General features: G+C 41.1%; 2 protein-coding genes and 1 long non-coding RNA gene across 11 annotated transcripts; 2 read left to right on the top strand and 1 right to left on the bottom strand.

The window, feature by feature from the left end:
• The first annotated feature begins 51636 nt into the window (after window positions 1–51636).
• Window positions 51637–200940, top strand: GARNL3 (GTPase activating Rap/RanGAP domain like 3). The gene is made up of 28 exons (XM_003407721.4): window positions 51637–51814; window positions 90036–90110; window positions 105443–105542; window positions 107330–107448; window positions 113960–114024; window positions 116549–116612; window positions 120751–120777; window positions 125051–125126; window positions 127628–127726; window positions 129897–130000; window positions 142703–142811; window positions 144655–144700; window positions 145493–145599; window positions 148986–149101; window positions 151614–151718; window positions 152759–152833; window positions 155789–155900; window positions 160413–160511; window positions 160884–161000; window positions 161749–161921; window positions 163579–163737; window positions 171446–171512; window positions 190930–191037; window positions 192861–192979; window positions 195266–195404; window positions 196165–196380; window positions 197420–197546; window positions 199380–200940. The coding sequence occupies exons 1-28, from the start codon at window positions 51671–51673 to the stop codon at window positions 199552–199554; spliced, it is 3042 nt and encodes a 1013-aa protein (XP_003407769.2). The 5' UTR covers window positions 51637–51670; the 3' UTR covers window positions 199555–200940.
• On the bottom strand, window positions 168613–202758 carry LOC135232436 (uncharacterized). Of its 7 annotated transcripts, none has more exons than XR_010323015.1 (4): window positions 202259–202758; window positions 192854–193318; window positions 174883–175054; window positions 168613–174367 (listed from the first exon to the last, which is right to left on the bottom strand). It is a non-coding gene; the product is annotated as an uncharacterized LOC135232436 (long non-coding RNA). The 7 variants fall into 7 exon arrangements; XR_010323014.1 differs by lacking the exon at window positions 174883–175054 and having other exon boundaries at window positions 168625–169189; window positions 173780–174367; XR_010323012.1 differs by lacking the exon at window positions 174883–175054.
• A 337-nt stretch (window positions 202759–203095) lies between these two features.
• SLC2A8 (solute carrier family 2 member 8) lies at window positions 203096–212485 on the top strand. Of its 3 annotated transcripts, XM_003407720.4 has the most exons (10): window positions 203097–203226; window positions 203322–203484; window positions 203705–203911; window positions 205739–205838; window positions 207350–207549; window positions 208401–208544; window positions 208690–208798; window positions 209688–209861; window positions 210284–210429; window positions 211893–212485. In XM_003407720.4, exons 1-10 carry the CDS (start codon window positions 203171–203173, stop codon window positions 212028–212030), a joined length of 1437 nt encoding a protein of 478 aa, XP_003407768.2. In that variant the 5' UTR covers window positions 203097–203170; the 3' UTR covers window positions 212031–212485. The 3 variants fall into 3 exon arrangements, with proteins under 3 accessions (XP_010585920.2, XP_003407768.2, XP_064147477.1); XM_010587618.3 differs by lacking the exon at window positions 210284–210429 and having other exon boundaries at window positions 203096–203226; XM_064291407.1 differs by lacking the exons at window positions 203097–203226; window positions 203322–203484; window positions 203705–203911 and adding an exon at window positions 204876–204979.
• The last annotated feature ends 1903 nt before the right edge of the window (window positions 212486–214388 follow it).

The following is a 214388-nucleotide window of genomic DNA, read 5'->3' as shown; positions in this document are numbered from 1 at the left end:
TGACACACCATTCATGGTTCTGCTTTCATAGCCACTTGCAATACTAATGCCTGTGGTTCTGATTCCAGATGAAAAGTGGTGGGTTAGATTGCAGGGTGGAGTCTCAGTGGTTAAATGGTTCTTATTTCAGGCTACCCAGCTGTAATTACCATTGAACAGTTCTTCATCCACAAGCAGGACTGACATTTAACTAGTAATGCATCAGCATCTTTTCTCATTGGCTAGTATCTCTGCCTTAACCAGTTGTTAAAAATTTTAAAGAAATATTATCAAAGGCTATGAGTGACAAGCAAAAGGGAATTATTTGTTGATGCAAATGCAAAATGCTGGGGTAGACCAGGCTTTCAGAGAGAGCAGATCCAGGTGCTCAAATAGTCTCATCAGTAGTCTTTCTCCATCATCTGAGTTGGCTTTATTCTCAAAGTCTTTCCTAATGGAGACAAAGTTAACCAATCCAGGCTTACATTCTACCAGTGTACACCACCAGCAGAAAGGTAGTGTTGTTTCTCAGTAATCCCAGCACATGTCCCAGGGTTGACATTCATTGGATCTGTTGGGTTCAATGCTCATCCCTGAACCAGTCATTTTGGCCAGAAGGGACTGGGCCTGGGTCGTGTGCCCAATCCAGAACTGAGGGGTTGGATTAATTCCATCCATAGGGACCTTCCCAAAGAAAATCACAGTGCTATTACCAGAAGAAGAGCTCTGGGTCGTGCCAATGGTTAATGTGCTTAACTGCTAACTGAAAGGTTGGAGTTCTTGTCTACCCAGAAGCACCTTGGATGAAAGGCCTGGCAATCTACTTCTGAAAAATCAGCCATTAAAAACCCTATGGAATTAGATAGGAAACTTAGGGGGCAGTGAGTTTATGCTAATGGGGGAGGAACAATTTGAAAGAAGAAGAGTGAGAATGGTGGAACAACTTGAAGATGTAATTAGTATTACTGAGTTATACATGTAGGAATTGTTGAATTGGTGTATGTTCTGCTGTGTGTATTCTCAACAACAAAAAATTAAAAACCCTGTGGAGCACCGTTTCTACTCTGACACACATGGGGTCGCCATGAGTCAGAATCTCCTCCCCAGCAGCTGTTGGTTGGGTTGGATTACCAGAAGAAGGGGAGTGGATACTGGGTCAGCAAAAATATATATATATACCACTACATCTGGGAAGCTTTTTCAAAATACGGATGCCCAGACATCACCCCAAGTCACAGAATTGGAGTTTTGATATTTTTTAGTTCCGGTTGTAAAATACTACCTTAGTTAAGTGATTAAATTATGGTTACTATGTTTAGCCACAGTGGGTACAGAGCCCCGCCATAGACAGAAGATTTGAAATTACAAATGGAAAATATATTTTCTACTTTCCCAAATATTGCTTCCTACATGACGGCTTCCTTATTAGTAATGCATTGCACCCACACCTTGTGAGAACAAATTTGATGCCAAGACAAATGTTTTGTTCTTCAATACATATTGCTTTCCAGGCCAAGATAAGTTCAGAAAAGAGTAATTATCCATTATCCATTGGGTTGCTTTCTTCTCCCTTACGTTTCTCCTGACCGTTAGGTTTTTTTTTTGTTTTTGCCTAGGAGACTTTTTTTCTGGGTAGTTTTATATGCCAGTATTTTAATGTGAGCTGTTTTCAGATTCCTCATTCCTCTATATTATGTCATTATTCTTTTTGTTTATGCCAGGCCCTTAAGTATTTAATCACAAATAAATCTGCTGCTGTCAGTTTTCTTCTGGAAAAACAGCAGTCTTCTTGGGAAAGACTATTAAAAGCTGTGTTGTATTAGGCTGACATAATGGGCTTTTAGGGCCAACAGAGGCAAATTAATTTTCATATTATGTCTGTTCTCCTAAGAGAAGAAAAAAAACAGCTTTTATTATTCACTAAGATTTTAAGTTAATGCGAACCAGCTTCCTTTCTTGGAGGAAGATAATAGTCAAATTAGTTTTGCTTTAGAAGGTTAATATGAGAAATTGTGTTTGGTTGTCTGGTTTCCAGAGTTGAGGGTCTGAAGAGAGATAAAGTCTGACAAACAATGCTATAGGAAAATTATGAGATTTGGCCTATACAGTGAGACTCACTGCTGCTTTTCCTGGGGAAAAATCCTTCTAAAGTAGCATGCATGAGTGGGAAAACATAAATGACACATCTGATTATCTCTAGAGCTAGGACCTTAGAGGACAGTAAGCAATTATAAATTAGCAATGAGGTGTGGCTGCCCAAGGAGATGTATGTAGAAGGGTGTTCACTGCAGGGTTATTTGCAAAATTAAAAAGAAACATCCACCAGGAGTGCTATCAGTACTCTATTCTTTATCTGTTAGAAAGGGTGATATGGATCTATGTTTCTGACTTGAAAAGATATGTATAAATATCTGTGACAAAGGTGTGTGTGTGTATAAAATGTGGGGGAAAATTGGCTTTTTCTGGTATTAGCAAGTATATAAAGCCACATATATCATTTTAAATTTTCTAGTAGCCATATTTTAAAGAGTAAAAAGAAACTGGTAGAATTAATTTTAATAATTTGTTTTGTTTAACCCAATAAAAACCCATTGCCGTTGAGTCAATTCTGACTCAGAGCAACCCTGTGGGAAGAATAGAACTGCTACACACTGTTTCCAAGGCTGTATATCCTTATGGAAGCAGACTGCCACATTTTTCTGTCATGGAGCGGCTGGTGGTTTTGAACTGCCAACCTTTTGGTTAGTAGCCAAGTGTTTAACCACTGCGCCACCAGGGTTCCTTATTTAACTCAGTATGTCCAAGATTGTATCATGTCAACATGTAATCAATATAACAAATTATTGAGATAGTTTAAATTTTTTATACTGTTTTAAAAAATTTGGTGTGTATTTTACGTTTGTAAGCCAAAAAAGCAAACCCGTTGTTGTTGAGCCAGCTCCGACTCATAGCGACCCAATAGGGCAGAGAAGAACTGCCCGACAGGGCTTCCAAAGCACATGGGTTGGAACTGCCGACTTTCCAGTTAGCTGCCAACTGTTTAACCACTGCACCACCAGGGTGCTTAGCGGGGGGGAAAAGTGCCTTTCTCTGGTATTTGTGAGTACATATGTAATTTTTTTTTAATTTTTATTTTGTTGTATTTAACAGTTTCTACATGTACAATTCAGTGACATTGATTACATTCTTTTAGTTGTATAACCATTCTTACCTCCTTTTTAGAGTCGTTCCTCCCCAATTAACACTCACTTCTCCCTAAGGTTCCTATCTAATCTTTCCAGTTGCTGTTGTCAATTTGAGATAGTTCTTAAAAGAGCATAATGATCAAGGCAGATACTTCTTACTAGATAAGCCAAACTATTGTTTGGTTTTAAGAAGACTTCAGGGGATATTTTTGGTTTAAGGGTTAAAGATTATCATAGAACAATAGTTTCAAGGGGTTCATCCAGTCTCCATGGCTCCAGAGTCTGAAGTCCATGAGAATTTGAAGTTCTGTTCTACATTTTCCCCCTTTTGATCAGTATTCTTCTATACACAAGTAATTTTAAATTTTCCAGTAGACATATTTAGAAAAGTAAAAAGAAAGGTGAAATTAATTTTAATAAGTTATTTAACCCAATATATCCAAAATATTATCATTTCAACATATAATCAATATAAAAACTTATTGAGATAGTTTAAATTTTTTTGTACTGTCTTTAGAAATCTGGTGTGTATCTTACAGTTATAGTACATCTCAGTTCAAACTAGCCACATTTTAAATACTCAGTAGCGAGATGTGCTTGGGGCTACCTTATCAGACAGTGTAGCTATGGACCTTCGGATAGGAAATCTTTGCAACAATACGTCAAGGTTTTTTTGTTTTGTTTTTAATGTGACTATGAATCACAGTGAAGTAGGGAAGGATGAAAAATTTGTGGGGGGGAAAAAGGGATATCAAGAGACATTAGGAAAAGGGAAACAATAAATAAACTTTATCAACCAGGAAGTGTGACTATGATTTGGTGGACTTTGGTTAACTGTTCATGTAAATCCCAAGTAAAATTTAGATTTTGAGACTTAAATGTAAAATCATGGTGTCATAGATACATGATGTCATTTAAATGCCTTTTGTTTTGGGGAAACAAGATTAGTATAAATAAACAGTTTTTTAAAATGCAGAAAGAGGGAGTGATTTTCTGTGCCAAATGCTGCTGCTGCTAGGTCTAGCAAAGTAAGCAGTTGAGAGTTGACCACTGGCTTTGGCATCATGTAGGTCATTGGTGGCCTTTGATACCTTTTAGCTATTTCTTTGGAATAGTGGGAATGGAAGTCTGACTGGACCAGCTTCAGAAGATAATGAAAGGGAAGGGGTTGGGAACAAGGAATATAGTAAACTCTTTGCAAGGATATGATTTAAATTGGGGGACGTGGGGGCAGGGGTTGTTTTTATTTTTTTAAAGGTATTTGTATCTGATGGGAATAATTCTGTAAAGAGAAAAGACTTCAGTACCCAGAGGCCTGGGGGCATGTTTTACTTGGAGAAGAGAAAATATACAGAAAATGCACATTTTAGAGGATGTCTTACGAGAAGGGAATTAGGCCCATTCTGTGTATGGCCCTGGGCTGAACCTCCCATCACAGTGGGTATGGGGTATGAGAAAACAGATTGAACTCAATCCATGCAAGTACGTTCCAGCAGTCAGTGCTGCCCCAGGCTGGGGTGGCTTACTTTAGGATGCAGTAAAATTTTTATTCCTAGAGGTGTTGAAGCATCTATAGGTTAGACTAGTATTTCTAAAGTATTTTGTGTTTTTAGCACACTTTTGGGTATAATCATTTTTGATGCACACTTGAAAATACTCAAAACTATGTTAAACAGTTCAGTAATAATGATAGCACAATCATTTCTTCAGTATCACAGTGACCTTAGAAACATCCACAGTTTGTATGCTGTCCTTTTGGCTACCCTTAAGCACCCCTTTGCTGTTTGCATAGAAATGTTCAGTGCTTTGAGCAAGCTCTCTTTTATACTCCAAAGACAAAATTCCTATGTATTTCAGTAAAAACACACAATCTCTTTTCTTTGCCTACTGGAGTTTATACTCTTGCTCCTATCAGAAGAAAGTTGTGCCCTACTCTACACTCTGCACAGAGTCACATAGAGATCAAAATCCGATCTAACAGACATCACTAAAAAAGGCTTATCAGTCAGTCATCTGATTAGCAGACAACAGAATCCACTCTACCTAGTATAAGCAGAGAGGGATTTAATATTGATACAGGAAACTAAGTGCTTACAAAATTGTTGGAAGGGCTAGAGAGCAGACTCAAATCTGAGTGCCCAGGAACACCTCCTAGCCCCCATAGCCATTCTGCTCTGGGGTGAAAAAGAAAGCTGCCGCTTCCGTAACAAGAAGCTGGTAAACCAAGAAGCAAGAAACTGCTGCCACCTTAGCTAACTAGAGAACCACATTACCAACTCTGCATTGAACGCCAAACGTGCCACTGCTGCTTCAGAAAGCTGTAGAATAAGGAAGCTGCTGACTCCAGAACCACAGCACCTCTGTCATGATGTGCAAAAGCGAAATGATTCCCTGTATCCCCTCACCCTGCCGGTCCCGATTCCAAACCAGAGTCTCTGTCATGGATTGAATGATGTCTCCCCAAAAACGTGTGTATCAACTTGGTTAGGCCATGATTCCCAGTAGTCTGTGGTGGTCCTGCATTTTGTGATTGTAATTTTATGTTAGAGAGGATTAGGGTGGGATTGTAATACCCTTACTAAGTCACTTCCCTGATCCAGTGTAAAGGGAGTTACCCTGGGGTATGGCCTGTACCACCTTTTATCTCTCAAGAGATACAAGGTAAGAGAAGTAAGCAGAGAGTTGGGGACCTCATACCACCAAGAAATCAGCACCAGGAGCAGAGCACGTCCTTTGGACTTGAGTTTCCTGTGCTGAGATGCTCCCAAACCAAAGGAAGATAGATGACAAGGACCTTCCTCCAGGGCTGAAAGAGAAAGCCTTCCTCTGGAGCTGACACCCTGAATTTGGACTTCTAGCCACTAGACTGTAAGAAAATTAATTTCTCTTTGTTAAAGCCATTCACTTTTGGTATTTCTGTTATAGTAGTACTAGATGACTAAGACCATCTCTCATGGGCACACCTGACTTGTGGAATCTAAATCATGTTCAGAACTCTTACTGCAAAGGAGTTTAGGGAATTATGTTTTTGCTTCCCAACCTTAGCCCACTAAAAGCTGGTTGAACCGGATATCAAGCAGGTATGCCACAAACGGTATCTTTCTTCAGTCACACAAAAGAAACCCAAACCTGTTGCCGTCGAGTCGGTTCTGACTCAGAGTAGAACTGCCCCATAAGGTTTCCAAGGAAAAGCTGGTGGATTAGAACTGCTGACCTTTTGGCTAGCAGCTCAGCTCTTAACCACTGTGCCACCAGAGCTGCTCTTCAAATCATAGCACAAGTAAATTAGACACATTGACTGAAAGTTGAAGGCACACTGGTGAAAGGTTCCCTGTACACTGGTGTGCTGCTGCATACTTGGCACTCCAGTCTTGGGAGACACCTTACTGGGTGAGGAGGTAAAATTGGGAAATCAAACACCTCGTAGGTGCTTGAAATGGACTTTCTAACCATAAGTGTCAGTCATTCCACAGTTTTAGCACAGATGAAAGTTAGGACATAAATACCTCTTTTATGTTTTCTGACTAGAGAGAAAATGTCTCTAGAAGCGCTGTCAACCATTAAGTTTTTTTTCTAGCATCAGTTCCACGTATCAAGCCAGGACTGATGTTTTGTAAATGGGTTGTCTTCACTCCCACACACTCGTCGCAGTCAATACAATGCAGCTGCCTATTAGAGACTGGTAAAGAAACAGGTCTCATCAATGTGGCTGAAGCCAGCAGTGACCTCATTCACAAAAGGCAAAAACAACCTGAAATGTTTTCCCTAGTCCTAATGAATATGTTTCTGAAGTTCATGGCATTCACATATTTACGTATCTATCCATTCAACAAATATTTATTGAGCACCTTTACAGGCTAGGAATTTTTCCTAGATTCATACTTCGTACATTCCAGGTTTCGATTATTAATGGATGTTTGCAGCTATTTCTTCTCATTTTGAGTCATGCCACATCAGCAAATGAAGGTCCCGAAAGCTTTACTCCATCCACATCATTAAGGTCGACTCTACTTTGAGGAGGCAGCTCTTTCCCAGTCATCTTTTGAGTGCCTTCCAACCTGGGGGGCTTATCTTCCAGCACTGTATCAGACAATGTTCCGCTGCTATTCATAAGGTTTTCACTGGCTAATGCTTTTCAGAAGTAGACTGCCGGGTCCTTCTTCCTAGTCTGTCTTAGTCTGGAAGTTCAGCTGAAACCTGTCCTCCATGGGTGACCCTCAGGTATCTGAATACCTGTGGCATAGCTTCCAGCATCACAGCAACACACAAGCCCCCACAGTACGACAAACTGACAGACACGAAGTATGAATCTAGGAAAATTGGAAATCGTGAAAAATGAAATGGAGTGCATAAACATCGATATCCTAGGCATTGGTGAGCTGAAATGCACTGGCATTGGCCATTTTGAATCGGACAATCACATAGCCTACTATGCTAGGAATGACAACTCAAAGAGGAATGGTGTTGCATTCATGGTCAAAAAGGACGTTTCAAGATCTATCCTGAAGTACAATGCTGTCAGTGATAGGATAATATCCATATGCCTACAAGGAAGACCAGTTAATATGACTATTATTCAAATTTAGGCACCAACCACTAGAGCCAAAGATGAAGAAACAGAAGATTTTTATCAGCTGCTACAGTCTGAAATTGATCGAACATACAATCAAGATGCATTGATAATTACTGGTGATTGGAATGTGAAAGTTGGAAACAAAGAAGAAGGATCAGTAGTTGGAAAATATGGCCTTGGGGATAGAAACAATGCCGGAGACCGAATGATAGAATTTTGCAAGACCGATGACTTCTTCATTGCAAATACCTTCTTTCACCAACATAAACTGCGACTATACACATGGACCTCACCAGATGGAACACACAGAAATCAAATTGACTACATCTGTGGAAAGAGATGATGGAAAAGCTCAATATCATCAGTCAGAAGAAGGCCAGGGGCCGACTGTGGAACAGACCATCAATTGCTCATATGCAAGTTCAAGCTGAAACTGAAGAAAATCAGAGCAAGTCCACGAGAGCCAAAATATGACCTTGAGTATATCCCGCTTAAATTTAGAGACCATCTCAAGAATAGATTTGATGCACTGAACACTAGTGACCAAAGACCAGATGAGTTGTGGAATGACATCAAGGACATCATCCATGAAGAAAGCAAGAGGCCACTGAAAAGACAGGAAAGAAAGAAAAGGCCAAGATGGATGTCAGAGGAGACTCTGAAACTTGCTCTTGAGCGTCGAGCAGCTAAAGCAAAAGGAAGAACTGATGAAGTATAAAAGAATTGAACAGAAGATTTCAAAAGGCCTTTAGAGAAGACAAAGCAAAGTATTATAATGATATGTGCAAAGAGCTGGAGACAGAAAACCAAAAGGGAAGAACACGCTCGGCGTTTCTCAAGCTGAAAGAACTGAAGAAAAAATTCAAGCCTCAAGTTGCAATAGTGAAGGACTCCATGGGGAGAATATTAAACAACACAGGAAGCATCAAAAGAAGATGGAAGGAATGCACAGAGTCATTATGCCAAAAAGAATTAGTTCATATTCAAACATTTCAAGAGGTGGCATATGATTAGGAACCGATGGTACTGAAGGAAGACGTCCAAGCTGCTCTGAAGGCATTGGCGAAAAACAAGGCTCCAGGAATTGATGGACTATCAATTGAGATGTTTCAACAAACAGATGCAGCACTGGAGGTGCTCACTTGTCTAGGCCAAAAAATATGGAAGACAGCTTCTTGGCCAGCTGACGGGAAGAGATCCATATTTATGCCTATTCCCAAGAAAGGTGATCCAACTGAATGTGGAAATTATAGAACAATATCGTTAATATCACACGCAAGCAAAATTTTGCTGAAGATCACCCAAAAACAGCTGCAGCACTGTATATCGACAGGAAACTGCCAGAAATTCAGGCTGGTTTCAGAAGAGGACGTGGAACCAGGGATACCATTGCTTATGTCAGATGAATCCTGGCTGAAAGCAGAGAATACCAGAAGGATGGTTACCTGTGTTTTATTGACTATGCAAAGGCATTTGACTGTGTGGATCATAACAAACTACGGATAACACTGCGAAGAATAGGAATTCTAGAACACTTAATTGTGCTCATGAGGAACCTTTACATAGATCAAGAGGCAGTTGTTCAGACAGAACAAGGGAATACTGATTGGTTTAAAGTCAGGAAAGGTGTGCGTCAGTGTTGTATTCTTTCACCATACCTATTTAATCTGTATGCTGAACAAATAATCCGAGAAGCTGGACTATATGAAGAACAGGGCATCAGGATTGGAGGAAGACTTATTAACAACCTGTGTTATGCAGATGACACAACCTTGTTTGCTGAAAGTGAAGAGGACTTGAAGCACTTACTAATGAAGATCAAAGACCACAGCCTTCAGTATGGATTACACCTCAACATAAAAGAAAAATCCTCACAACTGGACCAATGAGCAACATCATGATAAACGGAGAAAAGATTGAAGTTGTCAAGGATTTCATTTTACTTGGATCTACAATCAACAGCCATGGAAGCAGCAGTCAAGAAATCAAAAGACGCATTGCATTGGGCAAATCTGCTGCAAAGGACCTCTTCAAAGTGTTGCAGAGCAGAGATGTCACCCTGAAGACTAAGGTGCACCTGATCCAAGCCATGGTAGTTTCAATCACATCATATGCATGTGAAAGCTGGACACTGAATAAGGAAGACCAAAGAATTGTGGTGTTGGCGAAGAATGTTGAATATACCATGGACTGCCAAAAGAACGAACAAATCTATCTTGGAGGAAGTGCGGCCAGAATGCTCCTTAGAGGCAAGGATGGCGAGACTGCATGTTACATACTTTGGACATGTTGTCAGGAGGGATGAGTCCCTGGAGAAGGACATCATGCTTGGCAGAGTACAGGGTCAGCGGAAAAGAGGAAGACCCTCAACGAGGTGGATTGATACAGTGGCTGCAACAATGAGCTCAAGCATAACAATGATTGTAAGGATGGCGCAGGACCGGGCAGTGTTTCGTTCTGTTGTGCATAGGGTCGCTATGAGTCGGAACTGACTCGACAGCAATGAGTTTATGAGACAGTCTAGGTATTGGGGATACAACTGTGAACGAGACCAATGATGAGGTTCCTGCACTGGTGAAGCTAATATGCAAGTGGAGGGAGATAGAAGATATAGCAATAAACAGATGCATACCTAGGATGATTTCAGATTGCAGTGAGTGGTATGGAGAAAATAAGAGGGTTGGAGGGTAGAGAGTAATTGTGCATGTGGGAGGGGGCATCTTAGATGCTGGGACAGAGGGAATTATCTTGTGTCCACTTCTGATTCGCCCATAGACACCTGCTGCTCCGCTTGTCTTCCCACTGCCCCCAGCTCTGCGGGGACCACTGCTCACTTAGCTACTGAGCCAGTTCGCACCTCAAAGTCTGGCCTCTATTTGGAGACAGGCAAGAATGATGATTTGGGCTCAGTTTAAGGTTGTTTTCAGCAAACAGGGTGAGGAATATACAAGATCAAGAATGCAAGTGAGTGGGTATGGCTCGCTGATGCTTCTCATATTCCCTGTGGAATTATGGCTGAAGTTCAGTGATCAATGGAGCCTTTACCAGGGGAGGTATCTGCCAGGGTGAAGGAGCCAGAACTGAGACCTTGCTGCCTTCTATACCACGTTGCTGCATTCAGGGGTCTACCTACTAACATTTGAGACAGCTTTGGTTGTGCCCTGTTATGTTTTTCCATGGTTTGCCTTTACTGAGTCATTGGGCCTCAACAGGCTTGGCTGTGGTTAGCACAGATGCTAGTCCTGCCCTGGAGTTCTAGACAAGTTTTTCTCAGTAGACTGCAATTGCCTCCTCACAGTCTTCAGCAGAGGGCCAACAGTGAGGCAGGCCACCTTTCTCTTTACCCCCATCCCTTTATACCCAAAATATTAACAATCAAGGCATCCTGAGGGATTGGGAGTCACATCATTAGAGGAGAAAATTGTAAACTGTATGTTTCTGAGAGCTCTCTTAAGTCTAATAAAAAACCACACATGCAAAGATACCCCACACAGGAGGTTTGCCCGTGGACGTCCTCATTTTCTCTTCAGGTCCACTCCCCTCCAAGAAAGCAACTCTATACTGTCAGTCAGTCTTATTTCTTATCCACATTCTGGGGTTTTTATCCTACAACCTTGTGAGTTGTGTTTTATTTGATTTGTGTTTTGAGAGTCCACATTCTGTCATTTTTCTTAAGATAACGAAGCCATTGTCTAATATTTTTTGTCTAATCCCTCTTAAAAATCTTCTGATCATTAACTCTTCATCTGTCTTTTGCATACTGCTTTTCATAGGTCCTGTGCTAGTTTATTCCTTGCTCTTCCTGTTGTTAATTTCTACTTTGATGGCATTGTGATCGGAGAGGATACTGTGTATTATCTAAGTGTTTTGGATTTTGTTGAGGGTTGCCTTGTGGCCTAAGATGTGGTCCATTCTGGAGAACATTCCATGTGCGTTGGAAAAGAATGTGTACTTTGCAGCTGTTGGGTGGACTCTTCTGTATATGTCTGTGAGGTCAAGTTGGCCGATTGTGGCCTTTAGATCTTCTGTATCTTTGCTGAGTTTCTTTCTAGATGTCCTGTCCTTTACCGAGAGTGGTGTGTTGAACTCTCCTACAATTGTGAAACTGTCGGTTTCTCTTTTTCAGTGCTGTTAGAGTTTGTTTTATGTATGTTTGAGCCCTGTCACTGGATGCGTCTTCATGACGGATTGTCCCTTTAATCTTTATGTAATGCCCTTCTTTGTCTTTTATGGTGGATTTTATTTTAAAGTCCATTTTATCTGAGATTAGTATTGCCACTCTTGCTGTTTTTCGGTAGCTGTTTGATGTATTTTTTCCATCCTTTGATTTTTAATAAATTTACGTCTTTGTTTCTACAGTGTATCTCTTGTAGACAGCGTATTGATGGATCCTGTTTTTTAATTCATTCTGTCACTCACTGTATCTTTACGGGTGCATTTAAGCCATTTACATTCAGTGTAATTATTGATAGGTGTGAGTTTATTGTTGTCATTTTGTAGTGCTTTTTTTTTTTTTTTTTTTGTGGTGCTGATGTTTTCTTTGTTCCTCTTACTCCCCTTTGCTGAATTCCTTTTGTTTGTGGATTTTTTTCATTTCTTTTGTTTTTGTAAATTTTGTGTTTACTTAGACTTTGTTTTTCTTCTTTATTTTGATTAGTAGATTTCTTAACTTTCTTTGTGGTTACCTTGAAATTTACCCTTGCCTTCCTAAGTTTGAACCAGTCTTTTATTACTTTTGATATCACCTTCCCTTCCTCTCCATGGGAAAGTTTTATACCTACACCGTTTATTCCCTCTTTTATTGTTCTGACATTGTTGTCATTTACAGATTAACCTCTTTGGTTCCCTGTTGTAGACCTTTTAGTTTTGATTAATCCTTGAGAGTTCACTGCCTAGGATGGTATCTGGCTGATGCAGTCTTGCATTCTGGATTCAGACTGTCATCTGATGTTGTTTGTTCTCTAACTGAAGGACTCCCTTTAATAATTCTTGTAAGTTTAGTTTGGTTTTTACATATTCCCTTAATTTCTATTTATCTGGAAATGTCCTAATTTTACCATCATATTTGCTGGCAGTTTTGCAGGATATATTATTCTTAGTTGGCAGTTTTTTTTCTTTCAAGGTTTTGTATATGTTATCCGATTGCCATCTTGCCTGCTTGGTTTCTGCCAAGTAATCAGAGCTTAATCTTGTTTCCCCTCTGTGTGTGACATTTTGTTTTTCTCGAGCTGCTCTCAGGATTCTCTGATTCGTTTTAGCTAGTGTGATGATAATATGCCTTGGTGATTTTGTTTTGGGGTCTATCCTATATGGGTTTCATTGAGCTTCTTGGATGGTCAACTTTTCATGTTTCATGATATTAGGAAAGTTTTCTGCCAGCAGTTCTTCAGTATTCCTTTCTGTATTGTCCATTTTTTCCTCCTGTTCTAGAACTCTAATCACTTGCATATTTTTGCATTTGATTGTATCCTACGTCATTCTCAGGGTTTCTCCATTTTTCTTCATTCTTTTCTCTGATTTTCCACAAAGTGGTATCCAAGTTATTTGTCTTCAGTTTCACTAATCCTGTCTTCCAGTGTTTCAAACCTGCTCTTCAAGCCTTCTGACACTGTCCCTATCTGAAATCTTGTTATCTTTTTGATTCTAATTGCTGTTTTTGTTTGATTTCTAGTTGTGAATTTATTTTGACATTTCGTTCCTGTATTCTTGAATTCTTCCATTGTTTTGTCTGTCTTTTCCATGCTTTTATCTATTTTTTCCTCATTTTTGTCTGCTTTTTCCTTCAATGCTTAAATAGTTGGAATATTAGAGATTTGAATTCCCTATCGGGTAGTTCCAGTGCCTTTTCTTCTACTGGAAGGTGATCTGGTGTTTTATTTTGGTTGCCTACTAGAACCGTCCGGTCCTATTTTTTTAATACGTTTTGATATTTTCTACTTTTTTTTTTTTTCAGGATATTCAGTAGTTATTTTCTTTGTTTATTGATTGTAGATTTATTTGTTTCATCCTGTTTTTTTTGTTTTGCTTAGTTATCCAACCTTTCTTATTAGAAAGCTGGGGCAGTAGAAGAAAAGAAAAAGAAGCAGCTTCTACCTCAGTCTTGCGCATGCTTCCGGATCTCATCCCTCCAAATGTGGCACTGTCAGACCTTTCAGAACATTTTCCTCGCATACATAAAATATGTGGCATCTCCTCATTCTTTTTTGGTTTATCTGCATTTTACTGTGTACAGCAGATCTTCAGAGTTGCGCCATGAAGTCTGGCCGTTCTCTTGTTTTAGTAAGTTTTCCTTTATATATTGGGCTGTATTTCAATGAGTACTAAGGAGGGCAGTTGTGCAAATGGACACTTAGATTCTGTCATCTCTCCAGGTAGTTCTTTAACTGCTTAATATTTTACATAATGAGAAAATGAAGATAAAATATGTCAAAAGATTAAGAGGAACATCAGGTTTTTTAATTAGAAAATTAAGACTAGAAAAGATAAAATAAATGAGTAAAAGGATTAAAATTAACAATGATGAGACAAAATCTGGATGGTTAGGAAATGAAGTTAAAGAATTAGATGAAAGTATAAAAAAGAACCCAGAAACTCTAATGGTAAAGTTATGACAAAGTAAGTGTGCCCTTTTATGGTAAAAATAAAATTAAATGATGGAAAAGGTTTAAAAGAACTTTTTAAACAAAATCTTAAAGATTAAAGGGCTAGAAAATTATATGTTAAGACAAATAATCTAAGTATTAAAAGATTAAAATAAACTGAAAGAACACAAAGTATGGGGTTGTCTTATTCTGTAATATCCCATTTTAATGATGTGCCTAGTTTTACTGACATAGAAAGATGTGGTTCAGGTAGAAAAGCAAGTCTTGAAACATTGTACGTAGTATATGTACATATGTCACATAAAGGTTCACAGATACATAGAGAAAGGAGTGGTAGGAAACTATCAGACTGTTTTAAACTAGAGGAGGAAAGGGAGTGGAGGTAGGAATGTTATGGACGTTGGCACTCTCTGCTTAGATCCCTTGGGGCCTCTTTTACTATTTCCGTACTCTCCTCCCTGTCCCTCTTTAGGTATGGATGGTAGTGCTTTTGCCTTCACCATCCACACCTGCAACTCCTCTTAGGAGACTGCCCTGGCATCACTGGAGCTGCTTTGCCCACATGTGCAGAGTCTGAAGCACCTGGGAGTTTATACCTCCCCTACCCCATGGCTCTCAGCAAAGGGCTGAGGGCCACAGGAGTGTGAAAGCCCAGCTCCTTAGCTTAGGTGGGGACAACTCCTAGGCATCCCAGGCAGCACTGCTCAAAATATAAAGTGAGCCACATGTGTAATTTTACATTTCCTAGTAGCTACATTAAAATTAATTTTAAGACTATATTTTATTATCATTCGTTATATAATTGGTATAAAATTATTAATGAGATGTTTTACATTATTTTTTAGAATTTTTATTGTGGTAAAATACATATAAAACTTGCCACTTTAACCATTTTTAAGTGTACGCTTCAGTGGCATTAATTCACATTGTTGTGCAACTGTCACCGTTATCTATTTCCAAAATTTTTTCGTCACCCCAAACAGAAAATCTGTATTCATTAAGCAATAGCTCCCCATTCCTCCTTCTCCCCAGCCCCTGGTTACCTGTAATCTACTTTCTGCCTCTGTGAATTTGCCTGTCCTAGACCAGGGCTCATTCTAGATCTGGTTCATTGCAGTTCAAACCCCTGCTGAGAATTTACATTTCCACCCCAGATATACTGAATCAGAATCTATATTTTAACAAAGATATCTGTTAAAATTCTCAGCAGGGGTTCAAACCAGAGTGAACCAGTTTGAAGCCATATTCCAGATATTTCATGTAAGTGGAGTTATGTAATATTTGTTCTTTGGTTCTGGCCTGTTTCACTTAGCATAATGGTTTTCAGGTTCATCCATGTCTTGCATGTATCAGAACTTCATTTCTCTTTATGGCTGCATAATAATCCATTGTATGGCTATACCACATTTTGTTTATCCATATGTTGATGAACACTTGGGCTGTTTCCACCTTTTGACTATTGTGAATAATGCTGCTATATACTCTTTTTTTTTGTACCAAGTCTTTATGTGTATTTTATACTTACACATCTCATTACCCACATTTCAATTAATCGTATTAATCAGTAGTCACATGTGGCTACCAAGTTGGATAGCACAGCTTCAATCAGGCTGAAGCTGTCCCTTCAAGGCACTTTGCCTGAAAATAAAGCCTTACTTGGCCTCTTCCACTTCCTTATCAGTTTCCTTTGGGAATATTTGCTTAATAAACCTTTTGCATACAAGGGTTTTTTAACTAAAAAAAAAAAAATTAAAAAAATCAGAGGGCTTCAAAATAAATAAGAGGAAAATATATATCTCATCTAGAAGACTTGTTATTATTTATTTGTTCATTGCTAAGGCAGCCATAAACTCTAGTGACAATGGATTTTAGAAGACTTGGGCTTACTTTGAGTAAAGAACGGTTGATGGCATACCAGAACCTTGGCTTCTTGCCATTAGCTGTATGTGGAAGTCTTGAGGCATATGTGAAAGTCTTGCAGCCAAGATAAGTGGCCTAAAGACAGCCTAGGTTAAGATTATCTAGAAGTCTAGGTCAGGTATGCAGCATGTGTCTTCTCAGGCCCAGGGAAGGCCATGGGGGTGGGAGGGATCTGAGTCAGCAGTTATAAAGAAGGAATACCAGGAGAACCTGGCAAGAGAGAAAATTCAAAGGGGGCAGGTGGGACGTTGGGAGGTCAGGTGGTTCTTGAATCTTTCCTGTGCTAGGTATAGACCATTGCAGTAACTTTTTTTTTAAAAAATGCCTGCAGCCTTGGGCCTGATTAGTGCTACTGTAGCAGCTTGGGAAAGGGCGGTATCTGTCTGGCTCCCATAAATCCAGGTTGTGGGGAGTCAGTCACTACTAAGCATACAATCCTTGGCAGAACGGCAGTTCCTGTGCAGACTTCTCTTCTCTTTGATAATACTGCCCTGAACTACTAGGCCTTTTGTCTTGTCACAGTCTTTATTAAGAAGACATTACAGAATCCTTTTTGACTAAAACATTACCTAAAATTGCTTTTATTTTTATTTTTCATTCCCAAGTAATTGGATTTTTTTTGCTTATTTGTCTGTCACTTCAGATCCAAAAAAAAAAACCTAACCCAGCGCCGTCGAGTTGATTCCGACTCATAGCAACCCTATAGGACAGAGTAGAACTGCCTCATAGAGTTTCCAAGGAGTGCCTGGTGGATTCAAACTGCTGACCATTTGGTTAGCAGCCATAGCACTTAACCACTATGCCACCAGGGTTTCCAGATAAAGGTTAGTAAAAACACTGCCAATTGGCTCAGAAAGTAATTCTAGCCAGGAGGAGCAGGGATGCCTGAATTGCCCTAATACAGCAGCCTGTGCATTCCAGAGCTACCTTTTCCACCTTCTTCATTGCGGCATCAGAGAAAGGCGCAGGCACATTTCAGGAATTCATTTCTCAATTTATTCCCATGAGCAATTCATTTATTAATTCATCAAGAATTTATTGCTTACATACTGTATGCCATTACTCTTGAAATATGGGCTTTGGGCCTATTTATCTACAGTGTTGTTGTCAATATAGGCCCTTTTATGGCTTTTCTTGGATATTTTAATTAAAAATGAGGAGATAAATCAAGCACTCTTAGACTGCCACAGTGATGGCCATGAGGTCCCACCACTAGTTATTCTCCAAAAGCATTTTACACATAAATTCTCTTTACCAAAATAATGTTGCCTTTTTTCTAAATGAGTTTGCAGTTGTTAAAATGCTCACTGGCCCTCCTTTTCCCTTTAGACCCCACTGACTTGACAGTGTGGATGATTTAACTCATTGCTGAGGTGCGTGACAGGACTGGGACTAGTCCAGAGGCACGATGCCTTCGTTATACGTAGTTTGCACAGGCATCGCTTTGTGCAGGATGATCATGATACAGTCTTGGTAGGGCACCTGGGTCTTGGGAGTGCTTGGCTTCACCCTCCTCCTGACTTGTAATAATGGGGCTGGCCTCTGGGTAGGAGTGCCAGAATAGGCCTGCTGTGCTCTGTTTCTCAGTGCCTTTCCCAACCCCCTCTGCTTCAGTACAGCACTTCAGCCTCCAGGCCCACTGATGGATCCGCTGACGAAAGGGTCCTGTGGGAGTCAGATGGCACAAACCCTTCTATGGAAAGCAAAGTCATCTCTCTCCTTTGGCATCCAGCCCCTTCAGACATGGCCAACAAAAGACCCTGAACTAGAGTCCCAGGTCAACCTGTAAGTAAGTAAAAGAAGCATCATCTCAGTTTGGGCTTATGCTCACTATAAATTAAAACCCCTTAATGCTCAAGAGGAAAAAACTCTTTACCTTTTGGGGGAGAGTGAGGAGGGAGAAGAGAGTGGATGTTTGGTTGGGAAATTGCATTTCTTTTCTTAAGGATGTCTTATCCATGTATTTATTTGTTTACCAATATTTGTTGAGCACCTACTCTAGCCAGGCCTGATAAGCAAACTAGATCCAGTCCCTGTGCTCAGGGGGCTCACACTCATGGGCATATAAACATAAATCAAATAATCATACAAATATATACTAACAAACTGTGATAAGTGCTATGAAATGTGTTGCCTTGATTCAATAAAAATTTACAGAATGCCTTTTATATGCCAGCAGCATAGGAGATATATGAGAATAAGACATTTTCTTTACCTTTGAGTATTAAATAGTATTTGGAAGGAAAAACAAGATAATTTCACTATAATAGAGAAGAAATTATAATAATAACTAATATATCAGTAGACTAAGTCCCATATGGTATTAACCCATATGGTGTCTTCCCGTTTACTCCTGAATCCCCAGAGCTTTGTTAGGGCATACAATATTTGTTGGGTGAATAAGTAAATGAATGAAGAAACTATTACAAGAGAGGAGTGCTTTTTAGCTCTCCGGTGGAATCAGAGGCAACTAGGTGCAGTAATATAATTGACTTAAAAATAAATGAGATGCCTCATCAATTCAATGCAACAAATATTTATTGATGCCGACTGTACCCAGTGCTTTTCTGAGCCTAATTCTTAACTAGGGACATGGATCAGAATCACCTATGAACTTAAAAAACAAATTACATATGAGGCCCACTCCCAGAGATTCGGATTCTGAAGAGGGCTCTTCAGAACTCATAGCCAATCCGTGGAGACAGACAATAACAAAATAACTACAATGCACTAGAAAAGAAGCATGCATAGAGTGCTATACATACTTACACAATTGCCATAGAGTTGATTCTGACTCATGGCGACCCCTTGTGTCTCAGAGTTGAATTGTGCTCCATAGGTTTTCAATGGCTGATTTTTCAGAAGTAGACTGCCAGGTCTTTCTTGCAAAGCACTTCTGGGTGGACTCAAACCTCCAACCATTCGGTTAGCAGTCAAGTGCATTTACTATTTGTGCCACTCAGGGCTGCCGTAAAGTGCTATGGGAGTAAGTAATCTGCTGGGGACTGGAAAGACAAGAGTTGAGCTCAGCCTCTTTGGATGAACATTAGTTAGGCAGGAAAGGGGAAGAAGGCCATCTTCAACAGAGGAAACTACAGAACAAAGGCTTGAATCCGTGAAGGCGTGCTCCATCAATTTTGATAGACAGCAAACTATCAAACCTGGACTGCCCATGCGAGTCACCAGGGGAACTTTAAAAATGTGTAGAATCCTGCATCATCCCTCCAGAATTCCGAGGTCTAGGGTGAGACCAAACACCAGTATTCCCCCCCGCCCCGAAAATTTCTACATGTATAATTCAGTGACAGTGATTACATTCTTCAAGTTGTGTAGTCATTCTCGCTATCCTTTTCCAAAGAATTCTACCGCCATTAATATAAACTCAGTGCCCCCTAAGCACCAGTATTTTGAAAGAGCTTTCCAGGTGATTCCCAAGCACAGCAAACATTGAGAAATAGCACTTTAAAATTTTTAACCACACATAATTAAATAAACACAAAATAATCATGAAGGGTCTTGTATGACTAGCTAAGGGGTCTGAACTTATGGTTCACATAAAAAAACAAACAAGCCCATTGCTGCCCAGTAGATTCCGACTCATAGTGACCCTATCCGAGCCCTGGTGGTGCAGCAGTTAGGTGTTTGGCTGCTAAGTAAAAGGTCACCAGCTGGAATCTACCCGTTGCTCCTTGGAAACCCTATGGGGCATTTCTGCTCTGTCCTGTAGGGTCTCTATGAGTAGGAATGACTCGACAGCAACTGAGTTTTTTTCTAGTTCACATAGTTTACATAATTCATGATTGCTAGTTCTGTAATGCATTTCTTAAGGGAAATTAGGGAATGCCTGGAGTCATGGTCGACTTTCAGAACTACTATCATAGAAACCCTGGTGGTGTAGTGGTTAAAAGCTTCAGCTGCTAACCAAAAGGTCAGCAGTTTGAATGCACCAGGCACTCACTGGAAACTCGATGAGGCAGTTCTTCTTTGTCCTGTAGGGTCGCTATGAGTTGGAACCAACTCAACGGCAACGGGATCATACCTTCCATAAATTGCCTCATAGGTGAGCATTAGAATTGAAAGTCTGCTGAATTATCTGAGCGAAATTCTCCTGTTTCTTGGAGGCCACTGGTAAACTAGGTCTCGGGTAGCCCCAGTGTGCTGCAGAGGGAGGTGAGGGACCCAGGGCTTCATCTACCAAAAATGGGTTGGAGGGGGAGAGAATGTCCAGCTTTCCTTCCTTCATTACTCAGTAGAAGAGGGAATTTTGTGTCTAGACCACGGAATGGAGAAGCTTTAGGTTGGGGGCTTGGAGGTAACCCAAGGGCCTTCAGTTCTGGAGCTCAGGGCTGGGGAGATAATCATCATCGTGGACCTGGCTGGCTGCTGTCTTTTCCAAACTACAAACCCCACACAGTGGATCGCACGGATGACACACCAGAGGGGTGGGCAGGACTGCTGGAGAGCCTATGAAACAGCGAAAGCAGTCCGAATTGGTGCTTTCTGGGCCCTATTGGTGAATCCGGTTAGGGGTGGGGCTGAGCCCTGGTGATTGGTGGCGGTAAAGGCTGGTGGAGTTGCAGGGAGAGTGAGATGCAAAGGGGTAGCGGCGGGTGGGCGGGGGTACCAGGATGCCAGCTGCCCTTGGGTAGTACCGAGCTGGGTGAGCACCGCTGCTTTTATAAAGTAGCTGAGTGACCGACTCCTGAATTTCATGTCCCCACTAGTCTCGCCCCGCGGTACCTGGGAATGGGTGGGGTGGGCCAACGGCTGGACCCCAGATTTCCAGGGCCTGACTGGAAACCAGAGTTTACCAGGAGCCAGATGTTGGGAAAAGGGCCAGAAAGATATGTCTTTAAAGAACTGCTGTCGTTTTGTAGGCTACTCATTCATTCACTAATTCATTCAACAAATACTGATTTTCTACATACCAGGCATTTGCCCAAACACCTTGAATGTATCATCTCATTTAGTCTTCACAAGAAACCTGTAAGGTAGTTACTGTTATCTCCATTTTACAGATATGAAAGCTGAGGCCCAAAAAGGTTAAGAGACTTACCCAGGGCACACAGCTTGTGACAGAACAGGGATGTGAACCTAGGTCTGTCTAGCACTACAGCCTATCTCTTATGCTCAATGCATTGAACTGTGCGGTTAAGAAAAAAAGTGTTCATGGGATGTCAGTGTCCATAGGGTGTCTTGGTACTGTCAAGTGAAAGATATTACAGTACAGGATCAGTATCAGGCACCAATGAAGCTGACCAAGCACAAGGCTTACTGTCTGCTAGGGACCATGGTAATATAAAGACCTACTCCCAGCCAGAAAAGGTTCCTGGTGTCTATTAAACAATTCACTGAGAATCTGTATGCCATGCTGGGCCTTGTGCTAGACACTGAGAACACAAAGAAAGCATCTTCTTCTGGATTAAGTATGGAATTATTAAAGTGTTACCTAAGGGTAGTCCAGTAAGAGGATGGGAACTTTACCAGGCAGAGGTGGGGGAAGGCCTTCCCAGACCCAGGGAGCCATGTGTGCAAAGGCCAGCAGCATTAAAGGAACAGCAATTGTCTGGTTTGGCTGGTGCCACTTGGAGAGTGGTAGGCATGAGGCTGGGAAGGTAGACAGAAAGCAAGCCATTAAGGAGTGGGAGGGCTTAACTAAGAAGTTAAGAAGTTTGGCCTTTACTCTCTAGGCTGGGGCGTAGTATGATCAGATTTGCATACTGGAAAGATACCTGGTGTCGGTGGGCAGCTAGATTGCAGTAGGATGAGGCTGGTGTCAGGGAGACCTATTTATTAGAGTGGTCAGGTAGGTGATAGTGAGCATTGTGATGAGTGGCAGGAGTGATGGGATTGATTTGAGAAATATTTAACAGGAAGACTAGAGTAGACCTGGTAAATGTATGAGTGGTGGGGTGAGGAAGTGAGTCTCAGAATTTTGGCATGTACAGGCTGAGTGGTTGGCCTTGCCATTAATAAGAGGGCCCTGGGATAAGACAGCATAAAATCCAAGGCAGAATAAGTCAAATATCATTAGATACATGCTATCAGGACTTAAGAGGGGTACAGTTATATCTCTGGGGCAGAGGGTTCTTAGGAAAGTTTTCTTGGAGAGGTGATATGAAATGAACCTTGAAAGAGGAGCATACCTTCCTTCCTTCTTTTCTTGTTCTTGGGTAGATTTTAATAGGCAGAGATGAGAGAGGTGGGTATTCCAGTTGTCAGGCTCAGCATTGGCAAAGGCACAAAGCAGGAATAACTTTGTAGCATGTTTGAGGAATAACATACATCCTGTTTGTCTCTTGTATGATAAAGCGGTAGGAAGTCTAGAAAGTGGTAGAAAGTCATATTGGGGGACATAATGTAAAAAATGTTGTACTTTGTCCTTAGCCTTTGAATGGTCTTTGAGACAGGCAAGTGCTGGTTTGAGCTCTGCTTTAGAAAGGTTAATTTGATAGCTGTGTACAGTGAAGAGGCCAGAAGACCAGTTAAGAGATGAACTAGAGAGGGGCTTGTTGGTTGTAGGGATAGCAACTCAAATCAAATCAGCTTAGACCAAAAAGGAGGATTTCTACTTGCATGTAACCAAACTACAGAAAGGGGCAGAGCTGGCTTCAGGGATGCCTGGGTCCAGGGACTTGAATTATGTCAAGTCAGTTGGTTTTTCTCTTATTCCTCCCACCTTCTGTCTCTCAGTGTGTTGGCCTCCTTGTCTTCTGCTATACACAGACTTTCAGCATGCAGCAGGCAGTGTGGGGTATATTCTTACAGTTTTTCTTGACAGGAAACATCTTCTCCATTAGTTAGAAGAACCCTGGGGCAGGACTCTAGTTGTCTGCTCTGGGTCACATGTCCATTTCTGGTTCAGTGCGGACAGTGTCTGTTACCAGGGGAAGAGAGGATAGTTCTTGCTTGCCTTGGTGAGCAGAGTGATCAAGGGGGTAGAAAACAGGATGCAAAGGGGTTATGGAAGCCAGTGGAAAAGTTTAAAGAAGGAGGGGAGCAATCTGTGCCTGACCACAAAAATAACTTAGGAATCTTTTTTGAAATATGGATCACGGACCCTATTTAATTAGAAATCCCTGGTGGTGGGTCCCAGGAACCTGGCTTAAGGTGTTGGATGCAACAGAAAGTTTGAAGGTCAAAACTAAAAGCTGACGATTGAATTTGATGACTAGGAAACCCTACCTTTGAGTAAGCAATTTCAGTTGGGAAGCAAGGACAGACAGCAGATTGCAAGACTGCCTGATGTATTCCTCACTTCTCGTAATTTATAGCCTTGTTTCGGGGCTATTACTAACCTTAAATCAGGTAAATCTTTTCATAGAGGTATTTTAACTTAATACACTAGGGAAAAACAAAGGAAAACTATTAGGTTATTTAGGGCCCAAACCAAAAAAACCAAACTGACTGCTGTCAAGTTAATTCCGACTCATACTGACCCTATAGGACAGAGTAGAACTGCCCCATAAGGTTTGCAAGGCTATGAATCTTTACATAAGCAGGCTGCTACATCTTTCTGCCATGGAGGGGCAGGTGGGTTTGAACCACTGACCTTTCGGTTAGTAGCCGAGTGCTTTAACCACTGTACCATCTGGGCCCCTCATTTAGGGCCAGTCTCCCTTAAAAGAATGTCAGCCAGGAGGGGAGGGAAAAAAGTTTGAAAAGTTTTTAATCTCTTCAGTTGCCTGCTAATTCTTTTTAAATTTCAATCCTTCCTATGATTAATTACAATATACTGCAACAAAGCCATGGTATTTTCAGTTGGCGCATATGTATACAAAGGCTGAACAGTGAATAGGAAAGACTGAAGAATTGATGCCTTCGAATTATGGTGTTGGTGAAGAATATCGAATATACCATGGACTGCCAGAAGAACAAACAAATCTGTCTTGGAAGAAGGACAGCCGGAATGCTCCTTAGAAGCAAGGATGGCAAGACTTCGTTTCACGTACTTTGGACATGTTATCAGGAGGAATCAGTTCCTGAAAAAGAACATCATGCTTGGTAAAGTAGAAGGTCAGCGAAAGAGAGGAAGGCCCTCAACAAGATGGATTGACACGGTGGCTACAACAGTGGGTTCAAACAGCAACGGTCGGGAGGATGACTCAGGACTGGGCAGTCTTTCGTTCTATTTTACATAGCATCACTATGAGTCAGAGCTGACTTGAGGGCACCTAACAACAACAAAATGTTTTTTTTTTTTTAAGTCTATAATTCAAACTTAACTTCCTCTAGCTACTCTGATTAGCAATAATTTACTTTTTGGTACTTTGAGGAAAGTTGTCACGTTCCAGCCGTTCATGGAACTCTTTCAAAACAGTTTGTTGTCGAGGCATTATTGCAAATATTAGGCAATTTTTTATTTTAACATTTCTTTCTTAATAGTTACCAAAAGCCTTGAAAGACCTAGTTTTCGCCTCAGTGACGGACCATTTTATTTTAAATTACAGTGCAGGAAAATAAGCTTTTTGGCTTACTATTAGGAAAAAATCTATCCCTCTGCCCTCAGGTTTCCACAAAGAAACTTTTGCCCCTATCCTACAAAGGAAAGAGATTGGATGGATAATTTTTCCCTTTCTCCTTTTCCTCCCTCCCTTTTGGGATCTGGTTGCAGCAGAGCTGTTATCTCACCTGCTGTATCCATGTGGGAAAACACACCTGAGTCTTCTAGAAGCAGGTGTGGAGTCCCATCTGTCCCTGGCCCTCTTTTTGGAGCTTGACACTCATGAGTCAGCAATTCCCTTTGCCACCATCCAGGACAGTACCTGCTTCTCCACAAAGCAGACTCTCCCACAAGTGGGTTGTTCCAAAATTTATACTTGGTAGTAACCACGCTCCTCAGTGCAGCACTGTTAGTAAGGAAATTCATATTTTAATCGCCATTTGCCTGACTCCTGCCACTGATTCTCAACTGGTTCCAAACTCAGAGAAGAGAGTGGTTTCATTTATGATAAGCTCTCAAAGCTCTAACAATTGTGAGACAACAAGAATTTGTGAGATAGATCTGGGTTAGGAGATTGCTTTTTTTTTTTAATTCCCTTGCTCCTCTCTATGAGAGTACCCGGCATATAGAAAGTGCTCACTAAATATTTATTGGGTGTTTAAGTTAAGAGTAATAGAGCAGAGATGCCAGTTGGAAGGCTTCTGTGACAGTGACGGTCTGAGCTAAAGTAGAAAAAAAAAAATGGAAGGGAAAGGAGGGGCTAAGAACTAAAAGACATTGTGGATTCCTACAAATATTCTCATGTGTAAAATTACATACATAAAGTTACACATTCCACATTATTAGTAATACCAAAAGATTGAAAGCAGTTTAGGGGATTAGTTAAATAAAACAAGGTAAGTCCTGTGTAGCCATGAAAAAGACTACTTGGAAGCTTTTTTTTTTTTTTTGGTACTGGTTTGGAAAGATCACCAAGACATATTAAGTGAAAAAATAATAAAAACAAGGAGTAAAATTGTATATAAACCAAAAAAAAAAAAAAGAGAAAAACTCATTGCCATCAAGTCAATTCTGACTCATAGCGACCCTATAGGACAGAGTAGAACTGCCCCCACGGAGTTTCCAAGGAGCACCTGGTAGATTTGAACTGCTGACCTTTTGGTCAGCAGCCGTAGCACTTAACCACTACACCACCAGGGTTTCCAATAGTATGCTACAATTTGTGGAAAAAAGGGGACAAAGAGAATATGTGTTTCTTTTTCTTTGTAAATGCATATAGTGTCTCTAGGAGATACACAACAAATAATAAAATTCCCTATGTGCCAAAAGGTCAGCAGTTCAAATCCACCAGATGCTCCTTGGAAACCCTGTGGGGCAGTTCTGCCCTTTCCTATATGGTCGCTGTAAGTCGGAATCGACTTGACAGCATCAGGTTTGTTTTTTGGTTTTTTTTTTAATCGGCCCTAGAAGGTGCAAATAGTTTGTGCTTGTCTACTAACCTAAAGGTTGGTAGTTCAAATCTACCCAGCAACTCTATGGACGAAAGACCTGGCAGTCTGCTTCCGTAAATATTACTGCCAAGAAAACCCTATGGGGCACGGTACTACTCTGTAACATATGGGGTTTCCATGAGTCAGAATCAACTCAACGGCAACAGGTTTGGGTTTTTATTTGCAAAGGGTTGATGGGGAGAAGAAGTGGGAGGATGAGGGAAGGAGTGCGGTAGACTTTCCTTTGTGAACTTTGAGCCAAGTGAGCGTACTGTCTTCAAAAAATGAAATATAAATACACATAAACATAGAACTTTCAAAGCAACACTGTGAAGGGAGCAGTCACAGGGCTTGGTGACTGATTAGATGTTGGATGTTAGAGGAGGCATGGGGAAGATGACTGTGAATTTTGTAACTCGAGTGACTGGGAAAAGGATGGTGGTTCTGCTAACCTGGATGGAAGTGCAGAGGTGGGAGTGCGTTTGATCTGGGACATGTTATATATATTTATAAACATTTTGTTGTGCTTCAGGTGAAGGCTTACAGAGCCAATTATTTTCCATCCAAAAATTTATAAACAAACTGTTCCATGACATTGGTTGCAGTTGCTGCAACGTGTCAGCAATCTCCCCGTTACCATCCTGAGCTCCCCATTTCTTTTCATCAGTTTTCCTGCCCTTCCTTGCCTTCTCATCTTTGCTTTTGGACAAATGTTGCCCTTTTGGTTTCATGTAGATGATTGCTGTAAGGAGCATTTCACTTAAAGATGCTTTTGTTTATCTTATAGGCCTATTATTTGAGTGAAAGTTGATCTCTGGGCATGACTTCAGTTCCAAGTTAGAAGGGTGTCTAAGTGTCATAGTCTCAGGGGTTCCTCCAGTTTCTATCAGACCAGTAAGTCTGTTCTTTTTTATGAATGTGTTCTGTATTTTTTTGCCACTCTCACCGGGACCTTCTGTTGTGATCCTGGTCAGAATGGTCAGTAACGGTAGCCAGGTACTGCTAGTTCTTCTGGTCTCAGGCTAGGAGGAGGTCATGGTTCCTGTGGTCCATTAGTCCTCCGGACTAATTGCTTCCTTGAGTCTGATTTTCTTCACTCTCCTTTGCTGCAGACAGAGACCAGTAGTTGTATATTAGATGGCTGCTCACAAGCTTTTAAGACCCCAGATGCTGCTCACCAAAATACGATGCAGAGGGAGCGGGGGCCAAGAACAAGTTAGGTTTTTACTTATAAAAATAGGGGTAAATAATAAGGTAACCACAAAAAGGAATATCAATTCCATAACTCAAGAAAAACGTAACGACTCAACAAACATAAAGTTAAACATTATGAAAATGAGGATCTCACAATCTACTAAGAAAAACATCTCAGCACAAAAAAGTATGTGGAAAAATGAAAAGGCCAACAACACACATGAAAAGGCATCAAAATGACAGCACTAAAAACTTATTTATCTATAATTATGCTGAATGTAAATGGACTAAATGCACCAATAAAGAGACAGAGAGTCACAGACTGAATAAAGAAACACGATCCATCTATATGCTGCCTACAAGAGACACACCTTAGACTTAGAGACACAAACAAACTAAAACTCAAAGGATGGAAAAAAATATATCAAGCAAACAATAAGCAAAAAAGAAGAGGAGTAGCAATATTAATTTCTGACAAAATAGACTTTAGACTTAAATCCGCCACAAAGGATAAAGAAGGACACTATATAATGATAAAAGGGACAATTGATCAGGAAGATATAACCATATTAAATATTTACGCACCCAATGACAGGGCTGCAAGATACATAAATCAAATTTTAACAGAATTGAAAAGTGAGATAGACACCTCCACATTTATAGTAGGGGACTTCAACACACCACTTTCGGAGAAGGACAGGACATCCAGTAAGAAGCTCAATAGAGACACGGGAAGACCTACTTACAACAATCAACCAACTTGACCTCATTGACTTATACAGAACTCTCCACCCAACTGCTGCAAAATATACTTTTTTTTCTAGTGCACATGGAACATTCTCTAGAATAGACCACATATTAGGTCACAAAACAAATCTTGGTAGAATCCAAAACATCGAAATATTACAAAGCATCTTCTCAGACCACAAGGCAATGAAGCTAGAAATCAATAACAGAAAAACTAGGGAAAAGAAATCAAATACTTGGAAAATGAACAATACCCTCCTGAAAAAAGACTGGGTTATAGAAGACATCAAGGAGGGAATAAGGAAATTCTTAGAAAGCAACGAGAATGAAAATACTTCCTATCAAAACCTCTGGGACACAGCAAAAGCAGTGCTCAGAGGCCAATTTATATCGATAAATGCACAAATACAAAAAGAAGAAAGAGACAAAATCAGAGAACTGTCCCGACAACTTGAACAAATAGAAACTGAGCAACAAAAGAACCCATCAGGCACCAGAAGAAAACAAATAATAAAAATTAGAGCTGAACTAAATGAATTAGAGAACAGAAAAACAATTGAAAAAATTAACAAAGCCAAAAGCTGGTTCTTTGAAAAAATTAACAAAATTGATAAACCATTGGCTAGACTGACTAAAGAAAAACAGGAAAGGAAACAAATAACCCGAATAAGAAACGAGAAGGACCACATCACAACAGAGCCAAATGAAATTAAAAGAATCATTTCAGATTACTACGAAAAATTGTACTCTAACAAATTTGAAAACCTAGAAGAAATGGATAAATTCTTGGAAAAATACTACCTACCTAAACTAACACATTCAGAAGTAGAACAACTAAATAGACCCATACCAAAAAAAGAGATTGTAACGGTAATCAAAAAACTTCCAACAAAATAAAGTCCTGGCCCAGACGGCTTCACTGCAGAGTTCTACCAAACCTTCAGAGAAGACTTAACACCACTACTACTGAAGGTATTTGAAAGCATAGAAAAAGACGGAATACTACCCAACTCATTTTATGAAGCTACCATCTCCCTGATACCAAAACCAGGAAAAGACATTACAAAAAAAGAAAATTTTAGACCTATATCCCTCATGAACATAGATGCAAAAATCCTCAACAAAATTCTAGCCAATAGAATCCAACAACACATCAAAAAAATAATTCACCCTGATCAAGTGGGATTTATACCAGGTATGCAAGGCTGGTTTAATATCAGAAAAACCATTAATGTAATCCATCATATAAATAAAACAAAAGATAAAAACCACATGATCTTATCAATAGATGCAGAAAAGGCATTTGACAAAGTTCAACACCCATTTATGATAAAAACTCTTACCAAAATAGGAATTGAAGGAAAATTCCTCAACATAATAAAGGGCATCTATGCAAAGCCAACAGCCAATATCACTCTAAATGGAGAGAACCTGAAAGCATTTCCCTTGAGAACGGGAACCAGACAAGGATGCCCTTTATCACCGCTCTTATTCAACATCGTACTTGAAGTCCTAGGCAGGGCAATTAGGCTAGACAAAGAAATAAAGGGTATCCAGATTGGCAAGGAGGAAGTAAAGCTATCACTATTTGCAGATGACATGATCGTAAACATGGAAAACCCTAAGGAATCCTCCAGAAAACTACTGAAACTAATAGAAGAGTTTGGAAGAGTCTCAGGTTATAAAATAAACATACAAAAATCACTTGGATTCCTCTACATCAACAAAAAGAACACCGAAGAGGAAATAACCAAATCAATACCATTCACAGTAGCCCCCAAGAAGATAAAATACTTAGGAATAAATCTTACCAAGGATGTAAAAGACCTATACAAAGAAAACTATAAAGCTCTGCTACAAGAAATTCAAAAGGACATACTTAAGTGGAAAAACATACCCTGCTCATGGATAGGAAGACTTAACATAGTAAAAATGTCTATTCTACCAAAAGCCATCTATACATATAACACACTTCCAATCCAAATACCAATGTCATATTTTAAGGGGATAGAGAAACAAATCACCAATTTCATATGGAAGGGAAAGAACCCCCGGATAAGCAAAGCATTACTGAAAAAGAAGAAGAAAGTGGGAGGCCTCACTCTACCTGATTTCAGAACCTATTATACAGCTACAGTAGTCAAAACAGCCTGGTACTGGTACAACAACAGGCATATAGACCAATGGAACAGAATTGAGAACCCAGATATAAATCCATCCATGTATGAGCAGCTGATATTTGACAAAGGCCCAGTGTCAGTCAATTGGGGAAATGATAGTCTTTTTAACAAATGGTGCTGGCATAACTGGATATCCATTTGCAAAAGAATGAAACAGGACCCATACCTCACACCATGCACAAAAACTAACTCCAAGTGGATCAAAGACCTAAACATAAAGACTAAAACGATAAAGATCATGGAAGAAAAAATAGGATCAACCCTAGGAGCCCTAATACAGGGCATAAACAGAATACAAAACATTACCAAAAATGATGAAGAGAAACCAGATAACTGGGAGCTCGTAAAAATCAAACACCTATGCTCATCTAAAGACTTCACCAAAAGAGTAAAAAGACCACCTAGAGACTGGGAAAGAATATTCAGCTATGACATCTCAGACCAGCGCCTGATCTCTAAAATCTACATGATTCTGTCAAAACTCAACCACAAAAAGACAAGCAACCCAATCAAGAAGTGGGCAAAGGATATGAACACACATTTCACTAAAGAAGGCACTCAGGTAGCCAACAGATACGTGAGAAAATGCTCCCGATCATTAGCCATTAGAGAAATGCAAATTAAAACTACGATGAGATTCCATCTCACACCAACTAGACTGGCATTAATCCAAAAAACACAAAATAATAAATGTTGGAGAGGCTGCGGAGAGATTGGAACTCTCATACACTGCTGGTGGGATTGTAAAATGGTACAACCACTTTGGAAATCCATCTGGCGTTATCTTAAACAGTTAGAAATAGAACTACCATACAACCCAGAAATCCCACTCCTCGGAATATACCCTAGAGATACAAGAGCCTTCACACAAACACACATATGCACACCCATGTTTATTGCAGCTCTGTTTACAATAGCAAAAAGCTGGAAGCAACCAAGATGTCCGTCAACGGATGAATGGGTAAATAAATTGTGGTATATTCACACAATGGAATACTACGCATCGATAAAGAACAGTGACGAATCTCTGAAACATTTCATAACATGGAGGAATCTGGAAGACATTATGCTGAGCAAAATGAGTCAGAGGCAAAAGGACAAATATTGTATAAGACCACTACTATAAGATCTTGAGAAATAGAAAAAACGGAGAACACATACTTTTGTGGTTACAAAGGGGGGAGGGAGGGAGGGAGAGGGTTTTTTATTGATCAATCAGTAGATAAGAACGGCTTTGGGTGAAGGGAAAGACAACACACAATACAAGGAAGGTCAGCCTAATTGGACTGGACTAAAAGCAAAGAGGTTTCTGGGATAAAATGAAAGCTTCAAAGGTCAGCGGAGCAGGGGCTGGGGTCTGGGGAACATGGTTTGAGGAGACTTCTAAGTCAACGGGCAAAATAATTCTATTATGAAAACATTCTGCATCCCACTTTGAATTGTGGCGCCTGGGGTCCTAAATGCCAACAAGCGGCCATCTAAGATACATCAATTGGTCTCAACCCACCTGGAGCAAAGGCAAAGGAAGAACACCAAGGCCACACGACAACCAAGAACCCAAGAGACAGAAAGGGCCGCATGAACCAGAGACCTACATTATCCTGAGACCAGAAGAACTAGTTGGTGCCCAGCCACAATCGATGTCTGCCCTGCTAGGGAGCACAACAGACAACTCCTGAGGGAGCAGGAGGCCAATGGGATACAGACCCCAAATTCTCATAAAAAGACCATACCTAATGATATGAATGCGACCAGAGGAATCCCAGAGACAATGCTCCCCAGAACTTCTGATGGCACAGTACAGGAACCATCCCCAAAGACAACTCATCAGGCATGAAAAGGACTGGTCAGCGGCGGGGAGAGAGATGCTGATGAAGAGTGAGCCAATTAAATTAGGTGGACACTGGAGAGTGTGTTGGCTACTCTTGACTGGAGGGGGGATGGGAAGATAGAGAGAGAGGGAAGATGGCAAAATTGGCACGAAACGAGAGACTGAAAGGGCTGACTCAATAGGGGGAGAGCAAATGGGAGAAGGGAGTATGATGTATGTAAACCTACATGTGACAGACTGATCGGAATGGTAAATGTTCACTTGAAGCTTAATAAAAATTAATTAAAAAAAAAATAAGATGTAGAACATTGTCTTGTATGAACTGTGTTATGCCAATTGACCTAGATGTCCCCCCAGAGTTAACACATGTCTACTCTCTAGTTAGTGATTTTCCCTCTCTCCCTCTTCCATCCTTGAAAACCATGTTTCTTTCTGTATGTAAACCTTTTCTTGACTTTTTATAATAGTGGTCTCATACAATATTTGTCCTTTTGTGATTGACTTATTTCACTCAGCATGATGCCTTCCAGATTCATCCATGCTGTGAGATGTGTCATGAATTCATCATTATTCTTTTTTGCTGTATAGTATTCCATTGTGTGTGTGTACCACAGTTTCCATCCGTTGATGGGCATTAGGTTGTTTCCATCTTTTTGCTGTTCTGAATAATGCTGCAGTGAACGTGGGTGTGCATACGTCTATTCATGTTAAGGCTCTTATTTCTTTTGGGTATGTACGTAGGAGTGGGATTGCTAGGTCATATAGTATTTCTATTTCTAGCTTTTTAAGGAAGTACCATACCATTTTCCATAGTGGTTGTACCATTTTACGTTCCCACCAGCAGTGTATAAGAGTTCCAGTCTGCCCACAACCTCGCCAGCATTTGTTGTTTTCTGGTTTTGTGATCAGTGCCATTATTGCCAGGGTAAGATGGTATCTTGTTTTAGTTTTGATTTGCATCTCTCTAATGGCTAATGATCATGAGCATCTCTTCATGTGTTTGTTAGCCCCTGAATGTCTTCTTTGGTGAAGTGTCTGTTCATGTCCTTTGCCTATTTTTTAATTGGATCGTTTGTCTTTTTGTTGTTGAGGTGTTGAAGTTTTTATAAATTTTAGAGATTAGGCCCTTGTCAGGTCTGTCATAGCCAAAACTTTTACCCAGCCTGTAGGTTCTCTTTTTACTCTTTTGGTGAAGCCTTTTGATGAGCTAAGTGTTTAATATTTAGGAGATCCTAGTTATCTAGTTTATCTTCCTCTGTATATTTTTAGTTATGTTTGATATTCTGTTTATGCCATATATTAGATCCCCTAGTATTGTCCCTGGAAAGCCTGGTGGCATAGTAGTTAACTGCTATGGCTGCTAACCAAAAGGTCAGCAATTCAAATCCACCAGCTGCTCCTTGGAAACTCTATGGGGTTGCTATGAGTCAGAATTGACTGTCCTATAGGGTCGCTATGAGTCGAAATTGACTTGATGGCAACAGGTTTGGTTTGTGTGTGTGTGTGTTGTCCCTATTTTTCTTCCATGATGTGTATAATTTTAGGTTTTACATTTAGGTCTTCGATCCATTTTGAGTTAGTTTTTGTGTATGGTGTGAGGCATGGATCTTGTTTCATTTTTCTGCAAATAGATATCCAGTTTTGCCAGCACTATTTGTTAGAGACTTTCTCTTCCCCATTTAATGGACTTTGACCCTTTGTCGAAGATCAGCTGTCCATAAGTGGATGGATGACATGTTATGTTTTAGGGGCTGCTGGGGCATTCAGATGGAGTCTGAGTCTGTAGTTGAAAAGAAAGATCCAAGTGGAGATTTGGTTTGGGGAGTGTTAGCATAAAGACAATACGTGAAGGCACAGAAACAGTGAGGTCCCCAGGAAGGTAGGGAGCCTGAATTGAAGGGAGAGGAAGGAGGATCTTCACCATTAGAGGATGACATGGAGTTAAAAGATGCCGCTAATAAATAGCAGATACCTGAACAGAAACTGTTTGTGTTGCTGCTCTGTCTGACAGGGAGGAAAATGGTCTCTCTCTCTGCCAGATGTCCTGGCCCTTTTTGGGAAGAGAAGCTATGCATGCCCTGCACACTGTTGAGCTCCAACCAGAGCAAAGGGGCTGCTGCCATACAAGACCTGCAAAGTCCTGGAACTTGTGCTGAGCATCCCCTGGAGGAATGACTGCTAAAAGCAATATTTTTCCTCGTAGAGGTTATGCCATTACTGAGAATTGTATTCCTTTGACTATTCAAGTCTTCCAGCCTTTCACATTTTATATTCCTCAAGGGCCAGCAACCCATTTTTAGTGCTCATCTCATCTCGAGGTACAGTACGGAACTCCATAAGGACATGCTATAAATAGTGATTAGATAGCATCGCTCTTTCTAATTAGTGCTTGTAAGAGGCAAAATGAAATAATTTGGGTAGCCCTGCCTTAAATTTAACCTTAGCCAGCACTCATTTTTTTAAATTCCATTTTGGTGTTAGCAACAGGCTGGCTGTTTTCTTGTCATCTCCTATAGCAATAAATTTCATAGTTAAAATATTTTTGCCTCCTATATTTCCATAGATTTATTGTTTTGCTTTCTTTAAAGAATATCCCCCTTTTCTTCCTCACCCTCCTTTGCCCTTGGTTTCATAGTCTCATTTTCTCGGGAGACTATCTCAAAATCTGAGAAGCTTAGTGAAGTAAACATTTTAGAATATCTTTTAAAATATAGCATGACCTTTAAAACACAGAGTAAGCTGCCTTCTTCCACTCCTTGACCTGAATGTACCGGGAGGAAAACCGAACACAGATTAGAATGGAATGCTCTAAATTGGGTCCAAGGATTGTTTAAAAAGTAGCCGTGGGCCTTCCTCTCTCCTGGGCTACCTCAAGTCAAAATTCATTTCAGCTCCACAAGCCTTTATTTTTCATGTTTGAGACTAAGAATTTTTCACATATTGATACTGACTGTTCCTAAGGAGTTCCTGGGTGGGGCAAATGGTCGCAGTCTTGGCTATACCCAAAAGGTTGGAGGTTCGAGTCTACCCAGAGGTGCCTTGGAAGAATGGCCTGGTGATCCACTTTCAAAGGCCTGTTAATCAGCCATTGAAAACTCTATGGAACACCGTTCTGATACACATGAGGTTACCGTGAGTCAGAATTGACTCATCCACAGCTGGTTTGATTTTTGGTTTATGTTCCTAAAGTGAGGGTACAGCAAATTCTAGCTTGCTTTCTACAGAAGAACTTTTCTCCTGTGTGCTGTTGGTGCTCATGTACTTACTTGTCTTCCTAATGAGAGATGAGGAGCCTGTTTATTCGAATACTTGTTGTGTTCAAACCAGACACCATGCTGAGTGCTTCATATGCATTTTTTATTGAATCCTACAGCCCCATGAGCCAAGCACCATGATGATCAGGGGCAGATTATCCAATAAGCAAGATAAACATGGCGCTTGCCTTGCTTTCCGGGTTATCTGCAGTGGACAATATCACATTTTCCACCACATCAAAGACTCTGCTTCTAGGGGTGGCTGGCAGCTGTCTGTCTCCTAACCCCACAGCCCCTTCCAACAGAACCAAAGCCTTTTTTCAGATTTACAGTTCCAGACTGGAGCTGATGACCCATCTGGTGAACCCATGTGAAATTGTTCACTATAGATTAGTAAGGAAGCCCATGCTTACCTTGCTTAGTGGATAATCCACCCCTGTTATCAATATGTATTGAGTTAATTCATTAATTAATCAAGTTCCATTTTGAAGTTGTAAGAACTAAGACCCACCAAGGAGATATTTCTTGCCCAAGATTAGGCAGTGAGTTAGTGATGGTTAGACAGGGCTAAGTAAAATCTGGCAGCATTTATGCATATATGATTTCTGTTTTTTGATAGATATTAATTTATTTAAGATTAGGTTCAGAGTTCTATATTTTCTCTGTATAACTCTTTTTTAGATATTTTTTATTGAGTTATATGTGCAATAAAATCCATGGATCTTAAGTATACAGTTTGATGAATTTTGATAGTTGCAGCTGATTGGCTTTTTAATGTTATAGTGTCAATCAGTCCCACGTAACTCCATCACCTACTTATTGAAAGACACTAGTCCCTAGACATGGGAACCGTAAGCTTCATCATGAACTGATGGCTGGTGAGCAATGTCACAATTTGTTAGTGGTGATGACTCCCACAGCATTTTCTTTACTGGCATTGTATTAACCTCTGAAATGAGTTTTTCAAGATTAACCTGAGGCAACATTTACAGTATTTTTATGTCTGACTCAAAAACAAATTTCATGAATATGCTGCATAATGCAGCTCACTCTGAGCAGCAACTCTCAGTGGAACCGTGAGCACAGAGGTGTGTCTTTCCAGGACTGACTCTAACCTGAAAACTCGTTGCCATTAAAACTCGTTGCCATTAAAACTCGTTGCCATTGAGTCAATGCCAACTCTAGCAACCCTGTAACTCTAGAGAGAGTTAAAAACGGTCTGTGTGTTTGTGCTGCCCCTTCACTTGGCACCCACCCGGCATAGCTGACCTCACCTTCCCATGTTACTCCTGGCCCCCTTTCAAGAAGAAAAACTCAGGGGATATGATGGCTCCACTCATATGTTTGAAGGCGCCCCCCTGTAGAAGTGACCTTGTTTTACATGGCTCCAAAGGGCTGCCTAGCTTCCTTGCTTTCATTCATTCATCCATCATTCAATAAAAGCCTACCAAGAGCTAACCCTCTACCAGGCATCTTGTTAGGTGCTAAGGATACAGCATTGTGGGTGTATTCTAGTGAGGGAGACAGACATTACTCAAATACTGTCATTGTAATTCCTAGTCTGAGGGCTCAGGAAGAAGGAGTTTGGAGGTAGCATTCTTCCTAAGGCGAAAAGTCACTCAGCAAGTTCAAGTAAAAGAAAGGCAGTATGGCTGGAGTGTTGAGAGGTAGGGAGAGGGAGGCCAGACTAGACAGGTGGGCACAGATATGTGTAAGTCATGTAAGAACTGAAGAAAAAATGAAAGGGACCTAGATGCAGAACTAGCAGGTGGCAATTAAGGTGTGATGAATTTCAACTCAATATAGAAAAATACTGTTTAACAGGAAGAATGGAAGGCCTGGGGACATAGTGTGTTTCTTATCACAAATAGCATGTGAGAAGAGATTGGGTAACTATTTTTCAAGTATCTGGGAGAAGATACACAATCACAGACAATAGGTTGCACACCAGATGGCCTTTAAGTTCTCTTCTAACTCTAAAATCCTGTGATAAGGAGGCAGGAAGACTGACTAGACTAGTGTGGGAATCAGACAGTGAGGACCTGTGAGACTAAGGAACTAGGCTGGCTGATGGTCACTGGTGATATTTGGGGATTGATTATAGAGCTTGAAAGAGAGGAAGAAGTCAAAGGTGATTCCATAGCTTTGAGATTGTGAAGGTAATGAAGCACTGACAGAAATGAGAAAAGGAACCAAAGTCATTGGATGAATTTTGGTAAAACCACACTCAACTGCTAGTGCCTCTGGAAGAGTTAAGAAAGGTAAAAAATAACTGAGTGTAATTAATTAAGCCGAGAGATATAAAAGGAGCCCTGGTAGTGCAGTGGTGAAGCACTTGCTGTAGCAGCTCCAAAGGAGAAAGACCTGGCAATCTGCTAGATTATAGCCTAGAAAATCCTCTGGGCAGTTTTACCGTGTCACATGTGGTCCCTCTGAGTCAGAATTGACTTGATGGTTCCTAACAACAACAGAGATATAAATTTGGAATTTGTCAGTGTCCAGAAAAAAAAAACAAAAAAACCCATATTTAGATAAGGAGAAATTTTATTCAGAAAGGAAAGGGGAAAGGAAAAAGGACTATTGGAAAAGTGGTAGGGGTGAAGAGACTATTAAAATAGGGAGAGCACCGCAACTATATGATCTGTAAGCTTCTTAAGAATTAAGGGAAAAGCAGCTTTCTTTTCTAGAGTCTGAGAGTAAACAAAGCTAGAAAAAACCCAGGTGTGGGGAGGTGGGATGAGTAGATGACATCATCAAATTATAAATCAAAATGTTTTACATTGAGGTCAGCCTGTTTTCCTGGAGGAGCCCCTAAAAAGGGATAGTATGTTGGCTCAGGCTGAGAGTGGGCCAAAGTTCAGGGACTAGGAGAAAGGAGAGAAGCTTAACCAAAGTTTGTTAACAAGCACTTTGTTTCTGATTGATCAGTGAGGACAAGCAATTCAATTACTCGTTTATGGGGTGAGGAGCAGAAATTTGGAGGGTCTGTGTCTGGCCTTATCATCGGTAAACAAGGGAGTATCCGTGGGTCTTAGCTAAGTTTATTGTTGTAAAGTATATTATCTAAGAGGTTTATTTGCAGCAAGCTGTTTTCCTCAACAAAGTGGGTGCAGGGATTTCTTTAACCATTCCTGTTTTCTAGTATCACAGGTTTCAAGTAAAATTCAACGTTATCATCAGTAGTAATTGTTCTGTAAGTGCGGATAAATCCTTCCAAGGCCAGAGCCTTAGGACGCACTTAAAGTTTGGGAGCAAGAGGAGAGAGGAGAAGCCAAGTGAAGGAGAAGGAGATGAGGTGGTTCCCTGGGATTTTTGTAGAGGAATGACTTCCAGGGGGTAGCAAAAATGTCTGTTGGTGTTTCTCAGGCTAGCAGTAACAGAATCACCTATAGAGTTTATTTTGGTTAAAAATACGGGTGCTAAGATCCCACTCTTGAAGATTCTGATTGAGGAGGCCTGGGGTGGGAATTTAAACAAAAATGTATAAAGCAAACTTTAAAACTTATGGAGGGAACTTTAGTAGACTATCTTTGTGGCACCATGGTGATGAAAGATTAGGCCAGACAAAGACCATAATGGAAAAATACATGAAAATTTTTACATTTATGCCTCACAAAAGACATCAGGAACCAAATTAAAAAGAAAAACCACCATTTGGAAGAAGGCATCTATATTTTAACCAAAAAAAGGTTGGTATTTAGAATATATAAATGATTCTTACAAATCAATTAGAAAAAGACCAACAACTTACAAAAAGGGGGTGGACAAAAAATTTGGAATAGGCAAATCATAGAGAAGGTTGCCTAAATGGCCAATCAGCATATGGAAAGTGTTCAAGGTCTCAAGTTATCAGGGGAATGCAAATTACAATCAGACCTCAGTGAGACACCATTTCGTATCCTTCAGACTGGCTAAAGCTAACGTCTGACAACACCAAATGTTGGCTAGGATGTGGAGCATCCAGAACTCATACACTGAGGATGGGAGAGTACATTACTACACTCACTTTACAAAGCAAATTTGACAATATGCAGAAAGAACAAAGATGCACATGTCATGACCCAGCAGTTCCACTAATCTAGGGATATGATTGCGCTTGTGTACAAGAAGACATGTAAAAGGTTGTTCATTACAGCATTGTTTGCAATACCAAAAAGTTAGAAACAACCCAAGTGTCCAACAACAGACGAATGGAGGAATAGTGGGACACTGATAGAGCAGGATACTGTAGCAGTTCCAGTGAATGAATTAGAGCTACAGATATTCACATGTACAAGTTTCAAAAACAAATTGTTCAACCAAAAAAGCTAGTTACAGGAAGATATATACAGTATGATATCATTCGTGTAAAAATTTTTAACATGCTAAATAATACTATATAGTGTGTATGGATAAGTACATAGTACAAATAAAAAATACGGGCAGGATTAGAGAAATGCAGATCAAAACTACAATGAGATACTATCTCACTCCAACAAAGCTGGCATTAATACAAAACACACAAAATAATAAATGTTGGAGAGGCTGTGGAGAGATTGGAACACTTCTACACTGCTGGTGGGAATGTAAAATGGTACAACCACTTTGGAAATCGATCTGGCGCTTCCTTAAAAAGCTAGAAATAGAACTACCATACGATCCAGCAATCCCACTCCTTGGAATATATCCTAGAGAAATAAGACCCTTTACACGAAGAGATATATGCACACCCATGTTTACTGCAGCACTGTTTACAATAGCAAAAAGATGGAAGCAACCAAGGTGCCCATCAACAGATGAATGGATAAATCAATTATGGTATATTCACACAACGGAATACTACGCATTGATAAAGAGCAGTGAGGAATTTGTGAAACATTTCATAACACGGAGGAACCTGGAAGGCATTATGCTGACTGAAATTAGTCATTTGGAAAAGGACAAATATTGTATAAGACCACTATTATAAGAACTTGAGAAATAGTTTAAACTGAGAGGAAAACATTCTTTCGTGGTTACACGACGGGGGAGGGAGGGAGGGTGGGAGAGGGGCATTCACTAATTAGGTAATAGGTAAGAACTACTTTAGGTGAAGGGAAAGACAGCACACAATACAGGGGAGGTCAGCACAATTGGACTAAACCAAAAGCAAAGAAGCTTCCTGAATAAACTGAATGCTTCAAAGGCAAGCGTAGCAGGGGCAGGGGTCTGGGGACCATGGTTTGAGGGGACTTCTAAGTCAATTGGCATAATAAAATCTATCAAGAAAACATTCTGCATCCCACTTTGAAGAGTGGCATCTGGGGTCTTAAATGCTAGCAAGCAGCCATCTAAGATGCATCAATTGGTCTCAACTCACCTGGATCAAAGGAGAATGAAGAATACCAAGGACACAAGGCGATTACGAGCCCAAGAGACAGAAAGGGCCACATGAACCAGACACTACATCAGCCTGAGACCAGAAGAACTAGATGGTACCCGGCTATAACCGATGACTGCCCTGACAGGGAACACAACAGAGAACCCCTGAGGGAGCAGGAGAGTAGTGGGTTGCAGACCCCAAATTCTCTTAAGACCAGACTTAATGGCCTGACTGAGACTAGAGGGACCCCGGTGGTCATGGGCCCCAGACCTTCTGTTGGCCCAGGACAGGAACCATTCCTGAAGCCAACTCTTCAGACATGGATTGGACTGGACAATGTGTTGGAGAGGGATGTTGGTAAGGAATGAGCTTCTTGGATCAGGTGGACACTTGAGACTATGTTGGCATCTCCTGCCTGGAGGGGAGATGAGAGGGTAGAGGGGGTAAGAAGCTGGCAAAATGGACATGAAAGGAGAGAGTGGAGGGAGAGAGCGGGCTGTCTCATTAGGGGGAGAGTAATTGGGAGTGTGTAGCAAGGTATATATGGGTTTTTGTGTGAGAGACTGACTTGTTTGTAAACTTTCACTTAAAGCACAATAAAAATTATTTTTAAAAAATGTATATGGGCAGGAGGTATAAACCCAATTAGTTAGTGCTTATTTAATGCCTGGGGAGGGAGAGATGAAAATAGGATCAGGGTGAGGTATACAGGAATTTCAAGTGTATCTGTAATGCTTTCTTTCTTTAAATAATTTATTTTTGTTGTTGTTGTTAAAAATATACACAGCAGAACATATACCAACTCAACAATTTCTACATGTACAATTCAGTACAACTTCACTACATTCTTCAAGCTGTACAGCCATTCTCACCCTCCTTTTCCGAATTGTTCCTCTGCTGTTAACATAAACTCACTGCCCCCTCAGCTTCCTACCTAACCTTTCAAGTTGCTGTTGTCAGCTCGATCCCATAGAGATGGTTCTTTAAAAAAGCAAAATGATCAAGGCAGACACAGAATCTTTCTTAATCTTAGCTCAGATTATGTGATTCCTGCTCAGATGTTTGGTTGCTCCAAACTGCCTGCCAGATACTGGTATGAACTTGTCAGCTTGACATTAAGTTTGCAGCAGTCTTTGTATCCTCATCTCCTCTGGCTTATATGTGTCTTGAACTCTAGGCCAGGTGGCATTGCTTTCTTGCTTTACCACTTCTATTTGTTCTATTTGACCAGAAAGTTGCCCTTACTACAGCTTGCTAAACTCTTAAAATTTCTTTAAGATTTTTTTTTGATTTTTATTGTGCTTTAAGTGAAAGCTTACAAACCAAGTCAGTCTCTCATACAAAAACTTACATACACCTTGCTATATACTCCTAGCTGCTCTCCCTCTAATTAGACAGCACACTCCTTCCCTCCACTCTCTATTTTCGTGTCCATTCGGCTAGCTTCTGACCCCCTCTGCCCTCTCTTCTCCAAACGGGAGCTGCGCACATAATCTCATGTTTCTACTTGATCCAAGAAGCTCAGTCTTCACCAGTATCATTTTCTATCCCATAGTCCAGTCCAATCCCTGTCTGAAGAGTTGGCTTTGGGAATGGTTCCTGTCTTGGGCTAACAGGACATCTGGGGACGATGACCTCTGAGGTCTTTCTAGTCTCAGCCAGACCATTGAGTCTGGTCTTTTTACGAGAATTTGAGGTCTGCATCCCACTGTTCTCCTGCTCCCTCAAGCGTTGTGTTCCCTGTCAGGGCAGTCACCGGTTGTAGCCAGGCAGTGATCTCAGGCTGATGTAGTCTCTGGTTTATGTGGCCATTTCTGTCTCTTTGGCTCTTAATTACCTTGTGTCTTTGATGTTCTTCATTCTTCCTTGCTCCAAGTGGGTTGAGACCAATTGATGCATCTTAGATGTCTGCTTGCTAGCGTTTAACACCCCAAACTGTAGTGCTTTATTTCTTAAAAGAGAAAAACAATATCTGAAGCAAAAAGTTAAGGTTTATTGTTGGTACAGAAGTGTTCATTACATTGTTCTTTTTCTTAAATATTTCATAATAACACAAGTCAGGAAAAAAATCCAGGTGATTCTGATATGCAGCCAGGTTTGAGAACCAAAGAATCAGGCTTCTAAAATTTCCATGTGCATAGGAACCCCTTGAGAATCTTGTTAAAATGTCGATTCTGTTTCTTTAAGTCTGAGGTGGCCCAAGGACCACATTGAGTAACAAGAGTCAAGATGACCTAGGTGTACACTAGGATTCTATGCCTTTGGGTTATGGTGTTGGTGAAAAAATATTGAATATAGCATGGACTGCCAGAAGAACAAACAAATCTATCTTGGCAGAAGTACAGCCAGTATACTCCTTAGAAGCAAGGATGGCGAGACTTCACCTCACATACTTTGGACATGTTATCAGGAGGGACCAGTCCCTAGAGAAGGATATCATACTTGACCAAGTAGAGGGTCAGCAAAAAAGGGGAAGACCCTCAGCAAAATGGAATGACACAGTGACTGCAACAATGGGCTCAAACTTAGCAACGATTGTAAGGATGGCGCAAGATTGGGCCATGTTTCATTCTGTTGTACATAGGGTCACTGTAAGTTGGAACCGACTCAAGGACACCTAACTACAACAGCAAGGAACTATACAGAAGCGCCTACTCTGAATGGCATGCCTCCCTTCAGGGCCTGGGGGCAGTTGGGGGCAGATCTTGTGAATCTCAGTGGGGAGGTTGTGAGTATCTGGGAAGACAGACTTTGGAGGGATTTCTTCGAGAAGTAAAATCTGCAGGTGATCAGAAGAGGTGTGTAGCAGCATATGTTGTCTGCTGATTGTTTATTTTGTTTTTTTCTTTCCTTAATGTTGCTGTTTAATGCTTTGTGGTCATAAATGTTTAGACCCCCTGTGGAACAACGTTCGCAGACCAAATTATACTCTGTGCTGGAAAACCCTCAAGTCTGGATCTTACAGGAGAGTAGGAGCCAAAATCACTGAAGTGCTTGGGGAAGGGGAGTGTGGTAAGGGGAGTGTACAGATGTGTAGACATTGCACTTAGCAGGAATCATTTTTGCAGGCAGCGTTTCCCAAGTTTTTGAATGGTGGGCTTTGAGCTAAGAATAGTGTGACATATCTCCTAGGCTTCTCCTATAGGCATGCATACCCAAAGATTACATATGCTACTTGAGAAGGCAATGAAAAGAGGTTGTTTCACAGTTTATCACATTGCTATGTACAGGTATGCTTTGCTTGCACAATATTTATGTTCCTATGTAGTCCTGTAAAAAAAAAAAATTTTTTTTTTTTTTTTATGTAGTCCTGTGTACTTTCTGTTTTCTTTCCCACTGCACTGTAAACTATGACAGCAGGGACCATGTATCTCAGGTTTAGCACCTGGCATAGTACCTGGCACCTCGTATGTGCTCAGCAACTATTTATTGAATGGGTCAAAGAACCTCAACTCAGATACAATTTTTTTAATTAAACTTTTTATTTTGAGATAATGATAGATTCATATGCAGCTGCAAAAAATAGCACAAAGAGATTCCATGTACCTTTACCCAGTTTTCCCCAATGGTAACACCGTGCATAACTGTAGTCCTGTATCACAACAAGGAAATTGACATTGATATAGTCCATCCATCTTATTTAGACTTCCCTAGTTTTACATGTACTCATTTGTGTGTGTGTGTGTGTGTGTGTTTCGTTCTCTGCAGTTTTATCACATCTGTGTGTATATTTTGTTCTCTGCAATTTTACTACACCTGTAGGTTCGTTTAAGGAGCCTTGGTGGCACAGTGGTTAAAATGCCCAGCTGCTAACTGAAAGGTTGGCGGTTCAAACCCACCAGCTGCTCTGTGGAAGAAAGATGTGGCAGTCTGGTTCCATAAAGATTACAGCCTTAGAAACCCTATGGGGCAGTTCTGCTCTGTCCTGTGGGGTCTCTATGGGTCAGAATCAACTTTACAGCAACAGATTTGATTTTTTTGATTTGGTAGCTTCGTTTATCCACCACCATAGACAAGATGCAGAACAGTTCCATCACAACAAGATACTTTGTATTGCTTTTTTATAACTATGCTCACCTCCTTCCTACCTCTATAGTTTGGTCATCTCAAGAAGGTTATATAAATGGAATCATACAGGCTGTAACCTTTTGGGAATGACTTTTTTCCGATCAGCATAATTCCCTTGAGATTCATCCAAGTTGTTGCACAAATCAATAGTTTGTTCCTTAAATTGCTGAGTAGTATTCCATGGTACAGTTGTACCAGTTTGTTTAACCGTTCACCCTTTGAAGGCTATCTGGGTTGTTCCCAGCTTTGGACTAGTACAAATAAAGCTGCTGTGAACGTTTGTGTTCAGGTTTTGTGTGAACATATGTTTTCATTTCTCTAGGATAAACATCCATGAGTGCAATTGCTGAGTCATATGATAATTACATGTTTAGTTTTATAAGAAACTGCCGAACTGTATTCCAAAGAGGATGTACTATTTTACATTCACACCTGGAATGTAGGAGAGATCCAATTTCTCCGTATCCTCATCAGCATTCAGTATTATTGATATTTTTTATTTTAGAGATACAATTTTAAAAGCACTGGTAGAGACCATTGAAAGGATCCCTGCATTGAATTACTGGAAGGCTTCATCAGTAGTAGTGAACCAGATAAGTTCTGGGGACATATGTCTTCGTCAGAAACTTAGTGGAGACATAAATACTGTAGAAGAAATATATTCTAAAATGTTAGAGAAGAGAGGGTTAAAATAAGAAAAAAATGACTGAATAATGGTGAAAAATAACAGCAAATATAGTTGAAGGTGTATTTGAGAATATGTAATGTCAGAGGGAAGGGAGGGGAAAAGAGGGTAGGATTCTGGAGAGGCTTAGATCCCCCCGACTCCTTTTCCTTGACTCAAGCAAAATAAAGCTTGCTGGAGATAAAAAAAAAAAAAAGAGTAGGAACTTTACCTGCATTCAAGTAGTGCAAAGGAGAGCAGAGGTAATCATATATTCATGATTCATCTATTTAACAAATATTTATTGAGTAGCCTGCTATGATCCAGGCCCTCTGTAAGTCACACGGGGGCATGGTGGTGACCGAGATAGATAAGGCCCCTGACAAAATTACTGGCATTTATTTAGTGGCTGCTATGTGTCAGGTGTTGTGCTAAGCACCTTATGATCTCTTTTAATTCTCCTAGTAACCTGTGGAGATAGATATTATTTTAATTCCATTTTACAGATGAGGAAACAAGCTCAGAGAGGATAAGTAATGTGCCTGAGATCACAGAGCTAGAAGGTGATAGAGCAGAAATTCAAATCCAGGTCTGCCTGACCATTTTAAGGTTGGTGGATCTTGCTAAGGGATGGTAAACGTAAACTCCTGCTACAAGGAACACATCACACTGTTCTCCCAGTGACACAATAGGGGGATAGTGGGCTGCCTGGGAAATTGTGAGAATCAGGGGCTCTGGTTTCACTGACTTCAGTCCAGAAATCTTACCACCCCACTTCTTAATGTCTTAAATGCCTTCAAAAGAGAACAGAATTCTTCCATGTCATCATTAGACATAAAAGTTTCATTGTATAATTGCACCTCTGCTTTTCTGTATCACTTGACTCATCTTTGGAAGGGGAGGCAACTGGTCCTTATGGGTAATAAGCTATTCTAGTACTCGTTAGGAGGCCCTGGACTCGCTCCAAGCCTAAATCTGTAGTCTAGCACATATTTTAGCTTCTCTGTCCCTCAATAGGAGGATCTCTTCCATCTGTCTCTGCTTGGGAGGGTGGGGGGGCTGAGGTATTGTCCTGGAGCTCTTGACACTGAACTGTCTCATTGGCAGGCTTCTGAAAAACTGCCTTTTGCTTTTCACAGTTCTCTCTGCTTATCCAAGACGAGTCCCCGTTCTCTCTGTTGATTTTAATCCTTCTACCATGCTTTTTTACCATGGCTAGAGAGATGTGTGGGTGGCCGCATGGTAAGCCATAATTGAGGTCTAGGTTAGTGGGGTCTGGTCAGTAGTGAGGGTCACTTACTAATCTCTGGGGCAGTTGAGTAAGGACATCTATGACTGAGTTTGCCTTCCCCTTGGAGAGTACCTGATTCCCTTTTTTCCTTTATTTGTTTTCAATAACTCTTGATTGCTTGGAGGGAGTTGTCCTGCCTTTCAGGGAACTTTACTTATATAGCGGCAGTTTGTCTAGCCTTTGTATAGCGCTGGAAACCATTGTTCTCATCCCAGGCCATATTTAGAGATTTAACATGGAGGTCCTCAGCTCCCCTCATGCTTGCAAAGCGCATGATCCAGCATTCTTACACATAAATTTCCTAAAACAGAAGGGTTTATATTTAGAGCCTGGGCCACATTGCATGCGGGGAACTTGAAGCTTTCTGGTTCTTTTTTGGCACCTGCTACTTGTTCTAGTGGAATGCTCTAGCCAGTTTTCAAATGCCCCTTCCCCTGTCATGGCAGTAGTGGGTCCCAAGTATTTTCTAGGTTGCATTGCTAGGCCATTACTTTTAAGGAGGAGACATAGTGCTGAACCCTTAACCCTGCCCTAGCCCTGCTTGGCTTTAACCGGTTACCATCGAGTCGATTCTGACTCCTAGCAACCCTATGGGACAGAGTAGAACTGCCCCATAGGGTTTCCAAGGAGCAGCTAGTGGATTTGAACTGCTGGCCTTTTAGTTTAGCAGCCAAACGCTTAACCACTGCGCCACCAGGGCTCCTAGGTCTCCCTTTCACTGCAGAAACAAAAAGGCATTTTTACTTAATTACTTAAGACTCTTTTAAAACTTAGTAATTTATGTTGAACTCCACTTCCCAGTTTGTTAACAATCTGAGAGGAATTTGTATTAACAATAAGAGCAACAATAAATAATAGCTAACAATTATTGCATATTTATTGTGTAATGGACATCGTGTTTAGAAATTTATTCACTTTTTCTTGTTTATTCTTTATAACCCTGTGAGGTAGGTGATATGATCAACCACATTTTATAGCTGAGGGAACCAGTGCCTAGAGAGGTAGAGAACCTGTGTCTGAGACTGACCCACATGCTCTCAAGGACTACATCGCACCTCCTCCCATTCATAGAAGACTTGATCAAGGCGTTGGTTCTCCTTTTAAAAGTGCTACAGAGCAGCTAACAGGTTTCCCGGGGATTCCAAAGTCATCTGGAAGAGCAGTATTTTTCAAAGCATTTTCTGTGGGCCACCTGCGTTGGAATTCCCCCAGCTGCTTGTTAAAATGGCAGACATACTGAATCACAATCTCTGGGAATAGGGCCAGGGAATCTGCATTTTTAAAACGCTCTTCAAGGGATTCTGATGGATTCTAAAGTCTGAGAAACACTGCTATAGAGTATTTTCATTGGCATACTAATCATAGTTTATTGGTAGTCTTGAAACTAGCAATAGCGATTTGAGGGGATACTTAACAGAGATTGGCAAACTTTTCATTAGGGGCCAGATAGTAAATAGTTTGGGCTTTGCCTGCCATGAGGGTCTCTGTTACAACTACTTAACTCTGCTATTATATTGCAAAAGCAGCCATAAACAATCCATAACAATTGGACATTTCTGTATTCCAGCAGGAGCCCTGGTGGCGCAGTGGTTAAGACATTGGCTGTTACCCAAAAGGTCAGCAGTTTGAATCCACCAGTTGCTTCTTGGAAACCCTACAGGGCAATTCTACTGTGTCCTATAGGGCCGCTATGAGTCAGAATTGACTTGATGGCAACAGGTTTGGTTTTTTTGTTTTATGGACCTTTGTTCTCTGGACCCTCTCTATTCCCTTCTATCTTGGCTTGCTTGCCTGGGTATCCAGTTCTTGCCTGGATTAGTCTCTGCACTGTAAATAACAAAACCCTGCCAAGATCAGGCAATAGGAACCAGCATATGTCACCACTTTGATTCTTTCCAGACACTACCCCTAGAGCTACCGACTCAGAAGGCACATGGACCACCTTCCAAATTACTGCAGGTATAATATATTCATTTACCAAATATTTTGCTACTGCATAGCATAGGTCTCCATCTTTGCAGCCTCTGAAATCAGCTTCTGCACTGGCTGCTGCCTGCCTACCAAGCTGGTGCCACATATTTAGGTTGTTGCTATGGCAGCACCCCTCTTCAAGGTACTGACTTCTTTGTTAGTTCAGATAACACAGCTCCTTTAACAGGTAAACCTAAATTCTATGTGATCAGCACAACTAAATGTTTCTTTCTTACATCGTATTCTAATGCAGATGTTCTTAGTGATGTGACCTTCCACTTGGTTGTTCAGAGACCCAGGTTTTTTCTGTCTTGAAGCTCTGCCCTTCTGCAGGTTCTTATAATCCTCTCCATGCAGGTGGCTACAGGGAAGGAGAGCAAGTGCCTCACATAGGATGTGCTTAGAAGTGGTGCCTGTCACTTCTGCTTGTATTCTTTTGGCCAGAGTTCAGTCATGTGGCCACTCTTACTGCAAGAAGAGCTAGGAAATGTAGTCGAGCTGTGAGCACAGGAGGAAAAGAGAACAGGTTTTGGTGAGCACATAGCAGTCTCTGCCTCATGGGCCAAGACTGTGTGGATTGACAGTCTAAAGTCCAAGTGGTTCATCAGGGAAGACAGTGTGCCTTGCTGTTCACAGGGGTGCTACCATGCATTAGCTAGTAAGATTCAAAAGATCTGCAAATACCTTCATCAGTGCAACCAACATCTATTACATGTCTTCTCTGTGCCAGGCAGTGGGCAGACATTGGGGACCCAGAAGAAAACAAACTTCTCTTGGAGCACTTGGTGATCGCCTCCAATTACAACCCTTGTGCTGGGAGCTTAGGGGCCAGAGAGCCTGGGGAGGGAGGAAGGGAGTGGGGAGAGGATTTTTATGACTGGTTTGAGTGCCTCCTGCAACCTGAGAAATGTACCCTATATAGAATAGCCTGGCTTCCACCATTAGCAAGCACTCTGTCTGCAGTGTATTAGATGGAAATGTAATTAGACAGGGAAAAGGGCAACAGATAGCAGATATTCTCTTTATATCTCCCTTGGTTGTTTTCACAGGACATTGTCTTCCTTCAGTGAGACTTCTAAGGGAGGTGGCTGCTCCAGGAGTTCAGGTTGTCATCTTTTTTGTGTTTGTTTCTGGCTGTTAGCAGAGTTAGGGAGCTGCGGGAGGGTAGACAGCAAGATACACCTACTATATGGCACTGTGTCTTAGAACCCCCTCAGTGGTAGTGAGGGCAGCGAGGGAAGCCCAGAGCTCAGCATCCTTGCTCTTTTCTTATCATTGCCCATTCGTGTTAGGAGTTGCTTTTGCTGCTGTTTGACGATTGTGTAGTGGGCCCGACTAAAACTGAAGAGGTGGGTTGAGATCTGGGCAGACACAAGGGGGAAGGTGGTGCAGTGCATTCAGTCAGCAGCCATTGAGTATCTGTCCTGTCCCAGAAAAAAAACCCAGAGCTCTGTTCAAATGCATGGATGCTCCTCTCAGGGGAGTTTCCTGTCTCTCGGTAACTCAGGTTCACCAGGGAAGGATCATGAAACTGATACATAGAATGGCAATATTCTCCAGGAGGGTTTTCAAGGTGGGCTAAGAAAACAGGCAGAGGGGACATATTTAACACAAGCCAGAATAGACCACGAAGGGGAGTTTTTAAATCTCTTTCAGAGATTTTTTTGTAGACAACCATGTCACTAGAAGCAGGAAGGTAGCCTGGGTAGTATCTGGACACCCTTCCAAACTGCATTCATTGATTTTTGCACATTTTCAGCTAAGGGAGTGAGGACTACAAAAGGTTAAATTTCTCACATAAGATTAATTCAACCAACTCTGTGAAATGGTGGAAGCTGAATACCATTAGACTCTCTAATCTCATTTCTCTCATGCTGTCTTTCTTGGAGCCTATCAAACAGTGTCCTGGCACAGAGTCAGCTCTGTGGATGCTGGGCATCAGAGTCAGTCTCTTTCTGAATGTGCCGAGAGGGCTGTAATTTAGAAAATGTAGCTTACCTTTTAAGGAAGGATGAAAAGGTACTAAATGCACCTTTCTTTGCATGTTAGATCTCAAATATTTTGGATATAGTAAACATGTAATTTCTGTGTAAGTTTATTTCCTGTGTTTTATTAGAGTTATTTGCATGACTTATGTTAGAACAAAACTTATTAAAACTGTTCGTATTTGCGTATCTCTGGTGGTTTCATGAGAACTGTTTGGGGTCCTAAATATACTAACTATTCACTGTACCTTTTGATTGTGTAACTGTACATTCAAGATGTAAATGCAGTAACAATTGTGCCACTGTTTTAATTGCTCTTCAACAATGCATGTGATTTTTCTTAGCCTTTTTTTTGGGGGGCGGGGGGGGAAGGGGAAGTGGTGGGAAATATTAGCTGCTGCTATATAAAAAACTAAATATACTTGGAAGTTAGATTTTCAATTTTCTGTTAGTCCTGGTCTTTTTTCATATTGTCACATAAAAATCTTACATAAAAATGGGGGAGGTAGGGCCTACCAGGATTTAAAAATTTTTTTATTCTATTTAAAACATAGCATTAAATAGTAACATAGCATTAAATAGTGTTGGTTATTTTAACGTTGGATGTTTGGGACAAAGAGCCTCTTCTAAATGAAAGATAATTGCAAGATCTGGTTCAGCAGCTTTATCCCTTGCCTCAAGTTTACTGCAGGCTTTCTGTCCCCTTTGGTCATACAGAAATGAAATCATAAGCCACCAGTAGCCTTGGAAATTTCAATTGATTCCAAATGACTAAATATTTAATTTAATCATATAGTTCCAGGGATGACTCGGGCGTTTTTCTTTTTACTGAAGGCTCCATAAAAGCCAGACTCTGCAATGGCTGCTGAGGACTGTGTCTGTTGCAAGGAGGCTCCCCTGCAGTGAGGAGCTGGGGCACTGCAAGCCTGTTCCATAGCAGCCCTTTTTGCAAATGGTAGTCGGTTTTTGCAGAAGGTTTATGGTCAGATCGCTATGTATAATACTGATGAAGCATTTTTGTTCCAGCTCTGTCTCGGAAGACCTAGGCTGTAGACGTGGGGATTTCAGTAGGAAACATTATGGATCTGTGGAGCTGGTAAGTTTATACTGTCTGTTCAGTGGTAGTACATTGATTTAGATTTAGAGAGGATCACCAAACTCATTAGATTGTTTGTTGTATATTTACTGTTAGACCATGTGGGTACAGCATAAGGATTGGATTGGAATAAATGGCTATTAAAAGGCCAGCATAATTTGATCATCTTTATCTGTTTTTATTGTTACGTACTTTTAATCTGTGTCTTCCAGTTTGTTAAAAATACACTGAGGCTTGGTATTTTTCTTAGTTAATGGTGTATGTAATTAAAGAAAATAATTTATGAGTTAAGAAAAGTAGCATTTGGTTTTTACACGATATTATTCCTACAAGTTTATAAACCTGGTTTTCAAGGTTTGAATGTTATTGAAATACACATTCTGGTTTTCTGTGCCCTTTGCTTTCTGGGTGTGTGCTACGAGTTAGAATATTTATAAGATTTTTTTTCTTGTTGAAAAGTATATTGGTTGGATTAGATAAATAACTGTAACAGATAATAGATTTCTGGAAAGAAAATATCCATATTTTCCTTAATGAGAGGCACTGAGGTTTTGAGTTATGGTTTTTAACAATAGTATGTTTTCATTTTAAAAGAGGTATAATGAAGGCACATAATAGCCTCAGTTTTTTAAGAGACAGAATTGTGATTTTTTTCCAGTTGCATGGAAGTTTGAACAAATGTGCAGGAAAATATGCTGATAAAATTCTGTTGATTATTTTATACTATTGGCATTAAATACACTATTTTTATAATTTCACAAAAAATGAATGGCTTTCATCCATTTGTGTAGTACCCAATCATTCCCCATTAATATAAGCTACATTCTTGTGGGGCATAGGTAGTAAAAAAATTTATACCAGAGTTGTGTACCAATAGCATTCTACTTTAATTCGAGTATATATTACCTGACTGTGTAGCTGTCCTGGGGATGAGTATTCTTGAAAATATAAAATAAGTAAGATACGGTCCTTCTTGTAAGGAGCTTCCTGCCCTCCAGCTAGGCAGATAAGATATATAAAATATCTAAAGAATGAAGTTACTCACATAATAGACGTTGACTTAATCAATGCCTGTTACACGTCGGTCACTGGTGACACCAGGCTGACTCTGACCACCGCCTCTCCTGAAGGAGCACATGCATGACTAAAATTCAGAGTGGGAATTGGTGAGAGATAAACTGATGCACTGATAGAGCACAGAGAGGTTGAGAAGAGGGAGGGAGTAACCCAGTCTAGCCAGGGATGTCGAGAAGTGGCATGGAAGCCCTCTGGAGAGTTGCAGGATATGAGTTGGTGGTGATAAGGATAGACAGCAGATATGGGCGAAAAGCATGATTCTTGGCAGTGATGTATTCCGAGAGCAGTGAGGAAATGGTCCTGCCTAGCACAGAGTGTGAGGCAGTGGAGCTTAGTGGCCATGAAGCATTCAGGTTTTAGAATCAGAGAGATCTGTGTTCAGATACCAGCTCCTCCACTTATTAGCTCTGTGACCAGGTCAAGCTACTTAATTTCTCTGAAATTCAGTGGTGCTTAATTCAGCTTGTGCTCTGAAGTAATTCTCGTTTCATTTACTTAGTTGTATGACTTGGGCTTCTTTTGGCCTCAGTTTTCTCATCTATAAAATGGGGATATTAATCTACCTTAGAGTTGCTATGAGGATTAAATGAGATGATGCACATAAAGCACCTATGCACACTCCATGCTAACTAGCTGAAGTACTGAAGGTGAAATTCAGTAGCAAATGTGAAACCTTGACTGTTAGATGAGGGCTGAACTTGACTAATAAGTAATATGGAACTCTCGTAAACAGAGGTGATGAGAGTGGTGTTTGGGGGAGATGATGTATATATGAAAGATGGATTCTTGTGGAAATCACCAAATACCAAAATGGGAAGGAACTTGAGAGCAGTGGTTCTCAAAACTTGAGCAGGCATCAGAATCACCTGGAGAGCCTATTAAAACACGGATTGCTGGGCCCCACCACCAGAGTTTCTGATTCAGAAGGTCTGGGGTGGGGTTTCTGAATTCGCATTTCTAACAAGTTCCCAGGACCAAAATTGAAGAACCCCTGCCTTAGAGAATCCCACACTTGTCGTCAATTTTCCTCAGCCTGATGGGGCAGCTCCTTGACCCATTTGTTTGACTCAGTGAATTGTTCATTTCATTCAGTTGAGGAATGGAAATTCTTTAATCCATTTGTTCGAGTTTTTCCTCTGGAGCTATAATGCATCGTGTGCGTGTTTATGTGTATTTATAACTGATTTTTAAAAGATATTATAATAATGTTTTAATCTGATAAATTAAAAATATATTTCAGAATCCCTTGTATAGTTTCACCACCTTAATGCAGCAACTATTTTCATTCCCTTCTGATACCTTCCAATCTTTATAGCCTCAAACCTAATTTTTACATGGTTGTAATCTAATTATATATTTAATTTTGCATTCCTTTTTCATTTAACTATATTTTGTAAATATCTTCTTTCTATATAACCTTCAAAGTTACCATTTTAATGGCTTCATGGTGATAATCCATTATTTGTGTAACAGTTTTCCTTCTTTTGTAAAATTAGGTTGTTTCTGGTTTTCCCATATTGTAAATGCCATACGCACTGGTGGTTGGGCTGGTGAGAATACAAGATGGAGCAAAGCTCCATTTTTGATATCTAGAGGTCTTTTGAAATTCTAACTTCAGTATTTTAAGGGAAAAGACGTTCCTCTCACCTCTGAACAACAGATTATTAGTAAATTAAAAATATTTTTTATGTGTTCTGTGTTTGTGAGAAAGTAGGTTTAACTTTTCTTACACCTGGCTTGGCAAAAATTGTTGGGAACCCAATATATCTTGGACACAAACTTAGGAAAAGGATACCCCACATTCTATAAAACTGAAATTTTATCATAAAATCTCCTGACCTTGAACAAAGTAGGTATAGTAAATCCTTGAGAAGAACTAAGCTTGGCCATTCAAATGAGTAATAAGGGCAAATTTAGGGGCTTAGTTCTCTAGGTTTAAATTGGGTATTAATATGGTGAGGCATGAACACCCAGATCTCTACTTACTAATGGAAAAGCTTTTTAGCCCTCATTCAGTACATATTTACTGAAAGCATACCACATATCAGTAGGCGCTGGGCGGGGTGGGGCGGGGAAGGGAGGACAGGTTTTCTATTCTCCTGGAGCTATAATCTTGGAGACCCTGGTGGCGTAGTGAGTGGTTAAGTACGATGGCTGCTAACCAGAAGGTTGGCAGTTTGAATCCACCTGGTGCTCCCTGGAAACTCTATGGGGCAGTTCTACTCTGTCCTATAGGGTCGCTATGAGTCGGAATCGACTGGATGGCAGTAAGTTTGGTTTTGGTGGGAGCTATATTTTATAATCTAACTTTAGAAATCAACTGCCTCAGACTTTTAGTCCCCAGGCCACTTCTTAACTGGATCCCAGCTGTGTTCCTTGCCTTAATCAGGAATTGTTTGGTTGCAAGGAACAGCGATCCACTCAGTCCGGCTTGAGTATAGTTGCCTGAAAGGATATGGGTGAATGTCACAGAAATGAAGTGCAGGAAGCACAGCTGGCTCTCATGTGACCGGAAGTCATAAAGCAGCTATTTTCTCTCTAGTCCGTGATTTCTCATCCTGACTTTTCTCTGCATGTCTGTACCATTCTTCTCTCACAGACCAGTTTCCCTTGTTTCTACAGTTGTCCTTTTCCAGTCCATTCTCCCCAGCATCCAGAGTGATTTTAAAATGTTGACAACACAGTGTCTTTTCTAAAAACGTTTCAGCGGTTGCCCATTGTACAAGTCCAGACCCTTTTCCAAGCCCTACAAGAACCTGTGTAATTCCTGCTCTGCCTTCTTCCTCCACCCCCTCTCATGCCACTCACTTGCTGTGCTTTGGTTTCCAGGATACATTGAGGTCTTCCCTGTCCTAGGGCATTTGCACTTACTGTTTCCTCTCCCTGGAATGGGCTTACCCAGCACTTCTCGTGGCCAGTCTAAGTTTACATAGCATTTTCTCAGGTCTTCCCAGAACCATCCCATCTAAAGTCGACCCCTCCCCTTGTTATTCCCAACTCAGCATCCTATTATTTTCTTAATAGTACTTATCACAATATTTATTTTATTTGTTTATTTACTTACCACTCTTGCTTACTAGAGGTATTGTATTTCTAGACCCTGGCACAGGACCTGGCAAATACTAAGTTCTCATTAAATTTTTTTTTTTTAATTACTCAATCAATTTCCTCCCTCTGTCCTTCCCCAAGTCTCCAGATTTTATAGCTCTATTGCCCATCATAGTCTGTTTATTCTTGTATTTGAATTTCAAATTCCGAATAGAAAAAATACTATGGTTGCTTCCTCTTGGTCCAGGTATCTATTTCTGAATCAAATAATTGTGCTCAAGGTGGTGAGGTCATGTGGTATAAACATGGCTCCTTAGACTCATCCCCTCAGCAGGGTTTGTGGATAGGGAAGTTTCTCTGAAGAGGGCATAGACAAAAGTCAGTTTCAAAGAAGAACATGAGCTAGGCTGGAACCCAAAATGTGTCTATAGCATTCCCTCATAGAGGAGATGATTTAAAAGCATGTGGTGAAAAATTCTTTCTCTGTTGGTGGACTCTTACCACTGCCACTTTTTTTTTTAATACCATAAACAAGGATAAAGATTATAAGCTTAAAAATAGAGACCATGGCTGTTTAACACTGTATCTCCAAGCACAGAGCTTAGCATTAGTTACTTAATATATAATGATTAAATAATGAATGACCCAATTTGGTTGAAATTAGAGAGTAGCCTAACTCATCAAAAATAAAGGAACTAAATGGGCACACCAGCCCAGGGGTAAGGATGAGAAGGCAAGAGGGCCAGGAAAGCTGGTAACAGGGAGCCCAAGGTTGAGAAGGGGAAAGTGGTGACATGTCTGGGCTTGGCAACCAGTGTCACGAAACAGTATGTGTACTGTTTAATGAGAAACTAACCAACTGCGCTGCTTTGAATGTGTGTCACTCTCCATAGTTCTGCCAATAATCCAGTCTCATGCATCAGGCTGTTTAGGGACTCTCTACACCTCTTGCGAATCTTCTGTTCCAGGGCTTCGACCCACAGTTTTTCTCGTTCCGGTTTTCATTCCAGATCACCCAAATCATAAAAATAAACAGGAAAGGAAAAACAAGCCTTTTTGAGGAAAAACAACCATGTTTAGAGGGATCACTTAAACATAGTTAGGCTTATTAGCTTGCAGCGTGTTCTATTTAAAATGCGTACCATTTTCCTCTGATAAATTGAAAGTAAGGGTCTCTCCTAGCAGCAGTCTAAGCAAGGCACAGCTATGACACCATCAGCCATTCTTCATCACTTTATATCAAAAAGCGTCAAGAAAAGCAAAAGATTATTTGTAGTTTTATTGATCTTTTCTTGGCCTTTGACTCAGTGGATAGGAAACTGATGTGCTACAAATGATAAACAGTGTGGGCACGATGTAGACCTCTCTCGTGTCCCACCCCAGCTACTGATTCTCAGACAACCCCACATCTTGATACTTTTAGGGAAGTCGCCATCTGCATGTGATTTCAAGTCAGGATTATATATAGTAGTATTTTTTAGTATATTCTTCACTCGTTTTTAAACTTGCTTGTTAATTACTCAAACCTGCATTTGAATGAGCTGAATGTATGCTCCCCTACTTTATAGGAGAGAAATATATAAATGCTTCTTGTTATAAACTTGGGGTGGACTCAAAGGATATCTGGCTGTGCTATCTAATTTCTATCAAAAGAACACTTTATGATGAACTTGCTTGGCATCTGCAGATTTCAGCATTTGAGGTTTTGGTTTTTTGAGCAGCACTTGTGAAGTCTGATATGTCGTAATTTGTATTTTTGCTCAGGCACCAATTTGGATTGTGCCTGTGGGACTGTTGCGCAGAAAGATGACACTGGCTAATGAGTGATTTAGCTGCCTGTCCAGCATCCCAACCACAGTGCACTTTCGTTCTCTGTTCAGGGTTGAGTAGGCTTTTTGTTTTCGTAGGCATTTTATGGGAGAAATTGTACGCTATGTAGTATTACCAAATGGAGAGATTAGTGAAGGTACGAGCATACTTCCACGGGAACTTCAGAACATCAAACCTTCAGCATTCTAAAAGTAAAATCATAATTTTGGCAGATGTTTTCCAATATTTAACTGGCTTGTGTCTAAGTCTTATATAGCATATAGGTCAAGGCATAACATTTATCTTGATGTGTTCACCAACAGGCTGTCATGGTTTAAAACTGTGGGTTATTGGTAATGCTGACTTTGAAACTTTTCCAGGATAACATTATTGCAACCATCTTCTGTGATATAGAACTTTGAGGCCTTAATAATATAATTATTTATGCAATAGAATGGAACCAGAAATCTCTTATCATGATTATTATTTTGCTATTTTTAGTCAACATTTACTAAGTGCTTAGCATGTACCAGTCACTGCATTTGGATGCATTTACCCATTTAATCCTCACAGAGAACCATATGAGGTAGATTTTATTGGATTATGCCATATACTTTGGATGCTCAGAAGACATTTGTGGAGATTGAATGGATTTCCATTTAATTTACGAGCTCAGAAAGGTCCCACAGCTAGTAATTGGCAGTGCTGATATTTAAACCCAGGTTCATCTAACTCCAAGAGCCCCTATGCTTAATCTCGTGATATGCTTTTATAGCCCTACCTCTTACAGACTGTTTCCTGAGAAAGCCATATTGATAGTTAGAGCAAATACCTCCGCCCTTAATCAACAACGTATAGTGGCTCTGCTCTAGGATTTTGCTCAAACATATAATCTCAAACTCTCTTCTCTCCAAATCTGAACAAAGGCTTCGGTTTAAGAAAAATGTTTATGAAGAATTATCCAAAGAGATGTCCATGCCTTAAATGGTTTAGATTTAATTCCTGGATCAAGCCCAACCATAGACAGCTACAAACACTTGGCCTGCCTTTCTTGGCCCTTCTTAGGCTTACTTTTCTTGGTTTGTGCCTTGGCATTGTGCCTTTAACTTGTATTGATGGACAGAGTGGAAAACAGCCATATGGACCTTCAAGATGTGTTTCTTACAGGATGTTGTTGAGGATTTTTCTCAGTCTGTCACACAGTGTCTCCTTTAAGAGGATCTGGGAGGAAAGTTTTTTTCCAGCTCTGTCCGGAACCCTCCATTGTGATCCCTGTCAGAGCAGTCAGTGATAGTAGCCGGGCATCATCTAGTTGTACTGGACTCAGTCTGGTGGATGCCATGGTAGTTGTGGTCCGTTAGTCCTTTGAATTAGTCTTTCCCTTGTATCTTTAGTTTTCTTCATTCTCCCTTGCTCCCGAAAGGGTGGGACCAGTAGAGTATCTTAGGTTGCCGCTCACAGGCTTTTCAGATCCCAGACACTACTCACCAAAGTAGAATGTATAACATGTTCTCTATAAGCTCTGTTATGCCAATTGAGCTAGGTGTTGCCTGACACCATGGTCCCCACAGCCCTCAGCCCAGTAATTCGGCCCCTTGGATGTATCTATGGAGCTTCCATGACCTTGCCTTGTGTATGTTGTGCTGGCTTCCCCAGTTTTGTGTACTGTCTTACCCTTCACCAAAGTATTGCTTGGTTTTAAGATGACTTCAGGGGGTATTTTTGGTTTAAGGTTTAAAGATTTTCTCAGGGCAAGAGTTTCAGGGGTTCATCTACCCTCCTTGGCTCCAGAGAGTCCATGAAAATTTGAAATTCTTTTCTGTATTTTCCCTTTTGATCAGGATTCTTCTATGGAATATTTGAACAAAACATTCAGTAATGGTAGCTGGGGACTATCTAGTTCTTCTGGGCTCCTGACAAAAGAAGCAATTGTTCATGGAAGCAATTGGCCACACATTCCATATTCTCCTCCTTTTCCTGACTCTCCTTCTTCCTCTGTTGCTCCAAATGAATACAGACCAATTGTTGTGCTTTAGATGGCCACTTGTAAGCTTGTAAGACCCGAGGCACTACTTAATGAGCTAGGAGGTAGAACAGAAGCACTAAATACATTGTTAGGCCGATTAACTGGGATATTCCATGAAACCATAACCCTAAACTTCCAAACCAAGGAACCAAATCCCATGAGGTGTTTAGTTGTACATATACAGCCTCAGCAGCTCTTTTTTTTTTTCTGTCATTGTAAATATATCACACGACTTTTTCCAATTTAACTTTTTACAAGTGTACAGCTTGACAACAAGTACGATAATCAGTTGTGTAACCCTACCCCTAATCAATGTGATTTTTCATCACCGTTAACCCACTTTCCCCCCTCTCTGTCACCCCTGGTAACCACTAATAATCTTAGTCTCTACACATTTGCCTTTTCTTGTCTTTCTGTATAAGTGAGGTTATACAATATTTGTCCTTTTGTGATTGGCTTATTTCACTCAGCATAATGTCTTCAAGCTCCATCTAAACTGTAGCATGTATCAGGACTTCATTTCTTCTACTGGATGAGTAGTATTCCATTGTATGTATGTACCACATTTTGTTTATTCATTCTTCTGTTGATGAGCATTTAGGTTGTTTTCGCCTTTTGGCTGTTGTGAATAGTGCTGTATTTGGTTGATTCTTCAGCACAGGAAATCGAGTAGAGAACAGTTTTCTACCTTGATTGTGGCTTCTTTTGCACTCAGGAGGCAAAATTCTCATGTGTGTCTCTAAACACACAGTCTTTTGGGTGCCTGTTTGATCATAGCCTTTGCCTCTCACTTCTTGTACCCTATACCATGTCCTATCACATGCCCACCTCAACTTTCAGATTGGCAAGACCAGTCACAAAAGCACCTATCGTCAATTGTAGCAAAAGTAAATTTTAAACTTGATCAAAATATATAATGTTATATACCTTTGTATACTACTCTGATGAATAGAAAGTATGTTCAGTTTTTTGAAAGTTGCTTCTTAAGAAGCTATGTTTACTTTTGAATTTTTGCAGGTCTGTCATTAAAATTGTGGTATTTGATAGTGAATCATGAACACACACTTCTTTTGTTGCTGCTAAAAGTTGAAAAGGAATTTTATCTTTTTGCCAACCTTTCACACATGGGCTCTGAACATTCAAGAGTATTTGAGATTTCATGCAGTTCTCTCAGTGCTCCTAAACTGAGACCCTGGTCTTTCAGCTTATTCCTGTCTCAGGGCAAGTCCCCTGCGTTCTTAGGGTGCACATACATTCCATGGCCTAGAGCAGCTTTTTCCCTTCTTTGTTGGAAGAGTGACAGGAACAACTGTGGGTTCTAAAATTTACTTCCTTTTTTTTCCCCCACTAAGTGAATTTAGGGAAAATCATACAAAAAAATCCAGTGTAGCTGCCATGATTGATTTACCAAAAAGCACTCATAATTTTGTGTTCCTACTATTACCATTGAGCCACAACTAATATTCTTACATTTATATTGAACTATCTTACCCATTTAATTAAAGCAGTTATTTTAGATTCCTTTATGTATGAAAAAGGTTTATATGCTTTTTGGCCTCAGCTCTTTAATTGGTCTATTGTGATTATCACTATGTTCCAATATTTTAAAATATAATCTCAAACTGCCTTTCCTTAATAGACATGAAGGCTTTTAACTACTTTGGGAGTACACTTAGCCACCCTCTAAATTCTCTTTTTAATCCCTCTGATGGTTCTACAGTTTTCCTTCTGACTTTTTCCTTTTGATGCCTCCCCTTCTTGTACTCTACCAAACTGCTCTTGCCAAGGTCACCAAAGACCTCCTTGCTACTAAACCCAGTTGATGCTTCTCAATCTTTATCTCATGTGACCTCTCTGCAGCATTGGGCCCTGTTGAAATGTTCTTTAACCTTGATGTCTGTGTCTCCACGCTCTCAAATTTTTCCTCCTTCTTCACCTTCTCAGCGTCTTTAAGGAGTTGCTTTTCTTCTGCCTGTCCCTTAAATGTTGATGCTCCTCAGAGTTCTATCTCAGGTACTCTTCTCACTCTATACTCTTTCTCTGCGATCTTTCCTGTGCCCATGGCTTCATTTTCTGCCTCTAAAGTGGTGACTCCCAGATCCATATATTTGATCCAGATCTCTATCACAATTGCCCACAGGACATCTCTACTGGTATGGCCCATAGGCACTTGAACCTCAGCATGCCCAGAACTGAACTCTTCATCGCCCCCTTCCTCCACTCCAAACCTACTCTCAGTGAATGGCACTCCCTCCTTTCAGTTGCTAATTCCAGAAACCAGGACTTCACTCTGTATACCTCTTACAAATCCCATGCCCTATATCCAATCTGTTACCAAACCCTGTTGGTTCTATGTACTAAATAAATTTCATGGTCATATTGCTCTTTATTCACATGGACGTGCACATCCGTGCCAGCCACGTTTTTGAGCTCTTTGTGTATATAAACTAATTCAAATCTCACAACTTCCTTATTAGCCCATTTTATAGTTAAGGACACTGAGGTTTGGAGAAGTTAATTAACTTGCCCAAGGTCACACAAGTAAAGGTAGTCCTCGACTTACAATGGGGGGCTTCTTTACGATAACTCCATCATAAGTAGGTTCTGGTGTAAGTTGAATGCCTCATTTTTTTTTTTTTTTAGTTTTCATTATTATTGCCTTTTATTATCAGCATCTTTATAAATCCTATTTTTAGTTGTCTTAGGGGATTGGAAACATTACATATAAGCTTACAGATATATTTTAACATTGTGTATAAAACAATAATGTACAAAAAAAAGAAAACAACTGATGGTCGTACAAGTTCATTGTAATGAATACATCATAAACCAGAGACTACCTGTAGTAAGTTGTAGAGCTGGTTTCCCCATTTTATTCATAGTAGGTTGTATTTGTTCAAGAGTTCCATGATCTTGCCATAGTCATACGCTGCTCTAGTGTCCTTCAGACTTCATTGTGCATAAAAATAATTTGAGAAGCTTGTCTAAAATTCAAGTTTGATTTGGTGTGTCTAGAGTAGGCTCAGCAGTGTACATTTTTTACAAGCTTTCATTATGAAAGTGACTTGTAATTCCTTAAGTATTTCTTATTGGGTCTTTTGAGAGAGAGGGATGGGACTAGAATGGCAGTGTTTGCATCTATGTGCTCCTTTTTTGTTTGACACTTGTGTCAGTTCCTCTTTCTCTGAGCTTCTGGCACTTTTTCTTGCTTTTCATGATTTCTCAAAAATTCCACTCAACAAGTTCTTGGTAAGCTTACATCTAGCTCATTGATATCCTCTACTGTAATCAACCTGAGTTTGAGGGCTTTGATTTCCTTAATGCTGTAAATCATAACTTTCCCTAATGTACAGCTCTGGCAAAGTCATTTTATGTTTTCAAACAAGCAAACAAATGCCAGCAACAAAAAACCCCTCCAGTATCCCTCTTTTGTTTATAGAATAAAGCAGATACTCTTTAGCTTGGCATTCAAGCCTTTCCCCAGTCTCGCTCCAGCCTATCTTTTGAGCCTTAGCTCATGTAGCCTGTGATCCAGCCAAACAGGCCTTTGCCCCTGTTACCCAGGCCTCTGGACTTTCATATACCTTTCCTTTCTCCTGGAATGCCCTCTTGAAATATGTCTCTGCCAAGTCCCTATTCATCCACGCAGCCTTGCCAGATTCCCCTGTGGGAAAGTTATCTTTCATTCTTTAAAAACCCATAAACCTGTTGCTGTTGAGTTGATTCCAACCCATAGTGACCCTATAGGACAGAGTAGAACTGCCCCATAGAGCTTCTAAGGAGCGCCTGCTGGATTTGAACTGCCGACCTTTTGGTTAGCAGCCATAGCTCCTAACCACTACGCCACCAGGGTTTCACTCTTGAGAACCCTACAATTCTCTGCACTTCTCTATGGTACCTCCCATATTTTTCATTGTAGTTATTTGTATGCATTTCTTACCTTTCTCAGTGGGTGGGGTCATGGCTGTCTTTTTGTTGTATTCCCCAACAGCACTTAGCTCACTGCCAGGTGTCCATATATTAGCTAGAAAATCAGTTTTGCTCAATATCTGCTGTCTGATAAGTTCTTTTTTTCCCATCTTTAATTTTTTATATTATTTTCCAGTCACTGTGTGTGTGTGCATGTGTATACTTAGGTAATTTTTCAGTATACTTTTTTTTATCATGAAAGGAATACATGCTTATTATAGAAAACTTAAAATATACCAAAAAGCATAGGAAGGATAATTAAATTCATCTGTAATCCTACCACCTAGAAATAATCACTATTAGAATTTTAGTGTATCTCCCTTAAGTAATTAAATTTATGTACCAAATGGGTTTATACTATTTTGTTGTACATATTTACCTAACATTTTGAAGGCATAGATACTCTCCTATCCAAATCTTTTATTTCTTCTTTATGTCTACTTGCACTGGCTATGGCCTCCAGGAGGACAGTAAATAACAATGGTCACTGACATCCTTGTCCTGGAGTTTCAGGTAAATTTTTAGGCAGTACGTGAGGGTATTTTTTCTCGATTTGTACATATCTAAGAATGTCTCTGAATTGTGCCTTCTCACAAAAACAACTTACCTGGCTTTTAAACTTCTGAGTCATCACCTTTTTCTCCTAAAACTTTACAAATTTTGGTCTGTTATCGTATTAGTTTCCATAATGGAAACTAATACATACATAATCCATTCCATCGCTATGGCTGTCATAACAAATTACCACAAACAGCGTGGCTTAAAACAACAGAAATTTATTGTCTCAGAGTTCTGCAGTCCAAAATCAAGGTGTTGGTAGGGCCATGCTCACTCTGAAGGCTCTAGGGAAGAATCTTCCCTTGTCCCTTCCTAGTTTCTGGTGGCTCCAGTCAGTCGTTGGTGTGCCTGCGCTGATAGCTGCACCACTCCAGTCTCGGCCTCCATCTTCACATGGCCTTTTCCCCTGTGCCCTGTGTGCCCTTCTTCTTATAAATCATTGGTTTTAGGGACCACCCTAATACAGTATGACTTCATCTTAACTAATTGCATCTGCAAAAACCTTCTTTCCAAATAAGGTCACATTCTGAGGTTCCAGGTGAACATGAATTTTGGGGGGACACTATTCAACCCAATACAGTTCTGCCCTTTAGTGTCCTGAAGAGAAGTCTGAGGCAGTTCTAATTTATTTTCCTTCTTGGTAACCTTTCCTGTCTGGGGTTTTTCTAGGATTTTTTTCTTTAAAAATGTTTCTCAATTTCTTTTCATGTTTCTTTTTTCATTAATCTTACCTAAAATGTCATGTTTCTATGATTCTTAGACCCAAGTCCTTTGTCAGGAATGAATATTTTCTTCTGCTATATCTTTGATTCTTGCTCATTTTTTTCCCCTGAAACAATAAGATCTTTTTCACTGTTCTTAACTGTCTTTTGTTTCTCATTATTTTAATTTCATTATGTTCCTTTCCATTCTGGGAAAGCATCTCAAATGTGTTTTCCACACTACTGTTTCTGTTTTCTACAATTAACACTTTGCTTTTCTCCTCTAAAGAGAATTTTAATTCTACATTTGAATTTTTCGGTCCTCTTTTTTTTTTCCCCCTATGTATAATGGTATTTATTGCAGAGTAGTTTAGAATAACAACATGATAGAAGCAACAAAAACATTCATCCTTAGAGAATTGGTACATAAATATGTCGTGGCATACTCATGCAATGAAATACTGTGCTTTCATTAAAAATAATGACAAACTCTTTTTCCTACTTAGAAGGTTGTTATCTTTTTTCCTCCCCTTACCCAGAGCACAATTTCTTTTTTAATTTAATTTTCTTTTTTTTTTCTTAGGACAGAGTAGACTTGCCCTATAGGGTTTCCAGTATATGTTTTAACACAATAAAAAAATTTTTTTTTTAATTTTATTGTACTTTAGATGAAGGTTTACAGAACAAACTAGTTTCTCATTAAACAGTTAGTACACAGATTGTTTTATGACATTGGTTAACAACCCCACGACATGTCAACACTCTCCCTTCTCAACCTTGAGTTCCCTATTACCAGCTTTCCTGTCCCCTCCTGCCTTCTAGTCCTTGTCCCAGGGCTGATATGCCCTTTAGTCTCATTTTGTTTTATGAACCTGTCCTATCTTTGGCTGAAGGGTGAACCTCAGGAGTGACTTCATTACTGAGCTGATAAGATGTCTTGGGGGCCATACTCTCAGGGTTTCTCCAGTCTCTGTCAGGTCAGCAAGTCTGGTCTTTTTTTTTGAGTTAGCATTTTGTTCTACATTCTTCTCCAGCTCTGTCTGGGACCCTCTATTGTGATCCCTGTGAGAGTAGTCCATGGGTGGTAGCCCAGCACCTTCTAGTTGTACTGGACTCAGTCTGGTGGAGGCCATGGTAGATGTGGTACATTAGTCCTTTGGACTAATCTTTCCCTTGTATCTTTAGTTTTCTTCATTATTCCTTGCTCCCGAAGGGGTGAGACAGGTGGAGTAGCCTAGATGGCCGCTGACGGGCTTTTAAGTCGGTCCTTTTTTTTGATCTCACTGAATTCCACAAGCTTTATACACTTGTTACAGAGATGTCATGATTGTCATATCTTCTGTTTTATTAAGGGTAACAAATGTTTTTCTAAAATTTTATTTTGGTTTTATAGTAAAGAATGGTTAGAAGTGTGCTTCCTGTTTTAGTTTTCAGAATCGTGTGTAGCCTTTTTTCATAGCTCCCATGTTGGGTTTTTTTTTTTTTCTCCTGTTTACAGAATCTTCAGACAAAAAAACAGTTATTCAGACCTTGTGTTTTTCAACACACAGAATGTATAACTGGCCCTCAACTCTCATTGTCCTTTTGGGTACTATAGCTTCTCCAAGCTAAACAGCTGAATGACTGGTGGTTGTACAAAACTCCCTGATCAATTTCCAGTATCTAGTTGATGTGTATCTTATAAAGCTCTGCTGGAATGAGAGAGAATGTTCTCCCGTGCCTGGCTTTTTGCAGCTCTGAACCAGTGACTCCAAAATTTGTATATATCAGGGGCTTAAGGGCTTAAAGGTAGCAATCGGGTTGGAAGGGGGTTTTGAAGTAATGTTTGGTTAGCTCTTTATATAAGCTTGAGAAAATGCCAGTTATCTAGGTCAAGCAAGTGGAGATTATGAAGAGGTAAATATTCCCCCACCCCAACCACCCTCTGGTGTCGTCACTGCTCGATGTATTGGCAAAACTGCACTCCCAAGATGCTCTACTACTAGGACTCTTCCTGTTTCTCTCCCTACCAACAGTGCTTTGCTTATAAAGACTACATTTCCTAAAATGGGTTATCTCTCTGCTTCTTTCCCAGTTTTTGCCCAATGATTTTTAGAGTGAAAAACAGGTGCTAGTGTAGGTTCGTCTACTTCAGAAAGAGGTACTCGTGGCATAAAAAGGATTTCTTCAGTGTTTTATTGTTATTTTTCATATAAACCCAGTCTTTTAGCCAGAATGAGATAGATGGAAGAACAAAGTGCCTTCCAATCCTCCTGTAACAAATACAGATTTGCTGCTTCAGGCAACAAAGTCAGTCACCAAATACGATTCTCAGTTCTTTTTCATCGGCCATATAGTGAGTACAAAATGTCCTCCTATTTTAGCCTTAGAATTAACAATTAATCTTTCTTCAGATTCATGAATTGCTGTCTTTTTGGGTGACTCTTCACAGGTATTTTACTGGGAAGTTGAGAAAGACCATATCAGGAACTGCTAGTCAGATACTACTATCACTAAGAAATCAAGACAGATATATTTTGAGATGGGGAGTTAGATGACAGTACTCGTTCAGACTTGCCTCACATTTTTCAGGAAACTAGGTGGAAAGGTCATCTCTTAGAGGAAAGAATGTTCCTGGACTGGTGATTTGGTGACTGACAAGTCAAGACAAGGTGGAAGATGTAATGCAAAGTGAAAAAAAGAATGGATAAAAGAATTAGGGAGTAGTAGAGACTAAGGAGTCTTGGTGGCACAATGGTTAAGTGTTCTGCTGCTAACTGAAAGGTGGGTGGTTCTAACCCACCAGCCACTCCCTGGGAGAAAGATATGGCAGTCTGCTTCCAGAAAGATGACCACCTAGGAAATCTAATACTGTTCTGTTTTGTAAAGTCACAGCTCAAACTTCAGATACTCCTCTCGTTATAGTCTCTACAGTTTGTGCCTTAATAGATGAGCGTTGCTGCGTTTATTAATATGCAATCTGAGGTTTTATAGAATGTAGCTGCTGCTGAGGCACATGAAAAGCAGTTACTGATGCTGCTTACATATAAACAAACACCTCACGGGATTTGTTTGCTTGGTTCAAAGACTTTAGGGTCATGGTTTTATGGGTTATTTCAGACAAATGGCCTAATATTGTTATTACTGTTTCTGTTCTACCTCCTACTTCATTGTGTAGTGTCTGGGGTCTTAAAAGGTCGCAAGCGGCCATCTGAGGTGCAACAAATGGTCTCTGTTTGTCAGGAGCAGCAGAGAAAAAAAGAGTACCAGGAATCAGGGAAGGATTTAAACAGGCTCCATGTCTGATTACCTCCATTAACAGCTTTCTCCTTTGCCATGAGGCCAGAAGATACTGGATGGTGTCTGGCTACCATTATTGAACGTTTCTGATCAAAGATTCTATAGCAGAATCATGATCAAAAGGAAGAAATGATGAAAGTGTTTTAGTTTTCTGGGAATCCATATTTCTGGCTTTCATGAAATTTTGGGTAACCCACATACACCATTGTCCTTTTGACTTTTTGCCTTGAAAAAAAAAGGTTCCTAAAACCCACTTTTGAGTCAAACAATAGTCCGGATGAACTAATAAGACCGTTTTGTTTTGGGTGTTGTGCCCTGCCATGGATTGAATTGTGTCCCCAAAAAATGTGAGTTAACTTGATTAGGCCATGATTTCCAGTATTGTATGGTTGTCCACCATTTTGTGATCTGATGTGATTTTTCCGTGTGTTTTAAATCCTACCTCTATGATATTAATGAGGCAGGATTAGAGATAGTTATGTTAATGAGGCAGGACTCAATCTACAAGATTAGGTTGTGTCTTAAGTCAATCTCTTTTGAGACATAAAAGAGGGAAGTGAGCAGAGAGACAAGGGGACCTCATACCACCAAGAAAGTAGTGCTAGGAGCAGAACGTGTCCTCTGGACCCAGGGTCCCCTCGCTGAGAAGCTCCTAGTTCAGGGGAAGATTGATGACAAGGACCTTCCTCCAGAGCTGACAGAGAGAGAAAGCCTTCCCCTAGAGCCAACACCCTGAGTTTGGACTTCTAGCCTTCTAAACTGTGAGAGAATAAACTTCAGTTTGTTGAAGCCATCCACTTGTGGTATTTCGGTTATAGCAGCACTAGGTAACTAAGACATGCTCTTTGAAGAATTCAGTCAGTTTTGGGAAACAGACTCCAAGCTATGTTTAGGGTAAATTAGTAATTATTTTAATTGTTCCTCCAGACAATGCTGTATGAAAATCCTTTCTGAGCACAGATTTGTTTATCAATTCTGTTCCTATCCTTTTTTTTCCCCATGGCAATACCAATAGGTTTGGCATGAAAATTTTGGAAATTCTTACCTCCAGAATGTTTCTGACACCCTTGTTAAAATGTTACCCCAATTTGCAAATGATATATTCAATAAACTTCAATCAATTAAAAAAAAAGATTACCACCTAGAAAACCCTATGGGGCAGTTCTACTCTGTCCTGTAGAGTTGCTATGAGTCAGAGTCCACTTGACGGCACACAACAACAACATTGATGATCCAGCCATAGTCAAGTTGCGTGAGTTTGCTGTTGTTAGGTCCCATCAAGCAGGTTCTGATTCATAGTGACCCCACGTACAACAGAACGAAACACTGCTGAGTTCTGCGTCATCCTCACAATTGTTGTTATGCTTGAGCTCATTGTTGCAGCCACTGTATCAATCCGTCTCATTGAGGGTCTTTATCTTTTCACTTCTTCTTTTGTTTGTTTGTTATAGGTCCGGTCACATAGAACGTTTTGTTTTTTTGAACACAAAAGAGGAAGGATGGGAGTTTAGTTGGTAGGGGGTGATTTGAGTGCTGGGACTTGACATGGTGGACATGAAGAGAAGTCAGCAGTATGCAAGGTCTGTGTGTTTGTAAATTCAACACTGGCGTGATTAACCATGGGTCCCAAGCTAGAATAGGTGCCAAAAAAAGAGCCAGAGTGAGTTATAAACTGGCTACTGTGATAGCAAACCTATACGAGTATGGATCAGAGGACGTTTGGGGCCTTAGGAGTGGATGGCAGAGCAGTGAAGTCAAGTGAGATCATTAGAGTTGAGAAAGCAGAAGGACATAAGCTCAGGACATCAGACAGATAAAAACATCATGATGGATGCTGAGTTTGCTGAAGATGCTGGCCAGGGATGAGAATGATAAAAAAAAAAAAAGTCTGAACCCAGATCCAAGGCCTTGGTAGTTCTCCCTCAGCCAACACTTAACCTCTTAGTTGGAGAATCTTCTAACCAACCTGGGTGTTCTTACATGTGCCATGGTGCTCATCACTCCACTGGCACAGGCCGAAAAGGATTAAGGTGAAGAGTGGGAGGAAGAGGGCATCTCTTCTGGTCCCTATACCTGGCTCACTTTCCTCTCTCTGAAGGCCATGGAAGTGAACTGAGTGTGACTGTGAGACAGGGCCCAAGAGCACCATTCACCGTTGGAGATGACTCATTCTACCCATATTTATGCCTTCCCCCACTTTTTTTTAAAATAATTTTTATTGTGCTTTGAGTGAAAACTTACAAATCAAGTCAGTCACATATAAGCTTATATACACCTTACAACATACTCCCATTTACTCTCCATCCAACGAGTCAGCCCGCTCCCTCCCTCCAGTCTCTCCTTTCATGACCATTTTGCCAGCTTCTAACCCTCTCTACCCTCCCATCTCCCCTCCAGACAGGAGATGCCTCCCTCACTTTTTATGAAAAAGATATTTAAACTTTGTTCTCTTCTGAGCAGTACATTCTAAGTCAGTTGTTCATGTATGTGTGTGAGATATTGCATACACAGAGTCAGATGGATCTGCTTTTCTTGAGCAGATTTAAAAAGCTGCTTATGTTAGAAATCATTTCCAGAAGGTCCTGTACATCTTCCTGATAAAATTGCATTATAACAATGAAATTTTCCCCAGCTCCACTAGGCAGAGTTGGTCTCTCCAGCCGCTGGCCTCCTCCAGCACCCGGTTCTTGCTTCTGCTGTTATGGCATTTAACCAGGTTGTGTTGTGTTTTATCTGTTTATATGTGTGCATCTCGCTCTCTCACAAGGCTTTGTTCCCCTCTAGGGCAGCAATCATGTCACATTTATCTTTATAAGTCCAGCAGTTAGTACGGGGCTGAAAAATAGTTTCCCAATAATGTTTGCTAGATGGACAAGTGTTTAAATATAGTTTTCAAGAGTTTAAATGAAGCATTAAAGTGATTTAATCATACTAACATAATAATAGTCAGACACTTTTTTTTTTTTTTTTTAACATTTACTGAGCACTTACTATATCCAGGCACTATTCTAGGCTCTTTACATATGTTATATTATTGAATATTTTCCCAAGCCTAGAAGTAGGTACAACCATTGTCCCATTTACTAATGTTCAGAGAGGAAAAATTAAGTGATTTGCCTAAGGTCACACAGCTAATAAGTGTGGAACTGAGATTTGAACCTGTTCAGTTGAATTCCAAAACTCACACTCATAACCATTCATTTTAAAGAAAGGAGATCTAGGGGGAAAATCTGCAATATTGATTCTCAGGATGTACTTCACATAGACTTTTGAAGTGATTTTTCTAGGTTAGAATACAGTTTCTGTGATTTATATACCTGAATATCAAGTACCCAGTACACACTAGACAGAAATCGCTGGGAATCCTGTCACTGATTTAGAATGAAAACAGGCACCATCCCAAAGAAGCAAAGTGATTAAATAGAGGGGGAAAAGGGCCTTTTGTTTTTTAAAAATTATGTATTCATATTAATTTAAGAAATATTAATTGCCTATAATATGGAACTAACAATATTTTTATTGTTTTATGCATAATTTTTATGCATTCTGTTCAGTTTTATTTATTAATTTGTTAAATCACACAAATGGATATTATTGCTTGGATATTACTTTTTTCCTGAAATAAAATATCTAATACATTGAACACTGTTCAGCATTAAGTGAATCAGTTACAGTTTTACTGAGATTAGACCAGAGCCTTTACTCAGAATGTTAAATCACGTGAATCTCAACCTGTTTAGTGTGTTTAGATAACTGGGTAGACTTCAGCCTGAGAAATCTATTTGAACTTGGTCATCTAAAGTTGCACCAGTGGCGAGAATGTCACAGTCCTGTCCAATAGAACTTTCTGTGGTGATGGAAATGTTTATATCCATGCTGTCCAGTACAGTAGACACTAGCCACATGGGGCTGTTGAGCACTTGAAATGCAGCTAATACAGCTGAGGAACTGAATGTTTTGAATGTTTTGTTTTATTTTATTTTAATTAATTTAAATTTGAATTGAAATAGTCACACATGGCTAGTGGCTACAGTACTGGCAGTGCAAGGACTCAGAAGGAATCATCCCTAGTGTCTGGCAAATACTAGTCAGATGATAATTTAGTTTGTCTTTTCTTTTTCTCTCTCTCCCGGGCAGTCTTTCTCAGGATCTGATCGTTTGGCATATGACCAAATCAGGAATGTAAGACAGAATAAATAAAATAAAAATCCTGTCCTCTTTTCTTAGCATTATTGATGCAAATATATGTTAACACCCCTCCCCTCAACTTCTATGACAAAACAACAAAACAAATGCAAACGAATCCTGTTACTTATTCAGCAGGGGGTAGTGGTGGTTCAGTGATAGAATTCTTGCCTTCCATGCAGAAAACTCAGGTTCAACTCCAAACACAGCTGTTGTGTGCTAGATGGGCCATTGTTCTGACAAACTTTTTCGGTTTTAAAATTGGTTATTGGTTGAGGGGCGGGGCCGAGATGGCAGAGTAGTCAGATGCTACCTGTGGTCCTTCTTACAACAAAGACCCGAAAAAACAAGTGCATCAATTATATATGACAATCTAGGAGCCCTGAACATCAAAGGCGAAGTTGAAGAATCAGGCTGAGCAGCAGGGAGAGGGAGAAACGGTTCAGAAGCAGCGAGGAGTTGCCAGACCTGACCCAGTGGGAACGAGCACCCTGCAGGCCCGGATCAGCTGGCGCCCATGGTGAGACAAGCAATAGCATTCAGGATGTGTTTTCCACATTGGGAGAGACCTAGCAGCAGAGAGTCTATTCACATCTCCAGAATCAGTGGAAAGTGGCACTCAGTTTGCAAAAGATAAGTACATGCATCTAGCCTACTGCGGGGGTCAAAAAACACCCCTTTTGGAAAAACTTCTCTCCCACTTACCTGCCCCCTTCCCACTCTGCACTGGGTCCAAGCCAGCTTCAGAGATTGCCACGTCCCCTGGGCCGGAAGTAGGACCCATCATGTGCCCTGAGCCATTCTCCCAGCCTTGGAGAGGGAACAGATTAACAAACAGAGAAAAAATAATCTGTCGGCTCTCTTAAGCCAGGAACTCAGGGCAGAAACAGCTCCTTTGCCTAGGCACAGGCATAAACAGTCCACAGACTTTGAATGCCTTTCACCCCTGCATAGACCTGTGTGGACCCATTTCAACTGAGTAGGCCCCCATTAGCACAGTACAACAGCATATATACCTGAAGTCTAATTACAGATGTTTCAGCTATATGGTAGAGAGGCAGGTTCATGACATCTGACACCGCTCTGCCTATTCAGCAGAGTCCTAACCTACCCACATCAGGGGCCTGAGGACTGGTGGCTTCACGTATGCCACCTGGCCGCCTGCAACAGGGGTCCAAGAATAAGTGGTGCCTCCCAGTACTTACAGCCAACAGCACTGGGTGCCCATAGTCCGGCTTCGAAACACACCCACCTTCGTGCTCTAGGGAACAGGAACACACTTTCCTCACAGGCACTCAGGGGTGGTTGTCAGCCCCCTGCCTTGCTCAGCGCATGACCTCCCCACTGCAGCCAGATACCTGTGCCTACACTGATCATTCCTGCTCATCTAGGACTGTAGGTGTGTGCCTGTACCACACACATGGTGACACACTACCTGGACACCAGAGCTGAAACCATACAAGAAACTAAACGTACTCCTGGGCTCACATACCTAGTAACAGCTCTAACCACCTAGTGACAGGATGTTAGAATTTCAAAGGCACCAGTAATCAAACTAGCTCACTCGAGCAGCCTATTTGGGCATATCAAAATGAAACAAGAAGCTAGGACACAGTAAGCAAACATAAAATACATAAATACAATAACTTATTGATGGCTTGGAGACAACAGTCAATATCAAATCACATAAAGAGGCAGGCCATGATGGCTTCAGTAAGCTCTCAAAACAAGTATCAAGAAATCTTCCAGATGAAGAGAATTTCCTAGATTTAACAGAGGTAGAATACAAAAGATTAATATAAGAAATCTTTAAGAGATCAGGAAGGAGATCAGGCAAAAAGCAGAACAAGCCAAGGAGGACACAGACAAAGCAACAGAGGAACTTAAGAAGATCAGAAAAGAGCTTAATGGCAAATTTAATAGGCTGCAAGAATCCATAGAGAGACAGCAAACAGAAATCCAGAAGATTAAAAATAAAACTTCAGAATTAGACAACTCAATAGAAAGTTATAGGAGCAGAATTGAAGAATGGAAGTCAGAATTAGTGAAATTGAAGATAAAGCACTTGATACCAACATATTTGAGGAAAAATCAGATAAAAGAATTTTAAAAAATGAAGAAACCCTAAGAATTATGTGGGACTCTATCAAGAGGAATAACCTACGAGTGATTGGAGTAGCAGAACGGGGGTGCAGGGGGGATAGCAGAAAATACAGAGAATTATTGAAGATTTGTTGGCAGAAAACTTCCCTGATATCATGGAAGATGAGAAAATATCTATCCAAGGTGCTCATTGAACCCCACACAAAGTAGATCCCAAAAGAAAGTCACCAAGACATATTATAATTAAACTTGTCATAACCAAACATAAAGAGAATTTTAAGAGCAGCTAGGGACAAAAAGTCACCCACAGAGGAGACTCAATAAGACTAAGTTCTGACTACTCAGCAGAAACCATGCAGGCAAGAAGGCAATGGGATGACATAGATAAAGCCACGAAGGAAGAAAACGGCCATCCAAGAATTATATACCCAGCAAAACTGTCTCTCAAATATGATGGCAAAATTAGGACATTTCCAGAGAAACAGAGGTTTAGGAAATTTGCAAAAACCAAAGTTACAAGAAATACTAAAGGGAGTCCTCTCGTTAGAAATCCATAACATCAGATAACAGCCCAAGACTACAACACAGGACAAAGCAACTAGATATCAACCCAGACAGAGAAATCACAAAAGTAAATCAAAACAGGGAAACAGAGACGTCATTATGTAAACGATGACAACATTAAAACCAAAAAAAAGGACTAAAAAAATGTAGTCCTACATCTTTCATATGGAGGGGAAGACAAGGCAGCATAAACAAATAAAAGATTGGTTTAAACTTAGAAAAATGGGGGTAAATATTAAGGTAACTGCAAAGGAAACTAACAACCCTACACATCAGAATAAAAAACAAGAAAAACATAAAGACTCAGCAAATACAAAAGCAACAACGAGAAAGAGGAAATGAAAATATATAGAAAAAATAGAATATATACAAAAAAATAGAAAAATAACTCAGAACAGAAAATTAAGTGGAACAAAGAAATTGTCAATAACACACACACAAAAAGACATCAAAATGACAGCACTAAACCCATACCTATCAATAATTATGCTGAATGTAAAACGACTAAATGCACCAGTAAAGAGACAGTTGCAGAATGGATTTTAAAAAAGCACAGTCCATCTATATGCTGCATACAAGAGACACACCGTAGACTTAAAAAAACAAACAAATAAAACTCAAAGGATGGGAAAAAATATATAAAGCAAACACCAAAAAAAGCATGAGTGGCAATATTAATTTCTGACAAAGTAGACTTTAAAATCCACCACAAAGGATAAGGAAGGCCACTATATAATGATTAAAGGGTCAGTACACCAGGAGGACATAACCATAATAAATATTTACACACCCAATGACAGGGCTCCAAAATATATAAAACAAACTCTGATAGCACTGAAAAGAAAAAGAGAGACAGCTCCAAAATAATAGTAGGAGACTTCAACACACGACTTTCTGTGAAGGTCAAAACATCTAGAAAGATGTTCAGTAAAGACATGGAAGATCTAAATGCCACAATCAACCAACTTCACCTCATAGACAAATACAGAACGCTGCACCCAACAGCGGCCAAGTATACTTTCTTTTCCAGTGCACATGCAACATTCTCCAGAATAGAGAGCATATTAGGCCATAAAGCAAGCCTTAACAGAATCCAAAACATCGAAATATTACAAAGCATCTTTTCTGACCATAAAGCCATAAAAGTAGAAATCAACAACAGAAAAAGCAAGGGAAAAAAAAATCAAACACATGGTAACTGAATAACACCTTGCTCAAAAACTACTGGGTTATAAAAGAAATTAAGGACAGAATAAAGATATTCATAGAATCAAATGAGAATGAAAATATTTCCTACCAGAACCTTTGGGACACAGCAAAAGCAGTGCTCAGAGGTCAATTTATAGCAGTAAAAGCACACATCCAAAAAAGAAGAAAGGGCCAAAATCAAAACATTAACCTGACAACTCAAACAAATACAAAGAACAGCAAAAGAAGCCTTCAGGCACCAGAAGAAAGCAAATAATAAAAATTAGAGCAGAATTAAATGAAATAGAGAACAGAAAAACTTTGAAAGAGTTAACAAGACCAAAATCTGGTTCTTTGAAAAGATCAACAAAATCGATAAACCATTAGCCAAACAGACAAAAGAAAAACAGGAGAGCAAGCAAATAACTCAAATAAGAAATGAGATGGGCGATATCACAACAGACCCAACTGAAATTAAAAGAATCATAACAGAATACTAGGAAAAATTATACTCTAAAAAATTTGAAAACCTAGAGGAAATGGACAAATTTTTAGAAACACACTACCTACCTAAACTAACACAAACAGAGGTAGAACAACTAAATAAACCTGTGGCAAAAGAAGACATTTAAAAACTCCCAACAAAAAAAAAGCTCTGGCTGTGACGGCTTCAGTGGAGAATTCTACCAAACTTTCAGAGAAGAGTTAACACCACTACTACTAAAGGTATCTCAGTACATAGAAAACCATGGAATACTTCCAAACTCAGTCTATGAAGCCAGCATATCCCTGACACCAAAACCCAGTAAAAAAAAAAAAAAAAATTTTAAGACACCACAAAAAAAGAAAATTGCAGACCACTGTCCCTCATTATTCCTCATGAACTTAGATGCAGAAATCCTCAACAAAATTCTAGCCAATAGGGAGGGAGGGAGGGAGAGGGTTTTTTATTGATTAATTAGTAGATAAGAACTGCTTTAGATGAAGGGAAGGACAACACTCAATACATGGAAGGTCAGCTCAATTGGACTGGACCAAAAGCAAAGAAGTTTCCGGGATAAAATGAAGGCTTCAAAGGTCAGCGGAGCAAGGGCGGGGGTTTGGGGACCATGGTTTAAGGGGACTTCTAAGTCAATTGGCAAAATAATTCTGTTATGAAAACATTCTGCATCCCACTTTGAAATGTGGCATCTGGGGTCTTAAATGCTAACAAGTGGCCATCTAAGATGCATCAATTGGTCTCAACCCACCTGGAGCAAAGGAGAATGAAGAACACCAAGGTCACACGACAACTATGAGCCCAAGAGACAGAAAGGGCCGCATGAACCAGAGACCTACATCATCCTGAGACCAAAAGAACTAGTTGGTGCCCGGCCACAATCGATGACTGCCCTGACAGGGAGCCCAACAGAGAACCCCTAAGGGAGCAGGAGATCAGTGGGATGCAAACCCCAAATTCTCATAAAAAGACCATACTTAATGGTCTGACTGAGACTAGAGGAATCCCGGCGGCCATGGTCCCCAAACCTTCTGTTGGCACAGGACGGGAACCATCCCCAAAGACAATTCATCAGACATGAAAGGGACTGGACAGTGGGTGGGAGAGAGATGCTGATGAAGAGTGAGCTAATAATATCAGGTGGACACTTGAGACTGTGTTGGCATCTCCTGTCTGGAGGGGGGATGGGAGGATAGAGAGAGTTGGAAGCTGGCAAAATTGTCACGAAAGGAGAGACTGGAAGGGCTGACTCATTAGGGGGAGAGCAAGTGAGAGTACGGAGTAAGATGTATGCAAACTTATATGTGACAGACTGACTTGAATTGTAAACGTTCACTTGAAGCTCAATAAAAGTTAATAAAAAAAAAATTCTAGCCAATAGAATTCAACAACATATCAAAAAAATAATTCACCATGACCAAGTAGGATTCATACCAGGTATGCAAGGAAACCCCGGTGGCATAGTGGTTAAGTGCTACAGCTGCTAACCAAAGAGTTCGCAGTTCAAATCCACCAGGCGCCCCTTGGAAACTCTATGGGGCAGCTCTACTCTGTCTTATAGGGTCACTGTGAGTCGGAATCGACACAACGGCAGTGGGTTTGGTTTTTCGGGTTTTATGTAAGGATGGTTCAACGTTAGAAAAACAATCAGTGTAATCCATCACATAAATAAAATACTAGAACCACATGATCTTATCAATTGATGCAGAAAAGATATTTGACAAAGTCCAACACCTGTTCATGATCAAAACCCTCACCAAAAGAGGAATAGAAGGGAAAACCCTCAACATAATAAAGGGTATTTATACAAAGCCAACATCATCCTAAATGGAGACAGTCTGAAAGCATTCTCCTTGAGGACAGGAACCAGACAAGGATGCCCTTTATCACCACTCTTGTTCAACATTGTGCTGGAGGTCCTAGCCAGAGCAATTAGGCTAAAAAATAAATAAATAAATAAGGAGCATCCAGATTGGTAAGGAAGAAGTAAAAGTACCTGTATTTGCAGATGATATGATCTTATACACAGAAAAACCTGAAGAATCCTCAAGAAAACTACTAGAACTAATACAAGATTTCAACAAGGATCAGGATACAAGATAAACATACAAAAATCAGTTGAATTCCTCTATACCAACAAAGAGAACTTCAAAGAGGAGATCACCAAATCCATACCATTTATAATAGCCCCCAAGAAGATAAAATACTTAGGAATAAATTTAGCCAGAGATGTGAAAGACCTATACAAAGAAAACTTCAAGACACTACTGCAGGAAACCAAAAGAGACCTACATAAGTGGAAAAACATACCTTGCTCATGGATAGGAAGACCCAACATTGTGAAAATATCAGTTCTACCCAAAACGATCTACAGATAGAATGCAATCCCGATCCAAAATCCAATGGCATTTTTTAATGAGATGGAGAAACAAAACACCAGCTTCATATGGAAAGGGAAGAGGCCCCAGATAAGTAAAGCACTACTGAAGAAGAAGAACGACGTGGGAGGCCTCACACTATCTGATTTTAGAACCTGTTATACCACCATGTAGTCAAAACAGCCTGGTACTGGTACAACAACAGATACATAGACCAATGGAACAGAATTGAGAATCCAGATGTCAATTCATCCCCCTATGAGCCTGACCCAAGCCATGGTATTTTCAGTCGCATTATATGATATGTGAAAGCTGGACAGTGAATAAGGAAGACCGAAGAAGAGTTGACGCCTTTGAGTTGTGGTGTTGGTGAAGAATATTGAATATACCATGGACTGCCAAAAGAACGAACAAATCTGTCTTGGATGAAGTGCGGCCAGAATGCTCCTTAGAGGCAAGGATGGTGAAACTGCATCTTACATACTTTGGACATGTTGTCAGGAGGGATCAGTCCCTGGAGAAGGACATCATGCTTGGCAGAATACAGCGTCAGTGGAAAAGAGGAAGACCCTCAACAAGGTGGATTGACACAGTGGCTGCAACAATGAGCTCAAACATAACAACGATTTTAAGGATGGCTCAGGACCAGGCAGTGTTTCGTTCTGTTGTGCATGGGGTCGCTATGAGTCAGAACCGACTCGACAGCACCTAACAACAACAACATGAGCAGCTGATATTAATGGCCCAAAGTCCATTAACTGGGGAAAAGACAGTCTCTTTAATGAATTGTGCTGGTGTAACTCGATATCCATCTGCAAAAAAATGAAACAAGACCCAAACCTCACACCATGCACAAAAATTAACTCAAAATGGATCAAAGACCTAAATATAAAATCTAAAATTATAAAGATCATGGAAGAAAAAATAGGGACAACGCCAGGAGCCCTAATACATGGTATAAACAGAATACAAAACATTAGTAACAATGCGAAAACACCAGAAGGGAAACTAGACAACTGGGCACTCCTAAAAATCAGACACTTATGCTCATCAAAAGACTTCACCAAAAGAGTCAAAGACAGCCTACAGACTGGGAAAACATATTTGGCTACGACAAATCCAGTCAGCATCTAATCTCTAAAACCTACAAGATACTGCAAAACCTCGACAACAAAAAGACAAATAACCCAATTAAAAAATGGACAAATGATATGAACCAGCACTTCACCAAAGAAGACATTCAGGGGGCTATCAGGAAAATGCTCACAATCATTAGCTATTAGAGAAATGCAAATCAAAACTACAATGAGATACCATCTCATTCCAACAAGGCTGGCATTAATCCAAAAAAAATAGAAAATAATAAATGTTGGAGAGATTGTAGAGAGTCTGGAACACTTATACACTGCTGGTGGGAATGTAAAATGGTAAAACCATTTTGGAAATTCATTTGGCACTTCTTTAAAAAGCTAGAAATAGAACTACCCTACAATCCAGCAATCCCACTCCTTGGCATACATCCTAGAGAAATAAGAGCCCTCACATGAATAGATATATGCACACCCATGTTCATTGCAGCACTGTTTACAACAGCAAAAAGATGGAAACAACCTAGGTGCCCATCAACAGAGGAATGGATAAACAAATTATGGTATGTTCATACAATGGGATACTATGCAATGATAAAGAACAACGATGAATCTGTGAAACATCTCATAACATGGATAAATCTGGAAGGCATTATGCTGAGTGAAATTAGTAAGTTGCAGAAGGATAAATATTGTATGAGACCATTGTTATAAGAACTCAAGAAAAGGTTAAGCACAGAAGAAAACATTCTTTGATGGTTATGAGGATGGGGAGGGGTATTCACTAGCAAAATAGTGGACAAGAATGATTTTAGGTTAAGGGAAGGACAACACACAATACAGGGGAAGTCAGCACAACTGGACTAAACCAAAGGCTAAGAAGTTTCCTGAATACAACCAAACACTTTAAGGGACAGAGTAGTAGGGGTGGAGGTCTGGGGTCCATGCCTTCAGGGGACAGCTAGGTCAATTGGCGTAATAAAGTTTATTAATAAAATGTTCTGCATTGCACTTTGGTGAGTGGCATCTGGGGTCTTAAAAGCTAACAAGCGGCCATCTAAGATGCATCAATGGGTCTCAGCGTGCCTGGAGCAAAGAATGTAGAACACCAAAGACACAAGGAAAATATTAGCCAAAAGACAGAAAGGACCACATAAACTAGAGACTCCATCAGCCTGAGACCGGAAGAACTAGATGGTGCTTGGCTACCACCAATGACTACCCTGACAGGGAACACAACAGAGAATCCCTGATGAAGCAAGAGAAAAGTGGGGTGCAGAACTCAAATTCTAGTATAAAAGACCAGACTTAATGATCTGACTGAGACTCGAGGGGCCCCAGAGGACATGGCCCCCGGACTCTCTGTTAGCCCAAAAGTAAAACCATTCCTGAAGCTGACCCTTCAAACAAAGATTAGACTGGACTATAGGACGTAAAATGGTGCCAGTAAAGAGTGTGCTTCTTAGCTCAAGTAGACACATGAGACTAAGTGGGGGGCTTCTGTGTAGAGGCGAGATGAGGATGCAGAGGGGGACAGGAGCTGGTTGAATGGACATGGGAGTACAGGGTGGAGAAGAGGAGTGGGCTGTGACATTATAGGGAGAGCAACTAGGGTCACATAACAATATTTATGTAAGTTTTTGTATGAGAAACTGACTTAAATTATAAACTTTCACTTAAAGCACAATAAAAAAAATGGTTATTGGTTTATTCTGCTTTCTCTTCTTTTTTTTCTTTCAATTTTAATTGTATACAATTTCCTAAAAGTTTTTAATGATATTTGCATAGTATTCTCTTGTGCTTTTTTAAAAAATATCTTATTAGTAGATATGTTTTCTTTATTATTACTATGTGTATTTGTGTTTTCTCTTTGTTTTTTAAAATCAGACTTGCTGAAGATCTCTTAGATGTGTTTATGAATTCTTCCGTCTTTGTAGTTCTGTAATTTCTGCTCTAATCTTTATTAACTCCTTCCCCCTGCTTTCCTTAAGTTTTTTTCTTTTATAATCTTCTAGAGGTTGCTTAGTTTATTGTTTTTATTCTTTTTTGTTTAATAATGAGTGTATTTAAGAGTATGAATTTTCCTGTAAGTATAGCATCTATCACACTGCAAGTTTTGGTATGTATTATTCTGATTGTTGTTAATGTCTGAATAGTGTCCATTTTAGTTTTTTTGTTTGACCCAAGAGTTTTTCCAGGTATACATATTTTAATTTCCAATTTTTTTGAAATAATTTTTGACACTAATCTCATTTGGTTACCATATGCTAAAAAATGGTCTGTGTAGTTTCTTTTTTATAGCATTTATTCATACTTTCTTTTTGCCCATTATTAGATCAGTTTTTAAAAGTTAAACTAGTGTTTTTAAAAAGTGTTTATTCTCCGTTTAGTACCTTAATAAATTTAGTACATGTTCATTAAATCATGTTTGTTAGTTTGATTTTCTGCAGAGTTGGGTGGTTCCTCTATAAATCCTTACTAGTTTTTGTCTTGATCTGTGAGAGAGAAGCATGCTAATTTTTCATTTAATTGTAGCTTTATAAACCCCTCCTTCTGTTTATAATAGATTTTGTTTTATAATTTTATGGTAGTATTCATTATGTAAATGTTTATAATTATTATATTTTGGAGGTGGATAATTTCATTTATCCATGTAAAATAATGTTTTTTGCATTTAATTTTTTTCTCATAAGTTCTACTTTCTGATTTTATTATTGCCTTCACTATTTTTCCTGTTTACCAAGAATATTTTTTACTCTGCCTTTCTTTTTCATTATTGTTTTAATTTATTTAATATGTGTCTCTTATAGCTTGTTTTCAAACCTTGAGTCTTTTTTCTTTTAATACGTGAGTGTAATGCATTCATATTTATTATGATGTCTGCACTGTTCTCTCTATTGACTTTTAGGAGGAGTTCTAGACTCCCCTTTATCCACTTTACAATTTTACCCCCTCTTTTGCTCCATCCTTCAGGAGTGTAGATCTGGGTTCACTCAATTCAAAACATCTTAGTGGTCTGTGTACTTCCGGGTAGGTAGAGGTACATTTTTAAAGGTCAGAAACAGGTGGGAATGTCCCTTTTTTTTTGGACACTAATTCCAGGAGACTAACAAAGGGCCAGATTTGCTCCTGTATGAGAGGAGACTTGACCAACTCCCTCTTCTCTGGCTTTAAGCTGTTGCCATCAAGTGGACTCCATCTCACAGGAGTGGTAAAATATCCGACTGCCTTGCTGTCTACTTTGTTTCCAAACTTTTCTGGCCAGACTACCTTAAGTAAAGGAATGCTTTTCTAGTTTGGGTCTAGCTCACTAGCGGGAATCTTGCAGAGAGGGGTAGTTGATCTAGGGAATGATTTGGTTATTCCTGGGCTCTCTACCCAAAGATCATCTTAATAACATCCCAGTCCAATATTCCTTACACTGTCTCCCAAATACGTTGTCTGTAGTTTTTCTTTTTTTAAGTTGCATCTTTTTCTGACTTATCAATGTTATTTATGATACAAACATTCTACTTGAGTTTGTTTTTCCTGTTGTTGTTGTTGTTAGGTGCTGTTGAGTAGGTTCCGACTCATAGCGACCCTATGCACAACAGAACGAAACACTGCCCAGTCCTGTGCCATCCTTACAATCTTTGTTATGCTTGAGCTCATTGTTGCAGCCACTGTGTCAGTCCACCTTGTTGAGGGTCTTCCTCTTTTCCACTGACGCTGTATTCTGCCAAGCATGATGTCCTTCTCCAGGGACTGATCCCTCCTGACAACATGTCCAAAGCATGTAAGACACAGTTTCACCATCCTTGCCTCTAAGGAGCATTCTGGCCGTACTTCTTCCAAGACAGATTTGTTCGTTCTTTTTTTTTTTTTTTATTAACTTTTATTGAGCTTCAAGTGAACGTTTACAAATCAAGTCAGTCTGTCACATATAAGTTTATATACATCTTACTCCTTACTCCCACTTGCTCTCCCCCTAATGAGTCAGCCCTTCCAGTCTCTCCTTTCGTGACAATTTTGCCAGCTTCCAACTCTCTCTATCCTCCCATCCCCCCTCCAGACAGGAGATGCCAACATAGTCTCAAGTGTCCACCTGATATAATTAGCTTACTCTTCTTCAGCATCTCTCTCCTACCTACTGTCCAGTCCCTTTCATGTCTGATGAGTTGTCTTCGGGAATGGTTCCCGTCCTGTGCCAACAGAAGGTTTGGGGACTATGCCCGCCGGGATTCCTCTAGTCACAGTCAGACCATTAAGTATGGTCTTTTTATGAGAATTTGGGGTCTGCATCCCACTGATCTCCTGCTCCCTGAGAGGTTCTCTATTGTGCTCCCTGTCAGGGCAGTCATCGATTGTGGCCGGGCACCAACTAGTTCTTCTGGTCTCAGGATAATGTAGGTCTCTGTTTCATGTGGCCCTTTCTGTCTCTTGGGCTCTTAGTTGTCGTGTGACCTTGGTGTTCTTCATTCTCCTTTGATCCAGGTGGGTTGAGACCAATTGATGCATCTTAGATGGCCGCTTGTTAGCATTTAAGACCCCAGATGCCACATTTCAAAGTGGGATGCAGAATGTTTTCATAACAGAATTATTTTGCCAATTGACTTAGAAGTCCCCTTAGAGCATGGTTCCCAAACCCGCGCCCTTGCTCCACTGACCTTTGAAGCCTTCATTTTATCCCGGAAACTTCTTTGCTTTTGGTCCAGTCCAATTGGGCTGACCTTCCATGTATTGAGTGTTGTCCTTCTCTTCACCTAAAGCAGTTCTTATCTACTAATTAATCAGTAAAAAACCCTCTCCCTCCCTCCCTCCCCACCTCGTAACCACAAAAGTATGTGTTCTTCTCAGGTTTATGCTATTTCTCAAGATCTTATAATAGTGGTCTTATACAATATTTGTCCTTTTACCTCTGACTCATTTCGCTCAGCATAATGCCTTCCAGGTTCCTCCATGTTATGAAATGTTTCACAGATTCGTCACTGTTCTTTATCGATGCGTAGTATTCCATTGTGTAAATATACCACAATTTATTTACCCATTCATCCGTTCATGGACACCTTGGTTGCTTCCAGCTTTTTGCTATTGTAAACAGTGCTGCAATAAACATGGCTGTGCATATATCTGTTTGTGTGAAGGCTCTTATTTCTCTAGGGTATATTCCGAGGAGTGGGATTTGTTCGTTTTTTTGACAGTTCATGGTATATTCAATATTCTTCACCAACACCACAATTCAGAGGCGTCAACTCTTTTTCGGTCTTCCTTATTCATTATCCAGCTTTCACATGCATATGATCCAATTGAAAATACCATGGCTTGGGTTAGGCGCACCTTAGTCTTCAGGGTGACATCTTTGCTCTTCAGCACTTTGAAGAGGTCCTTTGCAGCAGATTTGCCCAATGCAGTGTGTCTTTTGATTTCTTGACTGCTGCTTCCACGGCTGTTGATTGTGGATCCAAGTAAAATGAAATCCTGGACAGCTGCAATCTTTTCTCCGTTTGTCATGATGTTGCTCATTGGCCCAGTTGTGAGGATTTTTGTTTTCTTTATGTTGAGGTGTAATCCATACTGAAGGCTGTGGTCTTTGATCTTCATTAGTAAGTGCTTCAAGTCCTCTTCACTTTCAGCAAGCAAGGTTGTGTCATCTGCATAACGCAGGTTGTTAATGAGTCTTCCTCCAATCCTGATGCCCTGTTCTTCTTCATATAGTCCAACTTCTCGTATGATTTGTTCAGCATACAGATTAAATAGGTATGGTGAAAGAATACAACCCTGATGCACATCTTTCCTGACTTTAAACCAGTCAGTATCCCCTTGTTCTGTCCTAACAACTGCCTCTTGATCTATGTAAAGGTTCCTCATGAGCACAATTAAGTGTTCTAGAATTCCCATTCTTCACAGTGTTATCCATAGTTTGTTACGATCCACACAGTGGAATGCATTTGCATAGTCTATAAAACACAGGTAACCATCCTTCTGGTATTCTCTGCTTTCAGCCAGGATCCATCTGACATCAGCAATGATATCCCTGGTTCCATATCCTCTTCTGAAACCAGCTGAATTTCTGGCAGTTCCCTGTCGATATACTGCTGCAGCCATTTTTGAATGATCTTCAGCAAAATTTTGCTTGCATGTGATATTAACAATATTGTTCTATAATTTCCACATTCAGTTGGATCACCTTTCTTGGGAATAGGCATAAATATGGATCTCTTCCAGTCAGGTGGCCAGGAAGCTGTCTTCCATATTTCTTGGCCTAGATGAGTGAGCACCTCCAGCGCTGCATCTGTTTGTTGAAACATCTCAATTGATATTCCATCAATTCCTGGAGCCTTATTTTTTGCCAATGCCTTCAGAGCAGCTTGGACTTCTTCCTTCAGTACCATTGGTTCCTGATCATATGCCACCTCTTGAAATGGTTGAATATCGACTAATTATTTTTGGTATAATAACTCTGTGTATTCCTTCCATCTTCTTTTGATGCTTCCTGTGTCATTTAATATTTTCCCCATGGAATCCTTCACTATTGCAACTCGAGGCTTGAATTTTTTCTTCAGTTCTTTCAGCTTGAGAAATGCTGAGCCTGTTCTTCCTTTTTGGTTTTCTATCTCCAGCTCTTTGCAGATGCCATTATAATACTTTGTCTTCTTGAGAGGCCCTTTGAAATCTCCTGTTCAGCTCTTTTACTTCATCAATTCTTCCTTTTGCTAGTTTTTCCTAGTCTTACACAAATTTGTGATCAAATAAGCTAATGTGGTTGGTTGCCATCGAGTAGATTCTGACTCATGGCGCCCCCGTGTGTGCAGAATAGAACTACTCCATAGGGTTTTCAAGGCTGTGACCTTTCAGAAGCAGATCACCAGGCCTGTCTTCAAACCTCCAACCTTTCAGCTAGTAATCAAGCACTTAACCATTTTTGCACGGCCCAGGGACTCCTGTTCTCTGTAGTTTTGGTAATCATTTTCCTCTATCTTAACCTTGTATTCTGATTTACACTTTTGGGGGCATTTCCTTCCCAGTATTTAGTTTTTGGTTCACTGGAGTCACTGCTTTAATCATGTTTTTCATTTGAAGGCAGCATTTCCTGATTACAGATTGTTCCATTTTCATAGATTATCCTCTAAAATTATTACAATAATTAAATATTTTCCAAAAACTTTCTTGTGCTTTTTTTTTGGTACATTGAACATTTGCTCTGATACCTCAGATCAGTTTCCACTTTTTAAACTATAGACTTGTCATAGTTCAGTGATTTTTCTTTTTATTCTTCCTTATGAAGTATTATTAGTTAGGTTAGAACTTCAAGATGCAGTAGCTGAAAGAACAAGTTTATTTCTGTCACACATTCAGCCAGGTGTTCTAAGTTAAATGTTCTAAGTCAGCACGTGGCTCTGCCCCACACAGTCATTCAGGGATCCAGGCTCATGATCAATCCACTGCTTTCAATACGGGCTTCAAAGGTCTCTCTGGTCATTGGTGTTCTAGCCCATGGAGAGGGAAAGACCATGTAGGAGAGGCGCCTTCCTTCTCCTAAAGACCTAGGTTCATAAGCACCCCCATGACTTTGGTTTATCTTCAAGTGGAGAGAATTAAGTTAAATGGCCATCTTGAAGGAAATGTGGTCTAGCCATGTGTCCAGCTACAGTTCTGTTACTGTGGAAGATGGCAAGAATGGATTTTGGTGGCAGCCGGAAGTCTGTACTACATAGGATAAGTTGGAGGACAGGGCTTCTGGGTTGTGCAGTGTTGGTAGAGATTGTGTCATTTCTGAGTCAATTCTCCTTCCACCAACGGGAATAGTTCAGATTTTTCTATAGTTTTAATTGGCCATATCAGAGGTTTGTGAGGAATAATAGAGAGAAAACCACTGATACAGACAGCTACCTGGCAGTCAACTTCACTGCTGTGTTAAAAGAAGTTTTCTCATCAGGTTAGTTATTTTCATCCCTTTGCTCTCTGCAGTTCACTGGGGCACCGTCTCCTTTTATATCAGCTGGTATATCCGTCCTCAGCAGGCACCAGCCACCGCAGCACCTCCTGTCTTGTTTAGTAAGCTGCCCAAAGCAGGTATAAAGATGGGGCTGGGCAGAGAGAACACTGGGGCTGCTGTGCTGCATGCCAGTGCTGAATGACTTTCCCAGTGTGACTGGTAGGATCTTCTTCCCACCTACTGTCCAACCAAACACTCTCATGTCAGGTCCTGCCAGCACGAGCTTAAGGGGGTCAGTTCGAACTTGCCACATTTGATTAAATTGTTACTCAGGCTGACTTTCCCTTGCATGTGATTCTGATTATTTGGCCCGTTGGCCTGGTAGAATTTCCTTGCAATTTCTTGTATGAGTAATGAACCTTCTCTGGTTTCCAGGGTTTGTGTAGATCTTACCCCATTTTTATATTCCTTTGGTCGTTTCAGTGGGAATTAGGCATTCATCCATTTACGTATTTCTTTGTTTAATAAGTGTGTAGTGGCTGTCTACTATGTTAGGCAGTGTGTTTAGCTCTGCGGATAAAGTGGATAAACTCTACTGTATTGTAGAGTTTATCATTGGGGAGTAGAGGAAACGTGAGGGAGACAGACATTAATCAAGTAATTCTACAATGAAGCTTAAATCACAACTCTGTTGCCTGCTCTAAGAACTTGTAACGGGGTGATTTTCTCAGGCAGTGAGGTCAGAGAAGGCACCCTTGAGCAATGGGGACTACAGTGAAACTAAAGGATGAGTAAGGGCTCATTAGGGGAAGGTGGGAGTAAAGGGCATTCCATACAAGGAATATTGAACGCTTAGTGTTATATTTTTAAACTCACCTTGGAAAAAATTATCGACATTTTTCTAAGAGTTTTCCTTGGGAAATTTTGTGTTTTTTCTCTGAAAATTTTCAGTTTATTTTCATATCTCTGAAATATGAGTGAAAATATGAGGTAAGATTTTTTTCTTAAGAAATTGAGTGTCTATTTTACTGGGCAACCCTTGCATTAGAGTGATGAGAAGTGCCCCCTGGGCAGGTGTGTTCTAGTGAGTCTGGGATATGGAAACCGTTGGCAAATCTTTGCTGCAAGTTGTGGACAGATTTAAAAGGTTAAAAAAAGACATGCCATTTTCCCTGGTTGCTACTGAGAAATCTGTAAGTTAAATCCTGAGTCAGTAACTTTAGGACTGATGTACTAAGCCCTCCATCTCCTTTACGCTCATCTTTTTCTAGCGTGGAGTCTCTTGAAGACTGTCTGTTTCCAAGCTTGACATTGCCAGAACTAAAATACAGTCTGCTTGCTTTGGAAGGGACCAGTTGGCCTTTCAGAAACTTTAAAACTGAATGAACCACAGAGCTTTCTCTGATTTTAATGGAGCCTTGAGTCCATGCCAGCCATTGATTGTTCTTTTGACTTTCCTGTGAAGGCAGGCTGAACCTGAGACCCGACATTGTCTTTTGCCATCTATGAGCTACCACTTGTCCACATGTGATATGTAATAAGTTGTTGTTCCAGGGAGCATCACTGTAATGTTTTTCAGTGTTAGAATATGTTCAGATTTAAATTTGATACTCCACTCTTGTAGGTTAGGCATTTCTTTTGAGCTCCTAAAGACTGTGGGGGTAGACTATATGAAGACTTAGCCAACAGAGCTTAAACAAAATTGTTAGCTTCTAGGCTGGGCCCTCCAGCTTGTATTGTTGGATTTGGCTTACTTATGGGTAAATACGTACAGACAGAGGGTCATTGCAAATGGTGACCCAGCTACCTAACTGAGTGCTCTTTTATCCCCTAGCTTATTTCCAGTGATGCCGATGGAGCCATCCAAAGGGCTGGAAGATTCAGAGTGGAAAATGGCTCTTCAGATGAGGTAAGGAAGCCTCCCCAGTTTCCACATTGCCGCAAAGCACGTGACTGTAGCATGTGATGTAGTAGTGAACAGTTTGTGATGCTCGTTACCGAAGAAACCTTCCCTAAGAGGAGCTTGGGAAGGAGTAAATAGAGCTTCAGAGCTTCGCTTGAAGCAGGCATGAAAGGAAAATGCCATCATGCTTTGTATGGAAGGTGTCCATGTACCCTTTAAAATATCTGTAATGAAACCAGGTAGACACACGAAGGTGTTCTGCCAGCCGTGGGACCAAAGAAAAATTCACAGCCACGATGCCCTTTGTGAATGGTCCCTTGAATCCCAGCTATTGCCTTCTGCCAGGCTGCTGACTCTGCCCCGCCATAGATTATGCGAACATGGTCAGAATCCAGGAGAGAGATGCAAAAAATTACTGTGAGTACAAAATACTGTCTTTATTCAGAGAAGACACTATGAAAGGAGGCCATCACTATCCATCACTTCTTGAGCCCAGGCCCTCTTTCTGGGCTCTCCGGTCTTCCTTGCTGCAAGCCACAGGAACTCTCCTTGATTTTCTTTCTTCTTTAAAACTGCTACTTCCTGCTCTATCCCTTGAGGTCTGCCACCAGAACTGCAGAGTGGTAGATAAGTGTCCCAATTTTTTTTTCTCGTTGCTGCCTCTTTGAGAGGTAACTCATCACAGTGCTTCAGCACCACTCAGCTTATGAGTCAGACAAGCCTAGTTTCAAGTTCCTAGTTATATGAACCGGACAAATAACCCAGCCTTTCTAAGCCTCAGTTTCTTCATCTGTGAAATGAAAACTGTCTCAGGATAATTGTAAGGATTCAATGAGCTAAATTTATAAAGGTATTAGCACTATTCCTAGTACATAGTAAGTATTCAATAATCGATGACTAAAATAGTAATTAAAGGGTTTTGTTATTACCATAACTACTGATATATTGCCAGCTTTGCCATCATGACCACCTTTGTAAGCAGATTCTCGAAAAAGGGCTATGATTTTAACTTGAAAGGCCATAACACTCGGGAAGTAGTTGCTGACTTTTATCTTTGGCCTTAACTTAGCATACCCATTCACCCAGACACGATACCCTCACCATTGCTGTGTGGCAAAGGGAGGCAATCTCTTCTTGGGCTGGAACCCTGAATAGGTACCCACATACTTCTTGTCCAGAATGATATCAGCTGACCCACATAGAAGAAAGAACTACCAGTGAAATTTGCTTCTGGAAATTTCCCAAAAGTGGGAAAACAGCCTTCCCCAAAGTGGCCTGCCTCCTGAGGTGAGACAGTCTGGTCACCACCAACTCAGGCATCCAGGGGTGTCCCAGGAGGTAAGCTGGGAGTAGAAGCATTGAGTCCTCATTTTCCAGTGCTTCAGAAGCCAACAGCCACCATGCTGAGTTTTTACCTTGAGAACCTAAGTACCAGGGACTACTGTACCTCAAGACACCTTTCTGCTCCCAAAATTTTGCAGAGCTTCAGCCCAGCCCTAAACGAGCAAACTATGTTGGACTTTCCCCACCCCACGTACGCATAATTCTAGCCCCTGCCGGGACCAACGTCCGGAGGAAATCCATACCTCCCAAGAAAGATATAAATGGGTCCGTCATGTGGTCCTAGGATCATCACTATAAACTTTGATCAGATACTGGTCACCTAGCTATGTCACCTCGCCCTGCTATACACCAGAGAACAGGTTCTGGGGATTGGTCAGGGACTGGAATTGTTTGTGGAATTTCTGGATTAGAAGTGTTTCTAGAGCAGTGCTTCAAACCAGTTTGAACCGGTTCAGTCATGGCCAACAAAACTGGAACTGACCTGAATATTTACAATTTGGGTGCTCCAGAATGATCAATGGAACAGGAAAAATCACAATTCAAAGCCCTGGAAGGGGAGACTTGAAAGAGGCGTAGTGAGCCCTTTCAGGAGCCTGATGTGCAAGATTGAATTGTTGGCAGAACTGTGCAGAGCGACACATTCAAAGTGGTGCTGTCAGCTGCTGTCTTTGAGCAGGGCACCTCTGTTTCCCACTCTGCTCCAAATCTGATGGGCAAGAGATTTGGTTGCTATGCAACACATACACTGCCCTTGTTTTCTAAGAGGGTTTTAGGTTTCTAGCAGGGCTTTGGCTCATAATTTTTCTCATTCTGGTTACTATTCCAGTTTACCCAAATTTTAAAAATTCGGATCTGTCCTGGTTTCACTTCCTTGGCTATGCCTAAACTGAGAAGAACCGATTTGAAGCACTGCTCTAGAATCAGACTGTATGGCTTCAAATCACGGTTCCACAATTTATTAGCAGCAGCGTGGCCTTGGGCAGTTCATTTAACCTCTTTGGAACCATTTGGTGGAATTATTGATTTCACAAATCATTACAGTGTGTTGTGTTCAAAACATAGTTCTGTCTCAGATTGCTTCTCTGGGACATATGATACCAAGGCTCACATTCTGTTTTAGATCTTGTTTCTACCAAAGCTACTGAGCGTTACTGCTCAGTTGGAACACCTTGGCTGTGTTTCATATTGATGGTCTTCAGTTCACAGCTCCTGGCCGGTGTTAATACACAGCCTTAAAAGACCTTAGAGGAAACCAAGACCCAAAGGAGAAAAAATGGCTTGCTTTGAGTTAAAGTAGTTAGTGCATTAAAAGACTCAATATAGCTGCTTACAAATGTTCAAACCCATGGACAAACTATATGAAGCTGTAAAGTAACTTCCTTATTGGCTTACTTATCCTTTTATTATTGAGTTGTAAGAATTCTTTATATATTCTAGATACTAGATCCTTATCAGATATATGATTTGTAAAAGTTTTCTCCCATTCTGTGGGTTGTCTTTTCATCTTCTTAATGGTGTACTTTGAAACACGAAAGTTTTAATTTTGGTGATGTCTAGCTTATTTATTTTTTCTTGTTTGCTTGTGCTTTTGGTGTCATATCTAAAAAAACTATTGACTAATCCAAAGTTGCTTGATTATAGTTTACTGTTCACTTAAGATAATGTCAATTTTTTTTTTAATTGGTTATATCATCTGTAACTGACAATGCTGGTATGTGACTTTTTTGTGGATCTATATCTCTTGTTTAGTACATGCTGGTATATGCCCTTGGTGTACTGTGTTTCTTTGTGTGTGTGGTTGCGTGATTATGTGCTGTTTGTTGTTCTTGAGAAAAGGATTTTTAGGAATAATGTGCCATTTAGGATGAGTTGCCTTTCTTCAGAAAGGATTTGCGTTTGCTTTTGTCAGATACTTTTGAACCAAATTCCCAGCTTGAGGCTTTCTAAACCACCCAGGTGGTGAAAGCTGGAGCTGCCATGGCTTGCTTGTGGTCTCCACACCTCAGAGACACTCCCCCAATGAGCTCTGCTCAGCATTGTGGCAACCTTCCTTGCAGTCCTTGGTGGTGGAGGGAGAGGTGGAGGTGGCTTCTTCTGGATCACCCTGACCCTGAGTGTGTAGCCCTTTGGGATTCCACCTTAATATGGGATGTGTCTCCTATTAGACTTACCTACTTCAGTGAGTCCTGGGATTTGATTATTTTCCCTCTTGCCCTGAGAGATCATCAAATCTTAAGTTCGCTTTTGCTAGGATTGGCAAATTCCCTCAAGTCAGGAAGGGCTCCTGTGCTCCGTTTACCTCTCCGGGTTCCTACTTGCCTTTCAGTTTGGGCTGGTGATTATTTACTATCTTATAAGGTCTTCATTGCTTTTAAGGAGATGATTTCAACATTTTTTCTAGTACTTTTAGTTTTTTTCAGTGGGGGCGGCCTGCCATTACCAAAAACATAAGTTATATATCGGGAGTATTTTCATGTGATACAACAAGTTATTCACTCAACACAAATTCATGGAATCATTCCTCTGTGCCAGGCTGGCAAACACTGATGATGCAACGAACAAGACTGCTGTGGTCCCACCCTCGTGGACTTACAGACTAGCAGGGAAACCAGCAAATAAATAAGTCATACAAATACATAGAATAACTGCAAATTGTGGTAACTACTATGGAGAAAACAAACAGGGGCAGGGGCCATGCTACAAAGTAACAGGAAGAACCCTCCATTAGATAAGGTGGTCAGAGAAGGCCTCACCAGGGACATCACCATGAGGCTTCTGTGTGATGCTTTTCAGACTATATGTAGTGAAGGACCCGCTTTTTTATTTCCAATTGTTGCGGTCCTTCTATGTAGGAGTAGTATGCAGTGCCTACCTCATGCAATTTACCAGAAATTCGATAATACCTACGTTGGTGTGGACTCTGTTTAACGAGACAAATCTGCCGAGCACGTACTTAGGTGTCATAGTAATGTCAAATTGCTGTGCAAGTTTCTAAATGCTTTTTCTCAATTCCTGTATACCTTGTCAGGAACTGGGAAACAGTTTGTGAATTGGTACTTATCCATGGGCCATACCTTTGGTAGCACTGCCTTAGTGTTCATCTAGGCCTATCCCCTCCCAATGTGTGAATCCCCACAACAACCTTGCTAACAGTCTGTTGATCAGTCCCTGCTTGAATATACATCCAGTAATGGGAAACTTGCTACTTACTAAAGCAGTTAATTCCATTTTTTCAGCATCCCTAATTGTTAGAAAGTTCTTTTCCATTGAATGAAATTTATCTATCTATATTTTCTAGTCACCTTTTCTACTTATATACTCCAAAGCCCCATAGTGTAAGTCTGAGCCCTCTTCAATCTGATTAAGCCTTCAAACATTTGAAAACGTCTCCTGTTTTTTCTCCTAAGACAGGCAATCAGTTCTACTTATCATCACCCTTGTTGTTGTTCCTTGGACACATGTGAGGTTGTTAATGAACTTTTTAAACGGAAGTGCTCAGAATCAAACACAGTGCTCTGGGTGCCTCCAGACAGCCACAGAGTAGAACAGGTTTGTCTCCTTCCTTGCTGGGGACATTGTACCTCTGTGTATGAAGCCTGACAACTCATAATGAACCTACAACATACTAACCCTTCTCCCACCAGTCTTTGTCACATGTGCTACTCTTTGGCTATGAGGTGGCATCATGCTATAGTAGAGACAATTTTGGAATCAAAAAACCTGGGTTCAAATCTCAGCTCTACCGCCTACTAGTTTTTGACTCAACATTGTTGAACCTCAGTATGTAGCAGCTGGGCTTTTCCACCCCGTACCTGCGCAGTTTATATTTTGTACCTAAGTGTAGGACTTTGCATTGTCCACATTGAATTTAATCTCATTGGTGTGCCCCGTAATTACTAATTGTCAAGATTCTTATTTTGACATCCTGATTCTGTCACCTGTCTTATTAGCTAACCCACTGAGAAGCTTTATATCATCTTCAGATGTACTTATCCTACCATCTGTGCGCTCGTTCAAATTATTAATTAAAATGAAAGTGACCCTAGGGTGGATCACTGGAGACCTCCCTTACAACTCACTTGTATGTACCAATTAGTATATGGTATAGCAGAGGGGACAGTCTTTCAGCTTTTTACAAATCTATCTTCCTTAGCATGGGGAAGATTATCTTATATACTGTTAGAGAATATGTGAATTGCTACAGTCTTTTGGGAGGGTGATTAGCAATAACCTCTAAATTAAAAATGCACATACCATTTGGCTAGCAGTTCTAGTGCTAGGATGTATATTGTAACATTATCTAAGATAGCAAAAACTGGAAACAACCTCAATTTCCACCAGTAGAGGAATGGTTATATAAATTATGGTACGTTAATATGTAATGAAATGCTTAGTAGCTATTATTAAGTTAAAATAAAATTATAAGAGGTATATGTTCTACCATAGAACAATATTTAAGATATAGTGTTAGACATAAAAACAAGTTCTAAAATGATTTGTATACCATCCCATTTCCTTAAAAACAAAAAAGTTAAATATGCTTGTGAATATGTAAAAAATTTTCAGAAAGGATACATAAGGATTTAATAGTAATTGCTTCTGGAGAATGGAAATGGGAGGTCAGGAAAGAAGTTGGAGGAAATTATTTTTCTACTTTATGTTCTTCTATACTGCTTACATATTTTGTAAGTCTATATTCACTTGAAACTTTTAATTTGAAGACAGGAATCTATGTCACTGTTAAAAAGAACACAGTAGATCTATATGTACTGACATAGATTTTCAAGATATTTTCTTGAATGAAAAAAGCAAGTTTCAGTGTAATGTCTACACTACTGTCCTGTTTATGAAAACATATGTGGGTATATGTGTTTGTGTGTGTACACATATATGTGTGTGTGTGTGTGTGTGTATAAACATAAAACACATCTTTGTAAATGCATAAAAAAATCTGGGACTATCCAAACCAATTTGATAATATGGTTATAATAGGGAAAGCAAGTGTGGATTGGGGCATGGAGGATGGGGGAGAGAAAAAGATCTTAATTTTTGTGTGGTTTCACTTTTTTACAATCAGCTTATATATTCGCTTTTACATTTATAATTTAAAAATTTTTAGTTTATTTTTTTTTAATCTATATTCCTTACTACCAATGTTTATCTCAGCAGTGTAACCTATGAACTGGAGTAAAATCAGTTCAATACATTAATTAATTTATTGAACCCACTCTTGAAGAGACTTTATGAGAAATCATAGGCATTATATAAAACTACAATCCTACTGTACTCTGGGTGTTTGTATTATGTGGAGCCCTGCTTAACATCCAATATTAGAGAACATTCAGATAAGATCAGAATTATATATGGATTTTCATTAAGTTTTTCTGAAAATATATTGGACAGGGTCAGTCTTCCTGTTTCACGTCCCATAGAAAAGATAATGAGGCGTCAAGGAGCTTTTGTGGGCTGTGGAATTTGATGTAGAAATGATTCAGGAGTTCTTAGTTTCAGGACTCATTCAACACTGTGGGCGTATACAGGCATGTCTCCAGCAAGAAGAATTTGAGTTCATTATTCTCCATAATACCTTTTAGTAAATGTTTACCTAAAAGGGCATAAAATAAGTGTAGATATTTGCCACGTTAAACTTCAGTTATCTGGAAAATATACTCATCAGAATACTTCCTCCTCAAAGGACTAATGGACCACAACTACCACAGCCTCCACCACACTGAGTCCTGTACAACTAGATAGTGCCCGGCTACCACCACTGACTGCTCTGACAGGGATCACAATAGAGGGTCCCAGACAGAGCTGGAGAAAAATGTAGAACAAAATTCTAACTCACAAAAAAAAAAAAAACAACAGACTTACTAGCCTGACAGAGACTGGAGAAATCCCAAGAGTATTGCCCCTGGATACCCTTTTAGCTCAATAATGAAGTCACTCCTGACATTCACCCTTCAACCAGGGATTAGACAGACCCCTAAAGCAAAATGAGACTAAGGGTGCACACCAGCCCAGGGGCAGGGACTGGAAGATGAGAGGGGACAGTAAAGGTGGTAATAGGGAACCCAAGATCAAGAAGGTAGAGAGTGTTGGCATGTTGTGGGGTTAATAACCAATATCACGAAATAGTCTATATACTAGCTATTTAATGAGAAGCTAGTTTGTTCTGTAAACCTTCATCTAAAGTACAACAAAAAAGAAAACCCTATGGAGCACAGTTCTGCTCTGACACACATGAGGTCGTGGTGAGTCACAGTCAACTTGACAGCAACTGGTTTACTTGGGGATAACCATTTTTGTGAGGATAAAATATGCTACAGCTCCTTGGTGTGTGTGTGTGTATGTAATTGTTTAAAAAAAAAAAAGAGTATTTCCTCCTAACTTTCTTGTTGATATCAAATAAATAATGTATTCCTGTTTCATTGTCACCTTAAACTGCTATAGATGGGGTTTCTGTATCTCTGGAATCCTTTGTAAAATAGGTCACCCTTAAAGTAATTAGGATTTTATTACAAATAAAAACCATGATTAGGAACTACTACACCCCCTCCAAAATTGCTAAAGGACTAAAATGCTAAGAATTGGTAAGAAAATATGAAGCAATTGGAACTCTCATATATATTGCTGATGGGTATGTAAATTGGTGCATCCCCTTTAGAAAACTGTTGGCAGTATCTACTGAAACAGAACATTTGTATCCTCTGTGTACCTAGATGTATACTATCTTAGTTATCTAGTGCTGCTATAACCAAAATACCATAAGTGGATGGCTTTAACAAAGAGAAATTTATTATCTCACAGTCTAGTAAGCTGAAAGTCCAAATTCAGGATGTCAGCTCCAGGGGAAGGCTTTCTGTCTCCAATCTGGAGGAAGGTCCTTCTCATCAATCTTCCCCTGGACTAGGAGCTTCTCCACGCAGGAACCCTGAGTCCAAAAGACACTCTCTGCTCCTGGTGCTGCTTTCTTGGTATGAGGTCCCCCATCTCTCTGCTGGCTTTCCTCTTTTATATCTCAAAAGAGATTGGCTCAAGACACAATCCAATCTTGTAGACTGAGTCCTGCCTCATTAACATAACTACCACCTATCTCCCCTTATTAACATCATAGAGGTAAGATTTACAACAAATAGGAAATCACATCAGATGACAGAATGGTTGACAAGCACTCAATTCTGGGAATCATGGCCTAGCCAAATTGATACACTATTTTTTGGGAACACAATTCAATCCATGACATATACCCAAAGGAAATGACTGCTTATGTCCACCAAAAGGCAGACATAAGAATGTTCATAGTAGCTTTGTTCTTAATATCCAAAACAAGGAACAATCCCAATGTCCATCAACTTAAAATGAATAATTTATAGTGTTTATACTATGGACTACCACAATGAAAAAGAGTTAACTACTACACGATAACATGGATGAATGTCACACACATAATATTGAGCAAAAAAAAAAAAAGCCTGACTCAAATGGATACACACAGTATGATTTCATTTCTGTGAAGTTGAAGAACTGGTAAAATTAATCCACGGTGATGGAAGTCAGGATAGCAGTTACCTTTGGAGGTACTATGGGTATTGACTGGGAAAAGAACCTTCTAGGTACTGAAAATGTTTTATATCTTGATCCAGGTAGTGGTTAAAAAAAAAAAAAAGGTGTATTCATATCCAAAAAAATAACTGAGCTGCACACTTAATATTTGCAGACCTCAATAAAAATAAATACGTAAAAATATTTTTGAAGGCAGATTTAAGTTATAATAAAATTAAGATTGCTTTTCAAAGAAGAATTGGATTTTATATTTTATGCTTATGTTAACAGAAAGAAGAGCCAGACTTATTAGGTTTGTAGCAAAAGCACAAATAAAACCTAACAGAAATAATCAGAAAACCAGAATAGTATCCAGAAATAGGACAACCCCTGGCTCTCATCTGCAAGCCAGCATGCAGGATGGGCCTTGCCCCTTCCACCCATATGGAACAGGCATATCATCAGAAATTGGAGCTCATTTTCAGTCATTCCTCTGAGAACCTGGGCAGAGGGTTTTTGCTCATTATCCATTTGTTTTTTTTTTTTTTTGTCATTTCCTGTGTGTATTCTTGTCCTTACATCTCATCGTATGCGTTTAACAAGGGATAGGAAATATTTTGCTCTTTGAGACTCACAACTTTTTTGGTGTTAGGTGTTTTCTTCCACTTTAGTTAAGTATTCAATGAAGATGAAAGTTAAATAGGTTATTTTTTAATCATTAAAAAAACTCATAATTGACAGTTTGTACTGGCTACGGTTTGTGGCATGCCACCAACCAGAGCCCTGTCTCTCGCCCTGAGACCCTGTGCTGGATCTTGCCCCTCCCCATTGCAGCAGTTGTTCCAGCCTCTTGGAGGGAGACAGGCAGATTCAAGTGCATCAGCAGGCCGAGGGTAGGGGGGCCATTTTCTATGCCTTTGAACTCCTTTGGCAGTCTGGTGAAGCCTGTAGACCCCTTCTCAGGATGTTTTCAAATTCATAAAATAAAATACGTAGGATTATCAAGGAAAACAATTATGTTGAAATAGAGTTACCAACTTACAGTAAAGTAATATGTATGCCTTTTTTTTTTTAATTAATGCATTAAATACCAAAATCCAGCAACAGGCCTAATAATGTGGTGTGATGTATCCCTTTTATATAGCCTTTCTCACCATGGTCTTGTAACTCCCACCAAATGATTGAGGGAGGCTATGCAAATGAGGTGCTTGTGGTCTACCAAAGGGATTGGATAGCTTGCTAATAATGCATGTAAGGTGCATGGCACTCTTGTGGGGTAGGACCATGCAAAAAAGGTGTATGGAACCCTGAAGAGGTGATTGGTCAGTTTTGCCATCTGCTAGGCTTAAAACAAACCATCCCAGAGGCAGAAAGGGGGCCTATACTATTACCAAGAAAGAAGAGCTAGGAGTGGAGCACATCCTTTAGACCCGGGATCCCTGCACGGAGAACCTCCCAGACCCAGGAGACAGAGAGAGAGCTATAACAACGAGAAGTAGCAGCAGGGAAACAGTAACAACAGAGGCAGGAGACCAGCAGGAGGATGCATGATGGGCTTCTGGGCCCATGGAGTGAGACAGAAAGCTGAGTGCTTTCAGGCAGGAGGCTTGCTGGTGGAGTGAGGTACCTCCAGGCACTTGTTGGCAGAGCTAGGCTTGCCCACCCACAGAGCTAGAGAGCTGAGTGCCTTCAGGCCCAAGGGTTACTGGTGGAGCAGGATGCCTCTGGGCACTTATTGGTGGAGCTGAAGAGCTTTGTAATGCTCTCTGGAGTAGGGCAGAGGCCAGGCCAAGAGGCTGAGAGCCAGAGAGAGGCCTGCCTGTAGGCACAGCTTAGAAGAGGCTGTCCGATGGAAGAACTGTATCCTGAGTCCTTCTTGATCCTGAATTGCAACCTGTTACTTCCTCTGATAAACCCCATAACTGTGAGTATGGTCTGTGAGTTCTGTGTGGCCACTGCAATGAATTATCGAACCCAGCAAAGAAATAGAGAGCATCGTGGGAGGGACAGCTGGTATCAGAATTGGTAAAAAGGTTGGAGAGAAGAGGTATACCTGACCTCCGCTTCATAGGAATCAGCCTAGAACTGATGTTGATGGTGATTCCCCTCATTGTGAAGTTAGAGGAGGTCAGACGCCCCAGTTACGCCATTTTTACAAATAACTATTGTAATTTTGAAGCAGTGAAAAGTGTAAACAGTCTTTCTAGATACCTGCAATTACTGTAATGCATTCTGAAAATATATGTGATTTCTGGTGGTGACATGGTTACCAGGACTGGTAATTTTATTGTAATTTTTTACATCCATTCATGATTGAATGAAACTCTAATTTTCAATTAGCAGTTCGGGTAAATAAAGGTGGTTTTTATTCCTCCATCCAAGTTCATGCCCCCTGCCTCAGATTCTTTTAGGGCCCCTGGTATACAGCATTGATTCTCAAAGTTTATTATTCATCAGAATCACCTGGGATACTTATTAAAACACAGATTCTCGGGTCCCATTCAGGGATCCTGATTAGGAGGTCTAGAGTGGAGCAGAGGGCGCATTTAACAAATTTGACAAGCACTGGGCTTAGAGCTGGCACTGCTACCTGAAACCTGTCTATGTCCCTGCAAGCTAGGGGGCACCAGAGGTTTAAATGTACTGGTGAGCTAGAAGTCAGTAGGCCTCTGCTGATGCTTTCTAGGATCCAGGGACTTGGGACCATGACACCAACCACTCTGGAGTCTGACTGGCTAGGGCTGAAGTTCCTTGGCTGGACCCCACCTATGTCTGGTCAGCTGATGTGGAAGCTGCCTGGTGGACCTCAGGGTGGGTGCCCCAGCTGCACGTTGCCTGGTGGCATAGTGGAAAGAACTGTGGACTAGGAGTACTACCAACAGTTTATGGTTATAAAATGAATAGCTGTTAATAACGAATCTTCCAGAAATTCTACAGGGAACAAAATCCTATTATCTGCTCTTGTGGAGTCATCAAAACAAACACCAAAAGGTCAGAACTAAAAGGCAGCATCTTGAACATGTGATCAAAATTAACATCACCAGTGAGGGGCAGGTGTACATCTTGAAAGATGATAACCTGAGCAGGACAAGTATCACTTTTATAGTATCCCAACCAGGTATGCATAACTTGAATTGAATCATTGGGAAACATCTGAAAAACCCAAAATGATGTTTAAAAAATGAGGAAGGAGGGCTATATTCTTCAAAAATATCAATGCCGTAAAAGACAAAGTCTGTGAGGATATTCCAAATTAATTAAGGGAATCTAAAGATACATGACAATTAAATGATCCTCTACTTAAGGGGGGTAAATGCTTTAAAGGACATTGTTGAATCCCTTGACAAAACTGGAATATGGATGGTAGATTAAGGTATTGTATCAATGTGCAATTTATGGAAGTTGATAAAACTATACTGAGGTTACGTAAGAAAATATCCCCATTCTTGAGAATATACACTCAGAAGTATTTAGGAATATGGGCTGTTATGTAGGCATCTTACTCTCTAATGGTTCAGAAAAAATATTATATGTGTGTGTGTGTGTGTGTGTAGAGAGAGGTGGAGAGAGAATAAATAATAAAGCAAATGGAGTTAAATGGTAAAGGAAGGTGAATCTGGTAAAGGGTATACACGTGTTCTTTGCAGTATTCTTACTCTTGCAGCTTTTACATAAGTTTAAAATTATTTCCAAATGAAAAGTTGTATCAGATGTATATTTTTTCTTGAATTTTTAAAACTCAGCTATATGTGTATGTGATCAGAATTAACATATATATATATGTAGCTGAGTTTTAAAAATTCTATAAAATCACAGTGTAATATTAAGAAATTTTGACCTATATTTTTACTCTTTGCTAGATGAAAAAGACTGGAAATAAAAAAAAGGACACAGAAGATGATTATAATCATTTAAAAAAACAAAATTCAAAACCAAACAAGTAAGTTTGTTTGGAACTGTTTTCAATTCCAACCCTATTTCTTATTATCTCTGCAATCTTAGGCGGCAAACTTAAACTCTCTAAGCCTCAAATTCCTCATCTGAAAATAAGGAGATAAAATAGAATCTGTCTCCTAAAGTTGGTGATGGTGGTTATGGAGATAATGCATATAAAATGCTTAGCCTAATCCTTGCCACACAGAGCTCTTTCAGTGAATGTCCAGAGCCGTGACAAGGACAGAACCCTTCCTAATTTATTTTATAAGGTAACATACCCTGAAAGCATGACAGAAGAACATACAGGGGGAAAAAAAACCCTATAGACCCATCTCACCAACAAATATGATATATGTTATTTTTTTAAATCTAGCAGTGTATTAAAAGAATGATCTAGTAGGGTTCATTCTAAAAATTAAGAACCATTCAGGATCAGAAGAGCTATTACTATAATTCATTACATTACTTTGATTTCCCACCCATTTAACCTATTCTCTCAATAGTTGCCAAAAAGCTTTCAATAAAATTCAATAATTATTCCTGGTCGGGGGAACCTTTATAAACTAGGAACTGAAGGAAACTTCTTCAATATGATAAAGCAACTGACCACAGATACCTAGTAAATCACTAGAGGCATGTCAAAATCAGAAAAGTATGTTCCAATAGTCTGTCTCATATCCCTGGGTAGTATAAACAGTTAAGTACTTGACTACTAGCCAAAAGGTTGGCAGTTCAAACCCACCCATAGGCACCTCTGAGGACAGGCCTGGCAATCTGCTTCCAAAAGATCACAGCCTTGAAAACCCTATGGAGCAGTTCTACTCTGCACACATGGGGTTGCCATGAGTCAGAATTGACCCCACGGCAACTAACAACAACAACAATATACATGGTACAGCATAGAGGTCCGTGAAGTTTCAATAGAGTAACAGCCAATAATTCAGAAAACTTGTTATCTAACACAGCCTCAGCCCTGATCATCCGGTATTCAGACATTTACTGTAAAAGCATTTAATGTCCAATAAAGGTGGAGAAAGGCAGAGTATTCAATAACGTATTTTATAAGCTTTGGGAAAAATGGGTCCTTACCTCATGGCACACATCGAAATGAATATTAAATAGACTAAAGAGTGAAATATGAAAGTGGAACCATCGAACATGTAGAAGAATATAGAGATGAATAGTTTTATAATACTGAGATATGGAAGGCTTTTTAATATAATGACGCTAATGGGCAAGGCCTTAAAGGGAGAAATTTGCTTATGTAGCATTTAAGACATCCATGTGGCCAAAAGTGCATAGACAAAGTTTAAAAATAAAAATTTAAGTAAATTTTTGCAATCTGTTTAAAAGCCTATCTGTAATAAATAAATCATTAAGAAAACAAATACTGTGATCAGAAAACTAACAATGTAAACAGGTAACTCATGAGAAGATTTGTAAACGGTCAGTGAAAATATGAAGAGAATGTTCAGTGAAACTGGTATGCAAAAAAGCACAAATAAAAATCAACATTGAACTTACATTTTTGCCGTTAAATGGCAAAGGTTAAATGTCAAGAGTATAGGGAGGGGGGAACCTTCACCCATTGCTGGTGGAACTATAATTTTGCACTATAGTGTTCCTAGATGTCAGATTAACATTCTGTAGCAGATCCTTAATAATGCACGTGTCTTTGCCAAAGCAACTTTGAAGAATTTATTCTAAAGAAATAATTGGACAGGTAAGTATGCAAATGTGGGATTAAAAGGTGTTCGTCACAACTGTATGCACAGTAACAAAAAATTAGAAGCAGCCTAATTGTCCAATATTGTTAAATATTAAATATGTCCATATAATAGAAAATTATATAGCCATTAAGATAAATTATAGACATACATTTATTGACATGGAAAAATATATTAAGTGGAAAAAAGTAAGTTACAAAACTGTATATTTGTTTTGGTAAGAAAAAAATCCATATGTATATACATGTAGGAAAAAAATTAGAAGAAACTATAACAAAACATTAATACTGATTTACCTTTGGGTTGAAGATTCAGACTATTCCTGATATGTCTCCATAATTTCTGCATTCATTATTTTTATAATCATTTCTTTAGATTCTACAAAGAATATGAACAAGATGCTGCAGAGATGTATTCTAGGTGAAATGTGCCTATTACAGGCGTAACAAGCAGAAAGGGCTCTTCTTGAGGGCACCAGCTCCCAAATACTGTGGATGCTTTGGACCAGAAAGAGAGGTACCTTATACTCAAACCAAGTTAGAAATAGCTGGACTCACTGATTCACTTGGTCCTTTTTCCAATACCCTGTGAACCTCCAGAATGCCTCCGTGATGTAAACTTAGACTGGACATCTTCCCTAATGAGAACATACAGCTGCGGCCCTTGCTTATACACTTTAAACAATGATTTTTCTGCTTCTTTGGCTTCTGGTTCATTGCCAGCTGTTTAACTTCTTGTTTATTTTCTGAATAAGCCTCTTAATGGCATAACTTTGTTCCATTACAGAATGCAACTGCTCTGCCAGGTACTTGGCGAAGAACAGATGTGCACTTAGAGAACCCAGAATACCACACCAGATGGTATTTCAAGTATTTTTTAGGACAAGGTAATTATGCCATTATAGTGGTTGGAAAGAAAGGACATTCAAAGTGAAAATTGTGATGATATAATTTCTGGTGCCCTATATGAGTGAAGGAAACCCCGGTAGCATAGTGATTAAGTGCTACGGCTGCTAACCAAAAGGTCGGCAGTTCAAATCCACCAGATACTCCTTGGAAACTCTATGGGGCAGTTCTACTCTGTCCTATAGAGTCGCTATGAGTCAGAATCCACTCGATGGCAGTGAAATGAGCCAACTTAGAGATACTAATGACAGGCTGTGTCACTCCAAATTCAGTAGTAAGCTTTGTAAATTAAAAGATTCTATTCAGAGTTTCAGCCCTAAGAGTTTTTCTTGTAATTTTTTTTTCATGCAGTTGTTTTCATGTTTAGCCTGCATGAAGTCATCTTAATGAGTGACTTAAAAGATGAGAAGAATTTGCAGATGCAAAAACAACTTCAGACTCAGCACATTATAGTGGGTTCTAAATACTTATTTCAAGGCTATGAGGCAGAGTGTTGGTTCCCTCATCTCAGGACCTAATAAAGAACTAGAGAGGCATTAGACTGTAGGCTCTGGTGTCATTCATTCATCAGCAACAAGTATTTTTTTAGCACCTACTCTGTTCCAGGTACTATGTAGAGCAACAGGAATACAGTCATGGTCCCTGCCCTCACAGAGCTTATAGAATGGTTTTGAACCCTAGTTATACCATTATTAAACATAGGCCTTTAGACTAGTTACTGTCTACTTTTCTAAGACTCATTTTCCTTATCTATAAAGTACGGGTATTACTAGTACCTACCTAGTAAGGTTTGAAGAGAACCTTCAATGAGATATGCAGGAAAAACACTAATCTTAGTGTTTGGCATAGCAAGACCTCAGTCATTAATAGCTATGTACATTTAAAGTAAAGGGATCAAGTGAGCATATATGCAAAGGTGAAACAGGGGAGAACTTAGTGACACAAGATGTTGGGAAAAGAAGAATAATCACTATTGCCAGGTTAGAAATGAGAGAAACTGCTTATCAGGCTAATGCTTTTGTTTGTAGAAAATACAATGACCGAGCTATAAAATGGAAATTAGACCCAAATGATATCTTTTTTAAAAATATGATTTTTATATTATTCTTAGAAGTTCGTTTATTTGACGAAACATAATTTATTTGGGTGGGAGAGAATGTGGAAGCATTTATAAAGGAAAAAATCAGCGGGAAGGGTATCTTCCCAAGATGCTTGAAAGCATAGTGCCTGGAACACAGAGGTAACTACAGAGAAAAACGGTGCCTTCCACCACAAGTGGCTTAAGCAATAAGAAACATAACAAGAAATCCAGAGGGCAGGCTGGCCCCAGGGTTGGTAGATTCAGAAGCTTAGTGATGTCATCAAGGGCCCAAGTTCTTTCTCTTTCTCTGCTTCCCCATCCTTAGTGTGGGAACTTTACCTCAGGTTGTAGCAATTCCAGGCATCACTTCTAGACACTACCATGTCCAGAGGAATATGAGGGCCATCTTTAGGAGTGAAGAAATCTTTGTAGAACTCACTTGGCAGATTTCACCTCCTGTCTCATTGGCCAGAATTGCATCACATGTTCATTCCAGAACCAGTCATTGGCAAGGAGAATGGGTGTGTGTGATTAATGCAGAGTGATCAGGTTCTATCCGGAGTTGGGCTTGGGATTATTGTTCCCTGATCATGCGGAAAGGGCTGGGTCTCACCAAAGTGTCCACTGCTTCCTGTGACTAGAAGAACCAGCTTCATTCTCACTGTTCTAAACTTGTTTCCTTTCCAGTCCATCAGAATTACATTGGAAATGATGCAGAGAAGAGCCCCTTCTTCTTGTCTGTGACCCTTTCTGACCAGAACAATCAGCGTGTCCCTCAATACCGTGCTATTCTTTGGCGGAAAACAGTAAGTAACTTTGGCTTGCATTTGGCGTTTCATTACCATTCCAGAGTTTAATTAGCATCATTGCCGAGTGGCTCAGGTAAGCTTTTTTCTATGAGGTTCTTTGAGTTTGGATATTCCAGGGTTATACTGTTCAGAGGTAGGACCTTCAGACTCTGAATTTAAAGCAGCTAAACCTAGTGGTAGCATAGTGGTTAAGGGCTATTGCTGCTAACTGAAAGGTCTGCAGTTAAATGCATCAGCGCTCCTTAGAAACTCCACGGGGCAGTTCTACTCTGTCCTGTAGGGTCACTATGAGTCAGAATCAACTTGACGGCAATGGGTTTGGTTTTGGGTTTTTTCACTTTGTGAGGCACTAATCAGACATACACACTTCCCTCAATCTTTACCCTCTGGGAATACAGGACTATAATTTATATAAAAAAATAGAGAGAGAGAGAGTATATTAATTCATTAACCTTAGTGTTTCTAATACTGAAACAGATGTACAGGCTCATCATCAACTAAAAGAAAATTTATTAGAAGAATATAATAATATTGTATGGGTACAGCCCATGTGGTGCTCTTGTTTCCATGAGTCACACAAACAGTCCACCACTGAATCAGCTGTGCTTCTAAAATTTTAGGTTAATCCCCTTTGATCGATTTTCCAGGTTAGAAAAACCACTGTAGACTCAACAAGGCAAGTATTCTGCTTCTAATGGGTTCTGAACACTTAGTTCAGGCCAAGGAGTTGAAAGGAACCCCTTTCAACTTAGAGATGCAAGTATTTCTTCAGCTCAGGAAATTTCCTTATGTTCATTTTCGTCGCTTCTTTTTCTGTTTTCTAAATTCTTTTTTAGTGATTCTTGTATTCAATCTCTGCCTTTTAATCTCTTCTCATTATTTTCTTCTCTTGCTGTTTTTTTTTTTCCTTTGCTTCTGGGAGAATTTTTAGAGACACTGTAGTGCACCAGGAAAAGCAAACGGTTTGGAGTCGAGCAAACTAGGTTTAAATTACCTCAATAACAGATTCATTTTGCATGAATTTGAGAAAATCGCTTATGCCCTCTGAGCCTCATTTTCTTCTTTGTAAGACAGAGAAAGTACCAGGCTATAGCTTACAGTACGATGAGGATTGAAGATCTCATTACAGTAAATGAGATCTTGTTTGAAAATCCACATTTATGCAGTGTCCCAAATCATCAAATCTTAAACCGATTAGATGCCTAAAGGATAAACGTTTTAATCTTGAATTGGTGAGTACAGTGTTTGATTGTGAAGCAATAAAACCACACTTAGAAAATGTTAGTCATTTTGTCTGGTAGTTCCATTTTATGGGTATGTTTGCTGAAACCCAGTATTTTAATAATTGCATGCTGATTTTTATCTCAGCTACATAGTGTATCCAAAATTGTTATGTAGATCTTTTTAGGAAAAAAATAATGTAGAAACTTTACAAAACAGTAAAGAAAAAACAAAAGCAAAAAACAGTAACACACACATGTATGCATACATGTACACATACATAGCAGTAAAACAACTTCAAAAAGCCCAGAAAAAATTTCCAGGAACCACTACAGAGTGAACTGTGGTTAGGAAATTTTTGTAAAGATTAAGAATAGTAATAATAAAGTAAGAGTGTACATAAAGTAATAGAAATAATAAGCATTCCTTGAGCACTTACTATATGCCAGGCACTAAGTCCTCCAAGGAAACTCTGGTGACATAGTGGTTAACAGCTATGGCTGCTAACCAAAAGGTCAGCAGTTCCAGTCTACAGGCGCTCCTTGGAAACCCTATGGGGTAGTTCTACTCTGTCCTGTAGGGTTACTATGAGTTGGAATCGACTCAGCAGCAACGGTTTTGGTTTTCTGGTGTTTAAGTCCTCCAAATGCATTATCTCAGTAGAGGTGATTGTAGCTCAGGAAGGTTAAATAGCATGGCGAAAGCCATGTGCTGGTAGGTAGCAGGCCAGAACCCAGGTCTGAATGCCTGAGCTATCACCATTTGTAAATCATTAGTTATATATGTAATTTTTTTTGACTCGTGCTCCCTAGACTTTGAGCTCCATGAAAGTAGGGACATGTCTGCTTTTTCTTAATATCCTTACCACCTAGCCCAGTGCCTGGCACGTAAGAAGCTCAATAAGTATTTCTTGAATTAATTAATGAATATCACCAAAGTTTAGCTTAAACTGTGTGCTATACTGTCTCTATTTATATAAACTTCCATGTTATGATCCAGAAATTTTCCTTTTTCTAATCAGGTTTAAAGTAAAAATCTATTTAAAATAGATTTAGGTCTTACTCATGAATTATCTTGTGCAAAATTGTTTTGGCATTTCCCCCCTTCCCCATCCACAGTAATTGGGGTCAGTATTGCCATCAACATAGCTGTCCTTGAAGCAAAGTTTGTGCAACAGTTTTAGAAAAGAGCATCAGAGAATTGTGAGCCAGTTTTTTCTCAAGTGCATGCATGATAGTCTTTTCTCATTATTCACCCATTAAGAAGTGACAGTGCCTTCGTTCAGAACCTCTTATCTTCTGCACCAGGCAGGCTGTTTTCTGGCCTACTTTTTTTTTTTTTTTTAAACTTATTTATTTTGTTTGCTAATTACAGTATCCCAGTCTCTTCTGGATTAAACATTCTCTTTGGGATGACTTTGTCTCTCTTGGGCAAACAATCAGTCTTTCAGATTTTTCCCTCTCCTCATTTTCCTCTTGAAGCTAATGTTTGGTGCCGTGGGGAGAGGGTTTATAAAATTTCATGGTGACAGATGAGGACCTTGGATCCACATGGAGCCCTTCAGGTTTTTGCTGGTTTCTGCTATAGAGTGGCTGGTCTGGTCTCTGAACTAGCAGCTGCAGAAATATAACTGGCCCCTCTGGTTTTTTGGGTCACTGGGAAGCATCTGTCTCTAAAATTCATAGTCTCAACGATTTGCCCCTTGTTATGGCCATTACATGTTGTGAACTTTTTGACCTGGTCTGCGGTCTCTCCTAGTCTCTGAGCCTATCAGAAGCTCACTGGGACACGTTCCTGCAGGCCTTGAGTCATATATGAGAAGGCAGGAACACTGCCTCAGACCCAAGGCTCTAATCTTTCTGGTCATGGATTCTCACAGCTGCTGAGTTACTACCCCTCACCATGTTAAAATAGGTGCTATGTGGACTTCAAGATTCCTGTGGAAGGCTGTGCCTAGGAAGTGGGCCTCTAGTCCAAATATTCTTAGGTACCTCCAGGTCTTATTTGATGTACTTGCAGCATCTCTTCTTTCAAGGCCTGCACTCAGAATACCTCTGGGTTCTGAACACTTAGTTAGATGCCAAGAACTCTGGCATCTAACCCTTCAGCTTTCCTGTTATCTTTCTTCCCTCCTTCCACCAAGGCAGGAAAGTATAGGTTTCCCACTTCTTCTACTGCTCTGGAATAGATTTTCTAAATGTCACATCTCCTTCCTTCTGGAAGTAACAGCCACTGCCTCCTCACCTGGGATGGTTGCCAGGTGCTGGCAGAAAGAAGGTGAGAGGGTGGGATAAATGTGGGGTGTAGGGGGTGTCTGCTTATTTTAATTTGCCAAAGATATTGTCTCTATTACATTGCTAATTTCATTAAGCACTATGAAGGAAACAAAGAAAATGATATGGTTGACCTGCTTTAGATAAGGTAAGGCTTTCTGAAGAGATGACATTTAAACAGAGACCCGGAGGATAAAAAGAAACTGGTCCCATAAAGAGGAGAAGAAGGGGGCAGAGTGTTCCAGACAGAAGGAATACAAATATGTGACAAACAAGGAGCACTCTCTGGGATTATTCTTAGCCAGTATTAGAAAAGTCAAGGAGGTGGAATTGAAACCCCACCATTTAAGCCTCAGGGACCACTGTGAAGGCAGTACAGGACTAGGCATAATGAGTATTAGTTTCCTCCTATTGAGAATTGCCGGTGCCTTCATCCAAAGTGTCTTAGCTACACCTTAAATGATGTGCCTAGGGCTGAGTAAATGTTTGCTAAAGGGAAATGTGGAACTGAAAACATCAAAGTAGAATATTGGCCGAAGGAGTCAGAGTACCCCTTGGCCCAAAACTAGAGCTGGAGGCTATGGGAAATCCAAAGAAGTGTATGACTTAACCCTCCCCACCCCTCATGAGTTCACATTTTGTTAGATTATAAAACAGTTAAAAATATAGCTGAACAACTCTAGCAAGCGGCCATCTAAGATGAATCAATTGGTCTCAACCCACCTGGAGCAAAGGAGAATGAAGAACACCAAAGACATAAGGTAAATATGAATCCAAGAGAATGAAAGGGCCACATAAACCAGAGACTACATCGGCCTGAGACCAGAAGAACTAGATGGTACCCTGCTATCACCAGGTGATGGCCCTGACACAGAACACAACACAGAATCCCTGATGGAGCAGGAGAACAGTGGGATGAAGATCTCAAATGCTCATAAAAAGACCAGACTAAATGGTCTGGCTGAGACCAGAGGGACCCCAGAGGTCAGGGTCCCTGGACCCTCTATTAGCCCAAGACTGGAACCATTCCCAAAGCCAACTCTTCAGACAGGGATTGGATTGGACTATAAGACAGAAAATGATACTGGTGAGGGGTGAACTTCTTGGCTTAAGCAGACACATGATGGGTTTGGTTTTTTTTTTTTTTTTTTAATATATACTTTACCTATGCATTTTATGGTTCTTCCAGAAAACATAGAACCTTTTAACTGGAAAGTGACTCTGGAAAGTCACAAAAGGGAGGAGATGGGGAGAAGGAGATTTACCATATTGTGGTGTAGAAAAATATACATCCACAATCTCATGAGCTCTGGGTTTCACATCAGTATGGGCAGCTCATGAAGATGTTACTGTCACCCAGGCAGAGATCTGAATCCTTCTTTCTGCTATTCCACACATCCCCCCGACGCTGCCCTTGGCTTCTCTTTAAAACTGCTATTGGTGTGTTTATAAGGAAAAAAAAAAAAGTAGGAGTTGAGAAAGAAGGTCAGTTTCAAGATCTTCTGTACAGGTTGTCTTCCCACACAAGTGACTACTACGAAAGATGGCCACAGAAGTAACTCAGGTTTTACTAGCGGAACATGTGTGATTTGAAAAAGTATGTTCATATTTTAATACTCTTTTATACTTGGAAAAAATTTTATATCTCTGTAGCACAAACTGTAAAAGGGAAAGCCTGGTTTCATCTCCTTGGCTAATGGAGAACCCATAAAAAGCGTTCTAAACCCGAAAAAGCCATTGCCGTTGAGTCAGTTCCAACTCACAGCAACCCTATAGGACAGAGTAGAACTGCCCCACAGCGTTTCCAAGGAGCGTCTGGTGGATTTGAACTGCTGACTTTTTTGGTGAGCAGCTGTAGCTCTCAACCACTACGCCACCAGGGTTTCCAAGAAGGGCTCTATCTCATGCAAATTCTGATGCTTAACTGGGAAGACATACTTCTCCCTGGCCTGGAGTAGGGGTGAGATTATCAGGCTCTCCAGGGTATGAAAGTTAAGTTTATCCAAAGGGATCTTGGGCTTGAAAAGGGTCAAAAACTCCACTCTGATACCATCGTTCAGAGCTTGAACGGATGAGTTAGCACATGTGTGCTGAAAACCAGAGAATAGTCATATCTACTTCTTCGCCTATTTTCTGCAAGAAAAGTCATTACCCTTTTCTAGCTATTTGAGATGCTAATTTTATTATTAGTCACAGTTAGAAAGCAGATTTTAAATGTGGACTAAGTAATAATCCCTTTTGATAACCATATAGTGTAAATCTTTTTTGGATTATAAATCTGTATCATTTCTTTTTTGGAAGTTTTTAAAAAGAATGACACTCATCTGTCCTAGTTTGTTGGGATGTGGGACTGAATCATTGAGGAAATCCTTCATTCTTTCCCTTTCATCCAACAAACATTTACTGAGTACTTTCTATGAGTCAGTCACAGTGGATACTCACTTAGAAAGGAGGAAACAGACCTTAAATAAGTAAACACAGAGAAATATAAAAGTACAAATTTTGAAAACCTCTAGGTCAAAAAGCTTTTGACTTGGAGACATCAGCACATTTGGGCTCTGTTGAACATGTGGAGACTATTTTCTTCTTATGGTCTTTGAGGCTGATCAGATTCTTGGCTCAGAGACCAGATCCCCTTCTCATCTGGTTCAGATGGCTCACCTGCTCACCGCAGCGCTGAAGACGCTGAGGGCCAGTCAGTCAGCACGTGAAGAGTAATGCTTTAGGTCCATAAATGTTGGGATGAGGGGATTGTGGAAGACACTGAGGGCCAGCCAGTCAGTACGTGAAGAGTAATGCTTTAAGTCCATAAATGTTGGGGAGGGGGAATGGTGGAAGATGCTTTCAAGACTGAGCAAGACTTTTTCCAACAAAGAGTGTGTTTATTCATATATGTGCCCCTTGAAGAAAAGTGAGAAAGAGTGGAGATGGGTTTCTTTTAAATGGCCAGATGAGGCTCTTTCAGAGACAGAAGTTGCTGAACTTCACACTCATTTGGCGTTTTGACTTTCCAGGGTACCCAGAAAATATGCCTTCCCTACAGTCCCACAAAAACTCTCTCTGTGAAGTCCATCTTAAGGTGAGTACTAATGAGGTGTAAGCCTTTATAACCACCCCCACCACACCCACTCCAAGGTCATTCTGATGTTAACTTTGTTTTCTTGAGCCTTGGCTATGTACCAGACGTTTTGCTACATGCTTGATGTGCATTACCCATATAATCTTGACAGCAACCCTATAAAGCAGGCACTGTTATGCTTCCCATTTTATAGTTCAGGAAATGGAGGCTTGGAGAGAGAGAGGCATGTGTCCAAGATCACACAGCTAGTGTGTGGGGAACTGAAGCCTGATTCTGGAACACTGCTCTTAAGCATCTCTCCATACTGTATTAGTTGTCGGCTCTTTTTCTCCACCTTGCATGTGCTCAATACTTTTGTTTTGTAAAGAAAATCAAGAAATATTTTTCCTTTATTTTTCTACTTTGAAATAGAAACCCAGATGTCAGCAAGGGCTTCTCTGAGAAGAATGTGTTTATTCTTTGTCAAACAGAAAGTGAAATGAATGAAACATATGGCTGCTCTCCGCCTAGCTGCCTCTCATGCCCCCGCCTTCCGCCTCCCTCATCCCTTGCCCATGCTTGGGTGGCAGCCTTCCCTGAGGAATTCCACCACTCAGGTTGGGCCTGTTGCTCTGTCACCCGCTAGGATGTTACATCATAATAACAGTAGCTTCCGTTTGTCAGGTACTGTGCTAAATGCTTTAAACCAGCTCTGTGAAGCACATCTATTATTATGTCCGTTCTACCTATGAGGAATCTGAGCCTCAGAGAGAGAAAGGGATTTGACAAAGGTTTCACAGCTAGTAAACCGCAGAGCTGGGATTTAAACCTGAGCCCATGTGTCTCCAGGGCTGTTGACCACTAATGCCATACTGTGTGAAGATTTTTCTCTATTTGTGGAATTTTCCTCTATTTGGCTACTCTTTGTTCTACTCTGTCCTATAGGGTCACTATGTGTCAGAATCGACTCGACGGCAGTGGAGGGGGTGGTATTGGTAGATGGTGTTTTCAGTGTTCTCGAACGATACGTAATACCAAAATGTCTCTTAGAGTGACAGACTTGACTATCAGTTAGGGATTGCATCATACTGATTAAAGGGCACTGAAATGAAGAACTAAAATTTTTTTTTTTTTTTTTAAGAACTAAAATTTTTTATATCTCATTTTCAAGCTCGATTTGGTCTCCAGATTGCAGAGTTTCTCCTCTCTGCCCTAGCCCTTCTGATTTTTCTCCTGGGAGTCTGAACCCTGAGTTAAGACAGCACTAATAAAGAGGTTAGCAGTTGTGTTGAACACAGAAATATCTGGCTATTTCCAAGGGGCCATAAATCTTAAATTGCTTTGAGAATAAAATACTTTGAGTTATTTTGTATTAAGAATTCTTTGAACTTTTTTTCTCTAAAAAAGAAGTTGCTCCAGCTCCTTTCCTGTTTATGTTTAAAAGATGAAGCATTTCTTTTTGTTAAAATTTCATTTGGTTATACAAGTAGGGCCTGAGCTCTTCTGTCTACCACCAATAGCCAGAGCAAGTTATGGCAAGAAAATATTTTTAAAGATGTGGAAGATTAAAACTTTTGTGGTTGCTGCCAATAGAAGAAAAAATTTTAGCTTCTTTTGTTATGATCATCTACTTGAAAACTTAAGATGAAATTAAAATATAAATGCTATGGAGTCAGATAAGCCTGGGTTCTGCTACTTACCCGCTTTGTTATCCTGGTCCAGTTATTTAACTTCTCTGAGCCTCAATTTCCTTATCTTTACAGTGGGAATAAGATGGTACTTACCTCATAGGGATTAAATGAGATATTTCACGTAAAGCGTTTAGCTCAATGCCTGGCATCATCAGCCTGCCCATTGCTGTCAAGTCAATTCCATCTCATAGATATTAGCTATGATTATTTGTACCTTTCGCTTGTAAATATTGGAAACCTACCTGAAAAGGGCCTTAGCGGTTACATAGTTTAACCTCCTTGTTTTACCTCAGGAGGAATTTAGATTCAAGGAAGTTACATAACTTGTCCAAATTAAAAAAACATAAATCAAAAATTAAATTTAAAAATAAATTAAATTAAAAAAAAAGTCTTGTTAAGAACAGCCTTGCCCTGAGCAGCAAAAAATTGCCAAAGAAAAAGAAATGTCAGGTAACCTTAATCACATCTCATTTTATCATTAACATGTAAAGAGCAATAAATCACTTTTTTAATAAATAAAAGGATCTTGAAGATTAGTCAAGCTTGCCCAAAACAGATGCTCCCAGTTGCTCTTTCCCTCCCTCATTATATGAGAATCACAAGGGGACAGTTATATAAGTAAAGTACAAGGTGGCGTTTGCTTACTCCTGTGTATTCATTGATTACTGCTTACTCCTGTGTATTCACTGATTACTCCTTCGTTGATTTGTTTCTTGTTGTTTGCCAGGCACTGCAGGAAACCCATTCCTGATTTTCTAGGAGAAATGATGGAGATTTCTCTGAAGAACTGAGACTTGCTCCACATTATTTAAGTTTCTACCACACTGTAGCTCATTCTGTCTATTCTCTTTCAGTGCCATGAATCTGGACAAATTTGAGAAAGGCCCCAGGGAAATTTTTCATCCTGAGATACAAAAGGTAACAGAAAATTTTATGCTTCATAACTGCATAAAATCTACCACAGTATTAGAGTAAACTGACAGATCTCCAGTGATTCCTAGACTAGGGTTCAGAGCAGTCACCCGTGGAGCTTTAAAAATGACCGTCTTGCCAGAACCCAGCACTGGAGATCCTGATTTCATCAGTCTAGAGGAAGGCCTGGGAGTCGGTATTTTTCGAAAGTTCCCTGGGTGATCCTGACGCGTAGTCATTTTGGAGACCACTGAACTGTATGGTTCTCGATCCATGAACCAACAGGGTATGTGTTCAGAAGGATCTTATTGGCCTAAAAGCCAGTCCTTTTACTGAGTGCTCTAGAATTGTGTGGAAGGAGGAAGAGATTTTTAAAAATTAGTTTTACAAAAATGTGTTTATTGAGCTCTTACTCTTGTAGACTACTGTGTTGGGTACCATAGAGGATAAAAGGTGTCCAGAAAACCATCCCTGTTTTCTTAGGACTTACTGTTAAGGAAGAGCAGTTTGCCTTAGGAGAAAAAAAGTTTATAGAGTCATAACTAAGTAATAGTTCACCAGAAAAATGTCAAGCAAACTTTTGTCTCAGAGTTGCAATCCGTTTAGCTTTGAAACCATCTCTTGAGACTTATAAATGCATCCATCACTAGTGGCATGTCAGTCGTTCGTCAAAGCTAGGATTCAAGAGGTTGGGTACAGTGACAGGGAAGAGTGACCAGGGCAGAGGCTGGGGAGGCAGGTTCTGTCCAGGAAGCAGCAGGGAGCCAGTGAGAGGCGTTAAGCAGAGGAGCGTCGTGTCGTGCTTCCGTTTGCTTTTTAAGGAAATAGCTCCAACCGTGTGAGTAGGGTAGATGGGAGCATGTGCAGTCTGATGACCTCCATACCTGTAAAATACAGGCAGCTTTTAAAACAAAGTTATTGCCTCTCGGTTTACCCCAAATATATAGAGTTGTGAATTTCCATATCTTTTGTTTTAATTTTTTTTTATTGTGGTAAGATATATATAACAAAAAGTTTGCCATTTTAACTGCTTTTTAAGTGTATAATTCAGTGACGTTAATTACATTCACCATGTTGTGCTGTCACTGCTGTCCATTTCCAAGGGTTTTGCATCACCCCAAACAGAAACTCTGTACCCCTTAAGCAATAACTTCCCATTTTTTCTCCCCTCAGCCCCTGATAACCACTAATAAACTTTGGTCTCTATGCACTTGCCTATTCTGGATATTTTATATAAATGCAATTGTACAATATTAAATTAATTTTTTAAATAGTACTGTGTCCTACCTCAGTTCCAGAAGGAATTGAAACAGAAGTGGGTGTTTTAGGTTAAACTTTAAGCAGCTTTAAGCCATACTGTGCTTAAAAGTAATTCTTTATAGGAAATTTAAAAACAAATTAGAATTACAAATATGCTAATACCTGTCATGCCTTTCTTGTTTTGTTCATATATAGGTTATCATCCATAATCCTTTCCTTCTTTGAGCCTGGGTGTGAGCCTCAGTACCAACCCCACTCCCTAGGCCCAGGCTCCAGAACCCAAGGAACTCCCTCCACCATGCCGCTCTCAATACCTTGCTGCTGAGCGATTTCCTCAGCAGAGTTCCTGTCTGCTCAGTCATCCCTATCTGCTTTCTCCCTTGCACAAAATGGAAGATGACAAGAAAAAGAGATACAGGATAGCAGCCTTCTGCCTATTTATATCGTAACTCGGGGGCCAGTTTTTTTATCAAGCAAAAGAGACTTTCGTGCTTTCCCTACTTTTGTGTTTTGACTTTTTTACCCCTTCTACAAGGAGCCATTTGTGAGTTTTCCGTTTATCCTCAGAGTGTGAGAGTGTACAGGTGTGTGTGAAATTCAGTAGCAGTAGTACCACTGCTGTCATCGGGTTTTTGTGGTTTTACCTTAGGAACCTTGAGCAGCAGGTATACGGGAAAGAGTTCTTAAAATCACAGGATCCAAAAAGTGAACAGAACCAATTGCATTATTAACAACAAAAAAAAAAAAAGCATCTTTTCACAAAGAAGAAAAGTGTCTGGTACTATTTTAAAATATTATTGGTCTGTTTCTGGGTGCTGTACTGTAGTAACATTTTTCTTGACCAAAGTCTTTACAGAAGAAATGTGCAATAAGCTAAGTTTAAATGGATAGAGAAACCTGAGTGTCTATGTGTTTCTTCTCATTTCTGTCCATCAAATTTGTTTCCATGTAGTTGTGGTATGATACGACTTTCCTAAATGACCAGGCTTTTTGTGAAAATCTGTAGGGGTAATTTTGAATTTTTTAAGTATTTCTAGGAAAAAAGAAAGTGGTATATGTAAAATCACTCTCTCCCAAGCCCCATATATATGAAAAAAATCAGTGTCATCCCCCAAACTAATGATTAGACGCATACATGCATCAAAAGCAATGCCAGTAGGAATGGATTAAGGAACATCATTTCTAGCTGAAATTATACCTTCTTGGCTAAAATTATAAACTGGGGAACAAGCTAAAAGAGGACTGATGGTAATTCAGGAACAGGAACATTTCAAAAACGTGAGGCATGTTAAGTGGGACATTGGCAAACCAATACAAATTGCAGGACTACCTGCTTCTGAACCTATAATTCAAAATAGTGAAACTGCAAAATAAATGTAACCTAACAATTTAACAGCTGTATGGCATCCCTTACAACTGAGTGGTTAGACGCTAGCCCCAGAGCTCAGTAGGACTCCTACTCCTGGACTCAGATTTCTTCAACCTGGCCCACTGAGGAGCAGCTTACATTACCAGGCCAGAAACTGGTTACAAAACATCCCAGTCCTAAGGCTTACCCAGCTTAATGGCAGTTGGGAAGCTGACAAGTGTGAGCTTTTCCTTGTCTTACCACAGTTAGAGTGGAAGGAGCATTGGCCTGGGTGTTAGAAGACCTGGGCACTAGATTCAGCTCTTACAGGCCATGTGACCTTAACCAAGACACTTCCTAAGCCTCTGATTCCTTACCTGTGTTTCAGGAAAAATTAAACTGCATCACAGGGTCACAGAGAAGATCAAAACAAGCTGTAGAAAGAGAGAGGTTTTTAATGAAATATACAGTGACATGCAGATATGAGGAAATCACAGTATTTCCAAGAAGTTCCAAAGTAAAAAATTTATTTAAAAAAAAAATTATAACATCATTTTATTTTTTCCTAGAATTCAGAAACAAGAGATGCCTGTGTTCTGAACAAAAGAGTCTTCTTGTTAAACAAAACCTGTTTGTGTGCCTTATGCATTTCTTTCAGAATGGCCAGGTTTCTGGTTGACACAGCTCCTCCCCAGAGATCTTTGGGCAAGAAGGGGAGTGAAGGTCCCTGCAGCCCACTCCTACCCTCCATCTTGGCCCTGGCTCCTGTCTACTCCTCGTCAGTTCTGTCTTCTCCCTACTGCAGCCATGGCTCACTTGGGTCTATTGCTTCCCCACCTCCACTCATCCATTGTTTTCCTGCAGAGCCTTTGGCATTGGTGTCTACTTATCAACCAGAATCTACTTTTTTAGAAAAATTTGTCCCTGGAAAAATGGAATTTCCATGTAATTGATGTACAAATTTATGTGTGAAGTGACTGAGAATGAGAAGGAAAGTTAACCTGACCTTGATTAAACGTCTTTGTGTACCAGGCATTCAACACACAGTAATTCATTTTCTCTTCCCAGTGACCTCCACGAAAGTTAAGACGGTAGTCCTCCTTGTATTGTGGATGAGAAAATAGGGGCCCATGGAGGTTAAATGATGTGTGCCCCAACACAGTTAAGTATGTGACAGAGCTAGGATTCAAAGTCAGGATTATTTAAGTTCACTGCTCCATGCCCCTTTTAGGAGAGGGTCTTGTTAAGGAACTGAGTTTTGGTCAGGGAAGTCATAGAGGAAGAAAATCTAACTATTGGTTCCTGGCTTTGGTCATAGTTTTCTTTCTAAAGAAAATTTCTCTAACCAACTGTTCATACCAGTTTCAGAATATCTTAACATAATAACAGTGAGTAAACTGAAGCTTGGCTTTCACAGAAAGTCAAATAAAATTATTACTTTTGTTGGTGAATGTTTTGGTGTGTATATTTTCACCATGATTTTTTTAAAAATCACCTTTACACATTGACACAAACTTTTAAAACTCTATTTAACAGGATTTGCTGGTTCTTGAAGAACAAGAGGTGAGTAACTTTATGGAGATACTTGCTCCTGCTGTGACCTGCCTCGGTGTAAGTGTCCTTCTCCCTTCACCAAGAGCACAACCTTATCTTTCAGTCAAACCACTATATGAATTTGCACACTGTGAGTCCATTAGCACTAAAAGACTTCACTAACATGTTTTTCCAAAATATATTTCAGAATTTTCTATGCAGCTAGTTGTAAAGATACAGAAAATAAGCAAGCTGCTTAAATCTTCTTGGAAACATTCAAATTTTAACCTTGTGATCAGGGCGAATAATGAGGTTTGAACTTTCATTAAATTAAAGGGAGGGCATTTGTGCCTAATACACACATTATCACATTTATCTCTTAATATACAAAATGCCATCTTTTATTTGCATGTTTCTATTGCTCGTTGCCTCCACTTAAAATGTATTGAGCTTTCTGAATGCATAACTAATACAGGAAAATATCCAAAATATTATCAATAGGCAATTGATTAAATAAATTTAGTTTCTGCATATTATTCCTTTCAGTAAGTGGCAGTATCATTCTTCTAGATGCTCAGGCCAAACTTGGAGAAGACCGTAACTCCTATTTTTCTCTCACATCCCATATTTAATCTATCAGTACATTCTGTTGACTTCTTCAAAATATATCCCTAATCCAATCCTTCTCAACACTTCCACCACAACCCACTCTAGTTTGATGACACCACCACCATCATCTCTTGCCTGAACTCTGCAGTGTCTCCTAAGTCTTCTCCCTACTTCTACTATTGCCCTCTGTTCTGTTTTCACATAGTATCCAAATGGTCCTTTTAAAACATGAGAAATCAAGTTGTCCCTATGTTCAAAACTCTTTAATGGCTTCCCCTTCCACTCAAAATAAAGCCCAGAATCCTTACCATAGCCTAAGAGGGCCTGCATGATCTGGCTCCTGCTACCTCTCGGATCCTCTACTCCACTCTAACGGTATTAGCTCCCTTCTTCCTCCTCCTCCTCAGGAGGAACCTGCTGTTCCCCCAGATGTCCTCATGGATCACATACTCACTAGATTAAAATATTGCTCAGAAAGACCTTCCCTGACCATGACTAAAATAACACTTATATTTTCACTTATTTATTTATTATCTGTCTTCCACCTCTAGAATGGAAGCACACCGTAAGAGCAAAGACTTACTCAATTTTGTTTACTGCTGTATGAAGCCTTATAAGTAGTTTCAAGTACTTAACAAGGCCTTGCAACACCAGTCTTTCTGGAGTCTCCACCTGAAGCAGGAGAGCTTCTGTATAATTTATTATTTAAACCAGGACACTTTTGAAAGTGGTTATTAATAATGCCAGGACAACAGACAAAACAGATTAAGCTAGGGCTGTCCTGGCAAACCTGGACACGTATCTCCCTACCTATAAGTGACCTTAGAAGACCCTACTCCCTTGGGTGCACAGGTAACCTGAAAGATCCTCTTCCTGCAATCCTCCATGCCTCATAGATTTTGTAATTCTTGCAGTCTGACCCTAAGAACTTGTGATGAAGACTTAAGGCCTTGTAACACAGTCTTTCTGGAGTCTCCTCCACCTGAAGCAGCAGTGATCTTCAGCAAGGTTACTGGTAGCACAGTGCCAACCTCCGAGCAGTCCCATGAGAGCGTTTAGAACTTGTGGCCAGTGATCAGGCATCAGTGGGCTCCATCTCTGCTTCTAGCTCACAGCTTCCACTCTACTCACAACTGTCCTGAGAAGACTATGCCATGATATTGAAATGGGCACTAGATCAAAAGTCAGGAGACCTGAGTTCCAGCTCCAGTCCTGCTATTTAATTAGTACTAACCTTAGGCAAGTCTCCTTCCCTGGGTTCAATTTTCTTATCTGTAAAATGGAAGTGTGGACTCAGTGGACTGGGAATTACCTTCAAGTTCTAACAGTCTCTTAGTTCATGACTCATAGTTCTGTTAATTGGCTTACTAGCTGTCAAGTCAGCTGGACCTGATCCTGGGCCTCCTGATGGCCTTCTGATTTGTTCCTCTAGTCCAGTGGTTCTCAATGGGGTGTCCCTGAATGAGCAGCATCAATATCATCTGAAACCTTGTTAGAAATGCAAATTTTTGGCATTTCGATTGAGTCATAAGCTCTAGGGATGGGATCTAGCAATACATATTTTAACAAGCCCTCCAGGTGATTCTGATGCATGGTCAATTTAAGAACACTGCTTTAGTCCATGGACTTTTATTCTAAGATGGTCAACTGTCAAAACTCCAAACTGTTGTAGGTGCTTTTTAAGGGACCACTGAGGATGGAAGAGACACCAGAATCTTGAAGGCATGTGATTGTTGTCAACATTTCCAAAATAGAGGAAGAAAAGTTACAAACTATAGAACCCTAAGGTGGATAGAGATCTCTGACATGATTCTAAGAAATTTACCAAAAACTGGTTTGTGAGAAAGAGGTGATCATTTGGAGGCAGTGTGGACTTGTGAAGAATAAGTCATATCTGACCGATTTTTTTCTTTTCTCATTATGCGCACAGTCACTTGTCATATTTATTAATCATCTCCAATATGCCCAGCAGCAGGATTGGCACTGGGGAGTCAATGGAAAGTAAGATATATGTGGTCTCTCCTTTAGTGGAAACAGACAACTTTGCAAGTTCAATAAAAGAATCACAGAGTGTGAGTAGTTCTATGAAGAAAGTAAATCAGGTGCTAACAATTTGGGAAGGGGCAGGACGTCGAAATTTATTTTGGAAGAACAGGAAGGGCCTCTCTGGGAACTGACAATTGTGCTGAGGCCTGCAGATGGGAAAGAGCTGGCCATATCAAGAGCTGTGGAGGAGCTCCGGGTGGAGGGATAAGCTTGGCAGTGTCTCTCCTCAGTTTTACAGTCCAGTCAGCAATATATGAAAGTCCCAATTTCTGTACTTACTCCCTCACACTTGTTATTTTGGGGGGGTTTTTGTTTTGTTTTATAGTAGCTATCCTAGTGGGTGTGAAGTGATCTCTCACTGGGGTTTTGGTTTACATTTCCCTAACAGCTAATGATGTTGAGCACCTTTTCATGTGCTTATTGGCCATTGTATATCATCTTTTCATATTAATTACATTAACTGTGTAGAAACCACTACATGGAAACTGCTGTTACTGATGAGTGTGCATCTCTCTGTTGGGTGTCTTGGGGGCAGAAAAAATGTTTAGAGCTCAGCCTTAGACCCTTGGATTTTATGAATCTTAATTCTCCCAGATCCAGCTATCCTGAATCCTAGCATTCTGCCTTGACATCCCACTTCTGACTCATTGGCCAATGCTTTAAATGCTTTTGTTCCTTGTCCATCCCTTAATTGACCACCAAGAATCCCCCTGTCTAGTGGTAGGCCGAACAACCTTGCAGAGGCTGATTCCCTTGCAACATCAGATCTTTTTTTCCAGATTATTTTTTATTTTTAAATACCTCAGGCATACAAAAAAGCATGGACAATATTATGATGAAGACATGTAAACCCACTACCCAAAAACCAGTACCCACTACCCAGTTTATGGGAAAATAAAAATAAAATATAAGACCCTGTGAACTACTCCCTAATCTCATTCCTCTTTCTTTCTCCCTCCTCTGTAGTATCTACTGTCCTGCATTTGGTGTTTATCACTCCCATAGAATCAGATTTTAATCCAGTGTTTAAATTTGAGGACAGTAAACTGAACATTTGTACTAACTACTTCTAGATTGGCTTTTCATTTTGTTTTTTTCTTTGCACATCTGTTTTGACTTTTTGAGATTAAACATCTAGGTATTGGAGAAAATCAGCTTTTGGTATAAATTGCCTTCAATTTTCATTTCTGTTTCTAAAAGAGTCCACAAGATATCAGCCAAAGATTGTTGTGTTAAGCTCTGAATTACAATTAGCTCTCCTTTGCTGAGGTTTGGACTGTTGCTGCTAAGTCAATTAAAAGATGATGCCAGTCCTGAGTTCCTATGGGCCATTTATTTTGAGCAGTGTTTTTCCACAGAATGGATCTGCACCCTGCAGATACCATTAGTAATGAAATTACAAATGAATTAACTCACATAAAAGCATATACCCTCATCTGTAAGCTATAAATCTATAAAAACAAAGGAATCATCATTGTTAACATCGGTTAAAATTGGGATGGAGGGAGGAAGTAACCTGGCCAGTCCATTCTGGTGACTGAAGTTTTGCATTCCTAAATAAGGAACAGAAATAATGAAATAATCTCATAACAGTTTATGCTTTGAAGGTAAAAATTAATTTTAACACCTTTCATTGTCTTATTGTAAGGGCTGTGTGAATTTCAAGTTTGGGGTTCTTTTTGCCAAAGATGGACAGCTCACTGATGATGAAATGTTCAGCAACGGTGAGTAGTCCCTTGCTCCTTTCTGCTGAATGGAAACTCTGTTCTGCCTTATTGTAGTTTTTGTTTTTTAAATTTCATTGTGGTGAAATATATGCAACACAAAGTTTACTGTTTAACCATTTTTAAGTGTACAATTCAGTGATATTAATTACATGCACCATATTGTGCTACCATCAGCACTACCCATTTCCGAAAGTTTTACATCACACCAAACAGAATCTCAGAACCCCCTCAGCAGTAGCTCCCATTCCCTCCTCCCTTCAGCACATGGTAACCACTAATAAATTTTTGTCTCTATGCATTTGCCTATTTAGATACTTCATATAAGTGAGATCATGCAATATTTGTCCTTGTGTATCTGACTTATTTCATTCAGCATATTGTTTTCGAGGTTTATCCATGTCGTAGCATGTATCAGAATTTGATTTCTCTTTATGGCTAAATAATATTCCATTGTATGTATATACAACACTTTGTTTATCCATTCATCTGTTGATGGACATGTGGGTTGTTTTCATTTGGGGGGATTGTGAATAGTGCTACAGTGAACATTGGTGTACACATATCTGTTTTAAGTTCCTGTGTTCAAGTCTCTTGGGGATATACCTAGGAGTGGGATTGTTGGGGCCCTGGTGGCATAGTGGCTAACAGCTTGGCTGTTGAAATCCACCAGCCACTTCTTGGAAACCCACGAGGCAGTTCTAGTCTGTCCTTCAGGAACTGGAATTGACTCGACAGCAACAGATTTGGTTTAGTTTTTGGTTTTTGGTAATTCTATGTTTAAATTTTTGAGGAACCATCAAAACTGTTTTCCACAGCAGCTGCACAGTTTTATCGTCCAATCAGCAATGTACGAGAGTCCCAATTGCTTTACTTCCTCCCCCACACTTGTTATTTACTGGTATTTTTTGTTTTGTTTTGTTTTTGTAATAGCCATCCTACTGGGTGTGAAGTGATCTCTCATTGTGGTTTTGGTTTACATTTCCCTAATGACTAATGATGTTGAGCACCTTTTCATGTGCTTATCGGCCATTCCTATATCTTACTTGGAAAAATGTCAGTTAAGTCCTTTGTCCATTTTCTAATTGGGTTGTTTGTCTTTTTGTTGTTCAGTTATACTATTTTATATATATATAATATATATTTTATACATTACATATTTTATATATTCTTTTGTTAGTCAGCCTGATCTGTATTTGAACTTACACCCAAGATAGAGGAAGGGATGGACGGAAGAGGGCTGGAGGGAAGTCAAGCTTGATACCCAGTCTGACATGGGCTCATTGGACACATTTGGTGGCTCTGTTAAGCTTTGTAAAACCCTTATCAGATGTATTGTTCCCCAGTATTTTCTCCCATTCAGTAGGTTGTCTTATTGTAGTTTTGTCAATCCAAACTGAACTTCTCTGTTGAGTTGTGCTCTTTAATGCAAAGAGACAGATAGTAGTTTTATGAAATTTTAGGATAAATTTTCAGGGTAAATTTTGTAAGGCACTCATTGCCCAGTTTCATTCATTCAGTAAATATTTATTGATTACCTCATTTATACAAGGCATTGTGCTTGGTGCTGGAGATAGTTTAACTGGGAAATCATATGGGGTTGGGAGAATTCAGCTCTACACAGCATCAGTAGCAGTGGAATATTCTTCTCTGACATTTTTATGGTTGAGAGACTTATAAAATGGTGTCATTTTCTTGATATTCAGAACTATTTTAAAATGCCTGTTTATTATTAATAGAAGCAGTGTTAAAACAAAAATTATATTAAGCCAATAATAGAAATTGTTTGAAGTTTATTTAATTTATGATTTGCAAGTCAAGGTAATATTTCAACTAGGGAGTCAAAAACGTTCCAAAGAACTTCCAAAGATTCTTATACCCTGTCTTATTAACATTGCCATGGAAATGAGGCCAGAACAGTGTTTACATAATAACAGTTTGCCCTAAAACAAAGCATCTAGTCTGACTTGGAATTTCCATTTCTCAAAACTGACTGCGTGTAGATAATTCTTCAAAAGAGCCCAATGCCTAAGGCAAAACGAACTTTACTAATTATCTAGACTATTGCTGACTATTGCTTGACTTAAAGATGACCAATTTCCTCAAGGCTCAAGGTTCTAAGATCATCTCAAACCTATAACTTATGTGGGTCACCTCAACCTCCATGGAACCCCAAAATCTGGATTTCACAAGAATTAAACTTCTTTTCTCAAAAGTAATAACATTTTCATTTTATATTACTAAACCCCAGTGGTCCCAATCTGGCAGTGGTAAGGTTGGTTAGTCTTGTGCTGTAGTTTTCCTTTCTTTGGGCTCCTGAGATGGAATTTCAGGAACTTTCTGCGTGTCCCCCCCACCCCCCAAAAAAGGGAATGCGATTCTGTTTACCTACTGCATACATTTCCAGAGCCCTAGTTAATTTTCAGGTGGTTTCAATGCACTTTTAGAAAATGAAGCTTGTTGATAACCATAATTTCCTCATACTTTGCCTCTTCCTACAGAAATTGGAAGTGAAACTTTTCAAAAATTTTTGAATCTTCTGGGTGACACAATCACTCTAAAGGGCTGGACAGGCTACCGCGGCGGTCTGGACACGAAAAGTAAGCTTGCCCCTTGATCTAATCTGTTTTAATTTGTATAACTTTTGTTAGTCAGCCTGATATGTATTTGAACTTACACCCAAGATAGAAGAAGGGATGGACAGAAGAGGGCTGGAGGGAAGTCAGGCTTGATACCCAGTCTGACATGGGCTCATTGGACACATTTGGTGGCTCTGTTGAGCTTTGTAAGACCAAATCAACCCACACAGACCCTGGATGGTGGCAGATGTCGTGGTCTGTCCATCAATGCTTATTATTGAGCATCTTCTGTGTGTTAGGACTATGTGAGTCTCCAGGAATGTAGTGGTGGGTAATCCAACATGGTCCCTGCCTTTCTAGAAACTTATAGTCCAATGGACAGCACAGACATAAGCAGATAATTATCAAATAACTTAGTATGAAGTACTTAGAGGTATTAAGAGGAAAAGTACACAGTGCCATAGGGAATTTTGCCATACTGGGGACTAGGGAAGGCTTCCCTGAGATTGTAATGTTTGAGACCCAAGGGAGTGATGAATAGGAATAGTTTGTCTTGAGGGGAGAAGAAAATCCCAAGCACAGAGAATATTTGTGAAGTCCCTGAGGCAGGAAAGAGCATGCTGTGTTAAAGAAACTAAGAGAATACTTTTGTGGCCCGAGGGAGCAGAGGAAGCAAGAATGATGCAATGTGGACTGGAAGAAGAGGGGGTAATCATGCAGGGAGTTTGAGGTCATGTTAAAAATAATTTTATTCTAAATGTACTTGGATGTCATTAAAAGGGTTTAAGTAGGAGAGTTATAGGATCATATTTGTACTTTTGAGCGTAATCTACTGACTGCAGTGTGGTGAATGGTCTAGAGAGGAGTAAGAAGAGGGGCCAGTTAAGAGGTTCTTGCAGCACTCCAAACAAGCAATGATGGTGGCCCTGGCTGGGGAGAGGATGGGAGTTTGGAAAGCAGAGGAGTGGACTGATTCAAGAGCCATTTTAAAGGTAGAGTTGGCAGGATCCTGTAACTGATTGACCATGGGCAGTAAAGAGGAAAGAGGGACCACAGATGGCCCCTGGGTTTCTGACCTGAGCAGCTGGGTAAGTGGTGGCTCCACACTGAGGTTGGGAACGCCAGAGGAGAAGCAGTTTGGGAGTATGGATCTGGGAAGGAGGGTAGGTAAGATCACAGGTTTCGATTTGGAATCACTTATACAGTTTTATATTTGTATAGCACTTCTAGCTTTCTCATGGGCTTTTACTTTTGTTGTTTATTTGATCCTTGTAGTATATGCTTGAGATAAGTGGGGCAGGTGGTATGATGCTGATTTGGTCTAAATTTGATAGGCTTCATATCCAGGTATCCTTATCCTTTGGGAGCCTCATCTTACTACCAGCCCACATCTGCATCATTTCACAGATTCTGAGTACGGAAAAGTTAAGCACTTTGTGAAAATTGCACTGTGAGTAACTTAACACACAGATCCAAGAGTGGAGTATTTGGCCCCAGTTGTCAGGCCCCAGCTTCAGTCTTATAAGTTTTATGCGCACATGGTCAATTCTTAAATACCTGCAAGTTCATCATCCTCATTGCCAACAGTGAGCCTCTTCATCATGGTAATAACTACCATGTATTGAGACCTTTCTATGGTCAGGCCTTTTGCTACACACCTTACAAGTATAATCTTGTTGAGTCTTCCCAGCATCCCTATGAGTTAAGTACTGTTTTCATCCCCAGTTTCAAATTACAAAACTGAAGCTCAGAGAAAGGTATAATAAAAGTTAACATAGCTAATGAGAACTTGAACCCAAGTCTGTCTAACTCCAAAAGCCATACTTTTAATCATTAGATTCTGCCAGCGATATCACTTCCAGCAGTAACTGGAACACGAGGAATTGTAACACACTCTCCTTTTAAGTCCAGACGTCTCATGACCTCTTCTACTCTGAAGCAAGGCATGAATCAGACAGTAAGCAGCTTAGAGAGAGAGGAAGAGGTCTCTCCATGTGGGTAGAAGCCTGCATGTATCAGAGAGTTGACATTTAGGTGATTCATACTGTCACTTCCACTCATGTGGTTAGTCCAGAGTGATCCCTGAGAGTTTATTCATGGTGCACTGTATTCCCCCAGTCCACAAATAAAGACTATTCCTTATGGCCTCAAGGATTTCTGTGCCCACTAAATGCATATTTGTCTTTTACAGATGATACCACAGGGATACATTCAGTTTATACTGTGTACCAAGGGCATGAGATCATGTTTCATGTTTCTACCATGTTGCCATATTCCAAAGAGAATAAACAGCAGGTAAGTTGTGAACATAGGCTCTTTGAGAACACACAAACCATCAAATAGTAACCTAAGTGTGGAGAAGGCACCATTTTGATTTCATAGAATTGGAGACTACATACATCTAATATATGAGCTGAACTTAAGGCACCACTTAGGGATATTGTTAACAGTGTATATATTTGAACTTTCAACAAGTCTTAGGAAGAACCATCCTCAGTGATACTATCACCCTAAAGAAATAAAGGATCAAGGTCTTGTGTGCATATGTGTTTGTGTATGAACATACATATGTAGCTGCACACGTGTGTGCGTGTGTGTGTGGTTTATAGGTTCCTGAGACACTGTTTTGTATATGTGTTGTCTTTTCTCTGTGACTTCTCTCAGTGTGCTATGTGTCCTGTCAGAATGAGACTATCCAGGTGTTGTTTTTCAAGTGAATGAAGGAGGTTAACATTAAGTACCTACATGAAATACATCATGTTGAACAACAAAAAAAATGTACCTGAGACACTCCTCATTCACCCCAGAGATTTCTCATTTCTGGGAGAGGCAGCACATCATATTGGTCTCAACTTGCTGGAGTTTATGTATCACAAAGACACATGTTGCTGATTTTGATAGATATGGGATATTCCATTTAAGTTTTTACTAGATGTCTATCCCTTTTTCACACATTGAAAGGATTTGTATGAATAAATATCACAAACATGAATGGTAATTTGTTCAACAAAGATTTATAAGAAGCATGAACCTAGAGAGGATATGTGATGGGGCTACAAAGGCTTTTCTGAGCTCATGTAACTCTTATTTCAGTAAGAATTCAGTAAGAGGAAAAGACCCAAAGCAGATCAGTAGGATAGAACGTGGGAAGTATAGTGGAATATAAAAGGTGCTTTGGGACGTGAGGGAGGAGATGGCTAGTTCCATTTGATAGTTTGAGCCTGAAATAAGGAGCTGATGGTTTGTCTTATAGATAATGGTGATCCACTGGAGGTTTTAAGCTTGGTCTGGTTTAGAAGAAAAACTATGGTAAAGAGCAGTATCTTAGTCATCTAGTGCTGCTGTAACAGAAATACCACAAGCGGATGGCTTTAACAAAGATAAATTTATTCCCTCACAGTTTAGGAGCCTAAAACCAAAAAACCAAACCCAGTGCCATCAAGTCGATTCCAACTCATAGCGACACTGTAGGACAGAGTAGAACTGCCTCATAGAGTTTCCAAGAAGCGCATGGCAGATTCGAACTGCCGGCCCTTTGTATAGCAGCTGTAGCACTTAACCAATACGCCACCAGGGTTTCCTTTAGGAGCCTAGGAGTCCAAATTCAGGGTGCCAGCTCTAGGGGAAAGCTTTCTCTCTCTGTCAGTTCTGGGGGAAGGGCCTTGTCATTAATCTTCCCCTGCTCTGGGAGGTTCTCAGCGCAGGGACACCAGCTCCAAAGGATGGGCACTCCCAGCTCTCCTTTCTTGGTGGTATAAGGTCCCCATGTCTCTTTGCTCGTTTCTGTCTTTTATATCTCAAAAGAGATTGACTTAAGTAAAACACAACCTAATCTTGTAGATTGAGTCCTACCTCATTAACATAACTGCCTCTAATCCTGCCTCGTTAACATCGTAGAGATAGAATTTACAACATGTAGGAAAATCACATCAGATGACAAAATGGTAGACAGTCACGTGATACTGAGAATCATGGCCTACTCAGGTTGACAGATTTTTGGGGGGATACAGTTCTATCCATGACAGGCAGGCTGAAGCAGGCAGTGCCTAGGTCCTAGACTCCTTAGGTGGCTGAGAACTACTTTCTGCAAGTCATCTTCCTTAGTGTAGTTGAAGATATCAATATTATTGCTACAAGATTCCACCTTTTAGTAGTTGAAGCTCTTATGATCTTGGAGTCACATGGAGAAGAAAGAACAAATTGACCTTCACAATCATCATGAGTTTTTTTTTGGTCCAAAAAAAATTTTTTTTATTGTTCTTTAGGTAAAGGTTTATAGAACACACTAACCCAGAACCCAGTGCCATCGAGTCGATTCCGACTCATAGCGACCCTATAGGACAGAGTAGCTTCTCATTAAACAGCTAGTACACATATTGTTTTGTGACAGTGGTTGCCAGCCCCACGACATGTCAACAGTCTCGCCTTCTTGACCTTCGGTTCCCTATTACCAGCTTTCCTGTCCCCTCTTGCCTTCTTGTCCTCGCCCCTGGGCTGGTGTGCCCATTTAGTTTAGTTTTGTTTTACGGGCCTGTCTAATCTTTGGCTGAAGGATAAACCTCAAGAGTGACTTCATTACTGAGCTAAAAGAGTGTCCAGGGGCCATACTCTCAGGTTTCTCCAGTCTCTGTCAGGATCAGTAAGTCTGGCCTTTTATTGTTTGATAGTCATCATGACTTTTATCGACCTCTTACATTTTAACAATAATATCAAAAAACCTCCATTGAAATGCTGTACAAATTCCCTTACCTGTTCCAGCCCTGTACATTCTCTTCTTTGTCCATTTATTCATTCCCTTGATGGTCTCACCTAGTCTCATGGCTTTAAATACCTTTTATATGCCAATGACACTCAGATTTAGATCTCTACCCAGAACTATCTCCAGAACTTTAGACTCAGAAATGCAGCCTCCTTCAGACATCTTCACTGGGTTAGACACCTCAAACCTATTATGTCTAAAACTGAACTCTTAACTTCTTCTCCAAGCCTGCTCTTCCCACAGTCTTTCTTATCTCAGTTGAGGGCTGTTCTGTTCTTTCAGGAAATCCTGTTGGGTTACCTTCAAAATATATCTAAAATCTGAACACTTCTCACCACTTCTTCTGTTACTACCCTCTTCTGAGCCACCGTCAACTCCTGTGTGGATTATTGCAATAGCCTCCTATCTGGCCTCCCTGCTGTTACCCTCTTATCCTCAGACAGCCTGCTTCTCAATCAAGCAGCCAGAATGATCCTGTGAAACACACATCAGATCATGTCTCTTCTTTTCTGAAACCCTCCAATGGCTCCCCTTTACTCAGTGTAAAAGCTCAAGCCCTTACAATGGCCTATAAGGCCCTGCGTGACCCCTATTACTTCTCTCATCACCCACCACTCTTCTTACTTACTGTATTCCAATCACATTGGCTTCTTTCCTCAGAATTACCAGCCATTCCTCAGAATCACCAGCTACTGTCACACCTTGCGGCCTTTACTTTGGCTGTTACATCTGCCTAAAATTCTCTTCCATCAGATAGCCACTTGGCTGACTCTTTCACCTTCTTTAAATCTACTCAGATAAACTCTGTGGAGCTGACCCTAATGCGTCTATTTAAAGCAGCAACTCACTCACCACTGATGTCCCCAGCCCCCTCTGTTTTTCCAGGATACTTATTATCTTCTAACATTATGCTTCTTATTGAGTATGCTTGTATATTATGCTTATCATCAATTTTTGTGCCCCCCTGCTAGAGTGTAAGCCCCATGAAGGCAGGGATTTTGGTCTGCTTCATTCACTGATGCATCCTAAACACCTGGACTAGAACCTGGTACATAGTCGTAGCTCAGTAATTACTTTTAAAAATATGTGTAACAGCTTTATTGAGGTATAATTAAAATACCATACAATTCACCCACTTCAGTGGTTTTTAATATATTAACAGGGTTGTGCAAACATCACCACAGTCAGTTTTAGAACATTTTTATGACCCCAAAGGGAAACTCCACTTCCCTTGCCATCATTCCACATAGCTCCTCTCCCCTCTCACCTCTAACCCCTGGCAGCGACTAATGTATTTTCTGTCTCTATGGATTTGCCTATTCTGGACATTTCATATAAATGGAGTCATACAATATGTAATCTTTTGTATCTGGCTTCTTTCACTTAGCTTATTTTCAGGGGTCATTCACTTTGTAGCATGTATCAGTACTTTATTCCTTTTTATAGCTGAAAAATTTCCCGGTGTATGGATATGCCACATTTTGTTTATCCATTTGCCAGTTGATGGATCAATAATTACTTTTTTAATTTAATGAACTGAAACCATTAGAACCTCACTGAACCTGGATTTCCTTGTTTACAAAATGGGACTAGAATCTGATATGACTGTTCTCTAGGAGCTTACAGTATAGAGTAGGAAATACAGAATGTGTACAAAAATATAAAGCAGAAGATTGTAAGCCCCATAAGAAAGGCATCATATGGCTCGGAGACAGCAGTCCATATCAAACCACATAAAGAAACAGACCATGACAGCTTCTCCAACCCCCCAAACAAAAGAATCAAAATCTTTCCCAAATGAGGATACAATCCTGGAATTATCAGATACAGAATATAAAAAACTAATTTACAGAATGCTTAAAGACATCACAAATGAAATTAGGCTAACTGCAGAAAAAGCCAAGGAACACACTGATAAAACTGTTGAAGAACTCAAAAAGATTATTCAAGAACATAGTGGAAAAATTAATAAGTTGCAAGAATCCATAGAGAGACAACATGTAGAAATCCAAAAGATTAACAATAAAATTACAGAATTAGACAACGCAATAGGAAGTCAGAGGAGCAGACTCGAGCAATTAGGATGCAGACTGGGACATCTGGAGGACCAGGGAATCAACACCAACATAGCTGAAAAAAAATCAGATAAAAGGATTAAAAAAAATGAAGAAACCCTAAGAATCATGTGGGACTCTATCAAGAAGGATAACCTGCGGGTGATTGGAGTCCCAGAACAGGGAGGGGGGACAGAAAACACAGAGAAAATAGTTGAAGAACTCCTGACACAAAACTTCCCTGACATCATGAAAGACGAAAGGATATCTATCCAAGATGCTCATTGAACCCCATTTAAGATTGATCCGAAAAGACAAACACCAAGACATATTATCATCAAACTCGCCAAAACCAAAGATAAACAGAAAATTTTAAAAGCAGCCAGGGAGAAAAGAAAGGTTTCCTTCAAGGGAGAATCAATAAGAATAAGTTCAGACTACTCAGCAGAAACCATGCAGGCAAGAAGGGAATGGGATGACATATACAGAACACTGAAGGAGAAAAACTGCCAGCCGAGGATCATATATCCAGCAAAACTCTCTCTGAAATATGAAGGAGAAATTAAGATATTTACAGATAAACACAAGTTTAGAGAATTTGCAAAAACTAAACCAAGACTGCAAGAAATGCTAAAGGAGATTGTTTGGCCTGATGACCAATAATATCAGGTACCAGCACAATACAAGGTCACAAAACAGAATGTCCTGATATCAACGCAACTCAAATAGGGAAAGCACAAAAACAAACAAATTAAGATTAATTCTAAAAAATAAATAAATAAACAAAATAATACACATAACAGGGAATCATGGAAATCAATAGATAAACGATCACAATAATCAAAAAGAGGGACTAAATACAGGAGGCATTGAACTGCCATATGGAGAGTGATACAAGGCGATATAGAACGATACAAGTTAGGTTTTTACTTAGAAAAATAGGGGTAAATAATAAGGTAACCACAAAAAGGAATATCAATTCCATAACTCAAGAAAAACGTAACGACTCAACTAACATAAAGTTAAACATTATGAAAATGAGGATCTCACAATCTACTAAGAAAAACGTCTCAGCACAAAAAAGTATGTGGAAAAATGAAATGGCCAACAACACACATGAAAAGGCATCAAAATGACAGCACTAAAAACATAGTTATCTATAATTACGCTGAATGTAAATGGACTAAATGCACCAATAAAGAGACAGAGAGTCTCGGACTGGATAAAGAAACACGATCCATCTATATGCTGCCTACAAGAGACACACCTTAGACTTAGAGACACAAACAAACTGAAACTCAAAGGATGGAAAAAAATATATCAAGCAAACAATAAGCAAAAAAGAAGAGGAGTAGCAATATTAATTTCTGACAAAATAGACTTTAGACTTAAATCCGCCACAAAGGATAAAGAAGGACACTACATAATGATAAAAGGGACAATTGATCAGGAAGACATAACCATATTAAATATTTACGCACCCAATGACAGGGCTGCAAGATACATAAATCAAACTTTAACAGAATCGAAAAGTGAGATAGACACCTCCACATTTATAGTAGGAGACTTCAACACACCACTTTTCGGAGAAGGACAGGACATCCAGTAAGAAGCTCAACAGAGACACGGAAGACCTACTTACAACAATCAACCAACTTGACCTCATTGACTTATACAGAACTCTCCACCCAACTGCTGCAAAATATACTTTTTTTTCTAGCGCACATGGAACATTCTCTAGAATAGACCACATATTAGGTCATGAAACAAATCTGTGCAGAATCCAAAACATCGAAATATTACAAAGCATCTTCTCAGACCACAAGGCAATGAAACTAGAAATCAGTAACAGAAAAACTAGGGAAAAGAAATCAAATACTTGGAAAATGAACAATACCCTCCTGAAAAAAGACTGGGTTATAGAAGACAGCAAGGAGGGAATAAGGAAATTCTTAGAAAGCAACGAGAATGAAAATACTTCCTATCAAAACTTCTGGGACACAGCAAAAGCAGTGCTCAGAGGCCAATTTATATCGATAAATGCACACATACAAAAAGAAGAAAGAGACAAAATCAGAGAACTGTCCCGACAACTTGAACAAATAGAAAGTGAGCAACAAAAGAACCCATCAGGCACCAGAAGAAAACAAATAATAAAAATTAGAGCTGAACTAAATGAATTAGAGAACAGAAAAACAATTGAAAAAATTAACAAAGCCAAAAGCTGGTTCTTTGAAAAAATTAACAAAATTGATAAACCATTGGCTAGACTGACTAAAGAAAAACAGGAAAGGAAACAAATAACCCGAATAAGAAACGAGAAGGACCACATCACAACAGAGCCAAATGAAATTAAAAGAATCATTTCAGATTACTACGAAAAATTGTACTCTAACAAATTTGAAAACCTAGAAGAAATGGATAAATTCTTGGAAAAATACTACCTACCTAAACTAACACATTCAGAAGTAGAACAACTAAATAGACCCATACCAAAAAAAGAGATTGTAACGGTAATCAAAAAACTTCCAACAAAATAAAGTCCTGGCCCAGACGGCTTCACTGCAGAGTTCTACCAAACCTTCAGAGAAGACTTAACACCACTACTACTGAAGGTATTTCAAAGCATAGAAAAAGACGGAATACTACCCAACTCATTTTATGAAGCTACCATCTCCCTGATACCAAAACCAGGAAAAGACATTACAAAAAAAGAAAATTTTAGACCTATATCCCTCATGAACATAGATGCAAAAATCCTCAACAAAATTCTAGCCAATAGAATCCAACAACACATCAAAAAAATAATTCACCCTGATCAAGTGGGATTTATACCAGGTATGCAAGGCTGGTTTAATATCAGAAAAACCATTAATGTAATCCATCATATAAATAAAACAAAAGATAAAAACCACATGATCTTATCAATAGATGCAGAAAAGGCATTTGACAAAGTTCAACACCCATTTATGATAAAAACTCTTACCAAAATAGGAATTGAAGGAAAATTCCTCAACATAATAAAGGGCATCTATGCAAAGCCAACAGCCAATATCACTCTAAATGGAGAGAACCTGAAAGCATTTCCCTTGAGAATGGGAACCAGACAAGGATGCCCTTTATCACCGCTCTTATTCAACATCATACTTGAAGTCCTAGCCAGGGCAATTAGGCTAGACAAAGAAATAAAGGGTATCCAGATTGGCAAGGAGGAAGTAAAGCTATCACTATTTGCAGATGACGTGATCGTATACATGGAAAACCCTAAGGAATCCTCCAGAAAACTACTGAAACTAATAGGAGAGTTTGGAAGAGTCTCAGGTTATAAAATAAACATACAAAAATCACTTGGATTCCTCTACATCAACAAAAAGAACACCGAAGAGGAAATAACCAAATCAATACCATTCACAGTAGCCCCCAAGAAGATAAAATACTTAGGAATAAATCTTACCAAGGATGTAAAAGACCTATACAAAGAAAACTATAAAGCTCTGCTACAAGAAATTCAAAAGGACATACTTAAGTAGAAAAACATACCCTGCTCATGGATAGAAAGACTTAACATAGTAAAAATGTCTATTCTACCAAAAGCCATCTATACATATAACGCACTTCCAATCCAAATACCAATGTCATATTTTAAGGGGATAGAGAAACAAATCACCAATTTCATATGGAAGGGAAAGAACCCCCGGATAAGCAAAGCATTACTGAAAAAGAAGAAGAAAGTGGGAGGCCTCACTCTACCTGATTTCAGAACCTATTATACAGCTACAGTAGTCAAAACAGCCTGGTACTGGTACAACAACAGGCACATAGACCAATGGAACAGAATTGAGAACCCAGATATAAATCCATCCATGTATGAGCAGCTGATATTTGACAAAGGCCCAGTGTCAGTCAATTGGGGAAATGATAGTCTTTTTAACAAATGGTGCTAGCATAACTGGATATCCATTTGCAAAAGAATGAAACAGGACCCATACCTCACACCATGCACAAAAACTAACTCCAAGTGGATCAAAGACCTAAACATAAAGACTAAAACGATAAAGATCATGGAAGAAAAAATAGGATCAACCCTAGGAGCCCTAATACAGGGCATAAACAGAATACAAAACATTACCAAAAATGATGAAGAGAAACCAGATAACTGGGAGCTCCTAAAAATCAAACACCTATGCTCTTCTAAAGACTTCACCAAAAGAGTAAAAAGACCACCTACAGATTGGGAAAGAATATTCAGCTATGACATCTCAGACCAGCGCCTGATCTCTAAAATCTACATGATTCTGTCAAAACTCAACCACAAAAAGACAAACAACCCAATCAAGAAGTGGGCAAAGGATATGAACACACATTTCACTAAAGAAGATATTCAGGCAGCCAACAGATACATGAGAAAATGCTCCCGATCATTAGCCATTAAAGAAATGCAAATTAAAACTACGATGAGATTCCATCTCACACCAACTAGACTGGCATTAATCCAAAAAACACAAAATAATAAATGTTGGAGAGGCTGCGGAGAGATTGGAACTCTCATACACTGCTGGTGGGACTGTAAAATGGTACAACCACTTTGGAAATCCATCTGGCGTTATCTTAAACAGTTAGAAATAGAACTACCATACAACCCAGAAATCCCACTCCTCGGAATATACCCTAGAGATACAAGAGCCTTCACACAAACAGATATATGCACACCCATGTTTATTGCAGCTCTGTTTACAATAGCAAAAAGTTGGAAGCAACCAAGATGTCCGTCAACGGATGAATGGGTAAATAAATTGTGGTATATTCACACAATGGAATACTACGCATCGATAAAGAACAGTGACGAATCTCTGAAACATTTCATAACATGGAGGAATCTGGAAGACATTATGCTGAGCAAAATGAGTCAGAGGCAAAAGGACAAATATTGTATAAGACCACTACTATAAGATCTTGAGAAATAGAAAAAACGGAGAACACATACTTTTGTGGTTACAAAGGGGGGAGGGAGGGAGGGAGAGGGTTTTTTATTGATCAATCAGTAGATAAGAACTGCTTTGGGTGAAGGGAAAGACAACACTCAATACAAGGAAGGTCAGCCTAATTGGACTGGACTGAAAGCAAAGAGGTTTCCGGGATAAAATGAAAGCTTCAAAGGTCAGCGGAGCAGGGGCTGGGGTCTGGGGAACATGGTTTGAGGGGACTTCTAAGTCAATGGGCAAAATAATTCTATTATGAAAACATTCTGCATCCCACTTTGAAATGTGGCATCTGGGGTCCTAAATGCCAACAAGCGGCCATCTAAGATACATCAATCGGTCTCAACCCACCTGGAGCAAAGGCAAAGGAAGAACACCAAGGTCACACGACAACTAAGAACCCAAGAGACAGAAAGGGCCACATGAACCAGAGACCTACATTATCCTGAGACCAGAAGAACTAGTTGGTGCCCGGCCACAATCGATGTCTGCCCTGTCAGGGAGCACAACAGACAACTCCTTAGGGAGCAGGAGACCAATGGGATACAGACCCCAAATTCTCATAAAAAGACCATACTTAATGGTATGACTGCGACTAGAGGAATCCCAGAGACAATGCTCCTCAGAACTTCTGATGGCACAGGACAGGAACCTTCCCCGAAGACAACTCATCAGACATGAAAAGGACTGGTCAGCGGCGGGGAGGGAGATGCTGATGAAGAGTGAGCTAATTAAATCAGGTGGACACTGGAGAGTGTGTTGGCAACTCTTGACTGGAGGGGGGATGGGAAGATAGAGAGAGAGGGAAGATGGCAAAATTGGCACGAAACGAGAGACTGAAAGGGCTGACTCAATAGGGGGAGAGCAAGTGGGAGAAGGGAGTAAGATGTATGTAAACTTACATGTGACAGACTGGAATGGTAAATGTTCACTTGAAGCTTAATAAAAATTAATTAAAAAAAAAAAAGAAAGGCATCATAAAAATGCTGTGGATACTGAGGGACAGGAAGGTAACTTCTAATGAGGATTAACAAAGGCTTCCTGGAGAAGGTGCCGTTTGTCTGGGCTTAGACTGATAAGCAGGTTTGGGATATTCAGAAATAAGAGACTAGGCAAAATAAATATGGCAAACAAAGACCCTCTTTTGGTTGTCTATTGCCACATGACAAAGCATTTTAAAACTTACTGGCTTAAAACAACAACCATTTTTATTATTTTTCAGGGTTGTGAGTGTTGACTGGGCTTAGCCAGCAGTGTTTTTGCTGGTTTCACTTGGGGTCTCTTATGCAGTTGCAGTCAATGGCAACTAAGGTTGAGGTTAACTAGAGGTTTGACGGGGATGCTGGAACAGATGGTTCTGTCTCCCTCTCCATGAAGTCTTAGGGCCTCTTCCCTGCCCATGGCCACTCAAGTGGTCTTTTCACATGGCCTCTCTAGCAGAGCAGCTGGGCTTCTAACATGGTGGCTCAGGGCTCCTAAAGCATATGCTCCAAGAGGGAAGAAACAGAAGCTGCTAGTCGTCTCAAAAGGCTAGGCCTGGCACTAGTCTAGGGTCACCTTTGCTACATTTCATTGGTTAACGTGAGTCACAGGCCAAGCATATTCAAGGGGAAGGGAAATAAACTCCACCTATATGGCCAGTGGAAACGCTGGTGGCGTAGTGGTCAAGATCTATGGCTGTTAACCAAAAGGTCAGCAGTTTGAATCCACCAGGCGCTCCTTGGAAACCCTATGGGGGCAGTTCTACTCTGTCCTATAGGGTCGCTATGAGTTTGAAATGACTCAACGGCAATGAGTTTTTTGGGTTATATGGCCAGCAAAGCCAAAAATATTTATTATCTGGCCCTTTACAGAAAAAATGTGCTGACCCCAGGTCTAGAAGATGATTTTGGGAAAGATAAACTGGGGTGAGGTTATGTAGTTGTTCTCAGCAAGCATGTGCTCCAGAAGTATTTGTAGCATTTATAAAACGTACACATGCATGAGCCTCATCCCTAAGCTGGGGTGAGGCTTAGGGCATCTGTATTTTTAACAAGCTCCCCAAGGAACTCTGATGCATGCCTCCTGTTTGGGGATCTTGAATGCCAGGCTAAAGGGATTATGAGTAGTCTCAAAGAAGAAACGAGTCTACAGTGCTGATAGCGTACATGAGCCACAATCTCATCTACTCTGATACCAGAAGAACTAGATGGTGCCCAGTTACCACTACCAACCATTCTGATCAGAGCCACAATAGATGGACCCTGATAGAATGGGAGAAAAATGCAGAAGAGAACTCAAATTCTTCAAAAGTCCAGATTTGCTGGACCAGTTGAGACTAGAGGACTCCCTGAGACTGTCTCCCTGACACACTCCTTAAACCTGGAACCAAAGCTATCCCATGAAGTCACCTTTTAGTGAAATAACAGATTGGCACACAAAATAAAGGATATTATCCATGAATACAGTGCTCCATTAAAAAAACATCTACATGAGATCAAAAGGTCAACAATTACTCTGAAACAAAGATGAGAAGGTAAGGGGGCAGGGAAACTAGAGTACTGGAAACAGAACAACCAGAACACAAAGAGAATGTGAAAAGTGTAACTAATGTCACTGAACAATTTGTATAGAAATTGTCAAATGGGAGCCTAATTCACTGTGTAAACTTTCACCAAAAACACAATAAAATATTATTTAAAAAAAAGATTACAGCCTAGAAAGTCCTATAGGGCAGTTCTGCTCTGTCACATGGGGTCACTGTGAGTCAGAATCAACTTGACAGCACCTAACAACAGTGGTTGCACAACTCTGTGAATAAACTAAAACCCACAGAATTGTACACTCTAAAAGGGTGAATTGTATGGTATGTGAATTTTATCTCAAAGCTGTAAAAGAAAAAAAGGAGATTATGAATGAGGATAGATTTGATCAAAACAGTAAACATGAGAGAGACTGGAGGCAGGAGGCCAGTTAGGTAGAAGGGGAGAAAAGAGGAAGTGGAGGCCGGAATTGGGAGAAGAGAAGAGGAGATCAACTGGAGAGCCAGAGAGATCGGACTGGTGAAATAAGGAAAACAAGAAGTCAAAGATGGCTGAAGTTTGGGGGCCCTGTGATAGTTGCCGTTGTACTGTATTATGTTGTGCGCGTCGTGTTTTTTTTTTAAACTCTGAATGTGCCATGTTTGAGTGACTTTCTCAGTGATGTTGTTTATGCTTACATACAGGTGGAAAGGAAGCGCCACATTGGAAATGATATCGTCACGATTGTGTTCCAGGAAGGAGAGGAATCATCTCCTGCCTTTAAGCCTTCCATGATTCGCTCTCATTTTACACGTATCCTGTGCCTTTCTAAACGCTTCAGTTTAGCAAGCTATTGGTGGGCCTATTGGACTTAAAAGGCCCCCCAAACCAAATGTTACAATGGACTTGCTTTGCATTACTAAGTTCTTAGGCCTGCTGTTTTGGAATTTGGAAGAGAGACCCTCTTCCTTTCTCTATCCATTGTCGTAGCAGATGCATTAATTCTCAGAGACTTCTTCCTGACTTTCCTAAGGTAGCCTGTGAAATGAGGGCAACTCCCTACCACCCATCGATAATAAATTAATTAGAAGAATTATAGGCAGTGAATCCTCAGAGAAATTTGCTTTAGGTATAAAAATTTATAAGTTAAGATAAAAAGCCAAAATAATTTCTCTTTGTTGACTCTAAGACCTGGTAATAGCTGCTGTATTACTATCTCTTGAAATCTTAACAAATATTTTTATTTGCTTTCACTCTGCATCTCCTAATCCTTATCTAGCTCATATTGCTGAAAAAGTCCAGTGATGAGGCTGAAGTTCACTGTAATTTCTGAGCTCAGCTCAGCCAGACAGGTGTGGGACGTGAGCATAGCCAGCAACAGATACCCAGTCATGGGCCCTTTGCTCTAGGTCACAGGCCATTACAGTTAAATCTAAAGGAGGTAGCACTACAAGTTGTACATAATAGGTAAAAGACAAGTAATGGGCATTTCCCGAATAAATTCGGGTCTAGTCCCTCATATTCCCTGGAAACTCCAGTAAAAATATTTAGAGGCAGGACCATTGTAACTCATTGCATCTGGAAGTAGATTGCTCTATATACTTTTATTTTACTTCTTTATTATAACCTGACAATGTAACATCTAAGTTTTTAAAAGTTTGAAATTGCCAAATTCCCTCCATGAGTGTAGGGAAGAAAATGGCCATGTACATACAACTTAATTATGACTTTTCTTGTTCTCATCCCTGCTTACTAAGTGATACCTTGCTCTGTTCACTGGGGTTTAGAACTAATATCCCCCACTTCCTGCAGCGGTTCTTCTTGTAGAACAGAAAACTTCTCCAGATGCATGCAGGCAGGGGAAGGGGGTGACTTTTTAAGTGATAGAGGTAATCAGTATTTTTACTATTTCCCTTAGTTATTAATTTTAGATTTGGGGCTTAGCACGTTTGTTTCTGGAAACGAACAAGCAGTTAGTTAATACAGTCTCATTCCACTAAGTCTGGAGTTGAAAGGATATGCACTTTCCAGGATCGATGGCTTTTTAGCTCTAGCTGAGGAAAGCTAGGGATGGAAGATAGTAGAAGGAGGAGAGGAGTGGGAGAAAGAAAGAAGAGCTGATTGGGACTATATTAGACTTAGCCTGCCCTGACACAAGCAAAATAGGTTCTGTTTGGAGGCTGCCACCAGCTACATAAGTTTGTTTTGTTTTTTTCACTTGCCAAGGCTGGAAGGAGAAAGGGGGAGGGTGTACAGTAGAAACATTTAAATTGCTTGAATGTGTGAGATGAAATATGTGACTAATTTCATATTGGAATCTTGTTTGTGTTTTCAGGCATGGGAACTGTGCTTTCTGCTTTTGTTGCTTAGTTATTTAGCAGCTTTATTTATATTGCTCTTCTGACAGATTTGCACATTTAGCCCTTTCCACAAAGAATGAACACCCAAAGGTTGAACCTAGTCCCGGTGGTCTTGCATGTATTTTCCTGGGCTGTCATTTAAAGAAGTCAAGGTTCCATCCCAACATTAGAGTGATAGGCACCTTAACCACATAAAATGCTAGTCTAAACTAATTCTGCACAAGGGATTTTCAAAGCACAAGTTGTTGACTGTGAGTGTTAGGATTGTTGATTAATTTCTTTAACCAACGTCACAGATATTTTTGCCTTAGTGAGATATGATCAACAAAGTGACAATTACAGGTAGGTAATGAATGACTTTATCACAATTTTTTGTTCTAATTCTCATGTTTACTCATAATTTGGCATTGATTTTCCGAGACTCTTGATATCTAAATTTCTCGATTGATTTGATATACATGTCCACACCTTACAGAGTTTCCTTAAAGGCTACCATCTCTTTGGGGAAAATGTGTAGTCTATAGAGTCTTACTCTTTGAAATATTATTGTACTTTATGATGGGAACAAATTTGATATTTTTGATCTCGACCAGAGTATCCCTTTTCCTAGGCCGCATCCTTGCCCATTTACCCCTCTCTTAATCAAAAATTAATCTATTAAAAGCCATGTTGTAGAGAACATAAGCTTTGAGCCCAAAAGATTTGGGTTGGAATCCCAGTTCTGTCACTTAATAACTTCGAGGCTTTGAAAAAAGTGTTTTATCTTCTCTGAGCCTCAGACCTTCTCTGTGGAATGAAGATAAGGCCACTGCCTTGGCAAGTTTGGTAAGAATCAGAGTTGGTGCTGTGTCTGAAAGTACCAAGTGTGCTGCCTTGGTGTGCCTGACCTTGTCCAGGACTTGGTGGGTTGCACCACTAAGGGGGCCGCAAGACTTGGCCTCTGCCGTAAAAGCACATTGACTGAGTTAGAAAGGAGAGCTGGGTGGTGGCAGGGGCTCTGGCAACCCAGACAAGTCACTCCTGCCATAGAATGAATATTCCTAATGTGTCGCATAAGTGACTGGACAAATTTAGGGTCAAAATATTGGTGATCTTTGAAGAAAAACCAAAAATTCTGAAATGTTCTCTATGCAGGTTGAAAATATTTTCAGAAGAAAGTGTACCACTCTTTGGCCCACCGCTGCCATCTCCACCAGTGTTTACAGACCACCAGGAATTCAGGGACTTTTTGCTAGTGAAATGTAAGTTTCTATTTTGGAATATTTTTTCAGCTTGCTCTATATCAGAATATTTTATATGATGCCATATAAAATAATACTTCTGTTTAAGCATTCCATGTGCTGTTAATTCTTTACATGAAATGTATTTAGCTTCCTAGTTACATTTCTTAGTAGTGTTGTGTGGGTTTTCCCCTGTGTCCTTATCTATACCTATCATCCACCCACTGCCTCGAAGTTTACCCACACTGACACATGGGGACTCTTTCTTTCTGCCCTGGGTTCTAATGTGGTCATTTCTGAATCTCTGCTTATAAATGTATCTACTGTCTTTGTCACAGAGTAGGATGTAGATGCGAGAAAGACTGGTTATAGATACATACTTAAGGATAGAGAGAGTTGTTAAGGGAGTATGTGTATGTGTGAGAGAGAAAGAGAGAGAATAAGAACGTGATATGTATTGAACCCAACCTTCCTAGACTTCACTAGCTGGTGAATATAAATTTTAGTTTCACTGATAATACCCAAATACCTGACTCTGAGCCCTTATCTTCTGAACCACAGAGCTCTGCCCCTCCTCTCCCCAAAGCATCCCTTCATTATTGTATCTGGAAGCCCACATCGTGGGATGGTCTCATTAGTTCATCCACTACAGTCTGTTCATTGCTTACAAGCTCCTGGGGCCCTGGCAGTGCCACCACAGTCTGTGCTCTCTGTGAAGTTGCTGCTTTCCTCCCCTTGTTCCAGGCACACTGGGCATTGCAGCTGATTGCTGGCTGCACCCCCACAAGCTTTGCCTAATGCTGTCACTGTTGCTCTGCAGTTTGGGGGAAATGCTCCTCTCTTCTCCCCTGAGTCCATTTTGGTCCCTGGCCGGAAGGTAGCACTGATTTGTCTAAAGCCTCACAGAGTCCTTTTTGAACAACTACTCCAGCCTCCAGTCTTAGTCCTACTTTCATGAGGGCCAAGACCAATCCCTTAGGCTAGGGAAAGGGATAGATGCCAGGTTGTTCCTCCTTTGTGTTCTGATTTCTTCAGTCTTTCCTTCATATACCTGAACATGAATCCTCCCTCAGCAACAACAGATAAGTTCCTCAGTACATCTATCCATGCAATTGACACTTAAACGGATGTGTCACTTAATTTCAGCTACCAAAAGTATCCCAGTCCCAGCCAAGCAACTTGATTACCTCTCTTCCTTCTGTAAAATCCATCCAATCTCTTGCAAAGATCTCCACATGCTTCCAAAACTTTCCTCTTGGACAATTAGGAAATGAAGTATGCTTCTGCTGGGGTTTATTCTGGTTTAACCTACACCAGAGTCTATGGTATTGTCTCATTTTGACACACTGAAAGTAGCAAACACTGCTATTTCTTGCAAAAGGTCATGATCTTGCCTCTTCCCTTCTAATAGCTATACTTCTTATTTCAAATGTTAGGTATCATGAACTCAAATCCTTAGAGAGACCAGATGGAGGATATAAGTGGATGAAGTAAGGAGTACGAGGAGCTGTAATAAACTGGAGGGTATATGCTCTGCTCCAGCCAAATGATGCCATTCAGGAATATGAGCCCAGCGTTGCCAGATAATCTGATTTTTTAAAACCAGAAAGAAATGTGAAATTTTGTGTGAAATCGCCTAATTCTTAAAACTGTGGTATCCATGTGTTATTAGTCCAAAGGATCGGGAGCAAGAAACAGAACTGAAACAAAGACTCAGCAACAAAGAGTAGGTTTTAGCAACTAGAAGCTGAAAAGTTCTTGGAAACACGGGGCTCAGGATGTAAGCATTTTTTGTAGAGTGCAGCAGCAGCAGGGAAAAAACCACTAAGGGCGTGTAGTCATTTAACCACTGCTTAAGGGATCACTATGCAATACTCCACTTGTGAGTGAAATCTGCCAACTTAAATGGAGTCAGTCAACAGAGTGACTTTTTTCAGCATCTTTAATGGCTTGGGGGCAAATAAAATGAAAAGTTCAGCTGATTGAAAGGTAGGTATAGCAGGAAAACATAGGGCTAAAGAACTGCAGGCTATGGAGAGAGTATACAGAAGTGATGGAGCATGGGATCAGGAGAAGGGAGACCAGGAGGGGCTGATAGCTTGAGAGAAAATACAGAGGCTAAATGAATTCCAGCGTAGATTTAGCAGGAGGGAAGAAGTTGGGGAGGTAGAAAACTATGAGTTAATGGCCAGGAAATAGTGTTTCAACCAAGATCTTGACTTTTTCCCCTGATTGAGTCAAAACAAGTCATTTAAATTGGATTTTTCTGGGGAAAAATCCTCAAACAAAAAATTCTCAGTCACAAAATTAGGGAACAAAATAGATTGACACAGTGGCTGCAACAATGGGCTCAAGCGTAACAACGATTGTGAGGATGGCGCAGGACCAGGCATTGTTTCCTTCTGTTGTACATAGGGTTGCTATGAGTTGGAACCAACTCAGCAGCACCTAACAACAACATAGTTTAAATTCCATAAGAGATATCTTGCCACAAATAAGCTCAGCTTTACCCCAGCACTCAGATCCTATCTAGGTAATGCTTGTCCCTAAGAAGTTTTGTTTTCAGTCTATGAACACAGTCCTTCCTTTGACCTTTGTATGAGAAAAATGGTAGTTAATATTTACTCAGTGCCATGTGCCAAATAGTGTGCTAAATCTTTGTATATATTATCTCATTTAAATTCTTACAGCAACCCTATAAGGAAACACAGTTATATCTATTTTACAAGGTAGAAAATTGAGACCCATGGAAGCTAAATAATTTGCCTAAGAGAACACAGCTAGCAACAGAACTGGGTTCAAACCCGTAACTGTCTTGACTGCAAACTCCTAACCTCTACTGCGCACTCCCTGTTCTCTGCTCTAACTTGTAACTGGACATTCCACTACCGGTTCATAGTGTGTTGGTAGTCCACTAAAACCCCAGCTCTTTTCCAGAAGAATTGCCATAACCCTCCAGTACTCTGCTTAGGCAGTTACTTTTTCTTATAAAATGCAGCAAATATATATTCAATCCCTGTTGAATGGCATCCTGGTAGCTTGGCCCCATGTGTTGGATAGATTGATGGATGAATAGATGAATGAATAAATGGACATATAGACAGGTGGGTGGCCATAATGAGTGAGGGGTAGGTTGATGGTTGAATGTATAGCTAAAGAGGACTTCAGGTAATCAGATATTCTCTTTGCTCAGGAAGATTGCAGTCCAATAGGAAAGGTAAAATAAACATACCTATGGACGATATGAATCTGTATAGAGAAATTTAGACAGTTTTTAAGCATTCTTCCATGAAGGAAGGATAATACCAATATTAATACCTGTGTTGGAAAGTGGGTGGCATTCACTGTGAAAGTGTCCTTGAGAAAATCATTCCTCAATAGCATGCTAATGTTATGATTTTCTTTAGTAATTAATGGTGAAAAAGCCACTTTGGAAACACCAACATTTGCCCAGAAACGTCGACGTACTCTGGATATGTTGATTCGCTCTTTGTACCAGGATCTGATGCCAGATTTGCATAAGGTAAGCCTGGGTCTGTGGACCTCCTTCCTTCTCATGGGGTCTGAGTTGAGAACACAAGTCTAGCAATGAGGTCCTAGTTAGAAAAGCAAAGGAGGCACCTTTATCCTTGCTGTCAAGACTATATTGTGGCGGCAGTGGGCTGGTGTTCTCTTGTTACCACAAGAAAGAAGGGTGCTGAGTGTCCAAATAAAGGAACGTGCATGTCATAAAGCCAGAGCCTGTGGTAGTTTAGGTGCAGGCGGGGGGGCATTATTGTAACTCAGCAGTCCCTGGAACATGGAAAAGTGTTGTTTTGGGTGGCTGTTCTCGGTGATACTGTTCAACATTGCCAGGGTTGATGGATAGGCAAGAATGGGGATGGTGGGACAAAAAGATCAGAATTAATGGCCTGACTGAGACTGGAGAAACCCCCAAAGCTATGGCCCCCTGGACACTGTGTTAACCCAGTACTAAAACCATTCCCGAAGACAACTCTTCAGGCAAAGATTAGCCTAGACTATAAAACATAGAATAATACACGTGAAGAGCGTGCTTCTTAGTTAAAGAAGATACAGGAGCCCAAATGGGTGGCTTCTACCCAGAGGCAGGATGAGAAGGCAGGAAGGTACAGGAACGGGTTGAATGGACACGGGAAACCTGGGGTGGAAAAGGGGAGTGTGTGGTCACATTGTAGGGATTGCAGCTAGTGTCACTTGACGATATGTGTATAAAAATTTTGTATGAGAGTTTAACTTGAGCTGTAAACTTTCACCTGAAGTACAATTTAAAAAAAAAACCCAAACAAAAAAATGGGGATGGTGGACAGAAACTGGATGCTTTTGTAAGTTTTCTGGAGATTCAGTGCCATATTCAGGACTGAAATACTTACATTTACTGAAAACCTGCTTTGTGCCATATACTTCCTAGGCCTCATTATATTCACACTGATCAGACACAGCACCTTCCTTGAGGAACTCATTGCCTCGAGGGGCACATGTACTTTTTCAAGGCTTCCAGACTCAATGTGAAATCACCAGATGTCAGAAACTCATTACTTCAGAGTAAAAATCATCATTGTTTAAAAACATTTTCCCTATTTAAAGAAGCACAGGACAAGTGAGGAGACTCCCGTAGAATCCATATACTCATAAACTTCAGTAAAAATAATTGCTAATGATGTGTGTAAATAAATGTAACATCAGGTTTCAGGTACTTCCCCAGGGGAGATGGAGAATATCAAAATGCTCTAGTGTAGTTATTTCCCTTCAGCACAGTCACCACCATCATTTTACAGGCACCCTTTAACTTCTGGCTGGTCAGGATGCGCACACTACTTGTAAAAATTGGGCCAGACTAATCCCAGGACCCCAAAAAACAAGCCATAATCTATAATCTGTCTATTCCATTGTTTCCTAAGGTCAGGGAAGGGTGCAGAGAGGGTACCATGATGAGTACATGAGATCCTCCAGGTCCTGGCTGAAGCATCACTGCCATAGGCAAGCCTTCTCTGACTCCCCCTGCCCCCAGCTGAAACCCAATCACCCTGTTAAATACTCTCATAGCGACTATGTGGGCAGCTCCTGTCTGGAGGCGAGATGAGAAGGCAGAGGGGAACAGAAGCTAGCTGAATGAACACGGAGAATACAGGGTAGAGAGGAGGAGTGTGCTGTCTCGTTAGGGGGAGAGCAACTAGGAGTACATAGCAAGGTGTATGTAAGTTTTTGTATGAGACTTGATTTGTAAACTTTCACTTAAAGCACTATAAAAAAAAATACTCTCATAGCCCCACATACTTCTCTTTCATAGAAATTATCACATGGGATAATCATGCAGTTAGTTACTTAATCTGTCTCTCCCATTAGACTCTGTGCTCCACAAGAACAGAGACTATCATATTCCCAATGCCTGACAGAGTTGTAGGTGCTCAGTAAACACTTGCTGATTGAATAAGTGTATCCAGTTCTATGACTATGGTTTGGAAGAGATTTGTTTAATGTGTGCCAAGCACTGTGCTTACATGCATTGCCTCGTTTGATCCTCACGACACACCTAGGAGATAATTATTAACCCCATGAAGAAACTGAAACTCAGAAATTAACTAACTTGCCCACCCAAAGGGCCACAGAGCTGCACAGCTCCAGGGGGCACCATTTGCATAGAATTCAGGATGTTGTGTTCCAGAGGCAGCACTCTATGCGAATGGCATCCGCAGAGCTGTGCTACATGGTGGCCCAGATCACACTCTTAATAAGTTAGTAAGAAATGGAGCCGCCCATTTGCCTGATTTCAAAGCCCATGCTCTCTGCCATTACTCAGTGCTGGCTCTCTGCTTGTTGACTTGTGTTTTTAATCCCTAGCATCTAGTACAGACCCTGGCACATAGTAGGTGCTTCATGAATGTTTATTGGATGAACAAGTATGGAATGTAGAAATAGGACCATTTGGACAAATAGGTTTGAACAGTGTGAAAAAACCAAAAGGCTGAGATTTGACAGCCATGTGTGGAATTCATAACTTGTTTTTCTTTTTTTAGAACATGCTTAACAGACGATCTTTTAGTGATGTCTTACCAGAATCTCCCAAGTCGGCACGGAAGAAAGAGGAGGCCCGCCAGGCAGAGTTTGTTAGAATAGGACAGGTAGGTTTTATTCTGAGGCCTGTTTGCTAGACTTGTAGTTGCGAGTCCCATCCAAACTTGATGGCCCCCCTGCAAAGGCTTTTATGTTTGCATGCTCTTGTGGGGCTCTGTAATTTCCTTAGGATTGTTGTGGGAAACATGAATGAGATTTTGACACCCAGGTAGGTGTAGTCCTCTGCAGGTGTCAGTGAGAGTAAAGCAGTCTGGAGAAGGGGGAACGTTACTGACTCGAAGCAAAGAGGCCACAGTGCCTGGCTCTGGGCTCCCTGTTGTCAAGAGAGCATGTACCACTTGCTTGCTTCCTGGGAATTTTCTAAGGCATGGGATGCCAATTTGGGAAAAGCCCCTTGAGCTCCTCCCTGGCAGGGGTAAACAGAGTGGCTGTGTCACTCAGAGAACACCTGAATTTCCGCCCTGTTACTGTGAAGCAATCATCCCAATCATCACCTTATTCCAGACTTATGGAGTAAACCGCTCTCCCTTTGCCTCACTGCCACGTGACACTGGTATTTCTCAGTTCCAGGGGGCAACACAGCTTTGACCCCACGTCACAGCAGGGAGGAACACTGCCAGGGGCAGAGAAGGTCTGACCAGAAAGTAGGGAGCTGAGCAAGGCGGGTGGATGAAGAAAGCTTAGAGACAAAGATAACTTTCTCCCAAAACAGCTGCCACTATTACAAAGACTTTTAAACACTGGTGCTTGTTTAAGATACCCACCCTACTTCTAGAGATTCTGATCCATCAGGATTGAGGAGGGACCTAGAAATCATCTGTTTTTAATGAAAATCACCGTACTGCTATACTGATCTATTGAAATGATAGAATGGCTCTGGGTTAATGCGGGCTAGAGCACTGTAATCAGGCTTTACCACATCCAGCTGACTAATCCCTTCTCTTCAGTGATAAAGCAGTGTGAGAACCTGAAAACTTTGGCCTGAAATTACTCTTGCTTATTAAATCTATTTGAAATCATGGTTGTTTGTCCTGTTGTTCTTTTGCTGCCCAATAACAAACTTTAAAAGAGGCCTCTGTTCTTTAAGGCGCTAAAACTGAAATCCATTGTGAGAGGGGGCGCTCCATCAAGCTTGGCGGCTTCCGGGGTCTGTAAAAAAGAGGTGAGTTGATGATCCTTTCAAGTTGAGCTGTGAATGTCTTTTAGCATCAATGAAGTTATTCATATTCTTGGAAAGAGGCTTGTGGGGCAGGAGGAAGTAGCGCTTGTCTATTGTGGAGTCCTCGGGGGGAGCCCCAGATAAAGTTGGGTAGACATTTAGTGGGAACCCCTCTTCTGTCTCTACTATGCATGTGCCTTCACGTGCTTAAATGGAGCAGAGCTACCGGGCCAGGCCGGGTCACGCAGGCTGGGTTCAGCAGTGATTCTCAAGCTTCAGTGTGCACACAGACCACCTGGACATCTTGATCAAATGCATATTCTGATTCAGGAGGTTTGGGGCAAGGTCAGGGCTCTACGTTTCTAACAAGCTCATGTGTGATGCCTGTGCTGCTGACCCCAGATCACACTTTGAACAGCAAGGTCCAACAGCAGTGTTTCTCGAACTCCAGTGTGTATTAGAATCTCCCCCAGAGTTTCTGGTTCAGTGGGTCTGGAGGGAAGTCTGAGAATATGATGCTGCTGGTCAGAGGACCACGGTGGAGAAACCACTGCTTGATCTATAGCTCACTGAGCCAGCCAGAAAATTCTGCAGCCTATCTATCTACTTCTTCTCGTTTCCACTTTCTATGAAGAACTAGGTGATAATGAAGAAAAGAAAGGGAAAAAAAAAAGAAGCAAGTTGGAGTACAAACTTCCTATACTCATGATTTTGTATTGTGAAGTATCACCCTATACACTTAATAACTCCGTAATGATGTCTGTGTTCAGAATATGTATAAATTATTTAAATGAAACATTCACAGGCAGCACGTTACTAGAGAAGTGTCCATTATAAAAAGCAAAAGAATTATGTCTACAATTACCTTCATAATAAAAGTGTGAAGGATTTGTATTTGAACTGCAGAACCTGTATGCTTTAAAGTCTGGTTTCAGGAAAATGATGAGCTAAAAATACAAATGATGCTAAAAACCACAGCCAAATTAAGGCTGATGGTAAGGCATCCTTCCCAAAGGTTGCAGAAATTCCTACTATCTACCTGTCGTGAGTATAGTAGGAATTTGCAGTGTTGCCAGGTACTTTCTAAGTATCAAATTCCAGTGAGATTTAATAACATTCTTAATAAAATGTTCTTAGGGGTCTACTTAGGATTCTACGCTTAGGCAGGAAGACCTTGAGACCCCCTCCTTCCCTGCAGAATCTCCACTGAGACCCTCGGGGCAGAAGTCGGTTCGCTACACACTGGCAAATGCCGTCAGTCATCAGACCAAAGCCTTTGTGGCCAGATCGGCGTTTATATCACTGACACTTCTTGCACTGATACGTATTCAGTGGTTCCACAGGCATCACGGAGCCACCAGCACCTTTGAGAACCCATTAAAGCAATGGGACCCCACACACACACACCAGGGAAATATACAATGGTACATATGCACAGCATTCTGTATTCAGTTCTAGAAGTTTCACAGACATCCGTAAACCATACATCCTCTAAAGGCCCCTTGGATCTGCTGGGTTAAGAACCCCTTTTCTGCCTAATTTTCTAAAATCATGTCCTTTGATCAGAGAATATTTTGTTATTAAGAGTTGGTTGTTCTGTCTTCACATTACCTAATGCTCTGATGTCTATGTCTGTCTGATTGGCATTTATATTGACTTTACTTTTTCGTGTCTTCTTGTTATAAGTCACAAACTCAAGATTGCCAGAAATAATCTTGGGAAAATGCCACTTGAATTAATGACCTGCACTCGTGTAGCTTTTTCAGTTTATAAAATGTTTTCACATTTTTCAGGTGATCTTTTCAGAACAGTACAAGCTGGCATGCTAGCAATTAGAGTATTTTGGGAGGCTTGTGGGTTTCTTAAAGGGAGATCATGATTTTTCTAAGATAGCAATGATGCACACAGTACTTACCTCAGCCCTCATGACACCCTTTAAGGTAGTCCTCAGAGTCCGCACATCTACTCAGGGTATGCAAGCATGTGTGCCCCCAGTGCATACAAACATACACTTGCACACACATGCACACACGTGTATAGCCCCAGGTGGGACACCAGGCCCTTGTGTCTAATTGAGAGCAAAAGTGAAGATGTAAGACTTTGCCTTATCCCTGAGAATCTCTAGGAACTTCCTTTGTCCTTTGAGGCTGAGCCAGGTGGCTTGGAGGGAAGTGAATGATTCTGTTGAAAATGTTCACAATTCCAGTGTGACTAAAAACCCACTAAACAATGACCCACCAGCTCCAGGCATTCACACACAGCTCTGAAGCAGTTGTGAGGGCGAGTTAACAGCTTTATATCTGAAATGAAAGTGAAATTAAGACTCAAGGAAAAAAGCTCACATGCTGTGAATATGTCACACGGGGGGATGTGAGTAGTTTATTGGTAGCACTTGACATTTTCCTATAAGCAGATGTTATTTTTGTTCTTTTAGGATTTTCTAGCCTTAAATGAGCCAATAAGCATTTTCATATTAAGACAATATCAATCTCGTGCATTGTGTATGGTTTAATAATTTTGCTGAATCAGCAACACAGGAATCTGACTTTTTTAATACAGTTACGTGGGACTTCCTTTTATGATGCACTAATATGAATTCTCCAAAAAATAGGCAACAATTGGTCCACCTTCCAGGTGTTAAAGAAAAATGCTTTAAAAATCTTTCCAATGCTTTGATTTTCCTCACGGAACATTTGAACAATATAGAGACAGGTCACGGTGCCAGAAACAAGTGAATCTATTCTTTTCCTATCGCATATGGGTTTGCAAGGAGACTTTTCTTCTTAAGAAAAGTAACTGAGTCCAGACCTCATTGAGCTACTGGGGTTTAGCGTGACTCTGCTCCCACTGGAGTATCTGTGTTACTGCTTCAGGATTCGTACTGTACATTTCCATTTGATGGGCCACAGTGTATTTTTTCTGGTGCACTTATTTTCCAATGCTTGTGTCGCCTCGCAGCCTTGGGAGCCCCAGTGTTTCTGCAGTAATTTCCCTCATGAAGCTGTGTGTGCAGATCCCTGGGGCCAGGCCTTGCTGATTTCCACTGATGCTGGCGTCTTGCTAGTGGATGGTTAGTGAGTAGCTGCTCCTACAAATGCTTTATTTGTGTAACTTATAGTATTTTTAATGTGGGTGATCACCAGTCAACACCCTTTAGGCCATAAATACGTCTTCAGAAGTAAGGTTAGCAAAATTTCATTACCTTACAAGTTAACCCCTTGTTTTCTGGGCAAACAGGGAAGCAAACTCGAGGGTGAGCCATGCATGATTGGCTCATTCCTTCCCCAGATCTCTGATTAGTCTGTAAAAATTAAATTACCTGCAAAAAAGGATCTACTGTTTGAGCCAGTACTTGTCATGATTCCGACATTCTTCCTGAGATCAACAAAAACATGTTATTTAGAGCCTCTTTGTTTTTGGTTTGTGGATATCAGAGACATGCTCTCCTCTCTCTCAAAGACTTTTTTTTTTTTTTTTTTTAAGGTTTCTGATTCAAAAAGTATTGTATTCAAAACAAGCAATAAGAATCTTAGAAAATCCATTTTTTGATGGTTATAAAAATGAAAAGATTTTGACAGGGAGATATATTTTGACTCAATGTAAAATCAAACTTTCTGACAGACAGGTAGATCAGACTGCCTGGAGCAAGAGTCGGTTCCCTGTCTATCAATTGGGCATGCCATTGGTGAGGGTGCTTTAGAGGGAATTCAACCTTGGATGGGAATTTTGACTCGTGGACTGTATGGTCTTCTCTAGCAGAAAGCCCCTTTGGGTCTTCCACATACCTAATGTGACCTAAAGGGGCTGAACACCAGCAATGGTCCTCTCCTGGGGCTCAGAGGGAGCTGTGGACGTTGAGACAGCATGTTTTAAAGGCAACTCTGGGACTGCATGGAGCAGGCCAACCCAGTCTCCAGTTGCTATAGAATGCTTTATGAGAATACTGAAAGCTGCCACTTTGAGAGTCACGTAATGGCCTAAAACTATGCAGTATCTGCCTGCCCTTCAGTACTGACTTTACTCCCTCCCTCAGACCGTCACTCAGTACTAAGTGCCTGCTATGTGCCTGGCACCGTGCTAGGTACCTTCTGTAGTATGATGAGAGAGCTGGACTGCTCTATAATGGGCTTGTTTCTGACCTTATCTATTATTTTTATGTATGTTTTAATTGTATGTCTATAACATAATTGTACATGTAACTAATTTCATAAAAGGTAGATAATTTAAAATTAAGAAATTCAGAATTTGAATTAAATATTTAATTTTAGGAACTACAAAACCATTAGAAAATCTTTGTGACCTTGGAAAAATTACTTAACCTCTCAGGATTTCCTCAGATTTCTCTAAAATGGGGGTAATTTTTAAGTACCTGGAAAATCGTTCATAACAATTAAAAAAAAAAAAAGACAATAAAATGGGGATGATGACAACTAACTGGAAGGGATCATGGGGATTAAATAAAGTTACCTATGTTAAGTGCTTAAAGCATTGCCTGGCGCATGGTAATAGCTTATTAAACAACAGCTATTACCTTGGCTATGTCCCTATGAACTCGCTATAAGTAACAAAATCCTTAGCTTTTCCCGGAAGTGCAACTAAATAAAAGAATTTATTTTAAAAAAGGTTCAAAACAAAACAGACCTAGAGGTTGAGTCCAGTCTTTTAGGATGAAGAAACTGAGACCTAAAGAAATTGCACGCCTCGCCCACGGTCATGTAGCTGGTGAGTGGTACTTCTGGGACCAGAACCCAGGGGGGCTCCTTGTCCAGTGCTCTTTCCACTCAACCAGCTATATTTTATTAAAATTAAATTCAACCTTACCAATATTTTTTTCTTTACCTTAGCATAGACTCCCAAAAAGACAGTCCTGGGCAAATAATTTATGAAAAATTTTATGAATCAAAGACAGTAAAATTCTTTCTGCCTTTTTGGGAAAGAGAAAGCAGTATGCCTGATATTGACTATTTGTAAGGCTTGCTTAAAAGTAGAAAAAAAAAATTCTATTTGAGATGCTTCTCTTTCTTCAATGTAAAATCCGAACCAAGATTACATAAATTTTCCTCTTTATGTTCTCTGAATTTAAAAAAAAAAAAAAAAGGCCGTCTTAAATAGGTGGTAGCCTTATACACTTAAGTTTATTACTTAGATTTATTACTGAGCTTTGATTTAATATTCAGATTATTTTTTCATGTGATGCTTCCCTGTTCGCTTTTGCTGAAAAGGAGAATAACCCTTCAGGCTTTCTTTTGTATTCCTTGTTGTGCTTTTAAGCCATATTCTCTTGTTATTTCTTCGTTTACCTTTTTCTTGTCTATACTTAATCATATTGTGCATTGTTTCCATGAGTGAATCTCTCTATTTCATTTCAGGTTGAGTTCCACTCCATAAGCAGAGGCCATCCTGTTAGCCTCTGCTTAATTTCATTAAATTTACCGGCACGATAGTCTACTCCTTTCAAGGTCATTTTTAAAAATCAAGATCCTTTGTGTTCTAAATGTAGCAAAACCTACTTTGAAGGGAGTCTAAATACTGATAAATACGCTGTCGCCATTTGTCTGGTTTTAAAGTAATAGAGAAGCAGGCTGTAAATGACTGTGAGCTTCTTCATGAAGAGATTACAAGAGGGGAAAAAAATGTTAAGAAACAATCCTTAGGGTCCGCATGTCATTTCTCACCTCCTCTTCTTTCCTATGGTGTGTGGAAACAAGTTCAGCCATCTGGGAAAGATTTGATGGAGAATAAATGTTAATTTACTCTGTACAGTTTAGCAGCTACCTAGTATACCACTGTTTTAAATTTTTAATGAGGTGCTTCTACCGTTTGTTAATGCTTCACATTACTGTTCCCATGGTTGCACAATCAATCCATGGGGATGTGGTACTGCTTTTACGCTGCAGCTGGTTAAGATCAGGGGCTTCGTCCCTACACGGACTTGGGTTCTGCGTGCTCAAGGTATGACCTCGAACAAGTCATTAACACCTCTGAGCCTCAGATTCTTCATTTGTGAAATGGGACTATTACAAGTTCCTACCTAATAGGGTAATTGAGACATTTAAATTAAATAAATGGAACACTTAGCATTAGGGTCTGGCATGTAGTAGGCCCTCAGTGTCTGTTAGCTGCTGTTGCTGTTGCTGCTATTGTTGTTACAAAACAAAATGAAATAATCATAGTTATTTAGCCAAACAAATACTGGAGTGACCCTGTGTTTTGAAAAATCAAGTCTTCCCCCAGCCAAGTACGAAGACCCTGAGAGTCTGTTTCTTTTTGCAAAGGCCTGGGGTAGAGGAGGAGGAAAAGTGGCTGACAGGCTGTCATGAAATTTACATTTGCCCCAATAATTAAGGGGAACTTAGAGATGAGCCCTGAGTCTAATGAGAGCTTAGCAGGCTCTGTGCTCTGAGAAATCCAGAGCCCTCACAGACCTGCTGTAGGAGTGGGAGAGCCCTCTCCACTATGAGCAGTTACTTATCCTGATGGCGAAAGCTCCACTTCCTCCTGAACACCACCCCAGGGATGGATGGGCTTCCAACCAGACTTAGATTCCTGGAAGAGGCAAGATGCTCAGGGATCCTCGTACCTAAATTATCACTAGACAAACCCAAGCCCGCAACAGCAGAGCACCTGAAGACATAAGTTTCAGACTTAGTTCAGACAAAGAATGAGATAGCCAGTTCTACCTAAAATGCCCATACCATCTCTGGACTGCCTTGCTCCTATTCTGGGTCAAGCTCAAAAGAGCCCTTTTTGCTTACAGAACAACATAACTCCTTTAGCTCCCTATCTTCTAGGGCCCCCCAGGAACAAAGTAATTGCTAGCAATTTAAGAGCCCAGTAAGTAAGCTAAAAACAAATCCTATGTATATTCTGAAATGTCTTTAATCATCCATTTGCCTGAAATCTTCCTGAGCATTTCCACTTATATTTGATTTTCCTGTTATTTGGGCAATTTATTATATTTTTCTTTAACTTTGACTTATTTTAGTCTAAAGAAGAGATTTCATATTCCCATATGGAGAAATACTGAAAATTGGTAGGCAAACTACAATTGATACAGGTGTGTTAGAGTAGGGTGAGTTTTTATTTATTTTAAATACAAGAGAAAATATTAATTATGCTTTCTTGGGAAATATACAAAGTGACGTAAGATATGGTGTAATTTCAAGCATTACATAAAAATAAAATACTTGAAAGAAGTGGCTGATATTATTCTGTTTTGTTTTTTGTTTTAAGTTGGTGTTCAGTCCTTTGGTTACAACCCCAGTGAAAACTGGGATTGAAAGACGTTGCTTTTACTTTGATAAACATTAAGGAGAAGAATATAGTTTACATACCCCTGCTGCTACGCTCGATATATAGAGTTCTGAATGTCTTTGAGAAGGAAACGTCAGTACTTCTCCCTGAGCTGAGAAGAGAATAGTGCTTGAACTTAATGCACAGACCTGATGAAAGCTCCCGAAGCTGACTTCCTTCCTTGGCTAGAGAGACCTGGGGTCCTAGACTTCCTACAGGCATGTTTTATAGGCGCTAGAAAAGTATGGGCTATGGTTGCAGTGCTGGGTAACCAGGTGTCCTTTTCCAGATGACCTTCCATCAGTGCCAGTGTTTGACAAAACTCTGCCAGTGAAGCAGATGCACGTGTTGGAGACTCTGGACCTGCTGATTCTCAGAGCAGACAAAGGTGCTATTCCCTTCCACACAGTGGGCTCTGGGAGGAAAAGAGCGTATAGCCTTCTGTGGGGGACACTGAGGGTGGTCTGACTGCCTAGGTAAGCCATGCCAGCTCTTCCTTTTCCTGAGGCCTGATGGTCAGGGTCCCTTGGTGGCCCATTTGTTCTCTGGGGAGAGGTGATGAGGGACAGAGAGTAGGGCAGGAAGGCCTCCTTAATTACATTGTTAGATAAAGGGGATCTGGGTTTCTGCTGAATTCTGGAACACCTCAAATCCTTACTCTTCTAGCCCTAATTTTCCTACGCAGTCTGCCCTTTCAGTTTTTCCAGGTCATTTAACTTTGCCGTGTTAATCTCCTCTCCAATCTTTTTTATTTCACTAGGAAAAGATGCCCGCCTCTTTGTCTTCAGGCTAAGCACTGTGCAAAAGGGCTTCGAGGGAAAACAGGTTGTGAAGAGCAAGTATGACTGCAGAGAAAATAAGCTTGAGAAAACAAAAGGTGACTTGGTTCGTCTTTTAGTGGCTTCTGTTTAATTTTTTTTCTCAAACTGCTCATGTTTTACTAGAAATAAAAATGAATAGGAATTTTATTTTATTGGTTTTTTTTTTTTTACTTGGAAACATCACAAAGATAGCATCATTGTTCTTTAAGAGAACCTTGAAAGGTAGAAAAACACGTTGAGAACCAGAGGAACTTTTAGGCCATGTAAATGGTTTGTAGGTAAATTAAGCTCCTCAAGCAAGTCTGTGAGTGAAGAGATTTTTACGCACTTTGGTCCCTGAAGGAAACCCTGGCAGTACAGTGGTTAAGAGCTACAGCTGCTAAGCCAGAGGTAGACCATTTGAATCCACCAAGCGCTCCTTGGAAACTGTATGGGGCAGTTCTCCTCTATTCTATCGGGTTGCTACGAGTCGCAATCGACTCGACAGCACCGGGTTTGGTTTGGGGGTTTTTTTGGTTTTGGTTCCTGAAGCTCCGATCTCTCATTTCAATTCATGTGATGTAGCAGGTATGAAACTCAACCCACAAATTCTAGAATACAGGGAATATGACTTCCTTAATTTTTCGCTAACTCAACCTAATTTTATTTCAAGCTCCCCTCTGCTTGGTAGCAGAAACTTTCTTAGTCCATTCATGGTCCTCCTCCCTTATTTCCCATTTCCTGGGGTGTGCTTAATTTCCAGGGTTGTTAGGTAATGCCAAGGCCTCTTGTCATCTGTTCAGTATCATTTATTTCTCTTCCCAGGTTGTCACTTGTATGCCATTAACACTCACCATAGCAGAGAGCTGAGAATTATTGTTGCAATCCGGAATAAACTGCTTCTGATCACAAGGAAACATAAGCCAAGCGGAGTAATCGGCATCTCATTATTATCTCCCCTATCGGAGTCACCTGTTGAAGAATTCCAGTACATCAGGGTAGGCTTTCTCTTCAAATCACTTCTCTCCTGGCCGAGATGTCCTGAGGCAGACTCTCTCCTTCCACCCAGAGTGTGTCAACCACTGGTGGTGTTCCACTGCTCATTAACCAGCTACGGAAACCCTCTCCTCTGGTACCCTAGTTTCCCCAGAAGACTAACACAACAAGGGCTCTTCCCTACTCCAGCCAGCTTGTTCATCCCAATGAACACCTATAGGTGCTGTTCTATGCACTAGAAACACAGCGGTGAACAAAACAAAGTCTCTCCTTTCATGGAGATTGCTTTCTAGTTGAAGGATAACAGAAATAAGCAAATACACATATGACAGCAGGCAGAAATAAGTGCTGAGAATAAAAATAAAGTAGGATGCGGGAACAGAGAATAATGGAAGGGGGGTGGTGAGTGGCGGGTAAAGAAAGGTAGTTCTCTTTTAGAGTGTCTAGGGAAGCCCTCTCTGAAATGATTACCTTTGAGCAGAGACCCAAATGGACTATGAGAGTGAGGGATGAGGATATCTGGGCATTCCAGGCAGAAGGAGCAGCCACTCAGGGGCCCTGAGCCCCTGTCCAAGGCACAGTCAAGGGGCTGAGGTGGCTGGAGCAAAGTAAACAAAGCAGTGAGGGCAGAGTGCCCTGGGGCCAGATTATCTTGAGCCCTGAAGGCCACTGCAAGAACTTTGGCTGCAATGGGAAGTCACCAGAAGGCTTAAAGCAAGAAGCGACATGTTTTAAAAAGATCACTTTGGCTACTGTGTGGAAGGAGCATAGGGGACCAAGACTAGAAATAGGGAGACCTGCAAGGGGCTAATGCAGGATCCCAGCAAGAGATGCTGGTGGCTTTGGTAGCTGTGAAGGTGGGAAAAATCAGTCAGCAAAGATGCCCTGCTTGCTGTAGTCAGTAGGGTTTACTGATAGTGTGAGGGTGAAGCCTTGTGAGAGAAGCTTCTTCAGAGGTCCCAGAACAGTACCAAGTTCCTTCCCTGATCTTCCATCTTACTATCTGTTATTTTTTTTTAAACTATCATACATTAAGGTATAAAATATGTCAAACATTAACCACGAAGGTAGAGTACACCTGTAGGCAAGATGAGAAATTATTTTTGCCTAAATAGAGTTAAATACCCTGGAATCTGCCATATCAATTCATGCCAATATCTGATTTAAGGGGACAGAATAGCATAACAGTTAAGTTTATCAGCTCTGAAATCGCATTTCCTGAGTTCAAAACTGGGCCCTACCACATACAACCCATGTGACCATAGGCAAGTCTCTTGACCTTGGAGCCTTAGTTTTCTCATCTGTAAAATGGAATAATCGCTGTACCTACTTCATAGGGATGTTATAAGGATTCAATGAGAACAGTGCCTGGCATGTGGTAAGTGCTCAATAAGGTTATTATTACTGTTATTGCTATAATAATAATTATTGTATCTTACAGAACAGGGCCAGACTATCTGAGGGCTAAAGCAGACTGTACCATTGAATCAGTTTTATAAAATTGTTTCCTGGTCTCTACCCTTTCCTTTGGACAAAGGGCTGCGTCCTGAAAACAGATTGTGGAAGGGAAAAGTCTGATGTGATCCCTGGGCCGTGGGGAGTTGATAAGGTGGCCGCTCGGTGTTCTAACCCCTTTCTCCTCCATCATCAATCACATAGGAGATATGTCTATCTGACCCTCCTGTGGTGATGACCTTAGTGGATGGGCCAACTGAAGAGAGCGACAATCTCATCTGTGTGGCTTATCGACACCAATTTGATGTGGTCAATGAGAGCACGGGGGAGGCCTTTAGACTGCACCACGTGGAGGCCAACAGGGTAAGTTGACAGTTACAGGGACAAGTGGGAATCAAAGAAGACTGGGATTGGTTATGCCTTCTAACTTTGTGATGCCATGATTAGGATTTCTTTAAACTTGCATACTATTTATCATATCAGTATTATGTGATATACCACTTAGGCAGAACGACATGACGCTGCCATTTTTATAGATCAAAGTAGTTTGGTCCAGTATAATGAAATGTTCCCCTTGCCTCATTCAGCTTTTCCAGATCTTGCCCTGCCATTCCATCTTTTTGAATAAAAGAGAAATGAAGAGTCAAAAAGCTAAATACAAATAAATAAGTAAATGAGAACATTTGCTTGGCAATTCGTACCAGGAGAGCCTTTGGAGAATAAGGTTGCTCACTGTGACCCTGCATGCTCACAGTTTGGGGAGTGGGTCGCTGGGGAGGATATAGCACCCCTCAATCCCTTTAGAGCCCCACTGGGAAAGGAAGAAGAGGTAGAACATCATTAGGAGAGGGTCTACACCCTCTGCCTTGAGCTGCATAGACAACAGTGATGTCCTGGGGTTTGGACAGAATCTAAGGTCCACCCGACGCTGCCCTAAAACTCTAAAGATGACTGTTCGGGCGTCTGAACATTAACACTCACTAGAGCGTGGTGAACACCACTCTCTGACCTGCCACTGGAGACTTCAGCACTGAGTTAGCAGCTCACAGAGCTCTTCAGTCCGTTTATTGCTGTGAAGCAGGGTGAGGCCTGATAACATTTGAGCCACTTTAAGTTTGCATAATGCAGTGCCAGCATTCTGCTTAGGATGGCAGAGAATTGGAAAGTTGCCCCCAGGGGAGAATATAGTTCCTCATGAGGCTTCCAAACCAACAGGCTTCCTCCAGTTATGTTCAGTTAAATCAAACAGACTGCAGAATTCTTTCCAATTATGCTTTCTAAGAAATTGAAAAGTACGACTTTGTATTAGTACATGCACTACATAAATATTCATTAAAATTTGTTAATTAGTATGTTAAGAAGATGAACAATTAGAACAAGATTTTAAGAAAAGGAAAAATCTAGATATAGTAGGAGGCCTTCTTATCTTTTACTATTAGGCTGTTTTCAATCTCAGATTACTCTGTCATTGCTCTTTTATATATTGGTGATGTCCAAACTTGTCTGCAGTTGGTGTTATCTGAGGAGCTTCGAGAAGTACTGATGCCTGTGTCCCAGAGACTTCTTTGGTCTTGGGTGTGGCATGAGCTTTGAAACTTGTCAATGATCCCGGGTGATTCAAATGTTCAGACAAGTTTGGGTTCCACTGGTATACATTGCTTTTCAGCCCTGGCCGTAATCACCTAGAGAGCCTTTACAAAGAGCAGTGCTCTGACCCCACCCCAGATCAATTACAAGTTCTACCTTCCACCAAACATTTGAACATAATTCAGAGAAGTTCTTTGCCACTACATAAAAAAATATTGCCCCTCCTCCATTGTCCAATCACATGTTCACATTCTTTAAAGCCTCATCAGAAGTACGTTTAACACCCACATTTCTAACATCATTCTGTTGCTGGTGCCATATGTATTCTCTAACACTATAGAGACTTTCTCTATAGCTCTCCTCAGCTCCTTCTAAGCCCTCACCAGAAAGGCCTTTGACGTCATAATTCTACAACAGCCTTTTCAAGGCAGTCTAGGATTTTACTATTAAAAAAAAAAAAAACTGGTTTCAACTCATAGTGACCCTATAGGACAGAGTAGAGCTGCCCATAGGGTTTCCAAGGAGCGCCTGGTAGATTTGAACTGCCAGTCTTTTGGCTAGCAGCCGTAGCTCTTAACCACTACACCACCAGGGTTTCCAGGATTCTTAAAACTCTTTCCACCTCCACCCATTACCCAATTCCAAAACCACTTCCACATTGTAGGTATTTGTTAGAGTAGGAACTGCACTCTGGTATCAAATTCTGTTTTAATTCTCTAGTGCTGCTGTAACAGAAATACCACAAGTGGATGGCTTTAACAAACAAATTTATTTTCTCACAGTTTAGGAGGCTAGAAAGTCCAAATTCAAAGTGCCAGCTTGTGGGGAAGACTTTCTCTGTTGGCTCTGGAGGAAGGTCCTTGTCTCTCCAGCTTCTGCTTCCGGATTCCTTGGAGATCTCCATGTGTCTTGGCATCTGTCTTACCCCCAGCTCTGCTTCTTTCAGCTTGCTTGTTTAATCTCCTTTATATCTCAGAAGAGATTGACTCAAGACACACCCTACACTAATCTTGCCTCATTAACATAACAAAGACAACGCGGTCCCAAAGAGGATTATAACCACAGGCGTAGAAATCAGGATTTACGACACATATTTTGGGGGACACGATTCAATCTGTAACACCCAGTCAGTCCCTTCCCTGCCTTCCTAAGATTTAACCTGTTTATTCTAGTTGAAAAGTCCCCATTTTGTTTCAGAGAAGCTTTTGACATGTTTTGGTTTTTAAAAAATCGTGTTTAAGTGGCCGAATATTCATCAGTTATTCATACAGAGAAAAAAATTTTATTGAATTTCTTTCCTATGGTGATTTTTATTTATTTATATTCGATATCTCAATAATTCATTGGAATGTTTGTAGTTACCGTTTTCTCTTAACATGAAGGCCCAGGAAAAATTAGGTCAAAAACAATTTTTCTAATTACTTCTGTGTCTTGTTTTGAAAGCTATGGAGGAACAGTTCTAAATTTTTCTGTCCTTGCTTCAGTTTGCTTTTTAAAGCAAAGATATAAAGTTTTTCCCCAAAAGAAAATGTTTTAAAAAAAGAAAAAAGCCCCCACACGAGTCTTCGTGGCTCAGTGTGTTCAGTATCTCCTTCAGTAAACTGGCAGCTGACGAGCATTGGTTGAGCATGCGTATATGCTTAGTCAGACACACTTGCCTTTGCAAGGAATTTACTGTCTAACTGGGAAGATAAGCCCTAGAGAAATGAAAAGGCTAATGAACAATGTGATTTATAATAGCTAGTCAGGAACAAACCCTGAGGGAACGGGACTAGCTTTTTACCGAGGTGTCCCTGTGCAGTAGAGGCAGGAAGGAGAGAGGGTGACACAGCCTAGAGCCACTGGGGATTTCAGTTGAATTCAGATTAGGCTTGCTGCCTACCTGCTCTGTGCAAGGCACCCATGTTATTGGTCTGGCCTACTTTCCTGCCCCCATTCCTCCTCTTTTCTCAGCCAAGCCTATTTCACTCCCCATTTCAGGCTTCAACCTTTAGTGCAGCATTCTGAAGCTCAACTTCAAGTTCATTTTACCGACAGGTCCCATTGTGACCTACTACCCCAGCTCCAGCAGCCAGCCTTGGCCTTGTGCCCAAAACAAAGGTCTCCTCTGGGAGGACCTGCAGACCTGGTAACTGATCTGGGTCTCTGGCCTGTTTCCCATGCCCATGTCTTCATCTTGACCATCTGCCCAGAACCTATGGCTTCTCAACTGGGAGTCACCCCTGAATCACATGGGAAGTCTGGAAGGCGGACCGCTGAGTGGCTACCTCTGTTAGCTGGGGTATAGACTTCTGCTTTTCACTTTTTTTTCCCCATATAAAAAAATTAAAATCCAATGCCTATGTCATACTCTAGGCCTACGATATCAGAATCTCTAGGAGTGAGGATCTGGAATATGTATTGTTTAAAAACTTCCAGTTGATAATGTCCTTACCCGGTTAAGAAAGAGCACTGCAGAGGCTGACTCCTGCCAGGCCACTCTTAGAAGCCTGAAATAGGCCTCACTGTGTAAGCGTTAATAAAGGGCTAAACAAAATGCTATAGAATGCCTGCAGAGGAAGTGATTAAGTCCAGGTGGCAGTCATCTGTCCCTGAATCTGGCCCTGTGGCAGGAGCCCTGCATTGTTTCCCCTTCAGCCTGAATCTCAGAATACAGCTCAGCTCAGTGCACCTGTCAGCACAGCCCTGGAACCCCTTGGTAGACCTCCTTGACGCCAACTATTTCCCTGGTGTCTGTAGCCACCATGCATATGCTGTGGTCTAGAAGGCTGCCTGAACTTCCTCTACTCCTGTTACCACCACTACCCCCCCACCCCGCCACACACACACACGCAGAGGCTGCCTGTCTAGTTCTGCCTTTCTCATTGCAGTTTAGTCCTACCATGACGATAATAAACACAACCACCATTGAGTGACCACTTCTACTTACGGCACTGTGCTAGAGTACTTTATAAGCATTATCTCCTGGAATCTTCACAACAACCTTTGAGGGAAGTGCTGTTCACATCCCCATTTTTGCAGAAAAGGAAACTGAGGCTCAGAGAAGAGTTGCTTATTTACCCAAGACCACACAGCTAGTAAGTGGCAGAGGCAGGACATGTACCCAGGCTATCTGACCATGCCCTGAAACACAGCATGCTATTGCTCCCTCAGCCATGTCCCAAAGTATCACAGGGATAGCAGGTCCAGGCCACAAAGCTGGTAGCGCTTGGTCCCTCCTCTCCAGAAGTTCAGCGTCTGGCACAGCAGACACGTAAAGCCTCCAAGCTAAGTGTAATAAAACTGAACAAGTGCTGGGGACACCTGAGGAGGAAGTGATTTTAGGTTGAGGTAGTGGGGCTGGAAGGTCCCCCTGGAGGGGTACAGGTGGGACTCAAGGACTGTTCCCCATTGGTGCTGTCTCCATATCTAAATAATGCTATCAGCTCACGTATGTTGAGCATTTACCAAGTACTGGTCCCTGGGTAGGTGTTTACACAAGCTGCCTCACTGAATCCCTAACATGTCAAGCAGGGCTTTGAACTGGTTATCAGGTTCAAACTCTTGTTGAGAATTTGCATTCCTAACAAGTTCCCAAGGGGGAAAAAAAAAAAGTTCCCAGGTGCTGCTAATACTACCAATTCTGAGAACCACTAATAGAGCAAAAAAAAAAAAAAAAAGCAAAACCAAACCCACTGCTGTCAAGTTGATTCCTACTCATAGTGACCTCTCAGGGTTTCCAACGCTATAAATCCCTGCGGAAGCAAACTGCCGCATCTTTCTCCCTCAAAGCTGCTGGTGGTTTCAAACTGCTGACCTTTTGGTTAGCAGTTGATCGCTTTAACCACTTCGCTACTAGTGTTCTTTACCAGTAGAGCGGAGCATCTAAAATTATTATACATAAGAATTACCTGGGGGTACTGTTAAACTGAAGATTTGGGTTCAGTATATCTGGGATGAAAATGCAGAGTCCCAGCAGGGGTTCAAATCAGAACAAACCAATTCGAAGCCCTGCTGTAAAGGTATTAGCTCTCATTTTACAAATGAATAAACTGAGGTTCTGGGAGGCTAAACAGCTGATTTAAGTGCACACAACTCTAAAGAAACAGAGCTGAGATCTTATTTATTCAGCCATTCATTCAACAGGTATTGATTTTGCTCCTGCTATGTGCCAAGCCCTGATCTAGATACTGAGGATACGGCAATGACCTCTGTCTTCATGAAGCTTATGTTTTAGTGGGAAGAAGATCTACAATAAAGAAATAAATCAGTAAACATCAGATAGTAATATATGCTATGCAGATTATTAAAATAGGGGGATATGATATATACCAAAGGGGAAATTACTTGGGATTTGACTCACAAGTCTTTTTGTTCCCAGAGTCAGTGCTCTTGACAGCTGGGCCTCACTGTCTCCTGTTTCCTCTGAAGTTCCCACAAATCTTGGTTATGGCTATGGCATTTACCCCATTATACCTTGTTTTATGTACTTGTATACTTTTCTGATTTTTTTATCGTAAGGGATGGAACCCTGCCTTATTCATTTCTGTATCCTTCATGGCCCTAGTACAAAACTAAAAACCAAACCCATTGCCACCGATTTGAGTCTAACTCCTAGCAACCCTGTAGGATAGAGTAGAACTGCCCCATAGGGTTTCTAGGGAGCGCCTGGTGGATTCGAACTGCCAGCCTTTTGGTTAGCAGCCATAGCTCTTAAGCAGTACACCACCAGGGTTTCCCGTGCTAGTACAGGGCCAGGGAATGACAGATGAGTGAATGTCTGATGGGAAAAGGGACGTGAGTTCCATTGGAGGGTCTGCCTGGAAATAAGGTAGAGGCCTGGCTCAGGGCGGGCAGCTGGGGATTTAGCACAAGGATGAGACTGTTGAGAGGAAGAGGCTGCATTTTGGTGAGAGCATGAAGAGGAGGGGTGGCTAGGTGGACGGCCTGTTGGAGGAGTACAATGCAGAGATTAGAAGGGGCTAAAGACAGACAAGTCAACACGTGATAACACGGTGCTCCTGCCTGGGGAGGCTCACTCAGCTGTGGGTGCAGAAAAGGCGTCTGAGAGCTCCTGTGAAGAGGATGCTGCTGGACTTGGATGAGAGAGGGGGAGGAACCCCTAAGACTTTGAAGAGAGTTCAGCTAACATAAAGGAGGAAGTTTAAAAGGGAAGCTAATTCTGTGAAAGATAAATAGCCTCACTGAGTGCTTAATATGTGTCGGGCTCTGTGCTAAAATCTTTGCTTTGTTTCAGTGAATTCTCGCTATAATCCAGTGAAATAAGTATTATAATTATGCCAGTTTTATAGATGAAGACCTGAGACTAAAGGTTAAACCATGTGTCACAAACTGCACAGGTGGTTAGTGGTGTAGCCAGGGTCTTAAATCAGGTCTGTCTGACCAGAGTGGATGTTCCTATCCATCGCCACCACCACACACACACATACTAGGACTGGAGCTCTGAGTGGATGTGGGCCTGAGTGTGTAGATTTAGGAATTTTGAATACAGAGTAATATTTGAAGCTATAAAGGTAGGGATTTTCTAAGTGAGGAAAGAGCCAAGAAATGGAAGAATAATCTGAAGTGAGGCAAGAGGGCAGGAAGGAGGATATGTCATATGTTAGAGGCTGTGGAGAATTGGTCAAAGATGAGCATTAGCTAAAAGCCTTCAGTTTGGAGGAGAAGGGAGCCTTCGTTGAGCTCAGAGAGGGCAGTTTCTCTGGTGATGTGGGAACAGCAGTGGATTATAAGAGTGAAGAAATGAAAGGAGCAGGAGATTTTTAGAGGAACTATCAAGAAGGACCAGGACATCATCAGGTTAAGCACCATCTTCTCCAATGCAGAAACTGAGGCCCAGAGAGATAAATTTGCTCCAGAGCATACCCTTTTCATTGCATCATGCTGCCTCCCTTGAAACAAAGGAGAGAGAGTAGAAGTGAAGGCATGCCATGGTGATTTCAAGATTCAGAAATCCTACATGTTTGAGGCAAGGGGAAGGCTAGGTGAAGGTGCAGGAGCAATAAGATAGAAAAAGAATTCAGACCTGGTTCAGATCTTGGCTGTGGCACTTAAGTGACTTCACATCCCTGAGCCTCACTTTTGTTATCTGTAAAATGAGATTAATACCATCTACTTTCCAGTGCTGATGTGAGGGTGAAATGAATAACCCACGTGAAATGCTTTGTATTACAGCTCACTGTACACATATGAGGCATTTTAATATAGACAAAGTAGAGATACCTGGGAACAGAGCTCAAAGAGTGTGAAAAGATAATGAAAAAGCCCCAGTGGAGAAAGAGGAAAGACGTTTCTTATATACCTACAGTGTATGGTAATCATGGCCCCCATGTGGCATTATGGGTGTTGGTGAGGTAGAAATGATCCCCCAGCACCTGAGTTTATGGAAGGCCAAGGGCCATTGCCAAACGCTTGCGAATTGAGAAAGTCTTGGAATAGTGTCAGTGTCCAACCTGCCCACTACCATTGCCCATTATCATTGCAGGTTAATTTTGTTGCAGCTATTGATGTGTATGAAGATGGAGAAGCTGGTCTGCTATTGTGTTACAACTGTAAGTTAAGGATGTGTTTTTATCTTTATTTGCTAAAATGGACTGTTATTTGGGGGGGGCAATTTAAAGGGATTTATCCTTAGATTTACCTGATGTATCGTCAGTGGTGTTGCTACGATTGGTGTCACCCAGTATGGTACCCCCCATGCTAATTACCACAATACTGTAGCTAAAACACCAGAAAATTTGACAAAATCAGCAACTGTCAAAACACTGGCAGCAGCTGAAACAACAGCATGTGTTTGTGGTGTATGCAGATGAGACCACGTGATTGGAAGCGTTGTTGTAATTAGGCAACAATGACAGCTCTGACCGGAGCATATTAGAAGGTTAAAAAGTAAATTAGTGTAGAGTTTTAGCCTTGTTGGTATATTGATACCTGTGATCTGGGTTTACGAAAAAAATTTTTGTTGTTATAACTATAGGGATATTTTTATAAAAATAATGTCTGCAGAAATACTGCACAAAAATTTTATAGACAGTCATTTTGTGTCACCTTCTCTGCCACTGTAACCTGGTGTGGTCCGCACGCCATGCACCCCGCTAGTGATGCCACTGTATGTTGTTCCTGTGTCCATAATTACACACCAGGGAGCATCTGAGAAATGCATCCCTACCTGATGCCCAACCTGGGGTCCCAGATACTCCCCAGACCTTTTGGTGAGATGGTGCTAGAGATACCATCCAGGGCGCTGTCTCCATGATATGGTGGTGATGACAGAGCTTCCATTTAGGACGTTCTTACTGTGTGCCATGTGTTGTGCTCCGTATGCTATAGTCACTGTGTCCTTTAATTCTCACGATGGCCCTGAACAGGCACTGTTATTGTCCTGAGTTTAGAGATCAGACAGCTGAGGCCCGGAGAGGTGAACTGCCTTTCTCAACATCATGCAGCTAGTAAGCACCAGAGCCAGGACTTGCAGCTGGTGCCCTCTTGACTCTAGCACCCAGAACTTTAACCACAGTTATTCCAAGTTTCTTCTTTCTTAGTATTTCTCAGATATTAATGAAATCAGCCTCAGCCTGGTGTATTCAGACCTCAGTTGGGTTAGTTTGAGTTAGGTGACAGGGTGGGTAGTAGACAGACCAAAAGGTATCAAACAGAGTCCTTAAGCATTTTTCAGCATTTCAAAAGCTAATTGTTACACTTCAATAAAAATGTGTGTGTGTGTTTTAATGTTAATAGAAGTAAGGTATTTTCCTGGATAAGGCTGCACAGACTAACTAAAAAATAAAACATATTTCTTTAGCCTGGAATTGTATCAATTTATAGTTGTGATGCTGGTTATATCACATGGGCCAATATTTTCATTAATATTTTGATTAGGAAAAGTAATTATCAATGAGAGCAACTTGTATCATAGACATCATCTTTCAGAATTGAGATCTGTACGAAATAAGTAAGGAGAAAGTAGTCACAAAGACAGAACCTCTTCCATCAATAAGTTGCCCTTTTTTGATATTTTATCTACAAATCCGTCTAAACTCTCCTGAAACAACAGGTCTGCAGTAGCCTATTTGATGACAAGGGCCCTCAGCCAAGGTGGCAGGAAACAAGACCCACTGCCCACACTCCAGTGTGGTTCCTAAATGCCAGTGCTCAGGTGGCCAGGCCCCTGCTGCTGCTGCCCTGTGTCTCACGGTTTACAGGGACAAGGGGAATAGTTGACCACGTGTCTGAAGTCATTTCTATAACGTGTTTAATCTTGAAAGCATGGCCTCTTTGTTGAAAAACCTGTGAGAAGACCTTGTGGCCGGATGATTGCCTTAAAAACTGATTTACACTGCATTTCTGTTAATGGTGGTGGAATAATTTGAAAAAGGATAGTAGTGCTGATTGCACATACTGAACATAACATCACTGAATTGTACATGTAAAAATCATTGAATTAGCAAACATTTTATTATATATATTTTTACCGTAATAAAATTTTTTTTTAATTTACCTTTTAGAGCTGCTATAGCTGTCCTATAGGGTCGCTATGAGTCGGAATCAACTTGACAGCAACAGATTTTTTTTTTTTAATAGACACTAAACTGGAAATTGATGATGCTTTAAAAAAAAAAGCTGATTTAGATTTGTTTTTGTTTTTAACTGCTTAAAAGAATAGGAGAGATTTTAGGTGGGAGAGGAGTTTGGAAAGGTAGAAGAGGTTTTAGAATGGGAAAATTAGTCCCAAAACAAAAAGGGAAGATAGAAGCAAATGTGAATGACATTAGCTCTGTAGCAAATTTGAAGTTTTTCTGGAACAAGCTGTGTTACTCACTTAGTTCCATCAGGCAGGGGTGGCCCAGCACCCTATACCAGGTGTGGTTCGAGCAGCCTCATCATCTCAGGGAGCCTTCCTCAGGAGTCCCATTTTTCCTGCCTTTGATTATTTCCTGGCTTCAGGCTCTGGTTTCATCTCATGAGGGATCAGTGTGTGTCTGTTTCATAGATGCTTCCAGCCATCAGACAGTAATCTCTGTATCTTTAGATCACAGGTGGGTCAAGGCCTTGTAAATCCCAGAGGATCCCAGACCCACCTCAGTCCTCACCAAACTATGCCAGCTCCTCCTGTTTTATTGACTCAGGAGTCTGGCTTTAATTTTCCATCTTCCTCTTTGTCAGCAGATTAGAGGAACCTGGTGAACAACCCTAGGAGAACCAGTTGTCTTTTCTCACAGTTACCTCAGGTCACTTCTGTAACTCGTTCTCCCCCGCACACAGTACACACTTGCATTTGATTGTTTTATTCCAAGTTTTGTCTTGGTCACAGACGCCTGTACAGTAAAAGCTCATTTCAGTAAGGTGCTGGAGAATGATTTTGTTCCTTGCGAAATTTGAAGATGATTTTTATCATTTAAGTCAGTTCCTTTTTTAAAAAAACAGAACAAAATAAAAAATGACTTTTGTCAATTCAGAATTTAGCAGAGGAGAAAATTTTATCTCAGATATGTTAAAGATGAAAATATTTTATAATAGAGATTATAACTTCATTTTATGTTATTTGAGGAAAATGTATATACAAGATAAACTTTGGGGGGGAAGCATAAATAGTTCAATACACTGATTCCATTCTTGTTTTCTTGTAATTAATCTCTATCTGAATACTAGGGTTAGTGTTTAACTGCTTTAAAAAAAGGAAAAAAGAAAGAAAAGCTAAGAAACTTGGGTATGGCCTTGGTATCTAGTAATCATTTACCTTTAATGCAAATAATAAATTTCAGGGCTAAGGGTGAACTGTGTGTTTGCTGATAATTTCTAAAGATAATCACACAAGGGAAACTAGAAAAGCTCACATACATACCATTTATTCTCAATGTGGCCATGTTTAACCTCACTAAGTCTTAACTTTCAAATGAATAATATAGGGAATATAAAACCTACTTCATACAACTGTTGTGAGGATTATACACTTTGCGTGGCACAACAAGGTTTTTGTTTTGTTTTTTTGTCGCCCTTCTTTTATTCCCAATCCATCAGAGTGTTTATTCAGACTCCAGTTGTTAACCTCCGTAGACTTTTCTACTTGTAGAAAGGGGCTTTTTTCAGAGAATTTCTTTTAAAATTAGAAATAGTATCTGTCAGCTTGATGGGAAAAATCAAAGGCGTGAACATTATAAACTCAGTGGCAGTCTTAAAACTCTACCCCTCCCCTCCCCCATTCAGTCTGTCCAAAGTGGAGAACCTTCTCCATTGTGCTCTAGTCACAACAGAGAAAGGCACTGCCGGGAACTGCTGTGAGCTAATAGTTCAGGGAGAGCCAGGCGTGGAAGCCAGTACGTGGAGTGTGAATGTGCCTCACAGCTCTGGGGCCCAGAAACATTGTGCTGCTTACTGTTCTCAATCAAACTAAGTCCGATTCTGAGCCCACTCATGCAGTACGAAGATCACCAGTATTCGTTATTGGAAGGGAGGACCCTCTGCTTCTCTAGGGTCATATTAGGGTCCCTGGGGCTTATTTAATTAGGAAATATAGGGGAAAAGCCTCAGAACTGCAGTCTGGGTCACCTCCAAGGAGCTCCTCACCTACGCCAGTGTGATATAATTACATTATATTTTTATCAAATTATATATGATGTTGTTATATCATGACATTATATAATCACATAAAGATAGACAAATATATCAATAGAACAGAATAGAAAATCCAGAAGTAAACCCACACATATTTGGTTAACTGATTTTTGACAAAGATGCAAAGGCAGTTCAGTGGAGAAATGAAAATCTTTCAACAAATGGTGCTGGAATAACTGGAGAGCCATATACAAAATAAATAAGCCTTGATCCATTCCTCACATCATATACAAAAAATTAACTCAAAACCGATTATATAATTTAATGTAAACCTAAAACAATAAAACTTCTAGGAGAAAATATTTGTCATTTGGGTTAGAGGAGGTTTCTTAGTATGACAATAAAACCACAATCCATAAAAGAAGAAACTAATGAATTCGACATCATGAACATTAAGAATTTCTGCTCTTTGAAAGAATTTCTATCTTAAGAGCATGAAAAAACAAGCCACAGACTGAGAAAAAATATCTGTAAATCATATATCTGATAAAGAACTTAAATCCATAATATATAAGAACTCACAAAGCTTAATAATAAAATAAAACCCAGTTAAAAAGAAAGCACAATACGTGGTCAGACATTTCACCAAAGATAAATGGTTAGTAAATAAATGAAAAGATGTTCAACACCATTAGTCATTAGGGAAGGACAAAACCACAATATCACCGCATACCTATTAACTGGCTAAAGTTAAAACAACTGACCATAGCAAGTGTTGGTAAGGATGTGGAGGAACTGGCACTCTGATATGCTGCTGGTGGAAATATAAAACGGTGCAGTCACTTTCTAAAAGAATTTGGCAGTTACTCAAAAAGCTGAATATACATACCACATGACCCAGCCATTCTAAGGTATTTATTTACCCATGAGAAATGAAAGCATATGTTCCCACAAAAACTTGTACATGAATGTTCATAACCATATTATTTATATTATACCCAAACTGGAAACAACCCAAATGTCTATTGTGGTTGTTTTAAAATATGCCCACAGATTCTTTGATACTCCTTTCTTCAACAGGTAGAGCTTCATTCCTCTCCCCTTCAATGTAGGCTGGACTTTGTGACTCACTTCTATTGAACACAACATGGCAGAAGTGGTGGTATGCGACTTCTGAGAGTAGATCTAAAAAGGCATTGCAATTCCCTCCCTCCGGGTTCACTCCCTCTGCGGGGGGAAGCCAGCTGCCATGTCCTAAGAACACTCAAGCAGCCCTATGGAGAGGAACTAAAGCCTCCTGCCAAGAGCCATGTGAGCGAGCCATCTTGGAAGCCAATCCAAGTCTAGGCCCAGTCAAGCTTTCAGATTGATTATGGCCCCAGATGGCATCTTGACTGCAACTTCATGAAAGAACCTGAACCACACAACTAAGCTGTTCCTGAATTCCTGACCCACAGAAACCATCAAATAATATTTGTTGCTTTACGCTTCTAACTTTTGGAATACTTTCTTGCACAACAATAGATAACTAAAACATTCATTAACAGGTGAATGGATAAATTGTCACACAATAAAAAGGAACTATCTGTTGATACATGTAAGAACAACATGGTTGCATTCAAAATAAGTATGTTGAGTGTCTTAGGCTGGGTTCTGTACAGGATCAAAACCAGTAAATCAATAAATATATAAAACCAAAAAAACCAAACCCGTTACCGTTGAGTCGATTCCAACTCATAGCAACCCTATAGGACAGAGTAGAACTGCCCCATAGGGTTTCCAAGGAGTGACTGGTGGATTCAAACTGCTGTCCTTTCAGTTAGTAGCCAAGTTATAAACCACTGTGCCACGAGGCTCCAGTAAATATATTTATTTCAAAGAAATGGTTCATGCAGTTGTGGCACCTGGCAAGTCCCATATCCATGGGTCAGGTGTCAGGCTGGAGGCTTCTCCTGACTCACGTGGCTGCAGGGACTGACGAACCCAAAATCTGCAGGTCACACGGTGGGCTGCTGGCTCACATCCCAAGAACCAGAGGTCAGAGGATGACGAGACAGCTGCAGGCTGGAGAGAGGGCAAGCTTTGCCAGAACATCCATATATATTGGATGCAGACCACATTCCCAAGGAAACTCCCCTTTCAGCTGATTGGCTGCTCACATCAGATCACAAAACAGAGAATGATTACATAATATCTGTCAAACCCCTGAGAATCATGCCCTTAACCTTAACCTTAGCCATCACACTCAGTGAAAGAAAACAGACAAAAAGAATGTATACTATATGATTCCACCTATATAAAATTCTAGGAAATGCAATCTGGTCTAGTGACAGCAGATCAGTGCTTACCTTGGGACAGGGAACACTTAGAAAGGTACACAAGGAAACTTGGAGGTAACGGACAAGTTCATTCATTATCTTGATAATAGTGATAGAGTTTCATGGGTACAAACACATGTCAAAGCTTAGCAAATAGTACACTTTAAATATGTAGTTTATCGTAGATCCATTATACCTCAATGAAGCTGTTTAAAAAAAAAACTTAGGAAACAAAGTAGAAAAATATTATGAATAATTCTACTCCACAAATTCATATGAACATTTTAGTGTATTCCCTTCCGGCCTTATTTTTATACACTCCTATGGTTCACTCAATGCAATGCATCTTTTGATTTCTTGACTGCTGCTTCCATGGGTGTTGATTGTGGATCCAAGTAAAATGAAATCCTTGACAACTTCAATCAAGAATTGCAAGACTGCATTTTACATACGTCGGACATGTTGTCAGGAGGGATCAGTCCCTGGAGAAGGACATCACGCTTGGTAAGGTACAGAGTCAGCGAAAAAAAGGAAGACCCTCAATGAGATGGATTGACATAGTGGCTGTATCAGTGGGCTCAAGCATAACAGCGATTGTAAGGATGGTGCAGGACCGGGCAGTGTTTCCTTCTGTGGTACATAGGATCGCTATGAGTCAGAACTGACTCGATGGCACCTAACAACAACAACGTGGTTCATTCTGTGTTTACATGTGTTTAATTGTAGATATGTGTGTGTGTAAAGTTGTATATGCTGTTTTTTTTTTCAGTCAACTTATCATTCCTTAAGAATGAAAAAGGATAAGAATATAACAATATGGAGGACATTTATAAAACAAGACGGATATTTATTGTTGTTAGGTGCCATTAAGTGGGTTGCGACTCATGGCAACCCTATGTACAGCAGAAGAAACACTACCCAGTCCTGCACGATCCTCACCATTGTTGCTATGTTTGAGCCCATTGTTGCAGCCACTGTATCAGTCCATCTCATTGAGGCTCTTCTACTTTTTTACTGACCTTCTACTTTACCAAGCTTCTACTTTATCATGTTTACGTGATAGCATGTCCAAAGTACATGAGACGAAGTCTCGGCATCCTCACTTCTAAGGAGCATTCTTGCTGTACTTCTTCTAAGACAGGTTTGTTCATTCTTCTGGCAGTCCGTAGTATATTCAGTATTCCTTGCCAACACCATAATTCAAAGGCATCAGTTCTTCAGTCTTCCTTATTCATTGTCCAGCTTTTGTACGCATATGAGGTGACTGAAAATACCCTGGCTTGGGTTACTTGTACCTTAGTCCTCAAAGTGATAGCTTTGCTTTTTAACACTTTAAAAAGGCCTTTTGCAGCAGATTTGCCCAATACAATGCATCATTTGATTTCTTGACTGCTGAATATGGATCTAAGTAAAATTAAATCTGTGACAACTTCAGTGTTTTCTCCATTTATCATGATGTTGCTTATTGGCCCAGTGGTGAGGATTTTTGTTTTCTTTATGTTGAGATGTAATCCATACTGAAGGCTGTAGTCTTTGATCTTTATCAGTAAGTGCTTAAGTCCTCTTCACTTTCAGCAAGCAAGATTATGTTATCTGCATATCGCAGATTGTTAACAAATCTTCCAATCCTGATACCACGTTCTTCTTCATACAGTCCAGCTTCTTGGATTATTTGCTCAGCATACAGATTGAATAACTATGGTAAAAGGATAAAATCGTGGTACACACCTTTTCTGATTTTAAACCACGCAGTACCCCCCTTGTTCTGTTTGAACGACTGCCTCTTGGTCTATGTGCAGGTTCCTCATGAGCACCATTAAATGTTATAGAATTTCCATTCTTCAAAATATTATTCATAATTTGTTATGATCTACACAGTCGAATGCCTTTGCATAGTCAATAAAACACAAGTAAACGTAACGGACCACAACTACTATGGCCTCCACCAGACTGAGTCCAGCGTAACTAGATGGTATTCAGCTACAACCACCAACTGCTCTGACAGGAGTTACAATAGAGGGTCAGGACAGAGCTGGAGAAAAATGCAGAACAAAATTCAAATGCACAAAAAATTATCAGATGTTAGAAATCAATACCAGAAAAAGCAAGGGAAAAAGATCAAACACATGGAAACTGAACAACACCTTGCTCAAAAACTACTGGGTTATAAAAGAAACTAAGGACAGAATAGAGAAATTTACAAAATCAAATGAGAATGAAAACACATCCTACCAGAACCTTTGGGCACAGCAAAAAAGCAGAGCTCAGGAGGCGGAGCCAAGATGGCGGACTAGGCAGACGCTACCTCGGATCCCTCTTACAACAAAGACACGGAAAAACAAGTGAATCGATCACATACATAACAATCTACGAACCCTGAACAACAAACACAGATTTAGAGACGGAGAACGAACTAATACGGGGAAGCAGCGATTGTTTCCAGAGCCTGGAGCCAGCATACCAGTCAGATAGGGCAGAAGCACAGAGAGCTGCTCCACCCCCCTGAACTAACCCCGGGAGGGGGACCAGCCGGTTCCACGGGCGGCGTGGGACGCAACCGGTAGGAGAAGTCCCCGGGAGGCAGTGACTGGTCTTGGAGCAGAAAGAGCAGCGTCTGAGCCGGGGAACCGTCCCGCAGGGATTTGGACTGGACGCAGGCAGCTTCATTAACATCTGAATAGCCTGAGCCAGACGGAGAACTCTGATAGGGATCTGACTGCATTTTTTTTTTAGTGGATTTTCTGGAAAAACTAGTTTCCCAGTGATGGCTCGGAGACAACAATCCATATCAAACCACTTAAAGAAGCAGACCATGACAGCTTCTCCAACCCCCCCAAACAAAAGAATCAAAATCTTTCCCAAATGAAGATACAATCTTGGAATTATCAGATACAGAATATAAAAAACTAATTTACAGAATGCTTAATGATATCACAAATGAAATTAGGATAACTGCAGAAAAAGCCAAGGAACACACTGATAAAACTGTTGAAGAACTCAAAAAGATTATTCAAGAACATAGTGGAAAAATTAATAAGTTGCAAGAATCCATAGAGAGACAACATGTAGAAATCCAAAAGATTAACAATAAAATAACAGAATTAGACAAGGCACTAGGAAGTCAGAGGAGCAGACTCGAGCAATTAGAATGCAGAGTGGGACATCTGGAGGACCAGGGAATCAACACCAACATAGCTGAAAAAAAATCAGATAAAAGAATTAAAAAAAAATGAAGAAACCCTAAGAATTATGTGGGACTCTATAAAGAAGGATAACCTGCGGGTGATTGGAGTCCCAGAACAGGGAGGGGGGACAGAAAACACAGAGAAAATAGTTGAAGAACTCCTGACAGAAAACTTCCCTGACATCATGAAAGACGAAAGGATATCTATCCAAGATGCTCATCGAACCCCATTTAAGATTGATACAAAAAGAAAAACACCAAGACGTATTATCATCAAACTCACCAAAACCAAAGATAAACAGAAAATTTTAAAAGCAGCCAGGGAGAAAAGAAAGGTTTCCTTCAAGGGAGAATCAATAAGAATATGTTCTGACTACTCAGCAGAAACCATGCAGGCAAGAAGGGAATGGGACGACATATACAGAACACTGAAGGAGAAAAACTGCCAGCCAAGGATCATATATCCAGCAAAACTCTCTCTGAAATATGAAGGCGAAATTAAGATATTTACAGACAAACACAAGTTTACAGAATTTGCAAAAACCGAACCAAAGCTACAAGAAATACTAAAGGATATTGTTTGGTCAGAGAACCAATAATATCAGATATCAGCACAACACAAGGTCACAAAACAGAACGGCCTGATATCAACTCAAATAGGGAAATCACAAAAACAAACAAATTAAGATTAATTAAAAAAAAAAAATACACATAACAGGGAATCATGGAAGTCAATAGGTAAAAGATCACAATAATCAAAAAGAGGGACTAAATACAGGAGGCATTGAACTGCCATATGGAGAGTGATACAAGGCGATATAGAACGATACAAGTTAGGTTTTTACTTAGAAAAATAGGGGTAAATAATAAGGTAACCACAAAAAGGTATAACAACTCTATAACTCAAGATAAAAACCAAGAAAAACGTAACGACTCAACTAACATAAAGTCAAGCACTATGAAAATGAGGATCTCACAATTTACTAAGAAAAACGCCTCAGCACAAAAAAGTATGTGGAAAAATGAAATTGTCAACAACACACATAAAAAGGCATCAAAATGACAGCACTAAAAACTTATTTATCTATAATTACCCTGAATGTAAATAGACTAAATGCACTAATAAAGAGACAGAGAGTCACAGACTGGATAAAGAAACATGATCCATCTATATGCTGCCTACAAGAGACACACCTTAGACTTAGAGACACAAACAAACTAAAACTCAAAGGATGGAAAAAAGTATATCAAGCAACAATAAGCAAAAAAGAAGAGGAGTAGCAATATTAATTTCTGACAAAATAGACTTTAGACTTAAATCCACCACAAAGGATAAAGAAGGACACTATATAATGATAAAAGGGACAATTGATCAGGAAGACATAACCATATTAAATATTTATGCACCCAATGACAGGGCTGCAAGACACATAAATCAAATTTTAACAGAATTGAAAAGCGAGATAGATACCTCCACAATTATAGTAGGAGACTTCAACACACCACTTTCGGAGAAGGACAGGACATCCAGTAAGAAGCTCAACAGAGACACGGAAGATCTAATTACAACAATCAACCAACTTGACCTCATGGACTTATACAGAACTCTCCACCCAACTGCTGCAAAATATACTTTTTTTTCTAGTGCACATGGAACATTCTCTAGAATAGACCACATATTAGGTCATAAAACAAACCTTTGCAGAGTCCAAAACATCGAAATATTACAAAGCATCTTCTCAGACCACAAGGCAATAAAACTAGAGATCAATAACATAAAAACTAGGGAAAAGAAATCAAATACTTGGAAAATGAACGATACCCTCCTGAAAAAAGACTGGGTTATAGAAGACATCAAGGAGGGAATAAGGAAATTCATAGAAAGCAACGAGAATGAAAATACTTCCTATCAAAACCTCTGGGACACAGCAAAAGCAGTGCTCAGAGGCCAATTTATATCAATAAATGCACACATACAAAAAGAAGAAAGAGCCAAAATCAGAGAACTGTCCCTACAACTTGAACAAATAGAAACTGAGCAACAAAAGAATCCATCAGGCACCAGAAGAAAACAAATAATAAAAATTAGAGCTGAACTGAATTAGAGAACAGAAAAACAATTGAAAGAATTAACAAAGCCAAAAGCTGGTTCTTTGAAAAAATTAACTAAATTGATAAACCATTGGCTAGACTGACTAAAGAAATACAGGAAAGGAAACAAATAACCCGAATAAGAAACGAGAAGGACCACATCACAACAGAACCAAATGAAATTAAAAGAATCATTTCAGATTATTATGAAAAATTGTACTCTAACAAATTTGAAAACCTAGAAGAAATGGATGAATTCCTGGAAAAACACTACCTACCTAAACTAACACATTCAGAAGTAGAACAACTAAATAGACCCATACCAAAAAAAGAGATTGAAACGGTAATCAAAAAACTCCCAACAAAAAAAAAAAAAAAGCAGAGCTCAGAGGTCAATTTATAGCATTAAATACACACATCCAAAAAGAAAAAAGGGCCAAAATCAAAACATTAGCCCGACAACTTGGACAGATAGAAAGAGAGCGGCAAAAGAAGCCCTTAGGCACCAGAAGAAAGCAAATAATAAAAATTAGAGCAGAATTAAATGAAATAGAGAACAGGACAATTGAAAGGGTTAACAAGACCAAAAGCTGGTTCTTTGAAAAGATCAACAAAATCGATAAACCACTGGCCAAACTGACAAAAGAAAAACAGGAGAGCAACCAAATAACCCGAATAAGAAAAGAGATGGGCAATATCACAATAGACCCAACTGAAATTAAAAGAATCATAACAGAATACTGTGAAAAATTGTACTCTAATGATGAAAACCTAGAGGAAATGAACAAATTTCTAGGAACACACTACCTACCTAAACTAACACAAACAGAGGTAGAACAACTAAATAAACCTATAACAAAAGAAGAGATCGAAAAGGTAATTAAAAAACTCCCAACACCAACAACAAAAAAAGCCCTGGCCCTGATGGCTTCAGTGGAGAATTCTACCAAACTTTCAGAGAACAGTTAACACCACTACCACTAAAGGTATCTCAGAGAATAGAAAAGGATGGAATACTTCTAAACCCATTCTATGAAGCCAGCATAACCCTGATACCAAAGCCAGGTAAAGACATCACAAAAAAAGAAAATTACAAACCAGTATCCCTCATGAACATAGATGCAAAAATCCTCAACAAAATTCTAGCCAACAGAATTCAACAACATATCAAAAAAATAATTCACCACAATCAAGTGGGATTCATACCAGGTATGCAGGATGGTTCAACATTAGGAAAACAATCAGTGTAATCCATCACATAAATAAAACAAAATACAAGAACCACATGATCTTATCAATTAATGCTGAAAAGGCATTCGACAAAGTCCAACACCCATTCATGATAAAAACTCTCAGCAAAATAGTAATAGAAGGGCAATTCTTCAACATAATGAAGGGCATTTATACAAACCCAACAGCCAACAGCATCCTAAATGGAGACGGTCTGAAAGCACTCCCCTTGAGAATGGGAACCAGACAAGGATGCCCTTTATTACCACTCTTGTTCGACATTGTGCTAGAGGTCCTAGCCAGAGCAGGTAGGCTAGAAAAAAAAAAGGGGGAGGGGGGGAGGCATCTAAATTGGTAAGGAAGATGTAAAAGTATCTCTGCAGAAGATATGATCTTACACACAGAAAACCCCAAAGAATCCACAAGGAAATTATTAGAACTAATAGAAGATTTCAGCAAAGTATCAGGATACAAGATAAACATACAAAAATCAGCTGAATTCCTCTATACCAACAAAGAGAACTTCAAAGAGGAAATCACCAAATCAATACCATTTACAATAGCCCCCAAGAAGATAAAATACTTAGGAATAAATGCAGGCAGAGATGTAAAAGACCTATACAAAGAAAACTACCAGACACTACTGCAAGAAACCAAGAGAGATCTACATTAAGTGGAAAAACATACCTTGCTCATGGATAGGAAGACTCAACAAACATTGTGGAGACCAAAGCGGTCTACAGATACAATGCAATCCTGATCCAGATTCCAATGGCATTTTTTAACGAGATGGAGAAAAAAATCACCAACTTCATAGGGAAAGGGAAGAGGACCTGGATAAGTAAAGCATTATTGAAGAAGAACAAAGAGGGAGGCTTCACACTACCTAAGTTTAGAGCCTATTATACCGCCACGGTAGTCAAAACAGCCTGGTACTGGTACAACAGCGGATACATAGACCAATGGAATTGAGAATCCAGTTGTAAATTCATCCCACTATAAGCAGCTAATACTTGACAAAGGCCCAAAGTCCATTAACTGGGGAAAAGACAGTCTCTTTAACAAATGGTACTGGCATAACTGGATACCCATCTACAAAAAAATGAAACAAGACCCATACTTCACACCATGCTGGATCAAAGACCGAAATATAAAATCTAAAACGATAAAGATCATGGAAGGAAAAATAGGGACAACACTAGGAGCCGTAATACATGGCATGAACAGTATACAAACATTACTAACAATGCACATATACCAGAAGAGAAACGAGGTAACTGGGAGCTCCTAAAAATCGAACACCTATGCTCATCCAAAGACTTCACCAAAAGAGTAAAAAGATTACCTACAGGCTGGGAAAAAGATTTTAGCTATGACATTTCCGATCAGCGTCTGATCTCTAAAATCTACATGACACTGTAAAAACTCAACTACAAAAACACAACCCAATTAAAAAATGGGCAAAGGATATGAACAGGCACTTCACTAGAGAAGACATTCAGGTAGCTAACAGACACATGAGGAAATGCTCACGATCATTAGCCATTAGAGAAATGCAAATCAAAACTACAAGGAGATTCTATCTCACTCTAACAAGGCTGGCATTAATCCAAAAAACACAAAATAATAAACGTTGGAGAGGTTGTGGAAAGACTGGGACACATACACTGCTGGTAGGAATGTAAAATGGTACAACCATTTGGAAATCGATTTGGCATTTCCTTAAAAAGCTAGAAATAGAAATGCCATACGATCCAGCCATCCCACTCCTTGGAATATATCCTAGAGAAATAAGAGCTTTTACACAAACAGATACATGCACACCCATGTTCACTGCAGCATTGTTTACAATAGCAAAAACATGGAAGCAACCAAAATGCCCATCAGCAGATGAATGGATAAATAAATTATGGTATATTCACACAATGGAATATTACCCATCGATAAAGAACAGTGATGAATCTGTGAAACATTTCATAACATAGAAGAATCTGGAAGGCATTATGCTGAGTGAAATTAGTCAGTTGCAAAACGACAAATATTGTCTGAGACCACTATTATAAGAACTCAAAAAATAGTTTAAACAGGGAATGTTTACGATGATGGTTACGAGAGTGGAGAGGGATGGAGAGGGGTTTTCACTAATTAGATAGTAGATAAGAACTATTTTAGGTAAAGGGAAAGACAACACACAATACAGGAGAGGTCAGCACAACTGGACTAAACCAAAAGCAAAGAAGTTTCCTGAATAAACTGAACGCTTCGAAGGCCAGCATAGCAGGGCGGGGGTTTGGGGACCATGGTTTCAGGGGACATCTGAGTCAACTGGCATAATAAAATCTATTAAGAAAACATTCTGCATCCCACTTTGGCGACTGGCATCTGGAGCCTTAAACGCTAGCAAGCGGCCATCTAAGATGCATCAATTGGTCTCAACCCAGTGGAGCAAAGGAGAATGAGGAACACCAAAGACACAAGGTGATTATGAACCCAAGAGACAGAAAGGGGCACATAAACCAAACACTACATCAGCCTGAGACCAGAAGAACTAGATGGTGTCCAGCTACAACCAGTGACTGCCCTGACAGGGAACACAACAGAGAACTCCTGAGGAAAAAGGAGAGCAGTGAGATGCAGACCTCAAATTCTCATAAAAAGACCAGACTTAACAGTCTGACTGAGACTAGAAGGGCCCCAGAGGTCATGGTCCCCAGACCTTCTGTTAGCCCAAGAGAGGAACCATTCCCAAAGTCAACTCTTCAGACAGGGATTGGACTAGACTATGGGATAGAAAATGATACTGATGAAGACTGAGCTTCTTGGATCAAATAGACACATGAGACTATGTGGGCAGCTCCTGTCTGGAGAGGAGATGAGAGGGCAGAGGGGGTCAGAAGCTGGTCGAATGGACACAAAAATAGAGTGTGGAGGGAAGGAGGGTGCTGTCTCATTAGAGGGAGAGCAACTAGGAGTATATAGCAAGGTGTATATAAGTTTTTGTATGAGAGATTGACTTGGTTTGTAAACTTTGACTTAAAGCACAGTAAAAATTTTACATAAATAAATTCTTTCCCACTCTGGGGAAAAAAATCAAAAGACGCGTTGCATTGGGCAAATCTGCTGCAAAAGACCTCTTTAAAGTGTTGAAAAGTAAAGTCTTCACCTTGAAGACTAAGGTGCGCCTGACCCAAGCCATGGTGTTTCAGTCACCTCCTATGCTTGTAAAATCTGGATGATGAATAAAGAAGACCGAAGAAGAGTTGACACCTTTGAATTGTGGTGTTGGAGAAGAATATTGAATATACCATGGATTGCTAAAAGAATGAACAAATCTGTCGTGGAAGAAATAGAACCAGAATGCTCCTTAGAGGCAAGGATGGCGAGACTACATCTCACATACTTTGGACATGTTGTCAGGAGAGATCAGTCCCTGGAGAAGGACATCATGCTTAGTAAAGTAAAGGGTCAGTGAAAAACAGGAAAACCCTCAATGAGATTGACTCAGTTGCTGCAACAGTAGGCTTAAGCATAGCAACGATTGAGGATGGCCCAGGACATGGCAGTGTTTTATTCTGTTGTACATAGGGTCGCTATGAGTCGGATTTGACTCGATGGCACCTAACAACAACAACAATGTTGGGACAACTGGATAAACTTGGAAAAAGTAAATTTATGCCTCTGCCCTAAGTCCAAAATGGATTAAATGTGAAATATGAAAAGTAAAATCCTGGAATTAGTAAAAGAAAATTTGGACAGCTATGTATGAAATCTTAACAGTGCAGAGGGCCTTTCTAAGGATAACACCTGCTTTGAAACCATGTATGAGGTTTCAAAGGTTTGATTACATAAAAAATTTAAATCTTTGTGCCCCCAAAAAACAAACAAAATTAAGAGAGAAATACCAAACTGAGAAAAGTATCTGTGATGTTTCCAAAAGGATTACTATCATTGATAATAAGATAAAGATGTGAGCACCCATAGAAAGCGGGCAAAGAACATGTGCAGGTAATTCACAAAAGAAGAAACACAGCTTCCCAGTAAGGGTGGAAAATGAACTTACTGTGCTTCACTGAGGATTTTAAAATGCAAATTATCCCAGGCACTAAATTTGTCTCAAATTGGCAGAGACTGGTAGTCATGGGCTCTGCACTGCTGGAGGTGGTCTGGCTGGTACAGCCTCTCTAGGGGAGAATTTGGTGAGATATGTCAACATTTTTAAATTGACCTACCCAATCTACTCCCCAGCAATTATTTAAGAAATAACCAGCAAACGGTAAAAGATGGATTCTGTCTGTTACAGCATCATTTCTAAAGCAGAATGCTTTGGAGACAAACTAAATGAAAACAGTAGGGGACTGGCAAATACATTTTTGTTGCATCCAAATACTGAAATGCCATATGGTAATTTAAACACTAGCACTCTTGAAAAATATTTAAGGACAGAGAAGAAAATATACGGTAGAATGGAAAAAGCAAACTATTTCTTGGAAGCTCAATTCCATTTTTTCTTAGAATTTTTACTTCTTTATTTTTATTATCGTTATTTAATTATTCTTAATAAAAATGCTGGAAGGAGAAGGAGCTAAGGTTATCAGTGGTTATCTCTGGGAGGTAAGGTTGTGAATCAGATAATTTTTTATTTTCTTCTTTGTGTTTGTCTTTGCTTCTCAAATTCTCTTCAACAAAAATATGTTAGATACAAAATAAGTATTCAGCAGTAAATAACATTCTGAACAAAATAAAACTGTATGACTTACCATATGACTCAAAAATTCTACTCCTAAGTATCTACTCAAGAGAAACAAAAACATATGTCTACACAGAGATTTGTACATAAATATTCATAGCAGCTTTATTCACAAATAGCAAAAAGTGGAAGCAACCCAAATGTTCATCATCACCTGGTGAATAGATAAACAAAATATGGTATATCCAGGCAACGGGATACTGCGAAGCCATCTGACACTTGGATGGACCTCAAAAACACTGCTCAGTGAAAGAAGCCAGACACAAAAGGCCACATGTTGTGTGAATCCATTTATATGACATGACCAAAAAAGGAGCGGGCAGAGGCTTCTCCCTGGGTGATGAAAATGTTCCACAGTTAGACCGTGGTGATATTACACAGTTCTGTAAATATACTAAAATTCTTAAATTGTACACTTAAAGTGAGTGATTTTATGGTGTATAAACTAGATCTCAATAAAGCTATTTTAAAAAATAATAAAATTGAATGGCTAAAACATGGTGGACTTTTGGAATAAAAAGGGCCTGGTGGTATCGTGGTTATGAGTTTGGCTGTTAACCAAAAGGTCAGCAGTTCCAATCCACCAGCTACTCCTTGAAAACCCTATGGGGCAGTTCTACCCCGTCCTATAGGGTCGCTATGAGGCAGAATCAACTCGACTGCAACAGGTTTTTGGTGTCTACCAGGACTTCAAACTGGTTTGTTCCAGTTTGAGCCCCTGCTGAGAATTTGCATTTCTAACAAGTGCCCTGCTGAGAATCTGCATTTCCACCCCAGATATACTGAATCAGAATCTACATTTTAACAAGATCTTAAGGTGATTCTTAGGTATAACTTCCTGGGAACTTGTTAGAAATGCAGATTCTCAGCAGGGCATAGAACCAGTTCAAAGCCCTGGTTTCTACATGGACTTTCTCACTCTAAGAGAAATCTGAAAAACATGGCCTTGTGTTTATAACTTAGAGCAGGCAAAAAAAAAACAAACATTGCCTTCGAGTTGATTCCGACCCATAGCGACCCTACAGGACAGAGCAGACCTGCCCCATAGGGTTTCCAAGGAGCAGCTTGTGGACTTCAACTGCCGATTTTTTGGTTAGCAGCCAAACACTTAACCACTGCACCACCAGAGCAGGCCAGGAATAGGGTAACTGAATTAACCTGGCCTTAATCATCGACTCGACGGCAGTGGGTGGTTGGTGGGAATCTGATGCTGGTTCTGGTTCACCAAGGTGATACACGCACATGGCTTCAAGTTTTTGTAGTAAAATGATGGTGGGGAGTATATGGCTCTCACCACACTTGTCCTGAGTGAGGCTTGGAGTATGAAGGCATTACAGGAGGGCCTCCTCCACCCAGGGCCTGTCATAAAGTGTTCCTTCTTGATCTTTCACAAGCGTGAAAATACAGTATTGTATCAGGATGAAGCACACAGGCTCTGGAATCACACAGATCTGTGTTCAAATGCTGCCTCCCCATGTAGTGCTTGTGAGTCTTTGGACAAATTACTTCACCTTTCCTAGTTGCTGTTTTCTCATCTGAAGTTAGCATAAAAATAGTACCTACTTAATAAAGTTGTATAGCTTAATGGAATAATGTTTTTAAAGCTCAGTTCCTGGCATATAGTAAATTTTCCAAAAAAAAAAATGGCAGCTATTATTATTTTTAGTAGTTATATTCTTGCTTAGAATGCCTTCTGAACCCTAAGAATCTAGCATTAGGATAATACTCATTGGGCTGTGTAAAAAAAATTAGCAGATAGGATGCTGTCCTTGTTCATTTTTCATTTATCTAATTACAATGATCTAAGTTCTCTCTAACAAAAATGAATTGCTCTTGTTTCATTGCAGACAATTGCATCTATAAAAAGGTTTGCCCATTTAATGGTGGCTCTTTTTTGGTTCAACCCTCTGCATCAGATTTCCAGTTCTGTTGGAACCAGGCTCCTTATGCCATTGGTAAGAAAAACCTTTATCATAATACTCTCCTTCTTCATAGATAAATTTGAACGGTTCAATCACATACAAGAAAACTTGATGGCTTACTGCAAAATTGCCATAAATTATGTGAGTATGGTTAGTTCTCAAAGTATTCTTTTTCTTTTTTAAAATTTTGTTTTTAGGGCTGTTGTCTTTTACTTGTTCCTCCTAGTTGTTCTCAGGGCCTGAGCATAAATGTCATTTTTTAGCCCTTGGTTATCTTTCAGTACCTCATTTCATTTCTCTGGGCCTCATTTTCCTTTTTCTAAAATTCCAGAACTGTACATTTGCTCGTTAAAGTCTCCAGCCTTAAAACCCAGATCAACTTGGGAGAGAAGCACAATGCATTCAGTGCCATTCTCATATATTTTGAAAAGTCTAGAATCACAGAAATTGCTTCCTCCAGTACTTTGCCTACCACTCAAAGTCATGACAGGCGTAGTTGTGCTTTGCTTTTATGGTTCACAATCTACAGCCTTTTTAGAGTCAGATGAGAAGCAAGAATGTTCCAGTTAGTACCGTTTTCTTCAAAAGTATTTGTTGACATGAAAACAATAATAGTTTTTTTTTTTGCTTTTTTGTAATATACATACAACACATACATTTCATCAATTTCTAGATGTATATTTCAGTGACATTGATTACATTCTTCAAGTTGTACACCCATTTTCCCTCTCTTTTTCCTACCTATCACATTACCCTTAACATACCTACAGTGCACTCCAAACAAAAACCCTCTCCCGTACCCACTAATTACTTTGGTTTCTATATATTTGCTTATTTCATATAAGTGATATCATACAGTATTTGTTCTTTTGTGTCTGACTTATTTTGATCAGCATAATGTCTGCAAGTTTCATCCATGCTGTGGCAATTAATAGTTTTGAGAGGAGAGCAGAGAGACCAATCCTAGAGATACTGGGAAGATGTGCCATGCTTTCAAGACCGATATGGTAAAAAAGAAAGGGAAGATTTGAAAATGATTTCCAGGTTTTGAGCTATAACACTGGAGGTCACTGGAGAGGTCAAGGCTAGAGGCATACATGTGGTAGACAGAAATCACTAGGGTGAAGCCAAGAGAGCAGATGAGTTCACCAAGGGAGAGTGTGCTGAGACAGGGCCAGGATGAAGGTCAGAGCGACAACATGAAGAGGCCGGTAAAAAACACAAAAGTGTGATCAGAGGGAAACGAGGACAGGTGCAGGGCCCAGGAGTCAGTGTATCATAAGAACTATTTCAAGAAGAAGGGCTATCCTTTAACAAATAACAAACCCGTTGGACCCAATGTATGGGAGGGACAGTGAGGAATAAGTCATAGCCACTGCCCTAACAGACAGGGGCACATAGAGGAAGAGTGGCCAGGTGTCACAGGGACCTGGCCTGAGCCTAGAAGAATAAGTGAGGGAAAGGGTTTCCAGGCAGATGGCACGAGCCAAAGGAAAGGGTATGTCAAGCTGCAGTCTGGACAACAGGCAGAAAGTCTCACAGGATTTTAATGGGTACGCCGCCAGAAGATCAGTTTACAGAATTTCAGGAGGAAAAAATGGTGATGAGAAATGGAGACAGTGCACTACTAGAGGCAGAAGTTTGCCAATTAAGGGGAGAAGAGGAGGTGGCTAGATTCAGTGAAGGTTATCTTAGAATTGGGGGGATATGCACATTTGAAGGAAGAAGAGAAGCAACCAGGGGGATGTGAAAGATGGAAGTTTCTGGAGAAGTCAGGATGAATGTGAGACAGCTGCGATGCCGCCACTACCACGAAGCCACTGGGCTGAGATCTGACACGCCCTGTTACCTTGCAGTCTGTGCTTTCCCGTACCTCCTGGCCTTCACCACCGACTCCATGGAGATCCGCCTGGTGGTGAATGGGAACCTGGTCCACACAGCAGTTGTGCCTCAGCTTCAGCTTGTGGCCTCCAGAGTGAGTAGAACTGGGATCTTATTTCTGACTGAGGGGCCTTTGGAGCCCCAAGCACCACGAGATTTCAGGCAAGCACTGAAACTGCACCTCACTGAGTTAGACTGATGATAATACCACCACTGGGTGTCAAAATGCCGGACGGGAGATGAAGCAGCTGAAAACGGACTGGTTGGGTTTTCTTGTGTGACCTTCTTAGGCTTCAAAATGCTCTTCCTTAGTTTTGTTAATAGAGTTACTCAGTGATTTGGTGGTTGGCAGCGCTCAGCTGAACGGAGAACTCCCCAGTCAGAGAGTGGGCCAGTTTTTCATGTCAGTGTTGTACCAGAGGACATTCCAAGTCTATTAAAAAAAAAAAAAAAATTTTTTTTTTATAAAAGAGCTTGCAAAAAAATAGTTTTTTTTTAATTTTTTTTTTTTAAAAAAGAGCTTGCAACACCTCTTTCTTCCTTTGCTGCTTCTATCCTCAATTTGAGTTTGTATCCCATGAAATAATGATAAATCCAAGTCTAATAATGCAAGTGTTGAGTGAAATCAAGACATGCAGGTACGACTGTGACTTCCCAAGGTATCTTCTATCGCTGGCACACAGTCCAGAAGGTCTTGTTCTAGTCCGTTCCCCTGAATTAGCCCCACATAGTCTTCCCTGGGCTGGTCCCCCAGCTGCTCCCCCACCATGGCACATCCTCAGTCCTGACATTTATTAAATTTGGTGGTGACTGCTTACTTGTCTGCCTTCCCAGCTACACTGACAGTCTGCGAGAGCAGGGACTGTGCTGGCTTATTCTCTAACATAGCACCAGTGGTATGCCGGTAAACGTTTAACCACCAGCTCTCCAAAAAAGGGATGTCGCACGTGTGTGTGTATGTGTATACACACATTAGCTGATTATAAATTTCACTGATATAAAGGCTGTGTAGCTCACAATTTACAAAGAACAAAATACACAATGCTTTTTATCATAAAGTCCATTTAGCCAAATGGTTCTCACAGAATGCTTTTGTTAACTTTTGATGAACTCTTGTACCTGTAGCCAACCCGTGGGTACAATTCAATAATAATTTTAAAATTGGAGTTATATCTCAATTCGCTAATTCTTTTTGTCATTTAATCTGATATGTGATCTACTATTAAACTATTTCTTGCCCCTGTGCAAATCATATTCATTAAACCAAAACTTCTTTCAGCCTCAGTACTAGACTCAACATACTTTTGTTGTTAGGTGCTGTTGAGTTGATTTCGACTCATAGTGACCCCACATGACAGAGTAGAACTGTCCCATGGGATTTTCTAGGCTGTTTTTTAATCTTTACGGGAGCATATCACAAAGCCTTTCTCCCATAGTGCAGCTGGCAGGGTTCGAACCAGCAACCTTTTGGTTAGCAGCTGAGCGCTGAACCATTGCGCACCAGGGATCCTTCCTTTTATGTTTCATTACCTTCATCATTTATGTCTTCTCCATCACTTCTTAAGTCTTCACAATCGACAAAGCAACAAATCAAGCTCTGATTTGTAGCATTTGCCAATTTCCATGGTGTAAACAGTCCCACCATGATTAATTTCAAGCTATCAGTGTGACGCCACTGAGCATAGTATTAGGAAGAGACGCCCAGTAGCTGCCAGTCGATAGTATTTCCACAACAGATACTACGGATGTAAATAATTTCAGGGGAATAGATAATAGGAAAGGGTAGTTAAATAATTAGGAAGTGATGAGTTTTTATGTTTATTGCCATTGTTTTAATATAAGTTATTAAAGTTTATGTAATTTTAATAATAGCTATGTTTAACAGCCAGCTTGCACCATTCCTGAAGCTCAGCTCTCCTGCGTCGGTACACGCTAGCCCCGGCACACTGCCGCCGTTCCCGCCGAAGCCAGCACGTTTGGGTGTGCGTGTGTACTTGCTGAGTCAGTGCATGAATCATCGCTTTCCTCAGCTGTAAAATGGGGCTGACTGAATCCCGGAAGGCCCTGCTAGTTCTAACACTCCAGGAGCCTGAGGTCCCCCTTAGGAAACTGTCAGTTGTGTCTGTGTTTGCAGAAGATGTGTGCAAAACTGACTGCTTTCTATTGTGTGTCAACAAAGAGATAAGGAAAAGTAGTGGAGAACTCAATTCTCAGGCAAAGGCTAACTAGCGCGCCCGGCTTTACTCAGGAAGCCCCCACCTAGGCACCCGGTCCTGTACTGCACGCTCCAAGGGATGTAGCAGCTAAGGGATGGTGGGAGGGCCAGCGGATACAGGGCCTGGGATGCCAGGCACCACTGTAATATTTCCTTTCTTCCTAGTCGGATATATACTTCACAGCAACTGCGGCTGTAAATGAGGTCTCATCTGGAGGCAGCTCCAAGGGGGCCAGTGCCCACAATTCTCCTCAGACACCCCCAGGCCGAGATACTCCAGTATTTCCTTCTTCCCTGGGGGAAGGTGAGGTCTAGCTTTTATTGTCCTGTTCATAGATATTTTTAATCCATTCTTGTTTCTCTGATTCATTATCAAATGCAATTACTGCCTAAAGAAGTCATTATTTAAAGCCATTAAAAAAAAAAAACCTTGTAGTCTGAATGTATCAGTTGCATTAACACACCTTGTGATGATTTTTAAATTTCTTATGAAAAAATTGTTTTAATGGGAAGAAGGGAGTTAAGAGCTAGAGAATTTCTGACTTGCAAGAGCAAAGTTACTTTTCCTTCTAGTGGGGTTTTATAGCTAAAAGCATATAGTAATAAAACCTAAACATTACTGAGCACACCCAGCCTTTCACTCTAACTGGCTTTGCCTATGGATCCAAAGGCCTTTGCTGTGGTTACCGCATTGCCTTCAACACAGTGGTTTTCATAATTTCTTACCACATCAATTATTTTTATTGCTCATGGTTCCGGTTAAGCACAAAGCTTCCCAAACAGGGCAGCTGTGCTGCTGGGTTTGCTGCAGCTTTTTGCTTTTCTTGTCTAGTCTTTTTTCCTGGTATCTGTGGTTGCATTTTATCTGACTTATACATGAAAACAATGCCCTTGGAAAACACAGTGCCATCAGGCACCGTCAGTGAACGGTTCATCATGAGACTTGGGAGATCAGCGGGTGGCATAAAATCTTCCTTCATAGCTATGTTGAGGAATCAGAAATTGGTCTCTTGTAAATAGCTTAAACTTAAAGTTCTGATGTTCTTTTCTAAATCATATTGCAGGTGAAATTCAGTTCAAAAATCTGTACAAGATTCCACTCAGAAACCTTGTTGGCAGAAGCATCGAGCGACCTCTGAAATCTCCCTTAGTCTCCAAGGTCATCACTCCACCCACTTCCATCGGTGTTGGCATCGCTGCCATTCCTGTCACTCATTCCTTGTCTCTGTCTCGTATGGAGATTAAGGAAATAGCAAGCAGGACCCGCAGGGAACTGCTGGGTAATAGCTCTTGATCTTTTGTGTTTTCACTGTTGGTAAAGATATCCATTGGTTTTATCTTTGGATATTTGTCATCCTCAAAAACAACGAGTTGATGAAGAAACTTTCTCATAAATCAATTATAGTACATCTACGTCAAGGATACTGTACAGTTTACCCACCAGCAGTGATGTGAAACCCATTGCCGTGGAGTTGATTCCAACTCATAGCGACCTTATAGGACAGAGTAGAACTGCCCCACAGGGTTTCCAAGGAGTGGCTGGGGGATTCAAACTGCCGACCTTTGGTTAGCAGCTGAGCCCTTAACCACTGTGCTGCCAGGGATGTGCAGATGTGTATTTACTGGTGTAGAAAGCTGCCCAAACCATGTTAAGGGGGTGGGGGAGGAAAGGCAGTTTATAAAACAATACGTCTAGTGTGATAAGTTTTTTTAAATTATTTATATATGTATAAAGGAGCCCTGTAGCACAGTGGTTAAAGCGTTCAGCTACTAACTGAAAAGTTGGCAGTTCGAACCTACCAGCTGCTCTGCAAGAGAAGGATGTGGCAGTCTGCTTCCATAAAGATTACAATTTGGAAACATTATGGGGATGTTCTACTCTGTCCTATAGGGTGGCTGTGAGTCAAAATGAACTCAACGGCAATGGATTTTTATATGTGTGATTTCCTAGAAAAGTGTCTGGAAGGATTTATATCCCGCAGTTCTCAGAAAACATTTTATATTTGTGTATCTAAAAGTTTAAGTTTACCACGTTCTTACTTATGCCTGTTTCAGTCATCACTTCTCCCAGCCATAGACCATGGGACAGGTCCGTGGGGATAGTACGGATGAGATGTATTTGTTTTGCCCTTTCTCTCTCAGTATACAGACAGAAGAGCAGTCCAGAGAAACGTAAAGCACCATGAAAATTGTGAAAAGCCTAGACTATTATAGAGCATTTTGTTCAGATTTATGGGAACAAAATAAAGGCAAAATCAAGTGGCATGTTGAACCCTGTGGTAATGATCCTCTGAGCTACAATTCTCTCCTGCAATCCAGGCCTCTCGGATGAAGGTGGACCCAGGTCCGAAGGAGCACCAAAGGCCAAATCAAAACCCCGGAAACGGTTAGAAGAAAACCAAGGAGGTCCCAAGCCAGGGACAGTGAGATCAACTAGCAGTGACAGGTAAAGAGGGGGAGCATCCCCCAGCAGCCCCTGCTCAGGGTGGTAGCCCTGTGAGTCATAGCACCACCCAGGAGGCTCTTTCTGCCGACGGATGATGCTGGGGGTTGGCCCTGATGACCAACCACAGCAGAGGGTCAGCGTCAGGTCCTCTGAGGAGCAGAGCCTACCAGGGAGGGGCTCGGACAAATAGGCAACCTCACTAACAGTCAAACAAATGCTCATTAAAATATATTGAGACTTTTTTGTTGTTGTTGCTCACTAAATTGACAGAGGTTTTTAAAAACAAAAAGGTTCAGTAAGAGTGCAGGGAAATAGATACTCTCCAACACTTCTCAGGGGAACATGAACAGGTACAGCCTTTCTAGATGGCCATTCAGTATCACATACCAATGAATATTTGTGCCATAGATCCTTTAAGCAACATTATCTGTGCTCCTGTAACAGGGCCCATGTCCAAAGCTTCACTGATTCATTTAACACACATTCTTGGAATGCCTGACATTGAGTTGGGCATCGGGCATATGGAGATGACTAAGACTCTGTTCTTGCCTTCAGTGGGCTAGCAGGCCAGTGGGGAAGCCCAACAAGGAACCAATTAGAGCATTCCAGGGTGACATGTGATGCAAATGAACTCAGTAAGAACAAGAGGTGCCAGCTACCTCACACCTGGGACAAGGCTGTCTCAAACACCAGGGAAGGCTGAGCCAAGTCTCATCAACCTGGCTCAGGGAGGAGAAGCATGCAGTCATGCTCTAAATTCAACAAATATTTATGAACTTCATGTTCTAATGTGGAGAGCAGACAATAAACCTGCAAACAAATAAGCAAATTTGATCATTTCAAATAATGATAAATACCATATAAGAAGTTGAAAGGAAGTGACCAAGGTGGGGTGAAGCCTGTATAAGGTCTACTTTGAGAGAGGGGTCAAGGAAGATTCTTTGAGCTGAGCCTTGAATGAATGGCAAGGACCTGGGGAAAAGCACCTCTGACAGAGAGAACAGCAGGGCAAGGGCTAGCCTGTGAGGAGACAGAAGAGCAGAACAGCTTGAGTGTAGAGGGCGTGGAGATGTGTCAAGACATGGACAGAGGCTGAATCCGATGCGCTTCTGAGGGACAATGAGTACTTGTTGAATGGATTAACTCCCTGAGAATTGGAAACCAATTTTGGTCAAATTGATCATGCAGCTATCAAGAAAATCCTGAGGAGTTGGAGAAAATAGAGGGGGTGAGAGATAGGTCAGTACAGCCAAGTCCTGGAACCTTCGCTGCAGGTAGGAATTTAAGGGAGCCAATACAGGTAGGAATTTAAGGGAGCCAATAGAGGGTTTTTAGGCAGAGAGCGGCATTATCTGGATTCATACTTTAGAAAGGTAAATATTGTTGTGTGTCTTCAAATCCATTCCAACTCATAGCAACGCCATATGACAGAACTGCCCCATAGGGTTTCCTTAAGCTATAATCTTTATGGAAGCAGATTGCCAGGTTTTTCCTCCCACAGAGCCAGCCGCTCGTGGGTTTAAATAGCCAACCTTTTGGCTAGCAGCAGAGCACTTAATCATTGTGCCACCAGGGCTCCCTGAAAGGTAAATAGCGCCTCACAAACACCTGCTGTTTGTCACACACCGAACTTTCAGAACCCCACAAGCTAGGGGTGTCTGCCTGCAAAGCCTGAACCGTGTGTGGGGCCTCGTGCATCTCCCCACCTCCCCTCATAACCAAGGGCAAAGGGGCAGGCTTATGAGGTCAGGTGAGCAGAACATTGCCAGACAGAATAGGCCCAGTTCAATGCTGCTCCTATGGATCCTTTTTACAGTGACTTTTCTCTTCCAGGATCACATCGGGCTCCTTGGAAAGTCCTTCTACTTCCGAAGCCACTCCCGAGGGGCGTTACCACTCCACAAGCTCCGACCCAGACCCTGTGGCTGACAGAGAGGGCAGCCCCGTCTCAGGGAGCCTCTTTCAGCTCACAGCTTCCTCGGATGAAGACATTATTGACTTGAAGTAAAGAGAGTGTGCATCTTGTTTGCCATCTGTAGTTTTCTTATGGAGGTTTGTACTCTTTCAACAGCTCTAACATCATTTCTCAACGAAATGCAGCTTTTAGCCTGTCAGTGATATATTGGACCAAATCTTCTGCAGACTCGGCCAGTTTGGGTCACTCTCCAATGTCTGGTGCCATCTTTCTTGACCTTCGTTTCTTTCAGTTCAGGAATCATCAGTCCCCTTGTAATAAAGGTGGTAGATTTCACTGAGGTTTTAGATTGAAACTTTGAATAAATAAAAAATGTTCATTCTTATTTACTGCAACCTTCTCTTATATTTTATATACTTACATGGAAAAATATTTTTCATTAGTTTTGATTTGTGTCACATAATGTGTTCCTTTTATAAGGAAAAGTCATTACTTTTTAAATTTATGATAAATAACAGTTTTCTTTCTGTACCTTTGGCCCCTGTTGCTGTCTCAGCTCACTGTGATTGGAACCAGCAGTGTTCCTGCCTATCGACTCTTGAGAAAAGCTGAATGGGTAGACCTTAGAAATCCTTCCTTCTTCCTCCTACTGTCTCACAAAAAATGAGAAGGACTAGGACATTTTCAAGAGTTGTAAGATTATTTGGTTTGATTTTATTGCTATTCTGAAATCATAACCAGGGAACAGTTACTCCTTGTGATCAAAATTATTCTTCTCAAATTCCCTCCTTTTGTTTGGGTCAGCCTTACTCTTTGACATGATCCAAATGACTTCCCTTCCTCTTGTCATTTTATCTGCTCCCTTCTCAAAGTGAGAAGAAGAAAAAAAAAGAAATGTGTATGGGGCCAAGTACAAATGAAAGAGTGAAACGTCAGCTCCTAGCCAGGGAGATCAAAAGAGGGAAAACCTAGCCTCACTGACACTGCTTGCAAAAATTTTCATTTGTGTGAAGAATTTTCCTTTGGCTTTAGTCTGTCTGATCCCATTTTACTCTCTCGTCTCACCAATATTACACCTCAAAAGAAACTTTAAATCATGTATCCTCTGTTAAAGCAGCTCTGAAGAGTTCTTCTGTAGGACTTCATTGTAAGTGTGGAGAACGGTGTTTGACAGAACCTTGATCTAATTAATATATTTTATAGAAGTTTAGATCCCACCCACTTGTGGGTCTTGCACACTGTGGGGAGAGTTCTTGGTTCCTGTTTTTGGCAGAAAGAAGAAGGCAAGAGCAGTAAAGATAATGCTTTTTAGATATACTGAGATGGAGCTGTTTATAACCAAATACATTTTCTCATAATCTTTGCGGCATTCAGCATTTCCATTTCTTCTGTGTGTTTTGTTATGCCCTTTTATACATAGGGGAAACACACAAAATCAACTACATACAGTTCTCAGCTCCACCAACAGTTTCATGAATTAGGTTTTATTATTCCTGTTTTTCAAATGAGGAAACTGAGGCTCAGAAATGGGCAGTGATTTGAAACTACAACTTCTCTGACCTCAGAGCCCATGCTCTCTCCCCCGTCCACCACGCATAGCCATGCTGAGTCACATGTGTGTTGGATCTGGCTGGCGTTTTTTTCATGTTAAGCTAGTTTGTAAGCTTTATGAGCTTGTATCTGTGTTTTTTCTGTCATCTTTTTTTCCTGAGGTTTCTTGCTTCTCAGCCTGGAGTAGAAAAACCAAGGGTTTTTTAGAGCTTTCTTCCAAGGGGATCAGCAGCATTAGAGCCACCCCACGATTTGACAAGTCACAGATCTGAGAAGTAAATGAGGAGAGGGCAGAAGGCAGACCCTACTAATCGGACTGATGGTGCTTTCCTTATAAAAAGGGGGCAGGAGGCTGTTTTGGCAGCAAAATCTGCTTACAGAGGCCAAGAACTGAACACTGCGCACTCAAGAAGGAGCCCCCCACCCAGAGGGTAGGAGCAGATTTGCAGGGGTCCATGGCTCAGGGGGCTGGCTGACGCTACCTGGGCTCACCGGAGCACACGGTCTACATAAGCATCTCCACATACCGTACTGGCTGAGTTATAAAATAAACTATGCTTAACAGCAGCTTTTTGTCCGTGGAGTTGGAGGCATTCATCCACTGTGCAAATACCCAATGTCTACTGTCCAGAGGAAACTACATCCAGTGGAGGAGGGAGAGCAGTGAACAGGTGACTGCAGAACAGTGATAAGTGCTGTGATAAGAATTTATAACTCAAGCACAAGATCCTGTGGAAGCTCAGAAGGGGGTTGCCTAAGTCTTTGAAAATAGCCTTGTGGTCAAAATTGAAAAATGTTGGTTGGATGACAGTTCCATCAGGTGACTGCAATCCATCAACTATTGTAGCCAATTGTAGTCATAGGAGCTAGCATTTGAGTGCTTCCTATGTGCTTGGTGTTTTATATACATTATCCCTACTCACATCTCTCCTGAAAAATAGATACTATCCTCCTCACCTGTAGATGAGAAAACAGGGGCCAGAGAGGGATTAAAAGCCAAGCCTCTTACTCCCACAGCCCCGATTCTTTCCAGGATTACACCAGTATTCCACAGCAACTGCCTGCACCCAGAGTGGTGGGTGTGGATTGATGCTGGCACGAATGATGAGATCCTACAGAACCCTGACCTAATCATCTCCACCTCCAGTAGTGATTTGGATGCAAACATGGAGAGGCTGGCTATTAAAGTCTGCGGGGTACTGAAAGTTGGGAGGTAGTAAAATGGATATTCAAGAATCAAGATTACCTGTGAAGTGAGTGGAATTTAACAGGCAACGTGGAGCTCACCATTTAAGCCTGTATCACACAAATGCGGCACGGGGTCCCCACCTAACGGATCCAAACATCTGCAAGCCTTAGTCCTCGTCGCTTTAGCAGCCGTCAGCAATCGGAGAGACCCCCTAGTCGCGGCTAGACCGGGGTGGGCTTCGCCACGGGAGGTCACGACCTCGTCCTGGGCAAACTGGCAGGAATGTCGGGTCAGTCTCGGCAAGCTAGGCGAAAATAGGCGGCACAGGACGGTCCGTTTGGAGACCTTCCGCCCTGTGGCTCTCAGGGGTCAGGGCTCGGACAGGCGCCTAGGCCCCAGCGCAGCGGTTAACACAACCAAAACTGCTGACCCAACCAAGGAGGACTGTAGCAGCCGCCGGAATCCGGGCGGGGGTGTCCTGGGCCGGGGGCCCACCTGCCCCGCCTTCGCCCAGCCCCTAGCCCCATTAGTTGAAGCTTGATTGAGAGGCGGCTCCAGGCCAGGTGCAATCCCCGCCCCCCCACCCTAATTGGCCGGCTCAGCTCTGAGGCAAATTCCTGACGCCGACTCCGGACTCGCGCCACAATCCTATTGGATGGTTGTGCAAACTCCGCCCCGCCTGTTCATTGGGTAGCTCTGTTCTAGGGGCGGGCCCAGTTGGCATCGCCAACCTATTCTGTGCTTCCATTGGTCTGCTTTGATTTAAGGGCGGTCCCTAGCGCAGACACTAGCCCCTCCTTGCGTTCCCATTGGCCGCTCTTCCATTCGCGGAAGTTTCCAACCCCGCCCCAGGGCTGCCCCTCACTGCCCATTGGCCGTCTCTATTGCGAGAGGCGGGTGCCGGCCGCACTCGCGGGACCTGTGGCAGTTCAGGCGCCTGAGCGGACCGAACAAGCGTTAGCCGCTGACATGACGCCTGCGGACCAGGAGGAAAGGCAGTCACTCCTGCGGCCGCCCGGCGGCAGGTGAGCGGGCAGCTGAGCCCGTGGTCGAGGGCGCGGCCTCGCTCCCTGCCCTTCTCATGCTCCGCCCCGCGCCGCTCACGGCCCTGTCCCCGCAGCGTCCCCCGCGGCCGCCGCCTCTTCCTCGCCGCCTTTGCAGCTGCCCTGGGCCCGCTCAGCTTCGGCTTCGCGCTCGGCTACAGCTCGCCGGCCATCCCGAGCCTGCGGCGCGATGCCTCCCGGGCCCTGCGCCTCGGCGACGACGCCGCCTCCTGGTTCGGGGTGAGACCTGGGTCTGGGATCACAGCCCTCTCACCGCCTCGGGCGGGCACTGGGACCCTCCGCCTCATCCGACCTGGCTCCTTTGCCCGGGGCTGCCCCCTCCCGGACCTCCAGCCCGGGAGCCAGCTTCTTCCCAGTGCGGACGCCGGGGGGTGGAGGGCGAGGTTGGGTATCGGCCCCTGGCGCTCCCTCCTCAGCCCGCGGTCCGCCTGCCTCCCAGGCCATCGTGACCCTGGGCGCCGCGGCGGGGGGCGTGCTGGGCGGCTGGCTGGTGGATCGCGCCGGACGCAAGCTGAGCCTCATGCTCTGCACCCTGCCCTTCGTGGCTGGCTTTGCCGTCATCACTGCGGCCCAGGATGTGTGGATGCTGCTCGGGGGCCGCCTCCTCACCGGCTTGGCCTGCGGCATTGCCTCGCTAGTGGCCCCGGTGAGTGTCCACCTGCCTCGCGGCCTGAGGCCGAGACAAAGGAGTGGGACAAACCGCTCCCCAGACCTGGGGCGTGGCTCTCCCTGGCTGTGGCCCACAGGAGCTGTAAAGCCTCCTGTGTGCCAACCACCAGGCGTCTTACCCTCACCACAGACCCTGGTAGGAGCCAACTGTTGTTAGTCCCATTTTAGAGGTGAAACTGAGCCTCAGAAATGTGAAACCCTTCTCCCAGGCAAGGTCTACAACTAATCAATGGTGAAGCTATTACTTGAATCCAGGATTGCCCAACCTACCTGTGCCTGCCTCCCTTGTCCTTTACACACATGATGGCATTAACCACCCCCCTCCCCAGTCATTCACACCACAGGCAGCAGGAAAATCCTGTTCTATCTTCTGAACCATTAAAGACATGGATTTGGGTTTGTCTAGGGGAGACTAAGGGCTGCTAGGATCCACTACTCCCCTTCCCCTGTTCACAAACTAGCCCCTCAGCTGCCCTCTCAGCCTCTCCTGACCCAGCACTGCAAAGTCAGACTTTTGAGCTACACACACCTGGGTCCAAATCCCAGCTCTGCCAGCTACCTGGGCAGGGTGCCTCCCTGAGCCTCAGTTTCCTCCTTTGTAAAATGGGGATAAAGGAAGAATTACCTCATGAGGTGGTTATGAGGATTCAGTGGAACTTTGCACATACTGCTTGTGGGAGTACTTGGACCCTAGCAGCTGGGATCACTGGGTAACCCATGAATTACTGCTGGTGTGGGCTTGGAGGACGAGCCACCTAACGCCCCAACCTGGTTAAGACTAAACAGTGGCTATTCTTTTTGATCAGCGCTTTGCTTCTCCAACTCATTTCACCTGCATTTGCTGGGCAGCAGCTGGGATGGATTTCTCAATTTTGTTTTGTTTTTTTTTTTTTTTTTCAGGCAAAAACACATCTGCTTAGTCATGGGCCTAAAAAAAAAACTAAACCCGCTGCCATCAAGTAGATTTCAACTCATAGCAACCCTATAAGAGTAGAACTGCTCCTTTCCAAGGAACGCCTGGTGGATTCAAACTGCCGGCATCTTGGTTAGCAGCCATAGCTCTTAACCACTACACCACTAGAGTTTCCCTTGGGCCTAAGGTGTGAGGAATAACCTAGAAGTGTGGTCAAGGCCCTGGTGGCCCCTGAGCCCAGAGAGTACTGACAGCCACTGGTAGAGATAAGGCTGGGAAGTTCCTGATTTTTTGCTCCAACCAAACCCAAACCCAACCCAGTGCCATGGAGTCGATTCCCACTCATAGCGACCCTGTAGGACAGAGTAGAACTGCATCATAGAGTTTCCAAGGAGCACCTGGCAGATTCAAACTTCTTTGAAGTTTGCTAAACCCTTTGGTTAGCAGCCTAGCACTTAACCGCTACGCCACCAGGGTTTCCCTTCACTCCAACAGCACCACTTAAAGTATGGTTCATGGGCCAGTAGCCTAAAGAGTTATATAATGCAGAATCTTAGCACCCCACCCCCCAGACCTACTGAATCAGAACTGACATTTCAACAAGGGGATTCATACACATTAAAGTCTGAGAAGCACTGTGCCCTCTCCTCTACCCTCACACACAACAGCAACCAAGTACATAACCTTAATCCCCTTAAACACCAGATACAGATACAGATACAGGGGCACAGAACATAGGAAAGGCACTACTGACCTGGGATAATGTGATTAGGGGCTTGTAGGGCCTGTAGTCACCCCAAATAGGGATCGTCGCAGCTCTGGACAGCTGAGGCTTTTCAACTTTGAGAACCTCTTGGACATCAAGTAAACCATCATCTCAATTGCCAACAGGTGTACATCGCTGAAATTGCTTACCCAGCAGTCCGGGGGCTGCTGGGCTCCTGTGTGCAGCTGATGGTCGTCACAGGCATCCTCCTAGCCTACATGGCAGGTATAGTTTTCACGGCATCTCTTTTGAGCCCTGTAAATGGCCAAGCGGTCATTTTACAGATATAGGAACTGAGGTTCAGAGAGGTCAAGGGACCCCAAGGTTACACAGCCAGTACCCAAGGCATACTGGCTCCCTGGCATCTTGGGGTACCTGGGGTCTTATTACTGAGTTCCAGGGAGATCTGGAGAAGGTGACAGCCTTGTCTCCGAAGGGCTTCAAAGGGCAGAAGCTGACTTGGAGGGTGTGGCAGTGGCTGACTGGTTAGATCAGGACTTTACTGAGGATTCTAGGTGTGCGCAGGGCACTCCAGAAAGCTTCAGCACCGGAGCTTGAAAGGCCTTAGCGGGGCCACCCCAGGAATGTCAGTGCTGACTTCACAATGCCAGGCGATTTGGTGTAAAGAAGGCAGGTTCCAGGGACTCCAAGGGACAGAACTGGGGCCAGCTTCAGGAGGCAGATGTGATCTCACCAGAAATAAGGTAGAAAAATGGCAGGCTTTGGAGATGGCCCCTGCCATGCTTGCTATGTGACCTGAGCCAAGTCATATCGCCCTTAGGAGCCTGTTTCCCTGTCTCTAAATGGAGATAATCCCGCCTAACTGTTGGAGGATTAAATTAAGTGACACACAAAAGTGCTTTATGTAATTCTAGATAATTCTGAATTTGTACTGTTCTTCGTACATCTTCATACTAACAAAATCCCGCTTTATTTTTTTATTTTTTATTTTTTTCTTCGGATATACATTCAAGTGATTTGACACTTTGGAAGTACAAAAAACAAAAATCAGCTGCTGTCAAGTTGATTGTGACTGCTGGTGACCCCATGTGCGTCAGAGTAGAACTGTGCTCCAAAGGGTTTTTAATTGCTAATTTTTTTTTGGAAGATCACCAGGCTTTTCTTCTCAGGCATCTCTGGGTGGCCTTGTACCAGCAACCTTTAGATTGGCAACTGAATGCATTTACCATTTGTGTCACCCAGGGGCTCCCAAGAAGTACAAATGGGAGAGTATTCAGTGAAAAGTCTCTCCCTACCTCTGTCCCCCTCCTCTCTAGAGAAGCCGGAGATGCCCAGCAACATTCCAGGGAGAGTCTGCGCCTTATATATAAGGAATACGCTTATTAATTCTCTCATTCCCTACCTTTATACACGTGGTGCCATATCAACACATAGGAAACCCATTGTCATCAAGATGATTCCGACTCAGCGACCCTATAGGGAACACTCATTTGTTTGATGATTACGTAAATATTTCACTGAATGGATATAGCATAATCTACATACCCACCATCATCTCTACAGCTGATAAATTGGCCCATGATGTCTTAAGTTTATTAATAATATTGTTATCAACAGCAACAATAACATCGGTAACAAAAAGGAAGGCAACCATGCCGAGACAGTGAGCTCCCCATCCTTTGAGCTGAGTCCCTGGGGTTGTGAGGTGCAGGCACTCCCTGAGAGTGGTCCAGACTGGTTCTGATGGCCGCACCCCCCGCCCCCACCACCACCAGGCAGCATCCTGGAGTGGCGCTGGCTGGCGGTGCTGGGCTGTGCGGCCCCCTCTCTCATGTTGCTACTCATGTGCTGCGTGCCTGAGACCCCACGGTTCCTGCTGACTCAGCACAAGCGCCAGGAAGCCATGGCCGCCCTGCGCTTCCTGTGGGGCTCTGAACAGGGCTGGGAAGAGCCCCCCCTCGGGGATGAACACCAGGTGAGGGTCTGGGAGCTGGGGGGCACGGGTGACATATTACCCCTTTGTAGCTGGGGGAGGCAGCATAGCCTGTTCCCAAGCTCTCACACACTTTGGGGGAAGGGAACCCATCCCTCCACCCTCAGTGAGGACAGGGAAGACCCAGTGTAGTCCTGTTTACCAGTAGGCAGAGCAGCTGGAGTCCCACTCAGCTGGGCCTAGCTTCAGAGGTCACCAGCAAAGCTTTGATCCTGACTGTCCCAGGAAGAGGGGTCGGTTCAGAAGAAAATCCAGGTGTTGAATTGAGGACCTGGATTTAATTGGGGAACTGTGGGGCGGCTGGGGGGGTGGTGGCACGTGGGTCATAGGGCAAGGAAACGATTAAGAGTCTAGGTTTTGGAGTCAGACCTGAGTTTGAACCTGCATCTCTGCCACTTAACTACTGTGTGACCGTCCCGTCTTTAACCCTTAGTTACTTCATCTGCAAAATGGGAGTCATATAGCATGTGCTGTGTAGGTGGTAGTAAGGATTCAGTGAGAAGGACTATGGGAGGAATTGAGCACAGGGTCACGCCCAAGGCAAGGACTGGATGCCCTAGAGGCTGGAGGGTTGGAATGCGTGGAATTTTGCTATTTGCCCCCCCAAAATTCAGGAAAAGACGTGAGCAGGTAAAGATCTCCTCACCTTACAAGTAGGGAGGCTAAAGTGATGCAGGGACTTGTCTGTGGACCTGAGTCCACAGATGGAGCCTGGGTGAGAAGCCACACTGAGGCTTAACCCCCACCACGACCTCAAGGACGGGAGCCCAAAGCCCAGGGATGCCCATGAGAGGACAGAGAAGCCACTGATGACCTGGTTTCTGTCTGAGCAGGGCTTCCACCTGACTCAGCTGAGGCGGCCTGGCGTCTACAAGCCCTTCATCATCGGCATTTCACTGATGGCCTTCCAGCAGCTGTCGGGGATCAACGCCGTTATGTTCTATGCAGAGACCATCTTTGAGGAGGCCAAATTCAAGGTAAAGCAGCCTCTGCTCATCAGCATACCACATGGGTGGGGCTTCCTCCTCAAAGCTGGGGCTTCCTAGGGTGGGCTTCCTAGGGTGGCCCTCCTGGCCTCTTTGGCTGACCCACCAGACTGCCTTGGCCCTTGTCTTCCCTCAGGACAGCAGCCTGGCCTCAGTCATCGTGGGCGCTATCCAGGTACTGTTCACTGCTGCAGCAGCGCTCATCATGGACAGAGCTGGACGGAGGCTGCTCCTGGCTGTGTCAGGTGAGAACCCAGCCCTGTGCACGTATTGGTACCTCCGTGCCAGGCTTCCACCACAGCCGGAGGGCCTTTGGCAAGGCCACCACATTACAGGATAGAGAAGGACGGCCAAGTGTCCAACAGAGCAAGCGTCGTGGACTCACAAGGCTGGGATTTTAGCAGCAGCTGTGTTCACCAAGCACTTGCTCCAGACCAGCCTGGGCTGACAGTGTTACTGCATTAATGTGCTTAACCTTCATGATGGACCCACAAGATGGGCCCTTTCACAGCCCCCATTTTACAGTTGGTAAACTGAGGATCAGGACGTGAGGTGAAGCTTGTGGTCTTTTTAGGCAAGTAACTTCACCTCTCTCAGCCTCAGCTGCCCCCTTTGTGAAAAGGGCATCACAGCAGCACTTCCCTCAGTGTGGCTATGAGGATCAGGAAATGATCTGTGTGAGACCCTGGCACACTGCTTCGGCCCACGGAGCACTGGTTCATGCTGGCCGCTAAGAAGATTACCATTGCAGGTGGCGGTTAAAACGCTACTGCTGTTGCCGTTATTACTCCCTCTTCCTTGGCCTGGCCAGGGAGCTACGTGTCCTGGAACTTCTTGGAGTTTGCTAAGGTTTGAGATTCAGGGCGGGGACGGGGTACTGCTCAGTCAGGGGCCCCAAGGCCAAAGTGCTAGAATATCAAGCTTGCAGGGCCCTGCCACCCTAGCTGTGCTAGGCACGCCCCTGTCAGACATCCAGGCCACATGGCTGTGGCCATGAAGCGCCCCGGAATTCCAGCCCAGTGCCTCACTCAGGCCTGCAGGCCATTTCCCCAGAGAGGGTCAGGCAGGTGGATTGTGCAGAGGGGAAGCAGCATTTCCCAGTGCACTGCCCAGCCCACACCCTCCCTCCTGCAGGTGTGATCATGGTGTTCAGCACTAGCGCCTTTGGTGCCTACTTCAAGCTGACCCAGGGTGGCCCCAACAACTCCTCACACATGGACCTCTTCACGCCCATCTCCATGGAGCCTGTCGATGCCAGTGCAGGGCTGGCCTGGTTGGCTGTGGGAAGCATGTGCTTTTTCATCGCTGGTGAGAAGGGGTCCACAGGGAGACTGGGGGAGTGCCACTGTCCCCCACCAGCTCCCACACCCCATCACCACTGGATTCTTACAGCTCCCGTGAGTCCGGTCTTACCTGCCCTCAGGGTTTATAGCTCTGACCAGGTGCTGGACACTAAGCCCTTCCGTGTTCATTTCACTTAATCCCCACAACAACCCTATGATCAGGCCCATCATTGTCCCGTGTTATAGGTAAAAGCCTGTTGCACAAGGAGTGAGTGACTAGACCCAGGCTTCATAGCAGGAAGACACAGAGCTGGTGGGACCAGACTGGAACCTAGGGCCCTTGGAAACCCAGACTTCTGCCCTGTGAGCCCTCAGCTGGGGTGTCTTGGGCCAAAACTGTGGGCTCCGCAGCCCCTGTGGGTTCTAATGCCTATCTTGCTCCCTTAGGCTTCGCTCTGGGCTGGGGGCCCATCCCTTGGCTGCTTATGTCAGAGATCTTCCCTCTGGATGTTAAGGGTGTGGCCACCGGTGTCTGCGTCCTCACCAACTGGCTCATGGCCTTTCTGGTGACAAAAGAATTTAGCAACCTCATGGTGAGTCCAGGTCCCAGTGGCCTCTCCCCCCATTCAGTTAGCCAAGAACCACTTTTTAGAATGGCTCTCATTGCAAAAGACTCAGAGTCACTGGCCTTCAGTGCAGGCCCATGCCTGGGAGTCCTGCAGTCTTGGTCAGGGGTGAGGTGGAGACAGATGGGCCAGGGTAGACAAGGAACCCAGGCTGCGACCACCCTCTTGAGAGTCTTCAGACCATGGTGGTAGAGGACAGTATGGTTGGCCTGCCATTAATGGAGGCTGGGCACACAGACTAGGCAAAGCCTGTGCTGGGAAGAGCTTGGGGCATTGGAGTCAACAGGCCTGCTCAGTCCTTTCTCTCTGTGTGGCCTTGGGCATGCTGCTTACCTTCTTTGAAGCAGTTTCCTTGGCTGAAAATGGTGGAGGTTACAGTACTTTCCTCCTAGGGTTGATGGGAGCATCAATTCAGTTCAATATTTTGCTGCCTTCCTACAGATAAGACTGACATAGACATGCTCCAGCCCCTGGGGCATCCCAGCCAATGGGGAATGGTTATGAAGTGGATAATGAAGACATTTGTTCAGTCATTCATTGCCCCCAGGTCTCCTGGCACATACCATGTCCACACCCTGTTCAGGGCACCAGAGTCAGCAATGAACAAGATGGACAGGGTCCCCTGTACGATGAGGGCCAGGAAGGCAATAGTCAAGTGGTAGGGAGTGAATTGCTGGGAGGCTGGGTGGAGGCACCAGAATGCAGGCTTGGTGAAAAGCCTGGACACAGGGCCTGGGACCCCCTCAGGCAGGGCTTCCTGCAGGAGCACATCAAGAAGACCAGGGCTGAGGCCTGCGAAGAGAAGGACGACAAAGGGGGGAGGAAAAGAAGCCAAGGAGGAGATGGCAAAGGACCCAACCTTGACCCAGGAGTGTATAGCGTCCTGAGAAGGGCCTCATGAGGTCATAAGGCCCCAGATGAAGACATGCTTTGGTTTTGGCACGTGGATGCCACTGGGGATGGGCTGCAGTTGGGGGGTTAGGCTCATTCCTCCCTCCATGCCTGTGGGCCCTGAGTGTCTGTGCTCCTGGCACCATGCTCATTCTGCCCATCTGGATCTGCTGATAGCTCATCCATCCCCACCAGCACCATAATGAGAGACCCCAGGGCAGAGACCCCAGAGGGTGGGTGGGACCAAAGCTGAGTATAGAGGGTAAGTCTGTGCACCTGGAGTCAGACACAGGCTAGAGCTCAGCTCTGTCATTTAACAGCTCTCTGACCATGGAGGCAGTCACTTCATTACTGTGACCCTTGGTTTCTGCACAGAACATCCATACCTTGGGCATAGTTGACCCAGGCTGCCAGACTGCTGCCCCTGACCTCCCTCCATTGCCCCTGGGCTCAGTAGAGACAGATAAGGCGCAGCCATGGGCTGGGCAGGCTGAGTCCCGGCACTGGTTGTCCATACATGGCCATTCTCCTCTCTGCAGGAGGTCCTCAGGCCCTATGGCGCCTTCTGGCTCAGCTCTACCTTCTGCATCTTCAGCGTCCTCTTCACTGTGTTCTGTGTCCCCGAAACCAAAGGGAAGACTTTGGAACAAATCACAGCCCATTTTGAGGGACGGTGACAGCTCCTTGTTTGTGGCCGACCCTCCTAGCTGGGCTAGCTTTGGGCTTTGGAGGGGACGAAGCCAGCCCCAAACCCCAGGAGGCTCCAGGGGAGCTGGGACCCAGGACCACAGCCCCTTGGAGCCTTGGCCTCTGGGGTCCCTCCTTCCTGTGCAGCTTCCTGTAGCCCAGTGACCGGGAGTATGAGGTGCCAGTCTCCTGGTCCAGTTCCTGCAGTTTATCTTCGGACTTGGGAGCAGGGAGCAGCTCAGAGGGTGTTTGCAGTCCTGTGGTCAGCCTTCCACCATCTCCTTCACAACACTGAAGCAGCAGAAAAGGAGGTGGACTCATGGTTCCTCATTTCTGGCTGGAGATGCTTTTGGCGGCTGGGTGCTGGGCACACACTTTTTGCTCTCACGTGGTTGGATTATCAGGAAGGAACTTTGTTTGCCAAATAAAGATTTGACTCAGAAAATCAGGCCACAACCTTTCTATGTGAGCCCCAGTTTGAGAACGGTGTGTTCCTATCTCTTCTGTAGGTAAGGCCCTCCTGTGCCTTGTAGAGAACATTCTGTGGGTTTACTTTCTCATAGTCAGCCAAGCCTACCCCTAGCACTCAGAGGTCATTTCTGACTCCTTCCTTAGACTCCATTCCCTGGGTCATTAGTCATCAATCTTGTTGAATTTCAAAAAAAGAAAAAAAGTGTCTATTTTTTCTGTTAATTTTAATGGAGCCAGAAGTCTTTCTAAATTATTTTTATTATCCACCGTATAAGTAAATATGTGTTTGTTGGAAAACTTGAAAACACAGATGTATTAAACAATTATTTTTATAGCTAGGCACTGTCTTAAGCACTTTACAAATATTAGTTTATTTGGGTATATTATTCACAGCTGTTCCTTTCCAGAAATAGCCTGTTAAAAATTTCGTTCTATCCTGAAAGATCTCTTTCCCAGCATATGCTTTACTGCATCACCACACTGAGGTGGGGCCATGCTGCTGCTTCAATGGTCTGCTTCATCCACTTCCCAGGTACTGCAACCACCCTCCTCCACTCCCCAGCATGTGCACACCTTGGCATCTTGAGGCATGTAATGAGAGGAGATTGCCGGGGCATGTTTGGGAGGGAGTGGAAGTGCGGTGTGGTACAGAGAATAATGGTGGCAAAGCAGGACTCCAGGCTCAGTTTCCAGAAGATTCTGCAGCAGCTGCTCTGATTTCAGAAAAATGTGCTCAGCAACACACAGGGCCCTGGAGAGTCTTCAACTTGGGCAAAATCCAAGTTCTTTGAGGCCTTCCAGAAGCGGGGTCATGACTGTGAAGGAACAGGGTTCCGTGTAGATAACTGCATATCTACTTTACCATTCTTCATGCCTGCATAGTGGTCATTGATTGGGTGGAGAACCACACTGCTTTTCTTGTATCTCAATGCAGCGATAGTAGTAGTAGCAGCAAGTTTTCAAACATCTTTTTTTTTTCTATTTTCCAGACTTGTAATATATTTCTGCATGCTTATTGTAAAACATCTAGCAACAAAAGTAAATGGCGAAAACGTTCCCAACACTCGTTAATCCCACTCCCCGAAGTAAAGGCACTGCAATGATGTATTTTGGACTTTTTTCTGTGAGGATAGTTTGTTCTGAAGCCTTTTTTCACACAATATGTATGTCTCGATCACCTTCCTGTGTCCGTGCGTACAGATCGTGCTGGTTAATCTTATATGTCACCTTAGCTAGGCTGTGGTGCCTCGTCGTTTGGTCAAACACTACATGCTGATCTGAACGTATTCTGTTGATGTGATAACATGTATAATCAGTCGACTCTAAAGAAGATGACTCTCCATAAGGTGGCTGGCCATCAGTTCAATCGCTTGATGGCCGTGAGAGCAAAAGCTGAGGTTTCCAAAAGGAGAAGGATTCTGCCTCAAGACTGTAACATAGATACCCTGCCCGAGTTTCCCAGCCTGCCTGGCCTATGGATTTTGGACTTGGCAGTCCCCAGAATTATATGAGCCAATTCCTTAATTTGTTCTCAAACATTATTGTGGTGCAGTGAAGTGTTTTAATATGGCCCTTCTAGCCATGGTCTTGTGACTCCCACAAAATGATTGGGTGTGACTATGCAAATATGGTGCTTGTGGCCCTACAAGGGGATTGGACAGCTTGCTAATAATGCAGTAAGGTGCATGAAACCCTTATAGGGGATTGGTCAGTTTTGCCATCCAGCTTGGTTTACAGGGAGTCAATCCCACAGGCTAAAAAGGGGTCTCATTACCATCAAGAAAAGCCAGGAGCAAGTTTCTTCTGGACCCAGGGTCGCTGCACTGAGAACCTCCTTGACCCAGGAGATAGAGCTGTACAACTGAAGACGGTGCAAG

Source organism: Loxodonta africana, chromosome 9 (genome assembly GCF_030014295.1).
Source record: "Loxodonta africana isolate mLoxAfr1 chromosome 9, mLoxAfr1.hap2, whole genome shotgun sequence".
In the NCBI taxonomy this organism is placed as follows: domain Eukaryota; kingdom Metazoa; phylum Chordata; class Mammalia; order Proboscidea; family Elephantidae; genus Loxodonta; species Loxodonta africana.
This window is presented reverse-complemented; position numbering and strand designations above follow the sequence as displayed.

Bases quoted from the DNA above. Each gene is read 5' to 3' on its own strand.
- GARNL3 (XM_003407721.4), top strand. From the start codon at position 51,671: ATGGTAGTCGGTTTTTGCAGAAGGTTTATGGTCAGATCGCTATGTATA. The intron at 51,815-90,035 runs GTAAGTTTATAC...TTTATCCCCTAG, and splicing joins ATTATGGATCTGTGGAGCTG to CTTATTTCCAGTGATGCCGA. The intron at 196,381-197,419 runs GTAATAGCTCTT...CCTGCAATCCAG, and splicing joins GACCCGCAGGGAACTGCTGG to GCCTCTCGGATGAAGGTGGA.
- SLC2A8 (XM_003407720.4), top strand. From the start codon at position 203,171: ATGACGCCTGCGGACCAGGAGGAAAGGCAGTCACTCCTGCGGCCGCCC. The intron at 203,485-203,704 runs GTGAGACCTGGG...CCTGCCTCCCAG, and splicing joins ACGCCGCCTCCTGGTTCGGG to GCCATCGTGACCCTGGGCGC. The intron at 207,550-208,400 runs GTGAGGGTCTGG...CTGTCTGAGCAG, and splicing joins CCCTCGGGGATGAACACCAG to GGCTTCCACCTGACTCAGCT.